Source organism: Balaenoptera musculus, chromosome 18 (assembly GCF_009873245.2).
Source record: "Balaenoptera musculus isolate JJ_BM4_2016_0621 chromosome 18, mBalMus1.pri.v3, whole genome shotgun sequence".
In the NCBI taxonomy this organism is placed as follows: Eukaryota; Metazoa; Chordata; class Mammalia; order Artiodactyla; family Balaenopteridae; genus Balaenoptera; species Balaenoptera musculus.
This window is the reverse complement of record NC_045802.1, coordinates 24093505-24381862: the sequence shown is the minus strand read 5'-3', so window position 1 is coordinate 24381862 and position 288358 is coordinate 24093505. Positions and strand designations below refer to the sequence as shown.

The 288358-nt window shown below is 39.4% G+C and overlaps 2 protein-coding genes and 1 non-coding gene across 7 annotated transcripts; 2 read left to right on the top strand and 1 right to left on the bottom strand.

Moving 5' to 3' along the window:
- Nucleotides 1–97566: 97566 nt before the first annotated feature.
- On the top strand, nucleotides 97567–102113 carry FAM216B (family with sequence similarity 216 member B). The gene is made up of 3 exons (XM_036831758.1): nucleotides 97567–97671; nucleotides 99880–100004; nucleotides 101709–102113. The coding sequence occupies exons 1-3, from the start codon at nucleotides 97567–97569 to the stop codon at nucleotides 101923–101925; spliced, it is 447 nt and encodes a 148-aa protein (XP_036687653.1). The 3' UTR covers nucleotides 101926–102113.
- A 66638-nt stretch (nucleotides 102114–168751) lies between these two features.
- Nucleotides 168752–168858, top strand: LOC118884469. Its single transcript, XR_005017302.1, has one exon. It is a non-coding gene; the product is annotated as a U6 spliceosomal RNA (small nuclear RNA).
- Nucleotides 168859–182823: 13965 nt separating this feature from the next.
- EPSTI1 (epithelial stromal interaction 1) lies at nucleotides 182824–286997 on the bottom strand. 5 transcript variants are annotated; one of them, XM_036831093.1, is made up of 11 exons: nucleotides 286713–286997; nucleotides 270977–271035; nucleotides 267485–267568; nucleotides 263428–263501; nucleotides 255497–255580; nucleotides 245652–245725; nucleotides 230934–231027; nucleotides 221911–221991; nucleotides 195847–195920; nucleotides 190617–190716; nucleotides 182824–183445 (listed from the first exon to the last, which is right to left on the bottom strand). In XM_036831093.1, the coding sequence occupies exons 1-11, from the start codon at nucleotides 286889–286891 to the stop codon at nucleotides 183437–183439; spliced, it is 912 nt and encodes a 303-aa protein (XP_036686988.1). In that variant the 5' UTR covers nucleotides 286892–286997; the 3' UTR covers nucleotides 182824–183436. The 5 variants fall into 5 exon arrangements, with proteins under 5 accessions (XP_036686988.1, XP_036686989.1, XP_036686993.1 ...); XM_036831094.1 differs by having other exon boundaries at nucleotides 286716–286997; XM_036831098.1 differs by lacking the exon at nucleotides 286713–286997 and adding an exon at nucleotides 274176–274233.
- Nucleotides 286998–288358: the final 1361 nt, after the last annotated feature.

Genomic DNA, 288358 nt, shown 5'->3' with positions numbered 1-288358 from the left:
TGTCTAGCACTTGACCTCTATTAGGCACTCAGTGGGTAGCAGTTAACATTCCTCAGCCTCAGCTCTCAACTCTGCCTCGGCATCCTTTAGCCTGGCTGCCCTCCTCCTTGTGTTGACTTATTAGCTCCCTCTACTCCGCTTGGTAGCGATGGCTCCTGTCTTGTTCACTGCTGTGTTCCCCAGCACCTACTGGTGTGGGGCTCATGAACGGAGCTTCAGAAAATTTTGACAAATATTATATTATAATGATTGTATTATAGATGCAGGATTACTGCGTGAGAAGCAGCGTGACTTCTTCCTATAGTAATTTTCTCCATTCAACATAGGGAAGTTGCTTAACCTGCCACAGAAGGGCTTCTCTAAAACATCTATGAGGCTTTAGACACTTTAAGTATTCTTATTTATATGGTAGTTCCTAAAACTTTAAATATAGAAATATCATATAATCCTACAATTCCACTTCTGGTATATATATTCCCCAAAGAATTGAAAACTGGGAATTGAACAGATATTTGCACACCCATGTTCATAGCAGCATTATTCACAATAGTCAAAGGGTGGAAACAACCCAAATGTCAGGTTTGGATAAGTAAAATGTGGTATATACACACAACGAAATATTATTCAACCTTAAAAAGGAACACAATTCCAGTACATGCTACAATATGGATGAACCTTGAAAACATTATGCTATGTGAAATGTCACATACAAAAAGACAAATATTGTATGATTCCATTCATGGGAGGTATCTAGAATAAACAAATTCATAGAGACAGAAAGGAGAATAGTGGTTCACAGGAAGGGAGGGCAGAATGGAGAGTTATTCTATAACAGAGAGTTTTTGTTTGGGATGATGAAAAACTTATGGAGATGGAAGGTGGTAATGGGTTACACAACAGTATGAATATACTTAATGCTGCTTAATTGCACTTACAAATGGTTAAAATGGTAAATTTCATGTTATGTATATTTTACCACAATAAAAAAAATCTTACTTAGGATAGTTCAGACCGGTAGGAGAGTCTGCTCTGCTCAACGGGAGCAGGGGCAGGAAGGGAGCTACCCCCATGGAAACTCCAGCCTAGCCAGCACTCCCAATGCTGCCGGGCATCTTTAATTACCACTGGCACTTGACTGTTTCTCACAGTCTCAACTGGGGGCTGTGTCAGTTGGCCCCTGTCCGATCCTGATCGCCCTGCAGAGCTGCCTTCCCAGGCTGTAACTGTCTTTTCAGATTACCATGGTGGGAGGACGGTAATCATTTGCTTGAACCTGATTGTGTCCTCAGCGCGACACTGGCTGCTGGGCATATCAGAGCGTGAATGGAATTCAGCTGACTTGAAATGTTTTCTCCAACTGGTTTTCTCCCCACCCCACTACCCAACCCTTTCTCCTCAACTTCTTTGCCTTCACTGTACCTTCCACTCTTTTGTCAATATGGTCCAACTGTCAGGATAGAAATGGTATCTTGTGCCCACCTGAATTTCCCATTGATGGCACCCATATCAGAATAAGTCTGTCTGTACTGCAGATCAAAATGATTTTTCTTCCTCCTTAGCTGCCAGAACCATTCTCATCACTGGGAATCAAATCTGTTTCGTGAGCTCATATATCATCATTACCCACAATACAAATTCTGAAAGCAAAGCAGACCTGGCAATTTTATTGATGCTCAGAGTGGAACAGAGCCCAGGTCACCCTGAATCAGTTGCGCTGGCTTTGCCTTGCTGACAACAAACATGTCACTGAAAATTAGCAGAGAAAAAAGACTTGGTAAGTTCACTGTAGAAGGTAACTTGTCAGTGACAGAGGTGGGATATTTTTATCCTTATAACTCAATGCTAATGAAATTGGTGGGGATAACACCTGCCTGAAAACGTGTCCCTCAGGGAGCAGGGAGAAGCAGAAAGCACGAGAGTCGGCTTGTTTTCAAAGTCATTTTTCTCAGTATAGCTATGATTTAATCAAGGGATCTTAACAAGAGCTGAGGAGTTGGGGACCCAGAGCAATAACCAACAAGGCCAGTTTTGGCACTCGTAAGCACGTCCCCTGGATCAGCTCTGGAAGGCTCAGCTAATCCATCACACCTGGGTCTCGATTTTCTTATTTGTGCAGCAGAAAGAATCACACTGTATGGCCCTTTGCTCTTTTGACGATTAGATGCTGTTTGTTAAGTGACTGGAGATCTAAGATGAGAAAGAATTATAAATATAGGCACACCTCACACTATCATTTTAGCAAGGGTTGAGGTGGGGAAAGAAAAATGCTCCATCATGAGAGGTTACTGTCTGGCCCTATAAGGGAATGCAGTGGGGGGGAGGGAGGGAGGGCAATTAGAAAGGGGAAAGATGTCAGCTGATTGGAGGAAGATGAAGGGAAGGAGAAAGAATAAAGACATTTGTCAGGGGTCCCCAAGCCTATCCTCAGGTATGACGATTCACTAGAAAGACTCACAGGACCCAGAAAAGCTGCTGTACTCATGGTTATGTTTATTACAGCAAAAGGATGCAGATCAAAGTCAGTAAAGGAAAAAGGTGCATAAGGAGACCAGGCACAGGGCTCCCAGCTGTCTTCTCCCAGTGGAGTTTCACAGACAGCACTCAATTCTCCCAGGAAGAGAGACAACATGTGTGAAGTATTGCCAGTGGGAGAAATTCACCCCAGCCTTAGTGTGCAGAGTTTTATTGGAGGTCAATCACATAGTCATAGAGCACCTATATGACTGACCTTGGATACTCAGTCTCCAGTCCCCCTCAGAGGTCAAACAGATACAAGGCTTCAGGAATACAAAAATAGGCACTCACCGTAAGTCACATTATTAGCATAAACTATCTCTTGTGGCTTAAGGTCCCAATGACATGGTTATCAGGCAAGATATTCCAAGGGCTCAGAGGTGATCTCTCAGGAGCCAAAGACCAGTCCTTTTTTCTGGATGTGCTGTGTTTGGGCACCCCCAGTCTGCCGAGTTAAGCCTGTACTGCACAGAAGGAAGTGGAGTCCAAACTCCTTCTACCTGCCCATCTTAAGGGTAGGTCACTGCTAAGCGAGCTGAACCCTGCATGCTATGTACTAACACGTTAAAGTTATTGCAAACACACAATTCATCCATTACTACTCCTTTCTTTCAAGAGTCTCTCAATCGTCTTTATTTTCAGGTTTGATTCACCAAATTTCTTTTGGAACTCAAGGCTAGGAAAATGTATTACCTTCTCATGCTACCTTCTCATGTGTTTCTTTTAAAAGCCAAAGAGAGTAATTATAACCCAGCATCTTTCCCTTTTCCTTGCCTACCTGCATGTTCAGGGTTAAGTTTTGTGCTCACTGGAGCAATTTTTCTCAGCCTGTTTTCTGGTATGATTGCTGTCTTCTCTTCCCCTCTTCAGTGTGACAGAGTAGAAACAGCAGGACTTGGGAACCCAAACATATGGACTCAAATCCTGGCTATTCAACATGCTGGCTGTGTGGCTTTAGATGAGCACTTAACGCACTTAAACATGTGCCCTCATGGGTAAAAGGACTTTTCAAAGTTGTTGTAAGGATTAGAGATAAGGATATAAAATGCCTCCTGTTTGGTGGGTGCTAAATAAAGGGTAGCTATTCTTATTACCCTGTGTTTTCCCCCCTATTAGTGGCTTATTTTTATCTCTTTGCCTGAGGGGATTCTTGGGGGGTGAGAGGGCGTTAATGTAAAGTTCCTTAAGTCTCTCGTGGTAGCTGACAGGAGATAAACATATAAACAACTTGTGAGGGTCTGGATTAGTCACTTTATATGATGGGTGCAAGATCTGGCCTCCCAGGTCTCTGGCTGCAGGACGCATACCCCTCCGACCACCCCCGCTGCTACGTTCGGAAGTCCTTTGCGGCATCTGCGCTGAGGCCACCCTCCCATGGACTGCTCCCTGATGAGCGCCACAGGAATAGTAAGGCAGCCCCTTCCCGGGAAATGTCATATCCCTCTGACAAAGAATTTTACCCCAATGGCCTTCCTGATCTTTCCTTAGAACTGCACTGCATCCAAGATGCTTCCACCGGACCACCCTTCCTTCCATCCTGTCTCTTTCACTGGAGTCAGACCCGCACATGGACTGATGTTCCTCCAGCTTTTCCTAGATCCCACCTCATTTTCTCTCACAGATGTTTTCCATAATAAGTTTCTTGCACGTTTAATCTCATCCTGGCATCTGCTTCTTGGAGGCTCCAGACCTGTCCATAGGCTGTTGGCCTAGAATATGGTGATTGACAGAGTGAGCTGCTCCTTATGGGGAGTGGGCTTTATCCGTTACAGACCCAGTGTGGTACCGGTGCCTTCCTTATACTGCGATCCGAGTACTCATTCTGCAACACATCTACACTGTGCAGTAACCAGAGACACTCCCTTGGGTTACTTGGCTGCATTCTGAAAGGAAGCGATGGTCCACACAGCTTCCCTCTTGGTCATGAGATTGTCTCAGACAAAAAGAAACATCACAGAGAGCATGCCTGGTCCTCAGGGGGCTGGATTAGGCTGTTTAAAAATTCTGATCTGTGTGTTTTTAGGCAGAATTTCCCTTCCTTAAACTAAACAGCTACCATCAAGGAGAATTCATTCCTCCTTGACTGACTAAACTACACTTTAACACAGATTCTCAGCTGTTTACCTTTCCTACCTTAATCAGTAAGGAAGTGAGAGCAAAGAGCTTGACACCTATCAGCTGAATCAGTGTGAACACATTGTTGAGGTTGCTATTGTGCCTCCAAGTCTGTTCGGGGAACTGAAACCAACTGAAGCTATTTTAAGAGTCTATGAATGTGGGACAGTTTGTATGCTATCCAGTCTCTGCCAGGACACTTCTTCTTTTGAATATGTCTGTATTACTAGAACATTACTTGCCACGTATTTGCACTCAGCTGGCACTGTTTACTTGTTTCTAGATAAAAGCCCCTGTCACAACCATGGCTCAGATGAGGAAACCTCCATCAGCCCTGAAGCCCAGAGGCCCAGCTGAGGGGAGAGGGGATGCAGTAACGTGTACGAAGGACGGTCCAGGCAGCCAGAGGCAGGCAGTCGACAACAGGTGTGCAACAGGCCAAGATCTCTGCCTGCAGATGGAACCTTTGGATGCGGGGCCTGTGGTAGCTAGAAGTAGGCAGAAGTCCAAGCACAGTGGTGGTCAAACCCAGGAAGGCTTGTCAGGAGGCGATGTGGCTCCATTCCCTGAGAAGGAGGGATCCTGGGCAGGAAAGCATAGCAGAGACACAGGCTGGGGCGGGAAAACCAGGAAGCCAGTTATTAGCAGGAGACTGGTGGGAAAAATGATGTAGGAGCCCAGGTGCTAGAAATACATGGCCAGAGCGGGGGAGTGGCAAGGCCCACAGTGCTGCAAGGAAAAACTACTTATGCTTCTCACCACCAAGGAGAGGATCTGTGTCTGATTATGGTCTGGGAGGAGGACGAATTTCCTACAGGTCTAGGGGGCGGGGCTGGGGAGACAGGAAAGGATCAGGGAAGAAAGGGGTTAAGTTAAGAATGCTCCAGACATTGAGACACAAACAAAACAGTACAGCAAAAAGCACAAAGATCAAGATCTAGGTAAAAGGAATCCCACTGCCTCTGTGGTCCCACTAACACTTCATTGTCCAAAACATCATGGAGGATATAGGTTTCCTTCTTCTCTGAGCCTGTGCAGGCGTCGTTCCCATAGGCTCATGTCAGGGCTAGCACCCTTTTGGCTAATTCAGCTCTAGAAGTCTCAGTAATGTGGCTCTCCTCTTATTTGGGATGCACTAGACCCTCTTGTGTCCCAGGCCCAAGACCAGCCCATGGCTGCCACCCCAGCTGCCAGCACGGAGACTGGAGCTTCCCTGGGTGCCTCAGCCAACTTTGTTCAAAGGAGCACAATCTTAGGGGATTTGTGAATGAAGGCATCAGGGTCGTTGTGCCACTGGTACACCAAATAGGGCTCTTTTCCTTTCAGAGTGTGTCCAAGATTATGCGTGCATTCTTCTTTCTCCTTTATAAGGAAATCAGAGGCATTTTCCCTTCGCCATCAGCAGGTCCTAAAACTATGAGCCACCATGAAGACATGGGCCCTCCTGGTTCCCATGTTCCAGCCCACCACCCATTCACTCTGCCTTAGCCATAGAGGTGACTCCCGGTGTTCAGCCTCTGCTCCTATGACACCCCATTGTCATATCTTTGCTAACTTTACCTCCTTTCTGGGAACTTCAGTTTTAGCTGCTCATTTGCTTAATTCCAAAAAGACTGAAGATATAACCGATGGTGCCTTGGGATGGATGGATGTTATGGATGCCAAACTGGCAACACACCTATCTCAATCCCATTTTAACTTTCACATTATGTCCCTCTACGGACTGTTGACAATGAGCTAAGCTGATGTGTGCTGCTGGCGCCTGGATTAACATCAAGTTTAGTAATTCTTTTTTCCTCCTGTGCTTCCTCCCTCACTCTGCCCTCACTATATTTGGCTTCCCAGTGCTTTTGTAATGATCTCCGTAGCACCTATAAAAACTATTCCACCTCATTTAAAATGTGGCATAGGGACTGCCCTGGTGGCGCAGTGGTTAAGAATCCACCTGCCAATGCAGGGAACATGGGTTCAAGCCCTGGTCCGGGAAGATCCCTCATGCCACAGAGCAACTAAGCCCGTGTGCCACAACTACTGAGCCTGTGCTCTAGAGCCCACGAGCCACAACTACTGAGCCTGTGTGTCACAGCTACTGAAGCCCACACACCTAGAGCCCATGCTCCGCAACAAGAGAAGTCAAAGCAATGAGAAGCCCGCGCACCGCAATGAAGAGTAGCCCCCGCTCGCCGCAACTGGAGAAAGTCTGCATGCAGCAACAAAGACCCAACACAGCCAAATAAATAAATAAATAAATAAATAATTTTAAAAAATAATAAAATGTGGCATAAATGATGGGGCTTTGACAAATTAAATAATAATAAGAAACCATTTTCAATATTCTGTATTTTTCCATTAAGCTCCCCCAAAATAGTGATCATAGGAGTACCATTCTCTCTCCACAGTTAACGATGCACTAGCCCTGGTTTCATTAAAAACCTCATTATTCAAAGATTTATAACTCAGTCCAAGAAATCTCCCATGAAGCTGGAAATAGATCTGATCTCAGTTTAGAAACTTACTTTTCAAGCATTTGAGTGAGGACTGAGAATCCAGTGACAAGACTGGTTAATAAATAGACATCTCAGGATGTTGAAATGATGGTACAAAATCAACAGAATGAGAAAACACATGTTATTGCTGAGGGCTCTATGAAGGTTGAAAAGTTATAAAATAGAAGGAATAGATATTTGGGAGTTAGAAGACCTGACTTTAGCCCTGATTCTGTTTCCCAGTAGCTGTTGAAGCAATTCACTGGAACTCTCTGGGTTAAAGTTACCTCATCCATCTAAAGAATGAGCTGTCATGGGATCTCTAATATACATTTAGTCTCTCAAAATATCAACTGATTATAAAGTACAGATTTAATTCCCTCACTAAAAGGAACGAGGACTCTTTGGAGAAGTGGCTGATTCTAGGGTTGGAATAGTGTGGGTGAGCCTGAAACATCTTGCTCTGCCAGAAAGTAAGGAAGTGCTCAAAAAAATGATGGAAACATGACAAAAGTAGGCAAGAGCCACCTGAAGTGCTCTCACTGGCGAAATCTGGGACAATTTGAGCACCAACATATTTAAACATGGCAATAAATTATGAGAGACAGAAAGAGAGATTAAGAGAAAGAGCAAATAATAAAGCAGATGGGCAAAGTGTTAATAATAGGGCATTTTTTTCTAATTCCTTTGGGTGGAAAGTTAGGTTGTTTATGTGAGTTTTTTCTTGTTTCTTGAGGTAGGCCTGTATCACTATAAATTTCCCTCTTAGCACTGTTTTTGCTATGCCCCATAGATTTTGGAAAGTTGTGTTTCTATTTTCATTTGTCTCAAGGTATTTTTTGATATCCTCTTTAATTTCTTCATTGACCCATTGGTTTTTTTTAGTAGCATGTTGTTTAGTCCCCATGTGTTTGTGTTTTTTTCCAGTTTTCTTCATGAAATTGATTACTAGTTTCATGCCATTGTGGTTGGAAAAGATGATTGATATGATTTCAATCTTCTTAAATTTACTGAGACTTTTTTTTGGGCCTAGCATGTGATCTATCCTGGAGAGAGTTCCATGTGCACTTGAAAACTATGTATATTCTGCTGCTTTTGGGTGGAATGTTCTCTCTCTATATATTGTCCCTCTGGTCTAATGTGTCTTTTAAGGCCATGCTTTCCTTACTGATTTTCTGTCTGGATGATCTATCCATTAATGTAAGTGGGGTATTAAAGTCCCCCACTACTATTGTACTAGTGTCAATTTCTTCCTTTATATCCATTAATATTTGTTTTACATATTTAGGCACTCCTATGTTAGGTGCATGTATGTTTACAAATGTTATATTCTTGGATTGACCCCTTTATTCATATATAATGCCCTTCTTTTTCTTTTGTTACAGACTTTGCTTTAAAGTCTATTTTTTCTGATATGAATATTGCTACCATAGCTTTCTTTTTTTTCCCATTTGCATGGAATACCACTTAACATCCCTTCACTGTGTCTGTGTGTGTCTTTAGCTCTGAAGTGAGTCAGTCTCTAGTAGGCAGCATATAGAGGAATCTTGGGGTTTTTTTTTGTTTTTTTTTTTATCTATTCAGCCACCCTATGTCTTTTTCTTGGAGCATTCAGTTGATTTACATTTAAAGTGATTAATGATAGGTATGTATTTATTGCCATTTTGTTACTTGTTTTCTGGTTGTTTTTGTAGTTCTTCTCTGTATTTTTCTACTTCTTTTAGTCTATTCCCTTGTGGCTTGATTTTTTTTTTTTTTTTAGTGTCATGTTTAGGTTCTTTTCTCTTTGTTTTTTGGTGTACTGATTGCAGTTTTTTTCTCTTTATTATGGTTACCATGAGGTTCATATATATTGACCTATATTTTTCAATAGGTACATATGTATCAGTAGGTACTATAGGTATACATATGTACCTATATACATATATATTTTAAACTGGCAGTCATTTAAGTTCAAACACATTCTAAAAACTCTACATTTTTACCGCCCCACACCATGTTTCGTATTTAATATCATATTTTACATCTTTATGTGTATCACTTAACTGGTTATTGTAGTTATAGTTGATTTTACTGTCTTTTAACTTTTGTATTAGCTTTTTAAGTGGTTGATCCACTGCCTATAGTACATATTTACCTTTGCCAGCAAGATATTTTTTTTCATATGTTTTATTTCTTGTTAAAATTTTTCTTTTCTTTCTTTCTTTTTTTCTTTTTCTTTTTTTTATTGTTTTCTTTTTCTTTCCTTCTTTTTTTTTTTCTTTCAGAAGACTCTTTAACATTTCTTATAAGGCCAGGTTAGTGGTCATGAACTCTTAGTTTTTGCTTGTCTGGAGAAGTTTATTTCTCCTTCAAGTCTGAATGATAACATTGTCAAGTAGAGTATCCTTGGTTGCAGGGTTTTTCCTTCCAGAAATTTAAATATATAATGTCACACCTTTCTGACCTACAAAGTTTCTGCTGAAAAATCAGCTTATAGCCTTATATGTGACTCCCTTGTATGTGACAGTTTTTCTCTTGCTGCCATTAAATTTCTCTCTATAAAGTTAACTTTTGCCATTTTAATTATGATATGTCTTGGTGTGGGTCTCTTTGGGTTCATCTTATTTGGAACTCTGTGATTCCCAGACCTGGATATCCATTTCCTTCCCAGATTAGGGATGTTTTCAGCCATTATTTCATCAAATATGTTTTCTGCCTCTTTCTCTTCTCATTCTGTGACCCCTTAATGCAAATATTAATATGTTCGATGTGGTCTTAGAGGTCCCTTAAACTATCTTTATTAAATATTTTTTTCTTTTTGCTGTTCTGATTGGGTGGTTTCCACTGTTCTGTCTTGCAGGTTGCTTATGCATTCTTCAGTATCACAATATCACCTAATCTGTTGTTAATTCCTTCTAGTGTATTTTTATTTCAGTTATTGTATTTTCTTGGCTCTTATTGTTTCTATTTTTATGTTTTTTAGGTCTCTGTTGAAGTTCTCACTGTGTTCATCTATTCTTTTTCCAAGTTTAATAAGCAGTTTTACGACCATTACTTTGAATTCTTTATCAGGTAAATTACTTCTCTCCATTTCATTCATTTTTTCTGGGGATTTTTCTTGTTCTTTTGTTTGAAATGTATTCCTCTGTTTTCTCATTTAGTTTGACTTTCTCTGGTTGTCTCTATGAAATTAGGTGAAACAGTTACCTATTTTGGACTTGAAGGCATGTCTTTGTGTGGGAGTGTCCCTGTGCTGTGTGTGCCCAGTGGCTTTGGTGGGAGAGGTGGATCTGAAGTGAGCTCAGGTGGGGGCTTTTTCTGGGGTACACCAGGGCTGTCACCTTTTCAGGGATGGACTGGAGCCAGAGGGGGTGGCTAGAGCCAGAACTTGGTGCAAGCTAGGGCGTCTCCTGGAGTACGTTGGGGGCTGCCACTTTGGCAGGGGAAGGCTGGAGCTTGGTGTGAGCCTTTAATTCTCCCACAGTATGTTAGTGGCCCCTGCCTAGGTGGTAGAGGGATGGGGGTGGAGACAGCTGGAGCCTGGCACAGGCTGAAGCTTTTCCCAGGGCATGTGAGGGCTGCCTCATTGGTTGGGGTTGGGGGTGGACCCAGAACCTGGTGCAGCCTGGAGGGCAAGCTAGGGTGGTCTTGGCAGGCCATCTAGAGCACCAGGGACTTTTCAATCTGCTGCTTCTATGCTGGGACTGGGAGCAAGCAAGGCTGTGTGAGTACCTTTTAAGAGTGGAACATGGTTTTCTACAGCCCTGTGGTTAGCTCCACTGGCTTTCAAAACCAGCCAAGGGAGCTCATATTCCCAGTGCCAGACCCCAGCACTGGGGTGCCCAATGTGGGGCTTAAATCTCTCAATCTTTAGGGAGGATCCTTGAGCTTGTAATATCCCCCTCATCTTCTGGGTCACCTGCTGGGGTGCAGGTCCCAACTAGATCACTTCTCTTCCCCTCTTACCAGTCTTGGTGTGTTTTTTTCTTTATATCCTTGGTTGTAGAAGTGCCACTCTGCTAGTCTTCAAGTCATTCTCAGAGAGAGTTGTTCTATGTGTAGTTGTACTTTTGGCGTGTTTGTGATAGGAGGTGAGTTCAGGATCTTCCTACTCTGCCATCTTGATTCTTTTTTTTTTTTTTTTAATGTGCAGACTTTGAGCTACCTGACTTTAGAGTTCAGGTAGGAAAAACCAAAAATCTAAGCAATAAGTGTGCAATGTGAGCCAAAAGTGTGATAGGAGTTAAAATATCTTATACTGTGATCCTAATACTTGTTCTGCAGCAAATCTACACATGCAGTAGATTACATCAGAACACACCTAGAATGCTGGGGTTAGCACGTGCTGAGCTTTTCTCATTAAATGAAATTCTGAAAAACTTAGGTATATTTGCAGAAGGGTGACTAGAATGGTGAATGGTTTGGGAATAAGCTGTAAAAGTAAATGGAAGGAACTAGCAAGAGACAACTGAAGTGGGCATGGGTGAGTTGAAAATTATTATCAGGTATTTGAAAAACTGGAATGCTCCAGAGAATAAAATGTATTCACTTGAGTTCTAGGGGACAGGACCATAGGTAGATGTGGCTTCACCTGAAGAGATAATCTTTTTCTATTAAGTTTTTCCATGAATGAAATAGTTACCCACCGAGTAATGAATTCTCCTTACCATTTTAGCCTCTACATTAATTGATCAGCACTGCCCAAAGAATTATCACTGTGAGGGGATGGTTGGTCTAAATTGGTGCTTCCCAACCAGATAACTTTGGAAATCCTTGGAATTATTTCAAGAGATACTCAAATCCATATATACCCCAAGTATGTTTAGGTCCAATAAATGATGTCTTTCACTTGTATACATTACTGTTTTCCAAATGTATGTAGATACTATTTGATTAGTAAATAATTTTATTTTGAAAACCTTCAGAATTCATACTCCCTTATGATATTACATTTTGTTTCAGTATCCATCTTAAAAAAAACAATTATAATCATGTGTGGAATTTATGATTTTTCTTTCTTTTGTTCTCCTATAGAAGAAGACTTAAAGAAACAGAGGCAAACCATGTTCTTCAATATTATAAAGATATTAATCTTCCAAGTAGTTTATAAGTTTAATGGAATTCTAATAAAAATTACACTATTTTTGTGGTAGGCAGATGTAGGGAGATTTGACTGTTTCTAAAATTTATTTGCAAGAATTAATGTTCAAGAATGCCCTCTCCTCCCTCTAAAGTATAACAAGAGGATTCATGTCCTACCAAATAGAAAACTCAAAACTACTGTAATGAAGCTGAAGGAGACTGTGGATGAATGGAAGAGAAAGGATCTCAAACCAGGCTCACGTATATGAGAATTCAGCATGTGATCAAGATGTAACAGTTATGTTTTGTAGAGAAAATAAAAGGCACTTAAGGTATTTTAAATACAAAAATATTTAAATCAGATATGTACTTACAAAGTTGAAATGGCTAAAGGGGCACTTTCCGGACAGGGTGTCTAGAATGACCCAGAACTTCAGCCTGCCTGCCAGAAGCCCTACTGTCTCAGCCCCTATTAGGAAGGCAGAGGATTAGAAGGCCACCACTGGAACTACAGGGCTTACAAATGCACTACTGAAGCTATGATCCAGGAAGCAGGAAGCTGTCCTCTTCACCACCTTAATTTCTACCTGAAGCATGAACATTGGACTATTGCTGCATAAATGTCCCATGTTTCCAAGACTTCAAAAACCTGCATGAGGAGTGCCACTTCCCAGTAGCACCTAATTTGTACTGAGAATTCTTATTGCGAAATCAGTGCTTGGTTAGAAGGAAAGCTTGGGTTAGGAAAGAAGGCTGATGGTAGGTAGCAGAGTGTCTGCAATGTGTACTACCAGGAAAAATACATCACCAGGGGAAACAACAATTATTTAGTTATTTCCATTTTGAAAAAAGGGCCAGGGCCACTCATACTTAAATGAGAAATAATAATAATAGTAATAATAATCATAATGATCATGATAATAATTGAGAACAACTGGTCTAGATCAGAGACCAGTTGAACTTTTTCTGTAAAAGGCCAGAGTACATTTTTTTGACTTTGTGAGCCATAGTGTCTTTCACAACTACTCAATTCTTCCACGGTAACAGGTAAGCAAATAGACAATACATGAATGAATGAGTGTGGCTGTGTTCCAATAAAACTTTATTTACAAAAACAGGTGGTGGGCCAGATTTAGCTGACAGGCTGTAATTTTCCAGCCCTTGGTCTAGGAGATAATCACTGAAGTCCCTTCTTACATTAACATTCCATATCACTGAAAAATGTGCTGACGTGATTATTGATAAATGCTTACCTATTGAAATTGTTTTTCTTGTTATCGCTTAGTTTGGAAATATCATTTGTAGCAGTTTCATTTGAAAATGGAATAATCTGCTCTGTGTGTTGTCTTTTTCAAAAAAGAAAAGAAATTGATAAAATGCCAAGCAATTCAACTTTAGAGTCCTTGAGCCTGAGCAGTTCATTAATTCAGATATTTTGGCAGGGATGGTGTGACACATCAATGGGCACCTTGTTTATGTCTCTGCCCTGAAAGAGGAAAGAGCTTAATCTAAAATTGGTATGTGTGGCCCAAATCATGACTTTTTATAAAACTGTCACATTCTATCAACATTGCCAAAGAACCTGAAAAGAGTGTTCCTTTGAGGAAAGCTCTACTTGTTCTCATCATGCTTACACCAATATTCTCATCTTCCTCCCTAATCACAAGCATGCTTACCCACAACTGCACACACACCTGCATAAACTCACACACATGTGCACACATGTATACTGCCATTTTTTGAAGACCCCAGGTTTTCAACAAGTGCCCTTTCTCTGAGACAGTCAACTTCGTATAACCAGTTCATTTAGCTCATAATCATATTTCTATCCCATAATCTCAGGATTTATAGTTTAGAAATACAGAGAGTGCTGGGGCTAAAAAGGAGTTGATGCTCCCACTGGTGTTAGCTGATCTCACCATTTATCTAACTGATTGGGAATTTTACAGCAAAACAAAAATTCTAAAATCAGATGTTTCTTGAGCTGGGACAGACTATTGAGATTATGAGGACCAATGCCCCTCCTTTTTTGTAGAATAAGACACTGAGGTCTGGAGAGGTGAACTTACACAACTTGTTAGTAGAGCTCAATTCTTGAATACTTGCCCTTTTGGTAATTAAATCTGATAAAGAGAGGTTTTTATGCAACAAACAACTTCAGAAATGTTTTAAAAATATGAAGGACTGAGGGAAAAGCTCACCCACATTTGTTTGTTTGGAAGAATTAACTTTCTATGAATCAGTTTTCAATGTAAGCTATTCACCCTTCTCTTCTAAATGTCATATCAGTACTTTAACTTCTGTAGGTTAAGGCAGATTTCTCATCCAATTTTTTTTGTCGTATTTTCACTGCTTTGAGGTCTTAGTCATATACAAATTACCAAAGCATCTGTATAATCAATAGAGCTTCAAAAATCATAACTTCAAACGTAAAGTCAAACTAGAAAACTATAATATCAAGAATAACTTTTCCATACTGGCACAAAAACAGAAATATAGATCAATGGAACAGGATAGAAAGTCCAGAGATAAACCCACACACATACGGTCACCTTATCTTTGATAAAGGAGGCAAGCATATACAGTGGAGAAAAGACAGCCTCTTCAATAAGTGGTGCTGGGAAAACTGGACAGGTACATGTAAAAGTATGAAATTAGAACACTCCCTAACACCATACACAAAAATAAACTCAAAATGGGTTAAAGACCTAAGTGTAAGGCCAGACACTATCAAACTCTTAGAGGAAAACATAGGCAGAACACTCTATGACATAAATCACAGCAAGATCCTTTTTGACCCATCTCCTAGAGAAATGGAAATAAAAACAAAAATAAACAAATGGGACCTAATGAAACTTAAAAGCTTTTGCACAGCAAAGGAAATCATAAACAAGACCAAAAGACAACCCTCAGAATAGGAGAAAATATTTGCAAATGAAGCAACTGACAAAGGATTAATCTCCAAAATTTACAAGCAGTGCAGGCAGCTCAATATCAAAAAAACAAACAACCCAATCCCAAAATGGGCAGAAGACCTAAATAGACATTTCTCCAAAGAAGATATACAGATTGCCAACAAACACATGAAAGAATGCTCAACATCATTAATCATTAGAGAAATGCAAATCAAAACTACAATGAGATATCATCTCACACCAGTCAGAATGGCCATCATCAAAAAATCTAGAAACAGTAAATGCTGGAGAGGGTGTGGAGAAAAGGGAACCCTCTTGCACTGTTGGTGGGAATGTAAATTGATACAGCCACTATAGAGAACAGTATGGAGGTTCCTTAAAAAACTAAAAATAGAACTACCATACGACCCAGCAATCCCACTACTGGGCATATACCCTGAGAAAACCATAATTCAATAAGAGTCATGTACCAAAATGTTCATTGCAGCTCTATTTACAATAGCCAGGACATGGAAGCAACCTAAGTGCCCATCATCGGATGAATGGATAAAGAAGATGTGGCACATATATACAATGGAATATTACTCAGCCATAAAAAGAAACAAAATTGAGTTATTTGTAGTGAGGTGGATGGACCTAGAGTCTGTCATACAGAGTGAAGTAAGTCAGAAAGAGAAAACAAATACAGTATGCTAACACATATATATGAATCTAAGGAAAAAAACAAAAACAAAAAAGGGCATGAAGAACCTAGTGGCAAGATGGGAATAAGACACAGACCTACTAGAGAATGGACTTGAGGATATGGGGAGGGGGAAGGGTAAGCTGTGACAAAGTAGAGAGTGGCATGACATATATATACTACCAAATGTAAAATAGATAGCTAGTGGGAAGCAGCCGCATGGCACAGGGAGATCAGCTCGGTGCTTTGTGACCACATAGAGGGGTGGGATGGGGAGGGTGGGAGGGAGGGAGATGCAAGAGGGAAGAGATATGGGAACATATGTATATGTATAGCTGATTCACTTTGTTATACAGCAGAAACAAACACACCATTGTAAAGCAATTATACTCCAATAAAGATGTTAAAAAAAAAAAAGAATAACTTTTCCAGATTTTATATGTTACATGGACAAAATCCAATCCTATCTAGGTAGGAAAAACATACCAATCTCCTGCTTAACCCCTGATCATGCTCCTTAGATGTATGTACACCTTGAATCATATATGGTAATAGGTAAGCATTTATCAGGAAAGGGATTAAAATAATTCATGTTCTGAACATTAGGGAGGCTGATCTTTAGCCTCACTTCTTCTTCTAAGTGAGTTTTGCCACCTCTTCAGTCTGAATATTTGAAAAAAAGGATCTTGTCAGCAAATCTTGGAATTTGTTATCTTAGTGAATAATGGGAACATCTTGTCTTGGTGGAGGAGATTAATGTTACCTCTGTGGAACAGACTCTGATATCTGGAGGAAATTTAATACCAGAGGCCAAAGTTTTAGTAATGCACTTGAAAATCTGTACTGCCCAAACATGTGATATAAGATAGAAAAATCATCCTTTATCAGAGTTTAGAAAAAGGTCTAGCTTCTCAGTTATAATAAAAAATTACTAATTTTTCTAAAAGTGAGACAAATTACACTTGTGTGGTTTAATTTGTCTAGCAACTTTGAGGGTAATGTAGTAGAAATATTAGAAATAATTTAAATAAAGATTATTGAGAAATGAACACTAAATAAATATTCTCAGGAAAAGCTGGGGAGTAAAATTCTTAAATTCCTAGATATACATGGGATTCTGGATTATTTATCACCTTACAATTAAAAAGAATGACATAATAGGCCTTTTTAGGATAATTTTAAGAATTGAGTGTTTTGAAAGCAAGTATAACATATGACTTTTCAAAGTCCATTTAAACCCAAGAGCTCATTAATAAGTTCAGGACTATCTACAAGATCAACTAATCCTTCACTTATATTTGTCAAACTAATGTCAAATTGTAAGAATGGAATATATAAGTAGAACGTAGACAGGCTAGCTTAAGCTATACTTTTCAAAAAATTGTAGGAAATTGACCTCTGATTGAGGAAGGCAGACTAAGCATAGGTGTTTTTTTGTTTTCTTTAAAATCTCTCTCCCCCACTCAAAAGAATAATGATGGTAATTACAAGAAAATAGTTCAGCAAATCAGACATATTGTTGAATTTTTGGAAGATACAATGCAGAGAGGAACTCCATGGTACCTGTACGATATGTGGCTGAAGAGCATAGCCAAAAATATCACTTCCGTATGAGGTCAAAATAAGATATTTTCCTACAATTAAAGGTTTTTCAAGTATTCTTCCCATAACTTTTATGAATAAATTACTTGAGGATACAGTCCAGCAAAACAAAAAAGAGAACCAAAAAATGACAGGCAATATGGGTTCATAGAAACAGTGGAGCTAACCAGAAATGAACTGAAAAGAAATTCCAGTAAGAAATCTCTACAGCAGCTACAGAAAGAAGTGAGTCAAAGTGTAAATAAAAAGCTCTATGCTGAATGTCAAGAAGAAAATGGAGTACATTACATAAAACATGGATGTTTTAAATAATCAGGTTAAGACATATGTCTCTTGTTAACAATGAAAAAGACACAATTAAAATTTCCAGGGTGAAAAATAAGGCTGCACGAGAAGGTTCTATATATAAAGTTCTACATATAAAGACACTAAAATATGGCATTCTTTGAGGATCTATAAAGTGTAAGAAAAGAGATTTAACATTTGATGGTTTGAATGATTTCTTTGGAAAAGTTTAGGCATAGTAACATAGGATTATATTTCCTTTATATGAAACAAATTATTCTTCAGCAAGTAAGAATTCCTTTAATTCTAGAATGTCTTTTTCAGTGTAATCTCCCTAATGGGTAGGCTGGCATTTGGGATATCATAGATATTCAATAACTGTATAGAGACTGACTGACTGTGGCAGACAATATTGATTGCTTATAAAAAACCTATTTCATGTCAGACCTGCTCCTACCCCAGGTTGTTCTTAAAACTTGAATCAGAGATTAATATTTTTAAGCCACTGATTTAGCCAACTCTGGAAGATTCTGACTTTTTGTTGTGTGAGACAATGAATCCCTTTGGCTAGTCCTCTTTTGAGTATTTTTAAAATTTCACTGGATGGTCTCCTAACTAATATGGAATTTGTTACCATAACTAGGATGCTGGAAGTAACAGTTACTAAAAATATGTCATTTGTTGAGGACAGGAGTCATTAAGATATAGGACAGAAAGAATCCCTGTTTTCTAGGCTGGGCAGTTGGTGGTTCTTGTTATGTGAGGGGGAAATATTTCATCAAACTGTGAAATTTTGTACCTTGACCTCAGATCATTTGTTGAATGGAGTTATAATGTTTTTTAAAAGTGGTGGGAAAAATTAGAGTATTTCTTGAGGCTTTTAGATATGTCTTATGATTTTAAAAAAGGCAAATATAGTCTGAAGATAGTCCACCCTAAAAACAGAGCAGAAAGACAATATAGCTTTGCTAAGACAGGCCTTTTCTGTTTGTGGCTTGCAGTATAAGTTAATGGAGAACACAATTAGAAAAGCTGGATGATCATCTGCTGAGACAGAGGGACCCTATCCAAAGTTTGGCTTGAATGTCAAGATTGATGATGCTATACACACACCAATAGAGCATAAAAACGTTTGTTACTTACATAATGGAAGTCTCTGGGTGGGCCTCTCAGCAGGTCCAAAATGGATTGAGAGAGCAAAGAAAGGTGACTGGGCTGGATTTTTATTGTGGTTAGCAGGTGAGGCTGTGTGAGAGTTTGTGAATGGAAAGGGCCTTGCGTTGTTTGAATTTCCCGCTGTTCCCAAAGGAATACCCGGACTTTCTTATCCACTTGTCCAGATGTGTGGCAAAAGGAGAAGATGGAAGGGTGAGGCATAAAAGTTGCCAGCAATAAAACATTTGAAAATGGAGTTAGATTTCCCATTACAAAAGCCAATGCTTATTGTTCTACTTCCACATAAAATAAAACAAGCGGAGGTAAGAAAACAATAAACTTAGCAGATGATAAAGTGGTAAGACTGGGTCCCTCAGTCTCTCCTAAGAAACTCTCCTAAGAATTCTCTGTTTCAAGAAAGGGAAAAATCTGGCAGCACTGATCAGATTGAGGGTGGGTGGTCTTTCCTCTTTTAAGTATTTTGCTTCTCTCTGCCTTGATGGAGGATCATGAAGAAAGGGCAGAAGATAGGAGACAGGAATTCTCAAAGGTCATAGCTAGACAAAAGCCATTGATTTTTTTTATGGAGTTGCCTAGAAACAGATACATTGTAAGCCTTCTTAGTTATTAAGAGAACTGTATTGACAAAGAAAATTCAAGCATAGTGACATCAGCCTGTGATTGTTCAGCTTTTAAGGAAACACCAGGACCCTTGAAATTACCTGAGGGTAAGTAGGCTACTAAATCTGTAGTGCCTAGAACTCTCTAATGACCATCTGAACTGTAGCTTAGAGTATGATGGGCCAACACGATTTCCTAAGAGGGAATAATCAGGAACACAAAGGACAGTAGTCAAGGGAAATCCTTCCAGAGTGTGAGTGTGTGTGTGTGTGTGTGTGTGTGTGTGTGTGTAAGTTCAAATCTTCACCTATCACAAAAGCAAAATAGAAATGCTTAAAAAGTTAAAAGCAGAAAACTATAACAACTGAGTTAGGGAGAGACGATCAAATAGAATTTATCAGTTGTTTGCTTAGTATCAGACACTTTTGCATGTTATTCCACTTAATCCCTGTGACAGTCCTGCAAGACAGGGAGTGTTAATCTCATTTTTTGGTAAGTAAACTGAATTTCAGAGATAGTAAGTGGTTTATCAATATTGCTCATGTCACAAGTGGTGTTTAAACCCAGTTCTCGTGGACTGAGAGTTTGAGTTCCTTTCATTAACTCTTGGGTACTCTGAGTATTCTGTGGAAAACACTCAGGGCACTATGTACATTTTTCCTTCTCAGAAGATTAGCATCATGTCTTTCAGGCTCCTATCTTAGAGTATAATACTTATCTATCTATCTAAAAGTGGCTTTTGTGAAAGGCAATTTAGCCAGATGCTTTGTTTATGGAAGGAAAAAACTCAATTATGTTATAAAGATGTTCATCCTTGAGAACAAATGTAGATGAGTAATAGACTGGATGTTAATTGAGGCAGATGGCTGTGAGAATAATTTGAAGTAATCTGTGAGCAATAAAATGAAGTTAGTACTCTTTCCCCTCCTCAAGTATCACCCACATAATACACCCTCTTGTAGTAGCAAGGGGAGCAAAACGTCATAATGGAGTTTCTTCACTTTGTTCAAAAAGAGAGTCCTTCAAATCAACCAAACTCTTCAAAATTCTTAACTCTTGCACGCTATGATGATGTACAAAATAATTACCTTGCTTCATTGTCATTAATTTTTTATAGCATGCATCAAATATCCACAGTATTCATGGGTAAGGAGCCAGGAGTGAATACACATCTAGTGTGAAGGCAAGATGAAAAAATGTAAATTATATGTATAGATATGTATGTGTGTGGTAATGACTAGAAGCAATAATTTGCATAAGTAGCATACTGATATGAATTCAGAAGAAAGAAATATGTTGGAGTGTTATAGTTTATCTTTTCCATTCTGTTCTAAATCATCCCCCATTATGTTACATTAATTATTAATTAAAACTTCACTCTATTTCCCCTCTTTTGAAATGTTGGAGTAGTCTAACTTTGACTTCAGAGAATTTTCTCAATTTTTATCTTGTGTTTTAAGTGCAAAATAACTGATTTTCATTTTTTTCCTTGTTAAGAGTAAATGTTGGACTATTGCCTTGCATTGAAAATTCTTGAAGTATAAGTACAAAGATCTGGGAAGGTTACATTGACTTAATTTATTAACTGATGCTAATGAGCTAGTTTGAGTTTCAAAAAATTCTGCCCTTACTGACTTAACTGGCTTATTATACTATCTCAAATTAGAATTTCTAACTAGTAAGTTATCTATTTCTAAATAATAACAATATTTGAAAAAAGATTGCCTCAATAGCAAGTCTTATGCCATATCAGACAATGCATTTCAGCTCTAGCCTTTGTTAATTATCATTTCATTTGGTTATAGTTCTCCACACAGACAAATAAGAAATTTTAAGAACAGAATCAGCTTCTAGTAAAGCTGTAGCAGATTGTATTTTCCAAAGATTGTTGCACCTATATACATATGCTCTTTTCCTCCCTCTGAGACCTGAGTTCCTCCCTTCCTTGAATTTGAGCAGAGCTTTGTGACTGTTCCAACCAATAAACTGGTATGACAGAAGTGATGCCATTTGGCTTCCGAGTCTAGGTCATGGGAGCAATACAGCTTCTGCTTTGCTCTCTCTCAGACACTTGCCCTTGAAAGCCAGCCACTTTGCTGTGAGGAAGCCCAAACTAGCCCTTGTGAAGAGGCCACATGTAGAGGAACTGAGGCCCCCAGCCAACAGCAAGCATCAATCGCCAGACTTGTGAATGAAGAAGCCTCTGGTTGATTCCACTAGCCTTCGAGCTACCCTATACCAAGAGGTAGAAATAAGTTGTTCTCATTGACCTCTGGCCAGGGGGCAGATTCACAAGTAAAATGAATATTATGATTGTTTTAAGCTAAGTTTTGTTGTGGTTTGTTGCACAGCCATAGTAACTATAAAATAGTATTGCCCACTGGATAATGTGAAGCTTCTTAAAATTAATTGGATAAGAGCCAATTCACTTTTCTTCTAAACACAAAGATAACCAAAAACCTAACATTTGATGCTTCCCTACCTCCCATTAGAATTCTTAAGCAAACAGGAATTACTGTTTGGAATCAGCATCATAAGATGATCCAGCTCAGGATTGTTTTCCAGCAGTGATAAGAAGATAGTTTGTAAGAAAAAGTAATATATTTTTCATTTCAAACATCTTCAAACATTTGGTTTAAAATATTTTTGTTTTCCTGCCAACTTCTTTTACTTTTAAGGCTATTATTTTTAGAGCAGTTTTAAGTTCATAGCCAATTTGAGAGAAAGTTTCAGAGAATACCCATATACCCTGGGACCCCACACGTGCATATTCTCCCCCACTATCATCAATATGTACATTTGTCACAAATGATAAACCTACATTCACATATCATATTCACCCAAAGTCCAGAGCTTACCTTAGGGTTCACAGTTGGTGTTGCACATTCAGTGGGTTTGGACAAAGGTATAATGACATGTGTTCATCATTATAGTATCATATAGAGTATTTTCACTGCCTTAAAAATCCTCTGTACTCTGCTGATTCATCCCTAACCCCGCCCTCCCACCCCCCCCCCCACCCCCACTCCCTGCCCTGGCAACCACTGATCTTTTTACTATCTCCATAGTTTTGCCTTTTCCAGAATATCATATAGTTGGAGTCATACAGTATGTCATCATTTTAGGTTTGCTTCTTCCACTTAGTAATATGCATTTAAGTTTCCTCCATCTCTTCATGGCTTGTTAGGTCATTTCTTTTTAGTGCTGAATAATATTTTGTTGTCTAGATGTGTTACAGTTTACTAATCCATTCACCTACTGAAAGACATCTTGGTTGCTTCCAAATTTTGGCAATTAGGAATAAAGCTGCTATAAGCATCTGTGTTTAGGTATTTGTATGGACATAGTTTTCAACTCCTTTGGATAAACACCAAGGACTGCAATTACTGGATCATATGGTAAGAGTATGTTTAGTTTTGTAAGAAACCACCAGACTGTCTTCCAAAATGTCTGTTTTGCATTCCCACCAGCAATGAATGTGAGTTCCTGTTGGCTCTACATCCTTGGCAGCATTTGGTGCTGGCAATGTTCCAGATTTTGGCCACTGGAATACCTGTGTAGTAGTATATCATTGTTTTAATTTGCATTTTCCTGATCACTTTTGATATGGAGCATATCTTCATAGGCCTATCTGCCATCTGTATATCTTCTTTCATGAGGTGTCTATTAAGGTCTTTGGCACATTTTTCAACTATTTATTTTCTAACTATTTTAACTACTTCTATTTTCTTATTGTTGAGTTTTAAGAGTTCTTTGTGTAGTTTGTTTTGGATAACAGTTCTTTCTCTGATGTGTCTTTTGAAAATATTTTCTCCCAGCCTGTGATTTAGCTCCTCATTCTCTTGACATGGCTTTCATAGAGCAGAAGTCTTAATTTTAATGAAATTCAGCTTATCGATTCCTTCTTGCATGAATCATGCCTTTGATGCTGTATCTAAAAAGTCATCACCATACACAAGATCATCTAGGTTTTTTTCCTATGTTATCTTAGAAAGGAGTTTTATAGCTTTGAGTTTTACATTTAGGTCTGTGATCCATTATGAGTTAATTTTTGTGAAGAGTATAAGGTCTGCATCTAGATTCATTTTTTTTTACATGTGGATGTCCAGTTGTTTCAGCACCATTTGTTGAAAAGACTGTCTTTACTCCATTGTGTTACGTTTGCTCCTTTATCAAAGATCAGTCGATTATATTTATGTAGGTGTATTTCTGGGCTCTCTACTCTGTTCCATTGATCTGTCTATTATTTTACCCATACCACAGTCTTGATTACTGCAGCTTTATAGTAAGTCTTGAGGTTGGATAGTGTCAGTCTTCCACCTTTATTCTTCTCCTCAACATTGTGTTGACTACTCTAGCATATAATTAACTTAGGAATAATTTATATAACGAAACAGAACATGATAGTGTTCTGATACTAATTTTCAATTTTCCATCGCTACAAGTTGGAACCCATGTGTGTTTCATACATTTTTCTCTTCTTTGGTTTTGTTGGATTTCTCTTCTTCTTGAGTCAACCATGTTCTAGTAACCCTTATCTACTTAATGTGTTGTAGTTCTTTCAAGGCTGATGTAGTCACATAAGAATTTTTTCAATAGAATTTTTGAATAAGAATTTTTTCCCAATATGACATGTAAGGGGGTTTGCATCTTCCAATATGTTCTACAAATGACCCTCACTAGTCACTTATCAATCAGCCCAGAAATGTTGCAGCCCTGCTGTCCACCTTGTGTGGCTCTTCTGGGAACAGTCTTCTGCCCCCTTTGTGTACTGTCTAAGCTGTGATAAGTTATGAAGGCTTTACCTCCTTTCCAGCATGAAAAATACTTCTATGATTGAGTTTCCAAACTAAAATTAGATTCTCCTTTGAGCAGAAGCATGAATGTCATTATGCCTTCTGGTTAATTCTATTAAGGATGCTCAGCTCATTTATACCCACTGTAACATGACTTGCATTTTAAGGTTTAGTGTGTTCTGGGAAATGTCCCTTGAGATGATTACTGAAAAATAACTCCAAGGTGAGGTAGGATGGGCAGCATTGTATAGTATACCTCTCCGTTGTAAATTCTTACTGTATCTTAGCAATTTATGGACTCTGGGAAGTCCTGCAGTAAAGACTTCTGTCTTCAGCTAAAATTTTCCCAATTTAATTTGAGCTAGACAACTTGATTTATTTATTTTGTTTTTGCAAATTATCTATTAACTTTTTTTGGGACTTATCCCCCATGAGACACATGGAGAATGCTTGTGTAGGGTTTTAAGGTAAAAAAGCACTCCCATAAAGACTCTCATCTAAACGTCACATTTCTGAAATGTACTCAGAGAAAAGAGTCAAATTTTATGGAAGAGGAAGCTAATTCTTCTAGTAGTTAAGTAAAAAAACAGAGACAGCTTTCATGCGGCTGGCATCCAGACGACTACTCCGCGGGCTGAAAGAAGTGCTAATGTGTAAGAAGCATGAATTTAGTTTGCTCAAAAAGAAAACCTAATCTGTGTGTGTATGCGTGTGCATATGTGTGTGCATGTGCTTATTTCTGGGTGCATAGGCTTGAGCTGGTCCCAAGTAAGATTCTGAAAAGATGGCAATGGTTGAACTCAAAGCATGGTTCAGTGTTGGCCTGACTGAGTTCACAAATCCAACCCTCTGGACCTGTGGTCCCAGAACCTCCAACATCACAGAAGTCATCACGTTTTGTGGCCTGAAAAGTAGGAGGTCTGCTGGTTTGAGCACAAGCCCATAAACACAGACCCTCTTGGTACTAATCCAGTACCCACAGTACTTAAGAAACTTTAAGGATAGAACCCCTCTCAGTAATTTGGATGCCAATCAGAGAACACAAGCCATTGGCTTCTATTTCATTTACCTCTGATGCAGGAGAACTATGGTGCCACGTTGAATCCTGCATCCCTTACATAGGCAGCCTAGTTGGAGGATGCAATCTTACCAGACATCCCTGGCAGAATTTCTCTTTTTGAAAAGTAACCACCAAAGGCACATATGGTTTTTTTTTTTTTTAATTGTGCTGGGTCTTCGTTTCTGTGCAAAGGCTTTCTCTAGTTGCGGCAAGCAGGGGCCACTCTTCATCGCGGTGCGCGGGCCTTTCACTGTCGCGGCCTCTTTTATTCCAGGGCACAGGCTCCAGACGCTCAGGCTCAGTAATTGTGGCTCACGGGCCTAGTTGCTCCGCGGCATGTGGGATCTTCCCAGACCAGGGCTCGAACCCGTGTCCCCTGCATTGGCAGCCAGATTCTCAACCACTGCGCCACCAGGGAAGCCCGGCACATATGGCTTTAAAGGTCTTTCCATGTCAGTCAGCAACCAAAATGCCTGACTTCCTGTTGTAGCTTATTAATAGGCCAAGATCTTAAGCTGGAAATTTCCTCCACGTAGCCTTTCTAGAGCTTCTGCTGATGGAACTTTAGCAATTCAATTGTTTTTTTTTTTTTATGACTTTAAGTGATCTTTTAACACAGCTTCATTGCTTTCATAGCCAAAAGCTGTTCATAATGGAGCTATTTCACCCAAACCCAAGTCTGAAGAATATGCTTACATACCTGTTATACAGGAATTTTAACAGGGAGAATCATGTTTTCATTATTTCTAAACTTATTTCAATGGTTCACAGAAATTAAAGGCTGAAGATTTTTGTGGTACTTGTTTTTTTTTTCACTAGGTAATGTGTACATTTATAGATCTGGAGGATTTGGTTGAGAATCCAACTGAACTTCATAAAGACATCAGGTTAAATCCTGATTTAGTTTGACATTGTGTAACAGTTATCTAATGTGGAGGAGATCGAGTGTATCATTAGGTAGCCTAGGGTATCCTTAATCATCAAAGCAATTGGCCAAATGAGAAGATCTGACATATTTTTTCAAAGAAGAGAGATTGTGTTTTGATTAGGATGCTAACAAAGTCTGTATGTTAATGCGGCAAATAGATCTAACGCCCGCTGCCTGGTCACTACCTTCCATTCCACTCACTGTTGTTCTTGTTTAAAATAAATCCCTCCTTCTTTCCACTCAAGACTGACCTTTGGGTTCCTATAATTAGATTTAAAATGTGCTACAAGTGTTTGGTATGGTGTGGAAAGACAGTCTTACCAAGGAAATTGACTTGTCTAAGTCAAAGCTATTAGGGAGCAGAGCTAAAAAAAAAAAATCTCTTAACTCTCAGCTTAGTGTTTTTTCAACCCTACCATCCTTCCTTCCTGTGTTGATAAAACCCAGGAAAGTGAGGGATAAGGGTTGGGACGAAGAAAGATGTGTATAACAGAAGAATTGCTGCGTAGTTTGGAAAACATGTTGAGGATGAAGAATTGCAGGAACTATATGTTCTCCAGACTGTATACACAAGCATATGATTATAGTACTTTAAGTTGCTTACATTAAGTGGACATTCAAGTTAAACAGAATGGTCCATATTTGCTTATCCATAAAACTGTAATTGAAAGAGCTCTAAAAATGAATAAACATTTTATTGGTTTGCAGAAAAATCATTTGATAGCACCTGATCTGAACTCACATTAAAAAGGCTAATTATAATCATAATTTTCCCATTGGTGTGAATATTCATACTTTTGCTATAGCAAAATTAACATGTTTGGTTTTGAAGAGCTGGCTTAGATCCCCTAAGGATATTCCACATGTACCTTATCACCTTTCTAAAATTTGAAAAATTCTAATCTTGAAATGCCTCTGGTCCCAAGGGTTTTGAATAAAGAATTATGGGCCTATCTTTTATAAATATATTGTTTTCACAAAAAAAATTATATATGCTCATTGTAACCAGTCAAGCAATATAGAAAAATAGAAGGAAGAAAGTTAAAAATTATTCCCCTCCAAAATCACTGTCTACATTTGGTGAACATTATCTATGATATTTACACATATAGTAAGATGATTGGGCATAATTTTCTACAATAAGATCATAATACATAGTAAAAGAAAATATTTCTTCATCATAAGAGCTGTTACTTTATAAAATATTTCTCTGAGTTTATGGAAAGATAATGAAAAACAACTGATATTAGAATAATGGCTAGAGTATGTTTTTAGTTACATGTTTAATTTTAGGCCTTATCAGTTGATTTTCCACTCTAAATATGAGAAAATTATTCCTCTTATCTTATCCCACCTCCCTTTATCTCAAATTCTCAATGTTCACATATACATTCTGTTCTCTCCTCATAATTTCCTCAGTTCTATAAAATTTGATAAATGAATTTTTTGTTGAAGGCAAGTCCTTTACTATAGTTTCTTCATTTCTAATTTTTTTCTTTTTAATATTGATTTCTTTTTAGTTGAATAGACATTATCAAGTATTTTCTTCAAGTGAGGCTCATGGTGTATGGTTTTTCTCATGTTTGAGAATGTCTGATGCTTTTATACTTGACTCAGAGGATAACTTGGCTCGGTATAAGATTCTTGAGTCTCACTTCAAAGATTTGTAACAAAGATTTATGCACATCTTTGGGCACTAAATATAATTATGGAGAAGTTTAAAGGCAATATGATTTTTAAAAATTGTTTAAAAATAATTTTAGTTTTCCATGATGATTCCTCTGGGATTTTTTCTTTATCCTTGAAATTCACTAACTTTTCAAAGGTTTAAGACATTTTTTATTTTAAGAATATTTTGGAATAATATATGGAATCTATGTGTCATTTGTTCTGTTATCATTTTTAGAAACATCAATTAGACAATGTTTGAACTCCTTTGTCTTCAATATCTATAATGATTTCTAATCACTTTTTCTTAGTTTTTGCATTATTTTGTGTGATTTTCTTTTGTTTTCCAACCATATTGCTAACTGTTTTCAGATGTGTTTATTTTACTAGTTTTCAGACCTACTACACTTTTTATTCTTCTTTTTTACTTCCTTCCTGAGTTCTGCCAGCTTACTTTTCATCTTTTGTTGTTTTACCGTCATTCCTTCCTTGAGTTCTTAGAACTTTTCCTTCAGCAGTCTTTTATGAAAAAAGCATACTGTATTAAATTACTTTTAATCAAATAATTTGTCCCAAATTCATGTATTCTTTACCTTGACTAATTCCAGGCTATTCCTAGGGCACTAGCTGTCCTTGCTGCCCAATCTACTTTATTTATTTAAAATTTTTTTGTATTTTAAATACCTTTATTTCCATACAGTTAGTTTCAGTTACTTTCTTTTTTTTTAACATCTTTATTGGAGTATAATTGCTTTACAGTGGTGTGTTACTTTCTGCTTTATAACATAGTGAATCAGCTATACATATACATATATCCCCATATCTCCTCCCTCTTGCATCTCCCTCCCACCCTCCCTATCCCACCCCTCTAGGTGGCCACAAAGCACCGAGCTGATCTCCCTGTGCTATGCGGCTGCTTCCCACTAGCTATCTATTTTACATTTGGTAGTGTATATAACTCCATGCCACTCTCTCACTTCGTACCAGCTTACCCTTCCAACACCCCATGTCCTCAAGTCCATTCTCTATGTCTGTGTCTTTATTCCTGTCCTGCCCCTAGGTTCTTCAGAACCATTTTGTTTTTAGATTCCATATATATGTGTTAGCATATGGTATTTGTTTTTCTCTTTCTCACTTACTTCACTCTGTATGACAGTCTCTAGGTCCATCCAACTGACTACAAATAACTCAATTTCGTTTCTTTTTATGGCTGAGTAATATTCCATTGTATACATGTGCCACATCTTCTTTATCCATTCATCCAATGATGGGCACTTAGGTTGCTTCCATATCCTGTCAATTGTAAATAGTGCTGCAATGAACGTTGTGGTACATGACTCTTTTTGAATTATGGTTTTCTCAGGGTACATGCCCAGTAGTGGGATTGCTAGGCGTATGGTAGTTCTATTTGTAGTTTTTTAACGAACCTCCGTACTGTTCTCCATAGTGGCTGTATCAATTTACATTCCCACCAACAGTGCAAGAGGGTCCCCTTTTCTCCACACCCTCTCCAGCATTTATTGTTTGTACATTTTTTGATGATGGCCGTTCTGACTGGTGTGAGGTGATACCTCATTGTAGATTTGATCTGCATTTCTCTAATGATTAGTGACGTTGAGCATCTTTTCATGTGTTTGTTGGCAATCTATATATCTATCTTCTTTGAAGAAATGTCTATTTAGGTCTTCTGCCAAGTTTTGGATTGGGTTGTTTGTTTTCTTCATATTGAGCTGCATGAGCTACTTGTAAATTTTGGAGATCAATCCTTTGTCAGTTGCTTCATTTGCAAATATTTTCTCCCATTCTGAGGGTTGTCTTTTCATCTTGTTTATGGTTTCCTTTACTGTGCAAAAGCTTTTAAGTTTCATTAGGTCCCATTTGTTTATTTCTGTTTTTATGTCCATTTCTCTAGGAGATGGGCAAAAAGGATCTTGCTGTGATTTATGTCACAGAATGTTCTGCTTGTGTTTTCCTCTAAGAGTTTTATAGTGTCTGGCCTCACATTTAGGTCTTTAATCCATTTTGAGTTTATTTTTGTGTATGGTGTTAGGAAGTGTTCTAATTTCATTCTTTTACATGTCGCTATCCAGTTTTCCCAGTACCACTTAGTGAAGAGGCTGTCTTTTCTCCATTGTATATTCTTGATTCCTTTATCAAAGATAAGGTAACCATATGTGCGTGGGTTTACCTCTGGGCTTTCTATTCTGTTCCATTGATCTATATTTCTGCATTTGTGCCAGTACCATACTGTCTTGATTACTGTAGCTTTGTAGTATAGGCTGAAGTCCGGGAGCCTGATTCCTCCAGCTCCGTTTTTCTTTCTCAAGGTTGCTTTGGCTATTCGGGGTCTTTTGTATTTCCATACAAATTGTGAGATTTTTTGTTCTAGTTCTGTGAAAAATGCCAGTGGTAGTTTGATAGGGATTGCATTGAATCTGTAGATGGCTTTGGGTAGTATAGTCATTTTCACAATGTTGATTCTTCCAATCCAAGAACATTATATATCTCTCCATCTGTTGGTATCATCTTTAATTTCTTTCATCAGTGTCTTATAGTTTTCTGCATACAGGTCTTTTGTCTCCTTAGGTAGGTGTATTCCTAGGTATTTTATTCTTTTTGTTGCAGTGGTAAATGGGAGTGTTTCCTTAATTTCTCTTTCAGATTTTTTGTCATTAGTGTATAGGAATGCAAGAGATTTCTGTGCATTAATTTTGTATCCTGCTACTTTACCAAATTCATTGATTAGCTCTAGTAGTTTTCTGGTAGCATCTCTAGGATTCTCTATGTATAGTATCATGTCATCTGCAAACAATGACAGCTTTACTTCTTCTTTTCCGATTTGGATTCCTTTTATTTCTTTTTCTTCTTTGATTGCTGTGGCTAAAACTTCCAAAACTATGTTGAATAATAGTGGTAAGAGTGGACAACCTTGTCTTGTTCCTGATCTTAGTGGAAATGGTTTCAGGTTTTCACCACTGAGAACGATGTTGGCTGTGGGTTTGTCATATATGGCCTTTATTATGTTGAGGTAAGTCCCGTCTATGCCTACTTTCTGGAGGGTTTTTATCATAAATGGGTGTTGAATTTTGCTGAAAGCTTTTTCTGCATCTATTGAGATTATCATATGGTTTTTATCCTTCAGTTTGTTAATATGGTATATCACATTGATTGATTTGCATATACTGAAGAATCCTTGCATTCCTGAGATAAACCCCACTTGATCATGGCGTATGATCCTTTTAACGTGCTGTTGGATTCTGTTTGCTAGTATTTTGTTGAAGATTTTTGCATCTATGTTCATTAGTGATATTGGTCTGTAGGCTTTTTTTGTGACATCTTTGTCCGGTTCTGGTATCAGGGTGATGGTGGCCTTGTACAATGAGTTTGGGAATGTTCCTCCCTCTGTTATATCTTGGAAGAGTTTGAGAATGGTGTATAGCTTTGTACTCACGTTATTTCTTGATAATGATTTAAATACTTATTTAAATAATCTACTGAAGTCTGCTCTTTGTTAAACCTATAATCCTTGTTTCCATCTGGGGTGCATGCAACAGTGTAATTTACCTTCCACTTATTCTCCTTTAGGATTTAGCAAATAGTCTAAAAACTGTATAACTGGATTAAGTACAGGGATGTTTTAATAAAATCTGTCCAAAACTGAACTCCAAATATTGTCCCTAAAGTTCATTTTTTCAGTTGCTCCAATCTAAAATTTGGGTGTATTTTTTTACTTGTCTTCCTATGACTACACTCACTGATCCATTAGCAATTCCTGTTGGCTCTATCTTCATGAGTATTTTATCTTCATAGTGCTGCCATAACAAAGAATCACAAATCAGGTGGTGTAAAACAACAGAAGTTTACTCTCTCACAATATTGGAGGCCAGAAGTCTGAAACCAAGGTGCTGGCAGGGCCATGCTCTCTCTGAAGGCTCTAGGAAAGAAACCTTCCTTGCCTCATCCTAGCTTCTGATGGCCGCCAGCAATATTTAGTGTTTCTTGGCTTGTAGATGCATCACTCCAATCTCTGCCTTTGTCTTCACATGGCTTCTCCCTGCGCGTCTCTCTGTCTTCCCATGCTTTTATAAAGGCAACAGTCATTGATTGTATTACCCACCCTAATCCAGTATGACCTTATTTAACTTAACTAATTACATCTGTAAAGACCTTATTTCCAAATAATGTCTTATTCTGAGGCTGCAGGTAGAAGTTTTAGGGGACACTGTTCAACCCAGAACAATGCTGTATTCAGGATTTAAACCCTTTTCACCACCCCAACTGCCACTACCGTATAAGAGCTTCGTGATAATTAAGGGATCCTTCAGATCATGTTATGTATTTGCTCACAACTCTCATGGTTTTCCAATTCTTTCATAGCAAAAGCCACAATTTTTAATATGCCTTGTTTGCACAAGGCTGTAACATGATTTGGCATCCAGTTACCTCTCTGACTTCATCCCTTACTATTTGCCCCTTCATTCAGTCCATTCCAGCCACACTAACTTTCTTGCTTCTACTTGAAATGCCAGGTGTGCTCCTGCTTCATGACTTTTGCATTTTCTGTTTGCTCTGCTTCAAATGCTCATCCCTAGATATCTCCAAGTTATTCAGGTCTCTAACTGAAGTGGAATCTTCTCAATGAGACTATTCCAGCCACTATCCAGTATTATGATTCTCTGCCCAGATACTTCTAATCATTCTTTTCTACTTTATTTTTCTTCATAATACTAGTTACTAAGTCATACACTATATACAGATATAAGCAATATACATATATATAAGTTAGATAGCTATATAAGTTGTATATAGTATATACAACTTATTTTATATACAAATTGCATATATAATGTATAACTTATATGTTACACAGATATATCTTATTTATTTCTTTATATATTCAAATATATATAGTACTTATTATCTTCTTTATTTCCTGTCTACACCACTGGAATGTAAACTCCTTTAGGCGAGGAATTATTGTCTATTTGTTCACTGTTGTACCGCTAATGTCTAGAAGACTGCCTGGTAAATAGTAGGTGCTGAATGGATACATTCTAATCCAGAATTAATTAGTGACTATGTCACATATATAAATGTTATCAAGCATATGTGTGGCAATAGAAGAGTGACTGAAAACCGCTCCTCCATCACATTTCATGAGGAGAGGGATGGATCATGGTTTATTTTCAAGACCCCTTTGAAACTGCCACTCATCTGCCGTGCTTGCTCATGGTTACCCCTCACTCCTCTCTTGAGATGAAGCTTCCCTATGGGGGCTCTGTGGGGAACATGAAAGTGGATTAAGGGGTAAGTCACTTTTTGCCCATAATAGTAAAGGGCCTTTTATTTGAAAAAAAAAAAAAGAGAGAAGTGAATGTAATAGAGGAATTCTTTTTTTCCTCCATGATAGCCAAATACATTTTAAGAAGGGATTCTCATCCACAAGGCAGCTTGCAGCTGTCCTCCCAATATAACTATGGTCACCCCCATAATACAGTTCATCATCTTCAGGTATCAAGAGAACCTGTGATAGCAGTAGATACAGTTTGACAATACCTGGTAAGTAAAGAGAAAGAAGTTTCTAGTGGTTACATGTCATTTACTTCTGATATCTTAAGGGCAGGGTGAAGGAGGAGAAAACAAGATCAATTAGATAAGTAGAGGGTGAATTAGCCATTTAATCAAGTACCTAAACCATGAAGCACACAGTTCTTCTAAAAGACACCATTATCTTTAATGGAGTTCTTTAGAGCATCTTCAATTTTTCTAATGAAGACAGAAAGCCCCATCTTTAGAAAAGTGCTTCTCCTTGCTTGTTTGACCACAGGATTATCTATTCCATTCAATCCCCTGGGGAGCTGATGCTTTTCCCCCTTTGTCCCTCACAGAATTACATCGAGAGGGAATCTGTCCAAACTATTTAATCAAATTATTCTTCTCTGGCCAATATAAGTGCTTAAATATCCATGCTTAATACTTCTCTTAATGATATTCACTTATCTAAAATTACCCCTTAATTGATAAGATATATGAGCAAAAACATTATTAGGCAAAATGTTAAGTGAACTCAAACCATTTAGAATGTTTTCATGTCGACCTCTGAATTTACTTAATCTCCAGTGAGCAGTCTAAAAATATAGGATTTAAATCTTCACTACGAGTAGCCTGAAACAGCAAAAGGAAAAAGGCTGAAGAAGAGGTGGCAAACAACGAAATGAAAACATTTTTGGTCTTTGAAGTCTTCACTACACAAAATCCTGTGAATTTTATTTGGTTCCTGCATTTCTCAGTTTTGATGAAGAGAAACATCTCAATACATTTGGAAATAGTGGTAGTATGCATTTCATACAAGTTGGCTATAACGCTGCTGAAGACATTGACTAATTAGAATCACAATTTATTTAAAGCCAGGTTTATGAGGAGCAATTTATATACAGTAAATATTACTCTTCATTGTGTACATTTTTACAAATTTTGACATATGTAAACACCATGTAATCACCACCACAGTAAAGATACAGAACATTTTCCATCACTCTCCAAAATTCCCTCTTGTCTCTTTGGAGTCACTCTCCTTCCAATACTCCCAGGCCCTGGTAACTAACCACTGATCTCTTTCTTCTCCCTATAGTTACACCTTTTTCAGAATGTCCTATAAATATCACCATATATTAGGTAGCTTTATGAAGTCTGACTTCTTTCACTTACCATAACACATTTAAAATTCCTCCATGTTATTGCATGTATCTATTTCATTCTATGTGTATACCAAAGTTTGTTTGATCATGGGCATTTGGTTGTTCATGGCATTTACCAGTTGATGGGCATTTAGTTTGTTTGCATTTTTTGGAGATTATGCGTAAAGCCACTATAAACGACTGTGTACAGGTTTTTTGTATGCATATGTTTTATTTTTCTTACCTAGAAGTGGGATTGCTAGATTGTATAGTAAGTGTTTAACTTTGTAAGAAACAAACTGTTTTCCAAAATGGCTGTACTATTTTACATTCCCATCAGCAATGTACAAGAGTTCCAATTGCCTTGCATCCTCACTAGCACTTGGAATTGCCATTTAAAATCTTTTTAGTCATTTAATAGATGTGTAGTGATATCTTATATGGTTTATTTACATTTTCCTATTGATTGATGATACTGAGCATCTTCTCATGCGTGTGCAATCTGTGTATCTTATTTTCTGAAGTGATTGTTTAACTCCTTTGTCCACTTTTTATTGGCTTTAACAAGCCAATAGGTAAGAGTTCTTTGTATCTTCCAGATACCAGTTACATATTCCTGATACTTTTTTGCAGAGTGAGACAGACCTTCCACCCAAAATTTGCTTCAAGATGTCAAGACTAATGATACCACACATGCACAAAGAAGGTAGGAAAAGGTTTATTACTCACATACTCAGGCTTTCTAGGGACAGCAGCACAGGCTTAAAAGCAGGTCCAAAAATTGCCTGAGAGAGCATGGAACTGAGACTGGCTTGGGGCTTACAGTGTTAGAGAATGGGCTGTAATGAGGGTTCCCATGCCCATAGACTGGGGCCTGCGTGGTTTGACATTCCACCTGTGCCAAAGGAGGGAGTATCTGGGCTTCCTTATCAGCTTACACAGAGTGTAGAAGGCAGGGGAGAGTGGTGGGGCTTGAAAGCTGTCAGCAGTCAGACACCAGAAATAGAGTCAGACTCTATTACACATGATCTTTATCAGATATGAAAATCACATTTTTAATATCAAAAGAAACAACTCGATAACATTTAATGTAGAAAATGTATCAAGTGCATCAATTATGCCTGGCTCTTAAATGTACTTCAAAATCTTATAAAAAGATTATCATCTGGAAATATATTACTTGGGCCTTTTCTGAGGGAAATGTCTGTTCTAAATGGACCAGATTCATGTGCTATGAAAGAAGGGCTGTGAATACAGGCAACAAAACATGGATAACTATGAGAATTATGAAATCTCTTCCCCTTATTGTGAGAGAGAACAGAATTCTATTCAACTGACCACTCACTCAAATCACAAGATCACCCAGTTTTTTGTTAATGTGCACTGCATGGCTGGCTCTATCCCAGGTTCTGTATTTTACTGAAGATTTGAGGTCTGATTGGCTGAATGACTGGCTGTAAAGCAATGGGTCACATGGGCAGAATCCCTGCAGTATGATTATAATTCAATTACAAAAGTATTATGCAAATTTGCATCATTTGTCAGAAACGAATTGAACACCTATTGTGTGCCAGGCACTTGCTAGGATCCTCAGATTAAAAGTTAAGTAAAATAAAGTTGTGGCTGTCAAGCAATTCAATGTTTATTGAAAATGAAATGCTTGGGCCAAATCATTGTAATGGCTTGAGATAGATTTTAAAAAGAATATAAATAAAAGAGTAGACTGGTCAATCATCTTTACAACTTTACTCCAAAATGAACAGTTTTTATTGGGAAATGTAATGGAATATTTTTGGACCTTCTTCTCAGAAATACGAAAGCTGGCATGGCATTTGGGAATCTTATTTTCAATAGAGATCACTAACCAGTATAATGAAGCATGTTCTACAGACTAATGAAATTCAATCTTTGAAACAGAGAAAATGTGTTTTTATATCTCACAACATTGTTACATTATAAAAGTAATATTTTGTCAAATATTTTCTTATATTTGTGCCTGAATCCCTTTCTCTTTTCCTGCGTGATAGGAAGGAAGCCATTTTATGATCAACACCACAGGGAAAATATAGGTGAGAGGGTGAAGACAAGGAAGTAGTGGCTTTGTTATTTATTAGTTTGTAGTCATGGCTGGATCAAGGCATGCAAGTGCTCTGTGCAAGTTAATCATTAGGGACACCAAACATGCTAATAACATGACATACTGCAAGCTGACTGTCTTTACTTTTTTCCCAATATTTATTTTTAGGTGGGAGAAGGAGTAGGAAGTAGGGCTACGGTGCCAGTGATTAGTGTCTTGTCTCTGGTTTAGGGCAATGGTTTTCAAAGTGTGGTCCCCAAAATCAGCGGCATCAGCCTCCCCTGAGAACTTGTTAGAAATTCAGATTCTTGGACCTTACTCCAGACCCACTGAGTCAAAAATTCTGAGTGAGGCCCAGCAATATGTTTTAATGAGCCTTTAGAGAATTCTGATATATGCTGAAGTTTGAGAACCACTAGTCTCAGGCAATTCAGCTCTGATCACAAACTCCCATTTTTTATTCAGAAAAACCAAAGTCTTACAATTTACCCACCTACAAATCTCAGAAGATGACCTAGCAACCCTCAATTGTTATTCAAGCATGTGCTTTGGGGGCCCATCCCTTAACCCCTACCCATGTTACTACCACCACCATTCTATCTGAACACATACTGCTAACTCTTCCTTGAGAGGAGTTTTGCTAAATACAAAAGCTTTTTATTTTGTTACATTTCCAGTGACATTTTAATGCTCCCAGTGCATCGGTATCCTGACCCTTCTGGCCTTTTGGGTTTGATGTGACAAAGCGGTAGCTCTACTGGGTTATTCAGAAATCTCCTGGGGTGGTGGTGGGGAGGATAGGGAGAACAGTTTTCTAGTAATACAACTGTTGGTCTGTTTTTCTATCATTTCTCCTCTAAAAATAGTCATAATTCTGAATTCTGTAGTGGAGTTACTGCTGTTGGCTTTAAGGAGAAAACTGGAGACTTGGATCACAGAGGTAATAAGATTAAGGCTTGAAGTTTCTTACAGATAATAATTTTTCATTTTAGTTCGTGCCAAAACAAAGATACTGTGTTGATAGACTACACAATTTATACATCTGGAAGAAGAAAAAGAAGGAGGAAGAGGAGCAAGAAGGGAGAAAAAAATGTTATGTATATAATGTTAATTTCAGACAGAGCAGACTTTAAATCAAAGTAAGTTATCAGGGATAAAGAAGGACATTACATAATGCTAAAAGAGGTCAATTCTTCAAAAACACATAACAATCCTTAACATGTATACACCTAGCAACAGAGCATCAAAGTATGTGAGGCAAAAACTAATAGAATTGAAAAGAGAAATAAAAAAACCTACTACCATAGTTGCAGACTTCAACATCCCTTTATCAGAAATGGACAGATTCAGGAGGCAGAAAATCAGTAAGGACATAGTTGAATTCAACAGCACCATCAATCAACTGGATATAATTGACATCTATAGACTGCTTCATCCAACAATGGCAGAATATACATTCTTCTCAAGTGCACGTGAAACATTCACCAAGACAGACCACATTCTGAGCCATAAAACACACCTTTACAATTTTAAAGAACAGAAAACATATAATGTCTACTCTCAGACAACAATGGAATTAAACTAGAAATCAATAATAAAAGATAACTGGAAAATCCCAAAATACATGGAGATTAAACAACACACATCTAATTAACACAGGGGTCAAGGAATTCTGAAGAGAAATTAAGTAATATTTTGAACTAAATGAAAATGAAAGCATAATATATTAAAATTGTGTCTTCTTCCATTTATTTCACCAGTGTCTTGTAATAGTTTTCAGTGTACAGGTCTTTCACCACCTTAGTTAAATTTATTCTGTGTTTATGGTTTGGAAGAATTAATACTGTTAAAATGCTTATACTACCCAAAGCAATCTTAGAGTCAATGCAATTCCTATCAAAATTCCAATGGCATATTTCACAAAACTAGAACAGATAATTCTAAAAATTGTATGGAATGACCAAAAAAATCCCAAATAGACAAAAAAACTTGAGAAAGCAAAACAAAGCTGGAGGTATCATGTTCCCTGATTCCAAACTATGCTACAAATGTATAGTTATCAAAGCAGATTGATATTGGCACAAAAACAGACACACAGATCCATAGAACAGAATTGAGAGCCCAGAAATAAGCCCACACATAAATGGATGATTAATTTATGACAAAGGAGCAAAGAACATACACTGGGGAAGGGACAGTCTCTTCAATAAATAGTGTTGGGAAAACTGGACAGCCAAATGCAAAAGAATGAAACTAGACCACTATCTGACATCATACACAAATATTAACTCAAAATGGAATAAATACTTGAATACGTGAGACATGAAACCATAAAATTCCTAGAAGAAAACATAGACATAGAAGAAATCATTATCACTGGAACAGGAGAGAAAGCCCAGAGATAAACCCACGCACCTATGGTCAACTAATCTATGACAAAGGAGGCAAGAATATACAATGGAGAAAAGACAGCCTCTTCAATAAGTGGTGCTGGGAAAACTGGACAGCTACATGTAAAAGAATGAAATTAGAACACTCCCTAACACCATACACAAAAATAAACTCAAAATGGATTAGAGACCTAAATGTGAGGCCAGACACTATAAAACTCTTAGAGGAAAACACAGGCAGAACACTCTTTGACATAAATCGCAGCAAGATATTTTTTGATCCACCTCCTGGAGTAATGAAAACAAAAACAAAAATAAATGAATGGGACCTAATTAAACTTAAAAGCTTTTGCACAGCAAAGGAAACCATAAACAAGACAAAAAGACAACCCTCAGAATGGGAGAAAATATTTGCAAATGAAACAACTGACGAAGGATTAATCTCCAAAATATACTGTACAAACAGCTCATGCAGCTGAATATCAAAAAAAACCCAACCCAATCGAAAAATGGGCAGAAGACCTACACAGACATTTCTCAAAGAAGACATACATGTGGCCAAGAGGCACATGAAAAGATGCTCAACATCACTAATTATGGCAATGCTGGGTTCATGGAACCTAAGAGAGCAGATATTTACAACACTGATGTCCAGGCATGCATCTGCAATCAAAGAATCCCTGCCTAGTCCCTGTAAATATCTGGAAGTCCTTATTCTACCTATATTGTTACTCGTCATCAGCAAGTTGCTGGGCAAAGTAATAATGTAGAACTACAAATGAGTAATTATTAACATATTAGTCCTAATCTAGTTAACAGATCATTAATTTAAAGCAATTTGGTAGTAGGAAGCCTGAATTATGCAATATTTTAAATTCAATTCTAGTCTATAGTGCAGTGACAAAATCTTTGCTTAATGAAGGTTTAAGTGAGACTCACTGAAGCTGCTTTGGTGGAAAAGAGAACAGGAAATCTCTTTGCTTTTGTAAATAGACACTACTAAAAGACGAAAGGAATTTTTAGATGTAGATCAACTAGCCTCTTTGCAATCTTGTTTACAGTTTTTCCATACTGAGGAAATCCTTTTCCAAGGATAGTTCAAAAACTTTAACCTCATTTGAAAAACTATATTTTTTATAGTTTATTATTTATCCCAATTTGATGAGATTTTATTACCTGTGAAAATTTTCTACTTCATTGTGTCTCTTATTTTTTCCTCCTCCTTCCTTTTTGACCCCCCTTCCATCTCCTAATTCCTTCTTGCCACCCTCTCAGATTTTGACAGACCATCTCTTCAATTCTGATGGCAACATTTCCCATTAAATAACTACACACTCAAGCATTGCCCTTCACACGTCTGGGTGATTGGCCGATACTTGTTTAGAGAATTGGAAACAGCTGAAAGTGACATTCAAGATTCAAAAACAACTTGGCAGGGAAATAAATCTTTGGCTGGGGAAAAATGACTCTCTCTTTGCCAGGCAATAGCCTTATAATTTATCATTTATTGGAAAAGAAGAATGCATTTTGAGAATATCATCAGACTAAAACTGATTACAGATAATAGGCAATGTCTCTACGAGCCATAACTCATGCTGTATGTACAAGCTGAGTGCCTCTGGAAGGCAGGAGCTGATCAGCATGCTGTGTTGCCTTGTTGTAATTGTTAGTATCACAAATGATGGTGTATGACGGGGTTAGAGCAGATTAGAGAGAATGAAGTGTTCTGTGTAGTCTCCTCTCGAAAGAAGAAACAAGACATTATTTCACTGTGATGCTAATTATTATTATTATTATTTTTTAAATTTATTTAGGCTGTGTTGGGTCTTCGTTTCTGTGCGAGGGCTTTCTCTAGTTGCGGCGAGCGGGGGCCACTCTTCATCGCGGTGCGCGGGCCTCTCACTGTTGCGGCCTCTCTTGTTGCGGAGCACAGCCTCCAGACGCGCAGACTCAGTAGTTGTGGCTCACGGGCCCAGTTGCTCCGCGGCATGTGGGATCCTCCCAGACCAGGGCCCGAACCCGTGTCCCCTGCATTGGCAGGCAGATTCTCAACCACTGCGCCACCAGGGAAGCCCCGATGCTAACTATTGATTTGGGTTTTTGTTTGCTTATGGTTCCTAATGGTTATGATAGCTCTAGAGAAATATTTATGGCTTATTCATTTCAAAAGCCACCATAAGTGATAGCTTAAGCTGTTCCAACTTCATGTTGTTGCATCTGAAATTAAAAATAAGGTGTGGGTTTTTTTTCAGTGTTATTAAAGAGAAGTGACTCAAGAGAGCTGACCAAGTGCTATGTAACCAGGACCCCAGAGACCTTAGACACTGGATAAAAAATATCATAAGAACCAAGGGGGACAGGGTAACTCTCAGCAGTGAACTCACCAGAGCACTATCCATATTCCCACTTGACATTTGTCCCTTTCTATCTATGTCATATTTACTTCAAATAACATTTTAGTTACTATATGGGGCAATAAATATCACAACAGAGATTGTAGCTTATAAATCTTTTTTATCTCCTAGAACTAGCTCAGTAACTTGTTAGATGCTAAAGAAAAACATTAATTTCTTGATAGATGAACGACAAGAATCACTCTATTTATTACAACTCGTCTCCATTTACTCAGTTCTTTTTTTTTTTTTAAACAATGGATGGTGGATGGTGATCCTTTTTTATTATTATTATTTTATTTATTTATTTTTATATTTATTTTTGGCTGTGTTGGGTCTTCGTTTCTGTGCGAAGGCTTTCTCTAGTTGCGGCAAGCAGGGGCCACTCTTCATCGCGGTTTGCGGGCCTCTTCACTATCACGGCCTCTCTTGTTGCGGAGCACAGGCTCCAGATGCGCAGGCTCAGTAGTTGTGTCTCATGGGCCTAGTTCCTCCGTGGCATGTGGGATCTTCCCAGACCAGGTCTCGAACCCGTGTCCCCTGCATTAGCAGGCAGATTCTCAACCACTGCGCCACCAGGGAAGCCCTCCTCAGTTCTTTAAAATAACGTAAAATCTAGATTAGGCAATATTGCGTAACAGAAAACTACGATGGTTTTTAGTAATGGGTACAGGTCATTGTTTATATTTCTTCCCACCAGTCTCTAATTTTTAGTGAAAACAATGCTGGTACATAGTAATCTGTATACATTATGTGGGAAGAGTTTTACTTTTGATGAAGAAGGTATATCCTCTGGAGAAAACATTTTAATGTCATGTCTTTTAGGTCCCCACAACTTGCTGTTCAGAATATGAGGTAGTAATTAGCACTACACAATCTCCTCTAGGCAGCTTATGAAATGTAGATATTTACTAAGAACAAAAAAGAGTCTGTGAGTAGAAACCCTGCAAATGCAAATACATAAAGGATCAGAAAAGTCATACTAGTGCATTGTGTTAGCAAACCTTTCTGCAAGCAGCAGGGCTAGCCCTCAAAAGACACTGAGGAATAGAACAGAGAACATTTTGAGCATCCTCTATCCTCTTGTTTCTGGACACATCCCTTCACCCCACAGAGCATACTTATATCATAAAAGAAAAAAAAAAAACAGAAAATAAATGAGCTAAGTGTTCATATCCAGAAGTTACATTAAAAAAGAATAAAACCGGGCTTCCCTGGTGGTGCAGTGGTTGAGAATCTGCCTGCCAATGCAGGGGACACGGGTTCGGGCCCTGGTCTGGGAAGATCCCACATGCCGCGGAGAGGCTGGGCCCGTGGGCCACAATTACTGAGCCTGCGCGTCTGGAGCCTGTGCTCCGCAACAAGAGAGGCCGCGATAGTGAGAGGCCCGCGCACCGCGATGGAGGGTGGCCCCCGCTTGCCGCAACTAGAGAAAGCCCTCGCACAGAAACGAAGACCCAACACAGCCATAAATTTAAAAAAAAAAAAAAAATTGAAAAAAAGAAAATGCTCCCTATTTCACTTACAAAATTAATTAAAAAAAAAAAAAGAATAAAACCAAAGAAAATAGGATGAAATGTATTTTTTAAACAGGAGCAGGGATTGATTAAAAAATACAGAAGATCAACAAAGCAAAATATCTCTCTGGGAAGGTTAAAATAATAGACAATTTACAGTAAGACTGATAAAGAAAAAAATCAGAAACATCACAAATAAAAAGTATGAGACTATTAGGAGTGGGAAAGGTAATATATACTATACTGATGAAAGTTAAAGGAATGAGTCTACAACAATGGAATTTGAAGAATTAATGATAGACCACTTGGACCCTATGGGGAAGATTTCTTTCTGACTGGAAGTTCTGGTCTTGTCTCACTTCAGAGCCAATGAATGGGTACTTACAAACTAAATGTCATTACATTACAATGACTAAAGCTGAGGAGTATGTAGGGTTAACTCTCCAAAAAAAGTTTATAAAGTAAGCTGGATGTTAATAAATAATTAGCAAACATGAAACAACTAAATATGAAACACCAGGCCATAAAAAGATTTTGCTCCTATGGTCTTTCAAAATCCTAGCTATGGTTCAAAGTTCTTTTCAAAGGCCACCTACTTCATCCCGCTTCCTATGATACTCTTCTATTAGATGTGACCTTTTCTCCTGTGAACACTCAAGTATTTTGTTTGTTATATGAGTCATAAGCAACATTTTCACCTTCCTGCTTATGGTAGCATAAGATTCTTGAGAGGATGGACTGTATCTTATTCACCTAGGTAATTCTAGTGCTAGCAAACACTGTCAACAGTCAACAGTGGTCAAAACTTTAAGTTTAGTGGAATTATATCACTAAAACTAAACATCACAAGTTCTTTTCCAGGAATTCTAGGATCTGGGAAGTGACAATATCTTAGGGCAGGAACAGTCCCTAGAGCATATTTTGCTCCACCATCTAAACAATGCAGAGAATTACATCAATACTATTTCTGGTGTCAGGACCCTCTTAGGGCACTTCCAATGATGGGTACGTACCACCTCATAGAGTTTACTTAAAAGTTGGTCAGCATATCCCATCTGTAGGATGTTCCTACTGTAACTGGAAGTGGAGGCTGCTCGCCACTCAAAAGCCAATAAAGAGGCAAGGTTGGTGGAAAGGAAAGTTTGCTTTATTTTGGATGCTGGCAACTGGGGTGGGGTGGGGTGGGGGGGCGGACTCCTTTCCAAAGGCCGATCCCCCCCCCCCCCGCCGACCCCGTGACAATCAGTATGCAAGAGCTTTTGTAGGTGGAGGGAGGGAGCTACAGGTATAAAAAGCACAGTCAGCTCTGACAGTCATCTTGAAATTGGTCATGCAGTGGTCTGATCAGCACACATCTTGATTGTTTAAGTACAGTTAATCTTCAGTTCCAGGGTCGGCTTGTTCCCATTTCCTTGAGGCCAATTCTTGGAACTGTGGCAGCTTATGTCAAGACTACAGTCTGGTCATCATACAGTTAACTTCTTCCACCTGGTAGGATTTTCAATATCTACAAGCTAGCTCACAGGATATGGCTCAGAATATTATCTAGAGCCCGTGAGAAGGAACTAAAGGTCCTAAATATGCTTAATGACTAAACTATTATTAGTCTGTTGGACTGTTTTCCTTTGTTTCTGCATTTTCTCTCTTCTCTGATTAACCTTATCTTTGGCTTAAAGTTGTTCCACAGACAAAAGTCGGCTGAGGACATGGGGGGCAAGGACCATAGGGTCCTGCTCCGTTTCACTACCGGTGTTGGAATATCATTATCTATCCTTCGGCCATAATCCTGTTTTCAGAAAGCACACCACCATGAAGAATAAAATGCAAAACTTTTCAGCATAGTAGACCTCCAAATTCATTCATTCCATTAATCAAAGAACCTTTACTGAGTGGTCACTTTGTCCCAGGGATAGTGCTGAGTGTTGGAAATATAAAGCTAATGATATAGAATGTAGCCCCACCCTCAGGAGGTGTAGTCTAGTGATATAGGTAGACAAGTCAATCATAATGCAATTACAATGTGATATGGTAAGCAATTAGAAATTGTTATATAAGCACATGGCAGGACACTGAAGCCAGGTTTGGGTATGGAAGTCTTTTCAAAGGAAGTGGCACTTGAGTAGAGTTTTGAAGGAAAGGTAGGAGATAGTCAAATAAAGAAGTTAGGGAGGGATAGTCTGAGGACAGGGTGCAACACGTGCGGAGACCCTGGAAAGTTTAGTTTTGAAGTAGTCGTCCTGTTTCCTTTAAGCTTTCCATTTCCAAGCTCTGAATGTCCTGCTTCTTCAACTAGGTGACTTAAAACAACAGAAATGTGTTCTCTTTTATTATTATTATTTATTTAAAACCCATTTTAAATGTGTTCTTTCACAGTTCTGGAAGCTAGAAGTCAGAAGTCAAGGCAGCCACAGAGCCGCACTTGCTCTGAGTGCTCTAGAGGAGAATCCTTTTTTGCCTCTTCCAGCCTCTGGCGACTCCATTTCTTGGCTTGTGGCTGCATCACTCCAATCTACGCCTGTGTCTTCACTGTTCTCTCTGTATCTCTAATCTGTGCATCTCTTACAAGGACACTTGTCATTGGATATAGGGCCCACTCCAATGATCTAGGATGATCTGCTCTTCTCTAGATCCTTAACTTAATCACATCTGCAAAGATCTTTTTTTTCCAAAAAAGGTCACATTTACAGGTTCAGGGGATTAGAATCTTTGCAGGGGCACCATTCAACCTATTGCAGTTGGCAACTGTAGGTCTGATTTCCAAGTAGCATCCATTTCTGTCAGCCTGGCAATGCAGAAGTGCTCAGTAGTGCTGAACATCTTTTTATAGGTTCATGATTTAAACAGCATTTGTCTAAATTTCATCTTCCTAGTATCTTCCAGTGCTCTTTAAAATTTATTTTTGGTCATGAATTTAACAATATAATTTGGTTTTAAATTCCTGGGGAAAGTAATAACAAATGTTTGGGGATATAAGTAATATTTATGTCTTAAAACAATTTTTTTAGAGTTCTGATGTTCAATATAATATTTCTAATAGCATTGACACAAGAACCTACAAATACAGTGAGGTGATTTCCTTTTGAATAGTCAGTATATTACGTTCTGAGCACTTTGAAAAATCACCCTATTTTGATGAAATAATTCAATTCTGAATGCTGTCACCAGAAATGAGAGTTTTCTTCATCTTTTGATAAGGAAATCAGTGCCTTGGACATGATGTTTACTTCCCAGGAGGGAACAATACCTCTTGTTAGGCAGAAATGTGTTTTGTTTTTTTTCAGCAAAGAAACTGCTGCTACAAATTTAAAAACCAGGTTAATATTTTATTTCAACTTCAATGTTAAAGGCCTGGGAAGGAAAAACTTTTAGTGTCATGGGTAATCTATGGATCAATGACTACGATAGGTGTAATGTGGATTCTGTAAGATGTGACCTTTATTTTAAAAACTAAATACATTTTCCCTCATTTAGAAGCAAAAGATGAGTTTGGGGAGAATTCTGAAATGATGAAAAGCTGCACAACTCAATGTAACATATGAGATTAGACTATACCGATTAGTAAATGTCCCATATCATATGTGTGCACTTTTGGTCAACCACTTTTTATTAATAAACCCATTTTCATTGAAACTGTCTGGTATCCTTAGTATATGTGAGTGTGGGTAAAAACAAATGCTCAGAAGCACATGTCTGAGATGAATTCACGCCTTGGCCTTAGTGGTGCATTTTTGAGGGTTTATGGACCTACTCTGTGCCTATATCATGCCATCTTAATGGGTACTGCAGCTTGCTGACAATCTGATTAATTGCCAGTTGAATTGAGTACATGAATACTGAGGTCATCCCGCTGCACATGGAAACAAGTAACAAAAACTCCATTTACATTTTTTCCTAGAGTGCCCACTTCTTTACCGCAGGGAGCCAATATCCATGAGCTCTTTCTTTCTTCAGTGTCTAGTTCATGTTTTGGTAAAAAGTCCAATCCAAGTATCTCAAGTATCATGTCAAATTGGCTTAGCCTCATCTCTGTCTTTGTCAAAATTTTGAAGTCATAGATTTTGGGATTGAAGAATTTTTAAGAAGACATTCTATACCTGCAGATCTCACTGACCTCTTCTGAGATATCCAAGTGCTGAACCCACTCCATTCTCTCTTCTGAATGTTTCCCTTCATATAGGTCACCATATTGGTATTGTATGTTGTTGTTACTCTGGCCCAGTAGACTGGACCAAGGCTAGGTCTCGGTCATCTGTGAGCTGGCCGGGAGTCCTCAAGGTACCTAGCACGAGAGTTTTCCACAAAAAGGGCCTGCTATATGGACAAGGACTAGCCGCCTTGGATAGATTCTCCTTTGGGGAGTTTGAATGAGAGATGAACCAAGTCAGTAGAGTACAGAGTGATCCAGGCATGCAGAGACAGACCACGAAGGCAGTGAGCAGGAGCTGTGAAGCACCAAAAGCCAGCAGCAAGCAGAAGACACGAATAAGTAGAGCACATGAAGAGCAGGAGAGGGAAGAAATAGTTGATATCAAATAGCAAAAAGAAGCAGTTGAAGGGAAAGCAGATGCAGGGACTGAAACAGAAACTTGGCCCAGAAATAAAATTTCCGTTCCTGCCCTCAAGCTACTGTCAAACAGTAGAGCTGGTGTTGTATGCCGCAGGTGCTGAATGGCATCCCATGTCTCTGTGACCTCTGGCTGTGTTTTTGAGACAGTGCCCAGTTTTCCATACTACTCCATGTATCTCATTAAAGAAGATAACCTGAGTCTATTTCTGTTCTTTGCATTTGCAAGAACCTAAACAAACACAATTTCCTCAAGATGAGGCAAAGGACAGAGTTAGATAGGCAAAATTAAAATGTGAATTCATAATTTTGACAGTAAAATGTAATCATTTAACAATATTTTCATTTAAGTACTCTATGCCGGGCAATGTGCTTTGATGCTTCATATACGGGCAAAGGATATACTCTGAAAAAGGCAATTCTGAAAGTCAGAAAGCTGTTGATTCTGGGTTTGAGACACAAGTGACTACTCCTGAGACTGGACTCCCCAGAAGGTAATTAGGTTGTTTGTCCAGGGACCTTTCAGATAAATAGAATTTTCATCTTTGGAAGTGAAAGCAATGGGAGAGGGTTGCCCCAGCAACATTACTCTGTGTCCTAATAGAGGTCTTTCCATCCTGCATTGTAAAATTTCATCACTTTGCCCCTGCTGAGCAGTCAAGAGCAATTTGTGCATGATTGTCAGTCTGATGTCTGATGGTAAGCATTTCTTATTAACTCAAATGTGATGGAGAAGAGAAAATAGTTGTGTTGGTTTCCTAATATGCTAAGGTTTCCTCTCTTCTGAATCCAAGGTATGACATTTCTATTATCTGAACAATGTTAAGTGCACATTTTTTGTTCCACTTTATATCTTTGTTGTCTTTGAATCAGGCTTATTTCTTCACAGACCAAAAAAAAGCCTTGCTTCATTGTCTTTCTTATATGAGTCTCCCTTAAGAGCTGAAGGACATCTATTTGCATTTATTAATTAAATTTGGAACAAATTTCATTCTTCTGTGCAAAAGGTGTTCTTTATTAGGATTCATTCCATTTTTGTGAGCCTCATTAAGTTTGGGGGTCCAACAACTATATTGTTTTCAAAGGAGAGCACAGGGTTAGAAAGTATTGATCCCTGGAAGTTATCATAAAAACCAAAGCTAGAGAATGCTGTTAACAATCACAAATACTTATTTGTAATTTAACTATTTCAATGACACTTTCTCGTAATAGAGACTGTAGATTAAAAAAAAAAAAAAAAAAAAGGAGCATAGGGTGTGGACTAAGAATGGGCCGGAACTTCTGGCTCTACTATTTCTCAGAAATGTGGCCTCCACAGTCCCTGAACAGCTCAGTTTCTGCCTTGACAGGGAATTAGCAGGACCTTCCTTATCTCCCAGGCAGGGCAGTGGTGAAGCTCAAAGGAGAGTCTCTTGTGGAAAGCGCTAGGCCAACAAAAATCTCTCTTCAAAAGCAAGGTAATAGGATGGTGAATGCTGTGACACAAAGGCAGGCTTCAAGTCTTTGTGGCTTTTAATGATTATTATGTAGGGGGTGGGCTGGGGGTGTGCAGACAAAATGAGAAGTGTTCAGAATAAAACATTCCAAACGCCCAAGAAGCACAATGACAGGTATCAGCTCCTTCGGAATTCTACATTTACATAAATATTTTTCTTTATGAAATTTCCAGGTTGAATTGGAAGGTGACAATGCAGCTTTTTTTCATTCCATACACATCTCTACAGTATTGACAGAAATGAGCTGAACTTAATGAAATGCAATAATAGCTATTTAGCCTAAGAACTGAAGACAAAGACAAGATGGCAAATAAGATTTCTTTCCCTGCTTCCTTTCTGGTTTTTCTTTCATTAATGTGAATAATTCACATACTTTACATTTTGAAAGGAATAATTACAGTAATCAGAATCTGACTTTTTATGAGCTATAAATTTGGAGAAGCTGTTTATTCCTACTGGCATCAATGTAATAACTAATAAGTATCTTTAATCTACCAATTAGATAGCATGTAGCTAATGACACAGAGCAACACTACCCTGTGTTGTTAATGTTGTCAACGTTATCAATGTTAAATGTGTAGGAATTGATAATATAGACTCTACCCCTGGTCTGAATGAGTTAGTTATACATTAAAAGCCCTAGAAAAGGATGACTTTTTAAAGTATACACTTTGAAATTAACAAAACAAAACAGAAATGAAAATGGGATATTTTGTTTGGGGGGGATGCTTTGTTCTTTCCAAGCATGTAACAGTTTGGGGGGATTAGTGGCTCTGTTTAGGGTACAGAGGATGCTAGACTGCCGACCCAGCAAAGATATTCCAATGAGTGAGGACCAGAGTGGAGAGTGGGGACCCCCTCATCCTCTAGTTCTATGAGGTGCAGAGGTTTTCAACTCTTCTGGTCAAAGAAGTAGCTTGATATTTGGATCCTATTTCCCACCTATGAAGCTATTTTCCCGTATTATCCCATATCATTTATTTGAAATAACATTTACTTTATTATTTTTTTAATTAATGAATTAATTTTTTTTTTTTTTTTTTTTGGCTGCATTGGGTCTTTGTTGCTGTGCGTGGGCTTTCTCTAGTTGAGGCGAGTGGGGGCTACTCTTCGTTGCAGTGCGCGGGCTTCTCATTGCGGTGGCTTCTCTCATTGTGGAGCACGGGCTCTAGGTACATGGGCTCAGTAGTTGTGGCTCACGTGCTCTAGAGCACAGGCTCAGTAGTTGTGGTGCACGGGCTTAGTTGCTCCATGGCATGTGGGATCTTCCCGGACCAGGGCTTGAACCCATGTCCCCTGCATTGGCAGGCAGATTCTTAATCACTGCACCACCAGGGAAGCCCTGAAATAACATTTACTTTAAATCCCATTTTAAATGCCCCATCCCTCCAGTAGAAAACAATTTTAGAACATGTATTAATGATTAAAAAGAAATATTACCCTGATATACAATTTTTTTCTGTGTATTTTAATTCTGATTACTCCCAAATACAAAGGGAAATATCTCAGGGGTAGCACAGGGTGTGATGGAGGGAGGAGGGAATGTAGAAAGGAGATTCTTTACACCAAGGAAGAGAGGTATTTCCAGAGACAGACTCCATAGAACATAAGGCACCTGAGCAAAGCGGTTTAACATTTCTTCCACTGCCAAGAAGGCAGTCTCAGACTTATTTTCTTTAAAATGAAAGTCTTGGGTCATACCTAAAGTACCTTCTAGCTCTTAATTTCCAGGATTCTAATGTTCCTGAATTTTGGCCTTGGCTTTATTTAGCCCTTGCTTGGGTGAATTTGAATGATCCACTTCATTTCTCTCCAGCTACCCTACCTTTTCTCTTCCGCTGAAGCAGAAGTATAACCAGTTGACTGTAGCTGACTGTCAGAAAAAAAATGGTCAAATTCTTAAAAGTGGGCAAAAGAGATGGCTGGGTGTTCACCCTGGGTGTGTGGGACATTGTCTAGCTGACCTCCAGGGATTACTGGATTCTACAGAAGTTTCACCTTTGGATGATTTCTATTGACTGGGCTATTTTGGAACTCTGTAGTAGTAGAATGAAGATGTAGACAATTGAGAGTAATGCACACAATTCTTATCCATAGCAATGTAAATAAATTTTATTTGCTAGGTATACAAATGATTTTGGACCTATAGAAAAGGTTACCCCTAAGATTACATTTTATTGCCTCAACCCTCTTTGCATCTATTAGCAAATTCATTTCCACATTCCTGATTGCCTGATCTTTGAATTCTCCAGTAACATCTTATTGATTCCCCCTTTAAGTATAGAGACAAAGAAACTATTTGATTTCTGTTCAATTTATGTAGGAGTTATGATTTTATCATTTTGAAGTTATACTTGAGCAGCAATTTAGCTAATGAAATGTGTGTGTGTGTGTGTGTGTGTGTGAAAGAGAGAGAGAGAATTACTAAAATCCTCCTTGTTCATTTTGTTAACATTTGTAACCATAAGTAATCAGTTGCCCCCACTGGGCTTTAGCTGTATCCACATTAAATCAGTACATTGAGTCTAATTTAGAAAGTTCATCATCACCTAGGTGAATTGCTCTGCAGTTTTACAGAGTTCAAGAAAGATCAGGGAAGCTGACATTTAATGTAATTATAGAATAATTATTACCTTTTGTAAAAAAATTCCAAGCATAAAGCAGCTAGAACAAAACACTGTCTTCAAACAAGAGGGAGGTTGTGAAATGGCTAGTTGGTTCAATTGTCATTTCCTCCCACTCAAGGTATTCAGTCCTTGACTCTTTCCCTTGCTTAGATGAGGAGCTGATTTCACAGGAGTCCTCTCAGTGGAAGAAGAAATGGTGAGAGATACTGATATTAATAGTTCGTGTAATGTGAATTTGAGAACGCTGAAAAAATTGTCATCCCATGTGGAAATCTTGTATTCATAAGAAAGCGCTATAGTAAACAATGTAATTCCAATTCAATCCTAGTCTTTTGTGAACTGCAAAAGGCATTAACCTCTGTTTTTTCTGCAGGCTTTCAAATAAATAGGTATGAGATAATTACCACTCATATTTTGGAATCAAAGACATTGCTACTTCAGCTAATCTAACAGGAATCTAGTGAGAGAGTTTATACTCAATCTCGACTGAAGACAGGCATACCTGAACCCTTTCTAATTCAATCCAATCTACATTTCTCCTTAAAATGTATTAATATTGCATGTACCCTGTATAATCTTTATTCATACCTTCCTGAATTATCTGGGGATAGGCACAGATTACAAATTAACCTCCCACCACTATTCTCTTTCTGCTAATAGGTTTTTCATTCGCATATTAGATACTAAAAGTCAATTCTTACTGAAATGAAAACCTCATAAAACTATTTTCCCAAGTGGAAAGTGTGATAAAGTAAGAAGGTAGGCAAGAGATACAGTCTATTTTTCTTTGCTGTAATTACAATAGGATATATAAATTGTTGTTTGCAAAATCCATAATAAATGGAATTTGTGGAATCAAAATTTTTTATTAAGTAGAGATACTTTTTCTTTTATATCTTATTTAAAAAATCTTAGAATATGATATTTATTTGTGTTTGTCCATTTTCTACCTGAATAAAATAGAAAATAGAGCTTACTCTTTTTTGATTACTGAGATCTTGCAACATTATCCTGAATATTCTTGATCATTGAACAGTGATCACTAGCAAGGCAAAAGGATAGGAGACTGAGCAGAATCCAGGGCCATCATAAAACCGTGGGTCCTTTAGAGCTGTGCAGTCCATAACCTATGCAACTGTATCTTCCAGTCCTGGATACTGCTGGTCGTAACAGTGAGGACTGGACTTCAGACAAAATGAAAGTGTGAGCCTGCTTGGGATGATCAGATGTCAGAGATTCCTGGATTGATCTGCAATATAATCTTCAATACAATCTTTAATACAATCTGCATCCTTCACCCAGCAATGTGCAAAACTGGCTCATACTAGCTCCTAGCCTGAAGAGAAAGGGATGGAAATATCCCTAGGGCAAAATGCATTCCTATCCTGATACAGTTGAATAATAATTTGCTGTTGATACAACTGAATAATAATTGGCTCTGGACAGCATTGCTACTTTCCTCTCTCACAGCTGTCAAGAAATGCCACAGAGGAATAAAGACATTCCCACCTCCAACCCCGTCAACTTGGGAAGGCCCACCATACAGTCTGGAAGGGCCTGAGCAAATCATCAGCCCCATGTGGTGATGTCCTTGGTTGTGTGGCCTGGTGTAGGAAATACAGGGGATGCGGGACGTGGTGGGGAAGTGGGTAAGGAAGCTGCATCTACCACGAGCTCAGTGCAGGATCTCCTGCTCTGTGCAGCAAGTTTCTTACAGCTAAATTCTTGCTTGTATCATTTAAGGAAAGGAATTTATATTGCTTGCCTGTGTCTGTGGACAACATAATGTCAGTCACTATCCCCCTGAGACAACCACCCACCAGCATGTCCTTGGAATTCAAATCAACATCAACAACATCATCTACATCCCTGATAGGAAGTTTGTTGTCATTTGTTCCTTTGTTTTAAAATACAGAGTAGAAAATGAGGGCAGGGGAAGCAGAGGAAAGGAGCCTTGTTATTTGACTGCTACAATTAGTTAGATTCCTCTTAATGGAGGTTTTACATATTCTTTTTTCTTTCTTTCCTTCTTCTTCTGCAAGATTGACTCTGGCTGTCACAGCTCATAATTATGGGCCTGTCCTCAGTGACATAAGATATTGATTTGCCTCCTTTAAGCACTAAATTCTTAATGACAGAAATTATCTCTCATCGATTTCTTTTGTATGATGCCCAGCATATGGCTGAGACACAAAAAAGAATTCTGTATATGTTTTGATTATGTGAGATGATTTAGAACAAGTCATTTAACTTTTCAGTTTTGCTGTCTACGATAAAGAAATCAAAAATAATTGTGGGGCTTCCCTGGTGGCGCAGTGGCTAAGAATCCGCCTGCCAATGCAGGGGACATGGGTTTGAGCCCTGGTCTGGGAAGATCCCACATGCCGCGGAGCAACTAGGCCCAGGAGCCACAACTACTGAGCCTGTGCTCTGGAGCCCGTGAGCCACAACTACTGAGCCTGCATGCTACAACTACTGAAGCATGCCTGCAACCTGTGCTCCGCAACAAGAGAGGCCACCGCAATGAGAAGGCCGCGCACCACAACGAAGAGTAGCTCCTGCTCGCTGCAACTAGAGAAAGCCCGTGCGCAGCAACAAAAGACCCATGCATCCAAAAATAAATAAAAGTTTAAAAAATAATTGTGAATAAAATGTTTTAAGAACTGTACCCTTAATTATAGGGTTATTGGCTGTATTAATTTATGCAGCTGCTAGCAAAAGGCCTGGTAGAGAGCAGGTGACCAAGAAAGGGTCATTGTAATTATTAATATTATTATTAACATAAATTGGAAATGCAAAGATTAGCCTTGAGAGCTTATAACTAGGTGTGATGCCATGTACCAATCTAAGGATGAGGAGACCCTCATAGGGGGAAGGTCTTACTCACCTCCAGATCTGGACATACCCTAGAGGAGAAAAGAGCAGCTTAGAGTTGGAATAATAATCAAAACTAATGGCTTCAACTTCTTAGGTATCTAATATATGCCCTTTATCTTCATCCCATTTAACGTTTTTAATAATGCTGCAAAGTAGTTATTTCCCTCATTCTTCAGACAATTATTTTTACAGCAGTTTCAGACTTACAACAAAACTGAGAGGTAGGTACATAGATTTCCCATATACCCTCTGCCCCTACACGTGCATAGCCTCCCCCAATATTTCCCATGTTTTAGTAAGTAAGCTGAAGACCAACAACTTGTCCACATTCCATAGCTAATAGGCAGTGAAGTTGGTCAAATAAATCTAGACCTGTTCACTCTAGGCCCTAGATTTTTTCTTTTCAACTTGAATGAAAAGAGGCCATCCAAAACGTCTATATGCAGGACCCCAAAGTAAAATATAGAAAGACAACAGGCCTCCCTACTTATTTATATCTATTTGTAATCTCCAACTTGAATTCCTATTCTCAAACAGTATTGTTTGCACTCACCGATGGAAGACTAGAACCCAGCCATGCTTAAACCCAGAGGAAAAGAGGCATCTAACCATGCAAAGAGGAAAAAAATCTGCCATAGAAGACAGCCTCTAGGTAAGCCAATTCCCACCCAGCATCCATAACCAGCCTTCCCCACTGGAATAGGATTTCTCCTATGATTCTAGTCTTCACAGTTTCCCTTTTGCCAAAATTCTACTGCACCAAGACTCATACTCCAACAGTCTTAAAACTATATGGTCTTTTATTACTTGTTAATTAGAATTAAAAGATAGAGGTGGCCATAGATCACATACATAAATTGAATTATTTACAGACAGAAAAATAGTGCTTCTTGTGTGCCGGACTCATCTTCCTAAACAGATTATAGGTTCATTAAGGGCAGGGACTATGTCTTACTCACCTTTATGGCCCATCCCCTCTGCACCGCCACCCACTGGCTCTAACATAGTACTTAGTACATGGTGGGTACACAAAATATACTACTAGGTGACCAGATCACCTAGCATATTTTACCTGGCTTCCTTTACCAGATTGTAGCTCCAGAGAGCAGGAATCTTGCCTGCCGTAGTCACTGTTGGCACATAGTACACACTAAATAAAGATTCGTAAAATGGTTATTTTATTGAACCCTTACTAGATGTCAGACATTGGCCTAAGTGCTTTAATCCTTAAAATAACCATGTGAGATACAGAAAGACTTTTCCTCTAAATCCACTTCTTCTCTCAGCTAGAGATGTGTAACTGCATCATGGAAGCCAAGAAGGCTTAGCTGCCATCAATTCTCCAGTAATCATTGGACCACTCAATAGGAAAAGTCATGACTGGCTTTATCTGGTGCCCCTTAATGTTCACTAGACATTACCTGGGATTATTTTCAACAGTCCTTCAGAGTCCAGAACTCTAAAGATGGAAATCAACAACCAAAACAGAGCAATGTAATGTCAATATGCAACATGAAATATTTATATTTTTATACATGTGAATTTTCTCATGTAGAAAAGTACATGCAATCTACACAATACTTAACAATAATACTATTTTTGAATACATAAATATATATATAATTTAATTTATAGTTTTAATTTTCAATAAATTATCTTTGGCCAATAAACAGTCCTTGTTTGTGTTTCTCTGTAACCTACAACCAATCAGAGATTTAGAAGATATTAAAGTAGTTACCAAGTTCATTAGGATTTAAGTCCAAGCTTCAGTTCACTGAAATTCACAGATATGACATGGTCATTACAGAGGCAGGAACCCAGAATACAAAAGTCAGTTCTATCTGGAGGAACAAAGCAGTTCAAAGGTAAAAAGAGTGGGAAGGGCTTTATGGTTAGCATTAAGAAATCTGGTCAGTTCTTTCCTATGTGCTTCATGCAGTCAAGACATAAAGGGAAAACCAAAGAAACCATGGTGATTAAGGACTGTTTTTCCTCAGTTACCACTAGAAGGCTGACATGTAAATGATACATAATCCAGTGTAATTGACTTTAATTTACTTAATATTAAAAGGAGACATAATATAGCTATGACTCATCTTAGTGTAATCAATTTCTGGTTTCTGAAGATACAACAAACAAAAAATGACTTTTTGTTTGGTCTGTAACACCCACAGAAGAGCCCACGGAGATTCAGACACTTCTGTTCCCAGGAGCCTCTGAATCAATTTTTTGTCTTTGTTGGTTCTCCTTCCTTCATTCTTCCTCAATGAATGCATTTGAACTCCAGGTCTTTCCTGTGCTTGTGTGTGTGTGGTGGTAGGGATGGGTGACAAAAGGAAAAGTCAGTCCTTTCTGGATTTCATTTAAATGAAAACAAAAAAAACCTGCTGCTTGTTTAGGTACTTGGCTGAAGGGAGAGGCAGGAAGAAAGTACAATTCCAGCTCACATTTAATGAGTATCTGTGCTGTGCCAAGCACCTTCCTCAATTTGCATATAACAAAATAAAGCTCAGAGAGGGTGTGAACTTGCCCTTGCTCCCACAGTCTGTGTAAGTGTATGTGCAAGAATCTGAACCCCAGGTCCCTGAATTCCAAGCCCATGCTCTTGTAGCACATGGATTTGCCAACTTTCTTCTCTTCAGAAGGATGGGGATTCTGTTCCCTTGAGTAAATGTGTTGACTGTAAAAGAATCATTCCACTTTCTCCTTTTTCCAAGTGAAAAAATAATAGACAAATCACCCTCTCTGCAACCTTCCTGTATTAGTTTCCTATTGCTGCTGTAACAAATGGCCACAAAATCTTAGTGACTTAATACAACACAAATGTATTCTCTTGAAGTTCTGGAGACCAGAAGTCCAAGGTAAGTCTGATGGAACTAAATAAAATCAAGGTGATGTCAAGGCTGGTTCCTTCTGAAGGCTCCAGGGGAGAATCCGTTCCTGGGCTCTTCCAGCTTCTAGTGTCTGCCGGCATTCCTTGGCATGTATCACATCGCTCCAATCTCTACTTCTGTGGTCACATTGCTTTCTTCTCTTCTGTGGTCAAATCATCACTGCCTTGTTCTCATAAAGACACTTGTGATGGCATTTAGGGCCCATCCTAATAATACAAGATAATCTCCCTGCCTCAATATCTTTAATCACATCTGCAAAGTCCCTTTTTCCATATAAGGTAACATTCACAGTTTTGGGGGATAGGGACATGGATATCTTTGGAGGCCATCATTCACTCCCCCATACCATTCTTTTATTCTGACCACTCCAAGAATATAAATTCAGTGGTATGAAATGGCAACTATCTATCTCTACAGAAAGTATTTTAAGTTTTGAACCTCCATGTCCAATGAGGGTGGAAAACCAAATCTTGCTTTGTTGCTCTTTAGGTAGTTTGGGTCTTTCTCAGCTGCATTTTGCATTTGGTACCCTCACCATGAGTTTATTACTTAATGCATTAAAGAAGAACACCACCTTGACTGAGCCTGGTCATGAATCAGATAAATAATCATAAAAACAGTTTAAAAAAAAAACCTTCTTTTAAAATTGCTCATTATATGTAAATCCTTGCATAAATCTGATTGCATGTTTCATCATTTAAATGTGGCAGCACTCAGCCTATTCCCTTCAAAAAAAATCTTCGATCTCTCACCATTACCTGCAGGACAGAGTGTGAATTTTCAGATCAACAATCAGGGCCTTGGATAGTTTTTCCTATCCTCCTGGTAAGCTGGCTCTTCTCTAGCCTCACACCACTGTGGAAGGTTGCAGGAGGATCTCAGCACATCACATGCGTGGGGTGAGACCTCACCCTTTCTGTCCCTGTTGGTCTCCACTCACACTATAAATGGCCTAAGACGCCGGACAAGGCAATGTGACAACTAGAGCTGCTCATCTGCCTCCACTGAGAGAGCGTCAGCACCAGCCTCATCATGCCGCATGTCCTATCCGTGTTCATCGCAGTCACTCCCCTGAAACCTGAAACCTGCACACCATTCATGATCGCCCAGACTCCCATCCATGTGGGGCCCTGCTTGTCACCTAATCTGACTCAAGCTCCCACTGCTTTTCAACAACTCAAGCCTTCAGTATGCCCATGAAAGGCACTGTCTGCAATCAGCAAAGTATTCCATAGCCTCAACCTTCAACCTTGCCTTTGAAAAGAAGGGAGTTGCTGGATCTAGAGTACCTTCATTTTTATCTTTACTAGATATTGTAAACTGTTCTCCAAAAAAAAAAAAAGGTACCAATCTCTTTTGAACCCACTTCAATCAAGCATTTGCCTTCACTCCATTCAAATGACTCTTGACGTGTCACTGTCCACATTCACATTGACTGCCAGATCCAGAACTCAGTTCTGGTGCTCTTTTTTGCTCATTAGAGTCCCCCCAAGTTTCAGCCTTTCTCTCCCTTCACTGTATACTCATTCTCCAGAGGATTTCATTCAACCTTATAGCTTGAAATACCATTTACATACGACTCCAAAATTTTTATCTACAGCAACCAACCTGTCCTCTGAAATCTATACTTAGATAACCAGTCTGCTCCTGATTATCACTAATTGGTTGATTCTCTCCCAGTGTTCCCATCTCAAAATTACCAATCATCCAGTTGGCACAGTCAAAATTTTTGGAATTAACCTTGATCTTTCTCTTACCCCCTATATCTAACCCATCAGCAAATCCTATCGGCTTTACCTTCAAAATATATCCAAAATTCAAACTTTCCTCACACCTCCACTGACACACCTAGTACAAGCCTCAATGAAAACTGGAGAGGCAATTTAGGGAAGTGGGTGGAGCATGAACTCAAATCTCAGCTTTGCCATGTATGTTCCACCTCTACACGCTTCAATTTCCTCATCCATAAGGTGGGGATTATCATAGTAAATTCCTCATAGAGTTTTGTTGGGGTTAAATAAGTTAATACATGTGAAGCACTTAAAACAGTATGTAGTACTCCGCCTGTTATCATCATCATCGCTATCATCATCATCACAATGGCCTAATAATTATTATCCCTGCTTCTGCTTAAGACTGCCTTACTCTCTAATAGAATTATCTATTCTTTTCATAGAGATTATCAATAAAATCAAAAGTTGGTTCTTAGAAAAGATCAACAAAGTTTACAAACTTTTAGCTAGAATTATTAAGAAAAAAAAAGATAGAAGACTTAACTAAAATCAGAAATGGAAGTAGGAACATTAAAACTGACCTTAGGTGAATAAGAAAGATTGTAAGAGAATACTGTGAACAACTGCATGCCAAAAAATAGGATAACCTAGACGAAATGGACAAACTCCTAGAAACATACAAATTACCAAAACGGGCTTAATAAGAAATAGAAAATCTCAGCAGACCATCAACAAGTAAAAAGATTGCATCAGCAATTTTAAAAAATTCCCAATAAAGAAAAGTCCAGAACAATATGGTTTCAACAGTGACTTCTATGAAACTTTAAAGAAGAATTAATACCAATTCTTCTCAAACTCTTCCAACAAACAGAAGAGGAGGAAACACTTCCTCACTCATTCCATAGAGCCAGTATTACCTTGATGCCAAATCCAGACAAAGACATCACAGGAAAGAAAACTATAGACCAATATATAAATACAGATATAAAAATTCTCAACAAAATACTAGCAAACTGAATTCACAGCATTTTTTTTTTTTTTTAAGAAATTCACGTTCTTTATTTATTTATTTATGACTGTGTTGAGTCTTCGTTTCTGTGCGAGGGCTTTCTCTAGTTGCGGCAAGTGGGGACCACTCTTCATCGCGGTGCGTGGCCTCTCACCATCGCGGCCTCTCTTGTTGCGGAGCACAGGCTCCAGACGCGCAGGCTCAGTAATTGTGGCTCACGGGCCCAGTTGCTCCGTGGCATGTGGGATCTTCCCAGACCAGGGCTCGAACCCGTGTCCCCTGCATTGGCAGGCAGATTCTCAACCACTGCGCCACCACGGAAGCCCCCACAGCATATTTAATAAAGACTATACACCACGACCAAGTGGGGGATGGCTATTTTTCACTCAGAATTCCTTGGAGATTCACCCAAGTTGTCACATCAATAACTCTTTCCTTTTTATTGCTGAGTAATATTCTGTGGCATGGATGTTCCACAGTTTGTTTAACCATTTATCCATTGAATGACAGTTCTTTCTAGTTTTTTTTGTCATTATGAACAAAGTTGTTATGAATACACACATTCAGTTTCTATATAAATATGTTTTCAAGTCTCTTGGATAAGTGCCCAAGATTGCAAAAAAAAAAAAAAAAAAAAAAAAAAAAGACTTCCTTACTCTCTGTACTTCATATATCAAAGGGATCCTTTTAAAGCATAATCATGTCATTAACACCCCAAGCCCCCAAATGGCCTCCAAGCACAGTTGGAATAAAATCTAAAGTCTTTATCCAGTAGGGCCATGCCCTGCCTACCTCTCTGATACCATATTCTAGTACTCTCCCTTTGCACATTATGCATTGTTCATTTCAAATTCAGAAATCATGCTGATACTTCAGAGCTTCAGCACTTGATGCTTCCTCCACTTCAATGACTTTCCCCAAATATTTGTGTGGCTCTTTCCATCACTTCATCCAGGTCTGTGCTTAAATGGCACATCTTTAATGAAGACTTCCTTGATCTCATTCCCCAAAATAGTAGTTCTTATTAGGGCAGCCCAGAAATTTCTCTCTTTCCCCTTTTCTTATTTTATTTTTCTTCATGGCACTCACCACTTCCTGGTATTGCTATGTATTCATTGTTGCTGTTTTTTATTAACTATCTTGCTCACTAGAAAATAAGTTCCTTTTAATCATGACTCATCTTGTCTATTATTATACTCTCTATGCCCAGAACAGTGCCTGGCATGTAATAAGAATTCAGTAAGTATTTGTTGAATAAATGGATAAATCTTATCTCTTGCAGTTCCTCAGTGCAAGTCCTCTGCTCTAGGTAGATGGGTTACTTGCTGTCTCCTGCATCTACTTTGTCCATACCGCCTCTGTTTTTGTCCTTCTGGTCTACCACTGTTGGAAAACCCTTCCCAACCACTTCCAAATATTACCTATCCTTCCAAATATTACCTATCTTTAAAGGCTCATTCAAGCCTCACCTCTTTCACGGAAATTTTCTCAGTGAAAGACAACAAAATCCACACCTTCTGAAAACCTATTTTATTCATTATATATGTCCTTTATATATATTCTTAATTTTTTCATTTACAAGTTATGTGTAGGGTTAACTACACATTAGTTAACTATTCTAGTTACCTTCAGGGTTAACTATTTCATGTGTCTTTGACTTTACACTCTTCCAGAGAGAGTTCTGAGTCCTTCCTCTGCCCAAAATTTCCCAAACATCCCACATATACGTTTATGATAAATACTTTTGAATCAATGAATGAAAAAATAAAATTAAAAGGTACCCTAGTAATGTGAGTGATAAACTTTCAACAAACTAGTTCCCAGTTTTAGATATATTTCAAACTTTAAAGAGGAAACTACTAAAATTAAGGTATCTTCTCTACCTGATAATTTCTTTCATTTTTCATGACCCAAGTCATGCATCACATCCTCAATCCACTCATTTATATAGTAATGTTATTTATTTGAGAACTTCTGTACTCTCCTCACAATGTTCCATTCCATAGATGAAGAAACTGGGTCTCAGAGGGGTTAAGCTCATATTCTAAAGGGGTAATAGAAATATAAACAGATAATTACAAAACAATGTATGTATTGTATCGGAAATTTATGGGCTGCCCTAAGGACAGTGAGGAAAATGCACTCAACTCTGGCTATCATACAGGAGCGTGGTATGGTCAGAGAGGATTCACAGATAAAGGTGATCTCAATTGCAGTTTGATGAATAAATGGAAATTACCTAGACAGGTGAAGAAGCCAAGGAAATAACACATGCAGAAGTTCAGTGGCATGGCAACAGAGAGAAAAATTTCAGTGTAGTGATGGGAGCTAATCCTTCTCATCGCTGCCACCACTCTTTGCAAATGCTTCTGTCACAAACATCATACAGTATTCTAACTGTGAGTTCAGGAGTCAGTTTCCATTACTAGATACTGTTCTTTTCCGTTGTATAACTCCCTTTGTGCCCAGCCCTGTGCCTGACACTGAGTTCACATTCCTTAATTTTGAGCTGCTTACGTGGCTAACGAGACTGCTAGCTGGATAGATACATGGAGATGCCATTTCCGGCTTGGCCCCTTTTACAGAATTTCCCTGTAAACAGACATCTCTCAGTGGCAGCCACAGGGTGATCTGGACAGGAAGGAAGACATTACCAGACATGTGGTAGAACTGAGCAAGTTCTGAGCCCTTGGAAAGAGCACAGCCAGCTACCAGGTCCTGGAGGATGTTCTGCCCTTGAAGTGCTTCATCTACAGTAGTCCCTCATCCAAGCCTCTGTGTATTGCAACATAATAATAATCAAAATAATAATAATATTTAGATTGAGAAATAACAAGATGTGATTAGAAAATCACTTTGAAATACCTGAATTGGAAGATGTCATGCAGGATAAAATATACCTATTCTATGAAAAGTAAAGAATCCAAAATGCCCTGCTTCATGAATTAAAGTATCTTTCTATTTTCTAATTCCTTTTCTTTTAACTGCAGGGGTGACTGCTGGCAAGCTCTGCCCTCCACTGCCAGCTTCCGAACAAAGCCAAGAAATCAACATCATAATCATGCATTGTTTCCATAGCAAGCAATCCTGTAGCTCCCAGCAAAACAACACTTTCTAGATCCTGCCAGAGTGTATGTGGCAAAGAAAGATTAATTAGCCTCTCACTAATTGACAGTATTTCCCTTCACATCTGCTTGGGCTTGATGTGAGTTTAAATGTCTCTATTTATGTGCCTGAGGCTGACTGAACATGTACAAAATTTAAAGCCCTTTTCCAAGTATCAGAGATGCCTAAGACCTGGGTTCCCTTTCTTTAAACGGTAGAGATGTCAGAAGAAGGCTTAAGGTGGTGGTGAGTCCTTGGGGGCAGGCAGAAGTAGCCTAAGAGACCTGAGGTAGAGTTCTAGTTCTTTAAGAACCAGTCACATGGCTGGCAAACTATGCCTCACTTCTTTGGACTTCTCTTCTTCTCAGGTGTTAGCTTAGATCGGTGGTTTTCTACCTTGTTTCCCAGAGTCCTAGGAGTTCCAGAGTTCCCTTAGGGACCTCCTAGACTCTCGAGCAGTGCTGTTCAATAGAGATTTCTGCTATAATGGAAGTGTTCTATATCCACGCTGTCCAATAAGTTTGCCACTTGCCACTAGAGGCTGTTGGGTGCTTGACATGTGGCTAGTGAGACTGAGAAACTGAATTTTTCATTTTATTTCATTTTAATTAACTTAAATTTAAATAGCCCCATGTGGTGCACAGCTTCCATACTGGACCATGTAACTCTGGAGGGTTTGAGTTGGGGTCTAAATGGACAGGGTCCAGGATTTGCCCCACTCCTGCCAATCAGAACACATCTGCCTTTCTCTGTTTCCAGTAATATGCTTCCGTGACGGCTTCTCTGAATAAAGCGTTCATAGCTAAAGAGCATTTGAAAACCGCTAGACTAAAGGCCCGTAAATCTTGAAAGTTTCTAATCCCATGGTTCTAATCTCCCTTTGTAATCAACAAGGACCACACTCTCTCTAGTGTGGAGTGGAGATAAGACAGCCTACTCTATTGTCACACCCCATTTTGCCCGGCTTGAGGGAAGATGCTAATGCAGCTTGATGTGGTCTCTGCACTGAAGAGCATCCTGGCTCCTTTGACGGATGTTCCCAGCTGCTCCATCCAAATTGCTCCCTGGGGGCTGCTCATGCATGGCTCTTTGTGGCTTTTGCTGGTCCTAGAGACTCAGACCACAGAGAAAAAAAGGATCCAGAGGCCGGAAAAAAAATCCAAATGAAGTTAATTTTCTCAGCCTGTTAAGTCTCTATTCTCACACAGCTGGGAAGGAGGGGCTGAGGGTTTCCCAAGTGAAAGATACCCAGAGCTCTGTCAAAGCCATCCCAGGATGCCCACCTCCAGAAACAAGGCCTAAGGTGACTGTTGCTCCCAGGGTTGGAGCTGGGTGGTGGCAAGTGCTGTGTGCGCCTGCTGGGGGGAGGGTGGTCAAAGCAGAGACCGTGAGTTGCACGTGGTGAGGTCTGGGGTGACCCTGTCAGGCTGTGAGCCCTGAGATAGGAGTCCAAGGAGGTCACCGTGTATGAATCTCACCTCAATAAAGCATTTTTGTAAGAACAAGAAATGAGGTTTACAGCATTTCACATCCCAGAACTGCCTACAACATCTGTAAACCACATAAAATAAAGCTTGTCTCATAAAAGGTGCCAATATCTCTGGCTGTGACTCTTGAAGGGAAGGGAGGGAAGTATTACACAGTTCCTGGAGTGGTCCTGTGGTGAGGAGTTGTAGGAAAGGAATGTGGAGGCCTTCCTCACGGAGGCGAAAGCTCACACAGCTCCTTCAATTTCACATCCCCAGACTCCCTTCGAAGCTTCCCCCCCAGACAAAGGTAAGCGACTACCAGTAACCTTCCAGAAACCTTTTGTAAGAGGAAATGGCTGTAATTTTCCATCTTTCTCAACCACACTAAAACAAACAGTGGTGCCTGTTAAAGTTCAAGTCAATATTTTAACCAAAGAATACAATTGAGAGAACCACATCATCGAACATTTTTCCAACCCACATTCTCACTTAGAGCAGAAATGGTTGACAGCAGTCTTGTCTTCTGTCGGGTGTTTGGGTGAGGACTTTGTGGAAATACAGAGTGTGGCATTTTGAGGAGGACTTGCTGCTAGAGTGTCACTTCTTGGCTTTATCACATTTCTAGTTGTCTCTTCTTATCAGTATGTTAAATCGCTCTCACCAATAAAATAGGCATATTTTGTCTATGGTGCCCCATCCCTGCATTCAGCAGCCCCATGCTTATTCTTGAAGGGCTGGATAATGCTGTTTTCTGTCAGTAAGGAGGTGACTGGAAAGACCAGGGTCTCTCCACAGTGAGAACACACTTAGGCCCCTTTGCTCAGTAGCTGTGCTGGCTGCTTTGGGGGTGTTCCTGCTGGTGGCTCAGTTTCTAGGGGCCTGGTTTCTGAAGGAGATATGAAAAGTTAGGCTGTTGATGTCCATCAGCTACTAGCTATGCTGCCCTGTGGAAGCTGGACTTCTGCACGTCCAGCTCAGCCCTGTGTGAAATCCCACACGCCAAATAAAGGGCAGTGTATTCTGCCTTGGTTCTGAGTTCACTATTCCTAAAAGATGTAGGACAATTGCACAGTCTACCAAGAAAAGATTCTAGACTTGATTACAAGTCAAAATCTCTAACAGAGGTTTGAAACACCTTGTTGTAATAAGTGCATGTCAAGTCTGGGGTTACCTTCTAGGGACTTTCTTTTGTAGTGTGAATATCTCTTTATTATGGGTTGTAGCCCATAATAATAAATAAAGGGTCACAATTAGGTAAAGACAATTTAGAACTAAAGGGTCCACATGGCTCATTACCTTCCTCTGAGCCATAGACCTCTGGTTTAATAAATCCAACCCACAGGGTAGGAATTATTTCTGAGAAAAGTCTGTGCCAGTGTTGGACTGGGAACACCTCTTTATGTCCCTTACACACTGAAGCACTTACTCTCTTCCAACTGTACAAATAAGCTCCTTGGAATCATTACCCAGGATTTACTGAAATGATAAAAGTGGAAGCTACTGAGATTTTACAATAAAAGGAGAAATCTCAGGTTTGAAAAATGTAAAACTTTTTTTTCCCCCAGTTCCATTAAATTACCTATATCCTCACAGGACACAACAGAGGATCTTGCTTGATACCTGCCTGGAGTCACATGAAATTTATTCTCCCGATTGTTCCCAAGGACGTGATTAATGATGAGTCAGAAAGTCTCCGTGCAGGAAGTCTATTCTTTATGACTTTGACCTACTTTTCTGAAAATGGATTCAGAGAAGAGAGTGTCATTCAAAATGCCTGGAAAAGAGAGCCTTAACCTGATTATTACAACCCCAAGGACTTGGGAGAGGGAGATTTCATGACCAAAAGCAGAAGTAGGAGTTTGGATTAATGTGAAGAAAAAGTAGTTAAGCAGTGGAACATACAAGTAAGAACACAAAACAAAACAAAACCCAACAAGCAAGTGGAAGGAGAGCCAGTTAGCAGGACACTATGGCAGTTTCTAGGTAATGATGTAAATACAGGCTGAACCGCCTCCTTACTACGAGCCTGTGAGACAATTAGGATAGAGGCTCACTCAAGAAAGCAAAAGAGCGACAGCAACTTGTAATTAAGAAAAACCAAGCTGCTTGGGAGGCAGCACTGGGCTATGGTTTGTTATCTTAACACTCACCACCATAATAGCATACGTTTCTCTATTTTGTAGAACCATCCCGTCAGTAAGATGTACACTTTATTTTCAAAGGGGTTTATGTTTGCCTTTTCCATGGATGCAGTACTTCCTTTCACGATTATTTAGCTGCTCGGGACATGTGCAAATGTGAACAGAACTACCACAGCACTGCCAAGGGCTTGGCTGCCTCACTGGGCACCCCACTTGGTCCAGGATGTTCCTTCAACCATCCTTCTCATGTAGATTTTTCCCCCAGTGAACTCCTGCTCCTTTTTTCCCACTCTTCCACGCCATGTTGGGGGTATAAGCAACCATAAAGAGTGTCTGATGTGGACCAACCTCAGCCCAGTGTGGGGAGGCTCAGAGATGGCAGCCATCACTCTCCTGCTGCACAAGGACAACTGGGGAGACAAGGAGAATCTTCATGGAGCCCCAACAAGTTAGCACAGAACATAATAAAATCTGGAGTTGAGTGTCACAAGCCAGAAGGAACTATATAGCAATTTGGAGGAAGAGGGTGTCAGTGAGAGTGAAAATGACCAAGCATGATTCCTGGGTAAACAGAGGCAACAGGACACAGAGAGATGAAGTGTGTGGCTTTGGAGCCAGCCAGATGGCACTGAAGGAGTCACTCAGAGTCTCCAAGATTTACTGCCCTTACCTTTTTAAAAAAATAAATAAATAAGGGAAGTGATACCCACCCCACCATGTACTAAGGATGAAATTAAATAATTTATGTAATATGCTCAGCACAATGTTTGGTCCTTGGTAATTACACAATAAAGAAGACAATTATTATGGAACTTTAGCTGGACCTAGAAATTTAAGTAAGATTAAGATAGATGGATAGGGAAAAGGATCATATTCCAAGCACAGAACATACAGGAAATATAGTACACAGTTCTCACACATATGTATGTTCAGTTCTTACCCCTGTATATGCTCAAGAAAGACCTTTTTAAAATTTGTAATAATTTTATATTTATTAGAAAGTTGCAAAGATATTACATGCTCTTTAGCTAAAGGTATGATGGCAATCATGTTGCAATATATAAAAGTATCAAATCAATATACTGTACACTGTAAACTTACACAGTGTTATATGTCAAATATATTTCAAGAAGGAAGGAAGGAAGGAAGGAAGGAAGGAAGAAAGAGAGAAAAAGGAAGGAAGGGAGGAAGAAAGAGAAAAAAGGAAAGAAAGAAACGAAGGAAGGAAGGAAGGAAGAAAACATCAGGTAAATAGAACTTGAGGGGCATTCTATAGACTGCCTGACCAGTGCTTCTGAAAACAAAGTAATGATAACAAAACTTGTTTCTAATGATCCAATGATTGGAGGCAGCAAGAAGAAGAGCTTGTTCCTGTAATGCTGAAAGGATCCCTGCATAAATTTGTGACAAGGGCTGATGAGTAGGTCAAGGGTAGGAGGTGTTAGGGAAGAATAAGCTAATTAAACACATTTCTTGTATTACCCTACACTACGCCCACCCTATATCAGCATGATAACCTACGAAGTTGACATAAAAGGATAAAGACTCTGAGTACCCTCTCCCTATTCATGGAACCCCATGGCTTCATTGATCCCGTTGCCCAAAGTTCCCCAAAGTTACAGACCCAGGAAGATTCCACCAACCATAGAGGGGACGTGTCTGTTTTTGAGGAAAAATCTTAGGGTTCTTGAGGAAAGCTAGCTGGTCTTATTAAATCATTTTAATAAGTAAGTTACTGATTATCTACTATATAGAATGTGTGCTAGAAATATAATAGTAAGAAAACCATAGTCTCTTCCTTCACATATTTTAGAGTCTAATGGACTACAGATGTAAATTAAATAAGTACGCAAATACAAATTTATGAATTGTGAAAAAGCCTATGAAGGACCAAATTACATGGAGAAAGTAAGAACATGTATGGGATCTGATCTGGTCAGGGAAGTGGGAAGGACATCTATGAGGAAGTAATTCTTGGGGGGAGATCTGAAGGATTCAGGGGAATTCAATGGGGAATGGGAAAAGTGGTCCAGATTGAAGGAAACACAAATGCAGCAGCCCCAAGGCAGAAGGGAACAGAGATGGTCTGAGAAACTTGAAAGATGACATGGCCAGTGTGGCAGATGGCAGGTGGCAGACACCCAGAGAATAAGGGTGAGAGATTGCAGCTAAAGATGAACACAGAGGCCGTGTTAAAGATTGTGACTTCCTAAAAAGCAACATGGGAAGCCATTGAAGTATTTCAAGTCTCCCAGGCTTGGTGGGGAGAACATATTGAAGTGGAACAAGACTGAAATGTGGAGACCAAAAGTCTCCACAGAAAGACTCAGAAAGATGTGGGGATTAGACTACCTATTGGAGGTGAACAAGGAAGCAAGACAAATGTGACAAGGAAGGCCAATGATCTGAGAGGCTGGATAGTCAGGGGAAACCTTGGATGAACAAGGGACCCAAGATTTTCCTGGGGGACAATGGAGAAAAAGCAAGGAAGGGGAATCTACAATCTAAAGGGAATCCTCTGGCCTCCTCTGCTAAGAAAGTGCTGGAGTGTCCTGGGAGACTGAGAAAGAAGGCTGGCAGTGAGAATATCAGGGCCTGTCCACCAGTGGGGCAGAGAGAACAGGCTTGGAAGAGGTCTTAGAGGTGGTGGGGCACACAGTGGGGCAGTTCTTTGAGAGTCTGACAAGTGGCCACTAGAAGCGTTCAGTGTGGCCAACACATGTCAGAGGAAGGTCACAGGCTGGTTTGCGGCTCTCAGAGCAGGAAAGTCTCTTTTCCACCAGGGACTGTACCTGCCCTAGCTTTATACTTGTTGTCCTTCAAGATGGGGTGAGCTACTAGAAGATCATTTGTACTTGCTAACAATTACATTAAAAAAATTTTTAATGTTGTACTTACAAGATTTCCAAAGCACTGAGCTGGAAACATTTGCAAGTGAGTGGGGATTTCCCCAGGTCACTTAGAGCATCTTCAGGACAAGACCATACCTTGTGTATCTCTGCATCCTAGTGTCAAGCACAACTGAGTGAATAAATGAGTCCTGGTTTTAGGTTAGGGTAACAAGTACACTGCAGAAGACCTCAGGCGAGAAATAAATCAGTAGATGAACTTGGCAAAACTGAAAATAACTTCCAGTACTGTTTGTGTGTGGGTGTGTATGACAACCTAGAAGCCTGGTGAAATAGGTCCACGAAGGCTGAATTCATCCCCGTTTCCATCTGTTGCTTACTTTCTTTCCTCCAAGCTGGAATAAAGCCACGAAGAAGAGCCAAGGACTAACTCCCAGATGAAGCTAATGCTCCTTAATGCACAGAGGCTGGTTTGCCCTTTCTCACTGGCAGCTTTCAGAGGAACTGCATCACCAACTGATGACAGTCTTGTCCTGCTCCTCCTTCAACCCATGACTGTGACATCGGGAAGCAGAGGGCACCAGACGCAGAGGCATGATCCTCCCGTCACGCAAGGAACAGGGCTCAGTGGTGTTTGGAGGGGTGTCGCAAACCAGCCCGTGAAGAGCAGTTTCATCTTTCTTCTCCATCCTCCACATGAGACTTTGTTTCCAAGCATTGGATTTGGGCTGCCTCAATCCCCAGACAACCCAATGTAAAGTGCTGCCTGCATATCTGAGATCAGGTCTCTGGAGGCACAGTTAATATGCTTACGACGTGTTATTCCTCCAAATCCTGTCTGTCCCCATTACCTACATATCTTATAACTTTTGCCATCCTTTATTAGGAGTATTTCTGTTCACTCCTCCATTTTCTCTTTCCTCAGACAGTGGTATCACGTGACTCACATAGGTAAACATTTATTTAAAAATCTACATGGGGCTTCCCTGGTGGCGCAGTGGTTGAGAATCTGCCTGCCACTGCAGGGGACACGGGTTCGAGCCCTGGTCTGGGAAGATCCCACATGCCGCGGAGAGGCTAGGCCCGTGAGCCACAACTACTGAGCCTGCGCGTCTGGAGCCTGTGCTCTGCAACAAGAGAGGCCGCGACAGTGAGAGGCCCGTGCACAGCGATGAAGAGTGGCCCCCGCTCGCCGCAACTAGAGAAAGCCCTCGCACAGAAACGAAGACCCAACACAGCCAAAATAAATAAATAAACAAATAGCGTTCCCTTTATAAAAAAAAAAAAAATCTACATGATCAGAAATGCAAATTAACACAAATATTTTCTTGCCAGTCAAGTCTGAAAAGTTCTTTTTATGTTAATACCTAATGATGCCAGGTTTCCAAGGAAATGGGTACTGTTGGCAAGGATATAAATAGCTCAACCTTTCTGGAAGGTAATAGAGTAATTTTATCCTATGTCTTGAAAGTATGCATATCATCTGACCCGGCAGTTACACACTGAGGGTCTATGCTAAGTCTCTCAATTTAATCTCAGAATCATTTTGTGAGGTAGTTATTATTACTGTTATCCTCATTTACCAAGGAGAAAACTGAAACTCAAAAAAGGGTGAGTTACTTGTTCAAGGTTACACAGTAAATATGTGGCCAGAAAGGGGCAAAATGCAGATCTCAAATGTGATCCTTAAATCTCAAATGATGTGAAAGGCTGTGATCTTACAGTTAACACAATAATTTTCATCTAAACTTTACTTATATAATAGGGAACAACTGACAGCAACCCGAATATGCAACAATAGAGAATCGATTTTTAAAATTATAGTGTAACCATACAGTGAAAAACGCATATATTCTTTAAAACATTGTAGAAGAATATTTAATGATGTAGAAATGTTCATAATACACAATTTAGTCTACAACGTAAGGCACAATATAATCTCAACTTTTTAAAAATAACTGTATACACATGCATAGAAAAAAGATCCAAAGAATAGATATCATAATGTTAATAGTGTTAATCCTTTATTGCTAGAATTTCAAGACTATCTTCTTTCTTACTGCATTTTTTGTAATGTCATGCATTTTTTTAGCAAGAAAAAAAAATTACTAAGAAGGATTAAAAAGCCCATGTTTCCCTTCCTTTAGCCTGGATGGACTCTAGATCTGTAATAATAAGTAACAGCCTCCATTTATTAAAGCATCTGCTACCTGTCTGGCAAGAAGGCTTTTTAAGGGACAGTTCACTTGTCACTATTAACCCTAATACACACATGTTACGAATAAGAAAACTGAGGTACAGAGAGTTAACTTGCCAAAATCACACAGCCAAGAGGCAGAGCTGAGACTCTAACATTTCGTGTCATTGCAGAGCGCGTGGTGCCCTGGTTGGTGGTGAGAACGAGGATCTAAAACCAGTGGGTTTGGATTCAGATTCCTGAGCTACTGTAAGTAGCTTCTGGCAGGAAGGAGGTCTCTGCAGAAGGCACCCCTTTGTCTTGACACTAACCTTAAACCAGGCACCCCAATGCTCTACTCGTCTCCAGCCCAAGCACACCTTTCAAATCTTCTGATCACACAATACTTTGCCTAATTTGTTGGTTCTTTCCATAGATCAAAGAAATAGAAACGAAGAATAAGTAATTAACTGATGACCAGATCTCTTCCCTAGCTTCCCCTTCAGTAATCTCCTGAACAAACTTGAACAAGACAGCCTCTAAAGAAAAGTCACAAGTCGACAAGCCTGCACACAGAGGGGGATGGCGATGACTCTGACCCCCTAACTCAATGATCAACTGAGGTTACTCCCGTTTCCCTTTAAAAGCTTTCATGGCTGAGCAAAACCTTCGGAGGTGGCTTTTGGGGACACTGAGTCCACCATCTCCCCAGATTGCCGGCGTTCTGTTAAGCACCTTCCCTTTCTGCCAACGTTTGTCTCTCTCTCTGAGCATTGATTTTCAAGTGGCAAGCAGCCGGACCTGATTCGGTACCACTACTTGCTGGCTGTGTATGAGGAGTGATTTGCTCTGTATCTCAATTGCCTCTTATGTAAATTTGTATAATAACGGTGTCTACTATGTAATGATGAGGATTAAATGAGTTAATTATGAAGTTGCTTGGAACAATACGTGACAGGTAGCACCCTAAGTGCCAGCCTTAGGAAAAGGGCCCTACTGGTTGGTGCTGGCAGGTATATCACGGAGCCAAATACATCTCCAAATGCAATCAATTTTGGCCACTTAACTGGGTGGACCTTGAGCGAGTCACTTATCTCTCTGTTCCTCTATTTCATTATCTCTTGTGTCAAGTGCCCTGAACATGGTACCTGCTAATGATGACAATTGTCCCAACCATGCTACGGGCCCATCCCTGTGTTTCTCCCCGACACTGTGACACAGTCACTGGTTAGGAACCCACCCCTTTGCTCAGGCTGAGTTGCACCCTGAACTCTGCCGAAGGGCAATTTCCAAGCTCCATGTGAAGAAGCTTGAAAACAACAAAACCTGTACTCTGTTCCTGATCTTTTCCAGGAGACAGATTCTGTTCCGATTCTGAAGCAGGAGAGGAAGTTCAGCTATTTAATTCCTTTCTGCTTTACTTCAATAACGACAACAACAACAACAATAAAATCCTCAGCTTTGCCAGAAACAAGAAGCCCGGAAATGTTTTGCTTCTTTTGATAGTACTAAAGAAAAGTCCCATCTGCTTGCCATTTACCTCCGGAGGCTGGAAGCACTGCAATTCTCAGAGCAGGGGCAGAGATGGAGGAAGCTGTTTAATGGCTGCAAGGGTTTGTGCCTGTGTATAGCATGGGAAAATAAACACCAGCCACCACTAAGGTATCTGGGCCTTCCGCTCCCCGGGGAGGGGAAGGGAAGAGAGGAACGGTGTGGGCATTCCAGAGAGCAGCAGGGCTCTGTGTTATTTTTTTTTCTTTTAAAATTAGAAGACTCTAATGCTTGCTATCTTCCCAGCCCGCTGTTCCCTGGGCTCTCTCTCTCCCAACTCTGCCAAGACACATATTTCTCCTTCTCTGGACCAACCTGAAGGTGTGATTTGGGAATGGCACTAAACAAACAACCCTGATTCCGGCTCCCTGGGAAGCACCCAGACACCCAGAAAAGGCTCCAGAGGGGAGTGGCTGGAAGGATGTGGCCTGGCCCAAGAGCATCCCTGCTTAGGAGGACTCTGGAGAGGCCATCTCTACTCCACACTTCTGGCTTATTTGGGGCTTGTGGTGGTGCGGGGGCGGCGTGCTCACCACAGACTAGACGGTCAGTCGTGGAGTGGAGTGCTTGAATCCGCTCCCATCAAGGCTGACCTGAGGCTGGGTCCGTTCTCCTGATGGTGAAGGAAGGCCCTGGCTGAAAGGCCACACACAGACCTCTTCTTAGTGAGACCCCGTGTCCCAAATCACTTCCTCAAGACATAGCCTCAGGGAAGGTCAATGCCCTGGAGAGTGTGGGAGACCATGCAGGGGCTGCAGAAAGAAAAGACTGCTCAGCTGAAGATGGATGCTTTAACAAATGTGTCCTAAGTAAGAGCAAACCAGAGATGGCCTAAGGCAGGAGTTTACAAACTAAAGCTTGTGGACCATACTCAGCCCACTGTCTGCTTTTGTGCAGCCCTTAAGCTAAGAATAATTTTTATGTTCTTAAATGGGTGAAAAAAATCAAAGGATAGCAGTATTTTGTAATGCATGAAATTATATGAAATTCAAATATCAGTACCCATCAGTAACGTTTTATTAAAACTCAGCTGCACTCATACATTCACATATTGACTGTGGCTGCTTTCATACTGCGATGGGGGAGTTGAGTAGTTACAACAGAGGCCATCTGGCTCCCAAAGCCTAAAATATTTCTTACCTGGCCCTCGATGGAAATAGTTTGCCAACCTGTATTCCATGGCGGTGGTTTTCAAACTTTAGTGTACATTAGAAATCACCTGGAGGGCTTGTTAAGACAGATCGCAAGCCCCATCTCCAGAGTTTCTGCTCCAGTAGGGCTGAAGTGGAGGCAGAAATCTGCACTGCTAATAAATTCCCAGGCGATGCTGTTGCTGCTGGCCCAGGGTCCACACTTTGAGAACCAGTGTACCCACAGGGACACAGACAGCACAAAGAAAATGAGAGGAGATGCTGAGGAGAGTAGGTTCTGTGGGAGTACTAAAGCTGGAGAGACAGGGAAAGGAATGTTCTAGGGAATGAATGTGGGTTTGAGTATACTTCTCAGCAAGGCACACACAGGAAAACTGCAGACGGAGAGAAAATTTAAAGATGTACAACTCTGATGGAAAGGGACACTGCTTTGATTAAAATGTGTGGACTGAAGGAAACAAATGTCCTTCCAGCTCATTGCTTCACTTGGCTTTTAACAGTCTCAGTGTCTCTACCTGTGATAAGAAAGGGTTGATTATAAAAGGGCTAATTGGACATATGAAGACATTAGTTCTTAACCTTTTGAGGTAAGGTTATTTAAATTCCTTTGGGATTTCTTACACCTCACTCTCAGGAGAAAGAACCAGTTACTGCTTTTGGTTCTCTATTGCTGCAGAGCAAGCCATCCCCAAACGTTGTGGTTTAAAATACAGTAACCGGTTTTGCTCAGGATTCGGTAACTGGGCTGGGTTCAGCAGGGTAGCCAGATTTCTCACATGGTGGTTTAGGGCTCCCGAGATCACAAAAGCAGATGCTGCCAGGCCATCTTAAGGACTAGACACAGAACCGGCACAGCATCACTTCCATGGCGGCCACACTGTACTGGTGATGGAGAAGGACAGGCCAGTCCAGGTTCCAGGGGGCGACACCAATGTCACGGGTTAGGGCAGCATTTGGGAAAGATTTCCATAAAACCAAAGGAGAATAGGTACATAGGAAAGCTCCCCTGCTAATAGACGGCTCTACAGGGACAAAACTAAGACTTATGGTAATTTTGGGGGGTGGAATCCTAGGACTGAAAGCACTGGAAGTTCTTCAAGAGCATTCACAGATGTTTTCCTTTTTTATTTTTTAATTGTGCCCACACAAGTTCTAGAACAGCCTACTTCCACTGACTAAATTCACATAGTTACTGACAATTATCTTAATTACACATTCATGGAAAACTCACAAAGAGGTGGAATAAGATTACCTTTAAGTTGTGCTATTGGTGAGGCTTTTTTTGACTGTTTTTTTCTTAAATACAAGCACACCAGTATATCCCCTTTTGAATGTTCTAAAGGCATCTACATACTGGAGCTTGTATAGGGGGAGAAGGAAAGACTTGAAACAATTATTTTCTTCCCAGTATTCCTTAATTCTTTGTTTTCATATTTATCAATGTGTTTGTTTTAATTACAAAAAAAGTGTTTATTCAATACACATTGTACTGTACCTTGTATTTTCATTTAATGATTCTGTCCATGTGAGTATATATAACTCTATATCATTCTTTTTGATGGTTATGTAGTATTTTGTTATATTATCTAGCTAATCTCCAATTGTTAGACCCAAGAGAATTAAAAACATATGTTCACACAAAAACTCATACATGAATATTCATAGCAGCATTGTTCATAATAGCCAAAAAGTGGAAACAACACTAATGACCATCAACTGACAAATGGATAAACAAAATGTGTAATATCCATAGAATAGAAAATTATTCTGCCATGAAATTAAAAAAGAACAAAGTACCAATAACACCCTACAACATAGATGAACCTTGAAAACGTTATGCTAAGTGAAAGAAGCCAGACACAAAAGACCACATATTTTAATGATTCCATTTACACAAGAGGCAAATCCATAGTGACAGAAAAAAGATTAGCATGCTTTCATTCTTGAAATGCTCTCCTTTCCTGGCTTTCACAATACCGTTCTCTTCCGGAGTTCCTTGCTACCTCTCTGACTGATTTGGTTTCAAGTATGTCACCCATCACCCCTCCTTACACACTGTGGTCCTCGGTGACCCTCGTATGCTCTCACCCATATGCTCTTTCTTGCACAGAGCTCAGAACTGCTGTGACAAGTTTGCTGACTCTATGACTTCCAGATTTATTCCTCCAGCCTTTTCCTCCTCATGAACTCTAGACCCTCTTGCCATTCTTGAGTATTTCTTCTTAGACGTTCCTCGGGTTCAAAACAGAATTCATCATTTCCTAAACCATGTCTTTATGCTTTTGTGTATGTTGCCTCCTCCACCAGAATGCCCTTCCCACTTCTCTGCCCTGTGAACTCCTACTCATTTTTCAAGATTTAGCTTAAATTTTACTTCCTCCCTAAAGCCTTCATGGGCTACTTGGTTTCGATAATTAGCTGCCTTCTGTGTTGCCAAGCACTTTACATACGTCTTTCGCACATTCGCCACATTGTGTTTAATTATTTTGTCTGACTGATCGCCTCAAAGGCTGCCATTTTGTCTTACTTTTTTTGTATCCAGCAGTTAGCACAGTTGCATGGGAGATAATAACAGTGATCACAGCTAACACTTCTATTGTGCTTACTGGATACCAGGCACCATTTTGAGTAATCTTACTCATATTAATTCACTTAACCTACCCATTCACCCTTTGAGGCAGGCACATTTCTATGCCAATTTCTCATATGGATAAACTGAGATTAAGAAAGTTTAAGGAACTTTCCCAAGGTCACACAGATACCAAACGGCAGAGCTGGGATTCGACCCCAGACATTCTTGCAACAAAGTCTATGTTCTTTTTTTTTTTTTCTGGCTGCGATGGGTCTTCATTTGCTACACGCGGGCTTTGTCTAGTTGTGGTGAGCAGGGGCTACTCTTTGTTGTGATGCGCAGACTTCTCATTGCTTTCCTTAAAGTCTACTGATTGTAAATGTTAATCACTTCTGAAAAATACTCTCATAGCAACATCTAGACTAGTGTTTGACCAAACAATGGGGCACCAGAGCTCAGCCAAGTTAAAAATTAACCATCACACTGTCCATAGCCATAGCTAACCATGGTTGAGAAAAGGAAGTCTCAGAGGCAGTGAATATATAAACTACTTCCAACTGAGGAAAGCTTTCATTACCTTAGGGGCTATTTTGTATGCCATGGTCTAAATTTATGAAGAACATGCTTAAAGCTGCCTTATATTCTTTTTCCTTGTCTTAGACATCCCATACCACCTCTCTCCATTATCCCCAAGTACTCTTTCCTCCCATCAGACTGTTGTTTCTGCCACTGAACCTCCCAGGACACCCTTCCTATTCATTGTCACAAACAACATGTCTTCCTGATGAAAAGTGGTCATTGAGAACACTTGTCCTACACCATGTTTTTGCAACTCTTCCCATTTAAGTTTCAGCCTTATCAGATGCTCCACAACTCATAGAATTATAGAACTTTAGAACTTGAGGAGCAACTTAGTCAAATTTCCTCATTTTACTGATGACGAAACTGGATGCGGTGACTTCTCTGAATTTGAGGTGGAAGCAGGAATAGAATTCAGGTCTGTTCTGCCAGCCTCAGTGTTCTTTACGCTTGATAGACAAGAAAGAACCAATGCAAACTGGAAGGGAAATTAGCCTGGGAGGAGATAGGAGAGGATGCTCTTGATATAACAAGCGGATTTTGTTCAAACATTTAAATCTCCCTGAGCCTCAATTTCTTTATTTGTTAAGTGGCTGAAATTGGTGCTTCTCAAACTTTAATACACATACGAATCTCCCAGGGATCTTTTTAAAACACAGACTCTGATTCAGTAGGTCTGGAGTACGGCCTGAGAGTCTGCATTTCTAACCAGCTTCCAGATGCTGCTGATGCTGCTGGTCTTTGAAGTAGAAGGGCATAGATGATCTGTAAGCCCAATCTGAACCTTAAAATTCTATGATTTGGTGCTTCCGTGGTTAAGGACAGCAGCATCAAAGGTATGTAAAATAGGCAGTCTGGGGAAAATATTAAATTTTACCCGTACTTCTCTGTACACTTTTTTTCACGATACTTTTCTTCCATAGAGGGTCACCATATATTCTGATTTATCTGAGAAAGGATTGGTTTGTGCCTGTTTTCCCAGTGTGATGATTCAGAGAAACCTTTTCACTCTTAAGAGTTTCCCAGTTGGGACAATAAATTTATACGGTTACCCATTGTCTAAAAGTTTCTTTTGCTCATTATCTATGGTCATAGAATATAGAATGCATTTGATTTCCACAGTTTGCATATTTCGAACCACGGAAGAAAAGTTGTGTCCCAGAAGGTTTCCTGCACGGTACGTCAGAATTTCATGGTTTGTGAATTCCTGTTTTCTTTCCTTATGAAAAGCACACTCACTGCAGGCACTTGGCAAGGGCCTTTTGCATTCAGCCCTCCTAAGATGTGGGACCCTGGGAAAAACTGCTCACTGTTTGTTTTGTGGTGACTGGCAGCAAAGCTCACTTGGATGATTAAAAGCTAAATGGAAAAATACTTCATGGGTGATTTTCCCACTTCCTACTCTCACGAATCAGTGTGTGAATGTATAGTTCCCAAGTTCAGGGGCAGCTACTGGAATGAACTTCTGTGCCTACTTAACCAAAGGTGTTTCTGAAGGCAGAGCATAGGGAGGGCGCCAGCCGCAAACTACAGGTCCTCCACCTGCTGTTCCTCCAGTCTGCCTGCAATCCCGCTCAAGAGACTATATTCCTGGAGGTTTCAAAATCAGTTATTAATTACCACCTTCTATTATGAGTTAGTGGCCTTTGTTACTGATTCCTTTAATAAATATTTGGTTAGTGCCTACTATGTAGCAAGACAGGATTACCTGACAGCTGAAATTAAGAACTGGACACAGTTTTAGTCTGTAGATCTTAGTCCCTGATTTTCTAAAAGAAAAAGGGGAGGTGTTAATGGAAATTGGAGGGGTAAAATGTGACACTGTTTTTCCTATAATTGATTTGGAACATAAGAACCTCTGTCTAAAAAAGGAGAGAAGAGACATGGAATTAATATGAACCACAAAAGGTTAGCACACTACTCACCTCTTTCAAGTCTTTGCTCAAAGGATATTGGTTCACTGAGTTTTCTTGGCCACTCTATTTAAAACTGCAACTCACACCCTAACCCAGAACTCTAAATCTCTGCTCTCCTTTATTTTTTCCACTACATTTATCTTATAATATATGATATAACTCACCTGGTTGTGCTATTTATTGTCTTGCTTCCTCAGCAACTTTTGAATATGCAATACAGTATTACTAACTATAGTTAACCACACTGTACATTACATCACATGGCTTATTTAGTTTATAACTAGAAGTTTGTACCTTTTGACCCCCTTCACCCATCTTCTTTTCTAAGATGCTCATGAGCTAATTGTTTGCCATGAAAGTCTAGATTTTTGCTAAGAATATCACATGCATAAGAATGTCAGATGGTGCAAACATTTGGAAGTACCAGATATAAAAGATAATATAATCCATAATCAAAATTATTTTGACAGGGTTGAAAGCAAGTGTAAAATTAATAAGAAAATTTAGCAGGGTTAAAAGTAGCAAAATATCTATTTTACCATTACAGAAAGAAGGTGACTATCCTTGGGAATTATCTTTGATGGTTTAGTTGATTGTGAATTTAGTATGATTAAACATGGTTAATCCATACGTGGCTTCCAAGGGAACCAACACTCTCTAGGAAGGTATAAAAAGGAGTATAACATCTGAGTCACTGGAAGTAACTGGGCTTGTCAGAATCTGCTCTGGTCATTCACGTGGAATCTAGTACAGGAGGAAATGTTTTGAAGGCTCCTGATAAACCAAGGTAGTCCAGAAGAGCGCAATGAGTTTGGAGGAATTTAGAAACCAAATGGAGCCTTCCTTTAATTAGCCATAACCTAGAAAGGTGTCAGTTTATGCTTTGTCAAGTGCTAAAGCTAAATTAGAGGCATGGAGTGACAAAGGAAGCTCCTAGTGAGGAGCAGGGCAGAGGGAAGAGGTTTGACATTTATCTTCTGCACAGGAAAGGAGAAAGGGGAGCACACGTTGGTGGTAAAAGAGAGCAGGAAGAATGACTTCATGCACAAACAGGAACCTCAGTCTTTTTTCAGGTTCCAGTCTCTCAACATTATGCAGGTATGGGCAGTAACACCCATAGTCAGAGCTACGCATGAAGAGTCAGCATAGCATAGCAGCCAACGGGGCAAACTCTGGAGTCAGCCAGGCTGGGTTTAAATCCTGGGACTACTACTTAAGAACTACATAACTCTGAGCCGTTAAATCTCTTTGTGCCTCAGATTTCTAATCTGTTCAATGGGATTAACAGCACTTAGCTCATGGGGTTGATGTGAGGATTAAACAGGATGATATATGTAAAGTTCTTAGACTCATGCTTGACAGATAAGCACTATGCAAGTTGATCATGGATTGGATACTTGCTGTATCTTAAGCTTCTCTATCTCATTTAATGCTCAGACCAACCCTAGTATATAGAATCTATTGAAATAACCTTTTAACAAATAAGGAGGCTAAAACTTTGAAAGGTTAGGGAACCTGCCCAAAGTTACACAGGTAGAATATTGTGGAACCATTCTGCAAACACACGTTTTTCTGATTCAAGATTCAGAGATTTTAATCTCTGGACTTGACTGTTTTTAACCTGATCTCAAAGTAACTAGAGAGCCCAAATCACAACTGTGGACAAACCACCAAAATAGAAAAGGTAATATCACCTGTGGGTTTTGGAAGGGCTGAGGATTACGCCCAGTAGGTGTAACCTCCAACATTAGGTGGAGTGAGAGGCCATAGTTTTGATGATTGTGCCGATAGTTAAGGATCAGAGTGCTGGAAAAAAGACAGAGGGACAACTATAAAAGGCAACATCATAAACAGTTGCTAAGTCAGCTTCACCAAGCTGAGCTCTTCGGAGGGAACTGGATCACGAGATCCACATGCAGCAATAGGAGGGGGGTAAACAAGGAGGGAAATCTCTTTATCATTACCTTCAAAAAATAATAATAATAATAAATCTGTATTTCATTAAGTTACTCTTCTTTGGGTTACATATTGCATAACTGATAAAGGGTTAAAAGACCAAAACAAAGGACAGAAAAGCAGAAGACCCTGATAGAGTGAGAAAGAAGGAAAATAAGCAACAGACCTGAGTGGACATTTAACCATAAAATAGATTTCAGTCTATTACATCTGCGATTTGGGCTGCAAGGGACTTCCTTAGGCCTTTGTTAGCAATTCCAGGAAACATATTTTAATGGAAGTTCTCTGAACCAATTTTATTTTTGTGGAATCTCCTTGTTAACTAATGATGCTCTCAGGTCTATTGTATACTTCCCAAACCCGTTGATGGTACTGCATATGTTCACTGCAATTGCATGCTTTTATTAAATATTACATAGACTGATTACGAGAGTAGTTTCTACAAAAACCAAGTTGAATGCTTAGAAAGCATTAAAAAAAGAGTAATGAAAAAAATGTGCTGCCCGGTTAGATATGAGCAAGACAGTTGCAAAAGGTAAGAGGAAAAAAATAATTAAAAGCTAGGAGGGGGACCTCCCTGGTGGCGCAGTGGTTAAGAATCCGCCTGCCAACGCAGGAGACAGGGGTTCGAGCCCTGGTCCGGGAAGATCCCACATGCTGCAGAGCCCGTGTGCTACAACTACTGAGCCTGTGTGCCACAGCTACTGAAGCCCGCGTGCCTAGAGCCCGCGCTCCGCAGCAAGACAAGCCTGCACACCGCAACAAAGAGTCGCCCCCGCTCACCGCAACTAGAGAAAGCCTGCGCGCAGCAACGAAGACCCAATGCAACCAAAAGTAAATATAAAATAATAAATAAATTTAAAAAAAAAAAAAGCTAGGAGGATTCTGTATCCCATTTGCTTCACAAGTGTCTTCCAAGAGGTCCCTCAATTTTAAAGAAACAAGATTGGAAATCATAGATAATTTATTAGGAGCTTGTTTTATTTGAGTTAACATGAAATTCCATCAGCTAAATGACCCAAATCTTCTCAATAGGAGTCTCACTGACATCTTAGGTGAGCTGTTTTCTTTTGCAGGACTGCGCAGCATTGAGACATTCAGCATCTCTGGTCCACACCCACTAAATGCTATGGTGGCCCCCAGTCACTGTGACAATTGAAGAGTCCACTTTGCACAGTTCCAAGTACTCCTTAAAATAAACATAAGAGTTTTAGTGCCCCCGCCATGAATTTCTGCTTGTATTAAAATAAAAGGCTTTGCCCTACCTCAAAAAGTTAGAAAAAGGACTTATATATTTTAAATTTAAGAATATATATGTTTAAGACATGTAAGTATAAGTTTTAGATGATTTTTTTATTTCGCTTGCCTTTCTGTGATTAGCCAGTCAGCCATGAGTCCTGATTGTTTTGGTTAAGAGTTTTTCTTCTACATCTGACTGCCTAGGGACCTTCTGAAAAATGGGACCATTACAGGACTTACACATATAATAAGAGGAATTATTGAAGAAACTATTTTTTAACCTGGAGAGGCAATGACTTAGAGAGACAGAATTATTGATTTCACACATATAAAGAATTATCTTGTTTGAGGATAATTCAGTTTCCTCTATGAGAATCCACATAGAATATTCTAGAAATAGCTCTAAACAAATTGAACAAAATGTAGAAAAGACAACACAGTATAATAGAAAGGTCTTATAGCCTTAGTGCCAGACAAACTTGGGCATAAATCCTAGCTCCACCTTGTATGATATATATAAACTGTCAAGTTCTCAGAGCCTCATTTTTTTCTTCCATAAACTAGTTTAATAATATTTATCTCAAAGCATTATGAAGAATAAATAAAATAGTCTATCTTAAATTCCTAGCACTGTTTTTGGCATATATTAGACACATAATAAATGAGTTTCCTTCATTATCTTCTTTCCTGTCCCTGGAAGTGTGAAGCAGAAAAAGCCAATTATCTGTTTAAACACACTACCTCTGAATACTTTGATAGTTTAAGGTGTGGATAGACCTATAAAAATTCCCTCGGGATCAAACCCTTGCTTTGTGGCAGACACAGTTGACACCGTTCCTAGCCTATCTAAAAGCCATTTACATTTTTTCTTTCTGGATAGCAGCCCTCCGTATTTGTTTAAGATTGGATAAATATCCTTTGGCTTCCAGGAAGGTCACCCCAGCCCCTGGTCTAGCAGCTGGCCTAAATCCAGACTTTCTGTGGCAGATTACATTACCTTTCAGCAAATATTCATTCCTTCCCCATGACCTCCTTGAGAAAAGTATCCTTTCCTGCCGCATTGATTTTGGACTTGGAATACGGCAGAAGGAAGAATGTGCCAATTCCAAGCCAAGGCTTGCCCCTCAGGAGCTTCTGCCATAAGGAGATATGCCCTGGGTAGCCCAGCTCTCATAAGAAGGAGAGACCCATAGAACAGCTGCCCTGGCTGACGAGACAGAAGTAAATGTGTGTTATTGTGTGTCCCTGAGATGATGCTGTGGTTGTTTGTTCAGCAATAATCGAAACAACTGACTGATAACACCGGCCTGAGTGATATTAGGCAAGATTAGCAGAGAAGCTTCTGAGAAATAGTTTTTGTCTCTGATAAGAGAAAGTTTTGGGAAGATAAACTTTCTCCTCAGTGCCACATCTGGACTTTGATTGATTGCCGCATCTTGACATAGCCAGGTTATGACCACGAAGAGAAGACCAAGAGAATTGGAGACACCAGCCCAGAATTCCTGAATCAATACCACCAACCATCTTGCTTCAGTTCTTGCAAAGTGACAAGAATAAATCCCTGTTTGTTTATACCAAGATTTGCTGGGCATCTCTGTTATCTATAGCTGAAATGTATCCTAAGTGATACTTAATGCTAAGTTTTCTAGTTTTTATAACATAAGCTAACATATTTGACAATTCACAGAATTATTTCTGGTTTGTGAATAGATGTCATGTATTACATTGTTGTTTGTGAGTGCAGTGGCTCATACAGTCAGCATTACCAGCTAATTCATCAGGTACCCAAGCATTTAGGATGTCCCCTAGGGAACTATATTCCCTGTAACCACATGGATGGGTACAAAGCTTCATTTCTCTCAGAGAATCTTCCTTCACTTTCAGTGTGCACCTACTGTCCACAGTGAAATATTCCATGTGTAGTAGAAGTTAATTTTTGATTTGGCCATCTTCCAAGGTCTCTCATGTTCCTCTCTGTCTCCTCACCAGACACTATGGAAAACAGTATGGGGGGGATCCTCAAAAATTAAAAATAGAGCTACCATATAATCCAGCAATTCCACTCCTAGGTATTTATCCAAAGAAAATGAAAACACTAACTTGAAAAGCTATCTTCACCGCATGTTCACTGCAGCATTATGTACAACAGTCAAGACACGAAAACAACCTAAGTGTCCACTGACATATGAATGGATAAAGAAGTTGTGGTATATATATCTATATATGCAAAGGAATATTATTCAGCCATAAAAAAAACAAACAAGGAAATCTTGCCACTCGAGACAACATGAATGGACCTCGAGGATATTATGTTTAATGAAATAAGTCAGACTGAGAAAGACAAATACTGTATAACCTCACTTATCTGTGGACTCTGAAAACAAACCAAAACAAAAACACAGTAACCAAAAATTCCCAACCAAACGCATAGAAAAAGAGATCAGATTTGTGGTTACCAGAGGCTGGGGACAGGGATAGGGGGATTGGAGAAAGGTGGTCAAAGGTACAAACTTCCCGTTACAAGATAAAGAAGTACTAGGGATGTAATGTACAGCATGATGATTACTGTTAACATTGCTATTTGTCATACATGAAAGTTGCTAAGAGAGTAAATCCTAAAAGACCTCCCCACAAGAAAAAACATTTTTTGCTTTCTTTTTTTATTGTATTTATGTGAGATAATAGACGCTAACTAAACTTACTGCAGAACAATTTCACAATACATGCAAGTCACACCATTATGCTGTAAACCTTACATTTTTACAGTGATGTATGTCAATTGTTATCTCAATAAAACCAGAAAATTTTTTAACATCTTTATTGGAGTATAATTGCTTTACAATGTTGTGTTAGTTGCTGCTGTATAACAAAGTGAATCAGCTATATATATACATATATCCCCATATCTCCTCCCTCTTGCGTCTCCCTCCCACCCTCCCTATCCCACCCCTCTAGGTGGTCACAAAGCACCGAGCTGATCCCCCTGTGCTATGCGGCTGCTTCCCACTAGATATCTATTTTACATTTGGTAGTGTATATATGTCCATGCCACTCTCTCACTTCGTCCCAGCTTACCCTTCCCCCTCCCCGTGTCCTCAAGTCCATTTTGTACGTCTGCATCTTTATTCCTGTCCTACCCCTATGTTCTTCAGAACCATTTTTGTTTTAGATTCCATATATATATGTTAGCATACGGTATTTCTTTTTCTCCTTCTGACTTACTTCACTCTGTATGACAGACTCTAGGTCCAACCACCTCACTACAAATAACTCAATTTCATTTCTTTTTATGGCTGAGTAATATTCCATTGTATATATGTGCCAAATCTTCTTTATCCATTCATCTGTTGATGGACACTTAGGTTGCTTCCATGTCCTGGTTATTGTAAATAGTGCCGCAATGAACATTGTGGTACATGACTCTTTTTGAATTATGGTTTTCTCAGGGTACGTGCCCAGTAGTGGGACTGCTGGGTCGTATGGTACTGATATTTTTAGTTTTTTAAAGAACCTTGCATTCTGTTTGCTAGTATTTTGTTGAGTATTTTTACATCTATGTTCATCAGTGATATTGCCCTGTAGTTTTCTTTCTTTGTGACATCTTTGTCTGGTTTTGGTATCAGGGTGATGGTGGCCTCATAGAATGAATTTGGGAGTGTTCCTCCCTCTGCTATATTTTGCAAGAGTTTGAGAAAGATAGATGTTAGCTCTTCTCTAAATGTTTGATAGAATTCACCTGTGAAGCCATCTGGTCCTGGGCTTTTGTTTGTTGGAAGATTTTTAATCACAGTTTCAATTTCAGTGCTTGTGATTGGTCTGTTTATATTTTCTATTTCTTCATGGTTCAGTCTGAGAAGGTTGTGCTTTTCTAAGAATTTGTCCATTTCTTCCAGGTTGTCCATTTTATTGGCATAGAGTTGTTTGTAGTAATTTCTCATGATCATTTGTATTTCTGCAGTGTCAGTTGTTACTTCTACTTTTTCATTTCTAATTCTATTGATTTGAGTCTTCTCCCTTTTTCTCTTGATGAGTCTGGCTAATGGTTTATCAATTTTGTTTATCTTCTCAAAGAACCAGCTTTTAGTTTTATTGATCTTTGCTATAGTTTCCTTCATTTCTGATCTGATCTTTATGATTTCTTTCCTTCTACTAACTTTGGGGTTTTCTTTTGTTTTTCTTTCTCTAATTGCTTTAGGTGTAAGGTTAGGTTGTTTATTTGAGATGTTTCTTGTTTCTTGAGGTAAGATTGTACTGCTACAAACTTCCCTCTTAGAACTGCTTTTGCTGCATCCCATAGGTTTTGGGTCATCATGTTTTCATTGTCATTTGTTTCTACTTATTTTTTGATTTCTTCTTTGATTTATTCAGTGATCTCTTGGTTATTTAGTAATGTATTGTTTAGCCTCCATGTGTTCGTATGTTTTACAGATTTTTTCCGGTGATTGATATCTAGTTTCATAGTGTTTTGGTCGGAAAAGATACTTGATATGATTTCAATCTTCTTAAATTTACCAGGCTTGATCTGTGACCCTAGATATGATCTATCTTGGAGAATGTTCCATGAGCACTTGAGAAGAAAGTGTATTCTGTTGTTTTTGGATGGAATGTCCTATAAATAGCAATTAAGTCCATCTTGTTTAATGTTTCATTTAAAGCTTGTGTTTCCTTATTTATTTTCATTTTGGATGATCTGTCCATTGGTGAAAGTGGGGTGTTAAAGTCCCCTACTAGGATTGTGTTACTGTCAATTTCCCCTTCTATGCCTGTTAGCATTTGCCTTATGTATTGAGGTGCTCCTATGTTGGGTGCATAAATATTTACAGTTGTTATATCTTCTTCTTGGATTGATCCCTTGATCATTATGTAGTATCCTTCTTTGGCTCTTGTAATAGTCTTTATTTTAAAGTCTATTTTGTCTGATATGAGAATTGCTACTCCAGCTTTCTTTTGATTTCCATTTGCATGGAATATCTTTTTCCATCCCCTCACTTTCAGTCTGTATGGGTCCCTAGCTCTGAAGTGGGTCTCCTGTAGACAGCATATATACAGGTCTTGTTTTTGTATCCATTCAGCCAGTCTATGTCTTTTGGTTGGAGCATTTAATCCATTTACATTTAAGGTAGTTATCGATATATATATTCCTATTACCATTTTCTTAATTGTTTTGGGTTTGTTATTGTAGGTCTTTTCCTTCTCTTGTGTTTCCTGCCTAGAGAAGTTCCTTTAGCATTTATTGTAAAGCTGGTTTGGTGGTGCTGAATTCTCTTAGCTTTTGCTTGTCTGTAAAGGTTTTGATTTCTCCGTCAAATCTGAATGAGAACCTTGCTGGGTAGAATAATCTTGGTTGTAGGTTTTTCCCTTTCATCACTTTAAATATGTCCTGCCACTCCCTTCTGGCTTGCAGATTTTCTGCTGAAAGATCAGCTGTTAACCCTATGGGTATTCCCTTGTATGTTATTTGTTGATTTTCCCTTGCTGCTTTTAATATTCTTTCTTTGTATTTAATTTTTGATAGTTTGATTAATATGTGTCTTGGCATGATTCTCCTTGGATTTATCCTGTATGGGACTCTCTGTGCTTCCTGGAGTTGATTGACTATTTCCTTTCCCATAGTAGGGAAATTTTCAACTATAATCTCTTCAGATATTTTCTCAGTCCCTTTCTTTTCCTCTTCTTCTTCTGGGACCCCTATAATTCGAATGTTGGTGCATTTAATGTTTTCCCAGAGGTCTCTGAGACTGTCTTCAATTCTTTTCATTCTTTTTTCTTTATTCTGCTCCGCAGTAGCTATTTCCACTATTTTATCTTCCAGGTCACTTATCCGTTCTTCTGCCTCAGTTATTCTGCTATTGATTCCTTCTAGAGAATTTTGAATTTCATTTATTGTGTTGTTCATCATTGTTTGTTTGCTCTTTAGTTCTTCTAGGTCCTTGTTAAACATTTCTTGTATTTTCTCCATTCTATTTCCAAGGTTTTGGATCATCTTTACTATCATAACTCTGAATTCTTTTTCAGGGAGACTGCCTATTTCCTCTTCATTTGTTTAGTCTGGTGGGTTTTTACCTTGCTCCTTCATCTGCTGTGTGTTTCTCTGTCGTCTCATTTTGCTTAACTTACTGTGTTTGGGGTCTCCTTTTCGCAGGCTGCACGTTCATAGTTTCCTTTGTTTTTGGTGTCTGCCCCCAGTGGCTATGGTTGGTTCAGTGGGTTGTGTAGGCTTCCTGGTGGAGGGGACTGGTGCCTGTGTTTTGGTGAATGAGGCTGGATCTTGTCTTTCTGGTGGGCAGGAGCACGTCCAGTGGTGTGTTTTGGGGTGTCTGTGACCTTACTATTTTAGGCAGCCTCTCTGCTAATGGGTGGGGTTGTGTTCCTGTCTCACTAGTTGTTTGGCTTAGGGTGTCCAGCACTGTAGCTTGCTGGTCATTGAGTGGAGCTGGGTTTTGGCATTGAGATGGAGATCTCTGGGAGAGCTTTCACCATTTGATATTACGTGGGGCTGGGAAGTCTCTGGTGGACCAGTGTCCTGAAGTCAGCTCTCCCACCTCAGAGGCTCAGGCCTGACACTTTGCCAGAACACCAAGACCCTGTCAGCCACATGGCTCAGAAGAAAAGGGAGGGGAAAAAAGAAAGAAAAAATAAAATAAGATAAAATATAATAAAATATAGTTATTAAAATAAAAATTATTTAAATTATTAAAAATAAAAAAGTAATTAAAAAAAAGAAAGAAAGAAGAGAGCAACCAAACCAAAAAACAAATCCAGCAATGAGAACAAGCACTCAAAAGTATACTAAAATAAAAAAACAAAAAATGGACAGACAGAACCCTAGGACAAATAGTAAAAGCAAAGATATACAGACAAAATCACACAATGAAGCATACACATACACACTCACAGAAAGAGAAGAAGGAAAAAATATATATATATATATAAAAGGAAAAGAGCAACCAAATCAATAAACAAATCCACTAATGATGATAACCTCTAAATACTAAACTAAGATAAACATAAAAGCAGAAACAAATGAGACGCAGAAAGCAAACCCCAAGTCTACAGTTGCTCCCAAAGTCCACCACCTCAATTTTGGGATGATTCATTTTCTGTTCAGGTATCCTAGAGATGCAGGGTACATCAAGTTGACTGTGGAGATTTAATCTGCTGCTCCTGAGGCTGCTGGGAGAGATTTCCCTTTCTCTTCTTTGTTTGCACAGCTCCTGGGGTTCAGCTTTGGATTTGGTCCCACCTCTGCGTGTAGGTCGCCTGAGGTCATCTATTCCCCACCCAGACAGGACAGGGTTAAAGTAGCAGCTGATTAGGGGGCTCTGGCTCACTCAGGCCGGGGGAGAGAGGGGCACAGAATGCAGGGCAAGCCTGTGGCGGCAGAGGCCGGAGTGACGTTGCAACAGCCTGAGGTGCCCCGTGCACTCTCCCGGAGAAGTTGTCCCTGGATCACAGGACCCTGGCAGTGGCGGGCTGCACAGGCTCCCGGGAGGGAAGGTGTGGATAGTGACCTGTGCTTGCACACAGGCTTCTTGGTGGCTGCAGCAGTAGCCTTAGCATCTCATGCCCGTCTCTGGTGTCCGCGCTGATAGCTGCAGCTCGCGCCCTTCTCTGGAGCTCGTTTAGGCAGTGCTCTGAATCCCCTCTCCTCGCGCGCCCTGAAACAATGGTCTCTTGCCTCCTAGGCAGGTCCAGACTTTTTCCTGGACTCCCTCCTGGCTAGCTGTGGCACACTAGCCCCCTTCAGGCTGTGTTCACGCAGCCAACTCCAGTCCTCTCCCTGGGATCCGACCTCCGAAGCCCGAGCCTCAGCTCCCAGCCCCCGCCCGCCCCGGCGGGTGAGCAGACAAGCCTCTCTGGGTGGTGAGTGCTGGTCGGCACTGATCCTCTGTGCGGGAATCTCTCGCTTTGCCCCCCACACCCCTCTTGCTGTGCTCTCCTCCATGGCTCCGAAGATTCCTCCCTCCGCCACCTGCAGTCTCCACCCGCAAAGGGGCTTCCTTGTGTGCGGAAACTTTTCCTCCTTCACAGCTCCCTCCCAGAGGTGGAGGTCCTGTCCCTATTCTTTTGTCTCTGTTTTTTCTTTTTTCTTTTGCCCTACCCAGGTACATGGGGAGTTTCTTGCCTTTTGGGAAGTCTGAGGTCTTCTGTCAGCGTTCAGTATGTGTTCTGCAGGAATTGTTCCACATGTAGATCTATTTTCGATATGTTTGTGGGGAGGATGGTGATCTCCATATCTTACTCCTCCATCATCTTGAAGGTCCTTCCCTTCTCTTTAACTTTTAATCTGCTAGTGTTGGAGGGTCTCCTGCAGAGGTGGGGGATGGCTGTCCAGAAATTGTTTTTAACACATGAGCCCTCCAAATATTTTGTGAGGCTTTATTGCCCACCCCACCCCCTCCTGCCATAGGTCTTTTCCAGATTCGATAGTTCTTATGCATGTGCCAGCTCATCCTATGACACAGCACCTCTGTTTTAGCCACACACTCCACCTTGCCTATGTCCCTTGTGTGGACACAACACTGCAGCACAAAGCACACCAGGGCAATCCCAATTTCTCCCTTATTTTAGAAACTATACTTCTGTTGATGTAGCCTACACACTCATGAACCCCTCTAGCAGCCTCATTCTGCATTTCCTTCCCTATGCCTAAACTGCTACTAAACTCCAAATTCTATTTCTGAGTTTTTCCAACTAGAAATCAAACTCTGATGCAGAATATAATTTTTGTTGTTATTGTTATTACATTTTATCCTATTAGATTCAATCCATCACTTTAACTTGTCAAGATCTTTCTGTGTCCTGATTCTGCCATCCACTATGTTTTCTATCCCACCTGTTGAATAGATTTCTGTCGTTTGGAAACTAGATGTTTGTCCGCTGAAAACTTAATAAGATTGCCTACTATGTCTTCATTCAAGACCTTGGTAAAACTGTGGAATAGATCAGGGCATGTCACCAAAACCCTATCTAGGTTGTCAGTGACCCTTTAATTGGCACCTCTAGTATTACTTTTTAACAAGTTTCAAATTGTACTTATCTGTCCATGAGGATTTCACAAGGCACCTTGTTAATTGCAGAAATATCAGGTCTACCACACCTAAAAGTCTCAGAATCCTATCCCTATTAACAACAACAAAAAAGGAAATGACTGTTCAAAACATAGCTGTCAATATTGATCTTTTAAATGTTTATAAAGATGGATATTAACTAGACTTATTGTAGTGATTATTTTGCAATACATACAAATATAGAATCATTATATTGTACACCTGAAACTAATATTATATGTTAGTTATATCTCAATGAAAGTTGCTCTACTAATTCACTGTCAAGTGATAGATGGTATTTTTATTCAGTCCACTTTTTAAAAAATCAGAATACATGCAGAGAGTGTTTTCCTGGGTAAGGACCTAAGCTTTACACCCACATCTTCTGTGAACTTGGAAATGACTGGGCAGGTTTGAAGGCTGATGGGACTGGCCAGCTAGACACCTGTTTCCATGAAGCCTTTCCAGGAGTCTTATTAGAAGGTCAATGATGCGGTATAATAAGACTAATATCCTGCTCCAGAATTATAACCATAAGTCTTTGTGAAACTGAAGCCTCCCCTTGTTCAACCAAGTAGTATTCAAGATGGAAATGAAATATACCCCAAGGACAGAAAGAATCAAGATGCATGAATTTTGTCTGTGGGTAATGGCTGGATAAGAGGAGCACATATATGTTGCCTGAATTCCCTTTTAGTTCCGGAGTCCAAGGGGAGAAATCATAGACTTCAGGTAACCATGGGTTTGAGTCCTGGCTCTACTATTTAATAGCTATGCCATAGGATCTGTTTTCAGAGGATCATTGCTAATCCCCAGTGAAAAAGACATTTTTGTAAATTCTTAGAATTTTTAAAAATAACATGCCCTTGAGTCTAGAATTGTCTACCCAGGGCACCTACTCTAGTTCCTTTTGACCTCTTACCTTTTTATTCCATAGAGTTATTTGGGATTATAGAGTCAAAGTTAAATCTCTGGGTATTTCCTTGAGTTATATTCCATTTTAGATTATTTTCTGAACTTTATGAATCTGTTTTCCCAAAGTCCTTGGCACATATATGACCATACCCAGCTTTTCCTTTGCTGCTAATCACTGCTTCTAAGTGTCCAAAGTAGTTTTCACTCACTGAAAGTGGCTCTTACAGCTCAAACCGGGATTCTTAGTTTTCTTGCTTTTGAGACCAGCGGTCGGTATGTGTAAGAGCTTTGGTTTGGGGATCTTGGAGAAATAGGAGTTTTCTGTGAAGAGATGGCATGAAAAAAACAAAAGATAACAGAGGAATAATCAGCCTCCATGAAAAACCCCACCAAACAGGATTGCACTCAGTGGACTACACAGCTCTTTGTGAAAGAAAGTCCAACAAAGACTGTGAAAGCTCTGAATGGAAACACTCAGGGGTCCAAGTGATAAACAGCAGCACCGAATGGGGGGAAGGATACTTCTTTCACTTTATTATGGTTCACTGATGCCCTCTGAGGGCTTGGGGTAGCCAAGGGAGGACATCTGTGCCTGGCAGAGTTATCCCCTGGCAGAATTAGCCCTGCAGCTAAAAGGATCCTGGAGAAGAAGTAGGAGCAGAAGGATATGAGCAGATAATTTCCTCTTGGGTTCATGGTTTTCCTGGGAAGTACTTACCTCTGTAATATACAGTGATACTCTGCCTCTTGTTCTAGCAGACTGGATTCTTTGAATTAGGGATTAATCTCATCTTGGATTCCAATCATGGGTCCCTTTTTCTCACTTGGTAATGCCCATGAGGTCATATCTACCCTACTATTCTATAAAAACACTTTATGACCCATGTTCTAAGCACTGGAATGTAGACATACCAATGTCTTAAGCATTGTGTCCCATTGCTGTACCAATGTTTCATCTATGAAATAGTATGCACCTTCATCATTAGTCAAAATTATATTTTCTATAGTAATTATATGATGGGTGTTTCTACATTTTTTTTTTGTAGTCAGTTTTAATTCTCTTTGAAAAGTCTAGCTAGTCATTGGGAAAACAATTTCTTTGTCCAAAATTGATGATATACATTTTTTCATCATTCCTAAGTCTTAAGTTACTGTCCCAAAATTTATATCTCATTCTTTGATACCATCTATACAGCTAGTTAATTATCTTTTGTCTTTTCTTACAAAATTCCAAACTTTAGTGGTATTAGGCAAACACTGACTGTATGTGGTGTCCATTATCACTCAGCTTCATGCTTACCCTTCTATATCCTTCTCTTTACCACAGTAGTGGGAAGACTGCAAAATACATTTTGCAGAATTCCTCATGAGCTGGCATCCAATGGGATGCTGGATATGGAATGCTGGGGGAAAGGAGAAGGAGAATGGTTTCTGCTTGCATCTGTAACAGTGGCGGCATCAGCAATAGTAGCAGCCAGGGCAGTGACAGTGGTGATAGCAACAGTAATATTTAAAGTTTTGGAAAGAACACAGAAGCAAGAACAGCAGGTGTGTACCAGGTCCTGGGGTGCTACTCAGGCAGCAGTGTCCCAACAGAAGCAGCCTCAATGGCACAGTGTTCATGGACTCTGGGTGAAATCATTTTCACTTTTGCCCCCCAGCTCTCGGTGTGGTAATAGTTTAGTGCAATTGCCAATCTTTGGATAAGCTAACCTTTCTTGTTTTGCTCCTGTACAGCCCATTCCAAAACTTTTATATTCCGTATGTTCAATTTCCTCTCTGTCAAACACCTAGGTCTGTTTCTATTTTCCTGACTGAGCAGGGAGTAATGCATGCTGCTATGAATCAGCATGTGTGTGTAACAGTCAGCAGATGTGGTTTGCTCTAGAAGGCTTTTCATCATATCCTGGAAAAACATTCAAGGGAGACTCAACTGACAATGCCAACTCTGCAGACAACTGTTCTTTATCTCTCAGTAGAGAATCACCAACCTCTGAGATCCAGATCTGAGAGGTTTTGTGGTATTGACTGGCATTTACAGACTCTTACTTGTGCCATTTTTATTCCCCAGAAGGTCTGCATTTAAATTATTGGGAAAAAATGCAAACACTTTTGTGTGTTGAGTCCTTTCTTTTTTAAGCTATACAGTTCATCACTTTTACCTCCCTATATTTTTCTTCCCCTTAGTCTCCTAAGAATTTTGAATTTGTGGTTTTCTTTTGGTATTTCTTCTTCCATTTTCTCTAGGAACTCTTCATTTTTGCAGATAATGTAGCATTCAGAGAGAGGATTCTCAAGAAAGAAAGAAGTCTGTAATAATAACGCTAGCCCAGAGGAAGGGATAAGATTGCTCTCATGGATCAGGTTAAAATGAGGCTTATGCTGATGACATCAGTGTGAGCAAGAATCTTGTGCCATAAGTTCATTATCATATGGCCTCTATTCAAGATCAAATATGGAGAATATCATACTCCTCCAAAAATTAAGGAACAATATCTTAATATATGGGACAACTTCATAGATTACCACAGTCAAATGTATGCCTGTACCTCTATATTTAGGAATTATTCCTTCGTCATTCTGAGCAACGGGGATGGGGTTACTGACTCCAAATCTGAGAAGAACACATATAATGGCCTGTTGCCCTGATGGATTTCTTGACCTTTAATATTCAGCCTCTCTGTCTCCATGCACTTTTCTCCCCCATGTCTGCATAAAACGCAGATATGGTAGATTTAAAAGTTGACACTTGATTAGATACAAAATTTGGAAGAAAAACGATTAAACTGTGCAGTTGCATGCTGTCCAGAAGCAGGGAAAGGCATGCAGCCAAACTTCCCCAGCTCTTTGCTTCATCACATGACATTGTTTGGATATCAGCTTATCAACAAACTGAATTTTACCGCCACGACTGCATGAAGAAAGGGACCTTGCAAGAAAACTACATTGAATATGAATACCAGCTTTTTAAAAAGGGGAGATTACAATACAGGCTAAGTTTCTTTTAAGCAAATCTGTCTTTTTGTTTCAGATATAAGTTTTTTTGTAGATTTTTCCTCCCTGAATTCTGCAAGCATTTTAATCAAACTTTATCAAGTACAGGCCACTTGAATAGGTAAGATGGATTTCCTCAGCAACAGTCCAAGAAAATCACACATGAATTGTTGCCCCAAGAAAGATCGTCCGTCATTTCCTTATGCTATTTGAGGAGAGAAGAAATCTTACCAGCTTTGAAGAATATTTATGTTCTGCTCTACAGATCTGGAAAATGGGAAGAGGGATACTGAGATGATCTGATTACAGGATAGAGTGTAGGCTTCTATCATGGACAATATTAAAAGAGTATATCTTGGTTGGTATGGTTTCTGGAGTGCACATTGAAGGAAAGCAGTATTTATAGTTTAATTTATAAGTTTATATCATGGAAACAAGACACACAAAGATGCTGACTGATGTTTTCCTAATAAATTTCTCTTCTGGAAGATCTGAGCAATTAGCTCTGTGAACTCAGAACCAGAGTTTTCTCACGCATTAAAATCCTTCTTAAGCGCATTCAATAGGGTAGAGGAGAGAAGAGGAACTGGCCTAATGAGATCATTCTGTATTCAAATCTCAGTTAATAATATTATATATAGAATGGATAAACAACAAGGTCCTACTGTATAGCACAGGGAACTATATTTAATACCCTGGGATAAACCATAATGGAAAAGAATGTATATATATGTATAACTGAATCACTTTGCTGTACTGCAAAAATTAACACATTGTAAACCAACTATATTTCAATAAAATAAAATTTTAAAAACCTCTCAGATAATCAAACAACCCGATGAGGTAGGCGTTGTTGACAAGGGCAAAGGAGTGAGCAGAGGAGAAAATGTTAGGGGTTTCCACTCTGCCTTAGCAACCCTATTCCAATATGTCCATTCTTCCTTGATTGTTAATTTTTAAATTATGCTATACACCTCAGATTCTAAACCCTAAATTACATGGAAAGGAAATGAGACTTACTCATAGCAGATGTGGCTCCTTCATTCTGTATCTTTGTCAGGTTAGAAGCATGGCTAGATTTAATAGCTTCTTTTATAGTACAAGCCTGGAAAATTGCAAATCTGAATGTGCAAGAAATGGAGAGTGATGTAAAGATATACTATACTGCCAAGATAAATCATATTTTCAAAGGATATTTAATATTCTGGGAAGGTGCATAACACATAGAGAATGATCTCCTTGTTCTAAAATCACACACAATGTACACGGGAAAAAAATTATAAAATGGAATCAATCAAATGCCAACAATAGCTATGCACTGTTAAATTATGGATGATCTTATTTCCTCTTCAATTTTTAAATTTTTCCAAATTTTCAAAAATGACATACATTACTTTTAGAATCAGATGAAGCAATAATTATTATTTAAAATTATCAAGAAATAACTGTTATGACCTGGTGTGGTTCTACAACCCACCTGTTCCAAAGGCAGAGTGAAGCAGAAAGACAAAGGGCTCTGAATTATTCCTTTGGTAAGCAAGGGGTAAGAATTGGGAAAAGTGGAGAACTAAGAAGTCTGGTGAGGTCTAATTCCATGGAAACATTTGAGAAAATGTCTTATCCCTTGAAATAAATAATATTTATCTATTTGTTTATTTATTTACTTGTTTGCCTGCTTACTTACTTAGGTACATCCCCAAAATTGGTTGAACAAAATGAAATTTTATGTTATGCTTTGTTGTTCCTTGGAGGTACAGGATGAAGATGGGAGGAAAACAGAAAAGACAACAAAAGCTACGGAATGTTCCACAGATTCCTTGCATTCGAGTCCCTCACTCTGTCTCTGATACTTCACTGCTGAAGGTACAAGCATATTATTCACAGATGGAGGGACCTTCTCTGTCTCTTCTTCAAGGGTTGAGGGTTTCTTGGCTCTTTGTTTACCCTGCATTAGGGAAAACATTGGGCCCAACAGAGGCCCTCGGTGCATGTCGACCATGTGTGTGAGAGAATGAATGAGCACTTGGATGATCTAATTCTACACCCATCCCACTTCAGGAGCTCTTCCTTCTCCTCAAGGAAGGCTAAGCAACACAGTAAGAATATTAAAAATGTTATCTGTTACTACTCATTTAGGAAGTTGAGAGTTCTACTAAGGAAGAGAACTAGGCATTTTTTTTCCCTTGTAAAATAAAACCATAAATTTTAAACCTTTATCTTATATAATGGAAACTCCCATTGCACTTTGGAGCTTTGCTCTTGAAATGGCTTGCAATTTTCCTGTTATATTGTTCTCAATCATTTGAAAAGTCTTACTTAGGGATCTATTCTCTTCTTCAAATATATTATCTTTTAAAACATCTAATTCAGAAACTGTAAAGCTAAAATGATGTCTCAAAGTGCGAAGTACTTGGCTCAGCTACTTTCCCTCTGAACATATTTTTAATATCAAGTTTAAGGTCTCTAGATGCCAAAAAAATCTGACTCACAGATGTCAACTTCACACAAAATTTCTAGCAGATAAAATTCACTTAGCTTATATATATTTATCTTAAGTTTAGCTTGTATTACATGGTTATCAACTAGTTTTGAAATTCTGTCATTGTTTTGAATTTTTTAGCCTAAGGGGAACTTATTTTTTCTTGATTTTTCTAAAATGTTGATGCCACTATCTCTGTTTCCCCATCTCAATATACTGAGCACTTATGGTATATCAGGTATATAAAAGTAATTGTAGTCCAGCCCTTCTTGTTCCTCCCTAGCACTAGATGGTAGCTTCCTAAATGGTCTCCCTACCAGTGGTCTGTCTTCCCTTGAGGCCATTGTCCACAGCAGGGCCACAGCGATCTTTGTAAAATGCAGATCTGGTCAGCTTAAAGAATGGCATTTGGGGCTGAGTAATTCTTGGTTGCAGGGAACTGGGAGGCTGTCTAATGCTCCGTAGTCTATTCAGCAGCCTCCCTGGCCTCTCCCCAACTGAATGCCGGTGGCATCCATCCTCCCTCCCACCATTTGTGACAACCAAAAATTTCTCCAGACATTGCCACACATCCCTTCAGGGTCAAAATCACTCGTGTTGATAACCACTGCTTTAAATAAAGACCAACGTTCCTCACATAAAAGGTAATCTTTAAACTCTTAGTATAGTAGAAAAGGCGTCCATGATCTTCCCCTGCCTTACTTACTCTAGAGGCTTTGCCAGCTTAGACTCTATATGCTGATTAAAGTAAAAAAAAGCCGAAAGTCTAGTTCCCAATATATTCAGATATTTTGTGTCCCATTAGAAAATCTGTACCACTTTCTCCCTCTAATCAGCCTTTCTTTTCCTTCTAGCCCAGTGGTTCCCAAATTTTACTGTGCGTGTATCAAAAGCACCTGGAGGGTACCAGAGGGCTGGGCCCCACCCCCAAGAGTTTCTGATTCTGTAGGTCCGGGGTGAGACCTGAGAATCTGCATTTCTAACAAATTCCTAGGTGATGCTGATGCCTTTTGAGAACCAGTATTCTAGTCCCTTTAGGGAATCCCTCCTCACCTGGAAGACTCAGACGTGTTGGTCATCTCTTTCAGGAATTTTCCTTGACTGCTAACACAGAGCTTGCTTTCCTTCTCTGTTTTCATAGCACCTTTTCACTAATGACCTTGCACCCTTATCACATTACCCATCTACTTATCTACCTAGCTCTCTCCCCCACTCACTGAGAACTCTCAGTGGAAAGTTCTCTTTTACCCTCCAGAGCCTGGCACACTTCAGGCCCTGTGTAGATTCTCATAGCCTACCTTCCTCAACAAGGTTTATAATAGATCAGTACAGTTATCAGATATTGAAAATCCTTGGATCTCCCTCAGCCCAATACTTTGACCTACTTACCTAGAATCTTCTTTTAACTCATTTTCACCACTACACATGTCAGAGGAAGACTGTTTAAGTAAACTAAGGGAGGTGAGAGAGAGAGAGAGAGAGAGAGAGAGAGAGAAGCATCTTATTTCTGTGGAAGTCAGCGTTGAATACATCACACTCTAATCCTATCGAATTCCACCGACTCATCAAAATCACCTGCTCTGCTCTGACAGGACCTAACCCAAGGGCAGCAGCGCTACTTTTACAGCATCATGAGGATTTACAATCCCAGGGCCCAGTGGGTGGCCCTGCAGACCTGCTATGTTCATGGCCTTCAGCAACAGCAGCTGCTTGGTGAGTTTAACTACCTGACCTGAACCAGGCGTCTCAGGAAGGGACTCGTATGTTGCAGCTAGAAGTCAAGTTTCCAGATAAATAATTCAAGTAGAATGGCCTCTGTCAGCCTGATATTTTATCAGCATGGTTGGCAGGTCAATTTAAAAATGATTATCTCTGACAATAAAAAGCAAGCTTTTATGGGGAAATTAAGAGGACTTAAAGAAATTGGAGTATGGTTTGTTATAAAATGTCAACAGCTCTCTGAGATTTGCAAGAACTTGATCTAGTAGAACTGGCAATGGGCTTAGGCAGATGGTCCAGGCTCAAACCACAGCTCAGCCCATTGCTGGTTGTGCAGACTCAAATGCTTGTTTGACTCACAGCAATAATATTTATATTTATTGAGTATTTACCATGTTTCCAACATTGTGCTATGAGCTCTACATAGAATATTTCATTTTCTCCCCCACTTTACTGTTGTGGGAAACTGCAGCTCAGACAGGTTATGTGACTTGAAGAAGATCATACAGAGAGTAAATGTCAGTTAGGACCATCACCCCAAAGACCATGCACCTTCACCCCATACTCTGCCATCTCTCTTCTTCCACCAACCTCATGGGATTTTATGAACCATAAATGAAAGAATGGTTGTGAAAAACTTTCACAGACCATAAGCAACAACCTACAGAAAGGTGTAGTTATTATTAAATCTCTTTTCTTCCAGGAGATGTTTACAGTCTCCAGTTCCCCCTTATTACACTCTTCTAACTACAACAGGTCCTTTCTTCTGTAAACACTCACTTGGCATTAGCACATCTACCTTATTAGTATTGTTCCTGTATTTGCACAAAAGGAAAACATGGTTTTTGCAAATGATTTAATATCAAGAACAATAACAACAATAGCTACCTTTCATTAGGGCTTCCTACGTGCCAGGCATAGTTCAAAGTGCTCTACATGTATTGTCTTATTTAAAACTCAAACACCTCTACATGGTGCCTTTATAACCCACATTTTACAGAGATGGAAATTGAGACATAAGTAAGTTAAATAACTTGACCAGGGTCATGCAACTAGTAAATGGCAGAGCCAGGGTTTAGCCTGGTCCCCATGCTTGTCCTGAAGGGTTACAGAGGCATCATCTGGTAGCTTTGTTTGTAGAGTAAAATTGCATAGAGGCCGATGAAACCAGAAACAGAGATATGCAACATTTAGAGCACGTAAAACCCACCTGTCTATGTTATTAAAATACAGACTTCCAAGCCTAACTCTCTGTTTCTGACTCAGAAGTTCTTTGGAATAGAGTCAGAAATCTGCATTTTTAAAAAGCATTATTAATGTGGCCTCAGCCAAATGATTCTGTAGTGCATGGTCTGCAGACTACACTTTATAAACAGAGAGAGATTGAATATATCTGTTTCTATTTGAAGAAAGTTTTGATATTGAAGATAAGCAATTCATGTGAAGATTCCACATGGCTCAAGTTTCTCTCCAAATAATTTGTTGTGTTAATCAATGACTATTTATTAACTTATTAAATGAGAAATGCAGCAGAAGAAAAATATACTTCATATCCTGAAAAAGTATACAATCTGAGTGTGCTAAACATAATTGTTTCTACCCTACAAAGTAGAAGGAATTTTGTGCATATGTGGATATTTGCAGAACTGTTTGTTTTGTAAAACTGTTGACTGTGAGGTTTGTCTCATTTCTTCCCTCCAAGCTATATTACTCAACAGGAGGCCTTGGCTTGTGCTGCCGTACTTAGAGATTCAACCAAAAGAGCCTCAGCCAAGGCAGGTTGTCATAGAACCGTCTCCCAGAGAGCCTCAGGTGGGACAAGAACATGGCCCTCAGCACTGTCTGTGTTTGTGGTTCCACTCAGGGCCCAAAGCATAGAGCTCCGATCCCTCAGGACCAAGGCCTTGCACAAGCTCTGAACAGGTGGTTCACCCATATACCCCTGGCATCTAGTGAGTATTTAGTGCATATTTGTTGAATAAGAATGAATAAAAGAATAACATCTAATACAAACACCATACCTAGAAATAACCTCTCCAATTCACATACATTTTACCAGCAAGAACAAGTTGAGTGGCTTAAGAGCAATGGGAGCTAAGAGTCAGCAAGCCTCTCATTCTATATATAATCTGTAGAGTAAAATGACTTTTGAAGCTTTCAAAGTAAAAGCTTCCTTTGAATTAGAACATCCCAGAGAAATCCCAAGAACAGTGGAAGGGGACAAGTGACCAGAAGATTCAGGTCCTCTGTCACGGGGTGAACATATTTTGCAAGCCCCCTACTGTGCATATTGAAAATACACAAACCAACACAGATGGGACACTGGGCACACAGGGCTTCTGGACCATAACATCTCAGCAGCTACTGGACTGTACCTTTCCATGGCCTCCTTGCTCTCAACTTCCCCATCAAACAACAGCATTAAACTTGGCCCCAAATCTGATTCTTGCCTAACTCAGTCACTTTGTGTCCTCTTGAAACTTGGACTTATCAACCTGCTACAGCTGGGTTCATTCTACACAGCTGTAATTGACCTTGACACAGGTAAGAGGATTCATGCACACATCTTCCCCTGGCAGCTGAAGATACATTCTCAGCAGAAGAAGAAATAGCCCCAAAGAACGGATCTCAGGTCCAACCTTTCTATGGTCTTAATGGTTTTAAGACTACACAAATATGCAAAAAACGAGATTAATAGTGAGTCAGATCATCATACAAATGGTAGAGTATTATGTTAGCTACATTTAATAGTTACATCACTAGTGATTTTTTTGTGTTAAAAATAAGTCACCAGAGCTCACAGAAAGTCAAAATTTAAAAATGCCTTTCTTCATCTAATTTCTAAATGTTCAACTTCTTCTCTCATTCAAATCATACAATGACTTTGTCAAGACTTTAAAAAGGAGTTGGTTGAGATGGAGTATTAACTTGCTTGACAAGGAATATGCTAACACTGATCTGAAAGGAAGATGCTGCAATATTACAAGAAGAAAAAAAAACTCATTGATGATTATTATCTTCTTCTCTCTGCAACTATTAACATAGAAGATGTAAAAGTTCTTATGAGATTCTGAAAACTCCCAGTACTGGCTGTGATATCTGATCTACTTTTCTTTGGGAGGGACAAGGGTGCATGGTTGGCAGGAAGACTTGTGTAAGCCAATGCTGACATTGCTGGCTGGGTTCATTCACTTAATCAAAAAGAACCTTCTTGACTTCCGGGCCCCAATTCATGTACTCTAAGCAGCCTTATGGTTCTAAGTTAAGAATTGTTAGGTAGGCTTAAAAGAAGAAAAAAATCAAATGAAACTGGGGTGGGCGATAGCATAGCCCTCTTAAGGCACAGAGGTTTGTGGTCGACCTAACTTGGCCTGTATTAACCTTCCCATTGTTTCCACAATGGAGCTTTTATCCTTTTGAACTTCTTGCATCGCTCTTATCTTAGACCCTTTTCTTGATGGGCACAGATATTTGCTGTGTAAACCTTAGCTACTGATGCAGAATATCAAGGAGGCCACTTATAATTCTGAGCTGCATCCCTACATCAAAAATTTCAGAAGTACCTTGTTTCCGATAGAGGATTTTGAAAGCTAATTGTCAGGTTAATGTTACAAGGCACAAAAGAACAAATAAATCTAAGTTGGTGCAGAAGGTCCCACTTGTTGGATCTCCCTTCTGAGAAGATAATGTCCTACCTCTTGAGCCCCACACCCAAAGCTTATGAGGAATATGATTGGTTGTGGTGCTAGAAGAAAGGTGCTCACCTGGGAGGATGCTAAGAAAGATGATCAAAGGGAAACAAAGGACAAACTGTGACTCTTAGGAAACTCTACTACTTTGACCTGTTGGAGACCCTATGGCTTGCCTTCACAATGTCAGTGGATACCATCAGTATTTAAAGTCCTTGAGATCACTGACCATTTTCAGTGAAATTACTAGTACCTAGAACAGCACCTGGTCTGTGGTAGGTAATCAATAATACTTGTTGAATAATTATAAAATGTTGAAAGATTTTGCAAATCAGACTGGCCTGTGAACTTGTGCTATTATTCTAGGGTCGCAGGATGCCACAACTACTAGTGAGGAGCACAAGCAGTTTATTAAGTGCACAGGAGCAGCTCATCCAGGTGCCAACAATAGGGGTGAATTGTCTGGAAAGGATTTTAAAACAATAATAAAGCTCATTAAACATTGGTCTGCTTTCTATTATCACCATAAGCCAGCAATTCTAAACTATATGAGTGAGGAAATATTCCTCTACCAAAAATCTTTTGTTGGCCTAGGGTCTAAATAATTGCTGAGGTTACCGTTGAGTTTTAATAATGTATACATAAGCTTCAAAGTAACACAGTCTTATTGCTTTTCCTTTAATAATCATTTTATTCTGCATGGAAAGTAATTCAGAGAACTTCAAAACCATATCAGCTCACATATCTCCAACCACTGTGGTACTATGTATTCTTGAATGAACAATGATTACACCATCACCGTAAAGACAAGAAAAAGAACTTGAATTACTTCATTCTTTACTCTATGTGGCCACTTAGCATTTTTCTTCTTTTAAACAATTTTATTGAGGTACAAATTATATGCAGTAAATGCAGTCAATTAAAGTTCAGTGAGTCTTGACAAATGCATACAGTCATGAAACCACCACCACAATCATGATATAGTACATTTCCATTACCCTAAAAGTTTCCTTGTGTCCTTTTGTAGACAATCTCCTCCCTCAAACTCTGGCCCATGATAATCACTGATCTGCTTTCTATCACTGTAGTTGCCTTTTCTAGAATTTTCATAATTGGAATCAGAGTAGACAGTCTTTTGAATACAACTTCTCTCACTTAGCATGATGCTCTTGAGGTTCATTGTGTTGCATATGTAGCATTCCGTTGTATAGACACGTCACACTTTGCTTATCCATTCACTAGTTTATGAACATTTGGATTGTTTCTAGCTTTGGACTATTACAAATAAAGCTGCTATAAACAGTTTAATGTAAGCTTTTATGTGAACATAAGTTTTTATTTCTCTTGGGTAGATACTTAAAAATATGATTACTGGGTCTTATGGTAGATTTAGGTTTCACTTTATAAGATGATGCCATAGTGTTTTCCAAAGTGGTGGCACCATTTTGCATTCCCACTAGCAACGTATGAGTTCTAATTGCTCTATACCCTTGCAACGTCAGACATTTTAATTTTTGTATTTTAGTGACTGTAGCTTCTGGGCAGAAGAGAACTTGGATAAGTGGGACATATCGTCACTATCAGTTATAGTCACAATCTTACTGGGAATCATGGCAAATTTCAGGGAAGGAAGTCATGATAGACATGAGGGTGGTGATGGCAATAATCACGAAGATTTAATAGCAGAAACTTCAAAGTTTAAGAATCAATCTCTCCAGCTTATTTTAAGGGAGGAAGGGTTTGGAGGAGATGAGGAAGAAGAAAAAGAAGCAACCCCTGCAGAAAGGACCACCCCTGGTCAAAACCATGATGTGGTTCAGTGTGTCCTTAGTACCTTTTCATTTTCCTTGTTTGCATAGTTCTTCAGGTTCAGCAACCATCACCCCACCACCACCACCAAAATCTGTAAGCACTGTATTAGTTACCTATTCCTGCAGAAAACATTACTCCAAAACTTAGTGAATTAAAACAATAATATTTACTATCTCACAGTTTCTGTAGTCAGGAATCTGGGAATAGCTTAGCTGGGGCTTCTGACTCAGGGTCTCTAATAGATTGCAATCAAGGTGTCAGTTGAGGCTCTGGTCTCATCTGAAGGTTCAACCGGGGAAGGATCTACTTCCAAGCTCATGCTTGTGTGTGTTGGCAGAACTTAGTTTCTTGGGTGCTGTTGGACTCAGTGCTTCAGTTACTTACTGGGGGTTGTCTGGAAGCCACCCTCAGTTTCCTGACATAAAGGTCCCTCAATAGGGTAGAAATATCAATACATCTCAATAAGTCACAAACAGCAACTTGTTTCATCTGAGTTAAAAAACAAAAGAGAGCAAGAGTGAGTGGTGTGTAAGGTGGAAGTCACAGTCATCTATAACCTGATCTTGGAAGTGTCATGCCAACACCTTTGCTATGTTCTACTACTTAGAAACAGGTCACTAGGTCCAGCCCACACACAAGGGTAGGGGATTACACAATGGGAGGCATACCACAATTGGGGTGGGGGGGAAATCACTGCAAACCATTTAAGAAGCTATCTACCAAAGCCAAGACTAGGGTAAGTTGAGTGAGGTGCCTGGGGTGCAAAACTGAAAGAAACACTTGTTCTTGCATGATCCTGAGTGTGAATCCCATGTAGTCCCTACCTAGACACCTCATTGCTGTACTTTAGTCTTGGCTCTGCTGTCTGCCACACGCACCCAATACCTTTATGTTGACTTCTGAACACCCAGTTAGGGCTCCTTGCCTAGACATCTGGTCTGAGCCTGTCTTCTCACACAACTGTCCCATGCTGTAGAAAATCTTTAGCCTCCTGTATGCTGCCCACAAGCATGTAGACTCCAGACTAGTTGGAACCAGAAGATTGATGATGCTGACTCCCAGTTACCGCATCACCAACCAATCAGAAGAATGTCTACCCCACAACCCCCTCCCTCACCCTGTCTTTAAAAACCTTTCCCTGAAAGCCATCAGGGTGTTCAGGTCTTTTGAGCACTCCCTGCAATAAATGCTGCACTTTCCTTCACCACAACCCGGTGTCAGTAGATGGACTTTAGTGCACATGGGACGCAGACCCAAGTTTGGTTCGGTAACAAAGCTAGGTCAAACCAATGGTGTAACAGTACTTGAATCAACAAAAATGATTTAGTTTTCCAAGACTTGGTATTACTATATATGCCTTACAATTCCACCAAAATGAATCCTGACTTGATTTTCTCTCCCATTTCCTGTTTTGTGACGAAGGCTATAGGAACCTGTCTAAGAGTTTTTGCACCTTCTCAATTAAAATGAGTTGTTAATTGCATCGGTGCTTGTAGAGGAAACCATTATATCAGCATTCAAACACTTATAGTCCATTGTCTGAAATGTAATCAATCCCTATATTAGAAATCAATCCCTTGTCTGCCTCCAGAGAATTGTCCCTCATTTTTCTCCACATTAGGGCTTTCATACTGTGCCAGTTACACAATGGATTCCATCAGGTCAGAAGGAGAGGAAATCCCTATTGCTTTGAAAATCAAAGCTTAGGTGCAGTGTCAGAGGCAATTACCCAACTGTAACCAAGCCAAACAATGAGATGCTACATGGGTTGAATTCCCAAGCACCCCTCTGGCTCATGGAACAGCATAGACCTGAGGGGAAATGAGGACCTGTTTATAAACAGAAGATTCTAGAGAAAGAAACTTCCTACTTTTAAAAAAATCTAATGACTCCAGAAGAATGATCAAAATGACTTGACAAGGTATCATAGAAAGTCAGTGATGTTTCAGAAGCTCTGTATAAGGAAAAAAATCACACCATTGTAAATATATTCCTTATTTAAACTCAATAAGCTATTACAGTATGTGTTGCATTGTATATTTATGTAAATAAGGAAAGATCAGAGGGTAAAGTCCCAAAAGTCAGGGGGTCTGTTTGAAGCACATCTAAGATTGGGTTAGGGGAAGGTGGGGAGGAGGGGGAGGCTGCTGATGGGCCAGATTGTGTGTAAAAGTCAGGGACTACGTGTAAAATGTGGCTCCATTTCCTAACTGAAGGGTCTGAGAGCTGAAAAAGCTGAGAAGTATGTCAAATGGTTATGACCAAGATGATGGAAGTGTTAGGAAGAAACGCATGAAGCCAGATAAGAAGTTAACTAAGATCAAAAGAATATATGTCTGATCTATGTAAGTTAAATGGCCTTTCATTTTGGGAGAGAAAGTCAGGTGTTAATGTTCAAGCTGTCAGGCACTTTTCCAAGAAGGAGAAGGGTATTCTGATTCAGCTCCCAGTTCCAATGTGTGGGATTTTCCCCCAAACCAAGCAATTCTCAGACACCAGCTGGAATTTGTCCCAAAAATTCAACTCAATTCTGACACTATCTACCTGGAGTTAGCATCAGATTCCACAGGTAGAGGACTCAGTCCTACAAGACTGTCCCCACTTCAGATGCCAATCCCAAGGCATCCAGGTTGTTTCCTGCCCTTTTGACTGACTGGTTATAAATCAGAGGTTCCCATGAACCCCTCCCTAGGTTCAATTAATTTGCTACAGCAGCTCACAGAACTCAGGAAAATATTTACTTACTAGATTACTGGTTTATTATGAAAGGATATAATCCAGGAACAACCAGATGGAAGAGATGCATAGAGCCAGGTATACAGGAAGGGGCTCAGAGCTCCCATGTCCTCTCCAGGTACTTCTGTCCCTGCATCTCCACATGTTCACCAACCTGGAAGCTCTCTGAACCCTGTTCTTTGGGGTTTTTATAGAGGTTTCATTAAGTAGGCATGATTGATTAAATCATTGGCCATTGGTGATTGAACTCAATCCCCAGCCACTCTCTCGTCCCTTCCTGGAGGACGGGCAGGTGGAACTGAAAGCTCCAACCCTCTAATCACAAGAGTGACTCCAAAGGCTCCTTGGGTACTTTCCAAAAATCACCTCATTAACATAACCAAAGATACCTTTATTGCTCTCATCACAGGAAATTCCAAGGGCTTTAGGAGCTCTGTGCCAGAAACAGGATGAAGACCAAATGTACATTTCTTATTATAAATCACAATATCACAGGCACACACAAAAAGAGAAAGTCATTTTAGAATTGACTATAATTCTTAAGATAACCTACATAACTGGAACAAGTAAAGAATTAAAAAAAGAAAAACTTTACATATTATTTCAAAACTATAATTTTATGATTAACATCTCATGGTGAGATGGGCTATATTAGGCAGTTCTTATGCTATTTAGTCATTTATATGTTCACATATTTGCAGTACCTGAGAGCTAGTGGGAATAGTATTTATTAATAATTACGTTTACCAGCAATTAATGATTATGTTTACAAGCACAACGCTCTGGGCTGAAGTGCAGAGCATATATAAACACAAGTAGTGGGAAATAAGTCTAGGAAGAAATTATAGCCCGGTCGTAGATAAATTTTAATAAACTTTAATTAGCATACAATAGGGAATCACTGGAGTTGCTTTTAGTAGGAGCTTGGCCTGAGTACATGTTAGGAGGACCGATTTCCAATACTGAGCAGGCTGGATCAGAGAAGAAGAGGAAGGAATCAGAGAAACAATTCAGGAATCTGTCCCAATATTCCAGGAGCAGAAATGAGGAGGACTAAACTCAGGAATGAAATACAGGGAACAAAAGCAAAAGATGTGGTGACTGAAGAATCAGTGACTTGGTCTGGTGTAACAGAAGAGACTGAGGGCAGCACAGGGGAAACCCAAATTTCTTCTGAGGGCAAATGGCCCTCAGAAGAAGAGCTGATTTGAGGGACAGTGAAATATTGTCTGGCTTTGGGCAAGTTGAGTTTGAGGTCTCTGCATTTCAAGGGCATTGCCATGGAGTGAGAGGTCAATCCTGGGGGCGGTGAAGAGGTGAAAAGAGGGGAGATTCCCAGGGATGGAGGGCAGATGTGCAAGAACAGAGCCAGGGACAGACCCTGGCAATGGGGCAGGAGTGTGCAGTGTGTTACCCTAGAGGACAAAAGCATGCTTGAAAGGGATCCTCCAGAAAGTAGCCAAGAGAAGAGGGAAACTGGAAAAAGAAGAGCTAATGCCTGCATGAGGAAGATAAAGATTGAGATATGGCCATTGGGGTGTCCAGTTAAGAGCCTGCTGGTGACCTTAGCAAGGCAGTATCATTCAGGCACGAGGCGGGCAGCTGGACTGGTGTTAGGAGAGTACAGGGAGCCACAGAATGAATTCAGATTTTTAAGCAATGTCAAAAAATGCTTGGTCAGCATCCATTCAAGTTTCTGTACTTTTTCATTCTACTCAGCCTTCCTAGAAATTCCTATTTGAATCCCATTTTCTCCATTCATTTACATAGAGTATCTCTCTTCCACCAAAATGGAAGGCATTTTCAAAAGCTGATACCAGCTGAATGTGTTAATGGAGTCTCATGATGAAATTCTATCAGGCAGAGCACATTGTTGTTGCAATATATTTTATTACTCTATTAGTACATGTTATAAAATATGTACTTATGAACAATTACTACCACAATGTGATATACCCAATCCATTGAGTAGGAATTTGGAGCAACAGTGTCATTTTTACTAAAGAAATTGACATGAGTAAAGGTGAAACTCAAGATTCTATAGCATGTGTGAAATGAAATGATCCATTTTAAAGACTGGATATAACTATGCTACCATAGATATACTTCCATTTAGGACAAACCATTCCATTTATAACTGTTAAGAATACATTAAAGATAGAGAATTGAAGTCAGACAAAAATCTCTTAACAAAATGTCAACTGTTTCATCCACAAAGAACAGCAGGAAGCTTTAAAAAAAAAAAAGCCCCTTCTTTTTTGACTAATGGTTTAAAACCCATGCTAATTTCAGTAAATGTAAGGGATGATTATAGTCAGCACTTTGAAAATGAGAAAATGAATGATTTAGGATGCAGACTGTATAAAAAATCTAGTCCCTAGAGCCAACACAGATATGGGCAGGGGAGGGGGTGAAAAGGACAATAAAAGTTGGTGCAGAACAGAGATACAGGGGAAATTTTATATGGAGAAAAAAATAAATCAATTAAAGCAGGAACCGTGCTGTTTATTGTGATAAATCATATTAATAGAATTCCTCTGAACAAGATATTCAATGGAAGGAAATTATATTTATTTATATAAATAAATCAGGGTTTTAACTGACTGCCTTCACTTTTGGATGCAAAAAGACAATGCCACACTTTCATGGCTGTGTCTGTACCACCACAAACAAATGCATTGGCAGGGAACCCCGTGTGCAGCCCTGTTTATGAGCATGCCCACAGCAGGTTCCAAAGAATAAAATGTTTCCAAAGAGGAGGGAAGCATGGAAATCAGAGCTTTGCTCAGAATGACATTCTGATTATTCTCATTAACAGCAAAAGAATCCAGTTTCATAAAAACCAGTGAAAGCAGCTTCATATTTTTTATTCTAGCTTATCCGTCACCAAACATTTCTTGAGTGTAGGTGAGGAAGCAGGTCCTAGGGAAGGCACTGAAAATTGTGTATGGAATGAAATACTTCTGCTTAGCTTGTCTTTGCTGTTTACCTTGCAGCTTTGTGGCCCCCACTCTCAGACCATGGGCTGTGACCAAGCCCAAGGTGACCTTCTCCACAGGTGCTGGGGAGTGGCAGCTGTAGACTGCAACTTCCACTCATGTAAGGGCTCAGTGAGGTCATCTTCTGTAACCACTCTACCTGCACAGGACTAAGTCCAGTGGGAGAACAAAGGGAAGAATCCAAACAAGCTGCAGAGGAGCCTACCTACAAATCCTTCTGCCCTGACACGGGTTATTGTGGCTGTATAGACAGGTTTGTTTTTGATCAGAACTAAGTATCATATGATCTTGCAAACATAAACTGGTCAGAAGTATGTTTTACCTTTTCTCCCCATGTTTGTTTTTAGTTAAGGTACTTAATACAATAGTGAAGAGCACAACTATGGAGTCCGATCATCTGGGTTGAATTCTAGTTACATCACTTACCAGCTGTGTGACTGCAGGTGAAGGATTCCACCTCTGTGCCTCAGTCTTCTCCTCTGTAAAATGGTGAAAGTAACAGTCCCTACTTTGTAGAGTTTTGGGCCGATTAACACACAATCCTCGACATTATATGTGTTCATTCATGTGAGCTAACTAATTACCTTGGTTTAAAAAGTATAATAATTGTGGCAACAGAACAACTAATACTCAATATTTTTAATGTTTTACCATTTACTTGGCACATTTATATGTATCACACTTAATTAAAAGGTAAGTTTGGTTAAATAAGTTTATTGAATATATTGTAATTTTCCAGAAAAAGTTTGTAATATCTCTCTGTAGGTAAATTCTCATCATCTCCTCTTTTAAATACTATTATATTTTGGAAAATACATTACAAAGGAAAAGCAATAGAAGTGACTTGAGAAATCGGGTACGGGGAAGATCCAAACTTGAAACAACCCAGCTGTCCATCAATTATAGAATAGATAAGTAATGGGGGTTTATTCAGACAGTAGAATATTACACAGCAATGAAAATGAATGAATTACAGCACACAAAACCATGACGAATTATAAAAACATAACATTGGGTCAAAGAAATCAGACACAAAAAATGATATGACATATATATGACATATAGATATGATATGACATATATATGATATATGACATATTAGGTTGGCCAAAAAGTTCATTTGGGTTTTTCCATAATGTCCCACAAGGGACCAGCCCTTGTTGTTCTTATTATAATTGTAAAACACACCTCAGCCAAAAAACGATCAGGGAACTTTGAAGAACAAGATTTATTACTCATAGCTCCTAAAGGGTATACAGCATTCCCAAGGGCCACAGTGAGATTGTGGGTTGAGAGAGAAGGAGGGAGTGAGGACCCAGAGCTCTGCCATATTAGGATCCAAGGGTGGGATACTTACCGTTTCACTGGTTCACTCTTTATTGGCAAATTCAAAGCATAGGAGGGGCAATTAGGGCACAGGGTAGGAAAGGTGAAGTCACTCAAGTGGTCAGTTATCTATGTTACCCTGGGCTTTCTAAAAGGGGACTTGATGAGTAAGGCAGCCTGGCTCTACATCTAGTTGTGTAGCTGGCAGTATGTTTATTTGAGATGGATGCCTTTGAAATGGATGCCTTGGCAATCAAAAGCTTAATGTCAGGCACTTATACTCCATGACTACCATAGGATGAAGGAGCTGGTGATGGGAAGGGGCATGTGGGTGTGTAGAGGTTGTTTCTGGAATTCTGTCAATACCTTATTTCTTGGTCTGTGGGCTGGTTACTACTTAACTATTTGCTCATAACAATTTGTAATACTATGTATTTATGTTTTGATCATTTTTCTTTCTATGTACCATAGTTTACAAAAAAATACTTTAAAATCCCAGATGGAAGTTTGGAATTTTTTAATAAATGGAAATAAAAATGTTATGAGGAAAGACATTAGGAACCTAAGCTGGATGTGAGCAAAGTAAGTCTCTTTTTTATATGCATATACTCCACCCTGAGCATCATTTTCTGCACTTACTTCTCCAAATTTTTTGTTCCCTTCACCAGTTCAATTCCCAGCACCTCCAACCATAAAAGATTGAAGGATAATTATAAATAAATCCAGCTTACTGCAATGCCTAAGGATATTCTCACAGCATGCCTAAGGGATCTGATTCTTAGATGTAATGAAAGAAAATACATACTTTATGGCAAGATGAGAAAAATTTAAACATAAAATTGTTGTCTGCCTGTCTGGGCCTCCTCCCTCCCCCTTTGTATGTATTGTACATCTCCTTCTTAATCTCATCAAGGGTCACAACTCCTTAAGAGATAATCTTCCTTCTTAATCTTGTAAGGGGCGGTGATAACCCATGACCCACTACTCCCTTTGTTCCTGTAGATCTGGATTGTGTAAACTGCCAATAATACATCATTTAATGCACAGCCTCTGTCTCAAAAACTTATAAACCTATAAGGGAAAAGAGTCTGAAAAAGAACAGATAGGTAGATAGATAGATTTATAACTGAATCACTTTGCTGTACACCTGAAACTAACACAATATTGTACATCAACTATACTTCAATAAAAACAAAAAACATATAACTGTGCTTTGACCTCTAACGGGCAGAACAATTCTTGGAGCTGTCTGAGAAGCTATTCCCAGGTTATAATCCTCAATTTGGCTCTAATAAAATTTTCCATTTCCTTCTTAGATCAACTAATTAATTTTTTCATTGACAGATATATAGAATAAAACCTGGATTGTCAAGATGATGAAACATACTCTTGAGAGATGCTCTTTTTGAGAAGAAAACTGACAAATGTATGTTCTAATTTGGATTATCTGCTCCGCTTCTATTTCAGACTCTAAGTGTACTTAGCTCACCTTTTTACAGAGACAGGAAAAAGTCCTGTATAATAAGGGTTCAGGACAAGTTCATTCCCATATTCCAGATAATGGCTAAGAGCAACAGTGTTCTGCTGATCTATTTGTAACATTTTGAACAAGAAAAGCTTTTTCTGGCCTAAACCTAGTGACATTGAAAATACCTGCACTATAATGTTGACCTAACTCAGAAATCTCTTAAACGTATACACCTAGAAGAATGAAGTTAACAAAGTCCATAAAATGAGAGAGGAAAATTGTCTTTTTAAGACAACAGTCAGTAAGGCCATTGTTTACTTGATGTTGCCCACTCTAGGAACCAGAGGACATATAGGTTCTACCTGGTTCAGAATTTCTCTGTCACAGCCAGAGAAGGGTTACTGACCTAGGGACTTTATGAAGATGACAGATGAGTTGAGAATGACTGATCCGTATAAAACTGCTCTGGTACAGCTTTGCTTTAGTACGACCCTTTCGAGCGCCAAAGAAGAAACAGCTCAGTGAAAGTCATTTTATTTATTATGGGGATATCGTTGGAGAAACTGCTCACCACATAACATGGGAAACTCAAATTTCAGTACCAAGACCAACTGGCTTCCCCTAAATAATTGATTGTTTATTCTATAGACTCAAGCTACTGCCTCACTCTTTGTACAGGTCGTAAGAAATTTCAGTGCAACATTTGAAGTCTACTGTTAGTATAGGCAGTTTTTGGTTTGATTTTATATCTCAGATCCATATTTTGAATTTCCCCTGATTTCTGTATTTGCCTGTTTTGGTCTTGTAGCTTGGTTTTTCAGGATGTAACAGAGTGTAAGTGTCTCCCCAAAATTGAAGCATCTTATTGAATAGGTCTGTAGTTCTAGTCCAGATTCTCTCCCAAGCAACAGACATAAACATCCATCTGCATTGTGGACTTCACCTAGATTTTCTGTAGGCATATCAAATTCCCAAAACCTAGTCCTTCTGTATTCCATACTCTGCCTTGATAAGTGCCCCCATGTGCTTGGAAACCCAAGTCAGAATCCTGGGTACCATACTGGATTCTTCTCTCTCCCCACACAATTTGCTTCCAGTTAACCTCTAATTCTTGTCATATTGACTCCCCAAAATCTCTTGAGTCTATTCCTTTCTTTCCCTTCCCAACGCTGGTAACTAATTTCAGGCCCTCCTTCTGCCTTGCCTAAACATATAATAATCCTTACCAGCTTCCCCGCTCTCGTCTCACTCCCCTCCAGTCAATGGCACAGGCTCCTGCAGGAGGGATCTCTCTCACACTCAAATCTGGTCATGTCACTGCCTGGTTCCTTTTTTTTTTTTTTTTAAGATTTTTTTGATGTGGACCATTTTTAAAGTCTGTATTGAATTTGTTACAATATTGCTTCTATTTTATGTTTTGGTTTTTTGGCTGTGAGGCATGTGGGATCTTAGCTCCCCCACCAGGGATCGAACCCACATCCACTGCATTGGAAGGTGAAGTCTTAACCACTGGACCGCCAGGGAAGTCCCCCTGGCTCCATTTTTCCCCAATGGCTCCCCCGTTGAGATAAAACAAAATTCTTTAGAATAACTTGTAAATGGCGTTTTACAATTTGAACTTCTAAGCCTTTACCTCTCTGCTCCTTAAACACTTGTGTGCTCCAAACATGCCAAATTCTCTTATTTCCCATTTTTATGCACACACTGTGTCCTTAAATTCCCTTAGATTGCCTTCTCTTAAATACCCTTCCCTCTTTGGTGAGCCAAGGATTCTTCTATTAATCCTTAGGCCCCAGCATAAGCCTTGCCTTTGAGAAACCTTCTCTTTCGTACTTTTTCCCTTGTGCTCTTATAGAATCTGACCAATACACCTATTATAGAAATTATCATGGTATTTTGAAATTACTTCCTTATATATCTCCTTGGATGATAACTTCCCTATATGTTCAGTCACCATGGCTCGCTTTCCCTTGTATCCCAGAACCTAGCATAGAACACACTCAGTTAAATAAATTTATTAGTGAAGGGTAGATAGAATTGTTATGATTAATGGGGTCAGATGCTAACTTCAAAAAACTGTACTTTTAAAACAACAGACTAGAGCAGGGATCAGCAAACTACAGCCAAGGTCAAATCTGGCCCACAGCCTGTTTTTATAAATAATGTTTCATTGGGGAACACCTGTTTGCTTACATATTGTTTAGGCTGCTTTCATGCTCCAACATCAGAGTTGAGTAGATCTGGCAGAGATCGTGTGGCCCACAAAGGCTAAAATATTTACTATCTGTCCCTTTCCAGAAAATGTTTGCAGATCCCTGAGCTACAGACATACTTATGGGCCAGATTCAGGGACCTTAGAATGTGTCCTGCTGTCCTACAATGTCAATCATACTCAATATACAGATTAACCCTCCAAGCTTTCCTTTTCTATTCCAACATACTCCACTTCTATAATCTGAATTCAGATTAGCCCTCAAATTCTGCATAACCTATTCAAGCTGACTTATTTAAGATCTTCTGCCTATCTAACTATGGTATCTAACTAAGAGTGCAGAGACCGACTGTTCCTCAGTTTACAGGCTTCTCTTCTTCCTTTTAGTAACATACTCCCCTGAGTTTGGGCTGGGCACGGGACTGCCTACTTAGAGACGATATTGCCCAGCCTCTCTTGCAGCTAGTATGGCCAACTGATGATGTTCTGGCAAATGGAATGTGAGCAGAGTGATGTGTGCAATTCAGAGTTTCTGCTCTTGGAATAAAACTCAGTGCTCTCACTTCGTCTATCCTCCCTCCATTGGGTTGGAATATGGATGTAGAAGGGAGGGGCCAACTTTGATCCCATAGACAAGGACAATGTGTGTGGGAGCAAAAATACAGAAGGAACCTGGGCCACCTTTCAACCTCATAGAGTACCCTTCTCCTCCTGGACTGCTTTCAACTCAGACTTTTTTTGTGACAGAAATAAAACCTTGCATCTTTTTTACACTACTATTATTTGGGTCACTGTTAAAGCAGTCAATCCAACATCAGAACAATTTCACTCAGCTTCTCTCCATGTCTTGTTTTTCCTGAATACTCAGCTTAGATTTCCTCTCCCAGAATCTGTCCTCAGCCCATCTCTATTCACTTTCAACTACCTTCCCTAAACTCTAAGTCTTACTCTGAAACCTCACCCTTTCTTAAGACCCTCATCTTTCCACTCCCTTCCCCCTTCTTTCCATCTCTGTTTTTTCTTCTTTTCCCACAAAAGAAAAACACTTTTCCAGCCTTTCTGATACATTCCTTGTTCTCCATTTTCTACTTTCCTTTCCTTGTGGCCCCAACAAGGAACTAAGCTGTTGAGGACACAGTATTTCTTAGGGGACAGAAGAAGGGGGAAGCAGAGTTTAAAAAAACTTATTTCTCTTTAGTGGTAAACTGGATAAGGTCATAAACACAGCTATTAATTTCTAGCAGTTTCACAATGGCAGAAGTTAAGAATTTGGAATATGATGAATCTAATAATATAAAAGTGCTATTAGTTCACTCTGAGGGCCACTGAGCATCGAGTAAGTGGTGAGTTAGGATGTAGGGAATCGACTGAATTGCATGGTTTTGACTCAAGGGCAAGAGACTACTTAAGAGGTGAGAAATCCCCAGTCTAGGGTGATGCAGTGAAAAGAGAAAGTAGGGGAGCATATCCACCAGATGTTTTTTTTAATACATATTTTTTAATTTTTAAATTTAAAAAAATTTTAAAGGTTACTTTCCATCTACAGTTATTATAAAATATTGGCTATACTCCCCATGTTGTATAATACATCCTTAAGCCTCCACCAGATGTTTAAAGGAAGAAAAGTTTCGATGACAGATTGGATATAGAAGCTCCATAGTTGTCTTCCTAACAAGAATGTCTTCCTCAATATTTGATCTGCTACATTACCAAAGGACTGTAGAGAGTATATGGAATTTAAAGGAGGGAATAGAAATAAGTAAGTATATTTCCAGAGTGCAGCACAGTAAAATACATGCAAATGAAATCACAAGTATGCAAATAAGTGAACCTGGATGAAATGTCACGTCTTACATCAAATGGTTAACACACTTTCCAAAGGGCACGTCAGGTACACGCTGATGAATCAAATTCTGTTCTAGCATGAATAGCTTCAGATTTGGGGCACTTCAGTGAATAGGTTAAGTTTAGCCTGCTTTTAGTTTCTCTCTACAATCCCCTCTAAGTTCTTCTCCATGATATCAGGCCCTCAATGATTATTAAACCAATCTAATGAAATAAAAGCCTTTCCTCATCTAACTAATATTATGTGAATCATCCCTAACCTTCTGTCTCTCTGGAAGCTTTGTTCATGATTCAGTGTGGTTGAAATTAGAATCCTCACAATTTAAAAAGAAAATAAATTTTTTTAACTCTGCTTCTACAAACTGAGAGTCTTACTTACAAACAAAAGCAATGGGGATTGGTGGATAGGATGCTGGCTCCGCATCAGCAGACCTGGGCTTAAGTCTGGTGCCGCCATCTGCCAGCCATATATAATCCAAATATTACCATGTCCCATGTGCTCAGGGCTGCAGAAAAGCCAAAACACTGCAAACAATTCCAATTTTCACTTAATGTCTTAAGAAAATGTTAAAAGTCTTAGTGTATTCTTAATGTAAATTTAAACATTACCATCCTTTTCAGACATCTCTCTTGTGGCTGTGTGGGGAGTAGCAAAAAGCCTCTGCTCCGTCTCATTCACTTCCTCCCTCCCATGCATTCTCCCCTACATGGAGCTCACCCCTTCCACGACTAGCCCATCATCGCTATTCTAGAGAATCATCCCACGACCTCCACTCTGCACACCAGCTGGGGTGAGGAGGGAGTCTCTTAATCTTTCCACACTGACAATCATTGAATTTATTTCTAATCTCTCCTGAGTCCTCATTTAAGTATCTATAAATTGGGGATTCTACCTGTCTGATCTACTCCACAGGATTGTTCTGAAGCCTCCATGTCACATTGGATGCAAAACTGTTTTTGAATGTGTTCCACTACTGTACAAGTTTAAGTGGAAAGTCATCATTATTTTTAGGCCTAGTGTTTTCTTTCACTTTCCACGCACTTCCTTTGTCAAGGGAAAAATGCTCCCCGCATTACAGGATGTTTGTGGGGTGAGAAGAATACTCTTCCTGACCTCTGTGTCTCCCTTAAGCAACATCCCTCCCTTTCCTTCCCTACAGAGCAAAGCTTTGGGGAAGCATTGTCCACATTCATTACCTCTCCTTCTTCACCATCATTTAATGCTCCCCCTTCCCCACCTACTCCACTAAACCTACTGCTTCTGATAAGGACATCAACGGCGGACAAATCGACCAAACACTGGTGGGCCCAACCCCTTCCTCCCTTTGATTCCATTTCTCCTGACTCTGTGTTTACCTCTCCATCATACTCGCCTCCCAGCCTCCTCTACACTAAGGTCCTTTCAATGTCTGCCTGATCCTGGGGTATTCCTAATGATTGCAACACATACCAGTTCATGCTGAGCACCTACTATGCATCAGACACCTGACATTTCCCATCTCATCTTCCCATCAGTCCTAAGAGGCAGCCTTTGTTATCCCCATTTTACAGATGAGGAAACAGAGACTCCAGAAGGATAAGTGGGGCCAAGATCACATAGCCCTCGAAGCTGGAATTCAAACTCTGGTCCTTGCTCTCCAAAGCCAGGTTGCCTCCTTCTTCGCTTCAGACTTTCTGATTTTAAATCTTGGCTTTGCCATTTACTTGCTGATCTCAAATCACCCCTATTTTAAGCTCTCTAACATCCATTTCCTCATCAGTGAAATGAGGAAAACAGCATAGAACTTTCAGAGCTGTGGTGAGGATTTGATTATATAATGCTTGTAAACAACTCAGCAGAGTGGCTAGCACTTAGTAAGCCTCAATAAATGTTACTATTGCTTTTTATTATTATGTTCAGTACCATTGCCTGTCTCGTCTGTCTATATACCTACTCCCTGGGCAGGCTCATCTATACATTCTGCTTCCAGTAGCATCTACATGTGAAAAAGCCCCTCTCTCTACAGCCAGTCTAGACTTCTCTGCCAAATGCTAGACCATACTTCCAGTCATTGGCTGGATTTCCTCCATTCGATAACCCATGAACACCTCACATGTGACAAACTCACAGCACAACTCATCATCATCCTCCCCCATACTTACTTCTTCTCTGAATCCCCTAGGTTGGAGACTGACAATGCTACATGAGTCATAAACTTGGGCTTTGCCCTTGACTCCCCTATCTGCCTCTGTCGGCTCATTACACCAGTCACCTAATCCTTCCTTCTATCATCTCTCTGTTTCATCCAGTCTCTCCTGGATGTTTTTAATGTTACTGCTAATTCTGTCTTTATCCAAAAGTTTGATATCTTGTTTATCATGGATTTTTGGCACTAATTTTGATTTTTTAATATACTCCATTAAAATATTATTTATCTTGATTATTGAAGGTTTTGGTGCCCCTTAAATTTTGGATCCAAGGTAAGTGCCTAACTTGCCTTACTCTGCTACCAAGTCTTCTCCCAACGCAACTTCCTATATGGTCCTGCCAGAATGATATTGCTAAAACATAGGTCTACTCATGGCACACTCTTGCTTAAATGCCTTCAGTGGCTCCCCAAGCCTTCCAATTCCACACTACCTCCATCCTTCCCCCTTGAACCCTATGATTTAGCAACAGGAATCCATTTCCTTTCCCTACTTTCACATTTCTGTGCCTTTTTGGCAATGCTTTAGTTAACCTAGGATGGTTAGGAACTTGTTATACTTGCAAATAGCTGGATGTTTATGTGTTCACTGATAAAACTTAAATTTCAACTATATTTTATTAAAATCCTTCTAAAATTTATTATATGTCTCTGCAGTCTTCCATATAATATATTCATAATTTAAAATATTCTCAATGGCTCAGCCTCATCATTCTAAGCACCAGTTATGGTACTGTGCTATAATCCAGTGATGCCAGCCTCAGGAGTCATTGAAATTTATGTCATCTTGCCCCTAAACTCAATGCTCATATATCATTCATTCTTTTCCTTATTTTGTTGCAATTTTCAACTTGGAGTGTCTTCTTGCTCCTCCTGATCTTTGCTCTCTGCTGCTACTGGTTCTGCTTCTTATGATTCATTCCTAATTACTTGGCATCATTCCATTTCCCTTGTCCACGTCACTCCCACCTTAACCTTGTTCTCTGCCATTGTCTCCACTAATTCTGCTTTCCCAGTACTTCTTGGAATTGGCACTCACGGAGCTTGATAATTATAACCTTTGCCAGCCTAAGACTGTACCCTTCTCTTCTGCTCTGCTAACTGACTCATCCATTTTATTATTCAATCTTTTTATCTTTATCTCTTCTTATGTCTTTTTACTCCTGAGTTTGCCATTGTTCTGGCTGGTTGAGAGGTGCTGAATATTTATATAATTGTGGCTATGTAATCCATGGGTTAACTCTCAAGCTATTTCTACTGTGGCATTTCTCCACAGAGGGGATCGTGGGCAGAGGTTAAGAAAGAATTCTAACCTCAAGCTTCTGAAGGATTGACATCCTCTGTCCCTCTATTCTGTGCTCTTCAGAGAACTCCAATCCTACATTTTTTAGGTGGGGCAGGATAAAGAGACATGGAAAACTAAGATGTGCAACCAAAGTGTGTGATTACTGAAGGGAATATTGAGTCAATGGATCTTACCCACGTTTGAATAAATTCACTCTAAGTTCTTCTGGTTCCTTGTTAAAATAGGAGAAGGCAGGGGATTACTCAGAATGCCAATTGCCCCCTATTTTGGGGTGCATTAAAGGGCTCCAGTAGGTGACAAGGTAATTTTTATTACTAAGAGTTTACTTGTAATAATGAAATTATAAAATACAGAAAACAGCCATACTAATGAACAAAGTGTAGAAACACTAAGAATCTGGAAAGCTCCTGAACAATCTGTACTGAGACAGAAACTAGTCAGAACAAGATTTTTAAATAGATCCTTTCCTAATGACTGAGATTTTGAAGAAAAATAGGCATGGAGTAGAATCTGAAAGTTTTTTTAAAATATAAATTTATTTATTTTATTTATTTATTTTTGGCTGCATTGGGTCTTCATTGCTGTGCATGGGCTTTCTCTAGTTGCGGCGAGCGGGGGCTACTCTTCGTTGTGGTGTGCGGGCTTCTTATCACGGTGGCTTCTCTTGTTGCAGAGCATGGGCTCTAGGGCCGCAGGTTTCACTAGGTGTAGCACGCGGGCTCAGTAGTTGTGGCTCACAGGCTATAGAGCATGGGCTCAATAGTTGTGACGTATGGGCTTAGCTGTTCTACGGCATGTGGGATCTTCCCAGCCAGGGCTCGAACCCGTGTCCCCTGCATTGGCAGGCGGATTCTTAACCACTGCACCACCAGGGAAGCCCCAAACCTGAAAGGTTTTGATTGCTCATTTTTCTGGTCATTATCCTCTTAAAAAAATACATAAATAAAGCCCGGGCCAGCAAAGAAGGTATAGTACTTCTTGGATACTGAACACAAATAAGTCTTTTTTGTTTGTTTCCACAGTATTCCCCACCCCTACTCTCTATGTCCTTGAAAAGAAATGTGACATAATGGAAATAACAAGGGCTTAGGAGCCAGAAAGATCCAGTGTGACCTTAGCCCCACCATTTATTTTCTGGGTGGCCTTAGGCATGTCACCTTAACACAGCAAGCCCAACAAAGGGTTCCTAAAGTGCACATCAAAGGAAGCCTTTGAGGATTGAAGAAGAGAAAATGCACAGGACCTTTAGTTCAGTGCCTGGCACATGGTGGGAACTCAGAGAACATAGGTTCCCCTCACATATTCCTCCTCTTCACTTTCACATCATCTATGCCAGGGGCCAGAACCTGGTGTCAAGGTCTTTACCTCCATCCTGTACCAACACTTGTTCTCAAGAACAGAACTAAGGAAACACTTCTTCACAACGTGAAAATAATGGCCCAGTGAAAGAAGCAAATTCTAAGAGCTCAATTTTATGGGATGTCTATTAGGCCCAGATTCTTGGGGTGGCTTCTTTTGAAAACTTCATTGTTAACAGGTTCTTTCCCTTGCTGTTAGTTTCAGAAGAAAGTAGAACTGTGATGATTTGGGGGAGCAGTGAGGCATTTAGTTAGGATAGACTGCAGGGTACCCATGGGGACATAAAGAGATGTCAGATTGAGATGCAGATGGAGGTCATTCTGAGGAGGACTTGAAACACTAAGCAGAGAAATTTGTTATAATTCGGTAGATGAGGATAAGGCCCCCACATGTGCAAGAGAGAGAGAGGGTGAGTTTGGAGCTGTACTGCAGGGCAGTTTCTTTCACTGTGATGTGTATGTAATGGGGAGCTTTTGCGAACCCTGGCCTAAATGCTTCTGAAAGCTAGGAGCAGGAACAAACCAATAGGACTTGGTGGCTGCCTGGATGCAGAGGAACAAATACATCAAGGGCAATTTACACATAAAAACAAAAAACACCTGGGGCTTTGAAACCTTCTAGTGCTCCTGGTCACCCTCTTCAACCAAGCAATGGACTCAGCATTGTGAAGAGCTCAGCTCTCTCCTTCTTGGCACGAAGTCTGAGATCCAGCGTGTCTGGGAGGGTGCACATTGCCCAGGGGCAGTCGTGGCATTCATTAATCTACTCTTGGGTTGGGATCTAGATCCAGAGACTTCCCTCCTCTTATAATTGTTTGAGGGAAAAACTGGAAGAAAGGAGCAGGAGGAGTCCATGGCAAACATGCAGTTAAACCCTCTTTGAAGAAACCACATAGCAAGGCTCTGTGCTCTGAACATGCCCTGCACTGCTCTTCTTCAAAGGCAGGCCAGCCAGGCAATGAATACGGGTCTAAGCCCTTTCCCATGGTTGGGATGGAGGAGGTCTCAGCGCCCCGTGTGGTGGCTTCCTCAGCAAGGGCTCATTCGTCAGTGCTGTTGTCTTACGTGACTGGCCCACTTCTGTAAGGCAGCCCCATAAGCTTTTTTTTTTTTTTTTTAATTATTTATTTATTTATGGCTGTGTTGGGTCTTCGTTTCTGTGCAAGGGCTTTCTCTAGTTGCGGCGAGCAGGGGCCACTCTTCATCGCGGTGCGCGGGCCTCTCACCATCGCGGCCTCTCTTGTTGCGGAGCGCAGGCTCCAGACGCACAGGCTCAGTAATTGTGGCTCACGGGCCCAGCCACTCCGCGGCATGTGGGATCCTCCCAGACCAGGGCTTGAACCCGTGTCCCCTGCATTGGCAGGCAGATTCTCAACCACTGCGCCACCAGGGAAGCCCCCCCATAAGCTTTTTATTATCATTCTTTGAACCTCTTCCAATACTTTGATGTCCTTGAAGTTAAAAAGCTAAAAACTGCACACAGTACAGCATGCCACACAAAATACCTTTAAAAATTTCTAGTTCGGAGGCAAGTGGGCAAAGCCAAATCTCTCCATTTGATTCTGATTGTGTTCCTCTCTTAGGATTTGTCTTGGGCATGTTACTATACAAATAACTACTATCATCATCATCATCTCCTCAGTTTTAAGAATTACAATAGCTGTAAAGTTAACTTACCATTTTTTGAGACAAGAAGTTTTGTTATCTAAAATAAATTGTTAAAAGAAATCAGATTATCAAAAAGTACAAGCATAGCTAATAATACTAAACCAACTGCTCAACAGGTTGTGTTTTTTTTTTTCAGTTCTTTTTTGAGCCGCAGTCCTTTTTGAGCATCCACTGATTCTACAGGGCATACGTGACAAGCAGACCGCGTGGTCCCTCACCTGGACTGCTACGACTGCCCTCTACATACTGTGCTACTCAGTGGTTGTGGGCAGCTGGAAAATTGGACAGGGTGGCTGAGTCTTTGAAAGGTGCATGGGCCAACCTTTTTAATTTAGTAAGTCAATGCAATTTAGGTCCCCTCTGAGTACAGCTAGCTCTATAATGGGGAAAAAGCTCTGGAATTTCTTGCCTCAGCTCTGCCACTAATTTGGGAGTAGCTACAAATATTAGTGAGATAAACCAAAGTCAGATATTACAAATTGGGACATAAATAATGTGCTGGAGAGTGTCACAGACAGTCCCTTGGGGGCAGGGTTCATATCTACAGTAGTCCTGAATTTAATTTTTAAAATGACTTTCTTAAAAATATGTCAAAAGGATACCCAAACAACAAGGATGCATTACTGATTGAAATACGCAATGCATTTAGAGGTAAATTTATATATATACACTCACACACATATGTATGTTTTCATAATCACACTCACATCTGCCCTGCTCTCACTGATGGTCAAACATTTCAGGGGAGAACATCTGGCAGCCTCCCCCTAGTCATCTTTTTCTCCACAAAACTCTTCCCACACCTTTGTTCCAGCTATGACTAATTTTTCATTTACCAAAGAGATCATGCTCTCTTTCCATCCCAAACTTGGCTCAAATTGCTTCCACTACCTGGAATGCCTGTCCTGCCCTGACTCCTTCTTAACCTAGCTAACTCTCCCCATCTGTTGAGGGCTCAAGTGACCTCTTCCAGGAAGGCTTCTCCCTCCCCCAACCTCTCTCTCTCTCTCTCTCTCTCTCTCTCTCTCTCTCACACACACACACACACACACACACACACACACACACAATCTACATACTTGACTAGTACCTCATGCTTACTTCTCCCACAGCATTTAATACCAGTTATTGAATGATCTGGTTACTTATCTGTCCCCCACCACCACTGTAAATGACCAGGACCCTATAGGCCTTCCCAGGACGGACCTCACCCCCCTCCTCCTCACCACCCTGTCCTCCACCTGCCTCTTGTCTATAGAAAAACTGTAGCCTCCTTGGCCTTCCCAAAGTTCCAAAGAATAAATTTAATCAGAGAAGTGAGAAAATGCAGAAACAAAGGAAAACAGTCAAGTAAGACAAAATAATAATAGTTTAGCCATTAAACAAAGTCAAGGACTTTTAGTTCCTCCTCAAGAGCTATAGACAATATTCTGAGCCATGTCCTTTGAACTGTTTTGCAGATATTGAAACCCCAACCAGGTGGAAGAACTTAACTATATGCTGACCACAGGCACATAGACCCCAGACTGGTTGGGACCAGAAGGTTGACGATGGTGACTCCCGGTTACCTCATCACCAACCAATCAGAAGAATGTCCACGAACTGATCAAGCACCCCACAACCCTCTCCTTCACCCTGTCTTTAAAAACCTTTCTCTGAAAGCCATCAGGGAGTTCGGATCTTTTGAGCACTAGCTGCCTAGACTCCTTGCTTGGCACCAGCAATAAATGCTGCAGTTTCCTTCACCACAACCCGGTGTCACTACATTGGCTTTACTGCACACGGTCAAGCAGACCCAAGTTTGGTTTGGTAACATCACCCCCACCTTAGAGCATCAGCTCAACCAGGACAGAGTGGGTGTCTTTTTCACTGTGTGTTCCCATTCTTCACACAGTGCCTGGAAAATAGGTAAATAAACACTGAGTGAATGAGTGAATGAATGGAATGAATGAGTGAATGAATTCTTACTCTGACCATTTGGTGAATAGTTACTTCATACGCTACCTCCAATCCCACTCCCACCCTGAAGTCTAGAATTGAATTGAAGGCTGCTGGGTGGAGAATTTGGTCTCCATGTTCCCTAGACAACATGAAGCTGTTTGAATTAACCATCCATCCACAGTCCACCTGGATGAGAAAAAACACCTTGCTGGGTAGTTTTTCTTTTCCTGGAGGTTTTCTTCATAGTTTGTGGCACATTTTATCAAGTCTAGACACATTTTTTGTCTCCATGTGCTGTGGAGTCTCAGTCCCTGTAACACAAACCTCTTTAATCTTTCTGGTGGAATTTGATAGGGGTCATATAAAATCCCTCTCCTCATCTGCTAATAGCAATTTATGGACACTTACTATGAGCAATATACATTGCAAAAGACTAGAAAACTCACCCTCTGGTTATGATTCAGCACTGTAACGTGATAGCTGGGAAACTAGACTGATAGTTTAATCAGCAGTATGTGATCCTTATTTGTGGTTGGCTGCCTCATCAATTTTCATTTGGGAATTGAAATGGACTCTGAGGCAGATATGGCATTAATTAAGGGGGAAATTGGTTGCTATATGCCTTGAGGTAAAACCCTTCTGATGGGAATCTGAGATTGAAAGAAAGCCAAATTATAAAAGGATGATTTACTGGAAAAGGCAAATGTATGCATTACCGTCACTGCTTAGCAAAGAAAAAGGAAGATAAACCAGAAAGACTGTGGATTGGCTGAAAAGTGAAAAAAATCCCTGGGTCTAACTCATTTAAAAAAGATTTATTCTTATGCTGAATGCATTATATTTCCCCAGATACATACGACATTTTCCAAGAGTGCACTTCAATTAAAAGGCAAGCAAGCATTAATAACAGTTGGCAGGGTCCCTATTTTCTTCTAGATTGAAATATATTTTACTTAGAACTGAATAGGGACCATCTAGGGACACCAAAGTTAAAATTCATTTTACCACTTATGGTATCTGCTGTGTATCAATCTTCTTCTTATAATATCACATGGGTTTTTTCCCTGAAGATTTCAAACACCTTCTTAGATAATATCTTCTTTCTCCTATCACCAAATATTGATGAAGTAACATATAGAGGCAAAATCATAGTTGAATGACTATCCCCAATTTAATATGAGAAAACTAAGATATGGGGACCTTAAGTTAGTGCAGCTTTCAAAGCAATATATTCTTTTTCACTAGGTATATAACAGAGTGAGTTATTAAAAATCTTTTTGAGAATTAATACCTCTTCCTTCATTGTACCCAGGAAAAGGAGAGCAGCACTGTATCTTTAAAAGCTGGGACATGTTCACTCATACCCAGGGTTGAGCAGAAGTGAGAGGCCTCTGTGTCGCAGGCAAAGAGCAACACAATAGAGTGGTTAGGGACAGGGACTGAAGTCAGGCCATCCACACCCAAATTCTGCTTCTGCTACTTACCAGCTGGGTGACTTGAGCCCTGGCCTATAATATGCCTCTGTTTCCTCATCTGTATGACTGCTATAGCACAAAAGAGTTCCTTATTATCCTAAGAATTAAGTTGGGTCCCCTCTTTAAAGGGAGGAGTTGCAGGAACAATTTGAATTGGACAACGCAGAAGTTTCTGGACCCCAGAGAAGGGTAAGAGTTCTGAGACCAAGTGCAGGTTTCCATTGGAGAGGGGAGACCAGGTAGTGTCCACATGGGAGACTGAAGTACACCGAACCTGGGACTCTGCCCTTTGGTCAGGAGACCAGGGATCAAGAATTCTGTGGGCAAGTCTGTGGACATGGCAGGTATCTCTAAGTCAGCCTGGAGCTGAGGGCTCACCAACACATTTGTAGCTAAAGGTATTTTTACCGTGTGTTCCCTTTCTTCATACAGTGCCTGGAAAATAGGCTAAAAAGTATTGAGTTAAATGGGCTGCTCCTCTAACTAGGGTGCTTGAAGACAGAACTGAAGATTTTTTTTTTAAGAATGTAGCATAGCAAGAAAAGGAGACAGAAATAGGGAGGAGAGAGTGGATCAGAGGCATGAAGGGCAGATTGAAAAAACGTCTACGTTCAAAAGAAGCAAAAAAGAATTTGAAATAGGCAATAGGTGAAGAAATAATAGATGAGAACTTTCTAGAATTAATGAAAGATATAGATTCTTAAATTCAGGAAATATTACTAATCCTATACAGGACAGAAGAAAAGAAATCTACACCTTGACTTATCAGAGTTAACTGCAGATTATCAAAGACAAAGGGAAAAATTTTTTAAGTAGCCAAAGAGAAGACAAATCATCTACATAAGAGCAACAATTAATCTGACAGCTGAGTTCTCAACAGAAAGAATGGAAACCAGAAGACAAAACAATAATACCATCAAAGTACCAAGAAAAAAATTCTGTCAGACAAATATGGTACAAAAAATGGTACAAAAAATATGGTACAAAAAATATGGTACAAACAAATATGGTACAAATATGGTACAAAAAAGTTCCTAGCTAAGTGAACTTTTTTTTTAAATCAAAATAAATAATTTCCAGGCCCTCCAAAAAATTGAGAGAGAGAGAGAACTTACTACTACCAAGCTCTCAATAAAGGAGGGTTATACGGAAGATTATACTTAGGAAGAAGGAACATGTTCCTAGATGAAAGGTCTGCTATGCAAAAGAAATGTTGGCAAAATATCAGTAAGCGTATGAATGAATCTAAACAATCATTAATTATGTAAAATGATAAGGAAATGACTAACAAAGGATTAAAAATTTAAATTAAATATTGGACAGCAACAACTTTTTAAGTAGAGAAACACCAGCTTGACTATCTCTGATGATTCCCTATTTTATTTCACTGGGCTTGCACTATACATATAGCGTAACTTGGCAACTACTAACTTCTTTATGATACATCATTTTCCTCTCTAAGAATATTGCATACCTTTTCAGTTGTTCAAGTCACCATTTTTGTGTCCCTCAAGTGTCTTATAAAGTTTTCTTTGTATAGAAATTGTACATTTCTTCTTGAGTTCATTCTTGGAAATTTATCTTGTTATTGCTTTATAAATGAGATCTTCCATTATTATCTAATTGGTTTTTGTCTGTATATATCAAAGTTAATTATTTATGTATAATAATTTTGTAGTAGTCATCTTCCTGAATTATCTTATTGTTTATAGTAACTTTTCCACTGATCATTGGTTTCACAAGTTTAAAAATCACATTGTATGCAAAGATTTTACTTCCTCTTTTTCCATGTGTATTTCCCTTGTCTATTTGCATTACCTAAGTACATCAGTCTAAACAGTGTTAAATAATAGCGGTGTTTGTGGTCATTCTCTTGTTTCTAACTTTAATGGAAATGTTATTTCTGGTGTTTGTCCACTAAGTGTGATGCTGTTTTGTGGACTGAGAAAGGAATTTTTTACCATGTTAAAGAAGAATCTATATATTCCTATTTAATTAATTTTAATAGATGTCAAACTTTATCAAATGCCTTTTTAGTACCCATAAAAATTATCACAGCATTTTTCCAATGTACAACTATTAATATGATGAAATACATTATGATGTATTTCTATAACAAATCAACTATATATCACCCAAATACACTCACATGGTCATGGCATATTATCTTCTAAGGTGCTACTGGATTCTGTTTAATTTTCATTTTATTTAGGATAACTGTCTCACTATTAAAATGAAAATTTGTGACTTTGTTTTTGTGCAATCTTTTTCAGTATTTGGTGACAATGTTCTATTCGCTTCATAAAAAAAATCCTTTGGAGAATTTCTTTATTTTTCTATGTCCTACAAAGTTGAAATTGCATAGGAATTATCTTCAACGCCAGATAACATCCTTTTCTATGAAGGAAGAACTTTCCTATCCCTTGCTTCTTTTTTCTGCCCCCAACTTCAATTCTGGAGGAGACTAAATGGGATAGAATGAAGCGGGTGTGTGAAGATTAAGCACAAAGTGGAAAATATAGAAATTGATATGCTCTCCTCTCCTCTCCTTAGCTTCCCATCCCAAAGCAGCAGTATTAAGTTGGGGGAGAGGAAAATCTCAAACTTCAAATGAAGTTCAGAGTTTTTATTATTAAACTGGGCTGCACCTTTAAATTGCTGAACTGAGGTTATTCTTATGACTTGAAGTGACTGAGGACTTTTGATAATCTAAGAGTTACTAGAAAAATCTATGAGACTTAAGCAAGCACAATGAGTTGGTCTGAAGGGCCACAGGAGGAAACAAAGGTATTTTATGACTGCACCCTGTTAAGTCCATCTTTTGCTATGTGGCAGTTACACCTGCCTAGGACACTATACAGAAGAATGAATAAAAGCAGCCCAGGCTGTTTAAAGAGTACAAAAATGAAAAAAAAAAATCTTGACTTCCTCCCAGTGGCTATCCAACACAGAGCTCTTTCCTCCACCTCCATTTAAAATTTTAAAATCCTACCTAGAAGAGACTCTTCTATTTCAGAAAGATTTTTGGCCAACATCATCTCTGTCAAAACAGATAACCATCCAGGCTCCCAAGAGTCAGAAAGAAATGGTTGGTGGAGAGAACATATTTGTCAAAGTGGTGTCACCATATGATCTAGGAGTGAAGTCATCCCTCCCAGAGTGGCTTGATGTAAAAGCAAAACAACCTGGCTCCTTCTTCTGTTGCTCTCTGATATTTATAATTCAGCAACATCTCTTGAGGAGTAACCAGACCACAAAGTAATAATTCTCTGATCTCTGCAATTACTAAGGAGGAGACATTTGATAATTCAATATCTACAAGTATCTAGGAGAGTTAGCTGTGCAATAGCTTTCTCCCAGATATTGACAAAGCTGGTGCTTCTGCCTCCTTCAGGGGTTTGCTCGAATGTTACTTTCTCAAAAAGGCCTCATCTGAACACTGTATCTAAAATTCTCAACCCCCAACAGGTCCTATCTCTTTTCACTGCTATCCTTTTTATTTATCTATAATATTACATACTTTATTTATTTATCTTGTCTATCTTCACCAGTAGACTCCATAAGGGCAGGAATTTTTGTCTAGTTTGTTCACTAGTGAATCCCCAGTACCTAGAACAGTGTGTGGTAGATGGTAGGCACACTTGCTCAATAAATAAATGAATGAATTGAAGAACTGAAAACATAGTAAGAGTCCATTAATGGTGATTTTTAAAAAAAAAAAAAATTATAGTAGATCCATAGGAGGGCAGTATAGAATAAGGACTCTAAAATCAGATTACCTGGAATAAAATTTTGTCCCTGACACTTGCTATCTTTGTGTTATTGGGAAACTTACCTAATCTCTTAGTGCCTCCGTTTTCTCATCACCAAAATGGGGATTATAAAAGTACCCATCCCTTAGGATTGGCATAAGTATTAATGAGATAATAGTATTAAATGCTTAGCACAGTTCTTGACATACAGCAAATAGTTAAATAATGTTAACTCTTATTATTACAATGGAATACCATGCAACCATTAAAAGCATGAGGCTGATTTACATATATGGACATGGCAAGATCATAGATGTTAAAGAAAAAAAGGTACTCCAAAACAAATATGTATAGTATGATCTCACTTATGTGTTTTTTTAAAATCTCTGTATGTGTTATATGTGCATAGATTAAAATATATGAAAGAAATCAAACCAGACTTCTATCAATGGTTGCCTATAATGAAAATGATATGGATGTCTGTGAAGGGGACTTTAACTTTCTGCTCTCTGGGGCAAACATTTCTGCATTGTTTGAATTGTGTGATTGAATTATTTACAATGGGCATAAATTTATTTATTCCGAGTTTCTGGTATATAAGACTTTAAAAATGGGATGAAAGATTCCTTCTGAGCCTGCCTTCTGAGACAATTGTCCAGATACGTAAGGTATGGTTTTAAGGGTGTTAGAAAAGCTCTCTGGTTAGACTTTTTATCAAAGTATATTAATTTTTTAAAATTCATTCCCCTGTTGATAAGCAAATATTTAAGTCTCTTTCTATGATTTGTACTTTTCCCAAGTATAAAATCAGATTTGTGTGAGAGTAAAGAATAGGTTTTTTCAAACTATACTCACTGTCTCCCTCCTCTCCAAGATTCTGAATCACTCTCTTAGATGCCATGCCCCTTTGTTTCTCTTCCTAAAATGTAACCTAGAAACGTAAATCAGTCTTAATGTCTCATTTTCACCTCAACGTCACAAATGCCTGATCAATGAGAGGAGAACATCTTCTCGAAGTAGCAGCTCTGCTGTGACCATCTTCTTTCCTGCTGATAATGAATAACCCTCCCCTGTTCTATGAACTTGAGTCTTTTCTGACTCTTCTTTGCTCTCATTTCTCACATTCAATCCATTTTTAATCATCAGAAAGTCAACAAATGTTTTTTGAGAACTTACTGTGTGCCAGGCACATTTCTTGGGGTTGTAGAGACACAAGAGTAAATGGCCTTTGTCTTTGAGATGCTCACAGTCTAGTGGGGAAATAGACATGTAAGCAAACAACACATTCTACAAAGTGTTATGGAAACACAAAAGAACAGCCACTTTCCCCCGATAACATCTCTTGTATTCATTCCTTCTGCTGCCTCGCTTATCAAAGTCCTTCACCTGCAATGGTTCCCTAACTCATCTCTCTATTTTCAGTATCTCCCATTCTAATCCATTCTGTACAAGGCAGCTCAATGAATCTTCTCAGATCATCATTTTTAGTTTACTCCATGATTTTACATGATTTTACTTTTCTCCAATGCTCAAAAATCTTCTTAGTTTCTCATTACCAATACTGCAACATACAAAATACATTACTTCGGGGTCAAGGCTAGTACACAGTATACTCTCAATAAGCAGCTGATGAATGAATAAATGAATGTTGGATGAGTGAATCTGGACTGAACCTCCCTATTAAGACATTTATTTTACAATCATATGGCTCTAATCATACTACTTTATCCACATGGATACAAATCTTGTCCTAAAGGCACATTAGCACATTCCTGCCTCTGTCCCTCACTAGTTCCACTCTTTCTGTGTCCCTGGGAAACCCTTTCCAAGTTCCTCCTAACTGCCAACATGCGCAAGCTCAGCTCTGGACCCACCTCTTCAGTGGAGTCTTCCCCAAACACCACCCTCTTCCAGAACTCCTTGTTTGAGCCACTTATTTGTTGCTTTGGAATATGCTACTGGGAATTGTTATATTTTGATAAATATGCCCTATCTCTCCAAATAGGATCCCCATAATTTATCAGCTTCTCTAAAACTAGAACTATAATTGTTAGCTCTCATATAATAATTACTTAGAGGGCTGAAACAATTTGGAAGAAAACAACATCTATTTCCGATAGATGAGAATGACACATTCCCAGGTCTACCTCCATTGCAGACTGAACAAGGGATCTGACAGGAAATCATGAGGCAGCAGCCCTCATGAACATGATAATGAACTGGGAACATACTGATCAACATCTCCTTTCCCATCAACACGACAGAATTACAAATCTATTTCCAGGGACAGCTCCATCAAACCCACCAGCTGTCACTGGGCATTTCATCATTTATTTGGTTTGATTATTAAAGATTCAGTCATGCTTAAATTGGGAAGTGGGAGAAAAGGACTAAGAGACCTCCTGGGCTCTGTGCTAAATTGAAAAGCATCTCCCTGATACAACTCTCTGTGACCTGCAAGCTTTGGAGAAGAATCAAGCAGTAAAATCCATGTCTTTATTCACATTTTTATTCTCATTCCACAGCATCATCATCTACTCCACTCCAAAATTCAGGAGCCACAGGGCATAGAAATGACCTGTTTAACTTGTAACTACGAAGAAACTGAGACGGGCCGGATCCACAGGCAAAATGAGTTTTCCCAATGTCACCACCCACGCAGATGCGAAGCCCTCCCTGGCCAACTCCACGGCCACTCTGTATCACAGCGCTCTCGGCTCATCCTAGCAGGACACCTAATGCAGTGGATTCACATTGCATATGCCTGTGCACCCCAAAAAGAATAGATCAGGAATGGAATTCCTCAAGATCCAGGCTTTATCCTTGTAATTTCAGTCCTCAGAAGAGTGTCCAGCAAAGAGTAGGCCTGTAATATTTGACCTGAACAAAAACTAATGACTTCTTATGATTTTCCACTTCCGACTATCCTAACCCCATTTCAGAAAACAGAGGCTGCATGCTGCATCTTGCCACAGGACAGCAGGGTGCACACTGCAGCTATACTGGTCTAAATGGAATTTTGAAGATCTTTCTTATTACGTATTGTATAACACATTGAATTAAACCTCACAGTAACCTGTGGATTTGGTACTATTATTCCCATTTTACAAGTGAAATAATGGACTAAAAGAAGTCCGGAGTGGTAGGCAGAATAATAACCTTCCAAAGATATTAATTCCTAATCCCTGGAACCTATAAACATTACCCTATAAGGAAAGAGGATCTTTGCAGATACGACTAAATTAAGGATTTTGAGATGAAGAGATTATCCAGTGGCCCCTAAATGTAATCACAAGGGTCCTCATAAGAGGGAAGCAGAGGGAGATTTCACACACACACACACACACACACACACACACGAGGAAGCAGTGTGACTACAGAGGCAGAAACTGGAGTGATGTAGCCACAAACCAAGAAATACCAGCAGCCGCCGGAAGCAGAAGAGGCAAGGAACAGAATTCCCTAGAGCTCCCAGGGGAGTGCAGCCCTGTTGACACCTTGATTTGGAGCCAGCGGAACTGATTTTGGACTTCTAGCCCACAGAACTATAGAAAAATAAACCTCTGTTGTTTTGAGCCACAGAGCTTATGGTAAATTGTTATAGCGCAGGAAACTAACACATTGGGTAATTGGCTTAGAGTCAAATAAGAGGTTCAGCCAGGATTCAAATCGAGGTTCTCTGACTTTAAAGCCCAAACCTGTTTCCCTGTATCTCATGCCAGGGATGCTCGGAACGTGACCCAATCCCAGACTATGACTAGGAGCTTTGGGAAGTGATAGTAGCTTTCCAGCCTTCCAAAGTGGTAAGGGTGGCTGACTCCTTCACATGGAGCATATCTTTATGTGACATGCCCAGTACTATATTGAAGTATATATGTATATACTTTCACTACTGACAACCTTAGGAATTATATGCAATTGTTATACCCATTATAAATGAAAACATGAAGGTACAGAGAGGAGGGTAAGTTATTTACCCAAGGTCACACACACTTTAGGAGGTTACCTGCATATCTAATAATAAATATGGCAGGATATTTTTAAAGTTTTAACTGTGTTCAATCCCCTTCCCACATCAACTCTCCCCTTCCCCAGAATTTCTTCAAAGTTTCCACAGGGTGTCTCTCCTGACTCAAGCAAGGCACTATGAATCACCTTAGGAGTATTAAAGCAGAGGAGAGAGAAGAATGGAGTCAACTATTTTTCTCCTGTTTGACAAGTTGAAATGCAGGTACCAGATGGTACAAATAAGGAAAAATAGAGGATCTTTGGTCCCCTATGTCATTCCGTCCAGGAAACAATTTCATGGCTGGGAAGGAGTGAGGCGAGATCTCATGGGTGGGAATGGAGGGCCACTGAGAGGCTGCCCAGCTTTGCCCCCGGGAGCTTCATGATGGCAGCGACAGCACTCAGGCCACAGCAGTCTGGGTGCTCCCCACTGGCTGACAAGCAGGAGTTAAACTCGCTTCTCCATTCCCTTAAACCCATTTCATGTGGACAGTCACCCCCCCCCCTCCCCTTCGATGGCTTGGGTCACTCACACAAGTAACCACAAACACCTGGAAAGGAAGATAGGGCCCTGACACCTGGAGGGAGAGGGCAATGGGGTAGGGAGAGCCCCGAGGACTGAACCAAAGTATTTTTGTGGTCTCCCCTGAAATTCCCTGACTCCTCTCACCCCCACTCCCTCATTATGGCAATCAGCAACCAACCCATTAAACTAACAATACACCCAATGGACTCACTGCACACCATAAACTGTGGAAGAACCTGACTCAGTGGGAGTCCTCTGTGGGGAATCTGTCACAGAATGTGATACTGACTTGTGGTCAATGCTTTCTATTTCTCTAAAGTACTCAGAGATTGTGATACTCGGTCCATTATTTAATCATACACTATATTGTGGGGCTTCTCGGGTCATTTTGCAGCTATTTCTCTTCCCCCTCATTCCTCTCTGACAAGTGATTCATTAGCAAACCATTCGCAGGCATGGAGCAATGCACACCTTTAACCTCCCTTCCATTTACTCCACCAACGACAAGGGTCCCTTCCATTTAACCCAGTGCCAGGCCTAGCAGCAATCTAAGAGCTGGAAAGGGCAAAGCACCAATTACAGTACGTAAGGCTTGGTCTGCTGGAGGACGAAATAGCAAGTTTGACTTTTAGACTTATGCTAACATGGAGGTCACCAGGGTTCACTTAGTCAAAGACCTTTTCTGAACCATCTCAAAGAATTAACATCTCCTACCATAAGCAAACTCAGATCCTTTTTTTCATTCTACAAAACCAGACTCAAAGCATTTATATATTTATTTCTAAAATGTTTTTTAAAAATTGTATTTAATGGAGATATTTGAGGGACTCCAAAAAAAAGGTAAATGGCATAATATTCCATGGGAGGAAAACATTGAGCAACCAAGATATCTATTGATCGATTGATAGATATTTATATTTATATTTTTACTTATATATACATATATATATATAAAACCGAAACCTCAATTTGGTTAGTGTGGAATGGTGTTTACAATATATTCTTCTATTTAGCACCATCCCACAAATATCTTGACCAATTTTCTATTGTATACTGTATGTTCAGCCCCAGACCAGGTACCAGGGAAAATAAAATTTGAGTCACTGACTTTCTAGAGGCAACTAGTTCTCATTCTAATGCCCACCCAAGGGGAATTTGCCCTGCCACAGTCACTCACAACTTCTCCTTAGATATCCCTGGCACATTTGATCATTCCAGCTCACAGGCAAGGCCCCTAAAATGACCATCTCTGTCCTTTGGGATAACACAGCTTACAGCGCAAGGGAATCACGAAAGTCTGAGTTAATCTGTAGGAATGTCCTTGAGAAGAAACCACAAGCAGCAAATAGCAGTGTCAGTCTTAACGTTAGTACTCTCCCACTCTCACCATGAGAACATTCTTGCTCCTCTTTAAAACCCTCCCAGCTAGCTTTTAAAAAGTCTCTTCCACAGTGCTTTGGATGAATCACTCTTGTAATTCTTATTATCATTATTTAATATTTACTAAGTGTCCATACCATATGAGATCATGAAGTTGCTTGACATGTATATATTTGGCAGAAATATTCCTAGTGTATTTAGTCATTGCCAATGATCTTCCAGTGTTGGAAACACCACAGAGGAAATGTGTACTTGACCTGAACTCTTGAGTGTCGATTCTTTTAAGTGTAAACAGAACAGAAACCCTCCATCAGAGAAGCATTTGCAAACAGGATACCAAGTAAGAACACAAGCAGCAGATGGGGCTTGAGAGCCGTGAATGAAAAACCCAGGATGCGTCCAAACTCTGTAAATCATTACTGACTGAGCTCCATGACGTCTTAATGACTTTTACTACCTCTTGGTTCCAATTTGAAGTGCATATTAAAGCAAGCAACTTTGCAAAGACCAGAGGGGCTAGAATAGTAAACTACCCATAGCTTAGTAATCATTATGCATTAATTATTCAGGAGCTGGAGCTACTCTTTGCAAACATTAAAACCAGTGACAGCAAAGAAATATACTTCCATGTGGAAAATGGAAAACAGTCCTAGTGCTATTTGGGGTTGATGCTGGCATGATATTTAGCAGAGCAAAGCATGACAAGTTTAGTAGATAAATAACGTGATGTAGTATCATGCAAACTGTTAGCAATGTATTGGAAGGCTCAAGTATTCCCTATAGGGCATTTACATTGGATTTGCTATGATTGCAATATCTGCACAGTGATGCATTACGTGTTTTATTCTCTTTATTATATGTTTTCATTACTTTGTGTGTTAGAATGCAACAAAGAAAGCTGAAGCAATAAAGAATGACTGATAATAATAATTCTGCAAAGATTCAACTTCCTTTCTAAAGCAGTTCCAGAGTCAGAAGAACCAATAGCATCCAATCATCTGTTCCTTTGTTAAGATTTTATCCTCCTTTCTGGTAAAGGAATTGTAATTGGTTTGGAAACAGCTTTCGGTGACAGCTGGCCCTGTGTGGTAAAGGAGGAGGAAAGTAGGGGAGACTGTGTTTCATTTCGATGCTGAATCCCGCATGCAGCTCCATTCTCTGCTTCTCTCTTTTCTTTCATATTCTACAACTTAAATTTATCAGACGTCCTCTTTGAAACAAAAAATAAATAATTTTCCAGTATCTGTACTGTTGCATTCTCTCACTCTGACAGCTTATCCTATGTTCTAAAGTTTGTTTCAACCTCTTCTCAAGGGTCTCTCTGTAGTAGCTCTAAAACTGGGATCATTGGAGTCAGGAACTTAACAGATGTTAAGTTGTATGTTGGGTAGGGGAAGAGTCCCCACCTAAGTTTAAAATGAGCGTCAGAGATTTAGATATGGCTGAGCATTTGTGATGAACTGGTGAAGATGTCTATAAGGAGTAGGTTTTTCACAGTGGTTTTGTTCGGGGAATATGGTTTATTTGTGGGCATCCAAGGAAGTGAGCGGACTGGAAATATAGACTAGTGTTTGGGGTGTTGGAGAGAGGAGCTGCACACGGAAATTGAATGAGAAGGACTTTGGAGACCCAGGAGAGTAATAGTGTTGCTTGGGTGGAAAAAATACAACACAGAGTCAGAGCAAACAGCATCCTCTCACTTCTATGCCAAGCACAGACTGGCTCCAACCCAGTCAGGATGCCTGCAAACAAAGCATCACCCCTGGCTCCTCAAGGGTTTGCAGCTCTGAAAGTACAGAGAGAGAGAGCATCTAGTCCTGGTCATGGAGATCAACACCTGCAGGGAGGCCACCAGCCTTGGATTCATGGAGAGGCATAGCCTAGTGACTCCAAAAGTGACACACGTCAACCAGCAGCACGGCACAAAGAAGCAGCATTGAGGACACCTGGGAGGCCTGTCCCAAAACCTCCCAGAAACACTGAGGGAAAATTCTGCAGGAAATTAAGGTCTTGTATTATGTCTGTATGGGCATGAGTCAGTGAAATTTGGGTTATAAACATTAAGTGGCTTTATTTGTACCCATAAACAGATGAGGCTTTGGGGAAACTTAGGTTATGTATGAAGTAAAGGGAAAATTACATTTGTGATTGCAAAGGGCAGGCAGTCACTCTAAGGATAGGATTTTCTAAAAGGCCCAAGCAATATAAACAACCCACAGTTAACCACACTCATGGCACAGAGTCAGGTCAGGCCAGGGAGCCCTCACATATAGGGGAGTCATTGCAGAGGATGACAGAAAGGATAGGGATGCCTAGGGATCACATCAAACCTAGAACAGTACCTATAAAACACTGGTCACAAAAGAAATCACAGAGAAAGCTTGTTAAAGTGCAGATTGCAGGGCCCCACTCCCCAGAGGTCCTGATTCAGTCAACTCAGATATTTCACAAGCTTCCCTCCCAATATAATCTTGACAGAAGTGGTCTTCAAACTACTCTTGGATAAACATCATGGCAGGAGTATCTGTTAAGGCCATAGTCTGCATTGCGAACCTAGAGGTAGGCCAATGTCAACGGAATCACCAAGACTGTACCCAGAAGGGATAGAACCCTGTGTAAGGCAGAGAGTAAAGTGAAGAAGACAGCATGGAATGCTGCGACCAGACACAGGGTCAGAAAACAGGAAGCCAAGAGAAGCAGAGAGAAGACTGAAGTGTGGAACAGGGCCATGGACAGACCGGGTTGTAGGTCACAACTTTTACATGGTGCCCCTGGCCCAATGTCAGAGGGCCTCATGTTGGGCTAGACAGTGGTGGAAAACCTTCAGGAGATAACTATATCTGATCAGTTATTTTGAGTGTTTTTGTAGTCATTGTGTGGCATGCGGTAGGCATGTTTTTAGGGACACCAAATTGATTTCTTAAATACATTTTTCTTAACTAGTAGACTCATTTACTGTTGAGTTGTAGGTATTAGTTTGCAGATCTGATTTTTGAGAAGCTCTTTATTTCTTCCTAGATGTTCATCCTCAGAAGTTACTCTGTGAGGCAACCTGGTATGACAGAAAGAGCATGTGCTTTGGAGGCAGAAAGACTGGAATTCTAATTCAGACTCTCTCCACACACTGGGTGACACTGAGCAAGTTATCTGACCTCTTGGGGCATCAGTTGTCTGTTCTAAAAAATGGGGGTGCTTGTACCTAGCTTTGCATGGATTAAATAAAATAAAATATATAAAATAAAATATAGTTATGAGGCATTCCTCACAGTGCTTGGGATTTAATAGGCACTGAATAAATGGCAACCGTTACTATTATTACCAGACTAGTCTATAGCCTTGAATAGCTCATCTTTCTAAAACTGTCGTTAGCAGATTATTACACTTTTCCAAATTTTAAGTAAAAACTGAACTATTTTTTACATTACTTCAGCATAAACATTTACTCGTGTTTCTGTTACATTCAAATAGGATATATGATTAACGTGAGTTTTACAGAAATATTAACACTTGGAGAAGGTTATTCTTTTTTTCACATGTTTAATCTAATCCTGGGTTTTCTTAGACTTAAGCAGAATATGCTTTTTATACAGGTAATCTTAGATTCACATACGCCTGTTTTCTGTGCATCCCCTAGATACAGATGGCTACTTGAGAACAGCAGGCCCATATAGACCACCTTAGGGTCACAGAATCTCCCTGTCTCCTTGCTGTCATTTCTTACTACTAGTCCTCTTTATCTTCTCCATTACTTACTTAAGTCTAAGTCCCACCAGCAGCAATTTTATTCTTTTTCCACCCCAGAACTAATTAGGAGCAAGGTGGGAAATGACAAAAGCATGGTAGTAAACTAGAAGAGGAAAGTTAATCTTTATGCAGCTACTCTTTGCGGCTTTCACTGTACTGCAACATCTTATAGTTTATGGCTTACTAGAATACGATTGGTAAATTCCATAAAATGATGAATTTATAATGTGCTTTGAAAGCACAGAGGAAGAAACAACTATAGGAAGTAGGTTCTGTATGGCTTCAAAGAGGAAGTGATATTTAATCAGGGTCTTGAGATTATAATGGTAGAGGAGAGAGTCAAGAGCATTTTAGGCAGTGTGAATAGCATGTGCAAAGAAAGTAAGAACAAATACCAAGTGGTTAGAACTCCGTGTGTGTGTGTGTCTGTGTGTGTGTGTGGAGGTGGTGATGGAGGATTGGAGTTGAGAACAGAATGCAGGTTGGGATTGGACTGGACTGGGAATAGCTTTTAGTCCAAGTTATAGAGTTAGCACTTTATCCATAAGATTCAACCAGCTTAAAAAAATTATTCCAATGGCAATATGTGTGTAAAATTGTACAGAACAAGAATAAAAGAGAGGAGACAGTTAAAAGCCTACTGCAATATCTTTTAACTATTGATACATCTCACAGACTCTTCCCATACTAATACAAAGTAGAGGTGATCCTACAATAGAAGAAAAGGAACATCAACAATCAGCATCCTGTTTTGGTAACGTAGATTATCAGTGAATCAAAGTGACACTCAGCCTTTGTTTATGCCCAAATTTCATTTAAGACCTAGAACTGCAATATACACACTACTATATATAAAATAAATAACCAATGAGGACCTACTTTATAGCACAGGGAACTATACTCAATATTTTATAATAACCTATAAGGGAAAAGAATCTGAAAAAATAGATATGTATGTACATATAACTGAATCACTTTGTTGTATACCTGAAACTAACACAACATTGTAAATCAACTAGACTTCAATTAAATAAATAATAAAAATTTTTTAAAAGATCTAGAACTGCAGATTCTGCTCACTTAAGAGGTATTTTACTTTTAAAATAAGTACATTTCATTTGAAAATGGATTTTTCAGCTTACTTTATCAAAGATGTTAGTCACCTAGACCTACAAAACTAGGGTTCTGAAGCCAGCTTCAATGTGATTCTCACTGTATATTCAAGCTACTTAGAGCTCTTATCAGAAGCTCCACATCACCATAAAGGGGTTACAATTTAGACAAGGGGACATAGCACTAGATCTACAAAGCTGCTGCTGTGACCTAAGGCAGAAGAAATGATTACCTTGAAATTTCATAGAATCCATAAACAAAATCAGACTGTTTAAATTTATAGTCTTCAGTCCCCCCAAAATAGTTGCAGTTGCCTCCCTACCCCTTAATCACACAATCTCTATACTTTTAGACAATTAATGATCAAATTTTCATTCAACCAAATCACTGCTTGCCTTCAAAGCCTAAACTTATTACCAAAACTAGCTTCAGTGACCCTGAGAAAAATTCTCAAGAAATTCTTGCCAAGTGAATGTTTAAACAATAAAACAGAATACTTTAAACAGAGAGAAATTTTACTTTGATCTCTTTTGTGAATCACTGAAATGAACATGGGCTCAGGTCTTCTCATTGTCAGGCTTGTTCAATAATATTCTTCATATCTCTCTACTTATCAAGAAAACTGACAAAATCACCATCCATTTCTGTTCCAAATTATGGTTTTATGAAACTTTCATTTCATCATGGGTGAAATACCATGACTAATAAAAAAATGACTATGTGTTTAAATGCTGCTTATATTGTAGCAAACATCTTCACTTTCTGATGAGTAAATTCCATCAAAGAAACAAGGACAAAGCAAAAAGTTGTTTACTTTCAAAACTCTAATCAATCCTTTTTTAAAGACAATAAAAGTTCTGACCTCAGCACTCCTTACTGGCTTTTCCTGAAGTCCTCTTCTTCCTTTGATCTTCTTATCTTCAGTTCCACTGGAGATGACTCTATCCTGAAGACAAGATGGAAGCATGAAAAGATAAGGGACTTGGACTCCAATTCCAGAAGATCTTGGTTCAAATCTAATCTTTGCCACACAAATGCTTTGTGACCTAGAGCCAGGTAATTAACCATTCTGGCTCAGTTTCCTTGGATGTAAAATGAAGGTAAAAATAACCTACTTCTTAGAGGGGTATGTATTTAATAGGCATAGGTATGTGTATTACTGTGCTCAAAAAACACCTTGATAATTTCGTTACCTTAGGGGGGAAAGCTCAACCTACTTACTGCACAAAAGGAGTCTGGTCAAACAAAATTTAAAAAGAAGGTGGAAGAAGAAGATCCAAATATATGTAAATAGACTCAACTGTCCAACTAAGACAAAGAATGTCAAACCATATTTTTTTTAAATAGTCACATCAAAAAACAAAATTTACAAAAGGAACATCTAAAGCAAAAAAACACAGAGGATTAAAAGTATAGAAAAATTACATATTATGCATGTATTAACCAAAAGAAATATGGTATAATTAAAATAATATCAGACAAAAAATAAGCTTTAAGGGTAAAAATCATTGTTAATAAAGAAGGCTTTTATGTATTAATAAAAGTTAATTTTCCAGAAAGATATAAAAATTCTAAACCTGTATGCACACAATAAAATACCTTCAAATGTGTACAACGAAAAGTTACAGAGTGAAAAGGAGAAATTGACATATCAACCATCATAGTAAAAGATTTTAACACACCTCTCAGCAATTTAGAGATCAAGAAAGCAAAGAAAGAGTAATAGAATATTTGAAGAACAAATAATCCCTATATTAATACATATTTACGGAACATAGAGAGTAAACATTCTATTGAAGTATGCATGGACTATCTATAAAAACTGACCATATAAGGAAAGTCTCAATAAATTTTGAAGAATCCTATCATAATCTGCATTCTCTGCATTAAATTCTAATTTAATCTAATAATATTAAATTAGAAATCAATGATAGAAAGATTTTTTTAAAGTCCATGTATTTAGAAAGTTAAAAATATGCTTCTAAATTTCATGGATGAATGGAGAAATCATTCTAAAAATTTAGAACAATAATAAAAACGCTACATAGCAAAATTTGAGGAATGCAGTTAGGTTTTTATAGCAGCTTTATTCATAGTTGCCAAACCTTGGAAGCAACCAAGATATTCTTCAGTAGGTAAACTGGTAAATAAACTGTGGTACATCCAGACAGTAGAATATTTTTTGGTGCTAAACAGAAATGAGCTATCAAGCCATTAAAAGACATGGAGGAGTCTTAAATGCATATTACTAAGTGGATGTAGCCAATCTGAAAAGGCTATATACCATGTGATTCCAACTATATGGCATTCTGACAAAGGCAAAACTATGGAGACAGTAAAAAGATCAGTCATTGCCAGGGGTTGCAGGAAGGGCAGTGTGGAGAGGTGAATAGGCAGATTACAGAGGATTTTTAGGGCAGTGAAAATGCTATATATGATACCATAATAATGGACACATATTATTATACATTTGTCCAAACCCATAGAATGTACAACACCAAGAGTGAACCCTACTGTCAACTATGGACTTTGAGTGATAATGATGTGTCAATGTAGGCTTATTGACTTTAACAAATACACCAATCCGGAGAGGGATGTTGACAATGGGTGGGAGTCAGGGAGGCAGGTAATATATGGGCAACCTCTGTACCCTTTTCTCAATTTTTCTGTGAATTTAAAAGCAATCTAGAAAAATAAAGTCTTTTTTTAAAAAAAAATCATAGACTCACTAATGTGAGCAGGAGACTGTATTTTTGTCACAGAAAGGAAAGTTGTCTCTCTTATCACAATGAAGACATGTGGTGAGAAGAACCAGTTGTATGAACTTGGATAAGCCACTTATTCTCTCTAATCTTCTGTTTCCTACAATTTAAAGTGAGGGAAGGGCTTCTCTGGTGGCGCAGTGGTTGAGAATCCGCCTGCCAATGCAGGGGACACGGGTTCGAGCCCTGGTCTGGGAAGATCCCACATGCCACGGAGCAACTAAGCCCGTGCACCACAACTACTGAGCCTGCGCTCTAGAGCCTGTGTGCTACAACTACTGAAGCCCACGCACCTAGAGCCTGTGCTCCGCAACAAAGAGAAGCCACCGCGATGAGAAGCCCACACACTGCAACGAAGAGTAGCCCCCGCTCGCCGCAACTAGAGAAAGCCCGCGTGCAGCAACGAAGACCCAACGCAGCCATAAATAAATAAATAGATAAATAAAGTTTTTTAAATAAATAAATAAAAAAATAAAGTGAGGGTAGTAAGTCACAAGAATTAATTACGTTCAAATCTCATGCATTTTTCTTAGTAGGAACCTAATAAAGTGAGCTGTATTCAATTAAATGAAGGTGAAGTTGTCTCCAGCATATAGAAGACCAGAGTCATCCTAGCTGTCATGTTAGGTTAGCCCTATAGGTACAGGGTCATGAGGCAAGCTTCCTTGTACTTTGGGACATGCTTTACACAGACACCTCTGGCTAGATTCCCTCTATGTCAAGATCAGCCACTGTCACATGCCTCTGCATGCTCGGAAAAGCTAGTTCTAAGTACAGAATGCTTCAGAGCCTTGTAACCCAGTCAGTGAAATCTGCCCACTCCCAGTGCATAGTGCAAAGGCTCCATCTCCACCACCACCTCCTCTGGGCCAGCTCACATCTGGAGCACCCAGACCAAATAAATATCTAGCTTATTGTTAAACATTTCCAAGACAGAGAGTCTTAGTGACTATATATAAACGAACAACAACAACAAAAAGGGGGAAAACAGAATCAAAAAGAAGATACATGAGAAATTGGTTTGCACACACACAGAAAAACTCTTCAAGCCTCTGAGATTTGATCACCTTCTTGGCTACAAAGTCTATTTCTGAATTGAACACTTTCTCCAACGTTGACTAGAGGTAGATAGCATGTCTCTTATTCTGCATATGCCAAGGGCAATTTCAGTACTCAAACATAAGAAAGAAAAATGATGATGAAAACGTGAGGCTAAAATCCCATGCAACCCTTTGCCCGCTCCTGCTTTTGAAATTCTAAATTCTGAACCACATGGTTCCACATACCTGGCTGACTAGTGGCTTCTCTCTTGGGAAATGACTCAATCATGCATTTGTCTTTCTGGGGATGGCTGAGTTTTCTAAAAGCTGTCTGTCCTCACAAGCCTACACACTTTTTGTTGAAAGAAAATCTTGTGAAAAGCAGAACATACAAGTCATTAACAGTCATACTCATAAGCTTTCATACTTACCCACAACCCTGCAAGCAGGCCTCCCTGTGGTTACTAAATTTTTCCTCTTGCTGAGATTTCCCAGCATGCTCTGGGATTATCAAGTAAAGCCAAATATTAGGAGGAAAATCTTCAAAATCCTTCAGTGCCTGGGGTGGAATCAAATCAGACGTGCCCTCCACTCTGGCACCAGCCAGCTGAGCTACAAACACTGACCCAGCCCACGCTGAGAACACTCATCATGAGTAGAAACCCATAATGTTGCTGAAATACACTGTAGACTCAAAAGTGGGGGAAATGAAGTACATAAAACAGAGGGAAAGTTTGCAGAAATAACAGTTAATATTTATTTCAGGCACTCATCCGGACATGGCAACACTGAAATGTTTTTCGCTCAGCATTTCTTTCTGCCCTCAAGGCCTTATATTGGATAAGATTCTGAATTCCTTAATCATAGCAGCTATGCACCGTGTCTCAATTTGCAACTAAATGTAGTTTTTGCCAAAGTGAGCGCTGGACTCAGAGAACAGTTGACATTAAAAATGAAAAAAAAAAACCTGAGCTGGAGACAAAAACATGGAAAGCCCGTATTTCTGGTCAAATGAATTTTATTATGCCACATTTTAGTGTCTTCTTTATGTATTCTACTTGGTTGCTCAGATTGTGAAAATTACAAAATAAAAATTAAGTGCCTGTGTAATATCTGACTTGTCAGTTTTTCCACCTGGCATTTCTTTCTCTTGCAGCATTAATTCTGTCTCAAGGAGAGGATGCATGAAATATGAAAAGCCACCTGTCTCATTTAGTGAAATGGGAAGAGTAGCAGGCTGGAAGTAAGGGGGCCTGGTTTCTAAGCCCATGTCTGCTACTTTATGGTATGTGTCCTTCAGCAAATCCCTGTAACTCCCTGAGATTTACCTGTGTTTAAGATTTTACAGGAAATATCATTCTCAGTAAAGGAAACACAATCTCTTAAGATTTCTGTCACCAAAGGAAAACCTCTGGGCATAGAGGGGCATGTCTGCTAAGTACCCAAGTCTGAATAATTTGAATAACCAGAGTCTGTCTGTCAAATAAAAATGGTGTTCATGAAAAAAGCTGCTAGTTCAGTTCAAAACTCAACCACACAAGTGCTTTTTTTTTTTTTTGGACTTTTCTATGTAACAGAAAGACATTATTTGTACTCCCCATATCATCACACAGGCTGTTAAAAAGACACGTACACCCAAGGATGAAGATTTAATAAAATTAATAATACTGCTGCTTCATCAAGGTGATTCCTAAGTGAAACTCTTTTTTTTTGTTTTCTGCCAGTACATGCAGATGAAGAATAAAACGTCTACTAGTGCAGTTGGTGGTACTATCTTGATTTGTGCTAAGATGTCAGCAGTTTTATCTACCATTGCTTTTGTACTATCACTGACAAATGACAAATGTCAACACAGTGAAAAAATCAAAAAATCAACACAGTGAAAAAATCAAAACTGAGAACAGTTTTGACCTCACAGACTCCCTGGAAGTATCTCAGGGATCACCAAGCATCCACAGACAATTCTTTGATAATCACTGTGTTCATATTAATATAAAGACATGATGGTAACACATGTGGCTACTGGAGATAGGAGAGAAACAAGGACAGAACAAAGGGGGATTCACTTTATAAAATACAAAGTTTCATCAGACATGAAATAATCAGACATCTGGTTCTATAATACAGATATCATGTATATTTCCTTTGGTATTATAATCAACTTTGTTTAAAATTAGAGTAGACTAGCTAATAAAAGCATGTTGCTGTATGTATTAGTTTCCAAGGGCTGATGTAACAAATTATCACTTCTGGTAATTTCAAAACAACAAAAATGTATTCTCTCACAGTTTTACAGGCCAGAAGTCTGAAATCAAGGTGTCAACAGGGCCATGTACCCTCTGAAAGTTCTAGAGAAGAATCCTTCCTTGCCTCTTCCCAGCTTCTAGTAGCTCTCAACAATCCTTGGTGTTACTGGGATTAGAGTAGCTACATCACTCCAGTCTCTGCCTCTATCTACACATGGCGTTATTCTCTCTGTGTGTCTGTCCATGCATCCTCTCCTCTTAGGGGATACCAAGCACTAGATTCGAGGCCCACCCTGATCCAGTATGACCTCATCTTAACTTGATTGTGCTTGCAAAGTCCCTGTTTCCAAATAAGATCACATTCCTAGGTAGTGGGGGTTAGGACTTGAGTATATTTTAGGGTGAAATACAATATTGTGTCCCTATATCCATTATTACTACCTAATAATAATGAATTAACAATAACTCATGTTCCTCATTTGCTTGTAATGTTCAAAGAGTTGGAAATATTGAGAACAAATTTTATTTTCTGAGACAGCTTGATTGAGGTAAAATTAATATGAAGTAAACTGCATGTATTTACAGTGTACAACTTAATACGTTTGGACATACGCATTCAGTTGTCCCTCTGTATCTGCAGGAGATTGGTTCCATGATCTCTGTGGTTACCAAACTCCGAAGATGTTCAATTCCCTTATATAAAATGGTGTAGTATTTGTATATAACCTATGCACATTCTCTCAAATACTTCATTTATTTTTCTTTGTTTGTTTTGGAAAGTTTACTTAGTTTTCATTAACAAAAGTTTATGTTAAAATGTAATTAACTTATTTTTAAATGAATTGTTTTAAATTTTTCTCAGTTTTAATTTCTTTTTTTTAAACATTTTTATTGGAGTATAATCGTTTTACAATGGTGTGTTAGTTTCTGCTTTATAACAAAGTAAATCAGCTATACATATACATATATCCCCATATCTCCTCCCTCTTGAATCTCCCTCCCATCCTCCCTATCCCACCCCTCTAGGTGGTCACAAAACACCGAGCTGATCTCCCTGTGCTATGTGCTGCTTCCCACTAGCTATCTATTGTCCATCTGGTAGTGTATATATGTCCATGCCACTCTCTCACTTTGTCCCAGCTTACGCTTCCCAATACCCATGTCCTCAAGTCCATTCTCTATGTCTGTGTCTTTATTCCTGCCCTGCCCCTAGGTTCTCCAGAAACCTTTTTTTTTTTTTTAGATTCCATATATATGTGTTAGCATACAGTAATTAGTTTTTCTCTTTCTGACTTACTTCACTCTGTATGACAGACCCTAGGCCCATCCACATCACTAGAAATAACTCAATTTCGTTTCTTTTTATGGCGAGTAATGTTCCATTGTATATATGTGCCACATCTTCTTTATCCATTCGTCTGTTGATGGACACTTAAGTTGTTTCCATGTGCTGGCTACTGTAAATAGAACTGAAATGAACATTGTGCTACATGACTCTTTTTGAATTATGGTTTTCTCAGGGTACATGGGTACATGCCCAGTAGTGGGATTGCTGGGTCGTATGGTAGTTCTATCTTCACTTTTTTAAAGAACCTCCATACTGTTCTCCATAGTGGCTGTATCAATTTATATTCCCACCAACAGTGCAACAGGGCTCCCTTTTCTCCACACCCTCTCTAGCATTTATTGTTTGTAAATTTTTTTGATGATGGCCATTCTGACTGGTGTGAGGTGATACCTCATTGTAGTTTTGATCGGCATTTCTCTAATGATTAGTGATGTTGAGCATACTTTCATGTGTTTGTTGGCAATCTGTATATCTTCTTTGGAGAAATGTCTATTTAGCTCTTCTGCCCATTTTTGGGATTCGGTTGTTTTTTTTTTTTTGATATTGAGCAGCATGAGATCCTTGTAAATTTTGGAGATTAATCATTGGTCAGTTGCTTCATTTGCAAATATTTTCTCCCATTCTGAGGGTTGTCTTTTCGTCTTGTTTATGGTTTCCTTTGCTGTGCAAAAAAAAAGATTTTAAGTTTCATTAGGTCCCATTTGTTTATTTTTGTTTTTATTTCCATTTCTCTAGGAGGTGGGTCAAGAAGCACCTTGCTGTGATTTAGGTCATAGGGTGTTTTGCCCACATTTTCCTCTAAGAGTTTTATAGTGTCTGGCCTCACATTTACGTCTTTAAACCATTTTGAGTTTATTTTTGTGTATGGTGTTATGCAGTGTTCTAATTTCATTCTTTTACATGTAGCTGTCCAGTTTTCCCAGCACCACTTATTGAAGAGGCTGTCTTTTCTCCATTGTATATTCTTGCTTCCTTTATCAAAAATAAAGTGACCATATGTGCATGGGTTTATCTCTGGGCTTCCTATCCTGTTCCATTGTTCTATATTTCTGTTTTTGTGCCAGTACCATACTGTGTTGATTACCATAGCTTTGTAGTACAGTCTGAAGTCAGGGAGCCTGATTCCTCCAGCTCCGTTTTTCTTTCTCAAAATTGCTTTGGCTATTCGGGGTCTTCTGTGTTTCCATACAAATTGGGAAATTTTTTGTTCTAGTTCTGTGAAAAATGCCTTTGGTAGTGTGATAGGGATTGCATTGAATCTGTAGATTGCTTTGAGTAGTATAGTCATTTTCACAATGTTGATTCTTCCAATCCAAGAACATGGTCTGTCTCTCCATCTGTTTGTATCATCTTTAATTTCTTTCATCAGTGTCTTATACTTTTCTGCATACAGGTCTTTTGTCTCCTTAGGTAGGTTTATTCCTAGGTATTTTATTCTTTTTGTTGCAGTGGTAAATGGGAGTGTTTCCTTAATTTCTCTTTCAGATATTTCATCATTAGTGTATAGGAATGCAAGAGATTTCTGTGCATTAATTTTGTATCCTGCTACTTTACCAAATTCATTGATTAGCTCTAGTATTCTGGTAGCATATTTAGGATTCTCTATGTATAGTATCATGTCATCTGCAAACAGTGACAGCTTTACTTCTTCTTTTCTGATTTGGATTGCTTTTATTTCTTTTTCTTCTCTGATTGCGGCGCCTAAAACTTCCAAAACTATGTTGAATAATAGCGGTGAGAGTGGAAAACCTTGTCTTGTTCCTGATCTTAGAGGAAATGGTTTCAGTTTTTCACAATTGAGAACAATGTTGGCTGTGGCTTTGTCACATATGGCCTTTATTATGTTGAAGTAAGCTCCCTGTATGCCTACTTTCTGGAGGGTTTTTATCATAAATCAGTGTTGAATTTTGTCAAAAGCTTTTTCTGCATCTATTGATATGATCATATGGTTTTCTCCTTCAGTTTGTTAATATGGTTTATCACATTGATTGATTTGCGTATATTGAAGAATCCTTGCATTCCTGGGATGAACCCCACTGGATCATGGTGTACGATCCTTTTAGTGTGCTGTTGGATTCTGTTTGCGAGTATTTTGTTGAGGATTTTTGCATCTATGTTCATCAGTGATATTGGCCTGTAGTTTCCTTTCTTTGTGACATCTTTGTCTGGTTTTGGTATCAGGGTGATGGTGGCCTCATAGAATGAGTTTGGGAGAGTTCCTCCCTCTGCTATATTTGGAAAAGTTTGAGAAGGATAGGTTTTAGCTCTTCTCTAAATGTTGGACAGAATTTGCCTGTGAAGCCATCTAGTCCTGGGCTTTTGTTTGTTGGAAGATTTTTAATCACAGTCTCAATTTCAGTGCTTGTGATTGGTCTGTTTATATTTTCTATTTCTTCCTGGTTCAGTCTGGGATGGCTGTGCTTTTCTAAGAATTTGTCCATTTCTTCCAGATTGTCCATTTTATTGGCATGTAGTTGTTTGTTGTAATCTCTCATGATCCTTTGTATTTCTGCAGTGTCAGTTGTTACTTCTCCTTTTCCATTACTAATTTTGTTGATTTGAGCCTTCCCTTTTTTCTTGATGAGTCTGGCTAATGGTTTATCAATTTTGTTTATCTTCTCAAAGAACCAGCTTTTAGTTTTATTGATCTTTGCTACTGTTGCCTTCATTTTTTTTCATTTATTTCTGATATGATCTTTATGTTCCTTCCTTCTGCTAACTTTGGGGTTTTTTTGTTCTTCTCTCTCTGATTGCTTTAGGTGTAAGTTTAGGTTGTTCATTTGAGATGTTTCTTGTTTCTTGAGGTAGGACTGTATTGCTGTAAACTTCCCTCTTAGAACTGCTTTTGCTGCATCCCATAGGTTTGAGGTTGTCATGCTTTCATTGTCATTTGTTTCTAGTTATTTCTTGATTTCCTCTTTGATTTATTCAGTGATCTCTTGGTTACTTAGTAATGTATTGTTTAGCCTCCATGTGTTTGTATTCTTTACAGATTTTTTCCAGTAATTGATATCTAGTCTCATAGCATTGTGGTCGGAAAAGATACTTGATACGATTTCAATTTTCTTAAATTTAACAAGGCTTGATTTGTGACCCAAGATATGATCTATCCTGGAGAATGTTCCATGAGCCCTTGAGAAGAAAGTGTATTCTGTTGTTTTCAGATGGAATGTCCTATTAATATCAATTAAGTCCTTCTTGTTTAATGTATCATTTAAAGCTTGTGTTTCCTTATTTATTTTCATTTTGGATGATCTCTCCATTGGTGAAAGCGGGGTGTTAAAGTCCCCTACTATGATTGTGTTACTGTCGATTTCCCTTTCTATGGCTATCATTTGCCTTATGTATTGAGGTGCTCCTATGTTGGCTGCCTAAATATTTACAATTGTTCTATCTTCTCCTTGGTTTGATCCCTTGATCATTATGTAGTGTCCTTCTTTGGCTCTTGTAATAGTCTTTATATTAAAGTCTATTTTGTCTGATATGAGAATTGCTACTCCAGCTTTCTTTTGATTTCCATTTGCATGGAATATCTTTTTCCATCCCGTCACTTTCAGTCTGTATGGGTTCCTAGGTCTGAAGTGGGTCTCTTGTAGACAGCATATATCCGGGTCTTGTTTTTGTATCCATTCAGCCAGTCTATATCTTTTGGTTGGAGCATTTATTCCATTTACATTTAAGGTAGTTATCGATATGTATGTTCCTAGTACTATTTTTTAATTGTTTTGGGTGTGTTATTGTAAGTCTTTTCCTTCTCTTGTGTTTTCTGCCTAGAGAAGTTCCTTTAGCATGTGTTGTAAAGCTGGTTTGGTGGTGCTGAATTCTCTTAGCTTTTGCTTGTCTCTAAAGGTTTTAATTTCTCCATCAAATCTGAATGAGCTCCTTGCTGGGTAATATTGGTTGTTGGTTCTTCCCTTTCATCACTTTAAATATGTCCTGCCAGTCCCTTCTGGATTGCAGAGTTTCTTCTGAAAGATCAGCTGTTAACCTTATAGGGATTCCCTTGTATATTATTTGTTGTTTTTCCCTTGCTGCTTTTAATATTTTTTCTTTGTATTTCATTTTTGATAGTTTAAGTAGTATGTGTCTTGGCATGTTTCTCCTTGGATTATTCTGTATGGGACTCTCTGTGTTTCCTGGACTTGATTATTTCCTTTCCCATATTAGGGAAGTTTTCAACTATACTCTCTTAAAATATTTTCAGTCCCTTTCTTTTTCTCTTCTTCTTCTGGGACCCCTATAATTCTAAGGTTGGTGCGTTTAATGTTGTCCCAGAGGTCTCTGTGACTGTCCCCAATTCTTTTCATTCTTTTTTCTTTATTCTGCTCTGCGGTAGTTATTTCCACTATTTTATCTTCCCGGTCACTTATCCGTTCTTCTGCCTCAGTTAGTCTATTGATTCCTTCTAGAGAATTTTTAACTTCATTTATTGTGTTGTTCATCATCGTTTGTTTGCTCTTTAGTTCTTCCAGGTCATTGTTAAACGTTTCTTACATTGTCTCTATTCTATTTCCAAGATTTTGGATCATCTTTACTATCATAACTCTGAATTCCTTTTCAGGTAGACTGCCTATTTCCTCTTCATTTGTTTAGTCTGGTGGGTTTTTACCTTGCTCCTTCATCTGCTGTGTGTTTCTCTGTATTCTCATTTTGCTTAACTTACTGTGTTTGGGGTCTCCTTTTTGCAGTCTGCAGGCTCATAGTTCCCATTGTTTTTGGTGTCTGCCCCCAGTGGCTAAGGTTGGTTCAGTGGGTTGTGTAGGCTTCCTGGTGGAGGGGACTAGTGCCTGTGTTCTGGTGGATGAGTCTGGATCTTGTTTTTCTGGTGGGCAGGACCACGTCCGGTGGTGTGTTTTGGGGTGTCTGTGACGTTATTATGATTTTAGGCAGCCTCTCTGCTAATGGGTGGGGTTGTGTTCCTGTCTTGGTAGTTGTTTGGCATAGGGTGTCCAGCACTGTAGCCTGCTGGTCATTGAGTGGACCTGGGTCTTAGCGTTGAGTTGGAGATCTGTGGGAGAGCTTTCACCATTTGATATTACATAGAGCCTGGAGGTCTCTGGTGGACCAGTGTCCCGAATTCAGCTCTCCCACCTCAGAGGCACAGGCCTGACACCTGGCCAGAGCACGAAGACCCTGTCAGCCACACAGCTCAGAAGAAAAGGGAGAAAGAAAGAAAAGAAAGGAAGGAAGGAAGGAAGGAAGGAAGGAAGGAAGGAAGGAAGGGAGGGAGGAAGGAAGGGAGGAAGGAAGGAAGGAAAGAAAGTTATTAAAATAAATTTTTTTAAATTATTAAAAATAAAAAAAATTAAATTAAAAAAAGAAAAAAAAAGTAAGAAAGAAAGAAGAGAGCAACGAAACCAAAATACAAATCCACCAATTATAACAAGCTCTAAAAACCATACTAAAAACAAACAAACAAAAAAAACGGACAGACTGAACCCTAGGACAAATGTAAAAGCAAAGCTATACAGACAAAAATCACACAAAGAAGCATACACATAAACACTCACAAGAAGAGAAAAAGGAAAAAAATATATATCTCTATATATTAAAGAAAAAGGATGAGAGCAACCAAATCAATAAATAAATCTACCAATGATAATAAACTCTAAATACTAAACTAAGATAAACATAAAACCAGAAACAAATGAGATGCAGAAAGCAAACCCCAAGTCTACAGTTGCTCCCATAGTCCACCACCTCAATTTTGGGATGATTCATTTTCTATGCAGGTATTCCAGAGATGCAGGGTACTTCAAGTTGATTGTGGAGATTTAATCCGCTGCTCCTGAGGCTGATGGGAGAAATTTCCCTTTCTCTTCTTTGTTCAGACAGCTCCTGGGGTTCAGCTTTGGATTTGGCCCTGCCTCTGTGAAGGTCGCCTGAGGGCATCTGTTCCCCATCCAGATAGGATAGGGTTAAAGTAGCAGCTGATTAGGGGGCTCTGGCTCACTCAGGCCGGGGGAAGGGAGGGGTATGGAACGCAGGGCGAACCTGCAGCGGCAGAGGCCAGCATGACGTTGCAACAGCCTGAGGCGCACCGTGTGTTCTCCCGGTGAAGTTGTCCCTGGATCACGGGGACCTTGGCAGTGGCAGGCTGCACAGGGTCCCAGGAGGGGAGGTGTGGATAGTGACCTGTGCTTGCACACAGGCTTCTTCGTGGCTACAGCAGCTGCCTTAGCATTTCATGCCCATCTCTGGGATCCACGCTGATAGCCGCAGCTCATGCCTGTCTCTGGAGCTCCCTTAGGCAGTGCTCTGAATTCCTCTCCTCGCGCACCCCGAAACAATGGTCTCTTGCCTCTTTGGCAGTTCCAGACTTTTTCCCTGACTCCCTCCCGGCTAGCTGTGGTGCCCCCTTCAGGCTGTGTTCACGCATCCAACCCCAGTTCTGTCCCTGGGATCTGACCTCCGAAGCCTGAGTCTCAGCTCCCAGCCCCCACCCACTCCAGTGGGTGAGCAGATAAGCCTCTCAGGCTGGTGAGTACTGGTCGGCACTGATCCTCTGTGCAGGAATCTCTCCACTTTGCCCTCTGCACCCCTGTTGCTGCACTCTCCTCCGTGGCGCCGAAGTTTCCCCCCACCCACCCCCCGTCTCCACCAGCGAAGGGGCTTCCGAGTGTGTGGAAACTTTTCCTGCTTCACAGCTCCCTCCCAGAGGTGCAGGTCCCATCCCTATTCTTTTGTCTCTGTTTTTCCTTTTCTTTTTTTCCTTACCCAGGTATGTGGGGAATTTCTTGCCTTTTGGGAAGTCTGAGGTCTTCTGCCAGCGTTCAGTAGGTGTTCTGTAGGAGTTGTTCCACATGTAGATGTATTTCTGATGTATGTGTGGGGAGGAAGGTGATCTCCACGTCTTACTCCTCCACCATCTTGAGGTCTCCCCTCTCGTATACTTTAAATCATCTCTAGATTACTTATAATACCTAATACAATGTAAATGCTATATAAATAATTGTAAATACAATGTAAATGCTATGTAAATAGCTGCTAAAGCATCGCAAATTCAAGTTTTGGTGTTTGGCACTTTCTGGAATTTTTTTTTTCCCCAACGTTTTTGATCCTCTGTTGGTTGAATCTGCTGATACAGAACCTGCAGATATGGAGGACCGACTGTATGCTCATGAAACTATCATCACAATCACGTACAGTAAGTCCCCTACATACAAACCTTCAGGTCGTGAACTTTCAAAGATGCGAACATGGGTTAGCATGTCCAGTCACATAAGTTAGTTCACATATCTGGAGTACACTGTCATGTGTGCTTCCTCTACAAGTGGTTGTGCTTTTGTGTACTTTACTGTACAGTACTGTATAGAGTACAGTAGTGCAGTATCTTTATTTCAAGCCCAGGATGTCCGGAAGCAAGCATAGAAACAGCAGTATATAGTCGATTGTGTTAGTTGGGTACCTAGGCTAACTTTGTTGGACTTATGAACAAATTGGACTTATGAACACGCTCTTGGAACAGAACTCGTTCATATGTAGGGGACTTACTGTAAACATATCCATCAACCCATAAATTTTCCATGTGCTCCTTTGTAATCTGTCCTTCTTGCCCCTCTCCACCCCCACCTCAGTGTCCCCAGGCAATCACTGATCTGCTTTCTGTCACTATGATTAGTTTCCATTTTTTAGAGATAATACAATGGAATCATACAATATATACTCTTTTTTGTCTGGCTTCTTTCACTGAGCATAATTATTTTGTAATTCATCCACGTTGCCATGTATCAATGATTCCTTCCTTTTAATTGCTAAACAGTATTCCATTGTATGGATGTACCACAATTTAATATCTATTGATCTACTAGTGGAGATTTGGATTGTTCCCAGATTTGGATATTACAAATAAAGAAAGAACTTTTAAATCTTCCATATGCAAGGAATTTACTTTTACAACATGTTGTACATTTTATTTGTTCATGAACCTAACAAAGTGTGTGTTGCTGTAAGTAAAACTAAGCTCTTTTGGTTTCCAAGAAGACTGGATTCCACTTGCATAAATTATGGAGAGCCATTTGGAAAGAAGATGTATGATAAATCCAGAGCCAAAAAAAAAAAGATAATTTTCTATTCAGTAATCCCACTGTTAGGAATTTAGCCTAAAGAATTTTTTTTAAAAAAAGGAAAGGTAAGCTGATGAAGATATTTTCTACAGACCTCTCTAGAATGGTAAAACTTTAGAAGCAATCTAAATTTATAATAAAGAAATATTGAAACAACATGAGAGAGTCTTTAGATACAACATTCAGTTCAAAAAAGCATCATATGAAATTATGTCTAGATTATGATTACAACCATATATAATTCGGCTATGTTTGTGGATGAGTGAACTCAAGTATTATTATTGTGTTACAGTTATGGAATTGTGAATTTTTTTGCTGTCTTTATTTTTGTCATAAAATTTATATAATAATAAACATCAGAAGGCAACAGCTGACTGCGCTCTAAAGTCAGTAAATTCATAGGCTTCTTCTCCTTGATGGTATTCAAAAGCTGTTTGTATCCATCTGGCCAATCCTTCATCATCAATGAGATAAATTATGGCGTTGTCAGAGACCCTGCCTAAACTACCCCATAACTATTGCAACTATTGCTACACTTCAGACAGAACCTGGAGGTTGCTATTAGAAAGTCTTCTCTACTCTGGGAATTTTCTTTCCACTCAGAAGTATATATATATATACATATATACATACATATATATATGTATATATATATATAAATTAAGGTTTCTCAAAAAACTAAAAATAGAGCTACCATATGACCTGACAATTCCACTCTTGGGTATATACTTGAAAAAAATAAAAACACTAATTCAAAAACATACATGCACCCCAATGTTCACAGCAGCATTATTTGCAATTGCCATGGTATGGAAGCAACCTAAGTGTCCATCAACAGATCAATGGATAAAGAAGATGTGGCATATATATATATATATATACAATGGAATATTATTCAGCCATAAAAAAGAATGAAATTTTGCCATTTGCAGCAACATGAACAGACAGGGAGGGCACTATGTTAAGTGAAATAAGTCAGAGAGGGAAAGACAAATACTGTGTGATATCACTTATGGGTGGAATCTAAAAAATACAAAAAACTAGTGAACAAAACAAAAAAGAAGCAGACTCACAGATATAGAGAATAAACCAGTGGTTACAGTGGAGAGGGGCAATATAGGGGTAGGGGAAAAAAGGTGGTTATTATGGGATCATATGAAATCATGTGTGAGAAACCTTTGAAAATTGTAAAGCACTGTAGAATTTAAAGAATCTTCCATTCAGTAAAAAATAAAATTTTAAAAAGGAAAAAAATATATACATATAAATGAAAAAGATGGAAAATACCAAGTCTCAGTGAGGTCTCACACACTGCTGATGGGTGTTTGATTTGGTTCAGCCACTTTGGAAAACTATTTGGCATTATCTAATAAAGCAGAACATACTGCATACACTGTGACTATAACTTTCCCTTCTAGGTGTAGATCCAACAGAAATGCACATGTATGTTCAGCAAAGGCATGTACTAGAATGCTGATAGCAACATTATTTTAATAGCCCCAAGTTGGAAACTACCCAAATGCTCATAAACAGAAGATGGATACATGAATTGTAGTAGAGACACACAACAGAATCCCATATGACAGTTAAAATGAACGATCTACAATTACACATATTCATATGGTTGAACCTTACAAATGTTTAGAGAAATAAGCCAGATGCAAAAGAGTATATACTATACTATTCCATTTATATAAGTACAAAGCCAGGAAAAAGTAATCTATGCTTTTAGGGATCAGGACAATAGCTGTCCTTGGAAGTAGAAGGGGAGATACTGAAAGGAACATAACAAGGCTTTGGGAGTGCTTAAAATGAACTATTTATTGATCCAAATGCTGATTATATGAGTATGTTCAGTTTGAAGAAATTTATCAAGCTGTACTTTATGTGTAATTTTCTGTAATGTATATTACACTACCATAAAAGTTTTTTTGTAAAGTCAATCAGTATTATCAAAAGCTTTATTATCAAAACAGTGTTACCAATATCTTTCTTTTTTATGTAGATACTGAAAAGAAGTCCAGTTGGCAGAGTTAGTATAGTGTTGTGATTTTACAATGAACTAGAAAGTCAGCGTTATGTACCATGGTGCATCTGGGGAACTTTGTAACCAGCCAGGAATGGTTATTGCTAGTCACAGAGCCTAAAGCTCTCAATAAATTTTGTTTCCTCCACTGCACACTGTCTGATGATTGGCAAAGAAATAAAACATAGAATCAAAAAAGCCATACTGCCCTCTGCAAGAATAAAATGTACTGCCAATATGGCACACAGCTGCACCTCCATCCAAAGTTGTATGGGGCTGATGAGGGGTCCAAGCTGCTTCTGACTTGGAGAGCTAGTGTGTATCCCTTTGCCAGAAGCACAGTTAGAAAAAGCAAACAGAAAATATGTTTCCACTAAGATCCCTGAGGGAAGGAAGGAAAATTCTTCTCCAAAAGAGGAAAGGAGAAAAGAGTATCAGCTTCTCATCTTGTTAAAGATAAGCTCCAGGAAGTAGAGGAGAAATTCTTTATCTACCTGAAGAAGTGTTATTTTCCTTTAGTCCTCACATAATGCCCAAGAACTGTTTGGTTACCAGATTTCTATTAAGAATTTCAACTCTCCTAGTACTGGTTTTCAATTTTTCAATTTCTGTTAGTGATACAAGGACCATAGCAAGTTTCTTAAACAGTTTTCTTGTATCTTCCATATGGCTTTGCAATTGAATGGCAGAATCTAACAAAACTGGGGGAAAGGTGAATGCCAGCAATGGAGAATGGTTAAATATATCACAGTATGTCACAGAGTATCACAGACCCATTAAAAAGATAATAAATTTACTTCTAGAACCAAGATTGTGGTCTCTACATATCATTTTCCACTAAAAGGGAACACTCCTACTTGGAGAAATGACTCAATCTAGATCTGGTGTAGAAAATGTACTAAGTCTAGTATACCTTATTGTGCCAGAAATCATGGAAAACATCATGAATTACTGGGGTTTTATTAAAAGAAGACAAAAGGAGAAAATCTGAGGTCTTTCCATTGGCCAAGGGTGGAACCATGTGAACATCGAATAAAATAATAGCTTCAAATAAAACATATAGATATGAAAATCTGCAAGTCCAAATATGTAACTGACTATCACTGGGGGTTGTTAAAGCACCAACTCATTTTTCATAAAATTGACAAATAAAAGGAAAGGATCAAGCCTTTATTCTGCCTTTCCTATACAACTGCTTTTTGGGATTACCAATGATTGACAAGGGAGAGGTCTTCATAGAATAATTCCAGAGAATAAATGCAGAAAAATATTAATAGATTTAGAAAATCATTTTTCAACTGAGTGAAATAATGGATGTAACTAATGTTCAATTCTGAATGCTAAAACCATTAGGAAAGGTTATACTGGAGGAAGTTTATACTGGGGAGAGGAAGCTGACCACACTTGAACCCACTGATGAATTTCAATGTCACTTAAAGCAGGCCAGCCAATGTTCTATTCTTCCCAATGCTGATGCAAGAGGAAGCGCGCAGACAACACCAGCTATTAAGTGTTCTTGTTAAAAGAACTGAACTTGGACTTCCCTGGTGGCGCAGTGGTTAAGAATCCGCCTGCCAATGCAGGGAACACGGGTTCGAGCCCTGGTCCAGGAAGACCCCACATGCCACGGGGCAACTAAGCCTGCGTGCCACAACTACGGAGTCTGCACTCTAGAGCCCACGAGCCACAACTACTGAGCCCATGTGCTACAACTACTGAAGCCTGCGGGCCTAGAGCCCGTGCTCCACAACAAGAGAATCAACCACAACGAGAAGCCCCCACACCGCAACAAAGAGTAGCCCCTGCTCACTGCAACTAGAGAAAGCCCACGCGCAGCAACAAAGACCCAAAAGAGCCAAAAATAAAAATAATTAATAAAAAAATAAAAGAACTGAACCTGAATCTAGTCAATCCTCTATATTCAAGTAAGTATATAAAGGAAAAACGTGGTAGAAGAATGTGTTAAGTGACACCATAAGGCTACAATAAGCCAAATCTAGAAGGTGGGAAGTTCTACAAAGAAAATAACCTGGTTTCTTCAATAACTGGGGCATTAAAGGGGGAGGGGAAGGGAAAACTGTCATAAATTTAAAAGCGATTCATAAGACTTATCAGGAAAATGCAATGTTTGGCACTCAAATCCTCAAACAAACTACTGAAAAAAGACATTTTTGAGGCAACTGGGGGGATTTGAACATGAACTGGATAATAGATGATTTTAAAGAACATTATAAATTTTAACTGATAATGGTATATGGTTATTTTTTTTTAAACATCTCTGTTAGTGAAAAATACAGAAGTGTTTACTGCATAAAAATAACAAAGTCTAGGTTTGCTTAAAAAAATATTCCAGCAAAAAATAAATGAAAGAAAAAATTTAAGTCAGGCAGAATAGATGAAATAAGATTAACAAAATGCCAATAGTTGTTGAAGCCAGCTGATGGGCAATGGGGATTCAACATATTATTTTCTCTATCTTTGTATATGTCTTAAATTTTCCATTCTGAATTTAAAAATAATAAAAGAATAACTAGAATTCTGACAGTTGACCTGGAGCATTTTCCATGATCTCATGTTGAAAGAAAAAAGCAAGATGATGTAAAGCGCACGTAATAATAATATGAACCCATTTTTGTAGAACAATGACCTGTTTTTGTAAAACACACACATATATAAACATGTGACTTTACATGTGACTTTACAAGCTGAGCACTGAGAATTATTTGGAAGGGCACATGCTAGATTATACACATGGACTAGCTGGGGGTGGAGGCTGACAAGGGTCAGGAAAGTAGGTAAGGGCAAATGAAGAAAAAATATTTCACTTAAAAAAAGGTATTATGATATGAACCAACGTATAGATTTTATGACACGATTCAAATGCATATATTTCTACATGTATAAAGAGGATTGTTTTAACCTTAAAAATCAGCAAAACCTGCTCCCATTTCTGAAACTCGGCTGTTTTCCTAGTACTGGAGCTGCGGTAAAACTCTGCAAGTCTGCATGTAAACTGAGCGAGAGTAAACCAGGAACTCGTAGTAACAATAAATGGTGAGCTGAAGTGAGGCAAATAGAAATGGGTGTGTGGTAGGGTCTTTGAGATGGGGGCCAGCTGAAAATCAATACTTCAAAAATGTACTGAAACACTGAACACTGTGGTGTAGTCATGGATGGCAAGGAAGCAAAATGAAATGTCAGCTGAGCATACGAGAGAATAAATATCTTTTTCAGAGCCCAGGTGTCAGGCAAAATGTACACCAGCACCAGGCAGCCATGGGGCAGATGAAAAGTGCTGACCCAGAATCAGAAGTCTGTGGCTTGTACCTTACCTTGGCTTGGCCACGTACCAACTGCATGCAAGACCTTGAAAAGGAAAGAAACTTGATCTCTTAGCTTCGATTTCTACACATGTAAAAATGACAATAAAAATAACACCTCACTTGTGATGATCAGGTGAGATAAAACACATCTACTTTACCAAGTGCTTTAAGAAGCACTTTAAAAAGTGCTGCACATATGAGGACTTCCCTGGTGGCGCAGGGGTTAGGAATCCGCCTGCCAATGCAGGGGACATGGGTTCGAGCCCTGGTCCGGGATGATCCCACATGCAGTGGAGCAACTAAGCCCATGCACCACAACTACTGAGCCTGCGCTCTAGAGCCCACAAGCCACAACTACTGAGCCCACATGCCACAACTACTGAAGCCCACATGCCTAGAGCCCATGCTCTGCAACAAGAGAAGCCACCGCAATGAGAAGCCCGCACACCGCAACAAAGCATAGCCCCCACTCACCACAACTAGAGAAAGTCTGTGTGTAGCAATGAAGACCCAACACAGCCAAAAGTAAATAAATGAATAAATAAATTTATTTTAAAAATAGTGCTTCACATATGAAAATACCAAAAAAGATCACTGACTGCCCCACACACATACATGCACACCTTACCATTCACATATATATTCATATATGGAAATATATACTGTTAACATATAGAAATGCTGTATATATATAAGTATACAACTCTCCTCCCAAATTATAGGTTAAAAAACCAAGGCTTAAAGGTCTTAAAAAGCTAATCCACATAGTAACCCATTATAATTCTTTTGGGATCTAGCAAAGATAGATATTTTTTAAATAGTCTTATTCATAGCTGTTAAACATTATTTCTCATCTGGAGAGGGGTCTGTAATCCTTGACCTGGAAAACTTCTAAAACCGGGCACTATGGTTGAATTATGTCCCCCCAAAATTCATGTGTTGAAGCCCTAACCTCCAATGTGATAGTATCTGGAGCTGGAGCCTTTGGGAAGTAATTAGGTTTAGATGAGGTTATGAGGAGGGGGCCCTCAGGATGGGATTAGTGCCCTTAAAAGAAAAATATTGGAAAGCTTGCTCTCTTTCTCCTATGTGAGGACAGAAGAAGGCGGCAGCCACCTACAAGCCAGAGAAGAAAGCCCTTATCAGAAACTGAACCCTGCCAAAGCTTGATCTTGGACTTTCCAGCTTCCAGAACTGTGAGAAAATAAATCTCTGTTGTTTCACACCCACACCCAACCTATGGTATTTTGTTATGGCAGCCTGAGCAGACTAAGACACCAGGTCAGGAGCCTCTATATCAGATCTTCACAATATCCTTAACATCCTATATCTCATTACCTTGGATCTTTAGTGCCACTTCTAGCCATGTGACCTTGGGTAAGTTACTTAAAACTTCCCTGCAGCTGTGTTTCCTTTTCCATAAAATGGGGATAATAATGGAACCTATCTCATAGGACTTGCCCACATCTTAGAGTAATGATTATGTGATTTAATACATGACCTCACCTAGAATAATATCTGGCAAATAGTAAACATTTAATAAGTATAAGAAGCGGTTTCTGTCGCTGTTGTTTTGTTGTCATGTGACTACTTGGCTAAATTATAAGCTCCATAAGGGCCTAGGAACTTTGATTATCCCTAAGAATGAACACAGTAACACAGCACATAAATAAATATATGCTAAATGAACAACTAGATGATGAGGAAGGAGAGAATGATTAGGAGAGAGGGAAAACATTTTCAGGAAGTATATACTGCACCTATAAATAGAAACAAAAGCTATTTTCTCAGAGATTCTAAGCAGAAATTTATAAGTTGCAATTTAGTTGATTCAACACACAGCCAAAAAGATGAGGAAAGAATAGTATAATATTCTCAGAGTAACTGTCTTGGGCATAATAAAATATCCACTGTAGAATTGTAGGGAGTGTGCTCCATCCTAAAACCCATTAAAGCTGCTGGAACAACCATTGTGCAGCTTTTGGTTTTTCATTTAATTTTAATAAAATATTTTACTGGAGGAAATTTGAGGTGTAATAGCAATGAAGTGTGTCTACTGCTTTAGGTGACATTTCATTTCATTTCTGGACACCTGTGGAGATGAATATACTAACCCCAATGCCTGGGAATTTTGGTTGCTGGTTATCCAAAAATGAAATGTCATGTACAAAAACTTATTTTTTATTGTTTAATATTCAACTGTCTGCCCAACAAATCAGAATGACAAAAACAATAGCTATTTCAGGACGGGCCACCACATGCATTATAGAAAATGCATCTCATTTGGAACTTCAGTCCTATTCTTGACAAAAGATCTATGAAAACATGAACTTTAAAATATTCCTCATTACTTCCTGAACACAGGTGATTATGATTCTTTAATTTTGTTTTGACTGAAATCATAAAGCAAAGGCATGGATATACTGCAAGTTGCAGCCACATCATATGCATAAACAATCCATACCTCTAGGCAAAACTTTTATAGCCTAAATAAGTCTAGAAGACAATGAGAGTAGTAAGTAAGTTAGATTTAAAAGCAAGATTTGATCTGTAGCTCAAGGAATTCAGAGCAGACAGAGAGCCTGTTCATTCTATTACCAGGACCACAGTCGACAATTTTTCAACCTTATCACATATCTCAAAACAACAGAGCATAATTCCCACCTTGAACTAAATTGTCTGAAGAAATTTAGTACTACTCTGCTCCTCTGAAGTCCAAATAACTTGCTTAACTGTATAATTTAGTCTCCCCAAAATAAGGAGAGAAGAAAATTCTCTTCTGGTCCATTCTCTAGCCTTCAGGGATACTGCCAAGACAAAGCTTCCCAGAGATTTCTAACATAACTGTTCGTGTTGGACAAAACCCATGTGTCATCTCTGTCAGAATACCCCACACCGATTCCTACGGAAAAGAAGGAACGAATCAATATTCATGAAATCCTTGTGTACATTTGCTCAAGTTCTGTTGGAGACAGAGTCAAGAAAGTTTATTTCTCCTCCTTTGGAAATCTACACTGACCATCACTGGAGTTTCCATGCACCAAACTTCCCACTGACAAGAGTAAGAGGTAAGTTAATTAAATAAAGTTTGGAACATGCTGCTTAATTTCATCAAAAGGCCCTCCCTTGTTTTTTGCATATTTGTTCAATGGAATTACCTTGCAGCTCTGACTATGCCACATTGGTGATTGCTTTAAAAGATGTATTACCTTCTCTTTTCTAATGACTCTTCACTCTTTCCCTGGGTACTACTGTCATATGATTTTAAATATTATCTGTATGCTGATGATGCCCAAGCTTTTATGTCCATCCCTGATTTTCGCTTGACTTCCAGACTTTTATATGCAACTTCCCACTTGATGTATCCATTAGGATGAAGAATAGAAATCTCAAACATGAGCCTTTTAAAAACAACTCTTGATTCCATCCCATACCTGTTTCTCTCACAGGCATCTGCTCACTTGCTCAAGCCCCAGATCTAGGATTCATCCTTGATTATTTCTTTGCTTCTCCATCAGCAACCGCTGTCCAACTGGTCTCCGAAATGAATAATGAACAAGTAAAAACTTAAATTAATATTAATTAACATAGTGATAAGTGTCATGAAGACTATGAATCGGGGTGATATTAGAGGAAGGAGCGGGGTCGTACTTTTGGTAGGGTAGTCAGGGAAAGCCTTTTTAAAAACTATTTATTTATTTATTTTTGGCTGCATCAGGTCTTAGTTGTGGCACACGCGATCTTCATCACAGCACACGGGCTCTTTGTTGCGGTGCACAGGCTTCTCTCTAGTTGTAGTGTGCAGGCTCCAGAGCTCTGTAGCGCTCTGTAGTTGTGGTGCGTGGGCTCCAGAGTGTGTGGGCTCTGTAGTTGTGGTGCACGGGCTCTCTAGTTGTGGCTCACAGGCTCAGTAGTTGTGGCGCACAGGCTTAGTTGCCCCGTGGCATGTGGGATCTTAGTTCCCCAACCAGGGATTGAACCCGGGTCCCGTGCATTGGATGGCGGATTCTTAACCACTGGACCACCAGGGAAGTCCCAGGGAAAGCCTCTTTAGGAAGGTGAAAATTCTGTCATCTGACATCTGGATGGAGACGTCCATTCCAGGCAGAAGCAACAACTCTAAGGAAAGAAAGAAGGCTGCTTTAAATGAGGGGGGAAGTACCATAACCTCTGGTTGCAAAGGGAGATAGGAGTCAACTCATATGGGACACTTTAAGCCAAAATAAGGACTTTAGAGTTTATCTATCCAAGTGCAATAGCAAGTCATCAGCAGGCTTTAACCTGGGGATGACAAGATATATTTTATTTTTAGAAGATCACTCAAGATCCTCAGACAACATGAGCTGAATTCAGTTGCTTCCTTTCATTACCATCACTTCCACACACAGATACTACAAATCCAACTGAAAACACACAGAAATGCTTTGTAAAAGCACAGAGCAATAATAGAGAATACATAATCAACTCAGAAGAAGGAAGGAAAGAAGAGAAGGAAGGAAGAGGAGAGCAAGGAAGATAAAAGCCTTAAGAAACCAAGATGAAAAAAGAACTCAAACCCTGAGTGGTAATTCTAACAACTGTTGAGAGAGAAGCCCAAGGTGGCATGGGTATGGATATCACCCCTGATGCTAGGGCTGGGAACAGAGTCAGGTGGGGGTGGGAGTGGGGGCATAGGAGGGGTGTGTTCTACCTTGAAGGTAGGAAAAGGAGATATGGCCCAGGGGCAGTGCGAGGTAGGAAGAGAATCCTGCACAGAGCAAAGTTCCTGAAAGGATTTCCCTGTCTGGATAAAGAGGACTAGAAGAGCTCTACCCATCAGCTCAGGAAAGAGAAAAGGAAGCTTACAAATTGCTGGGAATTTAAATGGAAAACAAACAAAATCTTTCTTAAAATTGAAATCTCACACGAGAAAGAGCATCAGAAGTTACAATGCCCAGGGAGTGTAAGAAACTCAAGCCAAGAGGATATTATAAAAATTTCTCTACTACTGCTGAATCCCTGAAGCCCAAGCAAAAGTGAATGCAAAATTGAGCCACAAGGGAGTGCTTGACTTACATGGGGAAAACAACCCCAGTTTAACAAGCGTTCACAATAACAAATTACAAACCACACAAGAAATAAAACCATTTGAAGGTGAAGAGCAGACACAACCATTAATAGATTTAATACCACACATTGTAGAGTAGTTGACAAAATCTGAAAGAGATTATAAAATAAGAATGGAAACTAAAATCAAAGAGCTGGCACTAGGAAAAAGAAGAGACAAGTTGAAAACAAAAACTAAACATATACTGCTTTAAACATTAAAAAAATTACTTATTCCATAACAATCTTAAGAAAGAAACACAAAGCTGGAGGTCTCACACTTCCTGACTTCAAAATATATTACAGTGCTTGCTTCAGCAGCACATATACTAAAATTGGAATGACACAAAGAAGATTAGCACGGCCCCTGTGCAAGGATGACATGCAAATGTGTGAAGTGTTCCATGTTTTTCCAGGCCTTGGCGAGAAGATGGCAGCATCCTAGAGGGCCCACGACAATGAGCAGTTGCCAGAGCCACCACCGCCAGTGTCCCTGACCCCACAGTGAGCCACAGCAGCCCCCACTTCCTTCGCAGGTGACCCTCAAACACTAACAGATCCACCCACCCCAAGCCACCACCTTCTGCATTTCCTCCGTGACATCCTGCTTCCACTCTTACTCTTCTCTCATCTTCCTCACAGCAACCAGCCAGATCGACCTTCCTTAAATCAGAGGCTCATCTCAACATTCACAGAAAGATAGACAAGATGAAAAGGCAGAGGGCTATGTACCACATGAAGGAACAAGATAAAACCCCAGAAAAACAACTACATGAAGTGGAGATGAGCAACCTTCCAGAAAAAGAATTCAGAATAATGATAGTGAAGATGATCCAGGACCTCGGGAAAAGAATGGAGGCAAAGATTAAGAAGATGCAAGAAATGTTTAACAAAGACATAGAAGAATTAAAGAAAAAACACCTAGAAGAAATAAAGAACAAACAAACAGATGAACACTACAATAACTGAAATGAAAACTACACTAGAAGGAATCAATAGCAGAATAACTGAGGCAGAAGAACGGATAAGTGACCTGGAAGACAGAATGGTGGAATTCACTGTTGCAGAACAGAATAAAGAAAAAAGAATGAAAAGAAATGAAGACAGCCTAAGAGACCTATGGGACAACATTAAACGTGACAACATTCGCATTATAGGGGTCCCAGAAGGAGAAGACAGAGAGGAAGCACCCGAGAAAATATTTAAAGAGATTATAGTAGAAAACTTCCCTAACATGGGAAAGGAAATAGCCACCCAAGTCCAGGAAGCGCAGCGAGTCCCATACAGGATAAACCCAAGGAGAAACACGCCGACACATAGTAATCAAATTGGCAAAAATTAAAGACAAAGAAAAATTATTGAAAGCAGCAAGGGAAAAACGACAAATAATATACAAGGGAACTCCCATAAGGTTAACAGCTGATTTTTCAGCAGAAACTCTACAAGCCAGAAGGGAGTGGCATGATATACTTTAAGTGATGAAAGGGAAGAATCTACAACCAAGATTACTCTACCCGGCAACAATCTCATTCAGATTCGATGGAGAAATCAAAAGCTCCACAGACAAGCAACAGCTAAGAGAATTCAGCACCACCAAACCAGCTCTACAACAAATGCTAAAGGAACTTCTCTAAGTGGGAAACACAAGGGAAGAAAAGGACCTACAAAAACAAACCCAAAACGATTAAGAAAATGGTCACAGGAACATACATATCGATAATTACCTTAAACGTGAATGGATTAAATGGTCCAACCAAAACACACAGGCTCACTGAACGGATACAAAAACAAGACCCATATATATGTTGTCTACAAGAGACCCACTTCAGACCTAGGGACACATACAGACTGAAAGTGAGGGGATGGAAAACGATATTCCATGCAAATGGAAATCAAAAGAAAGCAATACTCATATAAGATAAAATAGACGTTAAAATAAAGAATGTTGCAAGAGACGAGGAAGGACACTACATAATGATCAAGGGATCAATCCAAGAAGAAGATATAACAATTATAAAAATATATGCACCCAACATAGGAGCACCTCAATACCTAAGGCAACTGCTAAGAGCTATAAAAGAGGAAATCGACAGTAACACAATAATAGTGGGGGACGTGAACACCTCACTTACACCAATGGACAGATCATCCAAAATGAAAATAAATAAGGAAACAGAAACTTTAAATGACACAAGAGACCAGATAGATTTAATTGATATTTATAGGACATTCCATCCAAAAACAGCACATTACACTTTCTTCTCAAGTGTGCACAGAACATTCTCCGGGATAGATCACATCTTGGGTCACAAATCAAGCCTCAGTAAATTTAACAAAACTGAAAACATATCAAGCATCTTTTCTGACCACAACGCTATGAGGTTACAAATGAATTACAGGGAAAAAAACATAAAAAACACAAACACATGGAGGCTAAACAATACGTTACTAAAGAACCAAGAAATCACTGAAGAAATCAAAGAGGAAATCAAAAAATACCTAGAGACAAATGACAATTCAAACACAATGATCCAAAACCTATGGAATGCAGCAAAAGCAGTTCTAAGAGCGAAGTTTATAGCTATACAAGCCTACCTCAAGTAACAAGAAAAATCTCAAATAAACAATCTAACCTTACACCTAAAGGAACTAGAGAAAGAAGAACATACAAAACCCAAGTTAGTAGAAGGAAAGAAATCATAAAGATCAAAGCAGAAATGAATGAAATAGAAACAAAGAAAACAATAGCAAAGATCAATAAAACTAAAAGTTGGTTCTTTGAGAAGATAAACAAAATTGATAAACCATTAGCCAGACTCATCAAGAAAAAGCGGGAGAGGACTCAAATCAATAAAATTAGAAATGAAAAAGGAGAAGTTAAAACAGACACTGCAGAAATACAAAGCATCCTAAGAGACTACTACAAGCAACTCTATGACAACAAAATGGACAACCTGGAAGAAATGGACAAATTCTTACAAAGGTATAACCTTCCAAGAGTGAACCAGGAAGAAATAGAAAATATGAACAGACCAATCACATGTAATGAAATTGAAACTGTGATTAAATATCTTCCAACAAACCAAAGTCCAGTACCAGATGGTTTCACAGGTGAATTCTATCAAACATTTAGAGAAGAGCTAACACCCATCTTTCTCAAACTCTTCCAAAAAACTGCAGAGGAAGGAACACTCCCAAACTCATTCTATGAGGCCACCATCACCCTGATACCAAAACCAGACAAAGATACTACAAAAAAAGAAAATTACAGAACAATATCACTGATGAATATAGATGCAAAAATCCTCAACAAAATACTAGCAAACAGAATCCAACAACACATTAAAAGGATCATACACCATGATCAAGTGGGATTTATCCCAGGGATGCAAGGATTCTTCAATATACGCAAATCAATCAATGTGATACACCATATTAACAAATTGAAGAATAAAAACCATATGATCACCCCAATAGATGCAGGGAAAGCTTTTGACAAAATTCAACACCCATTTATGATAAAAACTCCCCAGAATGTGGGCATAGAGGGAACCTACCTCAACATAATAAAGGCCATATACGACAAACCCACAGCAAACATCATTCTCAATGGTGAAAAACTGAAAGCATTTCCTCTAAGATCAGGAACAAGACAAGGATGTCCACTCTCACCACTATTATTCAACATAGTTTTGGAAGTCCTAGCCATGGCAATCAGAGAAGAAAAAGAAATAAAAGGAATAGAAATTGGAAAAGAAGAAGTAAAACTGTCACTGTTTGCAGATGACATGATACTATACATAGAGAATCCTAAAGATGCTACCAGAAAACTACTAGAGCTAATCAATGAATTTGGTAAAGTTGCAGGCTACAAAATTAATGCACAGAAATCTCTTGCATTCCTATACACTAATGATGAAAAATCTGAAAGAGAAATTAAGGTAACACTCCCACTTACCATGCAACAAAAAGAATAAAATACCTAGCAATAAACCTACCTAGGGAGACAAAAGACCTGTATGCAGAAAACTATAAGACACTGATGAAAGAAATTCAAGATGATACCAACGGATGGAGAGATATACCATGTTCTTGGATGGAAAGAATCAATATTGTGAAAATGACTATACTACCCAAAGCAATCTACAGATTCAATGCAATCCCTATCAAATTACCAATGGCATTTTTTATGGAACTAGAACAAAAAATCTTAAAATTTGTATGGAGACACAAAAGACCCCGAATAGCCAAAGCAGTCCTGAGGGAAAAAAACGGAGCTGGAGGAATCAGGTTCCCTTACTTCAGACTATACCAGAAAGCTGCAGTAATCAAGACAATATGGTACTGGCACAAAAACAGAAATATAGATCAATGGAACAAGATAGAAAGCCCAGAGATAAACCCACGCACCTACGGTCAACTAATCTATGACAAAGAATGCAAGGATATACAATGGAGAAAAGACAGTCTCTTCAATAAGTGGTGCTGGGAAAACTGGACAGCTACATGTAAAAGAATGAAATTAGAACACTCCCTAACACCATACACAAAAATAAACTTAAAATGGATTAGAGACCTAAATGTAAGACCGGACACTATAAAACCCTTAGAGGAGAACACAGGAAGAACACTCTTTGACATAAATCACAGCAAGATCTTTTTTGATGCAACTCCTAGAGTAATGGAAATAAAAACAAAAATAAACAAATGGGACCTAATGAAACTTAAAAGCTTTTGCAAAGCAAAGGAAACCATAAACAAGATGAAAAGACAACCCTCAGATAGGGACAAAATATTTGCAAACGAATCAACGGACAAAGGATAACTCTCCAATATATATAAACAGCTCATGCAGCTCAATATTAAAAAAAACAAACAACCCAATCCAAAAATGGGCAGAAGACCTAAATAGACATTTCTTCAAAGAAGACATAAAGATGGCCAAGAAACACATGAAAAGCTGCTCAACATCACTAATTGTTAGAGAAATGCAAATCAAAACTACAATGAGGTATCACCTCACACCAGTTAGAATGGGCATTATCAGAAAATCTACAAACAACAAATGCTGGAGAGGGTGTGGAGAAAAGGGAACCCTCTTGCACTGTTGGTGAGAATGTAAATTGATCTAGCCACTATGGAGACCAGTATGGAGGTTCCTTAAAAAAGTAAAAATAGAATTACCATATGATCCAGCAATCCCACTACTGGGCATATACCCAGAGAAAACCATAATTCAAAAAGACACATACACCCCAATGTTCACTGCAGCACTATTTACAATAGCCAGGTCATGGAAGCAACCTAAATGCCCATTGACAGACGAATGGATAAAGTTGTGGTACATATACACACTGGAATATTACTCAGCCATAAAAAGGAACAAAATTGAGTCATTTGTTGAGACGTGGATGGATCTAGAGACTGTCATACAGAGTGAAGTAAGTCAGAAAGAGAAAAACAAATATCGTATATTAAAGCCTGTATGTGGAACCTAGAAAAATGGTACAGATGAACCAGTTTGCAGGGCAGAAGTTGAGACACAGATGTAGAGAACAGACGTATGGACACCAAGGGGGTAAAGCTGCGGTGGGGTGGGGATGGTGGTGTGCTGAATTGGGCGATTGGGATTGACATGTATACACTGATGTGTATAAAATTCATGACTAATAAGAACCTGCTATATAAAAAAATAAATTAAATAAAATTCAAAAATTTTTAAAAAAACTAATACTAAACTTTCTTTGGGTTATTTGTATGGAAATATGTTAATATAAATGTTTCAGACATTACATGAAATTCCTAAAAATCTTATATGTTCTGGTATAATGTTATAAGTCATAATTCTAGTTATTACTTTAAAATGTATATCTCAGAAATAACTAAATTTCCTTGTCAATTGCATTATTATGAACTTTCATCAAATCTTTAACCGTGGTCATTTTTAAGTCTTTTGTCATTTACAGACAGTTCTGGGTGTACTCTGATGCTTTTGCAAAAATGTTCCTATAAAAGGGTTTCATCTTCAAGGAATTCATGGAAAAGACTCTGACAAGTACAGGTTTCTAGTAACTGACTATACTGCTGAACTGAATGAATAAGCATTTTCAGAACTCTAATGGAAAACTGATGGATTCATAAAAGTGCTAACAAAAGATCAAGATGAAAAAGAATTAATTACATGGGACTGAGTGAACTGATGAGGATGATTATAATTTTTGTGACTTTGTTTGAATAAAAAAAAATGTGATGTAAATTTATGTAAAAAGAACTTAATGTAAAACAATGCCACTCTTCTCACATATTTTCTCTTGTTTTGGAAAATATAGATATTTTCTGTTAAAAACGTGATTTACGCTGACATGTAATAGGTTGATTTTTGTTATTATAAATAAATTAATAAATATTTTTAAGTTTCCAAAAATTAAAAAAAAGGTGACAGCTCAAATGATATGTAAGATTTAATTTTGAAATTCTATAACTGCACTTTGTAATATCTCACATTGTAGAAAGAAGTTTTCTTTTTTTTTTTAAATACAGCTCCTATCTTTCCTGTACCAGACTAGGGGAAAATTGAGAACTAAATTTTGCAAAATATAAACTTGGCAAAATAGAGAAAACTAACTTGACAAGCTTTGCCTTGCGAAAATACTTTCTGAAGAAAGGTATTCTGAATGGAGGCAAAAACTACCCTTGAAAATACATTAGAATTGAGAATATCATCCACTTAGAATTTGTTCTGATCCCATTAAGTAGACTAGAGAGAGTACATTCTCCAACATAATATGGTCTACAGTGATCCATTGAGGGTTCGTTTCAAATTTCTTAGCCACAAAATGCAACTTCAAAGAAAATTTCAGGTAATTTTCTTTAAAAATGTAACACAGCAAGACCACATCGCTGTGGAAAGAAAAACACATTCTTCAGAAAAATAAAGTAGCATGGTATTTGAGATACATGTGTTTTAAGAAACTCATTAAAGGGGGTGGATAACTATTCTGATTCCTTTTTAATATTTACTTTTCACTATAAAAAAAAAAGTAGTTTTAAAAGTTTACTTTGAGGTCGATCGATGGATGTGGTGACGTCCGGCTCGCTGGGGCCGGGCCTAGGCCTCGCCAGACGATGGACGGACGTTCATGGCGAACTGGGCCGCCCTTCTTGTTCTGCCCGGGGCCCCTCGCCTCTCCTCCGCGCCGGTCGGTGGTGTCGGAAGGCAGGGGTGCGGCGTCCGGCCCGACCCCCGGTCTCCCGACCCCAGCCTCAGGGCCTGGGCAGGCCGGCATCCTCTGCCACTCTCGCTTCGCCGCCTCAGCGCGTCTCGCGAGAAGCGCTCCCCACGGTGGGGTTTGGCTGGGGCCGCGGCGGCGGCGTGCGTCCGTCGGTGCCGGAGTGCGTCCCGCCTGGCCCTTGGCGGTGCCCCTGGAGCGCTCCAGGTCGGCGTTCAGGTGCCGGAGACCGAGCGGTGGCGTCGTCTCCTGTTCCCTGTGAGCCCCTCGGGTCCCCTCTGCGGCGGTGCTTCCGGTGAGCAGCTCTCTTGGGGAGTTGAGACGGTAAGGGAGGCACGGCTGTCCCCCTCGTGGGGCTGGCTGCAGCCTCGTCGCCGTCGTCCTCACTGCGTGCCGGGGGGCGGGGCGGGGCGGGGCGGGGGGGGGGGAGACTGTCAAAAGGTCTCTCTGCTTAGGTGAGTTAGATAAGTCGACGAATGCGCACGTTGCTCAGAGCCCTGCACTGTAATCCATTCAGAACCGGAGACGTCCGCGCACTTACAGCCTCTGCTGGGCTAGCAGAGATCCTAAAATGCCACAGTCGCTTCCTTACAAGATTCCCGTCGCTTCCATAATACCATGGAAGTGAGGTGCGGGAGGCAGGAGGACCAGGTAGTTCTTTCTGACAGTGGTCTCTTTGAAACATACGGAGGGACCAAGTCAAGTGGATGGCAGTAAATTGAAAGAAAGGGGACAATTGCTAGAGATACTGTGGAAGTCGAACTGATAAGCCTTGGCAGTAAGTTATGCATGGATGAGAGGGGAAAAAAGACGGTTGAGTCCTGCAAGAGTCGACGGTGTTCTGTAGTCAGAGGTGTTCTGTAGGATGGTGATAAAGTAGGGAGGAAGAAGAGCGAACACTTTTAATATTGAAGTGCAAGGGTTGAGAGAGCCTCTTTCTATTTAATACTAATTTAGCATTTGCCATTCCCTTACCTTGTACACTTATTTACCTTTTAAGAGCACTTAGCCCATCCAGGTTGTCCAAAAACTATCCTGTGAAGTAGACATGGAGGTAAGAGAGTAGTCCAGGGTTTCAACATTAGTGGCTGACAGAGCTAGACTCTCACGTCTCCTGAGTGGTTCTCCTTTCTTTTTCCCAGATGCTATGGCTCATGGCATTGCTAATGATCTGTAGGCATTGAAGGACAGGCATCACCGCATCCTTTTTGAATTACAAATAGGCAAAGCCAGCACTGGTTTGTGCCAGCAGCTGCCAGTGACAGGGGCTGAACTGACTAGCTTAGTCTGGTAGCCTCGTCCCAAGAATCTTTCCAACCTTGGCTGCCACACCTGGGGTTGGTCAGTTAGCTATGAGAAATCCCAAAGCATCAAGAGAAGCTCTTTCAGAGTGTTTCTCCTCTCCTAATTCTGATCTTCCCACTTCCTTTGACACTGAGCAGCAACTGTATTAGTCCCCTAACATAGCTTTCCCCTCTCTCTTTTTCTCTCTCTCTCTCGCCCTCCTTCCCCCGCTCCTCCTTATCCCGCTCTCCCTCCTGTCCTCCCCTCCCACACACTTAACCACAACCACTGCCTTGCTGTGGTTTACTTGCCCTAAATGTCCCTGCACCCAATCCTCCACCAACCACCATCATACTTATTTCTCTTAATCTCTGAAAATCTTAACTCCTCCATCAAACCTATTCACTTACCAAATATTCACTGAATCCCTATTATGTGCTAGGCACCATTCAAGGCACTGGGAATACAGCATTGAACAAGGCAAAGTCCCTGAGCTCACCAGGTTTAAATCTATAGTCTTTAAAACTCTTGATTGATCACATCAGGGCTCCCTGTCCTCTGAAATACCACAGATTTTGTCTTTGTGGTCACATCACCATCAACACATTCACCCAGGCTAGAAATATGTTCATGGGTGGGAGGTGAGCTCCATGTCCTCTTACTCTGCCATCTTGGTCTCTCTCCCCTTAACTAGAGACCCAGGCTAGAAATATGAAACTCATCTCTCACTTGTCACTCTCCATCTATATTCAGTCACTAACAAAGTCCTGGTTTTTTGTATCCTAAGAATTCCACCTGCCTATTCTGTTCTCCCCATCTCTACTCAGTGCTCTAGCTTAGGACTCTCATCATGGGTCATTTGGACTGAAGCAGTCACCTCTAACTAGTTGCTCTGCCTCTGGTCTTGCCTCCCTGAAATCTGCCTTCCATGAGATCTCTCATGATTTATTTAAAACAAAAATCTAATCAGGTCCGTTCTCTGCTCATAACCCTTCAAAAGCCCAAGCTACTTGATATCGTACACAAAGCCCTCCGACTTCCATCATGTCTTACACTTCTTGCCTCATTGCTTTACATAGTTCCTATCTCATTTTTTTCCTAAGCTCTCTGTGTGTGTCTGTGTCCCTAACTCAGGGTTTTTTCATGGCTGGTTTGGACATCTTTGTGGTCTTCATGCCTAGCACAGTACCTGGCATATAGTAGCCCCTTAATAAATTTTTAACTGGACTGGGTTTCTACTGTTGTTTTGCATTTATATGTATGTCTTAAGTTTTCATGGGTGTTTCTTCTTCAACCTTACAGCGCATTTTTGGGGGTAGTCATTAGAAGTATTTACAAATGTTCCTGTTCTCTTCTTCCTTCTGCGAACATTGTAGAATTGTATTTCCCACTCCCTTTAAAGTTGGGGATAGCCATGTGATTTGTTCTGGCCAATAAAATATGAACAATAATGGCGTGCACCATTTCCTGGGAAAGCATTTAATTACCCAATACAAGATACTGCTACTATCTCTTCCCCTTGCTGTAGGGGAAGCACACAGGGAAATGGAGGCTTCATCAGCTTGGGCCCTTGAGGGACAAAGGTGAGCAGAGCCTCTTGCTCACCTGTACTTGAAGTGCAGCATAATCAAGAAACAAATACTACCAATCCACTGAGATATGGGGATTTACTACGGTCGCATAACCTTGTCTATCCTGACCACTCCATTCCCTCAGGACAGGAACGGTACCATTTATCTTTGTGTCTCCATGGTGCCATATTCAAAACAGACTAGAGGGACTTCCCTGGCGGTCCAGTGGTTAAGACTTCGCCTTCCAGTGCAGGGGTTGCAGGTTCGATCCCTGGTCGGGGAGCTAAGATCCCACATGCCTCCTGGCCAAAAAACCAAAACATAAAACAGAAGCGGTATTATAACAAATTCAATGAAGACTTTAAAAATGGTCCACATCAAAAAAAAAAAATCTTTAAAAAAAAAGACTATAAATATTGTATTTAAATTTTGATTTCTGATTTTTCCTAATCCACAATGTCCAATTTCAAATATTTCTCTCTCATCTGTTTCTGCTGTCTCATTACTAAAGCACATTTTCTGCTCCATTTTGGCACAATTCTGGTTTCTAAAATATAAAAATTAAAATTTCTAACCAGTTCATAGTCCAGGGTTGATCACTCACGTAACATTTTGTGGAGAATGAGATGTCTACCCTCTGATGACTGAGTGAACAATTCCTCCAGCTCAGCTGTAGCAGTGCTCTTCGGGGAAGTAAAGGAGGCTGGAGCATGGGTATGAAGCTCTGAGTGGTAGGGCAAAGGGATTATAATAATCAGCTTACTAGGGGAAGTGCGTGTTACAGCGCAGGTCTCCCTGTATCCTCTGCCCCAGCAGATGGCACAATAACATGTAATAAATGTAATAAAATTTTTCTGCCATTTGCCTTTATCTGCTTTAAAAACCCTCAGTTTTGAGCATATGATTCTGTGAGAAAAAAAAAAATCCTCTTTCTATGATCCTTTTTAAATGCCACTGTTGAACAATGGACTATTCAAAAAGAAAAGGGGTGCAACACAGAGCCTCTACCTGAAATTACTAACGTGTACTAATTCTCTCTGTAATCCTTACAGTAACTTGAAAGGCATATTTTTTCTTCCTCATGTAAGTATATTATTCATCACTCCAATCTTATTTCATGGACACTGGCCCAGAGCTACCTACTAGGTACATTGGTTCATAGAATTAAAAACAAAAAGCCCACAGCCTTCTTACTATTTTCTTCTACCTATTAATAGTTCTAACACAATGTCTGTTACCTCCTCTGGCAGCCACAGCTCCAAACACGCCCTTTCATAGGAGAAGGTCCAGCTAATCGCAGCCCATCTGTTTCATACTCTGGAAGTTAAAATTCAGCCTGCAGGCACTGTCTCTATGATTTATGTTTCCTAAAATCAATTACAAATTTTTAGCTAGAGTTATCAAAACTTTGAATTTTAACTTGAAGTTTTCATTTTTATAAATGCCAAGTGCTTTATTTTGGAGGGAAATATTTCTACATTTACTATAACTATAATGTAATTTCCTAAAGATACTTTCTAAAAGACAAACAAATCTTCAAGTTAAAAATCAGCTTAGAGAATTTTTATAATGTTTAACGAGCTCAATCTATGGAAGGAATCTAATTTTTTTCAACCTAAACAAAGTGTTTAGGGACCACAGGAAATACTTCTCCAGTGTAAAAATACATAAAACAAACCTGTGAGCTCAGGTCTATGCTATGAACGGAGTAAGATCTTCCGCCCCATATCACCCATAACTACACCCAGGAGAAGTCCTTCATTTTCTCATTGGGTGGGTTGCTGCCTTGCTGCACATTTTAAAATCTATCAACATAACACCAAGAAGAAACCACAAAGGGAAAAGATTGATACATCCCCATACACAAATATTTAAAACCCAATACTACATTAAATACTAAATTAAAAGATTTATAAAAATTAGAATATTTGCAACGTAATATCTCAACAGAGAAATCTTTTACAAATCAACTATACACACACACACACACACACACACACACACACACACGCATGCATGCACGCACACAAAAGAAGATAAAAAATGACCAGTAGACCTAAGGAAAAAGAAAAGAGGGATTAAGCTCTCCAAATGACATTTTTCACTCAACATATAAAGGAAGATTTTTTTTTTTACATCTTTATTGGAGTATAATTGCTTTACAATGGTGTGTTAGTTTCTGCTTTATAACAAAGTGAATCAGCTATACATAAACATATGTATATGTATCTCCTCCCTCTTGCGTCTCCCTCCCACCCTCCCTATCCCACCCCTCTAGGTGGTCACAAAGCACTTAGCTGATCTCCCTGTGCTATGTGGCTGCTTCCCACTAGCTCTCTATTTTACATTTGGTAGTGTATATATGTCCATGCCACTCCTTCACTTCGTCCCAGCTTACCCTTCCCCCTCCCCGTGTCCTCAAGTCCATTCTCTACGTCTATAAGCGAAGATTTTTTTTAAAATAGTAATAGGATGAGGGAGGGTATAGAGCATACTTCTGGTGGCAGTAAATACTGATGTCAACTTTTGGGAAAGTAATTTAACTACATATATTAAAACCCCTATAAATGTGGATTCCCTTAAAACCACCAGTTCTAATTCAAGGTATTTGTCCTCATCCAATCATTAGACAAGTATCTGTAAGGATTTTATTGCAGGGATTTTGATACACATACAGATAAAAATATCTGGAAGGATGCATACCAAAATACTAAGGTGTGAAGATCAACAAATAGAATCTGAAAAAAAACAATCACCAATTTTTTTCCTTTTTATTACTCATCTGTATGTCTAAAGTGTCTGTAACAAAAACTTACTACTTTTGTAACAGTTTGTCTCATTTTTATCCTCTTTTTCAGAAAATGTACTTTAAAAGCATAGAAAAGGTGATTGGAACTTTGGGATTCCTATCCAGGGTTACCCAAAAGTCAAACTGTATTCCAATCAAGAGCAGATTAAATATGAAAAGCAAAATGGTAGACTCCCTTACACAGCAACTCTTGCTTCTTTTCTGGTTACTTCTACCTACATAGAGAATTGTTCAAGGAAGATGTTTACCATCCCATATGTAGTCGAGATAATTTGGGCCATAAAGTCACAATTTTCCATACCTGCACAATGATTTTTTTTATGAGACCAGCCAGACACCTGAACAAAATCTTTGGGAATGCAGGATATGGCAGGCAGTAGAAGAGAAATTGACACCAACTTTCCTATAAGAGTCCCCAAAGTAAGAAAGTATCTCTTTCCCTTATACTGACTCCTGGTTACACACTGGAAAATAGCAGCAAGTGAGGAATGCCAAGCGTAGACACAAAAACCAGAACATGACCGTGGACTGTGAAGTAGCCAGGCTGGCAGGTGTAGGACTGAAATGGCTGCATGCCACAGCAGTAAAATGCCTGTGACATTCACACACTTACAATCAGTTTGGCGGTGTTTCCAACCCAGGCTGAGGGATTTCATTTTCCCCATATTAGGCAGTGACAAAGATTTCAGATGGACCAAACATTTTATATTACTGTCAACAGCACTAACGTAGGTTCCGCTGGCAGAAGTGAGGGAAACCAAGAGTGTCTGCATTATTTACTCCAAAGAAACGAGCTGAGCACCATCTGCTGTCAGCCACCACCACCCAGTGCAGCTCTTTCTGTACCACACCCTCACCCCACTTCCGTGAGCTCCCCCAATCTCGGCCCAAGAACCTGAAATCCCAGTGTTTCCCTAAATATAGGTTTAGAAAGTTGCTTTCAACAGAGCAGTTGGTAACGCAGAAGATCTCTTAAATGCTGCAAAGTGTTGTCTACTCGTGTCCAGCTGCAAAAATTATCTACTCTTCCAACCTTCCTTCTAAGACTAAATGCAGTGCTACAGTGCTTCGCCTACATAACGTGAGGGGATGGGGGGTGGCCAGACCATACAGTGTGGAAAACCAGTATTCTCACACTAGTGTCTATAAACTGGTTCAAGGTCATAAAAGTAGAACAGGAAAGCCTACTGAATTAGTAATAAGAAATAGATTGCATGAGCAAAGACAAGTTTCCAAAATACCTACAAACCACACAGGGTATCTGTGTCTAGCTGATTTTTTTCATGGCCTTTCAGGAAATGAACTGTCCCACTCTGAAAAACCAGAGGAACAGTATTAGTAAGTAAGTCAAGACCAAAGCCAAATCCAATAGTGATTATAGTACTACATTTGATCTCTATGGACTGTAAAGGAGAATATAAAAATGAGACCCCTCAAGAGCTTTTCATTAAAAAACAAACACAAGCCATTTATACAGAAGCAGTTCAAATTTTATTTATAAATTTGTTTAAAAGCATATAAAAGATTTATTTTTTTCTTTGGCTCACATTTGTGCCCTGAATTAAGAAAGTAGGGATTCAAATCTAAAGGTGCCAAAGCTTCCCCAAACCTGATCTGAGAATTAGATAAGAATTAGCTGTTTAGAGAGACAAGCATGCAGAAAGTAGGGATTCAAATCTAAAGGTGCCAAAGCTTCCCCAAACCTGATCTGAGAATTAGATAAGAATTAGCTGTTTAGAGAGACAAGCATGCAGCACCCACAGCTCTCGCTAACCTGAAAGCATCAAATGATTCCCTCCTTTTCTATCTTACTAACACGTCTATAATTATACTTCCAATAAGAGGTGAAACCAATTAGAAAAATAATGCAGCATTTCACTGGCAGTAGAGATTAAATATGAGTTCAGTAATCAGCTCCTACAAACATGCATAAATAATGACAGGGAGAAACCAGTCATCCCCAGCTGCTCAGCTGAGTGGGTGGGCAGTTGAAGTCAAGGTAAAAACAGTGAGGCTGAACAAAGCTGCAAGAAGGAAAAACATCTCATGTGGTTTTTCAAGGTCAGTTGACAAAGGCCAGATGTAAGCAAATATTTCTCATATATCCTGGAAGAAAAAGAAAACAAAAATTAGTACCAGCAACAAAATTCAAAGCCTTTGTAAATCCAAAATGAAGTTCCTCCAAAAAACACTCTGACTACCTGACTATTTTTTCAATAATTTCAAGTCCCAGTGAAATGATTCAATTTTCAAGTTCCATTTTGAGTCACAAAATGGTCTCTGTCAACAATGTAATGGCTTATTGAATGATAGCTCGTCAGCTGTGTTCTGAGAGATAGGCTAACACGGGTCACAACTAATAGTGTTCACAAATACTGTCACCCACCTCCATAGTTACAGCAAGGACAGGGCAAATATAGTATGGAGCAGAGAAATTTAAATGGAACTGTATGGAGTAGAGGTGCACTGTATTATACAGCAGGAAGGTGACTTCTAAGGGGACGTTGAGGAAAGGAGATAGACTTAAATGAGTCCCCTCCCCCCACTATGTGCAAATAGTCATGACATCTCCATCAAGCCTCCCAGACTGCTGGGCCAAGGTACACCTGGGATTCAGACTATTGGTGCTCTAACATTCTGGGAAACTAAAATTTCAGGTTGCCTCATGGGTCATGGCAAATGCTTAACTGCCTTTGAAGACACTGGATTCAGCGTTGCCACAGCATCTCAAAGGGTCTCACCTACTGGTATCAGAGAAAGGATCGTTTGAAGTCATTCTTTAAACATCCTACCCTAGATGCATCATGACAAGTAATAAAGGATTCTAGAAGACCAAAAAAATTTTTAATATAAAAGCAATTTTAAATTATCAAAGAATATGGTACTATGGAGAACAGTATAGAGCGTCCTTAAAAAACTAAAAATAGAATTACATATGATCCAGCAATCCCACTCCTGGGCATATATCCGGAGAAAACTATAATTTGAAAAGATACATGCACCCCATTGTTCACTGCAGCACTATTTACAATAGCCAAGACATGGAAGCAACCTAAATGTCCATCGACAGAGGAATGGATAAAGAAGATGTGGTACATATATACAATGGAATATTACTCAGCCATAAAAAAAGAATGAAATAATGCCATTTGCAGCAACATGGATGGACCTAGAGATTATCATGCTAAGTGAAGTAAGTCAGACAAAGACATATATCATATGATATCACTCATATATGGAATCTAATTTTTTAAAAATGAACTTACTTACAAGACAGAAGCCGACTTACAGATATCTAAAACAAATTTATGGTTACCAGAGGGAGGGGAAGGGATAAATCAGGAGCATGGGATTAACACACACTACTATATATAAGATAGATAACCAACAAGGACCTACTGTATAACACAGGGAACTCTACTCAATATTCTGTGATAATCTATATGAGAAAAGAATCTGAATAAGGATGAATACATGGGGGCTTCCCTGGTGGCACAGTGGTTGAGAATCTGCCTGTCAATGCAGGGGACACGGGTTTGAGCCCTTGTTTGGGAAGATCCCACATGCCGCGGAGCAACTAGGCCCGTGAGCCACAACTACTGAGCCTGCGCGTCTGGAGCCTGTGCTCCACAACAAGAGAGGCCGCGACAGTGAGAGGCCCGTGCACCGCGATGAAGAGTGGCCCCCACTTGCCGCAACTAGAGAAAGCCCTCGCACAGAAACGAAGACCCAACACAGCCATAAATAAATAAATAAATAAATAATTCCCATTTAAAAAAAAAAAAGAATGAATACATGTATAGGTATAACTGAATCATTTTGCCGTATATCTGAAACTAACACAACGTTGTAAATCAACTATACTCCAATAAAATCTTTAAAAAATAAAAATTATAAATAAATAATCAAAGAACAAATATGTATTAAGTAACCTGAGAAGAATGTGATTTAAATTAGAAAAAGCTTTAAAAATAAAGATCGGTCTAATTTTTCTACCCAAAATATGCTGATCAAAGGCCTACTACTTAAGTGTCTATATGATGTTTCAAGAAACAAGTTTTTCTTTCTTTGGCTTTCATCATAGTTTTATCATATTTTCTGCCTCCCTCCTTTCTTTCTCTGTCTTTGGCTTTTTACTGATTCCAACATATCCTCCAAGCCGCATCTGTGAGCTCTCCTCTCCTTCCTTGTAGGAGCTCAATTGTTATCTACCAACTTCTAAACAAATGCCACATTCTAAATATATTCTGTATACTAATCTCTTGTCCACTTGTTATTTATAAAACATATCCACAATAAAAGTTTAGTTTATAACTTTTCTTATTTTTGTATGGTGTCCTTTGATGAACAGATGTTTTATTTTAATGTATATTTATCATTTCTTTTTAGTTTATACCTTGGGTCTTATGAAATCCTCCCTAGCTCAATTTTATAAATAGTCTATTTTCTTCTAGAATTTAAAAAGTCTTCCTTTCTATTTATAAGCTTTACTCTACCTGGAATTGATTTTTTTTATGATTTCATGTGGGTACTCAATTGTCCCAACAGCATTTGTTGAAGAGTCCATTTTCCCCTGATGATGGGCTCTGCCTTTTGTCATACAACAAAATTCTAGAAATAGTTGGGTCTGCCTGTGCCAATTCTATACCATATTAAATATTTTATTAAGTCCCATATGTACTTCTATATTTTTAGGAGTGAACTGGCTATTCTTGGTTCTTTGCTCTGATTAGAATTTAACTAAATCAACAGATTATTTGAGAGCTCATTCGTATCCATTAACGAGGTAAAACACCATTTATTTATTTATTCCTTAATGTCTTTCTATAAAATTTTATAGGTATTTTAAAGGTAATATACATCTTTGGTTTTACCTTTTTATTAGGTTCTTTTGTTGATTCTCCACGTGTAGAGACAAAGTTAGTTCTTATATATTGATCCTATATCTACCAACATGGCTAGGCCCTTGTTTATTCTAATAATTTTAATATAAATTCTTTTGGATTTTCTAGGTAGATAATTGTATCATCTGTGATTTATAAATTTTTTCCTTGTCAATGCTTATATCTGATTCAAAAGAAAAGCTTTTGATGTGTTTTTATTATAGAACTTTGAACCCTGTATTAGCTAAAGAAATTTCTTTTCTATTCCTAGTTTGCTAGAAGTTTTTACTGCAAATGAGTATTGAAACTTATCAAATGCTTTCTCTGTATCTATTGAGATGATCATATGGTGTTTCTCCTATAATTTATGAGGTAAATTATCTCGGAGATTTTTCTGGGTTTTTTTTTTATTTGTGATAAGCCAAGCTTGTACTTCTGGGGTGAATATAATTTGATAAGGATATACTATGCTTTTTTAAAGAAATTCATTATTGAATCTGTCAAAATTGTGTTGTGATTTTTTTAATCTATATTTATGAATGAGACTGGCCTATAATTTATTTTCTATATAGTCTTTGATTTTGATTCACAGTTCCATTCACCTGCTTAATCCTTTGGAAGAATACTCCCCCTTTTCATTTATCTGGAAAACATTCTAGACATTTGGAATAATCTGTTTCTTGAACATTTAGTAAAACTTTTCTGTAATATGTGTAGGCCTGATTTTTATTTTATGGGAAGACAGTAACTAATCTAGATATGGTTTAAATCATTTTGAATTCCCACCGACAAAGTGTGAAAGAAACTGTTTCCCCAGTCTTGCCAACAGAGTATGTTGTCAGTCTCTTGTGCTTTGCCAAATAATAGATGAAAAATGATATTTTGGTTTAGTTCTTAATTTGTATTCTTTTTGTTATAAATTCATTGGGTGCTTTAATTTCAAAGATTATATTTTTTTTATTCCTAGAAGTTCTGTTTTGGTCTCTTTGAAATCTTCCTGGTTCTCTTTATCTCCTGTTTTTGCTCATCTTTTCAAATCCAATATTTATTCCATCAAATGTTTTATACATAGTTATTTTAAATTCAGTACCTAATCATTTTAGTATATCAAATCATTTGGTTCTAAATCTCTGTCATTTTGGTGACCTCAGCCACAACCACATGTTTCCCTGTGCTTGTGGTAAGTTCCAGTCACTGTGTTATGCTTGGGATATATCAGTGAACAAAACAGTCAAAGGGCCCTGCTCTGATGGACGATGGAACATAAATTACCACAGGGAGAGAATAAGAGTAATTAGTCAACAAAACATCTAAGAAAATGATGTTAGAAGTTGCAGAGTGCTATTGAATAAAGAAATGGAGACTGCAAAGAGAATGACAAGAGCCTGGGGTAAGGGCACAGGTGGCAGCATTAAATGAATGGCCAAAGAATTCTTGGAACTCAAGAAAATACTTGAAAGAGAACAAATCATTTGGATACTTTGGAGAAGAGTACAGAGGGAGCAGCCAGTTCTTAAGTTTTCAAAGAACAGCCAGAAAGCTGGCATGGCTGGGAGGAATGAGGAAGAAGGGCAGTAGGAGGAGAGTGCCAGAGGAGTAGAGTGGGGTGTAGATCATGGAGCCCCTGTAAGGATTAGTAAATACAAATCCTTTGGCTTTTACTCTAAGGACTTTGGCTTTTACTCCAAACATTTGGAGAGTTGTCAGAGCCATTGGAGAGGCAGAGGAGTGACAGGATCTGACTTATTTTTCAGTCTCATATTGAGAACAGACTCTAGGTGGGTAAGTGTGGAAGCAAGGAAACCATCGAGGAGACTATTTCAAGAATTGAGATGAGCAGTGATAGAGGTTGGAATCTATTTTGAAGGAAGAGTCAAGAAGATTCGCTGATGGGTCAGCTGTGAGGATGTGAGAGATGGGTTGTACTGTTATGCAAACAGGAAAAAGTGAAGATAGAGCATTGGGGTAAAGAGGATCAAAGGTGAAGTTTTAGACATGTTAAGGTTGAACTGTCTTAGACATGCAAGTAGGGATGTTGGGTAGACAAATGGATCTGCAAGTCTAGAGGAAGAGGTCTAGGCTGGCAATTGAAATTTGGGAGTACAGAGCATATTGGTATTTAATTTCATGAGAATGAATGGGGCCATGAAGGTATTAAATAAATGTAAAGAAGATGGTCCAAGGTGGATCCCTGAGGCACTCCAGTGTTAAGAGGACAGAAAGATACAGGGGATTCAGCAAAGGAGAATAGAAAGGAGTGGCCACTGAAATAGGTGGAAACCCAGGAGAGTACAGTGTCCCAGAAGCCAAGAAAAGAAAGAGGTTCAAAGAGGAGGCAGTGATTCACCATGACAAATGATGCTGATCAGCCAAAAGATGAAAATTGAGAAATAACCATTTGATTTGTAATGTAGACAATGTCAGTAACCATGAGAAGAACATTGTGGTTAGACAGTTATGGTCTAAGTTCCGATTAGACTGGGTTTAAGAGAAAAGGGAGGAAAGAAATTGGAGACAGACAGATACCTCAAAGTTTTTCTCTAAAGGGGAACAAAGAAACAGGACAGTAGCAAGAGGGAAAGGGGCTTCAATATATAATGTATATTTATTTAAGTTTTCTGCTGATGGGAATTTTCTAGTCAAGATGACAGCTGACAGTTCAGGAGAGAGAGAAGAACGTTGTTAGAACAAAGTCCCCCAGTAGGAGGAGGAGATAGAATCTGGTCCATAAGGAAAAGCAGACATAGAGGAAGAGATGTGTGTAGGTAAGTGAGGTGGAGATGGGAGACTGAGCAAGTTCTCACCTTTGTGTCACTGCTTCTTTCACGCAAGGGAAAAGCCAATATCCACTTTGGACTTGGATATGCCTGTCTTACTAAGGAATCTTCAGTCATCCTCACTCACATCACATCATGAGAAAGCAATGTTCCGCTCTTTTTATCTGTGAGGAACCTAAGTGGAGATTCACAGCTCACTTACCTAAGACCTACCAATAGTCAGTGGTGAGCCAGACTCCCATATCCTCATTCTCCTAACAGCAGCCCATGCAGTATTCATTTACTCTCTCCCATCATCTTCCCTTCAATCCCAGGTATTTTTCTACATATATGTACCTTCTAAATTGGTGGGGGGGGGAATTATTAAGTAGAGGAGAAAATGTACAGCAAGTTTCCAAGTCCTGTCCAAAATCTGAGTTTCAATCACATTTCACAACTTATAAATTCTGTAAACTTGGATAGTCTTAAATTCACAATGCCCTATTTTCCACATGATTCCTACTCACGTATTCTTATGTCAGTAATTTGTCAATTTCACAGAAGATGCAAAGATACTGTGTTTTGATTCTTTTTTCTGTCTTGTACATTGTCCCTATTCTGAATCCATAGTGATACACATGAGCATACATTATAAATAGACACATCCACTGTGCATTCTCTACAAATTTGCCTACACTTAATTATCTTCAATATGTATATACGTTTTTGAAATCTATCCATAAATTTTAACCACTAGATGCATTCCAAGGAAACATGCATATAAGATTTTTAACAGATTGTATTCTCAAAAATGATCTTTTGTCCATTAAGTATTTGTTAAGGGGTGATTTCCTCTAGAGTTTCCAGGTCAGCAAGCATTTGATTACTTTGTATTTTACCAGTTTAAAGGTTTCTATCCGTTCTTTTTTTTTTTTTGAGTAGGTACATATGCACTTGGGCTTCAATTAAATTATAAAACCCACTGTAGTTAGTTTTGATTCTGTACACATTGCAAACCCCACAATTCCATATATTCCAAAGCTTTGGTGCTGTTTCAATAATATATTGTGCACACAAAACACATTACACACATATTACAACACAGTTGCAAGGTTTTCTTCACGGAAATCTGTAAGAACATTTCATTTTCAAAAAGTGCATTTAGCTGTAGGGGTTTTTAAAAATCATTTTGTAGTGAAAAATTAAATGCTGGTTTCTTTGACCTGCTAGTTTCACTGTAAGAATATATTACAAGAGAATGCTTACTATTTTTATAACCATATTTCGCTGAAAATCTTCCTGAAAAAAAATGTTCATTTGTTTTTGTTTTAGGTCTGGGCAAAGGGTAATTTTTAAAAAAGCCTTGCAGTCCAGGCAATCACACAGCAAACAAAGGGCAGGTGTCATTTTTTATTCTGATTGGCATTGACTGGAGCTGAAATCAGGACCTTCTCCATCTCTCAGAAGCTATTGTGGAATTTACAGTAATCACCCTGGCTGACTGTCCATCACACAGCTGAATAGCACGCCAAAAAAAAATAGTATCTGGGGAGAAGGCCACAACCTATTTTTAAAACTCTCATTGTTTTCATTCTTCAACTTTGAAAGAAATTTTTTTAGAAAAGAAAAAAAACTCACCCAGCTGTTACCACTATTCATATTCCAATTGCCTCCAAAGTGCTGAAGGCCACCTGGTTGACTTTCACCTTGGAGTCGGTCCAGAAAAGCATTATTTACCCTTTAAAACAATGAAAAATGTGTGTAAGTGGAAAGCTTGCTGCAGGGCTGAGAGATTTCTGAGAACCTAATGTGCTGTCTGAACGGACTGTGGGGACTGCTGCCCCCATTCAGCTCAGAAGAAATCTACAGACACTTCTTTTCACATTAACCATACGACACGCTGTGAACAGTCCTCTGGTGGAGCTGGTGCCAGTCTTGGCTCAGGCCAAAAGGGGCATAAATTCTTAACTTCAGAGTTTCACTTACCCACCTCTACCAGTTCTACAAGAGCCTTGGTCACCCAAGCATCCATACCCCTCAGGGCCATGCCAGGAGTGAACCCCAGAAGCTGAGGAAAGATGGAAGCTTCAGCAAGAACTAAAACATAAAGAGAAACCAAACATAGCTCTGTGGTGCTCTTTTTACAAGACAGATGTCCCCTCCCATATATCCTGTACCCCATTGCCAGTCTTGCTAAGGTAAATCCCATTAGTGAAAAGTAGAAGGAAAATAGGAAGAGAGTGTGGGAAAAGGGAAATATCAGAAGAAGGAAGCCCAAGCTTTCAAAAGAAGGGAGGGGTACATTTTTCCCTGATGTTCGGTCATACTTGCAGCAACCAATTTCAGAAATTAAGTTTAACATATAGGAGGTAAAACGATAAAGAAAGGCAAGAAGTGATTATCATAAGGGTCAGGATAAGGTTACCTGTAGGATGACGGTTATATTCTATTCCTGGAGCTGGTTACCTGGATGTCCATTTTATAATTAATCATCCTAAATATTCGTTTCATGGACTTTGTGTGTGTTATATCTTACAATTTTTGAATTTAAAAAAGAAAAAGGCCACACCATGCTCTGAGTTGCCCGTGTATGGCTGAGTAGAGTCAGGGACGTGGTGGCTGGAGAAATAGCATTGTAACAGGTACCCTGTGATGTGAACGGATTATTGAGGAATAGTGTCATGAAGACCATAAGCTTCTCAGCAGAAACAAGAGTGCCTGGAGCACAGCACCCACTCAATCCATGCTTGTGGAAGGGAGGATAGGCAGGACCCAGTCAAGTTAGCCTCCTTTTTAGTCATGAAGTTTAGCGAATGTGGTCATGGTGGGTGGCTGTAAGTCAGCGACTGTGGGAGATTTGGGAACTTTGAGGATAATGACTGCGGAGTGGCAAAGTCAGAGGCTGGGGGTTTGCCTAGCAGTCTTGCTCAGTGTGCCAGCTAAAATGCCAACTGCATGTTGACCCAGGTTAGTCTCTGGCTTATGGGGTTGCTGTTTTCTCCTCAACTCCAAGCCGCGTCTGGCAGTGGTCACATCTTAGTTATTAGAAGGCTTTTTTTAATCTCTCACCATAAAATCTACCCACGTGCCATATTCTGGTCAGACTGGTTCACTGCAGAACTGAATGTTTAAGTCACCTTTTCTAGACCTCTCAGCATGCAGATCGAAGTAAGATACTTGAGCTGGAGACTTGAATATTAAGGAAGACAGAACTGACCTTGATCCCCCTAAAACTACACAACCAATGGTATTCTGGATGGTCCATACACCTGGGGCTGTTTTTATCCAGTCTTTTTGTCAGTAACAAAGATGGGCTTTCCCTCAATATCCCCCATCCCACCCCACCTCCAATCCACTAGAATTTTTGTTGGCTCCACCCACTAAACACATCCTGAATCACCCATTTCTTTTGATGACCACCATTCTAGTCCAAATCCCTATCCTCTCTCATCCTGCTTCTGCTTCCACTCCTGCCCTCTGCAATCTGTTCTCCATACAACCACCTTACTAAATTATAAAAGGGATCATGCCTTCTGGAATTTTGTTTAAAACCCTCCCATGACTCCTATTAGTCTTAGAATAAAATCATTGGCTTACAGAATCTTCTATTTCCTGCCTACCTTTCTTACCTCATGTTGTATTATTCTCTTCCTCACCATCTATAATCAAATCATTTGGGACTCAAAAAGACCAAGCTCATTCCTGATTTAGGGCCTTTACTTTTGTTCCTATGCTTGATAAGAGGGGACATTCCATTGTATGTTTTGCACCCCCCATCTCTATGTGTCCGGCTCTTGTTTTTGGATGTCACCTCTTCATTGAGGAACTATCGTCTCCAATCTCTCCCTTAACATCACTCTGTGACGTGGTCCTCCTGGTGTGTATCACTGTCTGAAATAATCTTGCCGTTAAATTGTTGACTTCTGTTTCTTTCCTCCAGATTGTAAATTCCATGCAGTCAGGGACCTTCTCTGCCTTGTTTATGCCTATTCCCAGTGCCTAGAACAAAGCCTTCACAGAGTGTGCCCTGATATGTAAGAGGTGAATGAATGAATTGTCCAAGTGCATGGTCCCCACCTCGGCCTGCTTCTGTGACTGCAGCTGCATTGTGAAATTACCCATGGTAGTGAATGTAGTTCATTGTCCACTGCACTCAATTCACTCAAACACTTTGAAGATGATGACTTGTGATGCACACAAGGTGATGTGATTCACTTTTAAGCATGTTACTAAGAGGACAGCAGAGTGGGTCAACTAGAGATCATGGGTGGTAAACAGATTACCTTTTTCAATTTCTATCAAGAATTTGTAATAGGGAAGAATCTTTTGTATTCTACTACAAGTTAATCACTAAAGGGATGTTGCCTATAAGCTTAAATTATACAGAATGGCCCATTTTTGAGAACCCTTCCTCTCAGATAATGAGGTAAAATACCTTTGTTTAGCTCACAGGAAACATGCTGACCAGGCCCACCTGTGAATGACTGCAGGGAGGAAGAAATTAACACATCCCCTCTGGAGGCTAATGGAACCAGGAAATGTTTGACTTTACTCCCTCCCCTTTTAGTATAAAAGAAGCCTGAATTCTAACTCAGGCAAGATGATTCTCTGGGACACGAGTCCACCATCTTCTCAGTTTGCCGGTTTCCGAATAAAGTCGCTATTCCTTGCCCCAGCACCTCGTCTCTGATTTATTGGCCTGTCATGGGACGAGAAGTACGAGCTTGGACTCAGTAACAAATTCAAATAGGGGAAAAAAGTACCAGTTTATATTTTTGTTTACTAGTGTTAGAAAATACATACATTTCATTGCTGTCAAGCTGGTGCTCTGAATTTTCTTCTAAGGATTAACTTGGATAAAAACTATTGTTCAAGGATGGTTCAAGTTTCAATAAGTCAGTTCAGTTCTTTCCAATTTCCAGCTTGTGGCCCAGATCCTTTCAAGTCCTTGACCCCAGTGCTCTGTCTTTTCCCACTGGAGCTTCAACTTTCTTCTCTTACTCAAAAAGTTACACTGGGTCAGGTTCAGGTGCAATCAGGTTCAATCATTATGGGATTCATTGTAAAGCTTATTAGGAATCTACAAGCTTTCTGTTATAAAACTCGGGGCTGCACTTTCTGCTATGTGAACTTCCAAACAGTAGGAAACACATTGTCTTTTTGTCTCCAATAGGAGAAAACCTAACTTATGTCCCGTATGCTCAAACTACATGGTTTGTATTGTTGCCCTCAGCAGGAATGGACACAGCTATTTTATTCATTAAGAGACAACTGAACGAGTATTTTCATATGATAACATAGAAAAGCTCACTATAAACTCCAAAGGACAATACAAACATAAGCTTTTATCAAAAACTGATAGCATAAAATATGTTTAAAGACTTGATCAGTTGTTTCAAAACTGATTACTGAGTTTATTATCCAGAGAGATTTCCTATTGGATTAAATTTGGATCTACATTTTACTAGAATCAATAGAAAGAGTAGGAGGTGTAGGAAATAAATAGTGCCACCAGTATTTAGGTATTCAGCAATAAGGAAATAAAGAATAAGGGTCAAGATTCCTGTAACAAAAAAGTAATCTTTTCCACCTCTAATCAAATAACGCATTTTTATTGGGTGCCCATTGAAGATTAATTTCTTAGCAATGGGACCTATTAATGTGACATACCACTATCTCTAAAATGCTTAAAGCTTTATAATCCAACTCTCAGAAATTCAGAGAAATAACTGGCTACTACTAACCAGTGTTATAGAAATACAATATCAGGTTTTTTAATAGGAAGACTTTTAAAGAGAAAAAAAAAGTAGAAGACTAAACTAATTCATGACCTACTTTATTATAAAATAGGTAGCAGTAACGGTTCCCCTTTACCCAACAAAATAGCCAGTGTATCAGAGTTTTTATGTTTCCTTATAACCAGAGAAGAACACATAAATTCACATTTGATATTTTAAAACTGTTCTGACTGGGCTATGGAAGCAGAATAATCCAGTCAAAATAATATGAGTACACATCCACAGTTGGCAGCTGCAGCAGAATTGGGAGCTTCCGTTAACACTTTTTAAAGTCTCATTTACAAAATGAAACCACCACAATTTTAAAATACACTTTAGTGATAGTGGGAAGGTTAAACACATAAATGAAGCCAGTCAGTTTCAAAAGAATTTGCTCCTTTAAATCATGAAAGCCTTTACATTAAATTCTCCTCCTGAGACAATCACACTGCAGTAAACTCAAATAACACAACTGCTCCCTAGGAAAATCTAGAATAATGATATCTATGGTAGTTATTAGCACTGGTCCAACATCAACATGATATTCTGGGTACTCTTACTGCCTGACATTAGAAATAAGACAGAGACTATTTCCACTATTAAAAATTACTTACTGGTTCTATTTTAAGATTTTTTCCCTAATATGTTAGTCAACATAAAACAACTTTAATGGTAGTTCTTGTCTGAGCTTTTATATTCAAGTGTGAGTATCTTACCATCTATACTAGTTCAATCATTCTAAAGTAGTCTACAAATGGTAAAGCATCATATCAAAGGATTAATATGCTTTGTTCCATGGGGGGAAAATTAAGTATGACCTAAATAAACATATAGCTTGAGAGCTGATTCCACTTTCTAGTGTCAATTTATGCCACCAGTTCAGAAAAATTGGATATTGTATGTGTACGTGTGTGTGTGCGCGCATAGCAGCTGGCATCCTCACACATACCACACCCCAATAATATAAAGATTAAAAGGTAATATAAATTCCAAAACTGTATTCAATATGACTTTAGTGTTTCCCCAAAACATTGAAAAAACTTTATAGGTAGTGTTTTAACCAAGGATGCTTATTTTATTGCCATTTATACCTCCTGTGTTCAGCCTGGTGGATTCTGGCTCTTTCTTCCTCCTGTTGCTCTCGTTTAAATTCCAGTAATTCACTCTAGGAACAATGAAATTTTAAAATATGGTTTTCAGTTAACATGGTTGTACAGAAGACACCCAAATCAATTAAATATTTGACCTTAGCTGGTACAATATTTCATTTTTGAAACTTTTACTTAAGTACCATTTCCATGTGAAATTATTTTCTTACATAACCAGGTAGCAAAAATAATTGTGCCTTAGTCAAATAATAACTCTGTGAGTGTAAAATCGTGAGATTAAAAAGCCAATGTGCATGTTCAAGATATGAGACCATTCAGTACAACATAACACAGAGGAAAACACAATGTGAGCCAAACTCACCTGTGTCTTACAAAGAAAAACAAAACAAATTAGTTCCTTAACGAATGTTACACAATACTATTTCTTGGTAATTTCTCTAGCTTCTTTTTCCCAACAAATTCATGGCTACTTACAAATACATATTGGACTTGATTCTGTAGAGCAATTCCAAAAACACTTTCCATTTTGGAGAATAATACTCACCTATCATTGACTGGTTACTTCATATACTAGCAGAACTTTCGACTCCCTGGAGAGGATACTTTGCTTCAAATAGGAGATCATGTTACTAAAACTAAATCTCTAGCTTCTGACATTCTAATTATCTTCTTGGAAGAGGCAACAACTTCCACACTCAGTTACTGTGTTTACAGTATTAAACCAAAGAACTAGGTGCCAGAGAATCTCAATACTCAACTGCGTACATCTTGAGGCAGACCAAGTTATAACCTCATGTCAAAGACAGAAAAAGGCAGAGGGAAGTTATCAGGCCCATGTCATAAGTTAGTGCCTAAGTCAAAGAGGTTTTCTGAGAGAGAAAATATTGTCACCTCTTGATAAACACATACCAACACATGTATTTTTTTTAACCCCCAAACTTCCATGATGAAAAGTATAAAATAAATTCAAAGTTCAGATTGACATTTTATTCTTTTAACTATATTCAAAGGCCTTCCAACATTCTATAGCCTCCAGAATAAAAAGACTGGTTTCTTATACTGTGATAATCCAAATATGCTACTCATTAATCCCTAAAGCACATTATTTAATTCTAATTTCCACCTAGCACCAATGACAAGGGTAAAATTGGAGACTTTTCTGAACTGAATAATATTCATTCAGCCACTTCACAAGTACTTACTAAATACCGAGATGCCAAGCCTTGTGCTAGAGACTCATTCTCTACAATGGCATAAAGTCTTTCATTTTAATTTTTGTCGCTATATGAACATAGTTTAAAAGTCTACCAAGCAACAATACTACTTATACTAGGCTTAAATTAAAAGAAGCTCCAGTCCTCCCCCTCACCCACACAATCACGTTCAATTTTTGTGTGTGGTTTCATCTGTCAATTACCTCTTCAAAACATGAATATTCTTCTATTAATTTTTTTAAAAAAATAGTAATTTTTTTGGCTTCCTACCATGGAGAAGATTTATATCTCTATTACTACCTCCATCCCAATTCCAACTTCCATTCCTGGTACACCACCATCCTCATCCCTCATCCTTACAACTTTTTTTTTCTTTAACTTTCAGTGAGGTGGGGGAAGGGTCCTAGGGGTCTTACCATTCCTGAGTTAGATTTCCAAGTCATCCTTTTTTCAACCCTAGCCCTCAGAGATACCAGGTGCCTCCAATTCCACACTTGTATTGGGACTGCTTCAACTTCAGTGTTACCACTTCTTGAAAATGAGTTCTGCCTTTTCCTGCTCTACTTTCTAGCTTGAACTTGTGCTGATATCCTGTTGTTCTTTTGTTCTTTTGTTTTTTTGCTCCAGCCTCCTGGCCTGTTCTTTTGTTCTACATACTGGCTTATTGTGCTTTTTAAAAAAACATTTCGAGTATTGTGTTTTTAGTGGGATTCGGTGAAAGAGGGACTGGAGATAAGCAAATGAAATATTTTGAAAGTGCAGTGTTTAACCAGAAGACCTTAACATTTTTAAACAAAAATTACACCAGAATTCTGTTACTTGATCCTCACAGCAATTCTCAAAGGTAGGCAGGTAAATAAAGTGTTATTTGATGAATGAATGGATGAGCATTATTATGCTTGTTTCATAGATGAGGAAACAAAGGATCAGAGACTCAGTTTAAGTATTTTATCAAATGCTAAGTGGCTCCTAAGTAGCAAAATAAAGACTAGAGCTTAGACTTTTTTTGTTATCTAATCTTCTGTAAAAATGCATCCAAAATAGGCAGTTAAGATTAAGGATGACTTGTCAGTAGTTAATAAACAGCCATATCTAGAACTATAGGGCCCATTTACACTCAAAAGTTCTAGTAGATCCTATCTAACCTAAGTTCAAACGTAAATCCCGGGAGGGCAGGCGTTCCCAAGATGGCAGCCCGCAGGCCGCAGCCTTTGAGAGCACGGTCACCACCTGTGCTCCAAGAGAGGTGCCCGTAGGCGGCCTGCCATCAGAAGCCATGTCTGGGACATCCCCCATGTATGCACTCAAGCCTTTTAAAGATATTGGGAGATGTGAATAGGAGCTTTCTCAGATAGTGTATGAATAACTCATTTAAGGGGCCATCAGGACCTCATGGAGTTTGAGCATGGACCGTTACCTCACAGAGCAGGAAGCCTCCCAAACAGCGACTGCAGACTGCATGCTGAGTACCAGCAGGTAAAATACTTGTACACTGAAAACTACAAAACATGGATGAAAGAACTGAAGAAGAAACAAATAAAAGGAAAGATATCCTGTGTTCGTAGATTGGAAGAATTAATATTAAAATGTCCACACTACCCAAAACAACCTATAGATTCAATGCTATACCCACCAAAATTCCAATGGCATATTTTACAGAAACAGAAAAAACAATCCTAAATTCATCTGTAATCACAGAAGACCCAGGATAGTCAAAGTGATCTTGAGGAAGAAAAACAAAGCTGGAAGCACCACACTTCTTGATTTCAAAATATTTTGCAAAACTACAGTAATTAAATTAGTAATGTACTGGCATAAAGACAGACATATAGACTAATGGAACAGAATACAGAGCCCAGAAATAAACTCATGCATATACTGTTACTAATCTTTGACAGGGGTGCCAAGAACACACAATGGGGAAATGTTGTCTCTTCAACAACTGGTGTTAGGAAAACTGGATATCCACATACAAAAGAATCAGATTGGACCCCTACCTTAAACCATACACAAAAATCAATGCATAATGGATTAAAGACCTAAACATAAAACGTGTAACTGTAAAACTCCTAGAAGAAAGCATAACAGAAAAGCTATTTGACATTGGTCTTGGAAATGATTTCTTGGATGTGACACCAAAGCACAGGCAACAAAAGCTAAAATAAACAAGTAGGATTAAATCAAACTAAAAAGTTTCCATACAGCAAAGGAAACAATCAACAGAATGGAAAGCCAAGCTACAGAATGGGAGAAAATATTTGTAAACCATGTTTGATAAGGGGTTAATTTTCAAAATAAACAAGGAACTCCTACAAATCAATAGCCAAAAATAAATAACCCAGTTTTTTAAATGGGCAAAGGACTTAAATGGACATTTATCCAACGAAGACATGCAAATGGCCAACAGGTATATGAAAAGATGCTCAATATCATTAATTATCAGGGAAATACAAATCAAAACTACAATGAGATATCACCTCACATCTGTTAGGATAGCAAATAAAGGGTAAGTGTTGACAGTGTTGTGGAGAAACAGGAACCCTTGTTCATTGTTGTTTGGGGAATGGCAAACGGTATGGAGGTTCCTTTAAAAATCAAAAATAGAACTACCGTATTATCCAGCAATCCCACTTCTGGGTATGTATCCAAAAGAACTGAATTCAGGATATCAAAGAGATATCTCCAGTCGCATGTTCTTTGTAGCACTATTCATAGTAGCCAAGATACAGAAAAAACCTGAGTGTTCATCAGTAGATGAATTAATTTTTAAAAGTTAGTATGTACATAGGATGGAATATTATTCAGGCTTTAAAAGAAGGAAACCCTGCAATGTGCAACAATGTGGATGAACCTTGAGGACATTTGCTAAGAGAAATAGTGGTTGTCATGAGCTAGGGGGTGGGGGATATGGGGAGTTGTTATTCAGTGGGTATAAAGTTTCAGTTATGCTATATTAATAAGATATAGAGATTTGCTGTACAACATTAATAAGTTATAGAGATCTGCTGTGTGGCTACAGTTAACAATATAGTATTGTGCACTTCAAAATTTAAGAGGATAGATCTCATGTTAAATGTTGTTATCACAAAAACAAAGGGACACAAGGAAACTCTGGGAGGTGTTGAATATGTCTTTTACCTTAATTGTGGTGATGATATCATGGGAGTATGCATATGTACAAACTCTTCAAATTATATACATTTAATATGTATAGTTCTTTGTAATCAACTATACTTCAATAAAGCTGTTTTTAAAACAGCTTTAAATCCCTCTTGTCAAAGGATGCTAATTCTTCCCACATGTATTAACCCATTTCTCCAAGGAGCAACTTCTAATATCCAACCCATTCTAAGTTGATAATATGAACCCTGAACAAACTAAACTCATCAGTTCTAGATACGAGACAAAAGATTTTGTTACCACTGCAACAAAAAGAATAAAATACCTAGGAATAAACCTACCTAAGGAGACAAAAGACCTGTATGCAGAAAACTATATGACACTGATGAAAGAAATTAAAGATGATACAAATAGATGGAGAGATATACCATGTTCTTGGATTGGAAGAATCAACATTGTGAAAATGACTATACTACCCAAAGTAATCTACAGATTCAATGCAATCCCTATCAAACTACCACTGGCATTTTTCACAGAACTAGAACAAAAAATTGCACAATTTGTGTAGAAACACAAAAGACCCCGAATAGCCAAAGCAATCTTGAGAAAGAAAAACGGAGCTGGAGGAATCAGGCTCCCAGACTTCAGTCCATACTACAAAGCTACAGTAATCAAGACAGTATGGTACTGGCACAAAAACAGAAATATAGATCAATGGAACAGGATAGAAAGCCCAGAGATAAACTCACGCACATATGGTCACCTTATCTTTGATAAAGGAGGCAAGAATATACAATGGAGAAAAGACAGCCTCTTCAGTAAGTGGTGCTGGGAAAACTGGACGGCTACATGTAAAAGAATGATTTTAGAACACTGTCTAACACCATACACAAAAATAAACTCAAAATGGATTAAAGACCTAAATGTAAGGCCAGACACTATCAAACTCTTAGAGGAAAACACAGGCAGAACACTCTATGACATAAATCACAGGAAGATCCTTTTTGACCCACCTCCTAGAGAAATGGAAATAAAAACAAAAATTAAAAAATGGGACCTAATGAAACTTCAAAGCTTTTGCACAGCAAAGGAAACCATAAAAAAGACAAAAAGACAATCCTCAGAATGGGAGAAAATATTTGCAAACGAAGCAACTGACAAAGGATTAATCTCCAAAATACACAAGCAGCTCATGCAGCTCAATATCAAAAAAACAAACAACCGAATCCAAAAACGGGCAGAAGACCTAAATAGACATTTCTCCGAAGAAGATATACAGATTGCCAACAAACACATGAAAGAACGCTCAACATCATTAATCATTAGATAAATGCAAATCAAAACTACAATGAGATATCATCTCACACTGGTCAGAATGGCCATCATCAAAAAATCTACAAACAATAAATGCTGGAGAGGGTGTGGAGAAAAGGGAACCCTGTTGCACTGTTGGTGGGAATGTAAATTGATACAGCCACTATGGAGAACAGTATGGAGGTTCCTTAAAAAACTAAAAATAGAACTACCATACGACCCAGCAATCCCACTACTGGGTACTTACCCTGAGAAAACCATAATTCAAAAAGAGTCATGTACCGCAGTGTTCATTACAACTCTATTTACAATAGCCAGGACATGGAAGCAACCTAAGTGTCCATCGACAGATGAATGGATAAAGAAGATGTGGCACATATATACAATGGAATACTACTCAGCCACAAAAAGAAATGAAATTGAGTTATTTGTAGTGAGGGGGATGGACCTAGAGTCTGTCATACAGAGTGAAGTAAGTCAGAAAGAGAGAAACAAATACCGTATGCTAACACATATATATGGAATATTAAAAAAAAAAAAAAAAAAAATGGACAAGAGGAACCTAGGGGCAAGACAGGAATAAAGACACAGACCTACTAGAGAATGGACTTGAGGACACGGGGAGGGGGAAGGGTAAGCTGTGACAAAGTGAGAGAGTAGTAGTGTATATATGGACATATATAGACTACCAAAATGTAAAATAGATAGCTAGTGGGAAGCAGTCGCATAGCACAGGGAGATCAGCTCGGTGCTTTGTGACCAGCTAGACGGGTGGGATAGGGAGGGTGGGAGGGAGGGAGACACAAGAGGGAAGAGGTATGAGGATATATGTATATGTATATGTATAACTGATTCACTTTGTTATAAAGCAGAAACTAACACACCATTGTAAAGCAATTATACTCCAATAAAAATGTTAAAAAAAACCCTATAAAACACATATATTTTATATATGCATATTACTACATATTTCTTTAAACTAATTTTTAAGATAGTTTTTTTCAGCCTTGGCAAAAATGATCCTAAAATTTATCTGGAAAAATTAAATTTGCAATCATAGCAATAAAAAAATCCTAAAAAAAAGAAAAGAAATGAGGGAAAACCAGCTTCCCCAAATATTAAAATATATCATGAAACTACAGTAACTAAAACAATTTGATTGAGTCCAGGAAAAGACTTACTACATGGAAACACAGTTTACCATAAGTTATTGTGCTAAACCCTTGCAGGAGAGATAGTTCAATGAATGATGATGGACTAGCCAACTACTGTGAGAAAAATTAGGACAAGATCCTTTATTTTTATATCAAGATAAATTTTTTAGAGCCCTAGGATTTGAATCTAAAAGATGGAACCATAGAAGTTTCCAAAGGAGGCATGGGTAAGTTTATTGATAAACTTGGAATGAGGAAGGTCCAGAAATCATAAAGGAAAAGGATTAATAAAGTTGGCTGCATGAAAATTCAAAGCTTCAATTGGGGAAAAAAAAAACTTAAAAAAAAGTTTATGACATACATAGGCTAATTCAATTATTCTTTTATTCAGTCATTCAACAATATCTGAGTGCTTATTATGAGGCAGGCTTGGATCTACATGACGGGGAAACGATAATGAACAAGATAGATGAGATCCTTGCTCCTTAAGAGTTTATATTCTAGAAAAAAGGAAGCCCATGAATAAGTGAGAAAAATATCCGCCCGTAATCCTATGCAGAGGATTAAACACACTGTTGTGAGGCTCAGTGGCTCAGTTCCTATTTTAGATGGAGTCTCAGGGAAGGCCTGAGTAGGTCAGGATTATTATTCTATAAGCAGCAAACCATATTTACTAGGGAGAGGCTGGTTTTCCTTTGGTGCCACAAAGGATTATTTCAACTAATTAATTTGTTCTGCTGAACTGACAGCCACTACAGATGCATCTGCATGCTTTATAAGTATATTCCTGGTTCATTGATGCGGTTCTCACACGTAAGTGCAATACCTCGTTGGATAGATACAAAATAAGTCATTCCTGTTCCAAGGACTGAGCTTTGGACATTGAGAAAATCAAAACACTCTAAGCCAGAGGGACATGACGCACAGCATCTGAGACACTGTCAAATCTTATCTCACTCAACACAAATTTGTGAAGCACCAACCGTTTTCCAGACACCTGGATTCAGGCTGAAGGTACAGATGCAAGGAAGACCCAGCTCCAACCTGAAGGAAATCACAGTATAATGAGAGAGACAGACCCAGAAACAACTGTGATACAAAACAAAAAGAAATGCATTACTGAATACAAGTTCAAGCAACATGACACGGGAACACGAAGGAAGGGATGCAAATGAGAGACAAGGAATAAATATTCCTGAATGTTTGACATTTTAAGTGCATCCATGAAGGCTCCCAGGGGAAAGAGTGTGTGTCTTCTCACTGCTCTGCTCATCTCCCTGCATTCAGACAGAGCTCCATACAGAGAAGGTACTTAAGTACTAGGAAAAACAAAATATCATCTTGGAGATGCCAAGAGCAGAACCTCCTGTAAACACTGGCCAAGTGGTGTTTGGTAAATGAGGACAACACTGCAAACGGTGCCACTTTCTGTGCCCACCCTGCCAGGATTGCTCTCACTGGAGGAAGGGCTGCCAGGGATCAGTGCTGGGGGCCCAAGCTAACAGCAAGAAGGAAAAGGGTCACCATCTCCTGCTAGAGGTTATAGAAATCACTTCTCTGTGTTGCAATTTACCAAAGGCTCAACTATACAACAAACAGGTGTGCTCAAGGCTGGATGCTTGAGAAAGCTGATGAGTTTAAAGGCATGTTCCAAAGCAAGGCTGTAGTAACTGGAGACTAGGATAGGGTCATTTTAAAATCATGTTTGAATTCCAGTGGGGCATGTTCTGGCATGGTTCAGCTTGACTGCTTTATGTAAACATTAAAGTGCCATCACACGGGCAGGACATACTTCTCCCAGGAGAGAGTGTTCTCTCAACTCAACAAGAGGAAAAGGATAATAGAAGCAGGAGAGTTAATGCCATGAAGTTCAAGAACCCCTACTTTGAATGATTTTTAAAACAGGACAAGAGTTTGGGGCCGGGGACAGCTTAGAGGAGTCTTGGTTCTGTGGCTCCCCACAGCAGTAACTTTGCTCAGAAGGACAAAGATGTCCTTGGCTATGAGAAAAAGTGGAAATGACCTCAAAATATTGAGAGGAGACCAACCAAATCCAAGGAAGTAAATACTCATGGGTAAAGTAGGAGAGTGAAAAAATAGCATTAATAATGTGTACTCCTTTCTTACTAGTTATTGTTAATTCTATCATTTTAATATAAAGAAACTTTCAGCTTTCTGAAAAGTCTACTATTGTAGACTTTCAGCTACAATAGTCATTGAATCACACAGCTCTCTATCTCCCACCCATAAATACTTCCTATTAAATTTCTTCTAACTTAAAAAATTTTTTAAGAAATTAAATTTCTTTCTAACTTAAAAAATTTTTTTTCTTATAAAATTTACTTATACATTGTCGAAAATGTAGAAAGTACAAAAACTATGAAGGAAAACATAATAATCACTCATAAAAACCCTCCACCCAGAGATAAGCTCCTTTAACATGTCAGTATATTGCCTTCATTTCTTAATTTACATACATACAGAAATTATAACTGCTTATCACCACCTCGAGTCACATTTACAGGCTTCCACATGCCAGGCGTTAGGATAAACTCTCCACGTGCTCTCTCTCACGTAATCTTAGAAACAATGTCATGAGGTAAATAACATCACTATTATCCATAACAGATGAGGTTTAGAGAGACGAAGTAATCCACACACAAAGTACCATAAGAAGAAGAGGTGGGCTTCAAAACTCACCCAGACTCTATTTTATAATCTTCCCTTTTTTCAGTTTCATGTAGGTGAGCATATTCCTACGTCATTAAAACACAGTAGTGACTGATGCACTGTATTCCAAACTTCAAAATCTTCAAATCCTCTACTGCTGAACAAATTGTTTCAAATTTTCCATTAAGATGATTTTAAAAATAAACATTCTTATATAAACAACTTGTGTGCATCTCTGATTATTTCCTCAGACTAGATGTATACCTTTTAGATCTAATACTTTTTTTTTTTCAAATAAATGTTTTTGTTTGTTTGTTTGTTTTTATAAATTTATTTATTTATTTTTGGCTGTGTTGGGTCTTCGTTTCTGTGCGAGGGCTTTCTCTAGTTGTGGCAAGCGGGGGCCACTCTTCATCGCGGTGCGCGGGCCTCTCACTATCGCGGCCTCTCTTGTTGCGGAACACAGGCTCCAAACGCGCAGGCTCAGCAGCTGTGGCTCGCGGGCCCAGTTGCTCCGCGGCATGTGGGATCTTCCCAGACCAGAGCTCGAACCCGTGTCCCCTGCATTGGCAGGCAGATTCTCAACCACTGCGCCACCAGGGAAGCCCCTAGATCTAATACTTTTATATTTAGGAAACTCTTTAGAATTTCGTATCATCAGATAGCCCTTCAGTTCCCCTTTTACCAGCAGCAGTACAAGGGAGTCTGTAATGTTTTTTAATAGCTAATAGTGTAAGCCCTCCTTGCCCCAGCAAACACACAAATTATTATCTGTATTTTTATAAAACTTCTTGTTTAATCTTGTGCTTATTCTCCCAGTTGAAGTGTAGATATAGTTTTTCAAACTACATCAAATTCCATTGAGATATTTATTGGAATTCCATTTAACTCTCTAATTAATTTGGATAGAACTGTAGTTATTACAGTATTGATTTTACCACTCAGGGGCATCAGCCATCTCTACTTTATTCAAATTGACTTTAATGGATCACAGGAAAGTTCTCACGTTTTCTGCGGGGTTTTTTAGGTTTGGGGCATTTGGGTGGGGTTTTTTTTTTTTATGGATTGAGCAATTTTTTACATAGTTGCTTTTTAAATCTTATTTTATTTTATTTTATTTTATTTATTTATTTTACTTTTGGCTGCATTGGGTCTTCGTTGCTGTGCGCGGGCTTTCTCTAGCTGCAGCGAGTTGGGGCTACTCTTCGTTGCGGTGCACAGGCTTCTCATTGCAGTGGCTTCCCTCGTTGCGAAGCACGGGTTCTAAGCATGCGGGCTTCAGCAGATGTGGTGCACGGGCTCAGTAGATGTGGCGTGCGGGCTCTAGAGCACAGGCTCAGTAGTTGTGGCGCATGGGCTTAGTTGCTCCATGGCATGTAGGATCTTCCCGAACCAGGGCTCGAACCCGTGTCCCCTGCATTGGCAGGTGGATTTTTAACCTCTGTGCCACCAGGGAAGTCCCCATAGTTGCTTTTTGATGAGATCTTTTTATCCCCTATTTTCTAATTAATTTTTTGCTAATATTTGAGGAAGTTGTTGATTCTTATATAAATGTTTTATAACCAACTCTAACTCCATTTGTTCTAAGCATTTTTCAGTTGATTCTCGGGTTGTACGGGCAGATTGCTGTCATCTATAAATTACTTATTTCCAATAATTAGACAAACTCCTTTTTTTATTTTTGTCTTATCAAGTTGACTAAAACAAGTCCCAAACCTTGTTCCATGCAAAACTGAAGGTTTTTTCCCCTTCACTAAAAAGAGTTTTTCATCAAATAACATTGAGAAGCGCTAGGTTAGAATTTGCAGAACAACACTGGTTAGTGGTAGGGTTTGCAAATACCCTTATGTTGTTCACTATTCTAATATTTTCCCACTGACATTAATGTTGGTTATTGCTTTGGAAGACTATATGTATATTAAGAGAAAAAATTTTATTTCTAGCTCACTACGTTTTCTTTAATTGATAGATTTTAACTTATCAATGCCCATTTTTTACAACTACAGAGGTAGTCAAATTCTTTTTCTCTCATGACATATCATATTTGCAGTGATATGATATTAAAAGTTATAATATATAGCTAGTCATCTTTGCATTCCAAGAAAAAAACCTTACTATGTCTTGGTAAATTATTTAAGAGAAAAAAGAATCCCATTAGTTAGAATTTTCTTTCAGATGTTAATCTCTATAAATCTGTGTGTGTGTGTGTGTGTCTGCTCCCTTTAAAAGGTTGTGACATCATGGGGATGATAGTTAAATAATATTAATTCTAATTGTAAATTATTTCATCTTTTTCCTTTCTCTGAAACAATTCGTAGAACATAGGAAAAAATGTTCTATTCGTAGAACATAGAACTTGCCTGGAAAATTATCCAAGTTTAGCTTGTTAAGGAGAAGTAATTCTCAAAAAATTTTAGAAATCACTCACTTTTTAATTTTTTTTATTTTAATTCTTTGAATCATTTTAGAATTTTACATTTTCTCATAAAAACATTCACTTAATCCACATATTCAATTCATTAGTATAGTATTATCTATAGTAATATAAACTTAATCTTTTCTAAAACTGTGGTTCTAGCCCCTCATTTCTACTGTTGTGTAGAAACAGTAGAAATGCAGTTGTGCATTTTTACTAATCTCTTCTTCATTAGACTTACCAGAGATCTGTTCATTTTGTTGACCTTATCAAAGAACAAGCTGTTGGATTTTTATAACAGCTGTTTCTTGAAGTTTTGTTATTAATTTCTGTTCTTAATTACTTCCTTCAGTATAGTTTATTGTTCTTGTTCTAAATTCTTAGGCTGGATACTTAATTCATTTCTGTTTTGAGTACTGATTGGATTTAAAGTTATGATTTTTCTTTCTCTGAGTAGAGCATCTCAGGGTACAGCTTTGAATGCATTCCCCATAAAGTTCTCTCTCCATGATTTCTAATGTATTCTATGATAATTTTCTGTCATTGAATAATTTAAGTATGTTCTCATTTTTTGGTTTGTTTTTACTTTCCAAATGACTATATAAAATCAATAATCATGCAAAATCAGAAGTGCACTCAGCCTATCAGAAAAAAAATTTTGAATTCCTAGAAGGTAGAAAGGAGACAAAATAAATTATATGGAGAAACAAGCATGCAGGATAAACCGGGGCTGAGTTAGCTGTGTTTCTGAAGGAGCTCTGGGAGGCAGTCATGAAGATGACCAATTGGAGAACTACACTGAGATGAGCTTGGCAGCGGGCTCTTCCCCTCCCACGCTTGCGTACATAGCAGCAAGCACTGACACAGCCCCTTGGGTAACAGTGAATGGAGGAAGGGTGTCTGAGCTCAGAGAAACAGGACAATGTCCCAATACCTGCTGACTTTAGGAGAACAAGAGGCTGCCACATGCAGAAGACAGGCTCCTGTATATCTCACTTGGCCGTGTGCCCAAAGAAACATGAGGAGATAACCAAGAATCACCAAACATTCGAGAAAGAAAACTACACAAGATAAAACTTACAATGGAAAGGGAAAAAAGTACTGCTAAAATAGTAAATAGAAAATTTTAATGGTTGTATAATTAGCATCAATGAAGAGATCAGAAAGACTACTGCACTTATAAAGCAGAACGTGGCTATGAAAAAGTAAGTCAGCGACCTTGGTAAACAAATTTGATGCATGTGCCAAATAAGCAGAATGGACACTTATGAAGTAACATAGTGAGCAGGATGATCTAGCTTAAGGTTTCTTCCAGAATGCAACGGAAAAGGCCAAAGAGACAGGAAGTATAAGAAAAATGATTAAGAGAGAGAACAGATCTAGAATTTCTGAAAGCCACTTGATACATAACCCAGAAATGGAGAGAAGAGACAATACAGGGGAAGAAATGTGAAAGGAAAATAGAGATTTCCCTGAACTGGAGTGAGACTTATATTTTCAGCTTAAATAGGCCAACCAAATGTCATACAAAATTTAAAACAAAAACACTGTGAAATTTCTTATGATGGGGAGGAAAGGAGAGGAGAGAAAAGAGGAAAAATAAATAAATGCAACAGAAAATTCAGAGTCAAGAAAATAAAAAACAGAAAGCAAGAAAGAAAATGTAGTTAAAAAGTAAATTATGTAGGAGGAGCAGAGTTAAGATGGCGTACTAGGAGGACGCAGTGTTCGAATCTCCTCACAACTAGGGCACCTACCAGGCACCGGTGGGGTACCATAGACATCTAAGGGGACAGAAGGAACCCCCAGCAACCGGATAGGACGTGGGGCATGGAGGGAATGAAGGGGGAGGAGAAGTGGAGGTGGGACGGGACTGGTGCCCCTGAGGGGCGGCTGGTGGAGGGAAAGGCATCCCACGCCCAAAGGGGTAAATTGGGAACCATTGGGAGGGCAGAGGATCAAAAGGGAGCGTGGCCAGGTTTCCACTGCCCAATTGGGCCCCCAGGAACATGCTGAGATCCTGGGCCTGATCCTCTGCCCACCTATGCCTCCTCCAGCCACACGGGTCCTGAGGGAGTGGGAGGGAGGGAAGGGGGAGAAAAAGTAAAGTCCAGACCTCCAGGACCGGCACCCCTGAGGGGTGGCTGGGGGAGGGGAGGAGTTACTGCACCCAGCGGGACCCACCCACAGTTAGGGGTCCAGTGGTGACGGGGTAGACCCTGGGGGACATGGTAGGGAAGGGACACGAAGGAATGAAAGGGAACGGGGGCAGTGCTCTCCCTGTCCATTAGTCACCAGGAAGCCTGTTGGGCTCCCAGGCCTAATCCTCTGCCCTCAGAGCCTCCCTCCTGCCATGCAGAGCCCAAGCCCCGCCCCACACACCCCCCAGGGCCCCACCTCTATGCTCTGAGACCCCCTCCAATGCGCTGGGGCTAAACCCCACCCACACAACCTCACTCAGTGCCCTACCTCCAAACTCTGGAACTCCACACTCCAGAAGCCCTCCTTTCGACATCTGGCCTTTCCCCTTACGTGCAGGTCCTAAGCAGAGGCCCTGCCCCATGCTTCAATGTCACCCCGACTAGGCCCTGCCCCCCGCTAAAATGTCACCCCCCCACCCACCTAGGTCCCACCCCACCCAAAACCCCACCCCTGCCTAAGTTCCATCCCCCACCTAAACTCCACCCCCATAGCCAAGGCTTCTTTTTTTTTTTTTTTTTCCTCTTTTAGATTGGGGTTCTGTTTTACCTTGTTGATTCATTGTTGCTGATTCGTTTATATTTTTATTTTTCCTAATAAATCTTTTATTTGTCTAATTTTATTTAATTCTTTATACTTTGTTATTGTACTCTCCTTTTGGCATGTTTTCCCTCCCCCGTTTTTTTTTTTCTTTTTCTTTTTTCTGTTGTGGTTTTATTTTACCTTGTTGCAATTGTTTCAGTTATAGTTTTATTTTTCCTAATATATTTTTTATCTTTCTAATTTTATTTTGTATTTTCATTCTTTGATATTGTACTGCTCCTTTTTTTCTTTCTTTCTAACTTTTTTTTTTTTTTTTTTTTACCACACCGTGAGGCTTGCAGGATCTTGGTTCCCAGGCCGGAGGTTGGGCCCAAGCTCCTGTGGTGGGAGATCCAAGTCCAAATTGCTGGACTAACAGAGAACCTCAGAAACCAGGGAATATCAATCAGAGTGAGGCCTCCCGGAGGTCCTCATCTCAGCACCAAGACCCAGCTCTATCCAACTGCCTGCAAACTCCAGTGCGGGACGTCTCAGGCCAAACAACCAGTAATACAGGAATACAGCATCACCCATCAAAAAAAAAAAAAAAATGAAATGACAAAAAGATACATTACAGAAGAAGCAGCAGCGTAAAAACCTACAAGACCAAATAAATGAAGACAAATAGGCAACCTACCTGAAAAAGAATTCAGAGTAATGATAGTAAAGATGATCCAAATCTCGGAAACATAATGGAGAAAATACAAGAAACATCTAAAGAGGATCTAGAAGAACTAAAGAGCAAACAAACAGCGATGAACAACACAATAACTGAAATTAAAAATACTCTAGAAGGAATCAATAACAGAATAACTGAGGCAGAAGAATGGATAAGTGACCTGGAAGATAAAAGGGTGGAAATAACTTCCAGGGAGCAGAATAAAAAAAAAAGAAAAAAGAATGAAAAGAATTGAGGACAGTCTCAGAGACCTCTGGGACAACATTAAACACACCAACATTCGAATTATAAGGGTCCCAGAAGAAGAAGACAAAAGAAAGGGTCTGAGAAAATATTTGAACAGTTATAGTCGAAAACTTCCCTAACATGGAAAAGGAAATAGTCAGTGAAGTCCAGGAAGCACAGAGAGTCCCATAAGGATAAACCAAAAAGAGACACACACTGAGACACATATTAATCAAACTATCAAAAATTAAATAAAAAGAAAAAATGTTAAAAGCAGCAAAGGAAAAGCAACAAATAACATACACGGGAATCCCCATAACGTTAACAGCTGATTGTTCAGCAGAAACTCTGCAAGCCAGAAGGGAGTGGCAGGACATATTTAAAGTGATGAAAGGGAACAACCAACAACGAAGATTACCCTACCCAGCAAGAATCTCATTCAGATTCTACAGAGATATTAAAACCCTTACAGACAAGCAAGAGCTAAGAGAATTCAGCACAACCAAACCAGCTTTACAACAAATGCTAAAGGAACTTCTCTAGAGAGGAAATACAAGAGAAGGAAAAGACCTACAAAAACAAACCCAAAGCAATTAAGAAAATGGTAATAGGAACATACATATGGATAATTACCTTAAATGTAAATGGATTAAAAGCTCCAACCAAAAGACACAGACTGGCTGAATGGATACATAAACAAGACCCATACATATGCTGTCTACCCACTTCAGACCTAGGGACCCATACAGACTGAAAGTGAGGGGATGGAAAAAGATGTTCCATGCAAAAGGAAATCAAAAGAAATCTGGAGTAGGAATTCTCATATCGGACAAAATAGACTTTAAAATAAAGACTACTATAAGAGACAAACAGGGACACTACATAATGATCAAGGGATCAAACCAAGAAGAAGATAGAACAATTGTAAATATTTATGCACCCAACACAGGAGCACCTCAATACATAAGGCAGATGCTAACAGCCATAGAAGGGGAAATCAATAGTAACACAATCGTAGGAGGGGACTTTAACACCCAACTTTAACCAATGGACAGATCATCCAAAATGAAAATAAATAAGGAAACACAAACTTTAAATGACACATTAAACGAGATGGACTTAATTGATATTTATAGGACACACCATCCAAAAACAACAGAATACACTTTCCTCTCAAGTGCTCATGGAACATTCTCCAGGATAGACCATATCTTGGGTCACAAATCAAGCCTTGTTAAATTTAAGAAAATTGAAATCGTATCAAGTATCTTTTCTGACCACAACTCTATGAGACTAGATATCAATTACAGGAAAAAAACTGTAAAAAGTACAAACACATGGAGGCTAAGCAATACGCTACTAAATAACCTAGAGATCACTGAAGAAATCAAACAAGAAATAAAAAATACCTATAAACAAATGACAGTGAAAACACGACGACCCAAAACCTATGGGACGCAGCAAAAGCAGTTCTAAGAGGTAAGTTTATAGCAATACAATCCTACCGCAAGAAACAAGAAACATCTCAAACAACCTAATGCGATTAGAGAAAGAACAAAAAAAAAAAAAACCCAAAGTTAGCAGAAGGAAAGAAATCATGAAGATCAGATCTGAAATAAATGAAAAAGTAATGAAGGAAACAATAGCAAAGATCAATAAAACTAAAAGCTGGTTCTTTGAGAAGATAAACAAAATTGATAAACCATTAGCCAGACTCATCAAGAAAAAAAGGGAGAAGGCTCAAATCAACAGAATTAGAAATGAAAAAGGAGAAGTAACAACTGACACTGCAGAAATACAAAGGATCATGACAGATTACTACAAGCAACTATATGCCAATAAAGTGGACAATCTGGAAGAAATGGACAAATTCTAAGAAAAGCACAGCCTTCTGAGACAGAACCAGGAAGAAATAGAAAGTATAAACAGACCAATCACAAGCACTGAAATTGAGACTGTAATTAAAAATCTTCCAACAAACAAAAACCCAGGACCGGATGGCTTCAGAGGCGAATTCTATCAAACATTTAGAGAAGAGCTAACACCTATCCTTCTCAAACTCTTCCAAAATATAGCAGAGGGACAAACACTCCCAAACTTATTCTATGAGGCCACCATCACCCTGATACAAAACCAGACAAAGATGTCACAAAGAAAGAAAACTATAGGCCAATAACACTGATGAACATAGATGCAACAATCCTCAACAAAACACTAGCAAACAGAATCCAACAGCACATTGAAAGGATCATACACTATGATCAAGTGGGGTTTATCCCAGGAATGCAATGATTCTTCAATATATGCCAGTCAATCAATGTGATACACCATATTAACAAACTGAAGGAGAAATACAATATGATCATCTCAATAGATGCAGAAAAAAGTTGTGACAAAATTCAACACCCATTTATGATAAAAACCCTCCAGAAAGTAGGCATAGAGGGGACTTACCTCAACATAATTAAAGCCATATATGACAAAGCCACAGCCAACAACATTCTCAATGATGAAAAACTGAAACCATTTTCTCTAAAATCAGGAACAAGACAAGGTTGCCCACTCTCACCACTGTTATTCAACATAGTTTTGGAAGTTGTAGCCACGGCAATCAGAGAAGAAAAAGAAATAAAAGGAATCCAAATTGGAAAAGAAGAAGTAAAACTGTCACTGTTTGCAGATGACATGATACTATACATAGAGAATCCTAAAGATGCTACCAGAAAACTCCTAGAGCTAATCAATGAATTTGGTAAAGTAGCAGGATACAAAATTAATGCACAGAAATCTCTTGCATTCCTACACACTAATGATGAAAAATCTGAAAGAGACATTAAGGAAACACTCCCACTTACCACTGCAACAAAAAGAATAAAATACCTAGGAATAAACCTACCTAAGGAGATAAAAGACCTGTATGCAGAAAACTATAAGACACTGATGAAAGAAGTTAAAGATAATACAAACAGATGGAGAGATATACCATGTTCTTGGACTGGAAGAATCAATACTGTGAAAATGACTGTACTACCCAAAGCAATCTACAAATTCAATGCAATCCCTATCAAACTACCAATGGCATTTTTCAGAAAATTAGAACAAAAAACTTCACACTTTGCATGGAAACACAGAAGACCCTGAATAGCCAAAGAAATCTTGAGAAAGAAAAATGGAGCTGGAGGAATCAGGCTCCCAGACTTCAGACTATACTACAAAGTTACAGTAATCAAGACAGTATGGTACTGGCACAAAAACAGAAATATAGATCAATGGAACAGGATAGAAAGCCCAGAGATAAACCCACAAACATATGGTCACCTTATATTTGACAAAGGAGGCAAGAGTATACAATGGAGAAAAGACAGCCTCCTCAATAAGTGGCTGGGAAAACTGGACAGCTACATGTAAAAGAATGAAATTAGAACACCACCTAACACCATACACAAAAATAAACTCAAAATGGATTAAAGACATAAATGTAAGGCCAGGCAATATAAAACTCTTAGAGGAAAACATAGGCAAAACACTCTATGACATAAATCACAGCAAGATCCTTTTTGACCCACCTCCTGGAGAAATAGAAATAAAAATAAACAAATGGGGCCTAATGAAACTTAAAAGCTTTTGCACAGCAAAGGAAACCATAAAAAAAGACAAAAAGACAATCCTCAGAATGGGAGAAAATATTTGCAAACGAAGCAACTGACAAAGGATTAATCTCCAAAATATATAAGCAGCTCATGAAGCTCAATATCAAAAAAACAAACAACCCAATCCAAAAATGGGCAGAAGACCTAAATAGACATTTCTCTGAAGAAGATATACAGATTGCCAACAAACTCATGAAAAGATGCTCAACATCACTAATCATTAGAGAAATTCAAATCAAAACTACAATGAGGTATCACCTCACACCGGTGAGAATGGCCATCATCAAAAAATCTACATAAATGCTGGAGAGGGTGTGGAGGAAAGGGAACCCTCTTGCACTGTTGGTGGAAACGTAAATTGATACAGCCATTATGGAGAACGGTATGGAGATTCCTTAAAAAACTAAAAATAGAACTACCATATGACCCAGCAGTCCCACTACTAGGCATATACCCTGACAAAACCATAATTCAAAAAGAGTCATGTACCACAATGTTCACTGCAGCACTGTTTACAATAGCCAGGACATGGAACCAACCTCAGTGTCCATCGGCAGATGAACGGATAAAGAAGTGTGGCACGCATATATATAATGGAATATTACTCAGCCATAAAAAGAAATGAAATTGTGTTATTTGTAGTGAGGTGGATGGACCTAGAGTCTGTCATACAGAGTGAAGTAAGTCAGAAAGAGAAAAACAAATACCGTATGCTAACACATATATATGGAATCAAAAAAAAAATGGTTCTCATGAACCTAGGGGCAGGACAGGAATAAAGACACAGACGTAGAGAATGGACTTGAGGACAAGGGGAGGGGGAAGGGTAAGCTGGGACGAAGTGAGAGAGTGGCATGGACATATATACACTACCAAATGTAAAATAGCTAGTGGAAAGCAGCTGCATAGCACAAGGAGATCAGCTCAGTGCTTTGTGACCACCTGGAGGGGTGGGATAAGGAGGGTGGGAGGGAGACGCAAGAGGGAGGGCATATGGGGATATACGTATGCATATAGCTGATTCGCTTTGTTATACAGCAGAAACTAACACAACACTGTAAAGTAATTATACTCTGATAAAGATATTAGAAAAAAAAGTAAATTCTGTAGCAAGAATATGTGCAAATACACTAGCAATCACAATAAATGAGAATATATTAAAAGACTACAAAATTGGGTAAAAGAAAAAGCCATTTTTGTCACTAGAAATCTAATTTAAGCCAAGTGACACACAGGGGTTAATATTAAGTGATGGAAAAAGAAATTGCCACGTAAGTTCTAACAAGAAGGATGGCAGAAAAATATATTAGAATCAGACAAAATTAAAAGACCAAAAACATAAAGCCAAAAATCACTAAATGGGAAGAGTAGTATATTACATATAAATAAAAATCTGTACTGAAAGGCAGGCTTCTTATAAGTCTCATTGGTTGGAACTACTTCCCATATCAATGGCTGAACCAATCATAGTTAAGGAGAATAGAATTTCCTTGATCAGTTAGACCATTTGCAAATGGATCCCTGGACTGATTTCTTCTGAATTCTCGGAAACACAGGCCTTGCTAAGTAGGATGAATACATGAAGGAAAAAAACAGGGTTTTAGGAGAGAATTAGGCAATTGACAATATTTGATACACCACTCTGAAGTTATCACAACACAATATTTTCTTGTGTAGCATTAATTACTACCAAGTGATTAATCACTATAAAATAAAAGTGCAATGTTTTTTATTTTTCTCCTTTTAATTGTCCATCTTCTCCATGAAAAAGTAAAATTCAGGAGAGCAGGGACCTTGTCTATCCTGTTTCTAATTGGAGCTCCAGCATCTTGCAGAAGGCTCAGTACATAATATGAGCTCAGTACATGTTTGTTGAGAGGATGGATGGATGGATGGATGGATGGATGGATGGATGGATGGATGGATGAATGAATACTGGGATGGATTACTCTGAGATAGATCAACCAGAATAATAAAGTAAAAAAAAAAAAAGCCAGAAAAGGAAAGCTTAATATGGTGTTAAATAGTGTCAGAGTTACAGGGATAGAGGGATTTCAAAAAGACCACTGAATTGAATGTTCAGAAGGGATTTTACCTTTAGAGAGCAGTTGCAGTAAGAATATTTATGAATATAAACCAGAACATAAAGCATTAAGGACAAAGTGGGCTATAAAGGTGTGATTACAGTAATATTACCTTTGTCTTTTTTTTTTTTTTTTTTTTGGTAGAAGCAGAAAAGGTGTTAGCTCTGAGGATAGCAGAATCAAGGAAGGAGTTGGTTGGCTTCTTTATTTAGAATGGCAAGAGTCAGCATGTTTGTTGACAAAAAATGTAGTAGTCAGTGGAGAATATACTGAAGGCATAGGTTGGAAAGGGAATTGTAAATAAATTTCTAGAAGAGGGAATTGAATCAAATGTAAAATACTGAGAAGTTAAACTTAAGGAAGAACCTACTGTCCCCAGAGACCAGCGTAATGTAAGAATGTGAAAGTCAGGGACATACAGGGCAGGATCAATGTGCTGTCACCTCAACTTAACCTAGAGAATCTACTTTCCAATTACTCCACAGCAGGTGTTCAATAAATACTTGTTGAATGAATGGAATGAACAAACACATGAATAGACACAATGATACAAATGTGTTATTTTCTGTATCTTCCTACCATAAACATGATTCTTTTTTTTTTTGAATTTTATTTTATTTATTTTTTTATACTGCAGGTTCTTATTAGTCATCAGTTTTATACACATCAGTGTATACATGTCAATCCCAATCGCACAATTCATCACACCACCATGCCCACCCCCCCGCCACTTCCCCCCTTGGTGTCCATACGTTTGTTCTCTACATCTGTGTCTCAATTTCTGCCCTGCAAACCTGTTCATCTGTACCATTTTTCTAGGTTCCACATATATGCGTTAATATACAATATTTGCTTTTCTCTTTCTGACTTACTTCACTCTGTATGACAGTCTCTAGATCCATCCACGTCTCAACAAATGACCCAATTTCGTTCCTTTTTATGGCTGCATAATATTCCATTTTAAATATGTACCACATCTTCTTTATCCATTCATCTGTCGATGGGCATTTAGGTTGCTTCCATGACCTGGCTGTTGTAAACAGAGCTGCAATGAACATTTTGGTACATGACTCTTTTTGAATTATGGTTTTCTCTGGGTATATGCCCAGTAGTGGAATTGCTGGATCATATGGTAATTCTATTTTTAGTTTTTTAAGGAACCTCCATACTGTTCTCCATAGTGGCTGTATCAGTTTACATGCCCACCAACAGTGCAAGAGGGTTCCCTTTCCTCCACACCCTCTCCAGCATTTGTTGTTTGTAGATTTTCTGATGATGCGCATTCTAACTGGTGTGAGGTGATACCTCATTGTAGTTTTGATTTGCATTTCTCTAATAATTAGTGATGTTGAGCAGCTTTTCATGTGCTTCTTGGCCATCTGTATGTCTTCTTTGGAGAAATGTCTATTTAGGTCTTCTGCCCATTTTTGGATTGGGTTGTTTGTTTTTTTAATATTGAGCTGCATGAGCTGTTTATATATTTTTCAAATTAATCCTTTGTCTGTTGATTCGTTTGCAAATATTTTCTCCCATTCTGAGGATTGTCTTTTCGTCTTGTTTATGGTTTCCTTTGCTATGCAAAAGCTTTGAAGTTTCATTAGGTCCCATTTGTTTATTTTTGTTTTTATTTCCATTACTCTAGGAGGTGGATCAGAAAAGATCTTGCTGTGATTTATGTCAAAGAGTCTTCTTCCTATGTTTTCCTCTAAGAGTTTTATAGTGTCCAGTCTTACATTTAGGTCTCTAATCCATTTTGAGTTTATTTTTGTGTATGGTGTCAGGGAGTGTTCTAATTTCATTCTTTTACATGTAGCTGTCCAGTTTTCCCAGCACCACTTATTGAAGAGACTGTCTTTTCTCCATTGTATATCCTTGCCTCCTTTGTCATAGATTAGTTGACCATAGGTGCGTGGGTTTATCTCTAGGCTTTCTATCTTGTCCCATTGATCTATATTTCTCTTTTTGTGCCAGTACCATATTGTCTTGATTACTGTAGCTTTGTAGTATAGTCTGAAGTCAGGGAACCTGATTCCTCCAGCTCCACTTTTTTCCCTCAAGACTGCTTTGTCTATTCGGGATCTTTTGTGTCTCCATACAAATTTTAATATTTTTTTGTTCTTGTTCTGTAAAAAATGACATTGGTAATTTGATAGGGATTGCACTGAATCTGTAGATTGCTTTGGGTAGTATAGTCATTTTCACAATATTGATTCTTCCAATCCAAGAACATGGTATATCTCTCCATCTGTTGGTATCATCTTTAATTTCTTTCATCAGTGTCTTATAGTTTTCTGCATACAGGTCTTTTGTCTCCCTAGGTAGGTTTATTCAAATGTGTTATTTTCTGTATCTTCCTACCATAAACATGATTCTTCTTGTTTTCTTAAGGTAAACCACTGAAGTGATAAGGAGTAACAGACTCTACCAGCCAGGAAATGCCTCCAGGGGACATTTTCTAACAACAACAGACTGAGCAAAAAGGGAGAGAAGCAAAAAGAAGGTAAATATCCTTATGTATTCTACCCTTATTGAAGTCCCTAGTGATGGAATTATCTATACACTCGTGATTCATTTTACTGAAAGCTTCAGCAAGTAAAGGGAAATAATTTATGTTAAAAAAATATGTTTAATTAGTAACCAGAAAATATGTATGTATCAATATTTGTCTAACTCCAGAAGAAAAACAAGATTAAGAAATAAAAAGCTTTATTTTCACTGTTTAAAATAACTGCTCAACCTGAAAATTAAATCCCAGATCTGATTTTCTAATCTGTTGAGCATTCTCTTTGTAAAATGTTCTACTTTTAATGGTTTTTACATTCTAAATATATACACCAAACTTTATAAAACACTATTTAAAATTCACTAAAAGTTATTTTATAGTAAATCGTATCTACACTGATTTCATAACACTCCCCTCAGTATCTAAGTACCTCAGGACCTAGGAATAAGTTAAAAGATCACAGAAACACTTCATGTGATTTAACAGACATTACTGAAAATACAACATGAGTGTATACCAGATTTAGTTTCCACATGCTAATTGCTAGAATCTTACTGTAACATTGCTTCTTTAATTGTAGATTTCAATATGAGGCCTTTGTCAAAAGAAAAAAAATTTTTTAAACACCAAGGGATAAAAATGTTTCATGGTTTCTTTATTGCTTATATAGTAGCTTAATAACTAAATTGGTAACTTACATTATTTCTTTCAACAATTTAATTACTACGTACTATGCACAAAACAGCTCAGTGACACAGTCATTTATATTGTATGCTGGATGAAATTATGAATGAGTAAGAAATTGACCACTTTGGGGAGGAGGGTAGTACTCAAAAGGGTCAAATTACAGCAATGACAATTAGTACATATTTCATAATATGATTTCCACACACAATTTCTATAATAAGTTACCTTGTGCAACAAAGACATAAGGGAAAAAAAACCAAATTAAATGAAATCGAGGAACTCAGAATGGGAGTTAGAATTCAGTTAATTGTATAATTGAAGAAACAGATTTAAGAGATATTCTGGAATAGGGCTTCCCTGGTGGCACAGTGGTTAAGAATCTACCTGCCAATGCAGGGGACACGGGTTTGAGCCCTGGCCCGGGAAGATCCCACATGCCATGGAGCAGCTAAGCCCACGAGCCACAACTACTGAGCCCATGTGCCACAACTACTGAAGCCCGTGCACCTAATAAAGCCTGTGCTCCACAACAAGAGAAGCCACCGCAATGAGAACCCCCGCACTGCAACAAAGAGTAGCCCCCGCTCACCGCAACTAGAGAAAGCCTGTGCACAGCAACAAAGACCCAACACAGCCAGAAATACAAAAAATAAATAAATAAATTTATAAAATTAAAAAAAAGATATTCTGGAAGAAATGACAGGATATCACCACAAACACAGCAAGAAAAATGTTGGAAAATAAAAATGATGGGGAATATAACGGTCTTCAACTAGCTGAATAATTTATTTTGCTTTTTTAAAGGACCTGGAATGAAGTGGCCCCTTGGAGCTGACTCCCATCTTCCCCATCACTCCCAGCCCTTGTTGAGGAGGCTCTGGCACCACTGAGCCTACATATCAAAGGCAGGTATGACCATCAAGTCACAACACTGTTTTCAGTTACATGCCAGAAATTTCATATTCTAATAAGGATTACCCTTTAAGTACTTTTCTTAGGAGGTTCTGTATTCATTTCACTGATTTCTGTTGCTCGTTTTATTTGGAATTTTATGTTTTGTTTGGAATGCCTCACATATTTGTATATGTGTAGAGTATCCTTACTTTTCATTCTATGTATATTTTTAGATGAACATTTAAGCCAGTTTCGTGATGTTGTATGCCTGCTTTGTTTGTTATGCGTTATAGTAGTCTCTGGACACTATTTGCAATATCATATATCTTTGGTTTAAAAAATGGCAGTGGCATTGGTTATGTTTTGTAGATCATAAGTTCCCAAGTGTTCTATCATCTTCTCCATGAGATGCTGGCACCAACTATAGCAGACACATTGTAGCCTCTATGAGGCTAAGTATCATGAGAGTTTTGACCAGAAGGAGCTACCACACCACCATACTTTTAAAACACACTCACATCTCACCATTTTTAACACCTGTGGGGTTTTTTTATCGTGATTTTCACGTATGTAGGTATTTCTGTTCCGAAACCCTTCAAAATTATCTAGTACCCCAAGCAAATAATTAGCAGTGGCTAACTGGGTCTTTGAATACCTTCTGGCAGTGTTCATCCTTCATCTTTTGCAATTTTTTACTTCCTTCCCTTATAGAATCCACATAAGCCTGTCTTCTGGCCTGTAATGGTATAGGAAAAAAAAATCATGGAAAAAAAGCATCACAACAATGTACTGGTCTGCCTCTCATGGGTCTGGTTCTAACAAATTGACCTCATACTAAGCATATAGTAAGCTCTCCATATACGGTTGCTTACTGAGCGATTTATGCATATGTCTGCAGACGCCCCTTGGGATATACAAAAAGAAGGTGAGTACAAGCAAAATCATCCAGCATATTTTAAAGGATGATCTAAATGTTTGTTTCATTAAGCTTTAAAAATATCCCCTCAGAGATAATCAACATAGTTTATTCTTTCTAATGAGAAGGATTTGAATCAGAGGAAAGTTAAATATATTTTTCAAGAATATTCCAACTAGCTGATGAATATCAGAGGCAAGCAATGGTGACACTGACATCAGAAGCACTGACATGTCTACTGCTCATTAATGCTATCCTATTAAACAGCATGTCAGCTGCTGATTGATACCATGTAATCCCAGAGATGCCTTTCTCTCCAGGTCTTTGCGTCCCTAATCTGTACCTGAAGCTCACTTCTGTTCCTGAGAGGGAAAGCAAAGCCTGTTCAGGAGCACAGGAGCCATCATTCCTGGCTGAATTAGGACCTCAAGGGGGACCCTCGGAAGAGCCAGCACACACGGTAAGATGTCCTTCAGTCCCAGTGACCCTCCACGTCAGGGTTCTCCCCATGGGTGCAGAGACCATGTGTGCTGGAATTTATGAGATTTCAAGTATTCTATCTGTTCATGTCACTTTCTCTCCCTCACATTGATTTGTAGCCCACCCTCTGTAAGGCAGAGAGGCCAGCCCGATAAGTTAATGCATAGGAAATCCATTGTTCTCATAAAACTACCAGCAGCATCATGGCAGCAGGTGACATATTTCAGGCCTAGTTCTTTGGACTAATAATCCATAAAGCTTATGTAGCCTAATCCCCCCTTTTCTCTTACCATAATTTTTCTCAAGCACTTCTTAATTCATTCCCCCATTTCTGTCACTATAAAACCCATATTCCATCAAATAATGAGAAGCACTTGCCAGAAAGGGAGAGAGGCTCTCAGAATTGTATCAGCTATAGCACTACCAATTAGAAAGGTGGAGCTCCAGATGTGTTCAGAAAGCCCACATGTATCCAAACCCTGCTACATTAGACAGGCACACATATCCTAGGACTTTGTTGTGTCCATATCCTGAAGACAAGGGGACTGTGGTAAGATATAAAGGAGGGCGAGTCATTCTCCAATGAGCCCTTCTTTTTATATTAGAGAAGGCTAGTTTTTATCACAAATATTCCATACAAGATCTGAAAGGTGGGAAGGGGGCCGGGGGCATATCTTATAGTCAAGGGACTAAAATAAGGAGTAAGATAGTTAAAGCAGATATGATGACTTTATTGAGGAACCTATTTGTATACCTTTCTTTTAAACTTAACCACTTTGCTGTTCTTTTATCAAAATATGGGTCCTAGTTTTTGAGTCAGAAAAAAAAATGGTTAGACACATAAAGTGTCAATGAAAAGGCCACAGAAACTGGGAAGTCACATGGCATCTCAACTACAAAGAGTTCAAAGTTACTTGCAGTCCTAATGCTTGCTGTGATCCCTGGGCACGACAGGAAGTTTCTGTTCAAAAATAGGGGGAAAAAAACTTTTGATCACTATTTTTCTTAGTTCTAAGTCCCAGAAATTTCTATGTCATATTCACATTATTTTTCTATCATAAAATACTGATTTGACATATTAATAATAAACTTTTTGTTATTCAACTAAAATATACACTTTTAGTCATCCTCCCCTACAAGCTATGCTTATAATATATTCATTCAATAAGCAATATTTCAGCCTCCTATGCACAAGCACTGTGGTCAGACATAATCCCAGACCTCAAGTGCTCATAGCCTAGTGTGGAAGTCAGACAAAAAGATTAATGAGACTAATGATTACAGGTATTGTGACATCATGAGAGGTATTGTGACAAAAGATGCTAAAAAGAAGGACATTTAATTAAACTGGATCAAGGACACCTTCTCAAACTGGGTGACACTAGGTTGTGTCTTAAAGAGTAGGAATCAGACTAAGCGGGGCGGGGCACTGTGTGAATAAATGAAAAATGGCGTTGTATTAGTTGGCTCAGGCTGCCATAACAAAGTACCACAGACTGGGTGGCTTAAACAACAGATATTCATTGCCTCACATGGAAGTTAGAAGTCCAAAATCAAGGTGTCTGCAAGGTTGTTTCCTTCTGAGGGCTGTGAGGGAAGGAGCTAGGCCTCTCTCCTTGCTTACAGATGACCATCTTCTCCCCGTGTCTCTTCACATCATCGTCCCTCTATACATGTCTGTTCCTATGTCCAAATTTCCCGTTTTTATAAGGATTCCTTTCCTATTGGATTAGATCTCATTTTAACTTGACCTCTGTAAAGACCCAGTCTCCAAATAAGATCACATTCTCAAGTACGGGAGGTTAGGTCTTCGACATATAAATTTTGAGGGGACACAATTCAATCCATGACAAGCACTAAGTTCCCATTTCAAGATGGTGAAGTGAATATGTTTCTGCTCCATTCCCCTCTCAGAAATTACCCTAAACAGAGGAGGAAATGAAACAAACACAAACCCTGCTTCAAAACCCAAGAGAAATCTGTATTCCCAGACAAAAATCTATGAAGACAAAGTAGATGAAGAAATGGTAAGTGGCTAGGAGAGGAAAGAGCAAACCTAAAGACTTGCTGGGTGGGGACAGAGGACTCACAAGAAGCCAGCTTTTTCCACAGCACAATGTGAGGGCCCCAGAAATTGATGCACCAGCTACTGGGTAAGACAGTTGGATGAAAGGATGGTGCCTATGTCTGCTTCCACCCTGAAAATTCAGGTGCTAATTCTCCCAGCCTTGAGAGGAACTCAAAAGTGTATCCTCTGGATCAACTAAACCAGACAGGCCTAGTACAGAAGGCAGCTGTGGTCATATCCCAGGGCAAGAATGAAAGGATTGTGTAAACTCCTACATACTAAGCGGTGAGCCTCTGGGCCCCCTTCTTTGAAGTTTTCTACTGCTCCCTGTACTGTTTCCTGTAAGACGTAGAGGGTGATTTTATCCATGAAACAAGAACAGGTTGTTATTTTTTAAAAGCAGCAAAGAAAAGAGGAGCTCTTAGAAATTAAAAATATCTCCTCAAAAAGACAAACCAGTAAAATATTTAGAAGATAAGGTCAATAAAATGTGTGAGATAACAAAAAAAATATGTATATTTTATATTTTTATATACATTTTGTATATAGTGTCATATATGTGTGTGTGTGTGTGTGTATATATATATACATATATCTGCCCCAAGTTCCTGGCATAAAGCTCCTAAAACCTTTGTAATTTCCTAAATGGTGAGAGCTTTAGGAGCATCTCTTGTTCTAATATTTCGTCTTTGACCCCATCCCTGACTCAGGGCTCCTTAAAATCCTCATAATTTCCTAAGCGGTTAGAGCATAACGAGCATCTTTTGTTCTACTGAGGCAACTCCATGTGGGCTCCTGGGTGACTCCTGCATGGGGGCTGGTCACCAGAGAGACGGAGCCATGATTAGAAGTTTGTAATTTTCAGTCTCAAACCCCCATCCTCCAGAGAGGAAAAAGGAGCTGGAAATGGAATTAATAATTGATCATGCTTACATGAGGGAGCCTCCATAAAAGTCCCAGAGGCATGGGGGTTCCGGGAACTGTCAGGTAGGTAAACATATCCATATGCCAGGAGGGTGACCACACCCCAACTCCACAGGGACAGAAGCTCCTGCGCTCGGGACCCTCCCTGACCTCACCCTATGTATCTCTTCATCTGGCTGTTCATCTGTATCCACCCTTTAATAAACTGGTAAACATAAGTAAGTATATAGTAGTATGAGTTCTGTGAGTGGCTCTAGTAAATTAAGTAAACCCCAGGTGCAGGTTGTGGGAACTTGTGATTTGTGGCCACGTTGGACAGAAGTTGTGGGTGCCCTGGGGACCTACCACTTGTGACTGGCATCTGAAGTGGGGAGCAGTCTTGTGGGACTGAGTCCTTACCCTGTGGAATCTGACGCTATCACCAGGCAGAGAGTGTCAGAACTGAGTTGAATGGTAGGACACCCAGCTGGTGTTGCAGGACTGCTTGGTGGGGAAAACACCACACACACCTGGTCTCAGAAGTGTTGTGTGTGTGTCAGTGGAGCAGGAGTAAAGGAGACACTCAGGAGAGAAAGGACTGGGTTTTTTTCTAGCTCAATATGCCAGGAAGTAAGGGGGAAAAAGTAGTCAAAGGTAAATTAGAGGAGAAAAAATTTTTACGAAAAAGAAGAAGATAAATCAAGGAGGCCTAAGATTTGAATAATAAGAATCCCATAAAGAGAAAATGAAGGGAAATAAATCAAAGAAATAGCAGAAGAAAATCATCTAAAACTAGAGATAAGTTTCCAGACTTAAAATGAATAAAAATGACCCTCCCACTAAGGCACAATATGAAATTACAGAATATCAGAAAAAAGGAGGTATTAAATTATTTCCAGGGGAAGCACAGAAAAGACCTCATATAAGAACTGAAATTCAGATGGCCTTGGATTTCTCAGGAACAAATAACTCAAAGTTAGAAGAGCAATGCCTTCAAAATGCTAAAGGAAAATTATTTGCAATTTGGAATACTTAACAGAAAATTGCAAGCTAAATGTGAGGGCTGAATAAAAGACAGTTTCAGACATGCAAGGGCTTGAACATACATCTTCTCTTGGCAAGCTACTAAATAATATGCTCCACCAAAACAAAGAAATAAATTTAAAAAATAGAGAAACAGAAATCAGGGAACCCAACACAGGAAAGCAACAAAAGCAACTCCCCAGATGATGTTACAGCAGTGATTCTCATCCTTGGCTGCAGAGTAGAATTACCTGGGGAGCTTTAAAAGCCTCAAGCCCAGGCCACAATACAGCAGGAGCTCAGGGGGTGTGACCCAGGCATCAGGGAACTTTAAAGCCCCCCAGGTGATTCCAATGTGCAGATGAGGTTGGGAATCATTCCATGAAAGGACAGTCCCAGAACCACAGCTGTGTAGGAGGCTTAAAGAACAACCAGCACAGGTTAAGTCAGGAGGGAGGAGGAGGAGAGGAGGGATATTTCCAGAAGGGAAAGAAACCCGAAATTGACAAGTTATCTGACAGGCACAAAGTGGAAAATTGTGTGGAAATTTTCATCAAGAGGCACTTTGTAGAACAGTCACAAAAGCTAAAGGAAGGCCATCAAATGTTCAAAGGAAACTAAGAAAATGCAAAAATAAAATGAAATTTTTTCAACGTTTTGAAAGGAAAAAAATGTAGAGTATAACTGGCTTGGCAGTGAGAAAATATTTTCAGAGTCATAATAAAGGAAAGCCTGAAATACTGAATGATTATATTGGGAGAATGGGGGAAAGAAATTAATAAGATCTAACATTGATTAATCAAGAGATAGCAATATACACGTTAACAGATATTCAGAGCCAAATAACAAAAGACACAGCTAAGGGAATGTGGCGGGATGAATAATGGCCCCCCAAAGATGTCCACGTCCTAATCCCTGGAAGTTGTCAATGTTATACTTTATATGGCAAAAGGGACTTTGCAGAAATTGAGGATCTGGAGACCGGGATATGGGCCTGTGTGATCCAGGTGGAACCAATATAATCACAATGGTCATTATAAGAGGAAGGCGAGAAGGTCAAAGTGTGGAGAGAAGGTGAGGTGAGGATGAAAAGTCAAGATTAAAGTGATCCACGTGCCAAGGAGCCAAAGAATGGTGGCAGCCAAGAGACGCTGGAAGAGGCAAGGAACCGAGTTCCCCTCGAGCCTCCAGAAGGAACCAGCCCTACTGACACCCTGACTTCAGTCCCTTCATCCTCATGTCTGACGTCTGACCTCCAGAACCTTGAGAGAATATATTTGTGTTGTTTTAAGCTGCTAAATTGGCAAAAAATCATTACAGCAGCAGTGGAAAAGTAATACAAGGAGTTTAAAGAATTGAAATGCAGGTAGGATTGAAGGGATGCAAGGGACGTATGCCTTTCAGTGTTGACTTTTTAAAGGTCATGTGACACATGGGTAAAAAATTAAAGCAAACTGCACTGAGTGTTCAGAGGAGTGGAAGTGAGAGGATATGGCCAGAAAGGCGGGAATTAGAGAGCAGTGCTCCTCAAACATTAAGGTGCACACAAATCACCTGTGGACCGTGTTAAAATGCAGGCTCTGATTCAGGTCTGGAGCTCCCAGGTGATGCTTATACTGCTGGTCTCTGGAGCACACTTGGAGCAGCAGAGACCTAGACCGCAGGACCGCAGAGAGGTGAGTTGTGGGAGGTAGGGGAGAATGGAGGCACGGGAGGACAGAGGGCAGAGAGGGCTTTGTGCTTAAGCTAAGGCATTTTGACTTGATCCTTGAAGATATAGGGAGCCACTGGGCAGTGGAACAACAGGATGAGGTTTTTTTAAATTACTAGTCCCTGTAGAAGAGGCAGGGGGAAGCAAACCAGAGACGGGTTGTACATTAATGGTACAACTGGAAACATTCAGTGATCGGGACTGGGGAGGGTATGATGATGCTGGTACTTCTGCTTCCACACCCACCGCCAGTACAGAGAACTACATCCATCCATGTGTGAGTGGACACTGTAAGTTCTTCTTGTCTGAAGTTCTCTTGTGTGACACCCACAGGAATTTTCTTCTTGTCTTTTTCACTGACATCGTCATATGGCATTTATTAAATTCCCATCTGCCATGGCAGCCCCACATTTAAATAAGTGTGAGAAGAACAATTTTCTCAGGAAAGTTGCATTATATAGCAAAATTTAAATTGTGTTTAAAAAAACTTGAGAGAGTGCGGCTCCTCACGCCCCGCCTATATGGATACCATGCACTGTTCACCTTCTGTGCACTGACCACAGTTAAGGCAAACTGCAGGTGTCTTCTTTTAACTTCGCAGAAGTGTAATGTACATATTTGATTTTCCTAAAGCATTAAAAAATGGTTCTGCAATGCATTCTCTGAGGACTTCTATGCATATGGATTAGACAGTATGAGACGAATACAATATGGGTAAAAAGTCAGTTAAATATATTGAACACCCACAAATTATTAATAGTTTGGTGTCAAAACGGGAGCAGCTATTGAATGCTGTTGGTAAGGAGCCAATACTGCTCCATATTTCCTATTAACAGCTCTGAGGATCTTATGACTAAGGCAGTAATCAATCCACAGAAAATGCAGCTCTGGGAGAGATTACTAATGCCTTGGAAGACAATATTAAAATTCCAGGATGATCTTGTTAAATTGAAGAAACGAGCCAAAATCAATAGAGCAAGCACACAGGTGTTTCAACCACAGAATTCAAGAAGCCCTCAGACAGAAATCAAGACCATCCTGCCAGCCAAACACCCGGGTGGTAAAGCTAGCCAACTCCTGTTTTCCCTCCCCTCCCCAATCATGAAAAGGCTATCCAGACAGATGTCATGGAGTGTCTCTACATGGGGTTTAATTCTACTACCTACAGCTTCTCAACTCCTTCCTCCAGCGCCCTGCAATGAGGGGAGAGGGATGAGGGATTTGATGTGACTTGTGGAGCCCACACTAGTAAATTTGGACTTTGGAACACCGCCTTAGAAGCACGGAAAAAAGAAGCATTTAGAGGTTTGTAGGTAAGAGGAGAATGACTTTTTCCCAAGGAGTGTCCTAATGTCTTCCTGACATTTTAAAATGTGGTCACTAAAGAGAAAAGGGGCTGGGTGGAGAGGAAGATCAGATGTCTCTAATAACCTCTCATTTACCTGCCCAAACCCTGAAAAGCTAAGACTTTTTAAAACTTAAACCAATCTTTTCTTTCAACTACAACCCTTTCCGATGGTCATCCTTAATGACACTACTTCCTTGCCCCCAGTTGGTCAGTCAGTAACCAAGCCCTGCCTTGTTCACCTCCTAAGTGGTTCTCTGACCTGCACTCTCATCTCCATCCTCTCACCCACCACCTTACTTCAAGTCTTCATCATTGCTTGCCGAGGCTAATATAGAAGCCTCAGAGACCTCTCTATTACTTCAGACCCATCCTTCACCTGGTTACCAGTGATCCAGCTAAAATGCAAATCTGACCTTGAGGCTTTCCTGTTTAAAACTTTTCAGTACCTTCAGTACTGACAGAATGAGGTTCAAGTTTTCCAATGTGGCATATACATGTCTGCAGTGGTGTTCTACCAGAAGCACCATGAGCTTCCTGTGTGGGGCATCTCTGGAACCTCAATGTCCGGGAGTTGCTGATAGCATCTTGTACCCGGGGTCAGGGACGCTACAAATCCTGCACTACCCAAGACAGCCCACACAATGAACCATCCCACCCAGACTGCCACAAATGAGAAACTCTCCTCATGGCTCCTGATTTCTTCTCCAGCCTTCTAGCTGGCCCTTCTAGACTGTGGCTACACAAAACTCATCCCTAACACAGCCATGCTTTTTCTTGCCATTATACCTTAATTCTTGCTTCTAATTTCTGACACCTGGAATGACTCTCTTCTGACTCATCTTTTAAGCTTCAGCTTTCCAACTGCTACATGCTCTACACTCACCACTCTGCTTTATACCTGGTTCGCTCCTTCACTTGACTAAGGTCCTTCCAGGCAGAAATTGTATGTGCTTGGTAGACCTTATATAAACATAAAAATTTGAGGGATGGATAGATGGACAGATGACTGGGTGAGATCAAAGGTTTTTCAGAGGCTGATGCTCAGTCCATAATGTTGGCAACAAGTACAAGCATTGTTTTACAGCTGAGACAATAGTTGAGGTCAAAGTTTCAGCTCAGATCATCTGCCTTTAGTTCCAAAATTCTATGCTGTACAGGTCACTCTCCGGCCTTAATCTTCGTCCACTTTAAAAAGTGCCAGATGGCACCCTGCATGACGTTCCACTTACCGAAGCTGAAGATTGTGGGTCACTAACAGCCACTGGACAGGTACCTCTGTGTGGCGACTCTGTGTCGAGTCTTCTCAAGAACTCAGCAGTTTTGCTAGCAGCAACCCAAATAGGTGTTAGTGCCTTCGTAAAAGTAGAACTATCATTATTTATTGTGCCTTTGGGTACTAGCCTAGACTTTTATTGGGGGATGACTAAAAGTGTCCTAGGTAGAACAAAAGGTTAGTTTGTGGACACGGTAGAGTAGAAAATCAAAACAAAATGCTATTGCAAGACTGCATTCATAGTTTGAAAAATGTAAAACTAGGTTTGTGGAATATGAACCTATGATTTCATTTTTTTCTGCTTCGTGTACTTTGACATGGAGATAAATGTCCTCTCAGATTCCACAGGATGGGGCCCTAATTTCCTATCTGAACATTTAAAGCGTGACACTCAGACTTCACTGTAGGGCTGTGGAATATCCCTCCCCTACAACACCTCACTCCACACTGGTGTCATATTAGGCCCTTCACCCTCCAGGGGTCTCTCTCCTAGTCATCTCACTGCCCTCGTGCTTTGACTACTCTCATGATACACAGAGCTTCTAATCCATAACTCTTCACCATTTATGAGTCATGGACCCCTTTGGAATTCTGAAAGCAGAAACGGACCCTCTCCCTACACACACACACACACACACACACACACACAAACACACACACACACCTTTATACTTGATTTGTACCTTCCACGGAAGGCAAGAAGTGCTGCCAGTTCTGGTCTGTATTTCTGGCATCTCTTTTTAGCTCTGAGAGACTGTGAAAGATGGACCTAGATGAATCCTCTGTTTTAATAAGTTGCTTTTTCCTTAAAAATCCACACCATCATCCCAGTTCCTCCCCTCATGTATGTCAAGCATGAATATTGGAATTGTTTCCCAGTCCTTACTGTAACAACTGCCCCATTCTGCTTACCAGCGATGAATTTCTGTTCCTTTGTCCTTTCCCCATGTGATTTGTGGGATTTTGATCCCCTTACTCCATATTCACAATCAAATAGCTCAGCAAGGCCAGACTTATACTGCACCAGACCCTTGCAGCCTGCTCCCCTTCTGCTTCCTTCCTTCTCATCCCTCTGCTTCCCCCTAATACTTTAGGCTGATGCTAAGATCCAATTTATCAAGCATTTAGGGCATGGGCATCAAAGGAGACACAAATAGTCTGGTAAAAATAAATGGTATCCAGTGAGGGGGGGAATCAAAAAAGGAATTAGAAGTTAAACAGAGATGCCAACATCACTTCAAATAATCACTTAGGTAGAACATGGCATTTGAACAAGGTCAGAAGCTTGAGCTGGGAAAGGAAGAGCTGAAAGTTAAGCGACAAACATGACCCTGAGAAACACAAGGTTTCAGCTGCTGAGACAAGCAGGCTTTCCATTTGTCTAGGATTGCTTATCTTGCCCAGAATAGACAAGGAGACTAATGAAGTCGCAGAGGCTGGAAGCTGCCCCATTGTCTGGGGCTTTATGAAGCCATCAGTCAAAAGTGCAAAAAGAAGAGTATTGCCAGAAGTTTGGTTGAGATTTCTGAATATCCTTAGCTGAGAGCAGACCACGGGAGAAAGCAGTGAAAAAGAAGCGCCATGATAATAAGCAAATAAGGAGCTTCAGACCAAGTAGGCTGGCAGCCCTGCATTGTGTTCCAAAAGTTGCTTCTTACCTGCCAATGCCAAGCACTAAGCTGGCTGGGTTGCTAACCACCAGGCACGGCCTTTGTGCCAACAATCACTGCCCCACTCATGCCACAAGATCAAATCATAATGACAGGGCCACCGGACTGTCAGAGGCATACAAGTAGGGGCCTGTGAAGAATGGTGGATAACTCCCAAGTGATTAACTATACAAGCAAGACAAGTTCCAAGTTACCAGGCTAAATGGCATTTTTCTACTACCAATACTGTAAATTCCACACATTGGCTGAACTGGATTGGAATCCCTGTAGGTAATTATGGTCGTATTTAATAAAAAGAAAATATATGAACCTCCTTGAGGGGCAAAAGGAGGAACATCTACTGGAGGGGAAATCCAACAAAACTAAGAACCCTGGACTCTAGCACTGAGTCACCTTTTCATTGGGGTTCTTTCTTTGTCACCACTGTGACTCTGCCACCTATTGAGGGGGGGTGATCCTCTCCCACTTTATCACTTTGACCCAGGCACAAATACAGGATCCCTTCCTTTATTCTCCATAGAACAACTGAGGATGGAGCACCAATAACAGACTGGTTTTGAAGATTTACTTAACTCCTCTCCAACTTATGACACTTGTTCTTAGGGTGATGCCTCTGGCTTATCCTAAAATGTCTCTTCAGGGTAGCATCACCTGGACATTATTCCATTGTAGCAGAGACTGCTAAATATCCAACAAAATGGAAGTTCTCCTCTTCTAGTCATACAACCCGACTACATTTCCTAGCCTCCCTTGCTGCTAAGGCTGGCCATGTGGTTGAGTTTTGACCAATGGAATGAGGAAGGAAGTGATACACACCACTTCCAGGATGAACTCATAATAAGTTTCCTACGCATGCACCTCCATACATTTTCCTCCTCCTTCTGGCTGTCTGGAATAGAGGCAAACCCCAGCACAAAGTTGGAAGTCGTTTGTGTATCGAAGGTGGCAGCACTGCTAACAATTTTTGGTGCCTGAATATCTGAGTGGAGGGAGTCTCCTCTCAAACCTGTTCACCCATGTCTTACATGAGAAAAAAATAATAATAATGCTCAAGCAACTATTTATTTTGAGGTCTGTTGATCACAGCAATTAGCCAACCCTAGTAATACAACATAAATTTATATATACAAGAGAATTATCTCTCAGTTTAGGTCATCAGTTCCACAAGCAGTACATAAGAAGAGGCCAAGAAGAGCTGAGGAAGAGTAGAAGAATAGAATTCTCAAGGATTAAGCTAGGCATCTTAGTTATTTCAGAACCTTAGTCAGGGGAGGAGAATGTGGGAAAGGGAAGGAACCCACCCATCCTTAAGCTGTCTTGGTATCAGGTCTAGGAGCTGCCTAGGCCCAGAGTATAAAAACGTATACTCATTTATCCCAGTAGTTTGAGGACAGGTAGGGGTTTGGAAGGAGAAACTGAGGGTGAGAAAGTCAGGAAAGGAAAGGGATATGGCTGCTTATATTGCAATATGATGGAATATTAATGTTTATGGAGATTCATCAATCAAAAAGTTTTTGACCTTTTTGAAAGGATAAAATATACGGGAGGGCTTCCCTGGTGGTGCAGTGGTTGAGAATCTACCTGCCAATGCAGGAGACATGGGTTCGAGCCCTGGTCTGGGAAGATCCCATATGCCGTGGAGCAACTAGGCCCGTGAGCCACAATTACTGAGCCTGCGCGTCTGCAGCCTGTGCTCCGCAACAAGAGAGGCCGCGATAATGAGAAGCCCGCGCAGCGCAATGAAGAGTGGCCCCCACTTGCTGCAACTAGAGAAAGCCCTCGCACAGAAACGAAGACCCAACACAGCCATAAATAAATAAAAATTAAAAAAAATTTTTTTTTAAATCACCTGCAGTTTTAAAAATATATATATATACAGGAAAGGCCACAGAGAGTGAAATGTGTGTCTGCTGGCTCATTTAAATATGACAGAAATGCAAAGATAATTCCTATAAGGCTTTTTTTTTTTTTTCCTATAAGGCTTTTTAAAAAAATAGTTAGAGAAGACAACTAGGGTTTCTAACGTTCATGGAAGAATCAGTTTACATGGAAAACAAACTTTTGGTTACCAAAGGGGAAGGGGGGAGAGGGACAAATTGGGAGTATGGGATTAACAGATGCACCATACCATATATAAAATAGATAAACAGCAAGGATTTTAAAAAAGAATACGCTTAAAACATTCACTTAGATCTGTAGGAGCTTGTGAATCAGGCTCCTGCCACTAATCACACCCCAGGGCTACAAGGTGCTACGCACCTTCCTCTACCTGGTTGTTACCCACCAGGTAACCGCCAACTTTGCACCATGACAAGACACATAAGAACACGCTAATAGAGACTTCCCTGGCAGTCCAGTGGTTAAGACTTTGCCTTCCAATGCAGGGGGTGTGGGTTCGATCCCTAGTCGGGGAGCTAAGATCCCACATGCCTTGCAGCCAAAAAAACCAAAACATAAAACAGAAGCAATATTTTAACAAATTCAATAAAGATTTTTTTTTAAAATAGTCCACATCAAAAAAAAAAGAACATACTAATAAAAATGTTAAACTACCGATTTTAAAGCTAAATAGTCATAATTTAAAAGGTACCCTCACTGAAAAAATACCAGTGACAAATCTCTTCCTGGTTCTTTTTATCTTGCTGGGAGTGAATGGGGCAGTTTTTCCTTCTCTCACCTCCTGTCAGCTGACACACAAATGCCAATGACTGCAGGGTGCAGATGGTGATATAAATGAGTGAAGTGAAGTGAGCCTAGATAGAGGGAGGGCAACGGGAGCACGACTCAGTGATATTCACAGTACATACCAAGAACTTACTAACCTAGTATATACTAACCTAGTATAGTGCTTGACACATACCAGGTACAAATTGTTGAATAAATGAAAGCACATTTCCTAATGTGAGATATTATCAATGCATTTATATTTTTACCAGTGTAATAAATAAAAAAATTATTTGTGTTTCTCTGATTAGTGAAGCTGAATATTTCATTTATTTATACTTCTTCTCTTTTAACTATTTATTTCAAGCCCTTTGCCAGTTTTTCTAGAGTCGCCTTTTTCTTATTAATTTTCAAGGCTTCTTTGTGAAATTAAGCCTTTGCCAATTATTTTTGAGGCAAATAGTTTCTCCTAGACTATCACTTACTTGTAACATAGTTCATTACGTCATCTATCATAGGTTTTTTTCTGTAGTCAAATCTGTGTTTTTTTTCTTATGGCTTCCAAGTTGTGTATATAGCGTAGGAAGGAGTTTTACCACAAAATTATAAAAGCATTCTTCATTACATTCTAATTGTGCTGAGTTATTACAATTTGTCAAATTATCTGTCCTTTTGACACTGATTGAACAAATACTTTTATTAATAGCTAAAGTCCTAAATACTAAATTCCCATATATCCATGGGTCTATTTGTAGACTCTCTCCCATTCACTAAATTTATTTATTACAATGCCAATAACACTTTGTTATTACTACCATACCTATGTTGTATATGATACCTGGTACAAGCTTCTCCCTGTTCCTTCAGTTTTTCAGGTTTGTCTATTTTTTTTTAATATTTTCTCTTTAAAAATGTTTTATCAAATTTCACAAAAGGTCCTGTTTAATTTATATATGAATAAGAGTGGAATTATCTTTACAATGTTGATTTTTTTCCCTTCTATAGTAAATAGATGATCTACATTTAATATTTTCATTTTATTTTAGGTATTTTATTTTATATATAGGTGTATTAGACTTATACTCATCTGTTTTACAGTGTGGATGATTATTGTAAATGAAATTTTTCTTTCAGTTATATTTTATAAAGAGCTTTTGATGGTGTGTCTGATGGTGCAAAGACAGAAGTGTTTGCATATTGATTTTAGATTCATTCATGATAGTCAAACTACTTGTATTAGTTCTAATAATTTTTTAGTTGATGTCCTTGAGAGGTTTTAGGTGAGCAATCAGAGGCACTTATCTCTTCCTTTCCAATATTTAAATTCTTTCTTTGTTACAAATAGAAACTCTAATTTTCTATCTAAAAATCAGTATCAGTGATAAATAGCAATTGCCCTTCTTATCCTGTTCCAGACTTTACTGAGAAAGTTACCTTCTTCTGTTTTCAAACCAACTGGGCCTACTGTCTTTTTTAGGTGAGATCAAACTACATTTTCCCTTCCATTTTGAGTTTTTATTCTATTCTGGGTTCAAGTCTAATAGCATATATTTTCCTACGAAATAAATTAGGAAATCTGGGTTAAAAAAATTAACAGAAGTAGGACACAGTATTTCTCTTCTCGAATTTTGGTTATACTTCCTTTCTTATCCTTGGAGTTCTTCCTTATTCCTTACTCAGACAGGTCAAAAGTTTATCTATTTTACCAGAATTTTCAAAAAAACCTAGTTTTTGGTTTAATTTAGTGATGATAAATTTTTCTATTCAACTTCATCACTTTTTCCCCTTTATGTATTCCTCCCTTCTATTTGTATTTATTTTATGGCTATAATCTTATCTTAGTAAAATGCTTAGTTATTTTATTTCCATTTTTTCTAAAAGCTTTTAAACTTCTGCATCTTCTAAATAATTTTGTAGTCACATCCCATGGATTTTAATGTGGAATACTTTGAAATTTATATTCTCTTATCCCAAAGTAATTTGTAATTTCAGTTTTGGTTTCAAAATTTTTTATCCTAATAGTCTCCCCCCATCCTCCCAGGGAACCTGAATCTTTAATATTTTTATTTTTTAACTGAATAATAATTAACACAAAATATATTAGTTTCAGGTATAAAACATAGTGACCTGATATTTTTATACATTATGAAATGATCACTGCAATAAGTCTAGTGTGGTGACAGATGGTAACCTAACAGTCCTTTAGAAAGGTAATTAGAAAAAATTTTTTAAGTGGATAGACTTTAAAATTTCTTATTGCTTAATTTCTAATTTTATTACATTTTTCTTAGGAATAGTGGCTTTATAGGATTTGGGGGTATTTTTGGAACTTACTGAGAGTCTTTGAGGCCTTAGTCATGGCCAATGGTAGTTAAGTCATATTTGTAAAGAATAGGTATTTTCATAAACTAGGTACAACACTTTGTAACTATGTCTATGTTATCATGCCAAGTCATTGTTATTCATATCCTCTATTCCTTATGAAGTTTTTTGGTTCACATGATGACCTATTAATTTCTACGGAGAACAAAAGGAAAATTTGACAAATCCATAATCTATATTACAGACTTCAGCAGTTTTTATTTCATATATTTCAAATCTATATTGATATTTACAGTTCACATTATCTTCGGGATTACATATTTTATGTGCATAAAATATTCTTTATCCTGTTGAATGCTTTTCATCTTGAATTCAATTTTGTCTCATATTAATATTGCTACATCTGCCTTCTTTTATTAGCATTTATGGATATATGTTCCATGCCTTTGTTTCCAACTCTTCTGTTTTATAGATATCTCTTAGAGTAGCATATAGCTAGATTTTTGCTTTTTTTTTTTTTTTTTGCAATCCAGGAACTTTTTTTTAAATAAGGAAATTTAGCCTATATACCTTTTTTGTGATTGCTGTCTTGTTGCTTATAAAACTTCCACCCTCTTTTCTGCCTTTTGTTGTAATTATCAATTTTTCATTTGATTTTTTTCTTCTTACGTTTTTGTTATATATCCTATTTGTACATACAATACAATTAAACATATAATAAACACATAATTACTTATTTTTTTCTATCAATATCTGGAATTCACTAGCATTCACTCGTGCAAAAAAAATAATTGTTTTACTTCCTATCCTCCTCTCTCCCTTGTGCCTCTTCCATAGCACTGAAATCCTCCATGAGTTTAATTTCATCATGTTGATTCTTAATAATAAAAAAGAAAAAAAGCTAATCATATATTTGGCTATAAATGTCATTGTCTTCTTTATTCATAATTGTTCTGATATCTTACATCTTCCTCTTTCTTGGATTCCTTATTTGTTTGACCAGAGTTTATTTTGTGGCAGTTTTTTTCAGTAAAGATCTTAGAACTCACACAGAAGTGATAAAGTTGGCTGGCTGTGCAGGTAGCTTGTCTCCAGGATGGCAGGGGCCGGGGGTGGGGGGGCACATATTCCCCCAGGTATAGTACATTTACCAGGAGCACTTTCCGTGCCCCAGGGTCTTCTCGTGTGTCCAAAAGTTCTTAGGCTCTACCCTTGGAGATAAAGGCCAGAGTCAGCTGGTCCCTCTCTCTTCTTCCTCTGCTATCCTTGTTTGGAGTTCCTTTATACTCTACCTTCTCCCTCCAAGCACTATGCTAGATTTCTTACATGGGTTATATTGATTAATCTTTGAGTTAGCAAATATTAGCCCCACCCCATGCTATATATGAGGAAACCTAGGCTCAATGTTAGGAGAGAGGTTAAAGTTTGAGACCAGGCAGGCAGTCTGATCCTAGATCTACCCTCCCAAGAGGGGAGCACTGATGGTACCAGGTTCCAATGATGAGATACTTAAGTGAAACTATTTTGTAAATAAGGCCCCAGTCAACTTTTATCTTTAACCAATTATTAACTACATCCTGAAAAAGACAGAAGCTGTTCCTGACATCCAGGAGCTGCCCTGGCGTTCACAGCTAAGCCTTGGTGTTCTCCTATTGAAAGTGATTTCACACAATATCAATATCAGAGGAGGTCACTTTATGATGGTGATGAATCATGAAAAAAAAGGCCACTCCATGATATGTCTGAACAAAGAAAAATACATGAACCTTGTCTAAACCACAAAAGTGACCAAACACCCCAACATTTTGGCTAATAGGAGTGACTATTGCTTATTTATCAATTACAGTATTAGTCTCACTCTGATCTTCCCTTGTTTTAAATAAGATTAAGATACCTGATACCTACTTTGCTGTACATCTGAAACTAACACAACATTGTTAATCAACTGTACTCCAATATAAAAAAAAGTTAAAAAAAAAAAAAGATACCTGATACCTAATCACTATTACCCCTGCTTCCTGATTAACAGCCGACCCAGAACAAAACCCTGCTTCCTCAAACCCTCTCCCGAAATCAACCCGACAGAGGCCCAAACCCAATCAAGTCCTTTCTGACATCTTCTTACTAAGGTGGCTCACAATTCCCCCATCGTGCGGCTAGAGAATTTGGAATTTATTTCATAAGCAATGGGAAATAATCAAGGCTTTTGGAATAGGATAGTGACATGACAAAAGCTGTGCTGTAGAAAATGAAATCTGACAAACATGTAAGACAATCGAGAAAAGAGACTGTTGGCAAAGAGAGTAAGAAAGCCATTCCAGTAACTCAGGGGATGACAAGGAGAAAGAAGCCATAATGCAAGTGGCATGTGAGAAATACCTATATGAAGGTGGTGGCAGTGGGAATGAAAATGAGTTAACATTCACTAGGACATCTGCAGGAAAAATTGATAGTGGGTAGAAATTTTAACCATCAACATGATTTAACATTCAGTAGGCAGGGATTCTCTCAGATTTCTCGTAAACTGTTCAGTCTCATTCTGAACAAAATAGAGGATTTTTGTACCTGTAAGTTCACTTCATTAGCATAAGATAGAAAGTTATGAATAGGATGACTTTCAGTTCACCTTACTGGGATTATAAAATGTGAGGTTGGATTTAAGCCTACCATATGGATAAGGGATCAGTTTAGCCCTTAAGTGTCTTTTGGAAGCTCCCACGAAGGGCATTAGAAGTTTAGTGAGCATGTTAGAAGACAAACTTGGAACCTAAGTGTGCATATTCAGCAGACCTGCCTCGATCCTCAGCTCTAGGAAACTAAAACAGATGAAGATGTGCCTCCTAGGTACTAATCACACTATCATTCAAATGGAAATTAAAGAGATGCGTGGTTCCAATGGCGGAAATGAAGAAAACTTCCCCACATTACCATCGGCAGGCTGAGCTCACGGTGGTGCTTGGCAATTCAGAAATAAGAAGGTCCTACTTTGGAATGAGCTTGGTTCCAAGGGCTTTTTCAACCAAGGTTTTAAGAACTGAGCTCCTTCTCCCCTAGAAATATTGGTACCTAGGAGTACAGTCCAGCCAGGAGAGCTCACAAAAGCCCATGTACCCTACAGGAAGCTTAACTGTGGAATTAATCCAGTGTTGGACCTGGAAAGGGATGTCCTTCGGGTCTGAGGAAAATCAGAGACAGCAGACATACTTCCTCAGTTTTTCTTTTGCCTCTTGCAGGCCAAATTTAGATCTTCCTTGGAGGAATCAGAAGTCAATTTTGCCCAAGTCTTTATCTCTGAACTGACCTATTCTACAGTCTTCTCCACAGGCCTCCCACAGGCCCCCCATAAGCTACAGTGCTTATCACCCCCACCCTAGCCTGATAATCCTGACCTTGTGAGTATAGCACACCTCTGAATTACTCATTATCCCTGGTCCTTCAAATCTCAAGACCAAGATTTGGCTGCATTGCTCACTGTCTGTGACTTTGAATTACTCAACCCTCCACCTGTAAAATGAAGATGATATATCCCTAATAGGGTTGATCTAAAAATTAAATGAAAAAATGTATATAATATGCCTAACACTGCTGACACTCCATAGGTTCTCAATAATACAACAGCTTATTACTTTGAAATAACATTTAAAAGAGCCAAGCACTTTGTATATTTTTAAAACTATACAAATGTACAATCTATTAGATTAAATGATTATTAGATATGAGTTAAAATTGTAAATGCTTAAAATATACCCAATTCTCATCTCTCCAGCAAATCCTTAAGAGAACATTGTTTTTCCTAACACCTGCACCCAAAATGCATCTGACTGCCCCATTCACATCTTACCCTAACCCCCATAACTTATTACATGGGCTCAAAATTCAAATCTGTCTCAAGATCCATCCAAAAACCACATGGTGAGAAAGATGACTATGACTCAAAACAAATTACCATTTAAATTTCAAATGCTGAAATTTAAATAATCTAAATCACAACATCCTTTCTTTGATTATAACAAAACACACACACACACACACACAAAGGTATATTAACTGTTACTTCAAATCCTCAAAGCTACCAGTAATATTGACTAATTAAAAAGGCCATCCTGAAAAATCACATTTGTCTTTTTATAAGTAGTAAAGAATGACAGAGTAAAATAATGGTGAAAACTATGCCAAGGTTAGAAGCCTATTTCTACCCTTCACTTTCATGCTCAAGAATCCTAGAACTAACTCTACACTGTGAAATTCGAGTCTGTCCCCAGCCAGAGTGGCAGACTTAATGCACCATTAATCTGGTCTGTTCTCAGCCGCCAATTGAAATAGTCACAGTCATTTGATTTTTAAGGAAAAGACAGTACTGCAGAAGTACATTCCAGAGGTCTTTTCATAAAAACCATCCCATGTGCTCCATCTGCACATGCAATCTGCTTGTGTATTTTCAGCCAGCTTGCATGGGCAGATTAATGCGTACAATTAGAAAGCAACCCCACAGGCATTCAATAAACTGCTTTCACTATTACACTCAGGAGAGTCCCTCTGGATGTCAATAAAAGCCTAGTTTTCTGCCTGTTAGCTAAATAATTGACAACACTAAAAATAATCAGAAGCAAATGAAGGAAGTCAGGAACAAAGTGGTAAGAAAGAATACATTAAGATTCTCATGGTGGTGCCCCAGGATGATATCATGAGCTTTTTCTCCAGCAACCTGGGTTTACAGTCTGCTCAAGTCCATGGTTGCCCTTCTCTACAGAAAACAAAACAAAACAAAGAACACCATTCCTAGTCTGCTATTTGAACCACACATATCACAGCATTGAAAGAATTCCTTATTTGTGTTTCTATTCTGTGATCCTTAGTTTGACAGCTTCAGGAGAATCTAATTTTTTGGTGAAGGGGATGGAATAGGGAACAGCCTAGTTGGTCTAGTTAAAACTTTGTGCTGTTAAAATGCTGAGAGCTCTCGGACTTCCCTGGTGGCGCAGTGGTTAAGAATCTGCCTGCCAATGCAGGGGACATGGGTTTGAGCCCTGGTCCGGGAAGATCCCACATCGCAGAGCAGCTAAGCCCATGAGCCACGACTACTGAGCCTGTGCTCTAGAGCCTGTGAGCCACAACTACTGAGCCCGCGTGCCACAACTACTAAAGCCTGCATGCCTAGAGCCCACGCTCCACAACAAGAGAAGCCACCGCAATAAGAAGCCCACGCACCACAATGAAGAGTAGCTCCCGCTCGCTGCAACTAGAGAAAGCCCGCACGCAGCAACAGAGACCCAACACAGCCAGAAATAAATAAATAAATAAAAATTAAATGTTATACAGCAGAAACTAACACACCATTGTAACGCAATTATACTCCAATAAAGATGTTAAAAAAAATTCTAATAGCTCTCCTATACAATTCTTCCACCATAAATTGATTCTAAGAAAATATGATAAAGGCCTGTTATACAGAGGATCCATCTTATACAAGAAGTTTCTTTCATATTTCTAGCTATATAATGGTCATTCATTTCATTAGCTATTGGTCTTTTAATTTCAAAAGTACTTCAAAACAAAATACATTTAAAACACACACACATATACTTCTTCTTGTGTTTCTCAATAGGCTTTAACAATCAATTTGAGATACTTCTCATTTTTAGCCAACTTCTCTTTTTCCTGGTTAACTGGGACTTTTATGATAAGCAGAAGAAAGATCAAGAGTGAAATGTGCGTGTAATTGAATTCAGCTCCACTGATAGTGTGTGAGGTGCCTGAGGGTAGAACTCTTCTTTCTTTACAGAAAAAGGCAGAAAAAGGGTGATCTCTAGTATTCAGTAAAACACAAACTCAAGAAGCTGGAGGACTAGTAAAAAAATGTTTGAGGACACAATCTCCCACATCCTTTAAAACCCCAAGAATCTCTCATCCTCCACTTTATCATGTTTAAAACTCCCCAGAGGATGGACTTGTTCAACTTCCCAGTCCTGTACCTAAGACCCCTCATTGGTAAGCAGGTCTTCCCTTTTCCAGTGTAAACAAGGATGCCACAGGATAAGTACATTTGTTCTTACTGTGTCTCCAGGCTACAAATGCCCCCATAGCATTTGGGGGCATTCAACTCCTCTGATTGGCCGAGAAATCAACTCTCATCCATTCTCTACCAAAGAAAGGGGAGGCAATAATACATTAACCCTTAATCTATTGCCTGCTGCCCTCTATCTCTCTCTAAGACAGCCAACTTCTCCTGGTGTTTAGCTTCACACCAGCTTCCTTACCCCCATGTCTGCCTTAGAACAAAAGTGGGGAAAGATAATGTCATTCATTAGCACTTCCACCCAACCCCATTCTATCTCCCACTCTTTTCCTGTCCTGGGTAGCGGAGGCCAGGTATCCAACTTGCTAATGGGCAAAGTGAAGTGCTGAGAAACTTCTTGTACATTCCAACCTCTGAGTCTTAAAGCAAGGAGCTGTTGCTTACAGTAGAGGCAGGAGAATCTCAGCGGAATGAGAAAACCAGAGGATGCTGTACTTGGAGGAGGGACACACTTTAGGGTGTCACATATGCTCACCCCAACATCAGAATGATCTTAAATTCTACAAATGAGGTATAACGACGGGAACAGATAAGAGGAGGCAGTCAGTACAGTCCATCGGAAAATGGGAGGCCGATGACTAGTTCTGGTGGAACCAGAAATCTCTAAACGGTCTCCACAAAATAAGCTGTCTGATCCCATTCAACAAGAACCTCTGTAAGAAGTTACATATCAAGTCCCCATGAAATTCAGTCACTTATATACCATTTATTTTTTTAAATAAATTTTTTATAAGATTTTTAAAATAAATTTATTTATTTTATTTATATTTATTTTTGGCTGTGTTGGGTCTTCATTGCTGCATGCAGCCCTTCTCTAGTTGTGGCGAGTGGGGGCTACTCTTTGTTGCGGTGCATGGGCTTCTCATGGCGGTGGCTTCTCTTGTTGCAGAACACGGGCTCTAGGGCCACAGGCTTCAGTAGTTGCGGCATGTGGGCTCAGTAATCGTGGCTCGCGGGCTCTAGAGCACAGGCTCAGTAGTTGCGGCGCACAGGCTTAGTTGCTCTGTGGCATGTGGGATCTTCCAAGACCAGGGTTCAAACCCATGTCCCCTGCATTGGCAGGCGGATTCTTAACCACTGCACCACCAGGGAAGCCCTATATAAGATATTTTATTTAATCCTTACAAATGGCCGATGGGAGAGATATTACCAACCCTAATTTTTTTTAGAAAAACTAAGCTTTAAAGAGGTTTAGTAGTTTGTCCAAGGTCACAGCTGAAGAATGGAGCTAGGATTCTGAACCCAAATCTGCTTGTTTAATTCTACCATATTTGGAATTAACCTAGGGACAGAAATATGGTTCTTTGGTTTTGTCTATTCTTTTAAGCAGTGTGCAAGTAACCTAGCTACTTAGAGCTGGAACACAAACTTATCTTTAAAGCTTGTATAAGAGAGTAGATTATCTACATTATAAAGCACATAGTAGTTGCCCTATACATGTTAGCTGCTGTAATTCACAAGTCATACTGGAAAAAGTACCTTGATGTATGACCACCACTTGGGAGCTTTGCTGATAAATGTGAAATTATTTCTCAATTCTTGTTTACAAAAATAGAAGTCCTCAGTCCATTAGGTAAATCCCTAGTTAGTTTAGATTCTGCTTGGGTACTTCTTTCAAACAACATCTTCCTTATATTGGTGTTTTGGAAGTCTTCATAATCAAAAGTAACCTGGATCACCAAAAAGCAAGCCCTCCGAGTTATTTAGAATGGGGAATTTCTCAAATTTGGCAGTATTCTTTCTAATCTGTTGACTGCTAAAGAATACTTTAATGAGTATAGATATCTCCAAACTTAGAACCTCACTTCTAGAGTTCAATTATATAATTAATAGTCAACAATCCAACACCAGATGTTTTGAATAGTTACTATCACCTAGAATTTAAAAGCACAATGAACAATATGTCTATAAAAGGTACAAAGTTCTGAAAATATAAATTTACCATTGCTGATGTTCTCTAAAAGCTTCTCTTCTGAGGTTTTCTTGACGCCTCTTTTTCTCCTCTAGTTTATTGCTCTGAAATTTCAAGTATCAAAATGTAATCTATTAGGAAAGCTTTAAGCAGAATCATGATGTTAAAATTACCCAAGGTCCAAAATCTTTAGGCTCAAGTGGCCTCAGTAATCCAATATGGTACCTACCAGGGCTTCCAAGGTGATAATCCTGTCACAACCCATGTGCCCTGCACTGAAAGCCAGGAGCTCCAAGTTCTTTCCATGGCTCCCCTCTCCCAACTTGATTGGTATAATCACAGAATCAGTATTTCACATTTTTACCTTAGTTCAGATGATAGCAACATTTATATCTTAAGCAGTGTTTTCAAAATGTTCTAAGGAAAACATGAAATTTCCACACCAATCATGTTAAATTAAAATTATAATAAACGATTAAATAGATGATACAAAATATGTATATATATATATAAATGGTTAAATAGTTGATACTACATATATATCTCCACATACAATAAAGCATTCAGGAAAAGATTTTCAATAAGCCAATTCAATTCCCTTCTGACTTAGAATCAGATACTTAAAGCTGTTGAGAGACTGAGTAGCAAATGTCCAAAAAAAGCCATCCACTTGAATAGAAGAATCCTCTCATTTTTTAAATTAGTTGTTTGGAGAGTCTAGAGATAAACTTCACATTTGATATTACTGTCACCATGGCTCTGGCATATTTTAATCCAACTTAATAACCCAGAAACGCTTGTGTTTTTTTACTATGATACAACTGTCATTTTTTTTAATTTGCCTGTGAAAAACAAGTAGACTTCCTAGACAACAAATTTAATGGGGAGTTGAAACAAGTTCTACAACACAGGAGGACTTGAAGTTTTAATTGAATCCAAGGGAGAAGTCAAGCAGCTGGATTTGCTTTAAAAAAAAAAAAAAAAATGGACTTGTCCTTCAGGAAGACATGTGAAAAGGGAATAATGGAAATCATCACTTCCAAACTCTAACATAAGTTTAGCTCCATCTTCCAAAGAGAGGAAAAAACTGTTCATGTTGTTCATTTCCATGAAAGTCTTCATTCACACAGAACTATTTACTCATCCCATTTTGAAAGGTAAAATGGATGATTTCAGTTTCAGAAAAAACATAAAGGAAATTTACTACAATCCAAGAGAATTGTAATACAATTCAGTTGTAATTCAATTATAATACAAGGCAATTGGATTATTAATGAATCACAGTTCTAGGAAGCAAACTAACAGAAAATTGTACAACTGAATAAACATGATCTCAATCTAGAAAAAAATCCTGACTCATGAGACCAAAAGTAGTCAATTGTGATGAGCTCCCCACATCTCTGGGGGAAGAAAAGGGGGCCGGGAGGTAAAAGACAGCAAGCAAGCAAGCAGTAGGTATTGATTAAACCAGGATTAGGAACGCTACTTAGAGAACAGTGAGAAAATCACACAAGCATTTAGAGACCAGGGCTGGGTTCCTTTAGCAAGGTCAGAAATTGGAACATGGATTTTCATCTCTTCACTAATAGATTATCATTGGACTCAACTTACAAAAACAGTTACTCAGTAGCTTAATTCTTTCCAACAAAGGTCTGTTTATCCCTCAAGAGTTGATGGAGAAGTATTTTGCAAAATACTGGAGTATTTAAGTATTCAATACCTACCACTGTAGTAGCTATTTTAGTACACTAATCCAAATACTTAAGATTTAGTCAGACTACTTATTTCTTCCCATTTAACAGTGAGTTAAGGAGTCACCCAACCATACTTATATGTATACAAATGCATAATATAAAAGATCTAAGAACATGAGGTCCAGAAGAAAAAATATGGAATGAGTTCTAGGTCCACCATCACTGAGTGACCTTAAACAAATCATTTAATATCACTGAATCTCATGTATTCAACAAACATTTATCAAATGCCTATTATATGATCAGTACTATGTTCTGTTAGATTCTGGGAATACAAACAGAGCAGTGCCTACTCTGGAAAATTTTAGAAGCTAGCTGGGAACACAGACAAGAAAGCCATGATGGCAGTGTGTAAAATATATTAGGGAATAGAGGTTTGCAAATATGTAATATGAATACAAAGAAAAAGCACAGAAGTGGGCAATTGGGAAATGCTTTCAGCAGTTCCACAGACATTCATTCAGTGCCTTCTATGTGGGCAGACCCCATCCTGGGTTAGGGTTAGGGTTAGGGTTAGGGTTAAGGTTAGCCAAAATTTGAATAACATTTGGAATATGGTTTCTAACCTCGGGTTCATGAATAAGCTGTCTGATAGGAGTATGCTCATTTTTATGGAGCGTGAGTCCATAGCTTTCTTCAGATTTCCCTAGGGGCTGATGACCAAATAAAAGGATAAGAACCATGGGTCTAATGAGAGGTAGAAATTCTAGATAGAGACCAATCTTAAGCAAGAACTTTCCAGGAGGAAAAGGAGGTGATGGGAGCAAGGCTACTGCACTCCATTGTATGGTTTCTTACTGCCCAGGGGCCTAGTAGAGAGGTTAAAAAGGCTGAAACAGAGACAGCATTCAGCTTACCAAGGCTTGCATCCCAGCATGGGGTGTTTCAGCACAGCAGAGGTGTCTTTTTCTATTTCTCACAAAAGCACCATCTGTCACCAATCTGAGCACCCACAGAACTGACTGCCTGGATGAAGAATCTGTTTCTAATTTGCACAAAGGCAATGATGGGATAGCAGTGGCCCTGAATAGGAAAAGGGCATTCCTATAATGTATAATATTTTCAATATAGAAAGGCACAAGAGAATATGCCAGTTCAGGAAACCCCAAGAAGCTTGTGGATAAATTCAAAGGGGTTTGTAGTGAGATGGGTGGAGGACAAGGCTGAGAAAGTAGGAAGAGGCAATTGTAAAGAAATGTATATGCCAAGTAAAGGAGTTTGGACTTCATTAAAGGCAATGATGAGCCATTATGTTATTTTAAGCAGGATGGTAAGCAGCTCACCCTGAAAGCAACACGAAGGATAAGCCGCAGAAAGGACCACAGATATAAAAACCAACGGTGTGGTTCTCACAGTAATCCAGGCTATAAATTATGAGTCCCAATTTAAGACAACAGGGACAGAAAAGAAAGGACAAATTCTAGAAAAATGTGGGGGACAGAAATAAGAGGAGAGTAAAAAGAAATAGTAGGAGGTAGGCTATATTAATATAGAATGAGTCAAAAAAGGGGGGAAGATTACAGGTGACTATCATTTAAGAGCATCAGAATGAATACGAGGTCAGTTTTGAACCTACTGGATTTGAGATACACCGTGGCACATCTAGAAAGAAATATCAAGCATACAGTAAAATATATGGTTCTGGGATTCAAGAATATGGTCTGGAGATGTGGATTTCAGAAATCATCAGCACAAGCAAAATCCACAGACGTGGAAATGCGGGGGGCTTTCACCTAAGAATATGGTGGCATAGGCACAGGGAAATGAGAGAAGATGAATGGATGGGACCTGGATAGAACATCAATAGCAGAAAAACAAGCAGAGGAAAAGGATCCAGAGGAAATCCAGAGGGGTAGAATTTGAAGGACAAAGTACTATTTAAATAGTTACAATATTACAAACAGTTTAGATAAGTTAGGAACTGAAGAGTCTCCACTGAGTTTTTCAACTAAGAGCTCATTAGTGATTCTTGGCTAGATAAATACCAATGAATTACTAGAGACAGAAGTCAAACTCAGCCCACCAAGGAACAAGTGAAGGTGAGAACTCAAAGAAGGTAAGTTTCTAAGCTAGCTGAGCTCAGCATCACCTGGGGAACTTTGTTTAAAACAGAGATGATTTTTTTTTTTTTTTTTTTTTTTTTTTGGTTCAGGTGATTGATAAGGAGTCAGTCTACATACTGGCATGTAGGAACCCAATGTGGTAGAAAAGCTTTCAAGAAGCTGAGCTGTGATGCTTGGGAGGGAGGAGTTGAAAGCAAACCAGAACAGAGACACTTTGTTTTTAAGATGAGAGATTTCATTATGATTATACCCCAAGAGAGAAAAACAGAAACAAGAAGAAAGCTACAGGAGAAAAGGAGGGTTAACCGATGGAGCAGCAATGTTCCCGGGGAGATGGAGGAAAGATGGGATGGGAAGCATGGGTGGGAGAATCCATCATAGCAACAAGGAAGAGCACTTTCTTATTCCTGCTGAGATGAGATGGGGGCAGAAACAGCAAAGGAAGAGTAAGGAAACAGAAAAATATACGTACTTCCAGCCTTGTGGTCTTTATTCACTAGAAGGTGGGAAATGAGGTCATGTGCTGAAAACGAAACGTGAGGATAAGAAGAATGTGAAGGGAGGAAGATGTCTGTAATTAGAGATGAGCCTAGACTGCAAAGGAAAATGCTGTGCACTAGGAATTGTTAAAGACCCAGCTGGGAGGGAAGCCCAGCAATCTCGTGTGACAGGAAGAGCCAGTGTGTTTTTTTTCCAGTAACCCAGTTCATGTGGGTTTATTTAATTTAGAAATAAATTAAACCGATCCAGTTCATGCGTAAAACAAAAATCCTCTCTGCCTTCCACACAAGAGGTTGATATAATAGTAGAGTCAAATGAAATAGGGCACTTCTTTACATGTATAGTTAATTAGGTCAGGGCACCCTTTTTCACTGCTTACTTAGCACTACCCATTGTACAAAGAGATTTGCACCTATTGTATCCTTTAATCCCACCAGTCCCATTATTATATTATTATACCCATTTTACAGCTAAGGGAAGTGAAACATAAAGAAGCTAACAGCTTACCCTTTTAGTACTACATTTGCATTTCAGAGATATCATTAACATCCCAACATTATGGGATTAATTAATGGGGTCAATTAATGGGACCCTACTGCATTCCAACAACCAGAGGCTTAATGCCCACACCAGTTCATCCACAAAGACATGCATGATGTAGGAACCATATTTCTGGGAAATACTTGAAAGTTCTGTTTTGTTCCTTGAAAGTTTTCAGAAATGGAAACTTTTCCCAGTTTATAAAAACAATATTGAAATAATTTCCTTGATGTTTAGTTTTATTCCTAAAACTGTTCTTAAACCATTAGCCCTTGCTAGTACTTGTTTCCTAGAAATAAGCAACAGTGTGATTTCTTAAAAACATGTATGTGGGGCTTCCCTGGTGGTGCAGTGGTTAAGAATCCACCTGCCAATGCAGGGGACATGGGTTCGAGCCCTGGTCCAGGAAGATCCCACATGCCACGGAGCAACTAAGCCCGTGCACCACAACTACTGAGCCTGTGCTCTAGAGCCACAACTACTGAGCCCGTGAGCCACAGCTACTGAAGCCCACGCGCCTAGAGCCGTGCTCTGCAACAAGAGAAGCCACCACAATGAGAAACCCGCACACCACAACGAAGAGCAACCCCCGCTCGCCACAACTAGAGAAAGCCTGTGCACAGCAACAAAGACCCAATGCAGCCAAAAATTAATTAATTAATTTTAAAAAAAACAAAAAACATGTATATGGATGCATCTCTGCATCTAATATGCATACTTTGTTTTCTATGCTAATAGGAAATGAAGTAGGTACAAAGTAGTTCCTACTTCATTTTATAACATTAAAACGAACTAATGATGCTTCTCAGTGTCTACATAAAACACCGTGACCTCCAGGGCTCCACATAACTTCATCAGCTTTATGACTTTATAGTTTACTGGAAAGAACAAGGAAAGGCTTCGTTTGCCACTCAGATCCGTAGCTGATTTCTTGCCCTTTCTGAGGTTATAATACCCTAAGAGGTTGGGAGAATCAAATGAAAGAATTTGTAAACTATATAGCCCTATATAATATGATTTCAAACATATGAGGATCAAAGGCAGAATAAGATGAATCCAGGAGGTAGGGAGGGCCTTTGACATGGAATTGGAGATTTTTATTTTTTAAGTTCGTGGGCATTATGAAAGTCTGGAAAAAATCAAATTATTACTCTGCCATACAGATCTCCAGGAAGAGAAATTAATACACTATAAAACCACATGAGTTGTATTAGTTTTCTATTGCTGCTATAACAACCATGAACTTAATAGCTTAAAACAACATAAATTTGTTAATAATCTTACAGTTCTGGAGGTCAGAAGTCCAAAACGGGTCTAACGGGGCTAAAATAATATATTGTTGTTGAGGGAAATTGGCAGACTCCAGTACCAGTAGCAGCTGTTATGTCCACAAGGCTTTTCGGTAGCTAGCAGTATGAGTCCCCTCCAAAGACTACAGCAGGGTCTTTACTTCTTTCTACCCCTACAATAAGGACTCTATTTCCAGAATCACATCTTCTGTTTGCATGCTATGCTATCCTAAGATGTCAGTCATCTATTTGTTCAGTGTAGAAGTTAGGGGTACCATAGTTATGGTTTTGTAGCTCCTACCCATAGGTTTAGTCTCCTTTATCCAATGGCCTTTCTCTACTTCAAGCCAACAATGGCAGGCTGAGTCTTTCTCCTGCTCCATCTCTTCATGCTCTCAATCTTCTGTCTCCCTCTTCCAAGTTAAGGACCCTTATGATAACATTGGACCCACCTGAATAATGCAGGATACACACACACACACACTAGCTCTACTTGAAAGTAAGTTGATTAGCAACCTTAATTCCACCTGCAAACTTAGCTCCCCTTTGCCATATAACAGAACATCTCCCTAGGTTCCAGGGATTAGAATGTGGAAGAGGAGGGGAGGGGGCATTTTTCTGCCTACCACATGGGTTGTAATCTATTTTTAAATCAGTAAGTATCAGACACGTAATGTGCCAGATAATTCATAAAATCCTTGCCCTCGCCACCAAGCCCTCTGAAGCTTGGTTTGGGAATGTGGTGGGGCGGGGGGCGGAGGCAGTGAAAGGAGGACCTCTTTCCTTTAGGGCAAAGCAGTGGTGTGCTGATAAGCTTAACAACCAGCTCTAGCAGGGAGGAGGAGGGGAGGTTGATTTGTAGCATTTACTGATTTCTGTGGTGAAAATACTCCTCATGGTCAGTTTCAGTCTACCAACATGAAGTCCGCTAGCCCACAAAATAGAACAATCCACTCTCATGAGCCAGTACAAGGAGGCCCCGGTACACCACTGGAACAATACATAACATCAACATACTCTAATGTAGGGAATACAAGTTTAACTGAAGCATCCCAGTGCCCTCTCCAAAGTTCCCCTTAACCCACAGGATTAACCCTTCCTGGATCCCATTGACATGATCAGAGGCTAAAGAGCTGGCTGCCTTTCATACCTTTGTGCATATTAAGGACCCATACGTGCTGGCAGGGAGTACAGTTTACTCTCCCCTTACTCACACACAGGTGGTGACCAATCAGAAAGAGACCCAGTGTTCCCTGGTGACCCCTCCTGGGAGAAGACAAACTGAAGGTCAAGGGGGATTAAGACCAAGAGGCCAAGTTAGAGGTTCTCAGGTGGCAATAGGCTCTTGGATTCGACTTGGCTCATAGTTCCTGGACAGCAGCCATTTGCCTGAGGGGGACGGTGGTATTTTGTAAGCTGGTGTCCATGTGTGTGTTTGCTGTGCATTTTAAGGAATAAATGCTCCATAAGCACGGCCATTATCGCTTCCCTTGGCCATTTTCACACTGGCAATGTGACGTATGCCATTTCTAGATGGCTAATGTCCATTTTTCTTTTATCTGACACAAGCTATTAAATGGGCTCACATTTAGTATGAAAAGCAAGATTTATATACAACAGGGAGAGCTAGGTCAGGGTGGCAGTCCGGGCCGATTAGCCAGAGAAATCAAGTCTGTGGAAGGACCAGAGTGGGCTGCTCCTTCTCTTGTAAGGCAATTTAGATTAATGCTCCTCAAACCGGTATGTGTACAAGAATCACCTGGAGAGCTTGTTAAAATGCAGGTTCTGTTTCAGAAGGTCTGGTGTGGGACTTGAGATTCTGTATGTCTAATAAGTGATATCAAGGCTGCTGGTTCAAGGACCACATTTTGAATGGGATGGATCTAGACGTATCAACTCCCTCTCCCCATCTCTCACTTTTGGACAAATTTATACCAATAATCATTACATTTGTCATGTTAGAAAAGCCAACCCAGTTAAGACTTCTGTAGTTAATGATTGCTGTACATCTAGTATTATAGTATAACTTGGAAAGGGAGGGAATGCTTCTTTTACTCAATGTTAAAGAAAACTGTTTCAGCCACTAACATTTCTGAATAGTATACATAATTTGACCAAAGAAGAAATGAGCTATAAATGACCCACAAGCCAGCCAATTATGGGTATTAAATGACAACTAATAAATCACTTTTAGGATAAGAGTTTACAACACAATTCTTTAGGATCTGCAAGCCCCTTAATTAGATTTGATGATTTTCTTAGTTGCACCTGAAATACAGAATGATTATGCTATATAAAGGGAATACCTTCTCTACAATCACAAGACTGAAGTGTGAACCTTCCTTTGAAGGAAAAAATGGGGCGGGGGTGGGGTTGAATGGGAAACAGTGAGGAATAGAGAGGTAGAAAGAGAGAGAAAGACAGGTTTTAAAAAGTTATTATGAGAATCTTTTCAGTGAAGGTATAATAGCTGATGACTTGGAAGTGAACTGCTGAATCAAATTTAGTAAACAAAGTGCCTATACTCTTTTTTTTTTATACCTCCAGCATTTCAATTCCTCATTTATAAGTCCAGTCTTATCTCTACCCCAGAGCCTACCTCTTTACAGATGTAGCATCTCTACAGATGTAGCATCTCTACATCTACACATGTTCCCAGCCTTGAGAGACAAGAAGGTGAGGCTTACAGACTCACTTTACAGGAATAGTTTGGAGAGGGGTAGGGGCCTGTCCAAGGTCACACAGCACAACAGGACACCTTGCAAGAAAGACTTAGTTTGCTCCCCAGCCAGGTAGAGAACTCCTCGGGGAAAGAAAAGACTCACACTCTTGCACATTCCACAAGCCATCAGCTTTGGGCTTCATTAACTCTAGTAAAAATATCTATTGCTTGGTAACCACGTTTAAATTTTGACCAACACTGAATCTTTAAGAGGAAAAAAAGAAAGAGAAGGATGAAGAGAGACACAGACAGCAAGAAAAAGAATTGTGATTTCATGACTTAAACCTGCAGCAGATGTCATACTTGGTCATCAGTATCATGAGTCAATCTCTTGCCCCCAGACCTCCAACACTTAAAACCCATTACAGCTTAGGACTTTGTGGGGAATGGGAGCAGGAAGGGCAGGGGGTGGCGGGAATGGGGATAGAAGAACAGTACATTCTTCCTTCTCTAGCAGATGAGCATTTTTAAGAGATTTTTCCCCCCAAGCCCCAGAAAGAGTATCAAAACTAAACACATCAGTTTGAGGTTTGAAATAGATCATATCACTAATACTGAAATGTAAATGCATGCTTTTTCTTTATCAGTGAGAGAGGTATGTTCACCTATTTAACACTCACCCTGGAAAATTCAATATTTGGATATAAATATGATGGTGTACCACTGGTGGCCATTGTTACTAATTGCTGTGCCTTCTGGCCAAATACACAGCTACTCCTTTGATCACTTACCTGGGAGGCGAGAGAGTGTGATGACAAAGAACTCTAGCTCTGAGATCAGTCAGACTGGATTCAAACCCTACTTCTATTTACTGGCTACGAGTCGTTGGGCAAGTTATCTAATCCTCTGTCAGTTTCATTTGCAAACTTGGGTAACAAGAATATTATACACTTCATAGGTTCTTGTGAGGATTAAACACTTTGTATATGAACAGTGTCTAGGACAGAACCTGGCACATCAGAAGCCCTCAGTAAATGCTGACTCACCATTCTCTCCAATGTCTTACCTTTTCTCTCTGAACTGCCTTCATTTTTTGGATTTCGGCTTCTTCAGCTTCCCTCTTGATTCTTATATATTCTTCTCTTTTCAGCTAAATTGTATTGAGATTACAGAAGACAAAAAGCAGTTACTATTTTTCAGTCTGAACCAATGGAACACAAAATTATGATGAAAGGAGGAGCTTCAAGATGGCAGGAGAGTAAGACGTGGAGATCACCTTCCTCCCCACAAATACATCAGAAATACATCTACATGTGGAACAACTCCTACAGAACACCTACTGAACACTGGCAGGAGACCTCAGACCTCCCAAAAGGCAAGAAACTCCCCACGTACCTGGGTAGGGCAAAAGAAAAAAGAAAAAACAGAAACAAAAGAATAGGGACGGGACCTGCACCAGTGGGAGGGAGCTGTGAAGGAGGAAAGGTTTCCACACACTAGGAAGCCCCTTCATGGGCGGAGACTGTGGGTGGCGGGGGGAAGCTTCAGAGCCACGGAGGAGAGTGCATCAACGGGTGCAGAGGGCAAAGCGGAGAGATTCCTGCACAGAGGACTGGTGCCGAGCAGCACTCACCAGCCCGAAAGGCTTGTCTGCTCACCCGCCGGGGCGGGCGGGGGCTGGGAGCTGAGGCTCGGGCTTTGGAGGTCGGATCGCAGGGAGAGGACTGGGGTTGGCGGCGTGAACACAGCCTGAAGGGGGCTAGTGCGCCACAGCTAGCCAGGAGGGAGTCCGGGAAAAGGTCTGGAGCTGCCGAAGAGGCAAGAGACTTTTTCTTGCCTCTTTGTTTCCTGGTGCGCAAGGAGAGGGGATTCAGAGAGCCACTTAAAGGAGCTCCAGAGACGGGCGCGAGCTGCGACTATCAGCACGGACCCCAGAGACGGGCATGAGACGCTAAGGCTGCTGCTGCCGCCACCAAGAAGCCTGTGTGCGAGCACAGGTCACTCTCCACACCGCCCCTCCCGGGAGCCTGTGCAGCCCGCCACTGCCAGGGTTCCGTGATCCAGGGACAACTTCCCTGGGAGAATGCATGGTGCGCCTCAGGCTGGTGCAATGTCACGCCGGCCTCTGCCGCCGCAGGCTTGCCCCGCATCCGTACCCCTCCCTCCCCCCGGCCTGAGTGAGCCAGAGCCCCCGAATTAGCTGCTCCTTTAACCCCGTCCTGTCTGGAAGGGCAACAGATGCCCTCAGGTGACCTACACGCAGAGGCAGGTCCAAATCCAAAGCTGAACCCCAGGAGCTGTGCGAACAAAGAAGAGAAAGGGGAATCTCTACCAGCAGCCTCAGGAGCAGCGGATTAAATCTCCACAATCAACTTAATGTACCCTGTATCTGTGGAATACCTGAATAGAAAACGAATCATCCCAAATTGAGGAGGTGGACTTTGGGAGCAACGATATACTTTTTTTTTCCCCCTTTTTCTCTTTTTGTGAGTGTGTATGTGTATGCTTCTGTGTGTGATTTTGTATAGCTTTGCTTTAACCATTTGTCCTAGGGTTCAGTCTCTCCATCTTTTTTTTTTTTTTTATAGTATAGTTTTTAGCACTTGTTATCACTGGTGGATTTGTGTTTTGGTTTGGTTGCTCTCTTCTTTCTTTTTATTACTTTAAAAAATATATTTTTTAATTATTATTTTTGTTCTATTTTAATAACTTTTTAATTTTGTTTTATTTTATCTTCTTCTTTCTTTCTTTCTTTCTTTCTTTTTCTCCCTTTTATTCTGAGCTGTGTGGATGACAGGCTCTTGGTGATCCAGCCAGGCATCAGGGCTGTGCCTCTGAGGTGAGAGAGCCAACTTCAGGACATTGGTCCACAAGAGACCTCCCAGCTCCACATAATATCAAACGACAAAAATCTCCCAGAGATCTCCATCTCAACGCAAGACCCAGCTTCACTCAACGACCAGCAAGCTACAGTGCTGGACACCCTATGCCAAACAACTAGCAAGACAGGAACACAACCCCACCCATTAGCAGAGAGGCTGCCTAAAATCATAATAAGGTTACAGACACCCCAAAACACACCACCAGACGTAGACCTGCCCACCAGAAAGACAAGATCCAGGCTCATCCACCAGAACACAGGCACTAGTCCCCTCCACCAGGAAGCCTACACAACCCACTGAACCAACCTTAGCCACTGGGGACAGACACCAAAAACAACGGGAACTACGAACCTGCAGCCTGCAAAAAGGAGACCCCAAACACAGTAAGTTAAGCAAAATGAGAAGAAAGAGAAACACACAGCAGACGAAGGAGCAAGGTAAAAACCCATCAGACCTAACAAATGAAGAGGAAATAGGCAGTTTACCTTAAACAGAATTCAGAATAATGATAGTAAAGATAATCCAAAATCTTGGAAATAGAATGGAGAAAATATAAGAAATGTTTAACAATGACCTAGAAGAACTAAAGAGCAAACAAACAGTGATGAACAATGCAGTAAATGAAATTAAAATTCTCTAGAAGGGATCAATAGCAGAATAACTGAGGCAGAAAAATGGATAAGTGACCTGGAAGATAAAATAGTGGAAATAACTACTGCAGAGCAGAATAAAGAAAACAGAATGAAAAGAATTGAGGACAGTCTCAGAGACCTCTGGGACAACATTAAATGCACCAACATTCAAATTATAGGGGTCCCAGAAGAAGAAGAGAAAAAGAAACGGACTGAGAAAAAATTTGAAGAGATTATAGTTGAAAACTTCCCTAATACGGGAAAGTTAATAGTTAATCAAGTCCAGGAAGCACAGAGACTCCCATACAGGGTAAATCCAAGGAGAAACACACCAAGACACATATTAATCAAACTATCAAAAATTAAATACAAAGAAAAAATATTAAAAGCAACAAGGGAAAAACAACAAATAACACACAAGGGAATCCCTATAAGGTTAACAGCTGATCTTTCAGCAGAAACTCTGCAAGCCAGAAGGGACGGCCAGGACATATTTAAAGTGATGAAGGGGAAAAACCTACAACCAAGATTACTCTACCCAGCAAGGATCTCATTCAGATTTGACAGAGAAATTAAAACCTTTATAGACAAGCAAAAGCTAAGGGAATTCAGCACCACCAAACCAGCTTTACAACAAATGCTAAAGGAACTTCTCTAGGCAGGAAACACAAGAGAAGGAAAAGACCTACAATAACAAACCCAAAACATTTAAGAAAATGGGAATACATATTGATAACAACCTTAAATGTAAATGCATTAAATGCTCCAACCAAAAGACATAGACTGGCTGAATGGATACAAAAACAAGACCCGTATACATGTTGTCTACAAGAGACCCACTTCAGACCTAGGGACACATAAGACTGAAAGTGAGGGGACGGAAAAAGATATTCCATGCAAATGGAAATAGAAAGCTGGAAAAGCAATTCTCATATCAGACACAATATACTTTAAAACAACGACTATTACAAGAGACAAAGAAGGACACTACATGATGATGAAGGGATCAATCCAAAAAGAAGATATAACAATTGTAAATATTTATGCACCCAACATAGGAGCACCTCAATACATAAGGCAAATACTAACAGCCATAAAAGGGGAAATCAACAGTAACACAATCATAGTAGGGGACTTTAACACCCCGCTTTCACCAATGGACAGATCATCCAAAATGAAAATAAATAAGGAAACACAAGCTTTAAATGATACATTAAACAAGATGGACTTAATTGATATTTATAGGACATTCCATCCAAAAACAACAGAATACACTTTCTTCTCAAGTGCTCATGGAACATTCTGCAGGATAGATCATATCTTACGTCACAAATCAAGCCTTGGTAAATTTAAGAAAATTGAAATCGTATCAAGTATCTTTTCCAACCACAACTCTATGTAACTAGATATCAATTAGAGGAAAAAAATCTGTAAAAAATAGAAACACATGGAAGCTAAATACACTACTTAATAACCAAGAGATCACTCAAGAAATCAAAGAGGAAATCAAAAAATACCTAGAAACAAATGACAATGAAAACACGACGACCCAAAACCTATGGGATGCAGCAAAAGCAGTTCTAAGAGGGAAGTTTATAGCAATACAAGCCTAGCTTAAGAAAGAAGAAACATCTCAAATAAAGAACCTAACTGTACACCTAAAGCAATTAGAGAAAGAAAAACAAAAACACCCCAAAGTTAGCAGAAGGAAAGAAATCATAAAGATCTGATCAGAAATAAATGAAAAAGAAATGAAGGAAACGATAGCAAAGATCAATAAAACTAAAAGCTGGTTCTTTGAGAAGATAAACAAAATTGATAAACCATTAGCCAGACTCATCAAGAAGAAAAGTGAGAAGACTCGAATCAATAGAATTAGAAATGAAAAAGGAGAAGTAACAACTGACACTGCAGAAATACAAAGGATTATGAGAGATTACTACAAGCAACTCTATGCCAATAAAATGGACAACCTGGAAGAAATGGACAAAATCTTAGAAATGCACAACTTCTGAGACTGAACCAGGCAGAAATAGAAAATATGAAGAGACCAATCACAAGCACTGAAATTGAAACTGTGATTAAAAATCTTCCAAGAAACAAAAGCCCAGGACCAGATGGCTTCACAGGCAAATTCTATCAAACATTTAGAGAAGAGCTAAAACCTATCCTTCTCAAACTCTTCCAAAATATAGCAGAGGGAGGAACACTCCCAAACTCATTCTACAAGGCCACCATCACCCTGATACCAAAACCAGACAAAGATGTCACAAAGAAAGAAAACTACAGGCCAATATCACTGATGAACATAGATGCAAAAATCCTCAACAAAATACTAGCAAACAGAATCCAACAGCACATTAAAAGGATCATACACCATGATCAAATGGGGTTTATTCCAGGAATGCAAGGATTCTTCAGTATATGCAAGTCAATCAATGTGATACACCATATTAACAAACTGAGGAGAAAAACCATATGATTATCTCAATAGATGCAGAGAAAGCTTTCGACAAAATTCAACACCCATTTATGATAAAAACCCTCCAGAAAGCAGGCATAGAGGGAACTTACCTCAACAGAATAAAGGCCATATATGACAAACCCACAGCCAACATCGTTCTCAATCGTGAAGAACTGAAACCATTTCCTCTAAGATCAGGAACAAGACAAGGTTGCCCCCTCTCACCGCTATTATTCAACATAGTTTTGGAAGTGTTAGCCACAGCAAGCAGAGAAGAAAAAGAAATAAAAGGAATCCAAATGGGAAAAGAAGAAGTAAAGCTGTCACTGTTTGCAGATGACATGATACTATACATAGAGAATCCTAAAGATGCTACCAGAAAACTCCTAGAGCTAATCAATGAATTTGGTAAAGTAGCAGGATACAAAATTAATGCACAGAAACCTCTTGCATTCCTATACACTAATGATGAAAAATCTGAAAGTGAAATTAAGAAAACACTCCCATTTACCATTGCAATGAAAAGAATAAAATATCTAGGAATAAACCTACCTAAGGAGACAAAAGACCTGTATGCAGAAAACTATAAGACACTGATGAAAGAAATTAAAGATGATACAAATAGATGGAGAGATATACCATGTTCTTGGATTGGAAGAATCAACATTGTGAAAATGACTATACTACCCAAAGCAATCTACAGATTCAATGCAATCCCTATCAAACTACCAATGGCATTTTTCAGAGAACTAGAACAAAAAATTTCACAATTTGTATGGAAACACAAAAGACCCCGAATAGCCAAAGCAATCTTGAGAACGAAAAATGGAGCTGGAGGAATCAGGCTCCCGGACTTCAGCCTATACTACAAAGCTACAGTAATCAAGACAGTATGGTACTGGCACAAAAACAGAAACATAGATCAATGGAACAGGAGAGAAAGCCCAGAGATAAACCCATGCACATATGGTCACCTTATCCTTGATAAAGGAGGCAATAATATACAATGGAGAAAAGACAGCCTCTTCAATAAGTGGTGCTGGGAAAACTGGACAGCTACAAGTAAAAGAATGAAATTAGAACACTCCCTAACACCATACACAAAAATAAACTCAAAATGGATTAAATGTAAGGCCAGACACTATCAAACTCTTAGAGGAAAACATAGGCAGAACACCCTATGACATAAATCACAGCAAGATCCTTTTTGACCCACCTCCTAAGAAATGGAAATGAAAACAAACAAATGGGACCTAATGAAACTTAAAAGCTTTTGCATAGCAAAGGAAATCATAAACAAGATGAAAAGACAACCCTCAGAATGGGAGAAAATATTTGCAAATGAAGCAACTGACCAATGATTAATCTCCAAAATTTACAAGCAGCTCATGCAGCTCAATATCAAAAAAATAAACAACCCAATCCAAAAATGGGCATAAGACCTAAATAGACTTTTCTCCAAAGATGATATACAGATTGCCAACAAACACATGAAAGAAGGCTCAACATCATTAATCATTAGAGAATTGCAAATCAAAACTACAATGAGATATCATCTCACACCAGTCAGAATCACCATCATCAAAAAATCTACAAACAATAAATGCTGGAGAGGGTGTGGAGAAAAGGGAACCCTGTTGCACTGTTGGTGGGAATGTAAATTGATACAGCCACTATGGAGAACAGTATGGAGGTTCCTTAAAAAACTAAAAATAGAACTACCATATGACCCAGCAATCCCACTACTGGGCATATACCCTGAGAAAACCATAATTCAAAAAGAGTCATGTACCACAATATTCATTGCAGCTCTATTTACAATAGCCAGGACATGGAAGCAACCTAAGTGTCCATCATCGGATGAATGGATAAAGAAGATGTGGCACATATATACAATGGAATATTACTCAGCCATAAAAAGAAACGAAATGGAGTTATTTGTAGTGAGGTGGATGGAGTTAGAGTCTGTCATACAGAGTGAAGTAAGTCAGAAAGAGAAAAACAAATACCGTATGCTAACACATATATATGGAATCTAAAAAAAAAAAAAAAAATGGTCATGAAGGACCGACCTAGGGGCAAGATGGAAATAAAGACGCAGACCTACTGGAGAATGGAATTGAGGATACGGGGAGGGGAAAGGGTAAGCTGGGACAAAGTGAGAGAGTGGCATGGACATATATACACTACCAAATGTAAAATAGCTAGTGGGAAGCAGCCGCATAGCACAGGGAGATCAGCTTGGCGCTTTGTGACCACCTATAGCCTGGGATAGGGAGGGTGGGAGGGAGGGAGAGGCAAGAGGGAAGAGATATGGGGATATATGTATATGTATAACTGATTCACTTTGTTATAAAGCAGAAAGTAACACACCATTGTAAAGCAGTTATACTCCAATAAAGATGTTAAAAAAAATTATGATGAAAGGCATATTACAGTATTTTTTGTGCTATAGCGTGCCATGATTATAGGTTGGTTCTTCGAGCTACTTAGATCACAGAGGATGGTCAGGCCACGTCTGCTGCCCATGAAATTTCTTTGTGTTTCTTCCTTGGTCTCTGTCTTTCTGTCTCCTCTGTCCCCAACCCACCTCCACCAGGTTGGAGAGAAGAAAGGGCAGGTAATTTTTCCTGATTATAAAACTCAGAGTTCACTGTTAAAAAAAAAAAAATTGCTGGAATCTTAAAAATTTTTGTAGTACTTTCAGGACTGGAATGGAGTAAACAAATCCATGTTCTTGGAACCCGAATATTCAAAACATAGTAGAGACTTAAACTAGGGGGGAAAAAAACCCTTTACCAAAGGTCTCACTGACTGATAGACAGCTTGGGTGAGAATTTGCAGTATTTATCCCTTCACTTCTCACATCATGATTTCTTTGATTTTTGAGACTTTCTTTTGCAGTTTGTTCAAAGGTTTTATGCTTTTGGTAAAGTTACTGTGTTATTTCATGGTTACTTTGAAAGTGCTGGTACTCTAATTTCCTGCCAAATTTAAGCTAAAAGAGATGGATTCTGACCTTTTTCTGGTATTTAGATTGTATCAGTTGAAGTTGTTGTCTCTGCCTGACTTCAACCTCTGACTGGTTTCCACCTAAGTAAACAAAAAAGTCATGAAGGTGAAACATGAATGTTAAGCTGAATTGTCAGCCATCAAAGACTAATTAAATACATGATAAGTCTACACCATGAGTTTCTTTAACATTTTCATACCCCTGGAAATAAGGACATAACTGAAACCAAGTCCCCCTAAAACCAAGTTCCTCTGCCGAGTTTATGATTAACCTCTCTATCCAAAACGTTACTCCCTTTCTTGTCCAACACCCGTTCTCCTCAAGATTAAGGAGTATCAAAGAAAAGGGGGAACTGTAACTGAGCAAGACCCTATGGGTTCTTCCCAGGACAGACCCCTCCCCTGTATCCTCTGCTTTAGCTCCTCCCTGAAGTACCTACAGAATAGTATCTGATGCACATTTCCTGAGTTGTTTTACAGATGCTAAAACCCCCACCAAATGGAAGATGTAAGCACGTGATGACCGTGAGCACACAGCCCCCAAGCCTTCTGGAGCCTAAGGATTGATAACGTTAACCCCTGTGACACAGCCAGCCCTGTTACCTCACCATCAACCAATCAGAATTGTGCACAAGCTGATCACTCCCCTCCCTCACCTGGCCTTTAAAAATGCTTTCCTGAGACCCGTCGGGGAGTTCAGGTGTTTTGCGCACTAGCTGTCCCCAGCTCCTTGGCTGATGATGCCTTACTGAACTGCACTTCCCTTCACCACAACCCAGTGTCAGTAGCTTGGCTTTACTGCGCATGGGTGAGCAGGCCCAAATTTGGTTCGGTAACATAACCAGTTTTTTAAATAAGACATTAAACAACAGTAATTGCATAAAAGAGAAAGAGCTGGACAGAAAGATAAGGCCATATTCCCCCAAGAAGAGGACAATGCTACTAAGGTTTTTCAATCTTGTAGGTATTCAAGTTTTTCTTTAGACTGAAATCACACCTGAAGGTCCATGCTAAATAATAAGAAATAGTGCTCTGGAAATTCCAGAACATTCTTTCTGCTAGCGTATGACCATTCCTTAACCTAATAAAGATGATGATCAGTGATGCTTCCAATGTTTTTCTTCTTCTGACTCTATTGCCCTGTATTCAAGTAGCAAAAGCTCAGGAAAGCCTCAGAGGTCTTGCCATGAGACAAGTATACAGTCTTTATAACCCAGTTTTTAAAAGTACAATGGGAATATTCTAATTAAAATTGATTGTCAATCCATTCTATTTATTGTTCTTTTCTTTAGGTATTTAAGAGAAAAATATGGATGTTAGGTCATTCGTCTGCTCTCTCTTAAACCTATAATAACTGGGGGCCAGAAATCCTTGCAGTTTGACAATCATCTAAGAATTACTGTTTAGGGATTTCTCAGTGTTCATGCAAGCTTGGCGTGCATATTTTAAAGATTCCTTTGAAATAATTCTCCGGTGATTTGGTCACTAAAAGTGTCAGTTCTCTGAAAGATTCACTTGCACAGAAGATGCAGTAAAACAATTTGCATTCATCATAGTTGTTATAATTGAACAGATAAAGACACCACAGAGACTTCTGAGTCCCAAAAGCTCTATAATACCTGTTTGGTCTTGGCCCTAAGGAAAGAAACAGTGAGGGCTATTGAGGTTTTTATCTAATGTTACAGCCACTTTCAGTATCTCCTAGAACCATTCCAATATTTTACGGGGTAGAGGAATAGAAGAGGAGTTGAGAATTTAAAAATGGAGAAAGTTGGACGTTCCTGGCAGTCCAGTGGTTAAGACCCCATGCTTCCATTGCAGGGGGCGTGGATTCAATCCCTCATCAGGGAACTAAGATCCCACATGCTGCATGGCGTGGCCAAAAAATTAAAAAATTAAATTAAAAAATAAAAATGGAGAAAGATGTATAAGCATTTGCAGGTTTTCTTTAAAACTCATCTCAAAGTTTAAAACATTCTAGAATTCTTTTCTACTCGCTACCCTCTTCCCCCTTGACCATTCCTAGGTACGCCATATAGCAGAACTCCTGCTCTTTTTTTGCTTAAGGCCCCAAGACAGCAGGCACCAACAACTCCAAATCCCCAAGGCAAGTGCTTGGCTCCCTAGGCAGGATCTGCAAGGGGGTAACTGAAAACCAGTTTGGGGAACCTTAATTGGCAACTACCTTCAGTCTATAAAAGAGGTTAGCTAGGTCAAAGGAAGGTAGAAATCAGAGAGAAGATGTCTTTGTGAATTTCATCTTCTCTGTGTATGTGTTTGGGGAAGGAGGAATCTTCATATCAATGTGAGTAAGAGAGGTTTAATGAACATCACTTGAAGGGCTCAATCTCTGTCCCCAAGAGACTGAGGGACCTAGTGGACCCATGCTTAGGAAGGTCAGAGCCAAAAGGCACATGGCTGCTCTCATGTGGCTACTCAGACTGGTCATAAAGAAGAGATGGCTGCAGGGCAAATGGCCTGTATTCCCAGAGTTTGTGGGAAGGATACACAAGTGTTTCCTGCACTCCCAATCTGGTTGTCATGAAAGAGAATGCCAATCTAAAGTCATCTTAAAGGGACTTGCCCGGGATTTCCCTGGCAGTCCAGTGGTTAAGACTCTGCACTTCCACTGCAGGCGGCACGGGTTCGATCCCTGGTTGGGGAGCTAAGATCCTGTATGCCGCATGGCATGGCCAAAAAAATAAAAAAGGGCCTTGCCCATGTGGGCCACCCAGAGGTACAATGGAGCTCTACAAAGACAGTCCAGCTACCAAGAGCCAGCGGTGAAGCCATAGACCTGGGCTGGAGCAGGGAAGAAGCTTTAATCTCTGTCAGTAACAGAGTTTTGACCAGTATTTAGGACTAAACTTAATTACTGAAATGACACTGTTTTTATGCCTAGAATTAGCTGGACAACTTTATTATTTGAGAAATACCAAAAAGATCTAATTTCATCCAAAGAACGTAAGGAAAAGTAGACCCACATAGCTGGTGTGAGGGGGCCAGTTAGGAAGGACAAAGCTGTCTCCAGGTTGCACCCCTCAAATGCAGCTTATTCAGCAAAATGGTGACACGAGATTAACCCCTTTCATGAAATACAGTGGGATGATGATGATAATACTATTACTTGCACCCATTAAGTGATTACCAAATTAGGTTATTTTTACCCACATCTTGGAAAAAATACTTCTTGACAACTACTATGAGGGACTTCCCTGGCAGGCCAGTGGTTAAGACTCTGCACTTCCACTGCAGGGGGCGTGGGTTCGATCCCTGGTAGGGAAACTAAGATCCCGCATGCCACACGGTGCAGCCAAAAAAATAAATAAATAGATAAAACCACTGTGAGAGTAAGTGGCCTCTGACTCGTAACACACTTGTGTGAACTAAATCTGTGGGAACTGTGTGTCCAGCCCTTTAAGCTCTCAGCTGCTTCTGGAAGAGAAAAGAGAAGATGTGAATGATTCCCATTAGAGGGCTTCCCTGTTGAATGATTCAAACACCAGGCAAAGGCAGCACAGACAATTCATCACACTGCCACGTGCTCCAGAGGCCCAAAAGTCTCTATTTGCGAATGAAAACACAGGCGATGTTCTCTTTATACCCACCCTGTGTCCCCAGCCCACTCGCATCTTAGTGTTGGAATTGACTCTCCATTCATTCTTTTTCCCATAACCAGTTAACTGCCATGATTAATATGCTTGTGATAGCACTAATCAGGATGGGAGTAAAAGCTATGACAGGGCATATGCAGCGCCCAAGTAAGATTTCTTCAGAGCTGATCAACTAAGAGGCTCTAAATTATTTGGCAATTAAGCCATCCTTTTATTCCCACATAACTGTGGCATCATCCATTTGCTACTTGCAGAAAATCAGAAACAACAGTATACCTGCATACTTTTGACTTTAAGTGCATGTTTTGACATTAAATGCATTCCATTTCAAGCAGCACGATGGTCCAATGACCTATAACGTACATTGAAAGACAGATGTGGGCAAGATGCTAACAGGATCCTTGGGTGGCCCTGTCCTTCCGCATTCAAGCAACTGGCTTGCTGGCTTACCTAGCTGCATGGGTGCCAGGTTAATGGGCTTCGTCCTTTGTTGCTCCTTCCACCTCTCCAGGTCCTTCAGCTCTTTTGCAGCCACTAAGCCAGGTGAGAAATATCAAATCATCAATTATTAGAGCATGAAAAGGGAACTGCTCCCTTGAAAGCATCACAAACCACCATCAGATGGACAATTAACTACATGCAAGCATGAGTGGACGAGATATCCAGGAAAGGAAGACACCACCCACCCAGTCCTAACCCCTTGGGGTCACCCTAAGGCACTTTCTCTCCAAGAGTCTGCACAGAAGGTTCAAGTTTGAAAACAGGGGCTTCCCTGGTGGCGCAGGGGTTAAGAATCCGCCTGCCAATGCAGGGGACACGGGTTCGAGCCCTGGTCCAGGAAGATCCCACGTGCCGCGGAGCAACTAAGCCCGTGCACCACAACTACTGAGCCCACGTGCCACAACTACTGAAGCCCGCACACCTAGAGCCCTTGCGCCTAGAGCGCATGCTCTGCAACAAGAGAAGCCACTGCAATGAGAAGCCCGCGCACCACAACGAAGAGTAGCCCCTGCTCGTAGCCCCCGCTCACCGCAACTAAAGAATGGCTGCGCGCAGCAACAAAGACCCAACGTAGCCAAAAATAAATAAATTAAATAAAATTTTTTAAAAAATTGAAAACAATGGACTTCCCTGGTGGCGCAGTGGTTGGGAGTCCGCCTGCCAATGCAGGGAACACGGGTTCGAGCCCTGATCCGGGAAGATCCCACATGCCATGGAGCAACGAAGCCCGTGCACCACAACTACTGAGCCTGCGCTCTAGAGCCCATGAGCCACAACTGCTGAGCCCATGTGCCACAACTGCTGAAGCCTGCGTGCCTAGAGCCCGTGCTCCGCAACAAGGGAGGCCACCACAGTGAGAAGCCCACGCACCGCAACAAAGAGTATCCCCTGCTCGCAGCAACTAGAGAAAGCCCATGCACAGCAACAAAGACCCAAAGCAGCCAAAAAAATAAATAAAATAAATTAAAAAAAAAAAAAAAATTGAAAACAACCTGAACTCCTACTAAATAAAGAAGTTTAGTTTTTCATCCCACTCTGGCATTTTTCAAACCCTATATCATTTAATGTTAAAAGTTTCCTATAGGGAGTGTGTACAAAACATTCATGTGTCAATAAGAACTTTTCACACACAGTAAACATAAATCCCCATAAAATTCTAATGCCCGTATTCACTTTAAATATTCCCCAAGCTTAATGTAACCATGAGGAACGAGGCCTATCTGATTCCTGGCACTTGGAACCGCTAGGCTGAGCCTCCTGCCTGTAGAGCAGTGCTCATTCCCCAAATATACACTGAATGGCAGCAGGGGGCGCCAGAGACACTAGTTCTGTTCTTCCAACGTATGCCCGAATCTCATTAGAAGTGATTATTTCAAACGTCCATATATAATATTTTTTAATTATTAGAGGGAAAAAAACTTTCTGCAACATCTCAAAAATCCAGACCGCACTGAGGCTTAAATTCCTGTTAACTATTTAAATCAAAAACTTGTAAAATGCCAGAATCTTTGGGATTCCGTTGGTCACCTGCAGGCAGTGCCCACAGTCACCGTGTTAGCATAGGTGTGATTGTCATATTCTGCACAGACTCAGATGTACCACCCAGGGGCCTACCTGTCCAGTGGAGACCTTTATAAAGCTGCTTTCCTGCTATGCCCTTATGTCCATTGGTCATTACAAAATTAAATTTCCTATTAAGATCAAGATAGGAGAGCACAGAATCTCAGTGCTAGCCCCACAGTTGACTTGAACAAGCCTCAGAACTTGTTTGTGAATTAAATGAACTTTAGTTCTCCTTCCAACTCTAAGGTATAATACTGTAACTTTAAAGGGCAGCATTTATTTTACTGTACAACTTCAGTTAAGCATGTTATATGCCCACTAGGTACACGGAGCACAAAAACAAGTAAGATGTAGCCCCTGCCCTCAAAGAGCTTATAATCTAAAGAAGGAAAGTGAAGTCACGAATAAAAACAGCTGAGGGTAGTGAAGTCACGAATAAAAACTGCTGATAGTTACAAAATTATGGGAACATAGAGACTAAAAAGAAGGGCTTCCCTGGTGGCCCAGTGGTTGGGAGTCTGCCTGCCAATGCAGGGGACATGGGTTCGAGCCCTGGTCTGGGAGGATCCCGCATGCCGCGGAGCAACTGGGCCCATGAGCCACAATTGCTGAGCCTGCGCGTCTGGAGCCTGTGCTCCGCAGCGGGAGAGGCCGCGATAGTGAGAGGCCCGCGCGCTGCGATGAGGAGTGGCCCCCGCTTGCTGCAGCTGGGGAGAGCCCTCGCACAGAGGCGAAGGCCCAATACAGCCATAGATAAATGAATAAATAAATAACTAATTAAAAAAAAAAAAGAAGAGACTAAAAAAAAAAATTCCATTAAGAAGGAATGGGACAGGGACTTCCCTGGTGGTGCAGTGGTTAAGAATCCGCCTGTCAGTGCAGGGGACATGGGTTCGAGCCCTGGTCCGGGAAGATCCCACATGCCACGGAGCAACTCAGCCTGTGCGCCACAACCAGTGAGCCTGCACTCTAGAGACCGCGAGCCACAACTACTGAGCCCGTGTGCCACAACTACTGAAGCCCACATGCCTAGAGCCCGTGCTCTGCAACAAGAGAAGCCACGGCAATGAGAAGCCCGGGAACCGCAACAAAGAGTAGCCCCTGCTCACCGCAACTAGAGAAAGCCCGCACACAGCAATGAAGACCCAATGCAGCCAAAAATAAAAATAAATAAATAAAAATTTATAAAAAAGAAGGAATGGGACAGATCTGCAAAGAGACAGATTTTATAATCTATTTCATATATCACTTGTCTCTTTCAAAAGTGTTCCAAGTCCTGTAAGGATATCTGCAGTGAGCCCAATTTTACAGGAACTTGATAGGTCTATTGACAATAGGTGTGAAATTGTTTAAGCCCAACAGAAACCTCAGATTTATAACCATGCAATGAGTTCTGCTATTAACACGGAGAAACAAATTTAGAAGCACTAACAATAGAATAATTTTAAAAGGTATAATTAAAACCGCCAAAGTTGGGCTTCCCTGGTTGCGCAGTGGTTAAGAATCCGCCTGCCAATGCAGGGGACACAGATTTGAGCCCTGGTCTGGGAAGATCCCAAATGCCGGGAAGCAGTTAAGCCCGTGAGCCACAACTACTGAGCCTGCGCTCTAGAGCCTGCGAGCCACAACTACTGAAGCCGCGTGCCTAGAGCCCGTGCTCTATGACAAGAGAAGCCACCGCAGTGAGAAGCCCACGCACCGCAACAAAGCGTAACCCCCACTCACCGCAACTAGAGAGAGCCCGCGTGCAGCAATGAAGACCCAATGCAGCCAAAAATCAATTTTTAAAAAAATTATGAATAAAGTAACAAAAATTGTAGTTTAAAAACAAAAAGAAAGAAAATGAGAAGTATTTTGAATGGTAAATAATATACATACTCTGTTGCATCTCATTTCTTCGTTTTTCATTTGGTACTATCAAGGTATATGCACCTGTGCTAGAATGAAGAGAAAAAAATCGATTATCATGAGAAATTATTAATGCATGTAAAGCACCATACATTCTTTCTGATAATATACTGTATTTATGATCATCACCATCAAATAGGTACTAGGAAAGATAATATTCCTCTTAAGACCCAGGTGTGTTCTCCAGGAGCTTACAATCTAGCTGGTAAAGTAAAACAAGTGCACACGGCCACATACGGAAATATAAAGCAGTTGATGAAGAATGACAAGTGACTTCTTCAGGGTCAGCTCTTGGTAAACTGTCTTTGTAGGGATCCACTGTTCCTCCAGGTGGCGCTCATGGGCACATCCCTTTGAGATGTCTGGCATTCTCTTCCATGTCACCCACTACAGGAGTACAGGAAACACTCACACATTTTTTGCTCCCACAAACTGGGCGTAGGGGCCATTTGCAACGCAGCCACCTCCTCCTGATGACCCATCTGAGTGGCCAGATGGCCACAGTCTTGTGTTTTGGGGCTTTGACTTCTAGGCAGGGGTCTGCTGGGCCCCTCATTCTCCTGGGGACACAGGTCGAGCATAATCAGGAGTTCAGAGAAGTAAGGAGTCACTTCAATTCTCTGGGGGGATGGGGGAGCGGGGACCAGGGAAGACTTCATTTAAGCAAAAATATTCACCACTAAGGTACAAGAAGTTGTTACAATTTGTGAGCTTTTGAGGGTAGAAACTGTGATTGAGGGCTCCATATATGCCCAGCCCCTGGCACAAAGTAGCTGCTTGATGAATGTGGGCTGAATTGAAATGAAATGATGTCAGAGACCCAGTCCGTGAGTCTGTGCTGGGGTGGCTCTTCTTTGTGATGATACATGTAGTCCCACAGAAGTATGAATACTTCATAGAGCAAAAATATAGCACAACAAGACTGCAGCGTACATGTAGGTACAGTGTGAGGGGAAATGTTATGGATAAATACAATCAGCTTATAAATGTAAGTCTTTTTTAAAAAATCCCAGATACTCTTAGAAGTCTTTGTCCAACACGGAACATACAATTTCAAAGGACAAATTAGCAAAGATTGAACAGTAGAGGCCAAAAGCGCTGATTAACAGAAGCCATTTCTTCCTTATCTCATTTTCCTAGCAGTAAGCCTTCAGCCAGCTTCAAACTGGGCTTTAATTTTAGAGTTGTACATGGGATGTGTGCAACCACTTTTGCATGCAAACAGGGCTGCTGGATGCCCAATTACCTACCGTATACCAGCAGACGTTGCATGTGTAGCCTAGCATGCGTACAATGGGATGAATACAAAATTAGGAGGCAGCCGCTGGAAATTAATCCCCTGTCCACTGCATATTCTTTGTTCACCCTCAGAAAGATTTTTCACTCCTCAATTGTCCACACTTTATAGAAGCTTAGGAGCTACAGTTCTGTGGGTAGTACCTGCAAACTTGAGTATGATGCAATAGTGAGCCATTCTTCAGAGGCTTAAAGATGAAACGAGATACTGGATTTAAATGCCAACCATGAAATGACTGCAGAATCATCAATGTCCGTTAACATTGTGGTATGGAGCTTCTCACCATACCAGGGATTTGACTACACTGCAAATCAGTTGTTCTTAAACTTTAGCATGCATCAGAATCACTTGGAGGGCTTGTAAAATGTTGAGTTTCTGATTCAGTAGGTATGGGACGGGGGGCATCTATAACTTGCATTTTTAACAGTTCCCAGATGATGATGATATTCTTGATCTGGGGACCACACTTTGAGAACCAGTGCTGTAGATCAATCAAGCTGTCTTCAAACATTTGGACTAAAAGGGAATTGAGGGATTAATAAATCATTGATAAAGACACAGACGTTAAATCATATGCCAAAGATCATGAGGTTAATTAAGCAATAGTACTGAGACTCAAACCAAGCACTTTTGACTTAGACCAGGTGGGTGTCTGGAGCTAAGTATTCAGCTCAATGTAGAAAACATAAAATATGACTGTCCTTAACTTCGGCCTCTTGATAGACTTCCAAACAAAGTAAATCTACTTAGCCAAGCACCCATTATGGACTTGTTATGTTAGTGGCTTATGAGGAATGAGGGGAGATACCAAAAAAACAGACACCAACCCCTTTAACAGAGCTTACACTTTAATTAGGAACAATTCATGAAACCACCAGAGCAGACCACAAGGATATTCAAACAAGCCTCAAAGTGGGATGATGGAAGTAGTCAGAGATGCAAGGTGGAGGGGAGTCAGTGAGACCCCAGAGGAGTAGAAATTTTCAGAGAAGAATACCAAGTTGAGGCTTAAAGGATAGGATCTCAAGTGGCAAAAAGGGTTTCTGTGCTAGCACTTTACTAAGAGAAGCTTCATAGAGAATTTTCCAAGTTCCATAAATCTCTCTTATGAAAATATCAGGAAAGGTTTGAAAAGAAAAAACAGTTTGTAAAAGATTTTATTCTACAGTATCTAATCTGATTAGGTTTAAGTGTGACAATATCACACTAGAATCTTTAGCCTTAGGAATAGGACTGTTGTCAATCTATGGCCAACATGTGTAGCCGACAAGTACCCAGACAATACAGGGCCATGAAAAAAGGGGGAGAATTTTCTAGCCTTGAAATCAGAGGCTTTTAATCGAAAATATTCAAACATAACCCCAGGCTCAAGGACAGTGGTCCCAGTAATAAATGTTTTATGTTAGAGAATTCCTTAGCAACCTTCTGAGCAATATTTTATTGGCTGAAAATGTCAAATCTGAAATATAATATTCAGAAGAAAGCATTGCCAAGTAATGGAGCCTCTATTCCTCTTCCTTCCTATAGGAAGAGGAGCTTAAGTCTAAATATCGGCTTTTTATTTTTTAATATCCTGTGGCAGAGCATAATGCCTGGGTAGATACAAATATTCATCCCTTCTCTCTTAGCTTTTCCTTGACATGAATAACAAGTATAACTTATTCATGTTTTCAGCCAATTAGTTTCCACACACAGCAAGGGCCTCTGCTGTTTTAACCTCCATGTCATCCCTTTCAACAGCCTGACTCTCAAAGCTACTGATGGAGACAAGCCCAACCTACCTGTATTTAGTATTCTGGTCATTTCCTGATGAAGCAACATTCAAGCCACTGAAATAAATGTATATCTTTGAAAATGAGTTTCCTTAATTACCTCATTGAAATTTAATGAAATATCTCCATTTGTAAGATTATTTTCACTTTCCAACAGCACACATCCATGAGATATACTAAGGGAGAACGTATAAAGAACAGCATTAAGACAGAGGGAGAAGTGCTTTTCTGTACCATATATTTCTTAAATATATATATTTAAGAAATCTCTTCCTTGTGAGGTCTCTCCTGAGCTACACAACTGCCTCTCTGTGCACATTCTTGCGCATTTTTATAAGGTCTCATCAATAAGCACTCTATGAAAAAAATGGTATGTTGGAGTCATGAAAAATATCTTGGCTGGCTAAAAGTATTACATAAATATATCCTGGTGTGTACAAACTGCAGCAGATGTAATTTAAATTTCTAATTAGGAACAACACTGGTTTGAGTAAAAAAGAAATGTACTCAAGAGCAAAAATTCAGAAAGAGATTAAGTGACAAACAGATAATTTCAAGCAGAATAGTCGACACATAAAGTCTACTGTCCTACAAAAAATTGGTTTGAGGTTTTCATAGTTCAAGAAAATCTTATCCTTGGGTGAAATTGAAACAAAGGAAAATTTCTGGTTAATCAAAGACACTGGATAGAGATTTAGATTCTAGGTATGTTTTTCTATATTGCTTTTTTAATATGGTCTTCAACATAGGACTCTGAAGCTTACTGTTTTTAACCAACGTGAATCAAACCTTATGAGGCATTCAGGTTTGCAAAACTTCTTTTATAAACAGACTATATTCCTAAGAAAAAAAAATACCAAGATCAGACTGAGTAAATCATCCTTGTCCCCTAAGCCCGTCACACCAGCCCTGATCCTGCATTCCACATCTCTGGTGTGGAAGGACTAATGAACTCTCTTTGGTCTCAAAGCCTGCAGAGCCCCAGACATAGTTTGCAAACCCAAGAGACTGATGTGAAGCTGGTGAGTTCTATAACTCACAGCTTCTGTTGGAGGGCGGAATAGATGCCCAGAGGGCCTTTGTTACACACACACACACACACACACACACACACATAGCCATCCCAGGATCCTCACATAGGCCCACGGCTTAGTGAGAGGTGGTAAATTTATGCAAATTAGAAAAAAGTGCCCCTTCTGCCAGGTGGAGGTAACCCCACACTAAGGCAAATGATTTGGTATGTATTTCAGCTTCAAATTACTACCTTAGCCAGGCAAGTCTGTATAGTTACCAACTGGCACAATCATACAGGATAGACCTGAAAGATGTTGTGCTTCTTCACTTAAAACACATATACACGTAAATGATAAAAGCTATGAAAAAAGAAGCAAGAGGGCTTCCCTGGTGGTGCAGTGGTTAAGAATCTGCCTCCCAGTGCAGGGGACACGGGTTCGAGCCCTGGTCCAGGAAGATCCCACATGCCGCGGAGCAACTAAACCCATGTGCCACAACTACTGAGCCTGCGTTCTAGAGCCCGAGAGCCACAACTACTGAGCCCGCATGCCAAAACTAGTGAAGCCCCAGCGCCTATAGCCCGTGCTCTGCAACAAGACAAGGCACCGCAAAGAGAAGCCTGTGCACTGCAACGAAAAGTAGCCCCTGCTCACCGCAACTAGAGAAAGCCCGCACAGCAACAAAGACCCAACACAGCCAAAAATAAATAAATTAAATAAATTAAAAATAGTGTATATGTGTCAATCGCAATCTCCCCCCAAAAATAAATAAATAAATAAAAATAAGTTCATCTATTAAAAAAAGAAGCAAGATTCACTCTAAACATACAAAGAATATATATGAAATATAATATCGGAGAGACTCACCATCGTTATGAGGGCAAAAACCAGTGATGGAAGTAGAGATGGGGACCAATTGGTAAGTATACTTGCAAAATGTATTAAATTGCTTCCTCAGTAAAAGTAACTACAAGGAATTCATATTTTCAGAACATAGAGATGTCAGGTCTGGGATGTGATTTGAACCTACTTGCAAGCTAAAGTTAGCCTAATAGTTAGGCTGTTACTGTTTCATGGATGCTGGTAGAAGACGTGGACTTCATCACTCATGGCATGGCACCAGCATATTTATGTCTGTTCTCTCTGGCTCCAAGTCAACATGATGAGTGCTGCACACACACTGTGTTTGCATTGCAGCCGAGGAACCCTGAATTGTGGAATCCACCATTTTTATAGCAGATAGTAAGCAAGCCTGGTCTTTGTTCTGGGGAGAAAGTACCTCATCTCTCAAGGTTCCCAGCTACACAACAACCCTAAGAAATAGTCCAGGTTAGAGTAGTCAGGTACGCAATCTTGGCATACCCAGCAAGACATCTAGAGTGCAAGAGGCCCAAGGAGGACTATCTTTTCCAACAAGAGAATATTTAAGAATGGCTTAGTGATAAGAAAATTGGCATCTGCATAAAAACACTTATCAAATTGTTATACGTTTTCTATTATTATTATTCCTCTTATTATTATTATTATCATTAGGCTAAGCTCTGCATATGTCCACATGTCTTAAGCATTGCTCCTCAAGGTCATCTATAACTTAAAGGAGAAAACTAGAAATGCGAGACATAAAGTAGTTATATCTAAATATCTGCATAGAATATTTAAAAACGAAATTCATCCTGATTTTGAAATAAACATATGCTCACATAAGAACAAGGCAAGGGGGCTTACCTGGTGGCGCAGTGGTTGAGAATCTGCCTGCTAATGCAGGGGATACGGGTCCGAGCCCTGGTCTGGGAGGATCCCGCGTGCCGCGGAGCGGCTGGGCCCGTGAGCCACAATTGCTGGGCCTGCGCGTCTGGAGCCTGTGCTCCGCGGCGGGAGAGGCCGCGGTGGTGGGAGGCCCGCGCGCCGCGATGAAGGGTGGCCCCCGCTTGCCGCGGCTGGGGGGGGCCCTCGCACAGAAGCGAGGACCCAGCACAGCCATAAAGAAATAAATAAATAAAATTAAAAAAAAAAAAAAAAAACAAGAAAATGCAGAAAATTATCTTTAAAACATTTAAAAGTCACTCATAACCCCACTCCTCAGAGATCTCAATTACAGTGTTATTTGGGTTAATTTCAGTTCAGTCTATATTCTGTACATATTACACAGTTGCAGTCATATATTAAGTCCAATTTTATATGCTGCTTTCACTTATAAGTGGTTTTCCCAATTATGCACGTAACAAGCTTAATATTAAATGGCTACATAATATTTCACAACATCAATGCACCATTACTATAACCACACACTTAACCATTTCAGTTGTTTCAATTGTTCACTATTATAAACAATCCTGCAGGATGTGCAAAGCATAAAACAAAGATTGCACAGAACATTATCCAGAAGAAAACCCTTAACAGTCCTCTAAAATTAATACTCTGAACAGGAATGTGGAGTACATTTAAAATTTTCTTCCTTAGATATCCCATTTGCATTTCCAAAGTTCCAGCGACAGTTTGATCATATGATTAATTTCTGCTCTTATGCTTGACTCTCCTCAATTCCTAAACCAGAATAGATGCTGGCCTACCTAACCATTCATTCTCACCACCTCCTTACTAAAAGCATTCCTATATTATTCAGGTTAACAATGTGCTCCATTAAGACTATAGTCCCCAACCTTCTTTATAGCCAAATATGACTGTGTGATTAAGTTTGGCAAATTGAGATATAAGGGGAAGCCATTGAGAAGGATTTCTAGGAAAGCTCCATTAAATGAAGATAGACAGATGGACAGGAAAAGCTTTTTTGTTGCCCTCCCCCCTTCCTGGAAGGTTGAAGTGGAAGCTGGTGCTCAAGCAACCATCTTGGTCAGTGAGGCAACTTGAATATGTAAGACATGCACCAGAAACAGCAGAGCAGAAAGAAGCAATCTGTAAAACTACCACACTAGTGGTAATCTATTGCCAAACTGCCCTGCTTTGAACCCTAATTCTGTTACTTCCTAACTATAACTTTGAGCAAATTAGTTTTTCTATTCTTTCACCTGTAAAATGGGGATAACAAATATCTATCTCTTAGTGTACGAAGTGCTTAGAACAAGGCTAGGAAATAACAAATGTTCTATTATGATTGCCTATTATTTGTACTATATCAGCCCCAGACTACCTACCTTCAGACTTACTTTATAGGAGAGAAACAAAGCCACCTATGCTTAAGACACCTATTTGGAGATATCTATTTTATTATAATAATTATATATAACATATTATGTATAAGACACTTATTATTATTGTCACCTTCTATTAGCAGTAGAAATTGAAGGGCATAATGGCTCTAAGTCTTTCTACTTGGATTAAAAGTCAAAAAGAACAACTTACACTTTAAAGATAAAGAGGTCCTTGTATCAAACAGCTTGAAGTGTTTATTTCTAAGGATCTGAATTGCAGGGGACTTTTCCTTTCTATATTAGTTTTGTAATGTTTAGTTTTTTGGGTTTTTTGGCCGCGCTGCATGGTTTGTGGGATCTTAGTTCTCCGACCAGGAATTGAACCTGGGCTACGGCAGTGAAAGTGCTCAGTCCTAACCACTGGACCGCCAGGGAATTCCCAATGTAATGTTTAGATTTTTATAACAAGCAGATATGACTTTACTTTTACAACCATGAAAAAATATTCCAAGGAGTATTAAATGAGAAAATATTTAAAATAAAGATTTCTTAAATCAGGGGTTCAGATTTTCTTACAGGACTAGGTAGCACAGGATTTCCGCTCTCACTGGTTCCCTAGCAAAACAAACACTGGGCAATACCAGCTCTTGAGTTTTAATGATGGGAAACGTCTTTAGTTTTTCTACAGGACTTTAATAAATTGCCTTTTAAGTGTTCATGGTGGGGGGGGGCATGAATTACAAACATTACAGAACAAAGGAACCAACATTGCCTGATTCTCTGACATAGAACAGACCCTTCAAATGCAGTCTTCTCCCTTTGATGATTTTTTTCCTGTTAAGGTTTTGTTTCAGATTCAAATACATTCTGCATAGATGCAATTAACCTTAACAATAGTATAACCTTACAGTATTCTACTGACTTTGAAGTAAGTAATCTTACTGTGTAATTGAACTAAGTTTCTTTTTTCTCATTTCTGCTATGCTTCTACCGATTATTATAGGTTTTATGTGTTTTCAAGCTTTCATCATCCCGTTGATTTATTGTTTCACTGTTTCAGTGTCAGACTTTTTGAGAAATGCCCACTCATTTTTGATATTGTATTTGAACAAAAATGATTGCTCCCCAAGACTTAGCAGAATTCAAAGGCATACCATATTAAGGAGTGGAATCTAGTGCAGAAAAGTTGGAAATTCATCCTAAACAGGACCATAATTTCTCCCCTCCTGTATAAACAGAAAGGTAAATTTGACCTAATCAAACCAAAATGTCTTTTCTTTCCATCCACTCCAACAATCTCTTCTGCCATGCAAAGAACAATGCTTTGCTTTTCACACTGTAGGTGGTAACCCACTAATGGGCCATGAAATCAACTTAATGGGTTTATTTTTAATGAATAAGAATAGAAAATGTCAAAGTCCATCACATATAGTAAGGGTGAGAATTGTTTTCTGACCTTATTTTCATTTATACATAAACTCACATATACCCATACATGTACTAGGTCATGAATGTCAAATGCATTGCTAACTTTAGGCTGTGGTCAGAAGTCTGAAAGATCTCTGGAAGGCAGTATGTGGTTTAGGTTGCTCAGAAACAGTGACAGTGAGAAAGCTGTTCTAATGTAAGCCAACCAAGCTGTCATGAAGAAAAGCAGCAGAGAAAACAGGATCGCCACAGAAACTTTGCTCCTACAAACTACTTCTCTATCCAAATCATTTTAAAGCTGTAAATAAATGTCACATTGCTGATTCTATAGTACCACTCTCTTTAGTCTATAGAAATTCTATTTTCTTGATGTGAAAATAGGACCACTGATGGGAAATTCACGAGCTGCACTATCACTCCCTCCTCCAGCTCCATCATGTTCAGGATCCAGACTTTGGTAGACAGACTCAGGTTTGAGGGCTGGTTCTGTGACTAAAAAAAGCCATGAGACCTTAGGAAATCATATACTCTCTCAAGACTCAGTTTCTTCGACTATAATGGGGCAAAGTGTTTATTGTGAAGAGAAAAATGAATTATATGATGCGCGTAGCACAGGGTCTAGCACGTGGTTGTAAGTTCAAGACATAAAAGTTCGAGCTATTGATTGTTATTTTTGTTTTAGTTCCTCGGAGTACCCGGTTTAACTGTTCTAGGTCATAACTAATTTCCTTTCTGCTACCACAGTATTGCAATGCTTTGTCACATTTCTCAATCCTAAAAGCAGTCAAACAGAGGCTTCCAAAGAGCACAAGACCTAAAAGCAGTCAAATAGGCAGAGCTCTACTGATTAGTTTGGTAGTAGAATCTGGTCATAGAGACACCTACCCAGCTCACTGAGTCATAAAATTATCATTGAGTTAAATACTGTCCGTTGTTTTACAAACTTTCTGAATGCCTACGAGCCTTGCCTGGAGATTGAGTTAAATAGTTCCCTAATGAATCGCTATCTATATTGAGCCATCAAGAAGATCACTCATTAGAATCAATCATAGATTTTTCTCTTCCTAGGTACCATTATTTCAGAGCACTAAAAGGAACTCAGGCATTATTCATTTCTCCATCTCCAAGGAGGGGTAATAGCCTGATGCTTTCATGCCATTTAACAACTACAGGCAAAAAGCTGATTTTCTCACAGTCATAAGAGGAGACAGAAGAGAAATCTGGGGCATTTGCAGTGAAGAAAAAATAGTGAAAGCAGTTCCTGTAGGCTCTCATAAGTTTGTAAAAACTTGCACTTCATTTAAGACTATTTTATGTGGCTAGTTCAGATTCAAATGAGCTGAGTCAAGAATGACTTAAGAAGTTTTTGATGGTCTGTCTTGGGTATAAATTATACATCAGGATTAAGAGTATACTCAACAATGATTAAATAGTGATGTTTATAAAAATGGAACTAATGCTATAACTTAATGACTGTGTTATCATCTATCCCATCTTATATCTCATCTTACATTTACGAAATGTTTAATACTAAAATAACACAGGGTTCTTTAAGAGAGAAAAATCAGGAATTGGCCATTAATAAGTGGGCTTACCAAGTCATTCTTTATTCTCCCTTGCTCTCCCTTGAGAGTTTGAGGATGAAGGGGAAACAAATGTATCAGTTACCAGGGTTAATTTCTTCCCTGGAGCACAACAAATTGGGCAAAGTATTGAAGTTAGAGAAAGGAAACTAGCGAATGTCCCCTGAGCCCCAAGGGAGGAAATAAGGAAAAGGAGTGGGTTTCCCCAGGACATAAGCACTCCAACAGCCGTGGTGTCTAAGCTGCTATTGTCAGGGGTATGGTGTATCTTAAAGGCTGTGTCAGTTTGGGTCCTCCAAGGAGTAGACATCAAGATGAGATTAGACAAGCAAGAGATTTACTGGGAGGAAGGCTTGTGAAGGATAAAAGGTAAGCAAGCAGCAGTAGGCAGGGAAAGCCTTAAGAACATGAGCAGGTCTGACACCTGTGAAAGGAGAGAGGGAGGATTGAGTAGGAAGAGCCTCAGACTGGTATACGGTTCTGAGAAAATCTTGGATAGGTCAATGGGGAGTCTTCTGGCAAAAGTTGCCCCATAAAGGAGTCCCACCTGGAATGCTCAGACACTGGTGGGAAGAGTGCAGAATAAGTGTGCTCTCAGAGCAAAGGATACAATGGATTCAAAAGGATGGCAACTAGAGCTGGCAGTTGAACTGTGCTCCCCACAGTAAAGTCTTTTGAAGATCTGAATAGCAAGCTTCCCTGACTGTCATAGAGGCTATTTAAACTACCGTGGTATAATAAAGTTTAAGTATTCAATCATTGTCCCTGGCTCCTGGCTCAGAGCTCCTTAAAATCCTCGGAATTCTAAGTTATAAGAATGTCAGGACTTCTCCGGTGGCACAGTGGTTAAGAATCCACCTGCCAATGGAGGGGACACGGGTTTGATCCCTGGTTCGGGAAGATTCCACATGCCGCGGAGCAACTAAGCCCGTGCACCACAACTACTGAGCCTGTGCTCTAGAGCCCTCGAGCCACAACTACTGAGCCCGCGTGCCACAACTACTGAAGCTCCCATGCCTAGAGCCCGTGCTCCACAACAAGAGAAGCCACCGCAATGAGAAGCCCGCGCACCGCAACGAAGAGTAGCCCTCTCTCACCGCAACTAGAGAAAGCCCGCACGCAGCAACGAAGACCCAACACAGCCAAAAAAAAAAAAAAAGAGAGAGAATGTCAATTATATGCTAAAGAGATGATTCCTGGTGGGGGCCCTAGATAGCTTCGGGATGGGAGCTGTTTGCCATAAAAAACAACCATGTGATTAGAGGGTTCGAACTTTCAGGTCCACCTCTCCCCCAGCTCTGGGAAGGGGAGAGGGGCTGGTGATTGAGTTCAGTCACCAAGGCCCAACAATTTAATCAATTATGCCTACGTGATGAAGCCTAAATAAAAATCCTCAAACAATGAGGTTTGGGGAGCTTCCAAATTAGTGAAGACATCCAGGTGCTAGGAGGGTGACCCACCCAGAAAGGGTATGGAAACACTGTGCAACCCCCCTCCCCATATCTTCCAGTTGGCTGTTCCAGGGCTGTATCCTTTATAATAAAACTGTAATTGTAAGTATAGTGGTTTCCATGAGTTCTGGGAGTCATTCTAGTGAATTATCAAACCTGGGCACGGGGGGAGGTCATGGGAACCCCCAAATTTGTAGTCAGAGATGTGGGGAGACTGGGGCCCCCCTTGTGGCTTACTCCTAAAGTGGGAGCAGGCTTGTGGGACTGAGCCCTTAACTTGTGGCATCTGCAGCAGCTGTGAGTAGTGTCAGAACTGAATTGAATTATAGATAATTGGTGTTGCAACAACATATTTGTCAGAAAAAAACAAAACAAAAAACAAAAAAAACCACAACTCCTAATTATCCTATAGATCACAGTTCAAACATCACCTCTTGGGAACACTTTTCCTGCTCCCAAGACTAACTCAGGCCCTGGCTTTCCTTCACAGTGCATATAAAGAGTTACTCATGTAATTATCTGTCTGCCCCATCATTAGACTGTAAGCTACACAAGGACTTGTCTTTTGTTGAGTAGTTATTTTTTCCTGTATTTCTAATTAAATATCCAGAGCTAGAAACCCTCTCTTTTTATAGGGTTGTTGTAAAGATTCAAAGAGTTAACATATGTTTGGGGCTTCCCTGGTGGCACAGTGGTTAAGAATCCGCTTGCCAGTGCAGAGGACACGGGTTCGAGCCCTGGTCCGGGAAGATCCCACATGCCGCAGAGCAACTAAGCCCCTGCGCCACAACTACTGAGCCTGCGCTCTAGAGCCCGCGAGCCACAACTACTGAGCCCACGTGCTGCAACTACTGAAGCCCGCGCTCCACAACAAGAGAAGCCACCGCAATGAGAAGCCCACGCACCGCAACAAAGAGCAGCCCCCGCTCACTGCAACTAGAGGAAGCCCGCGCATGGCAACAAAGACCCAATGCAGCCAAAAATAAATAATAAATAAATTTTTAAAAAAGAGTTAACATATGTAATGCACTTTAACAAACATAAGTTAAATACATAAGTGCTTGCCATTATTATTGCTAATCTTTAAGTCTCTACAGTTTTTGCTATAAAGTTGGCCACGAATATGTTTAAGGTAAACTGAGTTTATATACAAATTATGTTAAAGTTAACTGTATAGTAAAATTCCACATTATGGGTTCATTTTCAGAATATCTTTATATTTCCTTCTAACAGCATCAAGCTAAAGGACCACCTCTAGGTACGGTTATACACAAGTATCTGAACAAAGTGAACCTTGCCTGTATTACTATCATAGGCAAGAGCCTTTTGCCCAGAATTAGGTAAAATGAGGTAAAATTTCCTTCCAGAAAAACCCATGCCTTAGTCTTATATTTATCTAGAGTTTGGGGGAAGGGTAAAGGATTACTCTGGATTAGAAGTTTGTGTGAACTTTTTTTCTCTTTAAATCTGTATAAATAGCTTACGATATTTAAGGACAAGATAAAATCACGAACTGAAAATAATTAGGAAATCCAATATTTATTAGTAAACACTTTACTTAAATCCAAATATAGTTAAGGGCTCAGCCTTGCCTTAGAGTCTATTAGAGGTCCTCAGGAATCATTCTAACAACTTGCCTTAAAGTCTCTTTATATTTATATGTAAGTCAGCGTTTTAAATCAGTGTGTTTTTACAAGGCATAAACACTTCAGGGTGACAGCACAGTACTTGGTCAATAAACATTTGTTAAATGAATTCAAGGCTATCAGCACCCAACATTTACTGGATACTTGCTTTCTGCCAGGCATGAAATTGTTTTATGCATACACAGACACACACATACACAGACCCTGAGAGGTTGGTATTATCTCACTTCACCTAATGAGGACACTGAGACATAAAGTAGTTGAAATTCAGAGCGTAAGTAATGGCAGAATCAGAACTTGAACCCAAGTCTTCCTGGCATCAAAGCTCCTGCTCCTTTTCCCACGTTGGGGCTTCCCTAATGAATAAATGGAAGGATGCACACAAAACAAGGTCAAAGTTCAACCCTTTATCATATAAATAAGCTCATATTGCAAGTGAACAAGTGAAGTTTCACAATTAAGCACTTACCTCTATCTTTCCTTTTTCTTAATTTTCTATCAGAAAATGCTTCTAATTTCTCTCCAAGAAAATAAATCAAATCTTAATGGCATTTTTTGGTCAATTTTACTGAGATGTTATTTGCCATTCAACAATTTTCCTTGGTTTCCTGCTTCCATTAAAGGAGACAAGCAAGAATAAACAGTAGATATAAGTGACTAATGGAGATGTAAGAAGAATTCAGAGTGGTCCATACAGGATCTTACTTGTTATATACCTAAAAGGAAATGTATCTTATAATGTTCTGCTTATTGCAACTGGTTCACATGAAAATAATGAGTTCTGTGAAACACAAGTGAACTCACCCATGTATTCTCTAATGGTCTACTGGCAAATTAGAAATCACAAAATGTAGTGAGGTCATCAGATACTGAGGCCTGGAAAATTAATTAGAAAACTGCCCCTTTCTGAGTAATTTAGTCCAGTAAGATTCTGGGGTAATTTACAATTAATTTACAAGTAAGAAAACAGACAGATGCAACTGCTAATGTTTGAGATGTTATGAGCTTGCAATTAAATGATTATGTCTAAGTAGATCTTTAAAATAGAAAAAAAGGCACATAGAGTGTATTTATCATCAACGTGAAACCATACATCCGTGACCTCTGTTACATCAAATGCTACAGCTTACAGAGATGTAGATTACTCAGAATTAAAGGACTTCCATTATGACCAGATATCCCCCCCTTTTTCTTCGGGCTGCACCGCTCGGCTTGCAGGATCTTAGTTCCCCACCAGGGATCAAACTTGAACCCGCCCTAGCAGTGAGCGCGCTGAGTCCTAACCACTGGACCGCTGGGGAATTCCGCTCCGCCCGGCCCCGCCCCGCGCCCCCCCCCCCCCCCGCATTCTGAGTAGGGAAGAAACGCAGCAATCTCTAATTGAAATCACCCAGATCACCCACCCCACCTAAGGGCAACCCAAAGCTGAATAATATTAAAAAGCCTGGTACTTACGAATTCTTTCAAAAGTTAAGGGATGAAAGAAAATCTGTTTATTGGGCATAAGGTTATATACTGTTCCTTAGAAACCAACGTTTGTCTTTCATGTAACTAGAAGTTGATGAAAAGGGGGAACTGAAAATGAAACCATCTGGAAAGTTCCAGTTCACAGAAGCAGCACTTCAAAAGCAGTCATGTCTTCACAAACCCTACTGTTGGGTTAAAGCATCTCATTCCATTGGTGGGAAAGGATCACTGACACTTTTCATAATAAATATTTCCAGGATAGTAACTGTAGTCCCTGAACCAAAGACCAGGAATAAAGGCTACCTACCTGTTCCTGTGTAGAGCACTTATCAACACCCGCGGCAAGAAACACTGCACCCACTCACTTCCTCTCCGGCGCAGTCCTCTGGTCCTAAGATGCTACTTTATCCGGGAGTTTTGTTGGAATACAGGCTCCTAGAGGCAGCATTTGCATTTCTACCCCATAACACATTCCCTCTTCACCCTTACCCTCCCAGCTGATGTGAAGATACTATTTAGGGCATCAGTTTTCTTAAGATAGGAAGGGAAAAAAATATTTTCATACTAGCATGAGTTCTGGAGATACCTGGAAAATCAGTAAGAAGCCTAGGCAGTTACTACACACCCAGTAGTAGCCTAGCCCTGTAGCCAGTCACAAGAATCAGGAAAGTAGTGTCCTCAGAGGGAACGGGGGCTCAGATGTTCAGTAAGGATCCCGGACCGGCACACTCAATTTATAAGGTAATTCATGGATGCTATTGTTTAGACAAACGAGCCTTCATTTTCTTAGAGACCCTGTAATGGGGCCCCTGGGGTTCAAACTTCAGTGATCTGAGAAGAACCTGGGGGCTTGTTTGGGGTTGGGCTTCCGCCCCGCAGGACAGGTGATTAAATACTTACAACCTCCGGCCCGCGTGCTCCCGGCTCTCCCGCGAAGGGCTCTCGGGAGCCTCCTCCAAACCCCGCCTGGGGCCCTGCGGCGGGCCCAGCTCCCCGCGCCACGCAGGGGGGTCCCGGGCCGGGCGGGAGGCGGCGGGGGCTCCGACCCCGGAGCCCTGCACCCCAGTGCGGGTGTACATGGTTCAGAGCCCGCGGGGCCCGGGCCGCCGCCGCTGCGGGAAGGGTGAGGGCCGAGCTGGGACGCTTCGCGGGTCTCGAGATGCGTTTCCGAAGAGCGAGAACGGCGGTTTCAGCAGCTGAGTTTCGATTCTCGCCACCAGCCGCGGGCTGCCCCGCCCCCCAGGACTTCCCCGACCTTGCTCCTCCCTGGCGCCCTCCGACCTGATCGCAGGTGACAGCGCCGGCCGCGCCGCCCCGCCCCGCCGGGGATGTTGAATGGAGCGCGCCTGGCCGGCTACATACAGGTGAGTTGGTTTGAGGTCTCACAACCACCTTAAAGGGTGATAACGTTATCTATGATGAATCACGGACACCTCATGCAAGCGGGGAGTAGGAAGTAGCCACCAGGTAACTGAAATCCTGAAAGACACTTTAGGACTATTTAACAGGTCACCCTAATTTGAGGTTCCTGCAGGATATTTGAGACTGTGAACAATATATTAACCTTCAGGTTCCAGAGATTAGGTCAATAATTAAAATCATCTAAACAAAATTTGGCCTTTTATCAGTTTTGACTGTTTGGTTTTTGCCAAGTACTTTCTTTTTTTTAAATTTTATTTATTTATTTATTTATTCATTTATTTATTTGGCTGCCGTTGGGTCTTCATTGCTGCGCGCGGGCTTTCTCTAGTTGCAGCAAGCAGGGGCTACTCTTTGTTGCGGTTCTCAGGCTTCTCATTATGGTGGCTTCTCTTGTTGTGGAGCACGGGCTCTCGGCGCGTGGGCTTCATTAGTTGCAGCACGCAGGCTCAGTAGTTGTGGTGCACGGGCTTAGTTGCTCCGTGGCATGTGGGATCTTCCCAGACCAGGGCTCCAACCCGTGTCCTCTGCACTGGCAGGGGGATTCTTAACCACTGTGCCACCAGGGAAGCCCAGGGAAGCCCCTGCCAAGTACTTCCAAGTTAAAGGAAATGGAAAGTGAAATCAAAAGTGAAAGAAAAAGCAGAACTGGAGCAGCAAGCTGAGGGGAAGGCAGAGATGATTCTCTATGCAGCCCTGCTAAGTGATCAGACATTCAAGAAATTTTGATTAAATACCTGCTCTGTGCAAGACATTGGGCAGTAATTCAACTATGGTGTGGGAGTAGTTTAAAATATGGATTTGCAAGATTCTATAGGTCCGGGGGTGAGTCCCCGCATCCAATTTTTTAATAACTCCTGGATGACTCTGATGTGTGCTGCGATGATCACCACTGTCCTGTGTGTAGCTGGCTACACAAAGATAAAAGAAGGCTCTTCCCTCACCCAACCGCTACTCTAGGAGACGCGTAAACAAACGTTAATGCCACCATGGGATAAGCGAAATAAGAAGATGTGTAAGGCTATTGGATGTTCAGGGAAAGTAGGGATTAGCCCTCCGAATAATTCAAAGAAAAGGGACATTTGAGAATGAGCCACAAAAGTCAAGGGGTTCACCAAGAAGAAGGA

Excerpts from the sequence above, each read along its gene's own strand:
- FAM216B (XM_036831758.1), top strand. The coding sequence starts at position 97,567 with ATGAAGATGGGAGGAAAACAGAAAAGACAACAAAAGCTACGGAATGTT. Across the intron at positions 97,672-99,879 it reads CTGATACTTCACTGCTGAAG|GACCTAACCCAAGGGCAGCA; the intron begins GTACAAGCATAT and ends CTGCTCTGACAG. Across the intron at positions 100,005-101,708 it reads CAACAGCAGCTGCTTGGTGA|CTATATTACTCAACAGGAGG; the intron begins GTTTAACTACCT and ends CTTCCCTCCAAG.
- EPSTI1 (XM_036831093.1), bottom strand. The coding sequence starts at position 286,891 with ATGTACACCCGCACTGGGGTGCAGGGCTCCGGGGTCGGAGCCCCCGCC. Across the intron at positions 267,569-270,976 it reads AAGAAATGAGATGCAACAGA|TGGCTGCAAAAGAGCTGAAG; the intron begins GTATGTATATTA and ends CACCTGGCTTAG. Across the intron at positions 190,717-195,846 it reads CACCAGGCTGAACACAGGAG|GGTAAATAATGCTTTTCTGG; the intron begins GTATAAATGGCA and ends ATTGTTTTAAAG.